Here is a 273128-nt window from a genome sequence, read left to right as displayed (position 1 = left end):
AAAAAGCAGCACACATTTGGCAAAGATTAATAGACAATGCTCTTTCGAAATTTTCCTTCTGCTACTCTTATTTGGATGATATTTTAGCGTTCCTGCTTCCCAAAAGGAACACAACAAACATCTCAAACTAGTTTTCGATGGTTTATGCAATCTTGGCATCGTCATCAACGATGATAAGTGTCAGCTGAGACAGTCTCAGGTTACCTGCCATGACAGTTTGGTTTGCTGTGATGGCACGCAACCGACACTACATCGTGCAGAACTCATTCGTCATCTATTGTGGGCACAGATCTTTCATAGAATTACGCCGAGTTCCACATTCGCAACCAAGCATATCTCAGACGAAAAGAATATTAAATGGATCCCCTAGATCCAACAAGCATTTGAAAAAATTAAAGATTGCTTTTCTCAAGCTATAATTCTGGCGCACCAATTAGCCACTGCCCATCTGACGATCAGCTGAATGGAGTGTGCGGCTGGTCCCGGCGGAGGTTCGAGTCCTCCCTCGGGCATGGGTATGTGTGTGTTTGTCCTTAGGATAATTTAGGTTAAGTAGTGTGTAAGCTTAGGTACTGATGACCTTAGCAGTTAAGTCCCATAAGATTTCACACACATTTGAAAATTTTTTTCGATCAGCTGTGTTGCGAGCGATATTGTGATTGGTGTTGCTCTCCAACAGTCACCAGCAGCCATGCAACAATCATTGCGGATTGACGGATTCCCAGCATAAGTGATCGCTCTATGACAGGGAACTGTTGGCAGTGTACGAAGCAATATGGTGCTTTAAAGATGACATTGAGGGCAGACCTTTCACAGTCCATATGTATCGTCGCATACTAGCGGATTCTATTCGCAGCCCAGCAAAAGATTGTAGTCCATAATATTTCTTGCCATTTAGACTGCAACTTACAATATAAGCCTGACATCTTCACGTCGTGGGCAATGTCGTGGATGATATACTTTCATTGATCAATGCTCACCCAACACTCGCTTACGTAAACTCCTACATGCCAACATAGCAGGATTTCACATCAAACACATCAAAATGTACTTGACTCTTCAACACTAGTACTATCTGATGTCTCACAAATATGTCTTCATTCACTAGTTTGTGCGCCATAAAACACTAATAATAATCATCATCATCATCATTCACTAGTACTGCTCACCATGAGGCGGACAATTTTTGATAAATTACACTGATCATAACACGCTTGGATCCAACATACAACAAAGCATGTCACAGACTGCTTCGTATAGGCAAATGTCAAGAAAGACTGTAAATTTTGGACGCAAGAATGTACTGCCTGCCAACGCTCTAAGACAGAACAGCATGCACACTCACAACACAGCCATTATTTCATCTCTAAGGACTGCTTTCAGTACGCCCATTTAGACCTCGTTGGTCCCCTTTCCATATTCAAATGGTTATCGATAGAGTAACACGCTGGCTTGAAGCTATATCAATTCCAGACCACTGCAAAAAGCATTTGCCAGTGTATGGATTTTCCGTTTTGGCTGCCCCGTAACAGTAACAGCAGACAATTGAATCAAAACTTTTTACTGAACTCTGCCACTTATGTTGTGTTCAGCGCTCCTGAACAACAGCTTACCATCCATAAAGTGCTGCCACACACACTTAAAACAACTCTCATGTGTCATGGAGAGGAATAGACAGACGCCCTGCCATGGGTTCTTTTAGGTGTACATTCGGCTTATGAAGAAGATCACTGAGCGTCTCTGGCAGAACTCCTTTACAGAGAACCATTCACTCTTATGGCTTCACAGAGCAGTCCCAACTGCCTACAGAAAAATAACTGCTGCAGCTCGTCCACAAAGTCAAGCAACACTTTGCACACCTTCTCATACTACTCCCACAGGGGTAAAGCTCTTAGAAAATCTTCATCAATAAAGTTCTGCAGGACTGTGACTACGTCATGCAGCCAGTTGATACTGTCTGACCGACATTACTCCCACCCTACTCAGGCCCACACAAGGTAATTAGATGGGGCAACAACACCTTTGACAGTTTACTGCATGGCAAACTGACTACTGTTAGGATTAACAGATTTGAACTGACATGGACCCAGTTTGAATGCCACTGACATGCCTGGAAATAGCATTAGCCATGTAGATGACATTCAGCCCATTTACCTGGATGACAAACAAATTATAGTGAGAGTAAACGTGCACCAGTTCCAAACTGAGGAGATCTCAGTCAAACTAATTGAATCGAAGATCTTCTTATTGTGGGAGGACAAGATGAGCAACAAGTCAGTGACAGCACACTCCTAGGCACATTCACAACAATACAGACTCTCATCTTTGCAGTGTGGGGGAGGGGGGGAAGGGAGTGCTGTCATGTATGTGAAAAATGGTATTCCATGTGAGTCCATTGATGTCTCAGGTCACTACACGGAAGAGGTATTTGAATGTTCTGCAGGTGTGGTTTAATTTAGTGGAACTATACTTCTAATTGTTGTTATTTATAAGATGCCTGACCCTGATTTTATAACATTTCTGCTGAAGCTAGAGAGTGTTCTTGGTTCAGTATATAGGAAATATAAAAAAATAGTTGCATGTGGTGACTTAAGTATTAATTGTGTAAGTGAATGTGCAAGAAAGATGATGTTGATAGATCTCCATAACTCTTATCATCTAATGCAGACTGTGTTCTTTCCAGTGAGAGTGCAGGGGAATAGTAGCGCAATCACAGACAACAGTTTTGCTCATTCTTCATTACTTTCATTCTGTGAGCAAAAAGGTGAATGGCCTTTCAGACTATGATACACAAATTTTAATGCTAAAAGATTTTTGAGCTCAATCACATGGTAAATATGATTATAAACTATGTAGTAGAGCTAATTTGGTTGCAATAGAGATGTTTTTCAACCTCATTAAGTAACAAGACTGACAGATTGATTGCAATGCTAATAAACTAGACAATTAATATGAAGCTTTCCTCAACAATTTCTTATGCTCTTTAAAAGTTGCTTTCCAATGGAACATTCAAAACAGGGTATTGGCACTAACATGCAGCCTGGGTGACTGACAAGGGAGGATAAGAATATCTTGTAGTCACAATTGAGTTGCAATAGCCCATTACAAACAGTATTGTAAGGTGCTTAAAATGTTATTAGGAAGGTAAAAAGTATGTGGTACGCAAATAAAATAGCTAATTTTCAGGATAAAATTAAAACCATATGGTCAGTTATGAAGGAAGTTTCTGGCCAGCAGCACCAGACTGATGATATGAAGACAGTGCATAGTAGGAATGTTTAAGTTACTGATAAGTGAAATATATGTACAGTATTTAATAATAACTTTCTGAACATAGCGAGTGAACTAAATAGAAGCTTAGTTCCTACAGGGAATCGTATAACACTCTTAGAAAACTGCTTTCTGAGGCTGTCATCTGAAATACTCCTTCATGACACTGATAAGGGTGGAACTGAGAGATATGATGGGGTATCTAGCGGAGTATTAAGGCACTGTTCTGCTTATGTTACCCCGGTAATAAGCGATATCTGTAACTTTTCCTGGCTGATTACAGCACTCAGTAATGAAGCTGGTTTATAAAAAAGGAGAAAGGGATAATATAAACAATTTTAGACATATTTCTATTCCATCAGTATTTGCTAAAGTTATTTGAAAGGCTGTATGTAGGGAAGGGTAATTGATGTTTTCACTTCACATGATTTTCTATCAAATGTAGAGCTTGGTTTCAGAAGCAGTTTAACAACTGAAAATGCTATATTCTATTTTCTCTGTGAGGCTCTGAATGGATTAAATTACAGGTTGTGAAAGCTAGGCGCCTCCTTTGATTTAACTAAGATGTTTGATAGTGCTGATCACAAAATATTTCTGCAGTGGTTGGACCATTGTGGAATAAGGTGAGTAGCTCGCAATTGGTTCACCTCTTACTTTAAGAACAGACAGCAGAATGTCATTCTCTGCAGTACTGAGAATGGCTATGATGTGCAGTCCGAATGGGACACAGTGCCCTGGGTGTAGGTGCCAGGACTGCTACTGTTCCTTGTTTATATAAATGATATGCCTCCTAGTATTACATGTGATCTAAAATATTTCCGTTTGCTGATGACACCAGCTTGGTAGTGAAGGATGTGGGGTGCAGTATGGACACAGTATCAAAAAACACAGTTCAAAACATAAGTTCATTGGTTGTAGAAAATAAACTGATGCTAAATCACAACGGTTCAGCAGAAACTGACATTCTGATTACACAGATGAGCATATGATTAGTGAGACTGACAATTCAAATTCCTAGGCTGTCTGATAGATAGTAATCTGTTATGAAAAACCCATGTTCAAGATATTTCCCAAAAACTAAATACTGCCTTAATTACCAGTAGAACAGCATCTGAAATAAGTAATACTTCAGCACTAAAAGTAGCCTCCTTTGCTTCTTTTCATTCGTTTATAACATATGGTATTATTTTTTGGGATAGTTCTTCTGATTCAAAAAGGGTATTCTTGGCTCAGAAATGGGCAGTTCAAGCAATATGTGGTGTATGTAAGTTCGCATACCTCATGTCGACCCCTGTTCAGTAGTCTGAGAAATCTGACATTGGCCTCCCAATACATATATTTTTTATGTTGTCTGTTGTTAACAATATCAACTTATTAACAAGGTTTTCATTCAGATAATACTAGGCAGAAATCCAGTCTCCATTTGAAACACACCTCCTTGACTCTTGTGCAGAATGGTGTGCAGTATTCTGCTGCATCGATTTTCAATAAGCTGACACAATAACTCAATAATCTTAACAATAATCCACGCACTTTCAAGTCCAAATTGAAGAATTTCCTCATAGCTCACTCCTTTTATTCTTTGTTATGTTGATGATTGTGTTTATTTAAACTCATAGCTTTTCATCTGCATAGGATTATTATACATTTCATTTGATCTAATACCATTTTTCTGTTACAATTTCATGTACTGACTTGTTCGATGACCACAGAGACTTGCTCCTCAATTTGGTAATAAGGAACATGATATATAAAATAAACAATAAAATAAAGAAATCAATCCGGCTTAAATTGCTTCCAGTTCTCTACAGATGGCGTATCATGGTCACAGCTGCTAAAAAACACACTCAGCTCCAGCGTTTGCCACCTGAGCAAGACACATGCACTGCTACAGCACTGAAGCCTCCCTTACGTCAGTTTACACCACTTGTCTACCCCAGATTGAACTCCAAGTTTGGACAACCTCACTGGTTGCCACCTCATCTTGCACAAAACCATCCTTTCTGGACCGCTACTGATTGCGCATGCTCCACTTAAAGAATGCAGCAAGAAATGGTCCAGGCTGCCACGGCATGGGTGATCATGCAAGCCTGTGCAAAGATGTGCAGCAACATTGTTGACCCTCTCATCATCCTACAGTGCTCAGCACTCTCGGGGGGTGGGGAGTGAGCTCTGTGGCGATCTAGCAGACATTACGTGATGCAACATAAGGAAACTAACAATGGAAATTCCAAGATGGAATGTAGCAATATTATGAGAAGGAAAGTTGCCACTCACCATATAGCAGAGATGCTGAGTCACAGATAGGCACAACAATAAGACTCTCACAATTAAAGCTTTCAGTCATTGGCCTTCGTCAACAATAGACACACACACACACACACTCATGCAAACGCAATTCACACACACAACTGCAGTATCAGGCAACTGAAACCACACTGCAAGCAGTAGCACCAGTGCATGATGGGAGTGGCGACTGGTTGGGGGTAAGCAAGAGGCTGGGGCAGGGAGGGGGAGGGATAGTATGGTGGGGGTGGCGGATAGTCAAGTGCTGCAGGTTAGACAGAGCGCAGGGGAGAGATGGGGAAGGGGGGGGGGGGGAGTAGCGGAAAAGGAGAGAAATAAAAAGACTGGGTGTGGTGGTGGAATGACGGCTGTGTAGTGCTGAAATGGGAACAGGGAAGGGGCTGGATGGGTGAGGACAGTGACTAACGAAGGTTGAGGTCAGGAGGGTTATGGGAACATAGGATGTATTGCAAGGTAAGTTCCCACCTGCACAATCCAGGTGGGAAGGATCCATATGTCTCAGGCTGTGAAGCAGTGTGTGTGAGTTGTGTTTGCACACATGCTTGTGTGTGTGTGTGTGTGTGTGTGTGTGTGTGTCTATTGTTGACGAAGGCCAATGGCCAAAAGCTTTAATTGTGAGAGTCTTTTTGTTGTGCATATCTGCGACTCAACATCTCTGCTATACGGTGAGCGGCAACATATGGAAACTCTTCAGCCAGCACTTTGCTTATGGTACAAAAGAATTTTTGAACTGGTCTTGTGCTGTACACATCTTTTCTGATGTATCTCCAGCGAGTAATAAAGTGTAGAATCATGGTATTCGTGATCTCCATTATTTAACCTGGTGCATCCTCCCTTACATCTATTCTGCAAGGTATACTGCAGTACTCATAGGCAGGTAATGGCGCTTGATCATGTACATCCAAACCAACTTCCTGTTAATATATGTAAATCGTGCAACTGAATAGTACAACAGCTCGTACTATATTGGTTAGCAAAATTTTAGTACGAAAGTAACTTTTGCATTACAACTATGTGTCATTTCCAAGTAATATAGCTTGATGAATATTGGAACATACATAAAAGACTGTTTCGGCGTATACATTGGTTAATATGCCCTGATATGGTGAGATGGGGAACATGTAATACAACTAGAAACACTGTTGAACATGAATGTTCTGGTGGTCCAGTTGTTACAGTGCGGCGAGACATAATGTTGCATGGGTGTACTGCTCTCCAATTCTTTGAACACAGTCCCACACTGGTAAACATTACTTTTGATACTGTACTCTTTCCCTATGTGCATTTTTTCCAGTGGTGGATTCATCTCTGACTTCATTTTTATGAATGCCAATGTACAGCCACCTCAAATAGTGTAGGTGGAGGAGCTCTTGGAACTAAAGGATATTTTGCACACGGACCAGCCTGCCTTTTCCCCCAACTTAAATCCCATCATGCACATGTGGGATGTGCTGGGGAGACATATTGCAGCATATCCACATGCACCAAGGACAGTCCAGCAGTTGCCAACCACACAGGTGGAAGAATGAAACGCCCTACCACAAGAACTCCAGACAAACCTTGTGGTCAGCGTGACAGCACGTTGCAGAGCATGCGCTGCTGTCTGTGGTGATTGCAAATTATACTGAGAACCAGTTACCATCTTTTATAATGTCCAGGAGACCACACACATTGTGATGATTTCAGTGTAATTATTGTGCTTGAATGAAAGTGTCATTTCTGTTTGTCTGATTGTGTACCTTTTCCAGTTGCCTTCTGTATTATGCTGCAGTAGTTCTTTCTATTGCAATGGGGCAAAACTATAGGAGAACTTGAAGCAGAATATTAACGAGGTCACAGTCAGACAGCAAGTACTGGTCATTGAAAAGCGTGATCACCTCCTGTGTCATCAGTCAATGAGCGCCGAAATCAGGCCGCAGTCCACAGACATTAGCTGCAGCTGGCCATAGACCATGTTTGATCAGTATCCCTCCGGAGCAGCAAGACTTCTGTGACACTGTTCCAGGTGTCAATGCCCTGGGATCACCTTTTGAGAAGCCCCTCTGGCTTGACTAATTTCCACGTCACTGATGTGAACTGACAATTATGTGAGACCCCATCCATGGTTTGCAGTGCCCCACAAACACAGCCCTTCGCCGAATTCAGTGGCAAGAACCAACATTTAAATGTTGGCCCAGCTGAGTATGTCATGTTAAGCACAACAGGTGCACGCAAGGCAAGTGCTGTCTGTCAGCCAGTAGTCTTTGCCAAACTCTAACGCCACTGAGTCGTGAACGAGGAATCTCTCTGTCTGCTCAACCCATGCAGCCAACATCACATTAGCCAGCAGCCCCCACTATTCAGTGTTGGCCCAGATTTCGACTTCCTCCAACACCATCACCGTGCTACTGGTGTGATGCAACCTTCTTCAGTAGAGAAGATGTGGTAGCCACCCATGACTCAACATAGACAAATGTAATGTATTGCGAATACATAGAAAGAAGGATCCTTTATTGTATGATTATATTATAGCAGAACAAACACTGGTAGCAGTTACTTCTGAAAAATATCTGGGAGTATGCGTGCAGAACGATTTGAAGTGGAATGATCATATAAAATTAATTGTTGGTAAGGCGGGTGCCAGGTTGAGATTCATTGGAGAGTCCTTAGAAAATGTAGTCCATCAACAATGGTGGTGGCTTACAAAACACTCGTTCGACATATACTTGAGTATTGCTCATCAGTGTGGGATCCGTACCAGGTCGGGTTGACAGAGGAGACAGAGAAGATCCAAAGCAGAGCGGCGCGTTTCGTCACAGGGTTATTTGGTAAGCGTGATAGCATTACGGAGATGTTTAGCAAACTCAAGTGGCTGACTCTGCAAGAGAGGCGCTCTGCATCGCAGTGTAGCTTGCTGTCCAGGTTTCGAGAGGGTGCGTTTCTGGATGAGGTATCGAATATATTGCTTCCCCCTACTTATACCTCCCGAGGAGACCACGAATGTAAAATTAGAGAGATTCGAGCTCGCACGGAGGCTTTCCGGCAGTCGTTCTTCCCGTGCATACTGGAGATGCCAGCACAGTGCTCTGTCTCCTGGGTAGTGCACGCATGCAACTCGTCATACGTGATCGCCTGCAGCTCAGCGCAGAAGATTACTTCAAGAAGGAAATTCCCTTGATTGACTGTTCTAGTCAGAAGTAATAATTAAACACTCGTTGACTTTCATGAAGAATCAAGTTGAATGACTGAATAAAGGGCTGAGTATGTGTCCACCACTGCCCTGACTGTCACATCACTACACATTGCACCTGTCTTGTAAAACATCTGTGGAACACACCACATCCACAGGAAGATTCAAACCTATCCCAACGAGCAAGAACTGCTTGTCTCACTCTGATTTTCTCCGCAGCTACGCCAGCTCTGCTACATTTTGGCACCCATCGTGGGGCGATTCTGCACTCACCTGTTATATTAGGTGCCAGAACCAAGATAGTTTGGAGACCAGTGGATCAATGACAACCAAGAATATACGTGGAATGTTGATGGCAGAAGACTGCTAGCAGTTATTCAACAATGACAAGATATGTTAGTAGCAGCACATATCTTTTATATTTTCACTTCTGCAATTCCCTACACCCTTGGGTTTGAACGTTCCTTATTTTTTTCTGTTATTTCGAGGTTAAGTATAACTGTAGTGTTTGGTAAAGGACCAAGAGCTGGACCATTAAGTCCAGTAATATGCACCCAGTGAAGTTTACCCGGGCACTCTGCTCCATGCTCTGAGTCACATGCTGTAGTTGTTGGCTCTGCCATCGAAAAGGTCACTACACAAGCAAGCGCCAGGAGTGCACATGGCCTTGATGTGGGAAACCATGGATGCCAAGAGGTCTTAGAAATAGACCAAAATAACCGTAAGTTTTGCTTTTGTAAAGTAGAATGAGAACTGTAAATAATTAAAATTGAGAAGTTATTAGGTTAGGCTCAGACTGTGTTGAATATGTGTGTAGTTAAAATCTAACTTGCTTAATGATAAGGCAGAGGTAACTAGTGGTAGCTCAGCACTAACCAAGCATGGCGTGGCTTGAGAGTCGCAACAGACTTGAATGGTCCTGATTTTCTGTCTTTACATTATGTGTGACCAACCTAAACCAGCAATATTCTGAGGCACCAGACAGATACGACCTGAGTACTTGCCTTGACATTGTCAATAGAACTGCTCCAGGTTCACTGGGACACATTACGCATATTAGCAGCAAATATGCCAACAATATCTATTGAAATTCGTTATTCTGGGAGAGCATGACAGGGAAATTGTTTGAAGTTTTCCAAATGTAGCCTATATTGTGGGCAGGAAAGTAGTCCGGTGAGTAGTTTCTCAAAATGAAAGGTAAAATGTACTATGGGCAGGGGAGCGATTGTGACTCAGGAAGTACGTAAATGATATCACAGAGCTCAGTAAAGCAGGGTCACTGAACTACCTGTTTTCTTGTGGAGGGAGAGGTATATGTTTTGGAGAAATTGAGTTTTACTGTGAAATATTGAAGATCTACGGTATTTCTAAGGGAGAAGTTAGAATTGTGAATATAATGAGGTCTTGTGTATGTTTATTGAGGTTCTGTGAAGATGAAGCTTGAGAATTGTGTTCACTACAAAGTTTTGCATGGTTAATATGATTAAGAAGGCGACAATGGGGATGATACCACTGAATGCTTTATTGTCTAAAAAGTTTTCATTACTGATTTACATCATAATGATACAATAACAAAATTGTGAAGGTATCGATTAGATCATAATGATAGTTAAATATAAAGGATCTGGTTTCTTTTTTGTGTTAGTTCCAGAAAATGTGTAATATTGTTTTGTAAATGCAGGACGTATCTGAACGTGATAAACGACTATTTTTCCGGTTTGTTTCTTGTTAGTTACTAGCTGTATGCAATGTATTATAATAGGAGAGCATGGGAGATGAGAGCCGTAGCAAGTAAATACTCCAGTTTGCATGTTTGTTTGTACACACGAACCGACTTCCGAATTTTCCTTTCTGCTAGATCATCGCCTCGTTTACATGGGACCCACAAAACCGGATTTGGTAAAACGAATTCCCCAATACATGTAAACACTTCAAAATTGATTCTGGAAATCTGCTTCTATTTTCCGGTTTTCCAGTTCCGCAATCTATTTTCGCTCGCATATAAATGCAACAGGTTTTGAAACAAGCTTGTGTTTGTCAAGTTACGTCTTTGTTTCTCAATATTAGGTTATGTGGACTTGCTGTGCAGTAAAAAAGAATTAGACTAAGCATAAAGTTGTCTATCTGTAATATTTAAGTGAAGAGAAATAACGACTGTGTTGACCGAATCAGAAACTGGACCATCTGTTTTCCAGGCCCAGTATTTAAGTGGGCTAGCAAATCTGCTTCAAACCTTAACAGGTAAACAATACAGCCATAAACAGTTTCCGAAATTCGGTTTTCCTCTTTCGGACGATGTGTCGCATGTAAACGCAGTGCATGTGTGCCAGATAGGACCCAGTCGAAATCCTCGATAGTTGAGGATCCCTTCCGGTGTTGGCTCCAGACGCCCGTGTCACTTGGGCACAAAGACAGTCCACACTTTCGATTACATGTTCGACTGCTTGCGCCACCACAAGACGTCTTCCAGGTTATGGTCACAGTCTAACATAACATTATGTTAGACTGTGGTTATGGTCATTAACAAATCCGACAATAGCGTTAAATTACGATAAATGGCTTGCAAAATACACTCCCATTAAAAGAGAAAACTACTGTGACACGGTATGGTAGTTATTTACAGTAACTGTAAACCTCATGCGCCGACTTTCTGCAAAACAGATCATGTAAAATAGTCGCAAATTATGCATTTGTAAATTCTCAAAAATAGATTTTTTTCACGCAAATGTATCATGAAATTAGGAAGTGACTGATTTTGAACAAAGATACTATGACTATAACTTCGTAAGAAACACAATTTAAGTTAACAGTTGATGGTATATTTAAGTTATTCACAGCACTTGCAAATGCCAAAAATGAAGTTGTATCATGATACACAATCAATGAAATATTAGATGAAAACGGCACAAACAGTGCAATGTTAGAATCTAGTGGAAAGTCTAACACGTTTACACAGACAGGATACCTTTCTAGTTGTAAGCCAGCACGTAAAACCACAGTCTAACATAACAGTCGCGACACTCACTGCTGTGAAAGTTGTTGCCTTTTGACAGATTGAGCGACACTAGCGCTCAAGGCGGCGGGTAAGGTGAACGTCAGACGCGTCGTAAGCATAATGTTTGTTTACATCAATTTACTATGTAATTTCCGAATTATTCGAGTTAGTTTCTTGCCTCCAAGAGTTTGTGTAGTATCAGAAGGCATATATGTTTCTAAAAACGATTCTAAAATAAGCGCAAGTATGGACAAAAACCATGAATAGAGTGGCAAGCTACAACACATTCGTGAAGAAACACTTGTGATATTTGACAGAATTGCAGCTTACCACGTTGATATCAAAAGAATATAAACACACAGATTCACATGTAAGAAGCACAGACATGTACCTCTACATGCGAAAGCGATCGACAGCTCATTTATAGTTCTGTAGGCCTACTGTGTTTGTCATTGTCGCCTGTTGCCACAAGTACATCCTTCATCTCTGTATTATTCTAAGTGGGACATGCAACTGCCAAATAGTGGAAGAAATATGCTGAAAACATTATAATGAGCTGATTACATTACATTTCACGAAAAACCAAATATTTGAATAATTTTCAAACAATCTGTCTGTAGGCACTTGTCCCGTAATAGCTTCGCTCGATCTGCGCATTCTGGCACTTCACACGCTTTTGTAAGACACGAACAGCTGCACAATCTAACCACTTCATCGCCAAAGCAGGTCTGTGTTGATGTTCACACGAATCTGGCACTGATACATGGAGAGTTGAACTGGCTGCTTCTGTGTCATAGGACTGTTTTACAGCTTTAGGTTGACTGTCGAATCTTTGTGGCAGTTTCCTCTTCATCGTCAGTTGAGGTGGCTTATTTGGAATGTCAAACAGTGTGGGTACTGCATTCCACACGAGTTTGTTATTGTCTGCGTTCATGAACTGGTTTTGTTCGAAATGTAGCGGGCAAAACCTAATATTATTGTACAGGTAAACTGAGTCTTTCTTCATAAGGTCTTCTCGTCTGCTATTAACTAGCCATTTTCTGCTCCTAAAACGAAACATTCATCATTTATACACATATAGTTTGCAAGTGAATCCTGACGATACAGTTTAGTATCATGATGGTATATACCCCTCAGGATCCTTAGGAAACCTAAAAAAAGATAGCTGTTGTGTCTTCTTCCTGTTGTTGCTGCAATTTGTTGCGCTACAAACGCTCCCGATGGTAAAAACCATTGTATAAATCAAAATAAACAATCACTATTTGCTTTCACGATCGCGCTGAAGTCACAGTTCAACCTACCGGCCGCTTGGGGCGCTGCTGGCGCTGTAGGCAACAAAATCGAGGCGAAGTGTCGCGACTGTTATGTTAGACTGTGGTAAAACTGTCTTCAGACAGTTAGGGTGCAAATGCACACTGCCATGCAGTTACTCCAGTGGGGATAGCGGTCTATTGTACCAATGAAGTGCATAAAACTTAAACCGCGTTTATTCAGTTGTAGGTCATAGTACCCAATCTCTGTAAGAAACAGTAAACTTTGTACCGAGATTTTCTGTTGTCGTAATACACTCCTGGAAATTGAAATAAGAACACCGTGAATTCATTGTCGCAGGAAGGGGAAACTTTATTGACACATTCCTGGGGTCAGATACATCACATGATCACACTGACAGAACCACAGGCACATAGACACAGGCAACACAGCATGCACAATGTCGGCACTAGTACAGTGTATATCCACCTTTCGCAGCAATGCAGGCTTCTATTCTCCCATGGAGACGATCGTAGAGATGCTGGATGTAGTCCTGTGGAACGGCTTGCCATGCCATTTCCACCTGGCGCCTCAGTTTGACCAGCGTTCGTGCTGGACGTGCAGACCGCGTGAGACGACGCTTCATCCAGTCCCAAACATGCTCAATGGGGGACAGATCCGGAGATCTTGCTGGCCAGGGTAGTTGACTTACACCTTCTAGAGCACGTTGGGTGGCACGGGATACATGCGGACGTGCATTGTCTTGTTGGAACAGCAAGTTCCCTTGCCGGTCTAGGAATGGTAGAACGATGGGTTCGATGACGGTTTGGATGTACCGTGCACTATTCAGTGTCCCCTCGACGATCACCAGTGGTGTACGGCCAGTGTAGGAGATCGCTCCCCACACCATGATGCCGGGTGTTGGCCCTGTGTGCCTCGGTCGTATGCAGTCCTGATTGTGGCGCTCACCTGCACGGCGCCAAACACGCATACGACCATCATTGGCACCAAGGCAGAAGCGACTCTCATCGCTGAAGACGACACGTCTCCATTCGTCCCTCCATTCACGCCTGTCGCGACACCACTGGAGGCGGGCTGCACGATGTTGGGGCGTGAGCGGAAGACGGCCTAACGGTGTGCGGGACCGTAGCCCAGCTTCATGGAGACGGTTGCGAATGGTCCTTGCCGATACCCCAGGAGCAACAGTGTCCCTAATTTGCTGGGAAGTGGCGGTGCGGTCCCCTACGGCACTGCGTAGGATCCTACGGTCTTGGCGTGCATCCGTGCGTCGCTGCGGTCCGGTCCCAGGTCGACGGGCACGTGCACCTTCCGCCGACCACTGGCGACAACATCGATGTACTGTGGAGACCTCACGCCCCACGTGTTGAGCAATTCGGCGGTACGTCCACCCGGCCTCCCGCATGCCCACTATACGCCCTCGCTCAAAGTCCGTCAACTGCACATACGGTTCACGTCCACGCTGTCGCGGCATGCTAGCAGTGTTAAAGACTGCGATGGAGCTCCGTATGCCACGGCAAACTGGCTGACACTGACGGCGGCGGTGCACAAATGCTGCGCAGCTAGCGCCATTCGACGGCCAACACCGCGGTTCCTGGTGTGTCCGCTGTGCCGTGCGTGTGATCATTGCTTGTACAGCCCTCTCGCAGTGTCCGGAGCAAGTATGGTGGGTCTGACACACAGGTGTCAATGTGTTCTTTTTTCCATTTCCAGGAGTGTAGTTACCACGCGTCATTATGGCTGTTAATCCCTTCAGTTCAAAATGTCTATCGGTAATATCTGTAGCTGATCACATCCATAAATTAAAAGGGAATCAGTCAACATACTTTCATGTTATTTGTTTACTGTTCTGTAAAGTGTTACTCCAGCTGCATATGCTGTTCTTGGGCACAGCACGAGTTAGCTGCTGTTCATAAGCAGCAGGAAATCGTCCTTACTGCTGTCAAGTGATTGAAAGCTGTTGCGAACGGGTGTTTTGGGAGGGCGCCCAAGATTCACGTCCCAGAGATAGTATAATTCCTCTTTCTGTTTAATTTAATATTAAAGGTTAATTGTATTTGATTACTAGCAAGACGAGAAAGCGGAATTATCTTAAAGACAGGAGTTGAGGCAGAAATCGGCGTAATCAGTGATCGTTGACTCATTGCTAACAGACTGATGCATGATCACGAGAGTAAATGACAGTAATTCAATACTAGATTTGCTTTGCATTCGAATATTCCTTTAAAAGGTAGGCCTATCAGATTTCTTTACGGGAATTTAGAGTAAATGCAGCTTCTTTTATTAACCATATGAAATGCATTCAAGGCTGCAGCCATGGTGGCCAATCAAAAGCATAACCATGTTTATAACGTCCAACTGCGCTCGATGTTCATCGTTAAAAGAAGTTGTAAGAATGTTTAAACGTCGGGATTAGAACAAGGACCAACGATAATATTAAATAAATACATTATGAGTTTCACAGAGTTATTTTAGTGCAAGTAATATAATGGCAAAAAAAGACATAACAAAACGATTATCTGGGGTTAGAAATTTTACAGGTATTTATAACATTATCTTACACTTTCTTAGGCTGTATAGGTTTTTTATACACTGCCAGAAAAAAATTAGTATGGCCTTTTAGAAGCTTTCAATTCACTCAACTTTTGTTATTGCAACAGTGCGTATGGATTACATGAAACAATTGCATTTACAGATCAGCAGCACAAGCCAACTGGAGGTACCAGGTATCGACTCATGATGGGACACTCACTTTAGTATGTGGGGCAACCTCCACAAGCGGCAGTGCAGGCGCTGACTCTGGCATCCAGTTGATCGTACGGATGGGATATGTTATGCCACGCCTGCTCGACCTGTTCACGAATTTCTGAAAGAGTTGTTGTTGTTTGACAGGTCGCACGAGTCACTTCTTGCTCTGTCGTTTCTCACACGTGCAAAATTGGAGACAAGTCCAGGAATTGTACTGATGAGGGAAGTTGCTGCACATCTTGCAGAGAACTTCGACTTTCACTGGCAGCGTATGGACGAGCATTATCGTGTTAGAACAAACATCAGCAACCTGTTGCAAGAATGGAAAAAGACTGGATCTAACAGCATTCTACATGTACTGAGTGCTGGTTAGTGTTCCTTCCAGAATCACCAAAGGTGGACGAGAGTTGTAGTTTACAGCACCCTGAAGACAGCACCCAACCACTCCATATTCCAAGTGACCCTCTCATGGCATCAGTTGAGCCATGCATTTCAATGATGTCATGTGAACGGAAGACGAGCTAGAGGTATGAGCTGTGCATGTCAATGCTGCGGCATGAGTGGAAGGTGGGCTTGGGGTTTGCATATTCATAGTCTCACTGCTAATAACTGGTTTGCAACAGTTCTTGTTGACACAGCTAGGCTCATAAGACCTTAAATCTGTGCTGTGGTAATTGTCTAATCTGCCACTGGTGTCCTTACAATATGACGATCCTGGCAGGTGTCTGCACTGTGTGGATGCCCAGGGCCTCATCTATGCATGTAAGAATGTCCACGTGATAAGAATAGTGCAACAACACCTCCTAATTTATTAGGAATTGATCGTAGAATTGCATAGGCAAATCTGATACCATCATTGCTGCACAGCTGATGCAGCATGTCCAATGTGTGTGGTAATTCTCCAAAAGAACAGTTTCGCCACTTGGAAGGCCACAGTTTGATCCATTTCAAACTAGACATAGTCTTTTGAGGTGTACTTTTTTTCAGCAGTGTATTATACCAAAGGTACCTCAATTACTATCCTCTGCTGTGGATATTGTCTCTTCTACAGGAAATACTGTCACTACTCGTCAGCCGGCCGGAGTGGCCGTGCGGTTCTAGGCGCTACAGTTTGGAGCAGAGCGACCGCTATGGTCGCAGGTTCGAATCCTGCCTCGGGCATAGATGTGTGTGATGTCTTTAGGTTAGTTAGGTTTAATTAGTTCTAAGTTCTAGGCGACTGATGACCTCAGAAGTTAAGTCACATAGTGCTCAGAGCCATTTGAACCAATACTCGTCAGCTTGACCGCGAGTGGTGAGTTAGTTTGAGGGCTAGTCACTTTGTACAGGGGAGACAGATCCAAGGAGAACTCACGGTGTTACACCTATGCATCTAATGAACTAGCTTGACATGCTGTCTTCCACTGAAACTAAAAGTGAAACTCACTTCACCTGATGGGAAACATACCGAATCCTATAGCAAAGGTAGACAAACAAAAAGAGGTAGGGGTCTATTAACTGCTGGCAGTTCAAATGTATGGCGAATAATGGTACTCCTTAGCAAAATGACAAGTAATGGGAGCATTCAACATGCATTCCCATTGGCCTCATTCAACATGCAGAAGAAGCTATTCCAGTAGCCACTGAGGAAACAGTGCATCACCAACTGAGGGTTGTGGACATTTTGGGCTGAACGATGCATGTTGTCTGGACAACTCGAGGGACTGATAGAGAAGGTTGAGAGTACCCATGTTGTTCCCCAGCTTTGCTGATATCCGTGCAACGGTACAGATGGGGCAGCGGGCTGGAGTGGGACACGATGGGAGAGACAAGCGGGTGGGGAGGATCAAGCTTGGGGAGGTTTAAAGGATCCGTATCTGTTCGAGGAAAAGGAGAAGGTGGGGGAAGGGAATCAAGTCATATAGGATCCGCATGGGGGATGGGAGTCAGATGTGATAGGCGAGGTGGAGCACATGGCGTTCCAGGATTTGGAGGGACTTGTCGTAGGTGGGAGGGGCAGAAACCCAGGCGGGGTGGGCATAGCAAAGGATGGGGTGGATGAGGGATTTACACTACTGGCCATTAAAATTGCTACACCAAGAAGAAATGCAGATGATAAACGGGTATTCATTGGACAAATATATTATACTAGAACTGACATGTGATTACATTTTCATGAAATTTGGACGCATAGATCCTGAGAAATCAGTACCCAGAACAACCACCTCTGGCAGTAATAATGGCCTTGATACGCCTGGGCATTGAGCCAAACAGAGCTTGGATGGCATGTACAGGTACAGCTGCCCATGCAGCTACAACATGATACCACAGTTCATCAAGAGTAGTGACTGGCATATTGTGACGAGCCAGTTGCTCAGCCACCATTGACCAGACATTTTCAGTTGGTGAGAGATCTGGAGAATGTGCTGGCCAGGGCAGCAATCGAACATTTTCTGCATCCAGAAAGGCCCGTACAGGACGTGCAACATGTGGTCCTGCATTATGCTGCTGAAATGTAGGGTTTCGCAGGGATCGAATGAAGGGTAGAGCCACAGGTTGTAACACATCTGAAATGTAACGTCCACTGTTCAAAGTGACGTCAATGCAAACAAGAGGTGACCGAGACGTGTAACCAATGGCACCCCATACCATCACGCCGGGTGATATGTCAGTATGGCAACGATGAATACGTGCTTCCAATGTGCGTTCACCGTGATGTTATCAAACATGAATGCGACCACCATGATGCTGTAAACAGAACCTGGATTCATCCGAAAATATGACGTTTTGCCATTCGTGCACCCAGGTTCGTCATTGAGTACACCATCACAGGTGCTCCTGTCTGTGATGCAGCGTCAAGGGTAACTGCAGCCATGGTCTCCAAGCTGATAGTCCATGCTGCTGCAAACGTCGTTGAACTGTTCATGCAGATGGTTGTTGTCTTGCAGACATCCCCATCTGTTGACTCAGGGATCGAGACGTGGCTGCACGATACGTTACAGCCATGCGGATAAGATGCCAGTCGTCTCGACTGCTAGTGATACGAGGCCATTGGGATCCAGCACGGTGTTCCATATTACCCTCCTGAACCCACCGATTCCATATTCTGCTAACAGTTATTGGCTCTCGACCAACGCGAGCAGCAATGTCACGATACGATAAACTGCAATCGCGATAGGCTACAATCCGACTTTTACCAAAGTCAGAAACGTGATGGTACGCATTTCTCCTCCTAACACGAGGCATCACAACAACGTTTCACCAGGCAACGCCGGTCAACTGCTGTTTGTGTATGAGAAATCGGTTGGAAACTTTCCTCATGTCAGCATGTTGTAGGTGTCGCCACCTGCGCCAACCTTGTGTGAATGCTCTGAAAAGCTAATCATTTGCATATCACAGCATCTTCTTCCTGTCGGTTAAATTTTGCGTCTTTAGCACGTCATCTTCATGGTGTAGCAATTTTAATGGCCAGTAGTGTATAAATAAGGAGGATGGTGGAGGGGTCCAGACTCAATGTACGGCCAGACAGGAGTTTAAGGAGGCGGAGTCGGGGGATTGGAGAAGGTGTTGGGAGGGTTTGATGCCGGGGGCGAGGGCAAGGAAGGCGGTGTCATAGGCATATTGAAGGAGGTGGATGGGGGTCGGGGTGACGACATGTCCACCATACAGAGGAGGTAGAGAAGAGGGGAGATGATGGAACCTTGGGGCACGCCGGTGGACAGGGAAAATGTATAGGAGTCTGCATCATGGAGGGTAACACAGGAAGGACGATGGGAGAGGAAGGAGGCAATCAGGCGGACGTAATTAATGGGAAGGGCGAACGTTTGGAGCATGAATAAGAGACCAGAATGCCAGACACGGTCGTAGGCACGTTCTAGGTCAAGGGAGACGAAGATGGTGGATCGGCGGGAATTTAGTTGGTCGGAGAGGAGGTGGGTGAGATGCAGAAGAAGGTCACCAGCAGAGAAGGAGGGCCGGAAGCCACATTGGGTAAGGGGTAGGAGGTGGTGCAGGTGAAGGTGTTGGTGTATGCGTCGGATGAGACCTTGCTGAAAACCAAGGTGAGGCTGATAGGATGGTAGGAAGAAACATCAGAAGGCAGTTTGTCGGGCTTGGGGAACATCAAGATCCAGGAGGTTTTCCACAGGTCGGAGTAGAAACCAGTAGAGAGGACCACATTATAAAATCTGGCCTGGATGGAAAGGAAAGAAATGGGATCCTCATGGAGATGACTGTAGTTGACATGGTCATGACCGGGAGTGGTGTTGCGTTTAGTGTGAAGTGTGGCTATGATGTCTTGAGTGGTGATGAGATCTGTGTGTGGGATGTTGTCCAAATACTGGAAGCTAGGAGCGAGTGGAGGGGCAGAGGTGACGGTCCGATCGCGGACATCGGGGAAGAGGGAGTAATCAAACAGGGGATCATCAGGGATAGTAAGGATATCGGAGAGGCAGGAAGCGAAATGGTTGGCCTTACTGAGGGTGCCAGGAAAATGTTGGTCATCATGGAGGAGAGGATACTGTGGGGAAGGTTTAGAGCCAGTAAGGCAGTGGAAGGCTGACCAGTACTTAGACGAGTTTATAGGGAGGGTAGCATTTAGGCGGGTGCAGGTCTGGCACCAGTTCCAGCGTTTTTTGGCCGAATGTGTCTCTGGAGTCGCTGGTGGCGTTGGAGTGTGTCGCAGTCTCGTGTGTGGAGGAAAGCACGGTAGAGACGATGGGATTCTCGCAGGAGGAGGATGGCCTGTGGGGTTAAGGTGGGACAGTGCGGATAAATGGCGGTAGTGGGAACATGTGCCTCAACGGCCTCAGACAAGATTTGCTGGAGAAAGGAGGTGGCACAGGTGATGTCATCATGGTGGTGGTAGGTGACAGGGTGGCTTTCGACCTGGGTATTGAGGGTGTCCCGATAGGCATTCCAGTCAGCATGGGAGTAGTTATGGACATATTTCGGGGGAGGGTCATTGCGGTGAGTGAGACGAGGGTTACATCCATCTGACATGGTAAGGAGGACAGGGAGATGGTCACTACCGATGGGGTATAGGACGGTCACCATAATGCATTCAAGGAGGTTGGCGGGGGCTAGGACTACATCAGGAGTGGACTGGATTCAGGGCAGGTGTGTTGTGGGAGGAGGTTGGTTGGTTGGTTGTTTTGGGGAAGGAGACCAGACAGCGAGGTCATCGGTCTCATTGGATTAGGGAAGGACGGGGAAGGAAGTCGGCCGTGCCCTTTGAAAGGAACCATCCCGGCATTTGCCTGGGGCGATTTAGGGAAATCACGGAAAACCTAAATCAGGATGGCCGGACGCGGGATTGAACCGTCGTCCTCCCGAATGCGAGTCCAGTGTCGAACCACTGCGCCACCTCGATCACCTTGTAGTGAGGTAAGGAACTGATGCCAATGCCGTAGCTGGGCAGCGGTACAACTATGGGTGTTAAGGTCGGTGGCAATCACGTAGGAGCAGAAAGTGTGGGAAAGAAAGTCAAACGGAATGGGGGTATTGGCACAGACATAGATAGTGGCACACGTAATGGTAAGGCTGGGGAAGAAGAGGCTGAGGATTAAGTGTTCAGTGGGGTCAGGAAGGAGGGGTGGAACCGAACAGGGATCTCGCGAGTGTGGCCAATGGCTACCCAGACACACGTTATCAGGTGGGGATTGTCGGAATGGTGGACTAGGTAGGGAGGTGAGCTGATGATACATATGGGTTGGACAAAGGTTTCATTAAGGAGGAAGTCATCCATGCGGTGGGTTGTGAGGGTGTACATGAGGAGTTTCTTGTTGGTAGGAAGGGAGCGAATGTTGTTAAACAAGATATGGCGCTGTTGAACCACGGTGGGGTTTAAACTAGGGTATTGAAATGGGAGAAGGTGAAGTGGGCCAGGTTATGGGAGTAGGGGGCGAAGGTATTGAGGTGGAAGACGGAATGGGCAGCTAGGGAGATCTGCTGGAGGGTATGGGGGTGTTGAAGGGGGTGGGTGTTCTGAAGGACAATGACTACAAACCTGATGACATCCTCAGCCGTGGGGAGGGGCGAAGGCTGTTTCTGGGAGGGATGGGATAATCTATTGGACAGATAGGGACTGTGAAGTAGGTAGGGTGGGGAAGGCTACAGGTGTTGCAGGATGGGAGGGATTCCGAGTTAGGACACTGCTGGAGGAAGTGCATCTGTTTGCAATGTGGGCAAATGGGAGCCTCACGACACTCAGAAGTGTGGTGCACGTTGTATTGCAGGCACCTCTGGCAGGAAACGGACTGGGAAGGGGAATGGGAAGGATCGACTTTGTATCTCTTGTTGAAAGTAGGGCGCCCTCTTTGAGGAGAGGGTCTGCGGAGAGGGTGTGCTTGGAAAACACCCACATGAGGCGAGTGGGACCGGCGGGGTTGTGGATGTGGCGGCGGCATGGATCTTGAGGTAAGGTTGCACTTGGAGCTCCGCCAACATTTTCTCCTCCATAATCATTGGGCTACGCTGAGTGATCACAGCGTTGAGGGTCGGCGGGCGGTGCGGGGGTTGAGATTGGCAGGAGGAAGAAGGAGAAGGAGCAGGGGTGAGGGAGGCGCGAGGTCCAAAGTGTATAATTGGGATCTTGGAGAGGATGTGTGTGTGGAGGGTGGGGCTAGGAGAAGAAATGAGGACAGAGCCCTAATGGGGGTTGAGGAGGGAGATAGGGGCGCTGGGGTAGTATTTGCAGAGAAGCAGGGTAAGATTCCGGGCTTCCAGTAGGGATGGGTCAGGATTTGTAAGGATGTATATGTAGGTGGTGGCACAGGCAGAGGGGGAGGTTGTGGGAAGGGCAGGGGCCGAGGTAGCAGGAGGTGAAACATCCATGGCGTCAAGGAGTGGGAGAGGAGGAGGGGGAGGCAGATGTTTTTTGGGAGTGAAGGAGGCATGGGAGGTGCTGGGGTGTTTTATTGCTATGGAGGAGGATTGAGGTACGGGAGTGACTCGGTGATGGCGGAGGGTGGCAGGTCTCGGTAACGGCGTCGGTGCTGAAGCAGGGTTGGTGTGGACCATGGCGCTCCGGGTGATCACCCGAGCGGCAGTCGCTGGAGCTGAAGTTGAAGGGGGGAGGGGAGAGAAGAGATCAGGAGTGGGCATGGAGGGTTGCTGAGGTGTGGTAGTAGTGGGGGCACTGATGGTCACAGCTGTTGCTATGGTAAGGAGAGGGGGGATAGACTGGGGAGGGGGCGACTGGGCGCACCATGTAATGGTGTTGGCGGCAGCAGAGGGGAATGTGGTGGTTGTGGTGGTGGTGGGGGTTGTCATGGCGCAAAAAGAGAGAGAACAAATCAGGAGTAAGGAAAAAACTGAGGACGGTGGACAATGAAGACATAGATGAAGACAATACTGAAGAAATCCAGGAAGGCGGCTACTGCTGCTGCAGTGACGACGGTGGTGGCGGTGAGTGGGGGCCGGGCCCCGCCCTGCTGGTGGTGGTGGTGGGGTCTCATAGGTGACCGGCGGTGGAAGCTGGTGAGCGGTGAAGAATTCGTCACCTGGGCTGCCGATGGTGACTGTAGGCCCAAGGAAGCGATCGAGGCAGGGAAGGCGGTGACTCTGGGGAGGCTACGATTCCAGGGAGGTTGAGACTCCGGGAAGGCTGCGACTCTGGGAAGGCTGTGACTCCGGGAAGGTTACGGCTGACCCTGCTGCTACCTGTGACGACTGCTGGCTGCAATGACTGCTGCTGACACTGCGATGCTGCTGCGACTGCGACTCATGCTGTCCCTAGCACCTCAACAATTGCCAGTTGACAATTCTAGAAGTGGCAACCTCATACGAGTGCCACCGAAAATGATGCATGACGTAGCAGATATGAAGCTGATAAGGAATCTAAGTTTTGCATGAGAAATTTGAAGTGTATTGACTAAACAACACCTGTGATTCTTCAATTTCTCCAGGCGTATTTTATGATGAAATAAATCTCGGGTGAACGGCCTGGTATGAGTGTGCATAGGACACAATATTTCGACAATTGACCACGTGGCCATCACCTGATGATGGCCATCACCTGATGATGGCAATGTGGTCGATTGCCGAAATATTGTGTCCTATGCACACTCATACCAGGCTTTTTACCCGAGATTTATTTAGTCAAAACAACAACTCATTTTGTGTTTTTTGAACTGAGGTGTCTACATCAGGACTGGAACTGCAGTCGGTCCAAGTTGTGCCGCATTGTGCCATGGTCAGTGACAGGAGTGGTCATGAGGGGATCGGGCAACCAGAAGTCAAGGTTTAAGGTTATGATGGACCAAACTGGAGGTGGCTGATCAGTTTTTGTTTCATCTTGAGACACTGCTTTCATGTAATATACTGAGCACTACTTTCATAAAAAATATCGTACAGTATATTTCCCATGTTTTTGTTGGCTAGGATGCGACCTGTGACCCGTAAATAGGTGTGTATTTCTTTCCCAAATGATGTTGCTCCATGAATCCTGTATACGGGGGCAGGGAGTTACACATGTAGTGGGACAGTGAGTCACTGTTCTAATATTATTATTACCAATGCTTCTATTCCCCCCAGCAGCTACTCACTTGTAGATAGGGAGGAGGCTACTCCACTGTAATTCAGTGGTAGCTTGGTGCCCTATCATTATTACCCTTCCTTCCCATATAGGGCAATACTAATAGTGAAAATATCCTCTTCACATCCAGCAGTTATTCACTTGTACATCAGCAGGAGGCTACTCCCCTGTGTTTCAGTGATCACTTGCTGTCCTATTATTATTACCCATCCTTTCGATATAGGGCTGTTGGCTAGACTGGCTGGAGCAACTGTCTAGTGCTAGATTAATAGCGAAAATATCTTCTCCATATCCACTCCACATTCACGAAACTGGATACCCCAGTCCAACTCTTTTTTTTTTTTTTTTTTTTAATAAACAATATTCTGCAATGCATACAAAATAAAAACTTACATCCATCCTATCCGACAGCTCAGCACGGGCTGAAGCTCCCTCACAAGTGGAGGGGGATAGGTGAGGATGAATACTTATTTGATGACATCACAGTGAAACATCAGGATGAAATTCAGAAATATCTCTCCTTTGGCTGCCACATGCAAGTCAATACATTTTATTTGAGCCAGACATATGTAAGGATCCCAACACAGTTCGTGTGGGATAATGCAAACATTATTATAGCTTTCAAACAGGACAATCTGAATTTAAAGCATATTTACGAAGAACATGTAGGAACCATTCAGAGCCCTGGATCTATGCTATTTCTGAAATGGCGCAAAACTGCCAAACAGGTGCGCTTAACATTTCTTAAACTGCATAAATAAAATGCTGTCGATGTTCCTGGCTGATAAGTATAAATGTTAACCAGCATACAGTCTTGGAGGCTGAGCAGAAAAAGGCCAGGTTTAGCAAGGACGAAAACGTGATAGTTCTTTAAGCATTAGAGAGAGGATGTTAAAAATTTTTTAAAAATTGATTTTTCAAAAATATTCAGTGTGATGTGTAGCGCACATCTTTCTCAAGAGTTTGATGTCATGTTATTTGGTTTTAAGTGTGCCAAAGTGCAGTGCCACAGCTCTTCACACAGCATTCTTCTATTGCACATCACTGTATTTCGCTCTGTGGAATTTGAACATGTACATTTTGTAATGGAAGCCATCAAGCCTATATTCAGAAGAGTGGAAATTAAAATGTCGTGCCATGCTTCCTCTGCTCATAGTCGGTCAGTTGGGCAACCAACCACCCCCCCCCCCCCCTTAAAAATATAAAAATAAATAAAAAATAAAAAAACCTCACACTTAATACTGGGTGGGATTATTTGTGACTGGGAGAATAAGAACTCTGCAGAAAATTTGCATTCTTTATTGCCTATTAGCTAATAGCTTTCTCTTTTGTGTGACATAAAATATATGAAACGCAATACCAGTAAAGACAAGAGAACCAAGACACATTTCTTCAGTCCTTACGTCCCAGCAATTATTTCTCTCTAATCTTGTTACAGCTTTACACAGCATGCTTTCCTTTCTTCAAGATTAACAGAATTGGATAGCAGTGTCAAGATTGTAAAAGGTTTATCTCAGTTGAGTGACAAAATCCAGTTAAGTGAGCAAGCAATGAACATAAGGTTAACAGAATTAAATATCATTATCAAGGCAGCAGTTATGAAAGGTGAATCTCAGCTGAATAACAGAATCCAGCCAAGTGAGAAAGCAATCAACAGAAGTGGATAGCTTTATTGAAGCGTCAGTTATGAAAGCTGAAGGGTTGAATGACAGAATCCCGTGACATGAGACATATGTAGATGGAAAAATTGAAACAGTCAACTGAGAGTGTCAATGCACAATTAACAGAACTGGATGTGTTTATCTAGGGAATAGTTATGAAAATGGAGTTGTACAAATCCCTCATGGGGAGATGAATGAATGAGACCATTGACACGAATCTGAGGTAGAAGAGTTAAGAAGGCGAACAAGTCACCATCACAACTACTCCCCCCGAATATATAAGGTGTGTACTCTCTCAAATTGTGGCAGATATGCAGCAGAATGTTGACAAAATGCAAAGTTGTTGAGGTTTGGAAAGCCATTTGTCACAGACTGTGACTCTTAAAACTGGTATAGCTGGATCATGAACAGCGTCTCTCTGAAACATTTAGACTCTTAACTGGGTAGTATTAAATGGCTCTCACGCATGGTGATGGTGTCAGGTGGTGGTAGAAGAAGGGGAGCAGGAGCAGGAGGAGGAGGCGGAGGAGCAGCAGCAGAAGAAGAAGAAGATGAAGAAAAAGGAGAAGAAAGTGAGGAAGGGTATCCTATCACAATCACTGATTTCATCAACTATCACAATGCTAGCCAATTACATATAGCATATGGGATTGGTTGAGATCAGCTGTATATGCTTTGAGCAGATACCTGGTTTAGTTGAGCTAATATTCCTAAAAATATAGAACCCTCAAAAGTGTTTGCCAAAAGAGAAGAGGCCATATGCTAAAATATTACAATATGACTAAAACACATAGGTGAGATGTATCAAAAGGAAGACTGAAAAGGATAAGCAGTAGGAAATACAGTAACATTATTAGATTGGTGTTAAGCGGTGAACACAGTGAAGGCAAAGTTGATGACATTCAGAATAAAAAGCTCTGGAGTATATTATGATGATTCTAACAAAATCACAGACTGACTACGGCTATTGACAGCATCAGCTGCCGCAGGGAATATACCTCACACAAACAAAATAGTATCAACCACCTCGGCTCTTCAAGAAAGATGTATTATTGAATAAAGGAGATAGTGTTCCAAGTCCACAGGGCTGCTCACAGAACATTCCAGTGCAGATGAGCATAATATGAGGGTGGTTTTAGAAGTTCTCGGAATCACCATGAGAGGTCAGCGCTAATGCAATGAGTTATTCACGTGGTATTCATTGGACTGTTGCCTGTAAACACGAGCTATGTCAGTGCTCTTGGAAGAGACCTGTGGCAGTGACGTGGCTCTGTTGTTCCTGCGTAGTGATTTGCGAAGGTGGAAAAAATCGAGATTCGAGCAGTGATTAAGTACTTCAAAAAGAAAGGTATGAAAGCAAAGTACATTCATGCCGATTTCCAGAAAACACTGGGGGACTCTGCTCCTTCATATTCAACTGTTTCCAAGTGGACAAATGAATTTAAATTTGGTCGGGAGAGCTTAGGTGTTGATTCACACAGTGGGCGGCCAAGATGTGTCACTACTCCAGAAATCATTGCAAAAGTGCAAAAAATGGTCATGGAGGATCGCCGATTGAAAGTGTGTGAAATTACTCGCGCTTACCGGATGTCAAAGGGAATATCACATTTTAATTGAAGAATGAGAAATGAAAAAATTTATGTGCAAGATGGGTGCCACGCCTCTGGATGCTGGATCAAAAACACAAGAGAATGGACATATCGGAACAATGTTTGGCTGTTTTAGGAGAAACAAACAAGTTTTCTTGCACTGGTTTGTGGCAAAAGATGAAACTTGGGTGCACTACTATACCTCAGAGACAAAACAACAGTCAAAGCAGTGGGAACATGCTGATTCTCTGCCACCAAAGAAAGCAAAGACAATTCCTTCGGCGGGAAAGGTCACAGCATCAGTATTCTGGGATGCGAAGGGTATTCTGTTTGTAGATTATGTCCCCACTGGGCAAAAAACTACTGGAGAATACTATGCTAACCTCCTGGATAAATTGCAACAAAAGATATGTGAAAAAAGGCCAGGTTTAGCAAGGAAGAAAGTCATCTTCCATCAAGACAATGCGCACCTGCACACATGTGCCGTCGCCATGGCAAAATTACACGAACTAAGGTATGAATTGTTGCCACACCTGCCTTATTCACCTGATATGGATCCATCAGACTTCCACCTCTTTCCAAAACCGAAAATTTTTCTTGGTGGACGAAGATTCACTTCAAATGAAGGATTGATAGCTGGAATTGACAACTATTTTGCGGGCCTGGAGGAAACTCATTATTAAGATGGGTGTCACTGGAACAACGCTTTAGTGAAATGGTTTGGCTTTCTTTTGTTGCAGTTTGTCCAGGAGGTTAGCATAGTATTCTCCAGTAATTGTTTGCCCAGTGGGGAGATAATCTACAAACAAAATCCCCTTCGCATCCCAGAACAGTTGGGTGAAAGCCCGCATTTTGCTATACAACAAGGTGTGCAAACCTCAGACAGTGCAGTAACATACCATTATTACTAACAAGTACATCAGAATAGGTGGTCGTGATGTCCTTGATAAACTGCCAGTTGAACTTAAAATTCCTGGATACAATTTCTGTCGATCTGGAGCGAAACAAAAAGTGTCTAGCTCATGGTGATTAATCTATATGATGAGGCCTGCAAGGAGCACGATTTAGTGTATGCTGCAGATCAAGGTTTGGAAGAATGTAACACTCCAGATCGAATTGTAGCCGTCAAAGCCAAGAAAATATATTGAAGAAAGGACATAGGCACATGACAACGTATTGCAGCATTCACAGTTGGGGGGGGGGGGGGGGGGGGGGGAAATTGCTTACCAAATTTAAAATTAGTACTGGATTAAATTTCAAGCAAATTATAAACAAGGCTCATTGTACACTAAAGAAGAAGAAACCAACAGTTGGTGAGTGAACCATCAAAGGAAGTTCGTGCCCTCTCTGCTTTCTAGTCTGCTTTTATTGTTGTTGACATGAGTTGCATAAACAATGGAGTGGGCTGAACAGAATGTAATGTTGCTGATAGAAGAATACAGATATCATATGTGCTCCTGTGAGTTAAGAGATACTCAGTGCAAATGCTGATAAAAAAAATGATTGTTACAAAACCGTTGAAGCATTTAAAAGACCTACAGCGGAGATGAGAAAGACAATAAGTAAATTATTGAATGAGTGTAAGCTTCATAATTGTTTTTATTAAAAAGGAAAAGCACAATAAATTTCTGTGAAAGTAAATAAATGTGCATGTGTATTTATTATGCTGACTAAAATTAAAAACATACATAAAACGCTTATCATTCTCCTGCTTATGTTCATGCTATCTGTGATTACATGGCTGACGTATCATTGATAGTGATTTTTGATGGTAAATAAAAATGGTTTACCTGATATCATGCTATCTGTCCTCTAACAAACTATATACCAGATTTTAATTTAATCGGGATCACAATCTCTGCCCTCTACCAGATTTTATCAAGTAACCTGAGGGGCAGTCAAATGAAAACTGAACACCCGTCACAACAGGACCATGGAATGATTCCATACAAAAGTAAGCACAACAAGTGGAGACAAGACAATCAATTCCTGTTTCATAGAATGCAGTCATCCACTGATGGATCCACAATCACACCCCCTCTAGCACTTCTTCATCCAACTGCAACTGACGTCCAAGTATGTCTTTCTTCAGGTCATCAAAGCTATGAAAACTACACAGTGAAAGATCTTGCCTGTGTAGAGAATGTTGCAGTGTTTCCCAACCACACTTCTGAAGCATAGCCTTCATCCAATTAGCAATATGGGGCTGAGGTTATGATGAACATCTTCTTCTACTGGAGGTGCCCTGAGGTCCACTGAGTTCCTTGAGCATGGAACCACAATCAATGCACAGCGCTATTAAGACACATTGCAGAAACGGTAGCGCACTATAATGTCAAAACACCCAGGGATGCCTTGGATGGAATCATCCTGTTCTACAATAATCCCCACGCGCACACTGCCAATCGAATGAAGGCTGACTGATGACCTCAGAAGTTAAGTCCCATAGTGCTCAGAGCCATTTGAACCATTTGAATGAAGGCTACACTTCAGTGATTTTGTTGGGAAAGACAGCTACATCCTCTGTGCTGCCTGTATGTTTAACCAGGTGATTTTCACACGTTTGGCACTCTGTATAAAGACATGCACGGACATCAAACAAAGAAGTGTAAGAGTGGGTGCAGTTGTGGGTCCGCCTGCAGCCGACCACAGTCCACAAAACAGGAATTGATTGTCTCATCTCCCAGTGGGATAAATGTATTAATCCTTGTGGTGATGACTTTTAAATGGAACCATTCCATGGTCCCATGTGATGGGTGTTTACATTTGACTGCCACTTGTATGTGACACGTCATATGTATATTTCACATTTCATTAATCATATTCCATTTACATTATCTTCCTTGTATGTACTGTAATAAAATCCTTTAAGCACTTCATACATGTCACTGCAGACATCAACGACTATCAGATATAAAGCACCTACTGAAATATGAAACAGTCCATAAAATAAATGTCTCCAGTTGCTGTAATAAGAATCAGGTTTCGTTAGTGTTCTGCTTACAAATTTCATCCTCAGTCGTAATGAGAAGCCAGCAAAAAGCATCAAACTACATATGTAGTGCGAAGGAAAGCTGGATCTGCAATTCAGTGTTAAGTACACTACCTCCATGGATTTCACATTTACTACACTTCCCGATACTGCACCAGAACAAACCACATTAAAAATGATGCATCTCAGAGAGATCTTTCATGCAGTGTATCACTAAAACTGTGCATTTTCGTAAAACACGAGTACAAATACTTTAACCACCAAATATGGCATATTAGCTTTGCAAACACTGTAATGAACATGTTGGTTGATCAGTTACCCAGTGTTCTCTTCTGTCCACTCCATTGTGAATGCCTGTTCACAGGTAGAAGTATGGAAAGCTCTTACTAGCGATCATTGTGCAATATTTGTGGGAATGCACATTTGCTTGTTTCACTTGTGATCACTTTAGTGTAAAATGGGTTTTATGATACAGAAGTAGAGATTGACAGCAGGGCTCCTTGTAGTCTGGCAGTGAACTTTGAATACATGAAAATATGGTGCAAAAATCTGCATTTCTAATTCTTTCATTTAAACTTTATGGTTAGCCTAGTAATCTAGTAGTGAGGCGCATGCCAGAAAACGTTGAGGTTTTTGTTACCTTGCATACAATAGCAAATCTGAGAAATCTCAATCAAAAACCAGGATCAAGTTCTTGAAGCTGAGATTCACAGTCCTGTAAACTTTCATACATAACAGCATCATTACCTTTTGGCTGTAAAGTTGTTTATTTGTAAAATTCAGAATTGCAATTTCAACTGTGCGCCCATTATCAAGTGGAAATAATTACATCTTCACCGATGTCAAAACCTGAAAGTCATCGGATATCACATGACAGAGAATGATTATGACTTCTTGTGTATATGCTCTATTTGAATAGTGTTTTGAATGTTGCTCATACTCTGCTTTATTTCTGCTCGCATCCTCTAATATTGGGTGAAATAATTGGTTCCACATTTCTTTTCAGTTCATACAAAACAGAAGCTGGTTTTGTCATATAGTGTTCTGTGAACTCATGTACATTTGTTATTGCTTATGAATCAATATGTGAACTGTTCGATTTAAATGAGTTGAAGTATACTGTTCATATACTAATTGTTTATTTTTTTCCATATCTGTTTTCCGTACTTTCTTGCATTTAATGGAGAACTGCATGTTAAAAGCTTTTGAGATAATTGGTATCTTGCCACGGAATGACTACATATTTATACTTTGTATTGTGTTGCTTCTTGCCACTAGGTGTTAAGACAAAGGCATTTTCCATTGCAAGTGCTAGAAAAGCAACAGTAGTTACACAAATGTGTTCACATGATACTAACAGGTGCTACAAAAGTACATCAGCAGATGTCAGTTTAAAAGCAAATAATACACACTGTCATGCTTTCATTGTAGGATAATTGGAGTTTAATAAATATAGTAGCATTTACAGTGGTGGTAGTACATTGAAAGGAAGAAAACTGCAACTACTCCATCTTTCATGTTGTGATTTATTTGACCTAGACACCACTGGGTCAGTAAGTGAGAGACGAGTACTGCAGCCACTCACCAATTCTGAATTAATGTAGTTGCTTGTAAAGTGCGTGTCAAGTCTTGCTGAAGGCCAGATTTTTAGCTGTTCTGCTACACAGCAAGAAGCAGCCACATCAAAAATCAGTACGGAAATCTTGAGAAAACTTCTCCATCAAAGTCATCTTGCTCGAACAGTCCACGGGTGTACTGCCAGTCCATAGTGTCCAACGGGCACAATATTTCGGCGATCAGACATGTTGCCATCATCAGGTGCGCTGAGGAACTCAGCTCCTGAGGGCGGGTGGCCGTCTTAAATCCCCTCCCCTCGCGAGGCGTTCTCTCCATGGTCCTTGCGTCAGCAGTCGGTGAGACACTGGAGTCGGCATCCTTGGTGGTGTCGGCATCTGTGGTGGCGTCGGTGTAATTGCCTTGTCCGCCCTAGTCTTTTGCCCACAAAATAAAACACGAGCATTATTGGGAAGTGTCAAAGATGATCTCGGTTTGCAGAAGGAGAGCATATACCAGATTCCGTGTCAATGTGGGAAGACTTATATTCGACAGACAGTGCGCACCACCAAAGATCGTTGCTGAGAACATCCAGAGGCACACTCGACTTTGGTACCCCAACAAGTCGGCAGTCTGAGAGTACTGTCTGTACGAAAATCACAAAATGGACTACCAACATACCAGGGTCTTAGCACAGACATCTAAATACTGGGACAGCATCGTTAGAGATGCTATCGATATTTGTACCAGGGACGGACTCATCAACTGAGATTGCGGCTACAACCTCAGCAGGGCATGGGAACCAGCATTGATTCTAATTAAAAAGATGCTCAGCAAAGGAAACGAACAGACGACTAGGGCAGACGAGGCAATTACACTGACGCCACCACAGACACCGATGCCAGCATCTCACCAACCACTGACGCAAGTGCGCGGAAGCAGAGAGAATGCCTCGCGAAGGGAGGAGATTTAAGACGGCCGCCCACCCTCAGGAGCTCAGTTCGTCAGCGCACCTGACGATGGTGACATGTCTGATCGCCAAAATATTGGCCCGTTGGACACTATGGACTGGCAGTACACCCCTGGACTGTTTGAGTAAGAAATATACCAAGAGAATCTGAAGAACCACAAAAGTCATCTTGCTGCTTACAGTACCTCATAGTGTAAGAGCAACAAACTTACGATATTATACAACTGATGACGCCTCTTTCTGTTTCTAAATGGCTTTAAAGCACTATGGGACTTAACATCTGAGGTCATCAGTCCCCTAGACTTAGAACTACTTAAACCTAACTAACCTAAGGACATCACACACCATGCCCGAGGCAGGATTCGAACCTGCGACTTTAGCAGCAGTGTCGTTCCGGACTGAGGTCCCTGGAACTGTTCGGCTAATGCATACATAATGAATACATAATCTTATTTATGAAATGCCACATTTCCAACCTACTTGAGTATGATACAGGATAGCAACTAAACACAGATCATTTTGAAGCACCAAGTGAGTAACATCTTACTAATTCATGCCAATATAGGCACACTTGTGTTTCAGATATGTCGTAATTACTTTGTATTAGTACGGAGTATATTGCAAAGGTGTTTCCACTAGTTTATAGGCCAAAACAGTAACCATCAGAGAGAAATTAATCATCAACAATGTATTCTCTCACATTACCTAAAACAGTCTGAAAAAGCTCAGATAGTTTACCGATTCCATACATGTAGAAACCTCCTGGTTCTAAGTTAAAGATGTTGTCAAACCAGGTTTGGAGTGCATTTTTGTCTGGCAATGAATTTTCTTGTCGGTTGTTTGATGTTGTTGTTGTTGTTGTGGTGGTCTTCAGTCCTGAGACTGGTTTGATGCAGCTCTCCATGCTACTCGATCCTGTGCAAGCTTCTTCATCTCCCAGTACCTATTGCAACCTACATCCTTATGAATCTGTTTAGTGTATTCATCTCTTGGTCTCCCTCTGATTTTTACCCTCCACGCTGCCCTCCAATACTAAATTGGTGATCCCTTGATGCCTCAGAATATGCTCTACCAATCGATCCCTTCTTCTAGTCAAGTTGTACCACAAATTTCTCTTCTCTCCAATTCTTTTCAACACATCCTCATTAGTTATGTGATCTACCCATCTAATCTTCAGCATTCTTCTGTAGCACCACATTTCGAAAGCTTCTATTCTCTTCTTTTCTAAACTATTTATCGCCCATGTTTCACTTCCATACATGGCTACACTCCATACAAATACTTTCAGAAACAACTTCCTGACACTTAAATCTATACTCGATCTTAACAAATTTCTCTTCTTCAGAAATGCTTTCCTTGCCATTGCCAGTCTACATTTCATATCCTCTCTACTTCAACCATAATCAGTTATTTTGCTCCCCAAATAGCAATACTCATATACTACTTTAAGCGTCTCATTTCCTAATCTAATTCCCTCAGCATCACCCGATTTAATTCAACTACATTCCATTGTCCTCATTTTGCTTCTGTTGATGTTCATCTTATATCCTCCTTTCAAGACACTGTCCATTGCGTTCAGCTGCTCTTCCAGGTCCTTTGCTGTCTCTGACAGAATTACAATGTCATCGGCGAACCTCAAAGTGTGTTTTTCTTCTCCATGGATTTTAAATCCTACTCCGAATTTTTCTGTTGTTTCCTTTACTTCTTGCTCAACATACAGACTGAATAACATAGGGGATAGGCTACAACAATGTCTCACTCCCTTCCCAACCACTGCTTCCCTTTCATGCCCCTCGATTCTTATAACTTGCTCACCAAATAACATCGGGGATAGGCTACAACAATGTCTCACTCCCTTCCCAACCACTGCTTCCCTTTCATGCCCCTCGATTCTTATAACTGCCATCTGCTTTCTGTACAAATTGTAAATAGCCTTTCGCTCCCTGTATTTTACCCCTGCCACCTTCAGAATTTGAAAGAAAGTATTCCAGTCAACATTGTCAAAAGCTTTCTCTAAGTCTACAAATACCAGAAACTTAGGTTTGCCTTTCCTTAATCTATTTTCTAAGATAAGTCGTAGGGTCAGTATTGCCTCACGTGTTCCAACATTTCTACGGAATCCAAACTGATCTTCCCCGAGGTCGGCTTCTACCACTTTTTCCATTCGTCTGTAAAGAATTAATGTTAGTATTTTGCAGCAGTGGCTTATTAAACTGATAGTTCGGTAATTTTCACATCTGCCAACACCTGCTTTCTTTGAGATTGGAATTATTATATTCTTCTTGAAGTCTAAGGGTATTTCACCTGTCTCATACATCTTGCTCACCAAATGGTAGAGTTTTGTCAGGACTGGCTCTTCCAAGGCTGTCAGTAGTCCTAATGGGATGTTGTCTACTCCCTGGGCCTTGTTTCGACTTAGGTCTTTCAGTGCTCTGTCAAACAAGTGTGTGAGGGATGACTTGTTTGTGCAACCAACAGAGTGTATTAAAGTGTAGCAGCAATGTGTAATGATGGTTATTTTTCTTACACTACGAGCCAAGGTGTATTAGTAGTTGGTGACTTTTGCTCCAGTAAATGTTTTTGTTAGGGCACATATGTTAACTACTTCTTAAGAAATTAACATAACTCATCACAAGTAACTACTTTGCACAGGAATGATCAGTGAACTGATGACTTTCAAGCAAAAATGTAGTAATAGTTTCCTCTTTGCTTGTTGTTGCTTTGAAACTGAGTATGCAACCCAACTTCTAAATCTTGTCTATTGAATGCAAATGTCACATGATGGTTAAATGACTGCAGGTCATTATGTTTTATCAAAGACTTCTTGAATGTGAAAAATCATTCATTCCAGAACGATCTTTCTTCAAACAAGAAAATCCTTTTGTGATGTGTTTTGTGCAAAATTATTCACTTTACACAATACAACAGTTTTGAGCTGCCTTCACCCTTCTATTAAATCCAAAGTGAACATGTCACGTATGTTAGACCTTTTTCCACTTGTGATTCTATTTTACATGGTTTAGACAATGTTCATAAGTTTCAAGTAACTCCAACGTGTAACTGCAAGATAAATATTACAATTTCAAGGAAGAAAATTACAGTTGATACATATACCCAAGGGCACCATAGTCAACTGGATGGACAGTGCCTGACAGGTGGCATACGGCTGAAGGTCACTGTAGGGCGAGCAAAATCTCTAGGGTGAACTGTTCTAATCTAGATGCAGCCGCAAGCTGCTTTGTGAAATTATTTCTTGAAGTTTCTGCTGCTACTATTGTGTTAGAATATGAAGCGAATTATCTTTGGCATTCCATCAGATTGATAACTTAAGCAGACAGCTGGCATGTTGTTTAAGAAATAGAGGAAGGAGTGGACTCGAACTCATGCCTTGCATCTACATTGAGCGACTCTCACCACTGGACTACGAGCTGATACAGCAGACAATTCCTCATCCAACAATGTTGCCAGACTGTGTATGTGGCCAGAATTAGAATTCCGAGGGGCAGCTGGTTTTAATGGACCTCTTAAGTGAACTTAGTTCCTGCGGCAGCTGGCCGAAGGACGGATTTTGTCTAAGACTGTGGACATCTTGGTGGCTGGACACTTTTATAAGTATGAGGTCCTGATGGCAGACATAACTTCATCTGCCACTCTCTTTAAATCTAATGGACTTCTTATCGAAGTTTTTACATACATGCCACTGAATCCTCCAATAACTACAGTGAAGCTTTTTTTATCATTTGTTGACACACAATGCTTGATTAACACAGAAATTATGATAATGATGTTGAAACATCCGTGCTATGGTGGAAGTCTCACAATCCCGTGACTATTCTTTAACCACATCAACATATTATGGAAACTACATCTTGCTTTGTTTCACAAGTTATCCAAGTTCTCTGCCTTCCCCATATCATCCTGAACATGCACATGATGATATATAAACCAGTTAAAAATGCAGCCTCTTTTCATTGGCATCATCAGACTTCCCTCATTAATAACTGTATAATATGGGTCAATATCCATAACAATTACAGACGGCCTATATAACTTTTATAGTAATTGCCCTTTAAACAAATTACGAAGTTCTCACGATTGCTTTCTTTGTGATGGTCTTTGTTTTACTTGATTTTTATATGAATCTGGAAGAACTTCCAGCATGCAAGATACCTCTCTTCACGGAACAGCAGAACATCTGCATATACTGCCATTTGTCCAATCTTTTCTAACAGAATGACTGGCATTAATTCAGACTTAATCCAACCACACAATGTCCCCAAAAACTACCATCAAAATTTCTCTTTAAATATGGGCAGTACCAGACAATGATGTCACTTCATTCCATAATGATCCTGTGACCATTAATTTTCTTCAATCTGCAGACTTCACAATTAAGAAATAATTCTTGTTGCCACTGAATAATTCAGCCTCGTACACAGTACCACTCAGATTATCTGAGTCTGAAGTTTCTTTTTTTGATACAACATACATGACCTCCCACTGTGTGTTGCTGAAATGAGTCCTACTTCTTCTGCCTACCTCTTTTTAGTTGGTGTCTTAGCTTAGATGATCCAGCCTCTTCCTGTTCCACAAAGTATTTTGCTTTTCACTACACAGGCCGAAAGAGCAGCAGGTCAGGTCCATATGTAGGAGGATAAGAGTGGAGAAACTTCAGGATAAGGAAATCAGGCACAAGTACATAACAGTGATCTCAGAAAGGTACCAGTTAGTTGAATGTAGGCAATTACAGTCATTGGAAAAGGAATGGACAAAGTACAGGGACACAGTACTAGAAGTGGCTAAAGAATGTCTTGGAACAGTAGTGTGTAAAGGTAGGATGAAACAAACAGTTTGGTGGAATGACACAGTCAAGGCAGCCTGTAAAAGGAAAAAGATGGCGTATCAAAAATGGCTACATACTAGAAAGGTATGTTGAAGAAAGAAACAAATCCAAACAGATAATTGCAGCATCCAAGAAGAAATCTTGGGAAGACTTTGGAAACAGGTTGGAGACTTTGGGTCAAGCTGCTGGAAAACCATACTGGAGTGTAATTAGCAGTCTTCGAAAGGGAGGTAAGAAGGAAATGACAAGTATTATGGACAGGTCAGGAAAGCTGCTGGTGAATCCTGTTGATGCCTTGGGCAGATGGAGGGAATATTTTGAAGAGTTGCTCAATGTAGGTGAAAATACAATGAGTAATGTTTCAGATTTCGATGTACAATGGAATAGGAATGATGATGGAAATAGGATCACATTTGAGGAAGTGGAGAAAATGGTCAATATATTGCAGTGCAATAAAGCAGCTGGGGTGGATGAAATTAAGTCGGAACTCATCAAATACAGTGGAATGTCAGGTCTTAAATGGCTACACAGGATAATTGAAATGGCGTGGGAGTCGGGACAGTTTCCATCAGACTGGACGAAAGCAGTAATCACATCAATCTTTAAACATGGAAACAGAAAAGATTGTAACAACTACAGAGGTATCTCTTTAATCAGCGTTGTAGGTAAAATCTTCTCAGGTATTACTGAAAGGAAAGTGCGAGTATTAGTTGAGGACAAATTGGATGAAAATCAGTGTGGGTTTAGGCCTCTTAGAGGTTGTCAGGACCAGATCTTTAGCTTACGGCAAATAAAGGAGAAGTGTTACGAGTGGAACAGGGAATTGAATCTATGCTTTATAGATCTAGAAAAGACATGTGACCGGGTTCCTAGAAGGAAGTTAGTGTCTGTTCTACGAGATTATGGAATAGGAGGCAAACTTTTGCAAGCAATTAAAGGTCTTTACATAGATAGTCAGGCAGCAGTTAGAGTTCACGGTAAATTGCGTTCATGGTTCAGACTAGTTTCAGGCATAAGACAAGGCTGCAACCTGTCTCCACTGTTGTTAATATTATTTATGGATCATATGTTGAAAACAATAAACTGGCTGGGTGAGATTAAGATATGAGAACACAAAATAAGCAGTCTCGCATACGCAGATGACTTAGTTGTGATGGCAGATTCGATTGAAAGTTTGCAAAGTAATATTTCAGAGCTAGATCAGAAAAGTAAGGACTATGGTATGAAGATTAACATCTCCAAAACGAAAGTAATGGCAGTGGGAAAGAGATATAAATGGATTGAGTGCCAAATAGGAGGAACAAAGTTAGAACAGGTGGATGGTTTCAAGTACTTAGGATGCATATTCTCACAGGATGGCAACATAGTGAAAGAACTGGAAGTGAGGTGTAGCAAAGCTAATGCAGTGAGCGCTCAGCTACGATCTACTCTCTTCTGCAAGAAGGAAGTCAGTACCAAGACTAAGTTATCTGTGCACCGTTTAATCTTTCGACCAACTTTGTTGTATGGGAGCGAAAGCTGGGTGGATTCAGGTTACCTTATCAATAAGGTTGAGGTTACGGATATGAAAGTAGCTAGGATGATTGCAGGTACTAGTAGATGGGAACAACGGCAGGAGGGCGTCCACAATGAGGAAATCAAAGAAAAACTGGGAATGAACTCTATAGATGTAGCAGTCAGGGTGAACAGGCTTAGATGGTGGGGTCATGTTACACGCATGGGAGAAGCAAGGTTACCCAAGAGACTCATGGGTTCAGCAATAGAGGGTAGGAGGAGTCGGGGTAGACCAAGCAGAAGATACCTGGATTCGGTTAAGAATGATTTTGAAGTAATAGGCTTAACATCAGAAGAGGCATCAATGTTAACACTGAATAGCGGATCATGGAGGAATTTTATAAGGGGGACTATGCTCCAGACTGAACGCTGAAAGGCATAATCAGTCTTAAATGATGATGATGACTACAGTGTATTGGTGCATCTTCAAAGGTGCTGCAGTTCTTATCACTAATCTTGTCAGATGCAGCAGAGGTGTTATATGGTATTCTCTCTCTTTTTGTTTTTAAACATTCTCAGACTGAGCACACTAACTCACATTCATGAACAAACAAAACATGAGCACATCACTGAAATTTTTATTTAGCAACTATGTTTTTATGTCATTGTTAATTTCACATACTGTACAATTAATCCACTGGCAAAATAAACAAAGCAAATAATGACAACAATTCATAACAGTTATACTTCGAGCTGCAAGTGCCATCCAAAAGTGTCTTAATGGGGATCTGGAGGGGCACAGCCACTTGATGACAGGGAATAGAAGAAGGATCAACTGTACTCTCCGAATAGTTTTTGCTACAATAGCTGCCCTGTAACCCACTTACCATCAGTCACTTAGTAACTTTGATCAAAGTATAGTTAATCAATCTTTCATGTAGCAGACATGACGTGTATCTAGTTAAAAAAAGAGGATTAGAGTTTAATGTCCCGCAGATGGTGGGGTCATCAGATATGAAGCACAAGCTCAGACAGGGAATGGAACTGCCTATGTATGGTTAAGAAGAATCTCTCCAGCATTCATTTTAATCAATTTCAGGAAACAATTAAGGAAACCACAGAAAATTAAAACCTGTATGGGGAAGTGACCCCCTCTCCTCCAAATACGAGTCCAGTGCTTAACCACAGCACCATCTCTCTCAGCATTTCATCTCTGAATGTGGTTTCCGTATGAAACTCTTTTCTACCTGCTGCACTTTACATGACCTTGCTGTCTGTAACAGGAATTCATAATCATCAGGTATAAGACAAAATAAAATACTGCAGGCTCAGAAAAAGTGAGAATGGGTACAGGCCAAATAATGATGAAGGCTGATTGAATTGGATAATTAACTTTTCAAAAAGAAGTATAAAACAAGTAAGACTAGAAAGTAAAGCTCTAATAAACAAACTACAATGCAGTATGAGGCTTTTTAGCTGTTGGCAAAACAGGTGTAATAGGAAAACCAACTTTAGAAAAACATTTATTTTATTTGTGGTATGAAAGTACACTAAAATGACATCTTTGGATTATGACTACAATTCAACATTAATATTTTCTTTACAAAAGTAACTATGTAGTCTTACTGGCAAAAACTTCTTGTAAAAATATAAAATTAAATATCAATCAGCAGTGAACTTGTACACACACATTTCAAGTCCCATAAAAAGGCTAATTCTTAATAATTTAACAATTGTTCAACCTAGTATTTATTTCCATGTTTATCAGCTGTGGACACATTTTTGTGTGTAGACCAAAAACAAGAACAGAACCAAAAATTATATAAATATGAACACTGATTATTAATATTCACTTGGTTTAGCACATCTGTTTTACAAATTGGATGCATAAGTCACGATTTTGTACAAAAAAAACTGACACTTCATTCGAGAACTCTCAGACTGGTGATAAGTATGTACCAACTTCTATCAACTGCATTCTGCAGGAATTTTTATACTGTATGATAACACTCCATATCCTTTTTTATTTTGTTATCTCATACAGACTTTGTACTCTATGGCACAGTAACTAACCAAATGTGCACATACCAGAGAGCATTGCTGTTTCTATACCTGCAACAGTAGCACTTCTGATTCACTACTACAAATGCTACCTTCAGAAGCCTAGTCCTAAATAATCCAAAGAAATAAAAGCAACATCATAGTAAATAAATCCAGTAAAAAAATTGCTCTGATGGTTTCCCAGAAGCTTCACACAAATTGCTATAACATTTAACAACACACAGTTTGAAAGGAACTCCCAGACATACATTTTGACAATATATAACAAACACAGGTTACAACTTGGTATGACAACAATAAAAATTTTCTGTTATGGCTTATGCAGATACTGCCAACAATGTAATCATTATTTACATTCAATTTGTTCATTAATTCAATGCCTACATATAAGGTGTCCACTTCTCAAAAGGTCACAACAATAAATATGAATACATAGCAATTCAAATTCAACTGCAAAACTAAATGCAGCTGTCAAAAAAGATCAATATTTTATAAGAATTCCATCTCTCGCTCAATTCCCACAAACTTCAACTGTTCAGTTGGTCCATACCTGCAAAAATGGTAAAGAAGAAATGTCATAAGTTGTCTTTAAACTCAGAAAACAGAAATTTCAACAAAATATTGCAGGTGAAATTTAAAATACTACTACGAGTGCCCCTGTCAAGACAAATCACATTACATTTGATACTGTAATGGTTTAAAACTGGAGGACATTCATTCTATGATTAATGTCTAATTTACATCTACATCTACATTTATACTCCGCAAGTCACCCAACGGTGTGTGGCGGAGGGCACTTTACATGCCACTGTCATTACCTCCCTTTCCTGTTCCAGTCGCGTATGATTTGCGGGAAGAACGACTGCCGGAAAGCCTCCGTGCGCGCTCGAATCTCTCTAATTTTACATTCATGATCTCCTCAGGAGGTATAAGTAGGGGGAAGCAATATAGTCGATACCTCATCCAGAAACGCACCCTCTCAAAACCTGGACAGCAAGCTACACTGCGATGCAGAGCACCTCTCTTGCAGAGTCTGCCACTTGAGTTTGCTAAACATCTCCATAACACTATCACACTTACCAAATAACGCTGTGACGAAACGCGCCGCTCTTCTTTGGATCTCCTCTATCTCCTCCGTCAACCTGAGCTGGTACGGATCCCACACTGATGAGCAATACTCAAGTATAGGTCGAACGAGTGTTTTTTAAGCCACCTCCTTTGTTGATGGACTACATTTTCTAAGGACTCTCCCAATAAATCTCAACCTGGTACCCGCCTTACCAACAATTAATTTTATATGATCATTCCACTTCAAATCGTTCCTCACGCACACTCCCAGATATTTTATAGAAGTAACTGCTACCAGTGTTTGTTCCGCTATCATATCATCATCAGTGTTCTGCCTAAATGCAGGTCTTCACATGGTAGTTCTCCAGGCTGTCCGGTCTTCTGCCATCCTCTTCAGGTCTGCATACTTTCCTCTTCCCTTTATGTCGTCTATCACCTTGTATCTCCTTCTTCCTCTCAGTCTTCTCCCACAAACCAATCCTTCCAAAGCATCTACTAGCAAGCACTCCCTTCTCAATGAATGTCCCAACCAGTTCTTTTCCTTTCTCTTACAACCTTCAGCACACATCTTCTCTCACCAACCCTTTCCAGTACTCTTTCATTACTCACTCTTTCCATCCAGCTTATTCTCTCCATTCTCCTCCACATCCACATCTCAAATGCTTCTAACCTTTTTTCATCCTCTCATCTCAGTGTCCATGTTTCTGCCCCATATAGTGCCACACTCCAGACAAAACATTTGCCAAGCCTTTCCCTTAGTCCTTTATCTAATTTACCACATAATCTAATTTGCCATATAATCATACAATAAAGGATCCTTCTTTCTATGTATATGCGATACATTACATTTGTCTATGTTAAGGGTCAGTTGCCACTCCCTGCACCAAGTGCCTATCCACTGCACATCTTCCTGCATTTCGCTGCAATTTTCTAATGCTGCAACTTCTATGTATACTACAGCATCATCCGCGAAAAGCCGCATGGAACTTCTGACACTATCTACTAGGTCATTTATATATATTGTGAAAAGCAATGGTCCCATAACACTCCCCTGTGGCATGCCAGAGGTTACTTTAACGTCTGTAGACGTCTCTCCATTGATAACAACATGCTGTGTTCTGTTTGCTAAAAGCTCTTCAATCCAGCCACACAGCTGGTCTGATATTCCGTAGGCTCTTACTTAGTTTATCAGGCGACAGTGCGGAACTGTATCGAACGCCTTCCGGAAGTCAAGAAAAATAGCATCTACCTGGGAGCCTGTATCTAGTATTTTCTGTGTCTTATGAACAAATAAAGCCTCACACAATCGCAGTTTCCGGAATCCATGTTGATTCTGGGTTTCCAGAAACGACACGATACGCGAGCAAAAAACATGTTCTAAAATTCTACAATAGATCGACGTCAGAGATATAGGTCTATAGTTTTGTGCATCTGCCCGACAACCCTTCTTGAAAATTGGGACTACCTGTGCTCTTTTCCAATCATTTGGAACATTCCGTTCCTCTAGAGACTTGTGGTACATGGCTATTAGAAAGGGGCAAGTTCTTTCACGTACTCTGTGTAGAATCGAATTTGTATCCTGTCAGGTCCGGTGGACTTTCCTCTGTTGAGTGATTTCACTTGCTTTTCTATTCCTTGGACACTTATTTCGATGTCAGCCATTTTTTCGTTTGTGCGAGGATTTAGAGAAGGAACTGCAGTGCGGTCTTCTTCTGGGAAACAGCTTTGGAAAAAGGTATTTAGTATTTCAGCTTTACGCGTGTCATCCTCTGTTTCAATGCCATCATCATCCTGGAGTGTCTGGATATGCTGTTTCGAGCCACTTACTGATTTAACGTTAAGACTTCCTTGGATTTTCTGTCAAGTCGGTACATAGAATTTTACTTTCAAATTCCCTGAACGCTTCACGCATAGCCCTCCTTATGCTAACTTTGACATTGTTTAGCTTCTGTTTGTCTGAGAGGTTTTGGCTGCGTTTAAACTTGCAGTGAAGCTCTCTCTGCTTTCACAGTAGTTTCCTAACTTTGTTGTTGAACCACGGTGGGTTTTTCCTGTCCCTCTCAGTTTTACTCGGCACGTAACTGTCTAAAACGCATTTTACGATTGCCTTGAACTTTTTCCATAAACACTCAACATTGTCAGTGTTGGAACAGAAATTTTCGTTTTGATCTGTTAGGTAATCTGAAATCTGCCTTCGATTACTCTTGCTAAACAGATAAACCTTCCTCCCTTTTTTTATATTCCTATTTACTTCCATATTCAGGGATGCTGCAGTGGCCTTATGATCACTGATTCCCTGTTCTGCGCTTACAGAGTCGAAAAGTTGGGGTCTGTTTGTTATCAGTAGGTCCAAGATGTTACCTCCACGAGTCGGTTCTCTGTTTAATTGCTCAAGGTAATTTTCGGATAGTGCACTCAGTATAATGTCACTCGATGTTCTGTCCCTACCACCCGTCCTAAACATCTGAGTGTCCCAGTCTATATCTGGTAAATTGAAATCTCCACCTAAGACTGTAACATGCTGAGGAAATTTATGTGAAATGTATTCCAGATTTTCTCTCAGTTGTTCTGCCACTAATGCTGCTGAGTCGGGAGGTTAGTAAAAGGGGCCAATTGTTAACCTAGCTCGGTTGTTAAATGTAACCTCCACCCATAATAATTCACAGGAACTATCCACTTCTACTCCACTACAGGATAAACTACTACTAACAGCGACAAACACGCCACCACCGGTCGCATGCAATCTATCCTTCCTAAACACCGTCTGTGCGTTTGTAAAAATTTCGACAGAATTTATCTCTGGCTTCAGCCAGCTTTCCGCACCTATAACGATTTCAGCTTCGGTGCTTTCTATCAGCGCTTGAAGTTCTGCTACTTTACCAATGCAGCTTCAACAGTTTAAAATTATAATACCGACTGCTGCTTGGTCCCCGCATGTCCTGACTTTTCCCCGCACCCTTTGAGGCTGTTGCCCTTTCTGTACTTGCCCGAGGCCATCTAACCTAAAAAACCGCCCAGTCCACGCCACACAACCCCTGCTACCCGTGTAGCCGCCTTCTGTGTGTAGTGGACTCCTGACCTATCCAGCGGAACCTGAAACCCCACCACCCTATGGCACAAGTCGAGGAATCTGCAGCCCACACGGTCGCAGAACCGTCTCATCCTCTGATTCAGACCCTCCACTTGGCTCTGTACCAAAGGTCCACAGTCAGTCCTGTCGACAATGCTGCAGATGGTGAGCTCTGCTTTCATCCCGCTAGCGAGACTGGCAGTCTTCACCAAATCAGATAGCCGCCGGAAGCCAGAGAGGATTTCCTCCGATCCATAGCGACACACATCATTGGTGCCGACATGAGCGACCACCTGCAGATGGGTGCACCCTGTACCCTTCATGGCATCCGGAAGGGCCCTTTCCACATCTGGAATGACTCCCCCCAGTATGCACACGGAGTGCATATTGGTTTTCTTCCCCTCTATTGCTGCCTGTAACCTCTGTTCCAATTCTGTTCTTGTTTCCTTTTTTTCTTAATGTATGTTCTGTTATATTATGCAATTATTTTCAAGTAGGTTATTAACAGCAATTATTTTGGATAGAATTCTAAGTCAATGGCCAAATCCGAATCTCTTTATTTATTACTATTATTTGTGACTTACCAAACGAAAGCGCTGGCACGTCGATAGACACACAAACAAACACAAACATACACACAAAATACAAGCTTTCGCAACAAACTGTTGCCTCATCAGGAAAGAGGGAAGGAGAGGGAAAGACGAAAGGATGTGGGTTTTAAGGAAGAGGGTAAGGAGTCATTCCAATCCCGGGAGCGGAAAGACTTACCTTAGGGGGAAAAAAGGACAGGTATACACTCGCACACACACACATATCCATCCACACATTACAGACACAAGCAGACATATTTAAAGTGGAATGTTTCCCTCTATTAATTTACTATTATTTGTGAAATATTTACTATTTTGTGAAAAAATGCAATGTGGACATGCAAGAATTACTTAGCTCTCGGAATTATTAAATTAATAGTGCCCCTAAAAGCCTTTTATGCACATCGTGTTTTGCTCAAAAACAGTGCATCATGCTCACCTTTAAGTATGGCATAAAATGATGAATAAATAAATAAAAGGATGAGTGCTCAAAACAGTTAATAACTTTGAACAATTCATTTTCCTAACCTGTAATCAAAGAACAGTTCTTCTCCAGGCTGTATGGCACGTTTAGCAAAAATACCAATTCTGTGGTCCCCATTCACCATCATAACTTTTGCATAACAATTAGGGTTTATAGAATGATTAGCAAAGCGTATTTTATTTCCTTTGCGAGTTGCATCAACCACAAAATCTGAAACAAAATTAGTGTACATATATTACTCTTAAGGAATGTGAAATCAATAAACTAGCATATTAGGTTTACGCTAAAATGAATTAAAATAAACACTGACAGGAAATACAATGAACATCATATTCACAATCTAGTCTTACTTATAACTGTAACTTTCATTCTCTTCATTTAAATTTGCTATTCATTATGCACTATGATTCCTGGAGAAGCCAAAATGTCTTTCCATACCCTTGTTCTGTCCTGATCAAGAAGAAAGTTACTTTCTGTAAATGACATGCAGAAACCATGACAGAGTAATTACACACAAATGGCAAAAACCCCTTGTCAGCATATCCTTCAGTGATCAACAAATGTAGAAGCAGGTGATGTCAAAAGACACATACTTATTTGCACAACAGAGCTGTTTATTTTACTACTCAAAACATCTCTTACAATTTCTTAAAAAATCTGCTTATTCATGAGGATAAAAAATTAGTTTCATGAAATATTTATGATTTATACTCAACTAACTAGTCAATATCACAGTTAAGATATTTAAAAAGTATATAAAGCAGTAATCAATTCAAGGTTTGTATGACTTACTAATGTAGAAGACTACTACCTTCACAACTGTAGCTGATCACAATTCAACCCCTGCCCCCCTCCCCAAAAAAGCAATTCACATCTCACATCACTGCCACACATATGATAGAAAACATATCTGAAATACAAATTTCTCCCTAGTATGATGACCTGCTTTGCAGTTATGTTGTGGTACCTGAGAAGATTGTACAGGTGTACTAATTATAACAACTGAAAAATGGAAACAAAAATCAGGCAAATTACTTCAAGCTAATGAAATTGAGAAAATGACATCAACACAACCAAGTTCAGTGACTAAAAAAATATGAGGGGCTGCAAGGGGCACTTTTATCAATACTCAGTCTACCCTTTACAAATCGCAGGTTCTCTGCAACATTTGAAGCTAAGAATGCGTTTTCCAGCAGGAGGCACTGTCTTCTTGTTTTGTTCAACAATGCACAAGCCCTACTATTCATGCCTTTTACATGATGTGAAGTTAGTTGACACAGGTTTTGTGTTGAACAATCGCATGCAGTCAAGTTGCATAAAAAAATATGAACAGTTTGCAGAAGTTGACAGGATACAAGTCTGGAAATTTTCTGAGAAATGGTGGCACAACAGTGAATGATAATTGGTTAATTCACAAAGCGTGTGTGTTATTACACATGAACAAAGTGGAAGAGTCAGTATGTCATTCTTTGCCAGTAGCATTTGTTGGTGGGTTATATTATTACTTGACCAATTACTGGGACAGCTGTAAATTTTTATAGTGTGATAATTTAATTTGGAAAATCAATACAATAATGGCAAACTCCAGTGTGACTAAATTTAACTACTAATATGAGAATGGTGGGGTCTAACCACTGTTAGGAACTGTGTTACTTACAATCTCAATAAACTAAGTAAATGATATGAACTGTTGTCCTTATATATAGCACTGTTTCTCATTTACAGGCACCAATACAGCATCATAAAGATGAGAACATTTCATTTTTCTAACCACCCACGAACACTTGTCCACTTGGCATTCTTTGCTATTTCTGAGTGTTTCTGTGGCTGTTTCGTATGTAGTGGTGCAGCCAACAAGAGAAAATCATCAGCCAGACCTAGCAATACACTTCACTAATCCTCAGTTGCTACCATGTATGACATTCTTTTTCTACATATTTGTAGAAATGCCATTAGAAATTTCTGAGTTATCAACTACTTTGAGCACCAAGCTCTTTGAACCTGAACTTCAAATGTATTCCAATATTTTAAAAATATTATTCATGTGGCACAAATATAAGGCTCAGTATGTTGTAGAGGTGCTACAGTGAACTCTGGTTTCTGAAGGGATCCAATAAATTTACATCTACAGAAGCAACTGGTACGAATACCTGTGAGGAGTGATGCTGGAAAACAATCCTTCTTACTCTCACTCCCTCTGCCCTGCAGTTACCCATGATCTTTGCTATATTACCTTACCAGCACACCACCTCATTGTCAGCCCTGTTGTGTTTCAATGTGTGCTGTTTGTGGTTTACCATTTTCTTTTTTACTTTTTTTTTATGCGCAGCATGACTGACAAAGAGAAAAATCCTAGTGAAAAGTGCATGATGCTTACATCCCATTGTAAGCCAGAAACAAATGGGTTTTAACTGAATAAAATGGAATATATTATCAGGATGAAAAATCACATTTCCATTGTTGTATATGAAGTGCAAATATTAATGAAACTATTTCTACAGCAACTGCTGAAATCCTGTAAACAAAAATGGAGAATTTGACTAATATTATTGTGGAAGTATCAGTGCACTATGAGGTGAGACCATCTGAGATATTTGTCACTTGAACCTTATCTACTGAATCACATATACAATTTTAATGGGGTGAAATTTATGTATTTTTTTAACAGTGCAAATTATTCTACTCTAGAGTACATCACAATGAACCCCTACTCATTGCTGCATGCATTCTTCTCAGCAGTGGACAGTACGCACATCTTGAAGCAAGACATGACAAAACCAGTAAAACTATGACATTTAATGAAGTTGTTATAAGTTACACATTTTCCACTAGATTATCTATGGACAAAACAGAGGATTAAACAATATGTTATATGATACAAAAAATACATCATTTGTGAACAGCAACGCGAGCAGCAAAATTTTAGATGTGCATCTAATACAAAACTAGTTATCTCTGTAATTTCATGAACTGCAGATCTGAGTCACCTTTTGTGTGAGACTTTGATAATTACTCAAAATATTTCTCAAGCCATACCATACAAAGTAATCTTGCAGAAGCACTTTCTTCATATCTTAGAGCTGCCATTTCTTGTCACACTAAGACAAAGGCACTAAAAGAAAAATAACATTTAAAAAATGTCACTGTCCATAAGAGGTGAAACCTTCCGTTGGCAAGGGAGAACTACAAATTAGTCACAGAATTATGAAAATAAATACAGGGCAAAGGAGAGAAAGTGAGACACAATAAGAGAGAATCCTAGTTTTTAATTACTTCCCATTTGTGACTGAATCCCTTCCAACTTAGTATATTAGAAATTTCCTCTACTTATTTTCAACTGTACTTGTATGTTACTGATGATTTATTTCTTACATAAAAAGTACTAGTAATGAAAAATTATCAAAAACTGGAACCAAAGATTATATATAAAATTATAATGAAGATACAATATGAGTGATGAGTATTATATGCTAAATGGTCTGCAAAGAGAAACTCACCATTATTCAAATTAAAGAGGAAGCTACACATATACTTGTCATAAACTTTTCCTCTCCGGTCTGCTTCATCCTGTGATATGATTTCGCCACAATATTCTGAAATAAATTCATTTTTCTGTGCACTGTCTTTAAGAAATATCCCCCATCCAGCAACATCAGATGGTGCCATAAGCAGGTGTTTATCTGAAAATATATCAGATATTTTGACAATCAAAATGATAGCATGTTAATAAAAATGTAAGGTAAATCTCAGGTACTGAAACTTTAACTTTCTCCAATTATATTTGTTTTAACACAGCTCCCTTCAAACTGTTTCAATCAATCTGCATAGGTTTTATTATTGTTGCTTTACATGCACAATATATCACTATATAGTAACTGTGGTCATTATAATGCACTCATTGCTACTTGATTTCAATGATGTAGTAGTTAACCAGACAAATTTCACCATCTTTGTGCACAAGGGTATATGCAAGGTACGATTTGTCATCGTAGATTCTAAAAAATGGTTTCTGATAACATGATCATAGAATTACACATCAACAACAGAGGGTTGGTAGCCCAATCTTATCTGATCACTGAGCAGATGAAATCAAGATAACATTACAAGAAAACACAAAATACTATGCTTCAGGCAGCTGTGGAAATACTTCTATACCTGGCACAAAATCCTGGCAGATAAATTTGTCTTGTGGAAAATTTGAACTTTTGGAGCCTCCAGTTTTTCAGGAAGCAGTTGACCTACAGAAGCTTCTTTGAACTAATGTTATCTCTGTATTGAAACAAAAACCACACTGTTGAATAGCTTCTCTGCAATCTAGTCCGACAGATAAAGCAGTACATCACAATTCATTTTTATCAGTTAACACTTTCACGCATCATCCATGTAATCCCCAAAAATGAAAGTCCCAAAATCAGCTATTTCTTCACTTCACGGTGTACACTTGTAGCCCGTTCACTTTTTCACTGAAGCCATCTGTTCATCAGTCATCCAATATCTCTCATTCCTACTTGTTTATCTCATCTCAGTTTCACCAATAAAATCAACCGTGCAAAGGCACTCACCACATGCAATTAAAACAATCACTAACAGCTCGAAAATAACTGATCAACCATACATGCATAGCAACTTCTTTTATCCTGAGTTATGAACAGAACACTCATATTCGCTATCTCAAGTCTAGTCAGTAGCCATCATGTAAGTAAACTTTCCAAGACATCAGGCCAATTGGTCTGCACAAGATTCACATGTCTGATTCATAAAGTATACTACTGGTTCTCACTATCACAACAACACAGAGAGCCAACAATATTCATCTTATGACTGTATGGTAGATGATGGTTGAGCTACAAGTGGTGAAATTTCTCTGGATACCAGCACAACAAATGAGCATGTAGACTCCCTAATGAGGACGTGACATACAATGAGCAATGCAGTCCATCTGGCAACATCTCTGAACTTAAACGGATGACATGTAATGCATGGAAGTAAAATTGAGAAGAAATAGCATTGCAGAGACGCTGGCAGTACAACAATCTGACCGTGTTTCTTTCCACAAATGGTGCTTTATATATTCAATATGCAGTAGATGACTTCTAATGGCAACAATGAAATATATGCTTCAGTTACATAAACTCCCTTCATGACTTCCATACGACAGGCATCAGAGACTCCCCAACTAATTAGTGGGACACAACATTGTAAGGCACTTCTATTATTCTATATCTTTCTACCCCTTCCCGCAATCAGCTAAAATTGTTTTTGTTGCCATTACTGCAATATTTTATCAACTATTATGATCTCTGTATGTGTTGACAGAACATTTTTAAATAGATGTAGCAAATATGTAATAAGCTGGTGACTGCATGTTATACACGACAAACACTAATACAAAATAATCAAAATAAAACAAATATGGATTAAAATCATGCATTATTAAAATCAAAGTTTCCTGACAAGCCTATAAAGCTGCCAGTTAAGCACAAGAGACTAACTTACCAGTTCAGTCCTCCTGAAGGTATATGGAAGACCAAAGTTTGAATCATCACAAGCAGGACAATTTTATGTTAAAATCAAAATTCCACTTCTATAAAAAATGGTTCAAATGGCTCTGAGCACTATGGGACTCAACTGCTGAGGTCATTAGTCCCCTAGAACTTAGAACTAGTTAAACCTAACTAACCTAAGGACATCACAAACATCCATGCCCGAGGCAGGATTCAAACCTGTGACCGTAGCGGTCTTGCGGTTCCAGACTGCAGCGCCTTTAACCGCATGGCCACTTCGGCCGGCTCCACTTCTATACCAACATTTAATATAACAGAAGGGACTGAGAAAGCCTAACAACTTCATTCTATCTCGTAAACATAAATTTAATAAGTTCTTCAGTTATCTGCAGAAATATTATTTACAAGAGGAGAATATAGTGAAGAACAGTGATTAATCAAGTTCAAAAAAACTTACGTAATCCACGCTGAACACTGACATTTTTACAAGAAATTTTGGAAATATCAAATTGCTCAGCTCCACATGTAACACACAAATCTGGATCACATTCACGAACAGCTAAGTAACATGGGCATTGTTTTGTGTTACACTGTGCCTTACAACGGCAACCGGGGAAGCGGTTCTGGCCTAGAAACATAAACAAGTACAAAATTAGAGAGTACCCTGACAGGAATACGTATATTCTTAATGACAATACTGTAGTGACAATATTATGAGACATGAAATAGTTCAAACCATACAACAACAACACGATTTTCCAGCTGACTTAACCCTACAAAATAGAGATGGCATTATCAGATGTGAAAAAAGTTAAATGTGTCACCAATGAACAAAAAGAAAAAAAAAAATAACAGACAAATGTTGTTTGTATGTTAACTAAGAATAAAAGGGACAGTGGGCGAACGGATACAAGATACAATAAACTAAATATGTGCATTTAATACCCAAACACATTAGTTTAACTTCACGGGAATTATCTCGTCTGTTTGGCCAGAAGGTAATATAAATGTATGCGGATTTCATAGGGGCAGAAAACATGACGTAAGTATTTTATGTGACGTAGTGAATTGGATATCAGTCAAAAATTGACTCAAATATCATGAATACTTCAATAATATAATATGAGTAATTATGAATCTCAATTAATGTAATTAATTATTAATATATCTAAAAACAAAGATGGTTATAATAGAGGGAAACATTCCACTTAGGAAAAATATATCTAAAAACAAAGATGATGTGACTTACCAAATGAAAGTGCTGGCAGGTCGACAGACACACAAACAAACAAAAACATACACACAGAATTCAAGCTTTCGCAACAAACTGTTGCCTCATCAGGAAAGAGGGAAGGAGAGGGAAAGACGAAAGGATGTGGGTTTTAAGGGAGAGGGTAAGGAGTCATTCCAATCCCGGGAGCGGAAAGACTTACCTTAGGGGGAAAAAAGGACGGGTATACACTCGCACACACACACATATCCATCCACACATATACAGACACAAGCAGACATATTTAAAGACTGCTTGTATCTGTATATGTGTGTGTGTGTGTGTGTGTGTGTGTGTGTGTGTGTGTGTGTGTGTGTGTGTGTGTGCGCGCGCGGGTGTATACCCGTCCTTTTTTTCCCCCCTAAGGTAAGTCTTTCCGCTCCCAGGATTGGAATGACTCCTTACCCTCTCCCTTAAAACCCACATCCTTTCGTCTTTCCCTCTCCTTCCCTCTTTCCTGATGAGGCAACAGTTTGTTGCGAAAGCTTGAATTTTGTGTGTATGTTTGTGTTTGTTTGTGTGTCTGTCGACCTGCCAGCACTTTCATTTGGTAAGTCACATCATCTTTGTTTTTAGATATATTTTTCCTACGTGGAATGTTTCCCTCTATTACAATTAATTATTAATATATACAATCTCCAGCTAGTCTTATAAGAAATTTTGTTTTGGTGGTTAAAATTAACTTCACAAATGGAAATTCATCAGATTTGTTAAAAATTCTGATGTTACAGAGTCTGCTTGTAAATGAAATACTTCGTACATTGTCAGAATAAGTCTTTAACTGCACTTTAAGTAATAAAAAACATCATCATCATCAGTTATCCGCTATATTAGCAGGTCCTTTGCCTCTCCATTTTCTGCGATCCATTGCTTCCTTCTTAAGGCTGCTGTATGTTGTACCGTCCATCATGTCATCCAGTATCTGGTATCTCTTCCTTCCTCGCTTCCTTTTCCCTTCTACATAACCTTCTAAAACTGTTTTTATCAGTCCGTCATTCTTTCTTAATATATGCCCAATCCAATTTCTTTTTCTTCTCTTTATTACATCTAGTAACTGTCTTTTCTCTCCCACTCTTCTCAGTACCTCTTCATTTCTTACTCTGTCCATCCAACTTATTCTTTCCATCTTCCGCCATGTCCAGATCTCAAAAGCCTCCAGCCTTTCTCTGTCTTTTTTCCTCATAGTCCATGTTTCAGCGCCATATAGAAGAACACTCCATACAAGACATTTTATGAGTCTCTTTCTGAGTTCTCTGTCCAGACCGCTGCAGAAGAGTCTCCTTTTCTTATAAAACGCCAATTTTGCCATTGCTATCGTTGTTTTAATTTCTGTGGTTCACTTCCAGTCGGTGTCTATCCTGCTTCCAAGATACTTAAAATTTTGCACCTGTTCTAGTGTTTCTCCATTCAGCACAATTTTTATTTCCTTATTTCCTCCTATTGCCAATACAATATAACACTAAATGTGGAAGAGAAGTCAGTGGAAACAAAAAGATACATATAGCGTGAACCAATCTTTGATAACTTAAATATTTAACAACAATGGAAATTCCACGGCCACAGCAAGTGCATTTGGCAGTGTGTGTGGTTGTGTACATGAATGTACTTCTACTAGAGAAAGAGCAAGAGCAAGAGCTCAAAAGCTACTATTTAACAGTTTTCTGTTACCTGTTTCTATGCATCGCACTTAAATCAGTTATATGTGAGTGGTTGTTTTAATGTATGACTATTTAATGAATCATTCAAGCTAGTGAAGCAGTGTTTCCAGCAAATGATATGTAAAAGACCAAATAATTTGCTGTAAATGGAAGGGAAAGAGGGTGGGTCAAAACTCAGGGGCTCTATTTCGGCAGGTGTAGGCGTGAGCCTGACCAGGACTCGAGGCTGCGGGCAAAGGGAGAGGCACGGCAATGTTAGGCATGCTGCTTCACGTGAGAGCCCACTCCTGGAACAGCATCGAGACCAACCTGCTTCTCAGTTGATCATGGCTGCAATGCCCCAACAGGGCGTGGATGAATGATTTGCATGATGGATACACTGGTGCCTAATGAGATCCATAACAAACAACTGCTGACATTTCTGGCTCATGAAGACACCTGGCAGCCACCCCTGCCATCAGCTGAAGGACCGGGCATGAACAACAACATCTCCAGGAGAAAAACGTGTTGGGCCAAGGTGGTTTGCGGCATGTGACTTAGGGTGCAACAAATCTAGGAGACCCCGTGGCTGGTGCTCGTGCAAATGTTCTGCTGGACTGCACCCCCTGACTGGCATTGCCCAGTACGTAGCCAGAAAACTCGACACTGCATAGTCACGGGGAAAGGCAGACAAAGACTTCTTGATTTGGTTCTTGAATGTCTGCATGAAGTGCCCCATCTCCGATTTAGAAGCTGAGTGAAACAGGGCAGTAGCCAGATGCTGGATAGCACTGCGAATACAAAATTCTTCAAATTACCTCGACACACACTGCCTACCGCTATCAGACATGAGAGTCCTAAAGGATTCCTCAACGGCAAAAATAGCCGACAATGTGTGAATAGCGGCAGTCTACGATGTGGATGACAGCTTGGCTATCTACAGGAAACTGGACAATGCCTGCCCACCACCAACAACAACAAGCTGGACAAAACTGGAGCAGTAAAACAAACATGTACCCTTCCCAAAGGATGCTCCAGGATCGGTCAAGAGAACTGGAACAGTAGTGTATCAGGTTTTGTCCATGGGCCCCACAAGCTCACACTGGATGTTTGATGCCGCAACTGATTGTCGGCCAGTAGACGTGATGTAGAAGCAATGCCTCCATAGTAGTCATACCCAGTGTGACAACGCACATTGCAACTGAAGTATGTGAAGATGCAATTTTGAAGGGACAATCACTTGACAGCAATGCTCCTCCACGGCAAGCATGAGGATCTTATGGAAAATATTGAGTCAAGCATATCAACCCAACTGGACAGCTGAAATAAATTTCTGGAAACGTGGGTCTTGTGTTGTAACAGAAAACCTGACAGGGTTTGCAGCAAGGTATAATCAACAAAAAGCCTCCTGCCGATCGAACTCTGGATTGGACCTCACCGGTAGCCACAACAGTGCATCAGCAGTGGGCAGTGGAATTGTAAAAAATCCTTGGGTAGTCCTGTCCAGCAGCTTGAAATGAGGGGCAGATAAGGAAATGAGCGGCTGACCCCCATATGGGAAAATGTGAAACTTTTTAACTCTGAAAATAATAGCTAGAGCCTTTTCCACTTGTGAATAATTACACTGTACAATGGAAAGTATCTCCAATGCGCAAGCGATGGGTTGTTCACTGCCATCCAGGTTCCGATGGAACTGGATGACACCAATGCCAGTTATGAAGCTGCCAGATGTGCGTGGACTGGGGAATGAAATGAGCATTACACAAAATCTTGCCCAAAAAGACTGGAGCTCCTTCAGGTTCTTGGGTGCTAGTAAGCTGACAATGGTTTTGATGTGGCTGTCATCGGAGACAAGACCATTTTTACTAAGCACATAACCCAAAAAACTGCACTTTTCCAGCTTGCTAGGTCATTCTCCAGGAGGCATTGGAAAACTGACTGAAGGTTTTGTAAATGCTCCTCTCGAGTAGACTCCATTACCCAGATGTCGTCAAGCCAAGTTCCACAACAGGGAATGTCCTGAATCAACTGCTCCAAATACCATGGATAAATTCGGGCACAAACGAGTTTCCAAAAAGCAAGCGATTAAACTGATAAAGCCCAAAAGTGGCGTTGAGGACCAAGGAAGTCCAAGAAACTGTGTCCAAGAGCAACTGTAGGCAAGCATCATGCAAGTTGATGCGTGGAAAATCTGGCCCTACGACAACTTCACAAACCAATCCACACGGCACGGAATTGGATATGAATCTCAGCCACACTGCATGTTACGTGTTAGTTTAAAATCTCTGCAAAGGTACATGATGGTGTCGGGCTTCTGAATTACCATCAAAGGGGTGGCCAAGTGGCTCAACAAAGTAGGAGGACCGATACCCTGATCCTGCAAATGATGCAACTCGGCCTGTACCTTGTTGTGAGCGGCGGAGGAAATGGGGAGTGCATGACAAAATTTAGGTACTGCAATGGCTTAATTGCCTCAGAATTTTCTTCCTGGTCCAAGGTATTCTCAAGCAGCAGGCTGTATGACCACAGTAAGCGAGTACAGTTCATGACAAGGAACAGATTGAGGCACTAAATGTACTTTGTTAGTGATCTGGAAGGCAAACACAAAAAAAAGGGTCTAGACAAAAAATATTTTGCACTTACAGTGAAATCATTACCGACAATGTAAGTGCTTTTCCAGATTATTATATTATAACATGCGAGGATGGAGTATTGCCCCTTGTCAGCAATTCAGAAATGCCGTGTCTGTGGTGCCCAAAATTAAGACTAGGCAAAGAGAAACAAAAAATCAGGAGTGTCACATGTATGACAATATCCTTTGATGCCACTTTACTATCTGCACAGGTGTGACAATCCTGCTACACTACACTGTCAGCACGGGTGCTTCATGGGCTGATGGTGGTTCGATAATAACCAAGGAAGAGAACCCCATGACAGGAAACAAAACTCGCTTTGCTGGTCGACCTAGAGGAAGCAGAGAGCCTGAAAACACATACAAAAGTAAATCAGATTAAACTTGGCACATGGCTGGCACAACCAGCCAACAGCTCAGCACTCGGAAACAACACTGGCATGAAGTGCAATGTGAGGTCTGCAGTGGTTCAACTCAGGGTAGGCACTGGTCCACTTGGCTTACAGTCACCCACAGGTTAACACTTCTGTCAGCAGGTCTGCCTTTACTACACATTGCATATGCTCTCCATGTACAGTTATCATATTATTCGGCTGCCCTTCCCATGCCAGTTCAGCTGCCTCGATCGTGATGTCCGCTGGTGAGGATATTAAACTCTCATACACTGAACCATGGACCTTGCCGTTGGTGGGGAGGCTTGCGTGCCTCAGCAATACAGATAGCCGTACCGTAGGTACAACCACAACGGAGGGGTATCTGTTGAGAGGCCAGACAAACGTGTGGTTCCGGAAGAGGGGCAGCAGCATTTTCAGTAGTTGCAAGGGCAACAGTCTGGATGACTGACTGATCTGGCCTTGTAACAATAACCAAAACGGCCTTGCTGTGCTGGTACTGCGAACGGCTGAAAGAAAGGGGAAACTACGGCCGTAATTTTTCCCGAGGGCATGCAGCTTTACTGTATGATTAAATGATGATGGTGTCCTCTTGGGTAAAATATTCCGGATCTCCAGGCGGGGACTACTTAAGAGGATGTCGTTATCAGGAGAAAGAAAACTGGCGTTCTACCGATCGGAGCGTGGAATGTCAGATCCCTTAATCGGGCAGGTAGGTTAGAAAATTTGAAAAGGGAAATGGATAGGTTAAAGTTAGATATAGTGGGAATTAGTGAAGTTCGGTGGCAGGAGGAACAAGACTTTTGGTCAGGTGATTACAGGGTTATAAATACAAAATCAAATAGGGGTAATGCAGGAGTAGGTTTAATAATGAATAGGAAAATAGGAATGTGGGTAAGCTACTACAAACAGCATAGTGAACGCATTGTGGCCAAGATAGATACGAAGCCCACACCTACTACAGTAGTACAAGTTTATATGCCAACTAGCTCTGCAGATGACGAAGAAATTGAAGAAATGTATGATGAAATAAAAGAAATTATTCAGATAGTGAAGGGAGACGAAAATTTAATAGTCATGGGTGACTGGAATTAGAGTGTAGGAAAAGGGAGAGAAGGAAACGTAGTAGGTGAATATGGATTGGGGCTAAGAAATGAAAGAGGAAGCCGCCTGGTAGAATTTTGCACAGAGCATAACTTAATCATAGCTAACACTTGGTTTAAGAATCATGATAGAAGGTTGTATACATGGAAGAACCCTGGAGATACTAAAAGGTATCAGATAGATTATATAATGGTAAGACATAGATTTAGGAACCAGGTTTTAAATTGTAAGACATTTCCAGGGACAGATGTGGACTCTGACCACAATCTATTGGTTATGAACTGTAGATTAAAACTGAAGAAACTGCAAAAAGGTGGGAATTTAAGGAGATGGGACCTGGATAAACTGAAAGAACCAGAGGTTGTACAGAGTTTCAGGGAGAGCATAAGGGAACAATTGACAGGAATGGGGGAAAGAAATACAGTAGAAGAAGAATGGGTAGCTTTGAGGGATGAAGTAGTGAAGGCGGCAGAGGATCAAGTAGGTAAAAAGATGAGGGCTAGTAGAAATCCTTGGGTACAGAAGAGATATTGAATTTAATTGATGAAAGGAGAAAATATAAAAATGCAGTAAATGAAGCAGGCAAAAAGGAATACAAACGTCTCAAAAATGAGATCGACAGGAAGTGCAAAATGGCTAAGCAGGGATGGCTCGAGGACAAATGTAAGGATGTAGAGGCTTATCTCACTAGGGGTAACATAGATACTGCCTACAGGAAAATTAAAGAGACCTTTGGAGATAAGAGAACCACTTGTACGAACATCAAGAGCTCAGATGGAAACCCAGTTCTAAGCAAAGAAGGGAAAGCAGAAAGGTGGAAGGAGTATATAGAGGGTCTATACAAGGGCGATGTACTTGAGGACAATATTATGGAAATGGAAGAGGATGTAGATGAAGATGAAATGGGAGATACGATACTGCGTGAAGAGTTTGACAGAGCACTGAAAGACCTGAGTCGAAACAAGGCCCCCGGAGTAGACAACATTCCATCGGAACTACTGACGGCCTTGGGAGAGTCAGTCTTGACAAAACTCTACCATCTGGTGAGCAAGATGTATGAAACAGGCGAAATACCCTCAAACTTCAAGAAGAAAATAATAATTCCAATACCAAAGAAAGCAGGTGTTGACAGATGTGAAAATTACCGAACTATCAGTTTAATAAGCCACAGCTGCAAATACTAACATGAATTCTTTACAGACGAATGGAAGAACTAGTAGAAGCCGACCTCGGGGAAGATCAGTTTGGATTCCGTAGAAATACTGGAACACGTGAGGCAATACTGACCTTACGACTTATCTTAGAAGAAAGATTAAGGAAAGGCAAACCTACGTTTCTAGCATTTGTAGACTTAGAGAAAGCTTTTGACAATGTTGACCGGAATACTCTCTTTCAAATTCTTAAGGTGGCAGGGGTAAAATACAGGGAGCGAAAGGCTATTTACAATTTGTACACAAACCAGATGGCAGTTATAAGAGTCGGGGGACATGAGAGGGAAGCAGTGGTTGGGAAGGGAGTAAGACAGGGTTGTAGCCTCTACCCGATGTTATTCAATCTGTATATTGAGCAAGCAGTAAAGGAAACAAAAGAAAAATTCGGAGTAGGTATTAAAATCCATGGAGAAGAAATAAAAACTTTGAGGTTCGCCGATGACATTGTAATTCTGTCAGAGACAGCAAAGGACTTGGAAGAGCAGTTGAACGGAATGGATGGTGTCTTGACAGGAGGATATAAGATGAACATCAACAAAAGCAAAACGAGGATAATGGAATGTGGTCGAATTAAGTCGAGTGATGTTGAGGGTATTAGATTTGGAAATGAGACACTTAAAGTAGTAAAGGAGTTTTGCTATTTGGGGAGCAAAATAACTGATGATGGTCGAAGTAGAGAGGATATAAAATGTAGACTGGCAATGGCAAGGAAAGCGTTTCTGAAGAAGAGAAATTTGTTAACATCGAGTATAGAATTAAGTGTCAGGAAGTCATTTCTGAAAGTATTTGTATGGAGTGTAGCCATGTATGGAAGTGAAACATGGACGGTAAATAGTTTGGACAAGAAGAGAATAGAAGCTTTCAAAATGTGGTGCTACAGAAGAATGCTGAAGATCAGATGGGTAGATCACATAACTAATGAGGAGGTACTGAATAGGATTGGGGAGAAGAGGAGTTTGTGGCACAACTTGACCAGAAGAAGGGATCGGTTGGTAGGACATGTTCTGAGGCATCACGGGATCACCAATTTAGTATTGGAGGGCAGCGTGGAGGGTAAAAATCGTAGGGGGAGGCCAAGAGATGAATACACTAAGCAGATTCAGAAGGATGTGGGTTGCAGTAGGTACTGGGAGATGAAGAAGCTTGCACAGGATAGAGTAGCATGGAGAGCTGCATCAAACCAGTCTCAGGACTGAAGACCACAACAACAACAACAACACTGCTAAACAACAAAACATAAGCTATCAGAGGCAACAGGCATTTTTTCTAAAAGATTGTTCATTAGTATTCCTGTGAATCAATTCGAGCAGCTTCTTTCTGTAACTCATGGATGACAATCTCAGTTCACCAAGGATGGTATAAAGTATAAACTAGAATCTTACTGTAAGTCTTGGTTCTAACTTTGTTAACAAGACTGGGCTAAAATTCTATTCTCTGTGTGTTTTGGTGACATGGTAGTTCACTGAATGATATTTTTCATTTCAATAAAAAGTGAGGTTCTTGCCAAGGCATGAAGGCCCAAGGGATGTCTACCAGCTGCCGTGACATCCTCTGCCTTGCAGCATCATGCAGGTGCAGTATGGGTATGCATGAGATCAGCACGCTTCTCTCACAGCCATGTTTCAGACTATCCAGACTGCAGAGCTGCTACTATTCAGTCAAGTAGTTCCTCAATTGGCATCATGAGGCTGAGTGCAACCTGTACAATTCTCCCACCCTTTTCAGTAAAAGCCAAACTCAAAATAACAACTCTTACACCTGTGCCAAACACTTTGAACAGATACTGTGCTTGCTAGTTTGGAAACAAAAAAATGTGCCTTTCACAAATGCCAGTATACTGAAATGGATAAATTAGAACAGATTAAGGATTTGGGGAAATGGGTAAATACCTCAGTGGCACCTTGTCATTGTTTCCAGTTTGAATTCAAATTACTCTCAATTGACAAATACAGAACAAATTAATATAAACAAAGTAAACTTACAGTCAGAGCTACATTGGCAAAACTTTTCACAGAAGTTCTGGGCACCAATACAGGGACACAACTGGTCACACGGTTGATTGGGATGATCACAGGGTGTAAAGTTATAAACATGGTTTGAGCTGGAATCTTTCTTCAGCTGAATCTTCCGGCAATGCATTGACCACAATCTATGCTTCTTCTTCTTCTTGCGTGGTGGCGTGAAATCTTTAAGCGATTCTTCTGTAATTATATCAGCTGATTCCTTCTGAGCAAATTCATATACCTACAACAAGACAAGTCAACACCACAACACACAAATTTCTGTTTTAGTAAAATTCTGCCCATAATTTTTCTCAAAGTAAAGCTTTCACAAAGAATTATATTAATAAAGAGAGAGAAGCAAGGTTGAGTAAGAGCAATGCTATGAAGTTACTGAAGCTGATAGAAGACAATGGATACTTTATAATTTCCCACAGAGGCAACTGCCACTGCATATTTCTTCACAGCCACAAATATGCTTGAAATCAGTTTCAAATTTACAAGAAACCTTCTCCTCTTTGCCAGTAAACACTATTTCTCTAACAATATTATTATATTCTTATCTTTCCAATTAACATTAACTTCATGAACACTGGTGAGTATTTTTTTGCACTCTGTTAAAAAATATTTTAACAAAATAAACTCCATACTGAGAGGATGCATAAAATGACTTAAATTACCACAGAGCAATGTGCCAGCAGAACAAGTTAATATCATACTGTACATGGTTTCTGGCTTTGTATTATCCACCAAACTCAAAACAGGTAGTCTTAAAATTACATAAAGTACCACCTCTTAGTCCTGGATTATAGTGGAGCGGCACAACAGAGCAGTAAGTTTCCTTTAATTTACGTCTATGGTCACAAACTTTTTGTAACAGATTACCGGTTTCGGTCTTTAATGACCATCATCAGATCTGCAGCAAAAATGGGAAAAACATAAATACACTCGCAAACTGTCTACAGCTTAAGAACAATACACAGACCATAATGAAAAGTAGTACTGACAAAATTTACATTTGTGCGCTTTAAATATGAAGAGGCATCCTGTTTCATAAAAACAAAGTCCTAATGTACTGGTGGCATTGTCAATTGTTAAATGCGGAATCAGCACCAGCATCGTAAATACATATAAATAATATCACATGCACGAGTCATGTTGTCAGTAGTACTACTGTTTAAAACAAGCTGCCGTACAGTAGCCACAAGATGTTGGTGTTGTAAGTTCATCAGATGTTGCTAATGTCAGCATATACTAGTTTTCAATAATTAATAGAAACAGCGATAATAAGGGCGGATACAATAGCTGAAGTCTGTAATAAGCTTATAACGTATAAAAGGCATTACAGTAATAAAAAGCAATAAAAAGAAGAACACGACAAAAGAAAGATTGTTAAAAAGAGGAATAGTTAAGAAACAGTGGTTGACATGTGCTCTAGTGCCAATATTCTAGTTAATGATATGAATATTAAACACCGTTGATAGTGCACCGGGTAATATTAAACAACCATAAAACAAATCGCTAAAGGAGCCAAAAATGAAAGAAAACTTAGTGCTGCACATAATCAGCGCCCTCTGTTAGCGCTAACGTGAGAATTCCACATAGGCGGAAAGTGGTTGGAGGAACGTGACCGGCAGAGGGCCCCTCGTACCCTGCGGCACTCCATTGGAAGAAAAGAATGATAAAATTCCATAACAGTGGATGATCCACATTACCTGATTAATGCAGTCTATGAAATGAATTGAGAAGGAACAAGAACATACTAGAGTCAGGCGTAAAATGTATGAAAATGAAGTAAATATGTGAGGCACTCAATACTTGGTGAAATTATCAACACACTATATATAACAGAGGCGTGCAGTGATTAGAGTAAAACATTGTCAAATAAAGCAAAGTAGGCATTGGGCACAAAGTCATTTTGCCAGTTAAGTAGTTTAGTTGGTTCTTTATTTTTTGCTTTATAAATTTAAAGCTCCTCTAACAAATTAAGAGCACGGCCTTTTTCCACTCTGTGAAGAATAAGCGTACAATTCTCAATGCTCCCTATGGAATGACCAGTATCAGATAAATTCTGTCCCAAAGCCGTTTTGTTTCATGGCTGTGAGTGTTCTTTAAACCTTAATTTAAAAGAGCAGCCTGTTTGACCGATATAATATTTGTCACAGCTAATGCAGTCAATCTTGTATACTCCAGAGCTATCAAATTTATCATAGTTCCCTTTCAGTTTATATTTTATTCGCAGTTTTAGGGTGTTATTAACCTGAAAGCCACATCTGACATCAGACTCTTTAAAATATTTTTCTATTTGCAGGGACATTTTGCTGTTAAATTTCATAGTAATGGTTTTCATTCTATCTTTTTGTCAGTACTACTTTTCATTATGGTCTATCTATTGTTCTTAAGCTGTAGACAGTTTGCGAGTGTATTTATGTTTTTCCCATTTTTGCTGCAGATCTGATGATGGTCATTAAAGACCGAAACCGGTAATCTGTTAACAAAAAGTTTGTGACATAGACGTAAATTAAAGGAAACTTATTACATATACGGGCCACTGTTTTTTCACGACAATGTCGCAGCTTGTGAAACAACAGAGCAGGTTGGAGCTGCACGTCAGGCAATTACCGCAGCACAGCTTTGAGCCCAGGTATAGTGGGGCCAGGCAGTGGTGCGGCAGCAGGCAGGCCTGTGATGAACTGCTTATCATTTCCTGAATCATCACAGTTATCGTGATATTTCAAAATTAAGCAAGCTACTGCAAGAAACTCAAATAGTTTGGAATGAAAAACAGACGTTGCTATACATTTGTGTTTGGTGCGTGTCTGGTGCAAGTTAAGTCATCTGTTGCCACATACCAAATATAGTTAATATATTGCACTATTTTTAAACTTGGGATGGACTGTATAGCTCACTCTATTCTCAATATTGATAACATACTTGTGTCTCGTAAACAGTCTAAGGTATCATAATGAGATTTTGGCAAATGATAGCATGCAAAGAGGAGAGTAGATTGCCATTCATAACACCCTAGTATCTCATAAACAGTCTGAGATATCGAAACAAGATTTTGGTACGCAATAACCTGCAAAGAGGAGCGTAGGTTGCATATTGTTACTATGCGTAACTTCCTTATCTAGTGTGACATAAAAGCAACTATAGATTTTTTTTTTTTTTTTTTTTTGCAATGGAATAATGTAATTTTTTAAGGGTCATCAACAACTCATGAAACAAGAATTGTTACAGGTTTGTAGAAACCAGACGGAGTTTTCGAGACATGGCTCTGACATTCACAACAGGATTCATAACCACTGTAGTAAGACTTGTGCACTCACCTACCAATGTGTGCATGGCTGCCTCCAGCCATGAGACATGAGTGCCTTCTGAAGATGATTTTCTAAATACTGTAAATGATTTATACATCACAACTTCCCAAATACAGTCAGTAATCTTGACAGAAATCATATTCATCTAAAATACTCAGAAAATTCTGGTAAAATGTTTATAACTCTAAAACATTTTCTTTCAATAATTCTACAAGTAGTTGCAGATCCTCACATGAAATTCATTATAACCCATGTTGGGTGACACGGGATGGAAAGAGAAGATGGCAATTTCATTCTTCTAGTGTATTTCGCTTAATGAAAGAAGGGGAGGTTAATATACTGTCAGACTCTCCACTATTAAAGACGTCAGGTGTGTTGCCTTTTGCGTTCTTTGGAGATGAGGCATATTCACTGTTGAGGCATTTTAGCGGCTCTTACAGTCAATGAGTTGTAAAACCAGGGAAAGAATATTTGGACAAATGCTTTTCCAGACCACGACAAATAACTGAATGTGCTTTAGGAATAATGAGAGCAAAGTGAAGCACATTTTGGATGCCAAGAGAAACTTCAGCAGACTTTGCTGAAGTTATTGTGAAATGTACATGTTCTCCACAACATTGTCGCTGACCTAGGATACCTAAGTTTCAACGAGCAACATGTAGTAGATATTGAGCGTTCTATACAACGGACATACCAGGCAGGATGAAACTTAAACAGAGCTTCAAATAAGACTGTTTCAAAAACTGTTTTAATTTTTTGTATAATAAAACATGATTTTCACACATTTGTTTGCTGTGCTATTTCAACTTTATTATAGCCTATCATTTTAAGGCAAGGAAAGAAATAAAAGATTATAGAAATGTATTCTGTACCTGAAGTTTGTAATTCTGCTGCCACCTACTCAGATAACTTGTCCAAAATGAATAAGTTGTGATGATGCTTGTTTCAGTGGTTCCATAACGGACACAGTGTGAAAACAACTGCTATCAAGGCTTATGCTGATGCTATTTTCTCAACAGGACAAGAAAGTAAACACAAGTGCCAAAACAGTACTGACTCTGCTACCCACAGCAACATCCAAATGCTGCTGGCATGGCCCGAATGCAGCTGGAAACACTCGTACGCTCTGGTCACCGCACTCAGAAGCAAACATGTTTGACTCACTCAGTGCAGTTCTGTGCTGCTCTGCTTTGCACTGCCCTGCACGCGGCGTCACTATAAACATGCGCACTCAGCAGCACTGGTTTGTTTTGTCGGCACTGTTCTGCTCACCACGCACTGCTCTGACTGTGCCACTCCACTGTAACCGCAGCCTTAGAATGACATAACATGGTCTACGACATTTGCTACAAGAATCTTGGCGTTCTTTTTTGAAATTACCATAAATTAGATATTTCTCATTTACTTTCAGCTTAACACAGCAAGCACAACATGTATCTCAGCACCTACTGGCAGATAGTATCTCCAGTAGCACTGATCTACAACATACAAAACACATTTGTAAATATCCATCACCCCATTGGAAAAGCATAACTTAAGTTCAAAATGTTAAGCAAAAAATAGGGGAAAAAATTAAACTTTGTACGTCAAAATAAAAACCTTCCTATTGTATCATATAAAGATTCAAGCAGTTTGTGTCACTGTCAATAGCCACACACTATGTCAGGGAACAATATTAATCACCATCTCATATCTTGGGGCTATTCCACAGGAGTAAAAACTAACCTCAAGTTTTGAGTCATACAGATAATACACTATAACCCATTTTTATATTCCCACAATTAAAGTTTTCCTGTCATTTATAACATTTTCATTTATCGCTCACAACCGTAATTTGCACTCATTTTGTGTGGGCATATTTAAAATTTTCCCATGATTTATGCTTAATGAAACAATGTTTGTGGTGAGAAAACGACATAATGTTGTTGGCCTCCAAGTATTATTTACAAGCATTACACACAAGGTTAAGCAGTTAAGTTTCTTGACACCAGGGTGCCCTACTTAGCAGGTCTGAAACAGTAAAAGACAGAGCAATTCACGCTTTGTCTCCTGTTGCTGCCAAGCTCTACTCAGCATGGTTGCTGATAGGAGTAATTAGGTTCATTTGAATAAGTTATCATGGCTGATTACAACCGATTTCAAACTGTCACTACTGTGAATTTGAAATTTCAAAATGGTCATGACCTTTGTGTTACCTGAACGCATATTTCGCTGTTTGGCTACTTGTAGCACTAGTTGATACCTTAGCTCCCTTGACATTGCTCAAATGTTTCTTGCTTGGATAATAATGCAATATTACACCTGTTACAAATTTTTCACGCTTAGCATGGCATATCTAGAGAATTTTTTCTCACTGCAAAGGGCCAATATTTACGTAAGTAGTTTTTGGGATATTTCAAAAACATAGTGAGTAATGATAAAAATATCCACGGGTGTACTGCCGGTCTACAGTGTCCAATGGGCACAATATTTCGGCGATCATACATGTCGCCATCATCAGGTGAACTGACGATGGCGACATGTATGATCACCGAAATATTGTGCCCGTTGGACACTGTAGACCGGCAGTACACCCGTGGATATTTTGATTATCAAATATGCCGGGAGAAACTCAAGAATCACATAGTGAGTAATCGTTTGCAATTGTGTGGTTTTCTGCGTAATGGAGGAGGCACAGTATAGTTTATAATCTTACAAAAGATGACTATGGTGCAAGAGGGGCAGAACACCACACAAAATAACTATGTAAATATTTGCACTTGAAAGTGAGAATAAATTCTCGACACGTGTCATGCTAAGCACGGAAAAATATGAAACTGGTGCAATGTTTCATTCTTTAAAATGCAAGGATGCTATACATAACTTTTACTGCTTAAAAAGTTATTTCCCACACTTTACAACACTTTTTTGAAGTCCCTTGAAAAGTGTAAATGTGGAGTTCCACTGTAAGTATTGAGTGTACAGTTCAATATCGTTATCTGGAAGTATGTTGCTTAGGTATATCAGAGTCAATTAAATGCTTGTCATTGCATAATATATGATCTCATCTGATCCCCTAGTTATCCGTATGAGTAAATACAAAAGTTAATTGAATTAAACTCACTGAAATTACATGTATGAAAAGACTAGGATGAAATCAAAGAATATGTTGTAGGTACTGAAAATTTGTGCCAGACCAGGACTCTAATCCTTTTTTTAACTAATTTACGTGGGACACTGGAGTATCTGACCACACATCAAAATTCTTATTGTTGGTGATATTTCCAAACTCTACAGAGATGGGTTCAGGGCATGTGGTAACAGGAAGACTGAGTGAATGGTTTTGGTGCAGGACTGTGGCTTACCCTGTCAATGGACAGGAAATCAGTAAAGAACTTAATTAAGTTGGTATATATAAAAGGTGCGGTAGTGAAACAGGCGATTTGGCAACCATGGAAATAGTATGTTACATTAGGAATCAGAAAATGGGAGTGGTGCCATCTGGACAACTTTAACCTTTGCCACTGATCACAATAACGATATTCAGCTGTGAAGGCATTTCACAAAAACAACAGTCACATGGCTGCACTGTATTTGGGCCATTCCGTGCCAAGTCAAGTGGTCTAATATCGAGAAATGTTCCCACATGACCATCATGGATTTCGATGAAATTTTGTATGAACATTCACACATGTTCTCAATGAACACTGGTAAAGCTTCAGTTTCAGAAATTCAATACTTGCAGAGATATAGTCACTTGTTTGAAACCATAGCACAGCTTCCAATAGTGCATCCTTGAATTTTCAGCAACTTTGAGATGAGATATCTCTGTAAGTATTTGCATGAAAGAAACAAAACTTGGCCACCTTATACAACTTTTAGAACTCTTTAAAGTAAAATATTAAGAAAAGGATTTCTGAGCAATTTTCATATAGATAATTTGAAGCAAAGTTGGGCGAAAAAATAGCTGTTTAAAAAAAAATGTGAACTTTAGTTTTTTATATCTCCAAAAGTAATTGTGGGATGTACATGAAACTTTGCACACCATAACTCACCAACACAAGGTCTTAGAATATAAAATTCCATTCTCCTATTGCTTTCCATTATTTCACAAATCTAGGATGAAGTTGACGATTCTTCAAAAAGTGCTAAAAATGGGTATTTTTAGTCAAATTTTTCAAAAAAGTGTTTTCTCCAAACTCTTCTAAACTATGGTCATTAGAAAGAGCATATTCTAAACTATCTAGAAAAGTGGATTTGGTTTTGCAATGCAAGCATATAAGGCCCTAAAAAGTAGCATCATCAAAGAGGCGCACTGGAAGTTTGAACACATTTTTCTGGCACTCAAAATTATACCTGAAACCTTTTATTATGCCTAATAAATGTTTATTAGTGCCTTGAATAATTGAAAAATAAAAGATCTAGTAAATAGGCAATGAGACTGTCAGAAAAACTTGAAAACTATGAGAAGTAGCCCTTCTGCTTTTATCGTAAGTGTTCATCTGCATAAAACTCTTCTCATTTGTAAAGAGAGAGAGAGAGAGAGAGAGAGAGAGAGAGAGAGAGAGGGGGGGGGGGATCATACAGAATTCAATGAATAATAGCTTCATATTTTTTGTACTTCTCAAAATTTTAAATATTTACAAGTGGAAAATGAAGACCTAATTTTTGGATTCAATTGTACAAAACATTTTTCCAAAAAAGAATCAGTTTGCTTGAATCATGCATCAAGTGATGTAAATTTTCCAATCAATATTGCAGAGATTTTAATACCTAGGTGTTGTAACCTGTGAATTTTTGTCTTAAAGTTATTAGGGAAACGTGTGAAATTGGTTGGTTAAACATCTAAGAGTTTTAATTTTGTATTTAATCACACTTAAATGTAGCCTACTACCTTGGTAAATACGTAACCACTAGTTTCACAGAGAAAATTCACAAGATTCACTGTTTATAGAAAATATAATGACAACGATTACTTTAACAATCAGATTGTTTCATTATTGTGAGCCTTGTTTGAACAATCAGTATTTCAGTGGTGTGTTTGCAGCACAGTGAGTGGGTTCTCTTGACTGAGTGTGGATTGTTAAGTGATTCGTAAGACCATTAAAGTTTGTAATGTAACTAACAAAAAATTGTTTTGATTGTGTCTTTTATAGCATTATCTCTTATTAGATTTTTTCATTGGTATTATACATTGCGTATAATTTCATTCAGTAGCAATTTGTCTGAAATTTAAGCAGATTATAATTTGCACTTAAGAGGCCAAATACATTATTTAGTTCCTGATTAAAGATGGATGCAGAAGGGAACAGCATACCTTCCTGCTCAATTGGGCAAGAAGATAGTGGAACAAAGTGTCATCTCACTTTCTTTGCCAAAAAAACTGCTTTAAATGGTTTGCGGATTTTAGTGATGAGGAAAAAGAGTTGTTGGTCCGACGTTCTGAAGCAAAGCTGAACAATACCTCTCAAGTTTGCCTACACCATGAAGCCCTGTTATTGACACAATATGAGAGGTTACACACACACACACACACACACACACACACACACACACACACACACACACACACACAAAAAAAAAAAAAAAATGCTCCAATCCCTTTGGGAAGGTGAATCATAATGGTAAGGCAGGAATTCGCACTGTTGATACTGAAACAGCTAATAAGGCTTCTGATATGTTGAAGAAGCAGCTTGTTAATAACATAAAGCCAAGTCAGAAAATTTGTCCGGCTTGCAGGACTACCTTAAATAAACACTTGGACGAAGCTTTATCAGCTTCATCATCACATTCTGATGAGGACTTTACTCCAAAAGAAGAATTAAATAGTAGCTTATTGTCTATCACATCAAAAATTGAAATAGGTTTGAGGAAACAATCTAAGGAACCCAAGAGTGCCTTCTAATTTTACACAGAGCACTTAAATAATTTTATTATCAGGCTTGGGAACCTGTGTAAAGAAACCCTTATCAGGCTTGGGATCCTGTGGTAAAGAAACCCACCTGTGGCTGTTGTTGCTAAGCTATTGGGCGTGGCCCCTACGGCAATGGGAATGCTAGTTTTCTCAGGTGAAATGAAACTAGCAGTGGTTAAGCCACCATGGACCACAGCAACTCATTTATACACTTCTTTTCCATCAGTAAGATGGTGTTGTTCATTAAACAGGCAACTAATAATTAGATGATTATGCAAATAAATTTTACATTCATTCTTAATAATAATAGTGTGTGTGTGTGTGTGTGTGTGTGTGTGTGTGTGTGTGTGTGTGTGTGTGTGTGTGTGTGTGATAAGAGAGAGATAGAGAGAGAGAGAGAGAGAGAGAGAGAGAGGGGGGGGAGGTGGGAAGGTGGCAATTAAGAAATAACATTGTTTCTATTTTCATTCTTTTGCTATTCGAACTTAAGCTGGGTCCTATTCATCACGACTTCTTATTTCACTTATCCCAGACATTAATAAACATGTATAAGGCAAAATAAAATATTTCAGGTATAATTTGAGTGCCAGAAAAAATGTGTTCGAACTTATAGTGCGCCTCTTTGATGATGCTACTTTTTAGGGCCTTATATGCTTCCATTGCAAAACCAAATCCACTTTTCTAGATAGTTTAGAATATGCTCTTTCTAATTACCATAGTTTAGAAGAGTTTGGAGAAAAACACTTTTTTGAAAAATTTGACTAAAAATACCCATTTTAGCACTTTTTGAAAAATTGTCAAATTTACCCTAGATCTGTGAAATAATGGAAAGCAATAGGAGAATGAAATTTTATATTCTAAGACCTTGTGTTGGTGAGTTATGATGTGCAAAGTTTCATATACATCCCGCAATTACTTTTGGAGATATAAAAAACTAAAGTTCACATTTTTTTTTAAACAGCTATTTTTTCGCCCAACTTTGCTTCAAATTATCTATATGAAAATTGCTCAGAAATCCTTTTCTTAATATTTTACTTTAAAGAGCTTTAGAAGTTGTATAAGATGGCCAAGTTTTGTTTCTTTCATGCAAATACTTACAGAGATATCTCATCTCAAAGTTGCTGAAAATTCAAGGACGCACTATAGAAAGCAGTGCTACGGTCTTAAACAAGTGATTGTATCTCCGAAAGTATTGAATTTCTGTAACTGAAACTTTACCAGTGTTCATTGAGAACATGTGTGAATGTTCATACAAAATTTCATCAAAATCCATGAGGGTCATGTGGGAGCCTCTAGACCACTTGGCATAGAATGACCCATTTTACTTATTGCTCATTACTGTCTCGCACACTGTGGCCCAGTCCCATCGGCACATGCTATCAAAGTGTGGTAAAGAACTTTGAGGAAATGGGTGATACAGTGAGAAAGAGGGGTGGAAAAAGCCTGCACTGAAATCTGACAATTCGAATCGCAGTGTACAGCAAATATCGCACAAGGAACTGCTATACCACCCTTACAAAATTAAGATAGGGTGAAGTGGGGTAAGTGTAACCATGGGGTTAGTGTAACCACGGCTTATGGTGCCTTAAAGAAGCTGTATTTTTACCTCTGACCTATCACACATGTTAATTTACTCCTTTCTTTGTTATATTTAACCATAAGTTGTCAAATCTGACATAAATTGGTAATTAATTTTTGGACTTGAATTGACGTCTACATTTTCACTCTGCGAGAGAGTGACTAGCTCAGAATTTGGTGGTCTGTCATTTTCGCAGTTTTAAAGACAACTGCACAATTTTTTGGTTACAAACTAACTTTTGCATGAAAACTTCAAATATGAGATTCGTTTTACTCTACTGATAAAGCTCTTGATATGCCAGGCATGGTTACACTTACCCCAACTTTTTCCCATGTGGGGCAAGTGTAACCAATCGGCTGGGGCAAGTGTAACCAGGGGGGGTTACACTTGCCCCAAACAAACTTACCAGAACATATTTATTTATTTAAGCCATAACCCTGTTTTTGTCATCACACTAGATCAACTAAACTGACCTTCCTGTGTGTGAAATCTACTTGGGACCAAAAGTTAACTCATCACCAGAGACATCATCAAGGGGTAAAAATGAGCAAACATGACTGTTCCAATCTACTCACTGCTGTATGGAATGAAACACCACCTGAATTTGTGAAAAGTGGTTTTCAAAAAGCAGGAATATTCCCTTACAGTAGAGAAGTAATTGATAAAACTAAATATGATCCCGAGGCATATAAAAGATATGTAGCTCATACCAAATCTTTGGCAGAAACAAATCCATTGCCAGCTCACGATAATGCAGCCATAGACTGTGTGGAATGCGTCTCTAACAGAAAGTAGCCCTACTCAGATTTTTGGGAAGCTTCCAGCTGAACAACCTCCAGAATTTTATTGGCCTACATCTACTGAGCCCTGTAGTTCTCTCAGTATCAGAGTTCTTTCTCAACCGTTCCCAAGCTAACCAATGTTTCATTATGTTCTGGAACTTCTGATTTGTCATTTGAAACGTTATTATTGGAAACAGTCCAACAGTGTAGCCCCACTGGTAAAACAAAGAAGAAAAGGATTGCACCAGGAGCTGAAGTTATCACTTCAAGATGCCATCTATAAAGAAAAAGATTTTAAAGGAAACAAGAATAATAAGGAGAAAGCAAAACAAAAAAGCATTATTGGCATAAAAAAGGGCTTCGTAATGAAAAGTAAATCTTCCAAACAAAGTGCTGTTACTTTATCCGAAATGGCATCTCAGAATGTTGTGGAAAAAATCCCCGATTGCTCACGTGGGTAACAAGAAAAAAGACTTGAAGTTGAATAAACAAGTGAAGAAAGTGAAACTGAAGGAGACCTATCTTTAATAAGCAGTGATGAAGATGATAACACTGGATGATCTCAGGAAAGAAATGATAAGCTGTGAAGAAGAAGAAAAAGAGGCAAACTTTTTTGAAGCCAAAGATAAAATTAGTTGGAAAAGTATGTTCTGGTAGCTTTTGCAACAAAATGTAAGAAAGTTCAGTTTATTGGCCAAGTAACCAAAATTATCGATTTAGGAGATCCAGAAGTGATTTTCCTTGACAAAGCATGGTACCACATTCTATCAGCCTGATAGAGATGAGATGCAAGTTCCCTCCTCTGATGTCATTTCAGTGCTGCCTGAGCCTACTTTGGGTCACAAGGGAGACCTGACATTTGGTGTTACATTTGATTCATACAGCATTCAGTGACTAAATAATAGTTAGGGCCTAAGTGTGAATATAATAAGTTGAATTAGGGCAGTTTAGCATTAAACACAAATTGTCAACAACTTTACTTCAATTACCATGAAAAATAATAGAAAGTGAACTTATAAAGTAATTTTTTTCTTTTCTCTTGAGACTAGATATTTTATCATTTTTGTCAAACTGCCTACTAAAGAAAAAATATTACTTTTGTAGAATTTAAACTAATAAATTACTGGCCTAAAACAAAAATAAATCATCTATGATGCATTCTGTTTCAGTGCTTTATGGTTTAGGCTAACACTTATTTTTTTAGTTTAGCTAACAGTTTCTGTGTATTTCATAATATACAAAGAGGCGAGTGCAAAAAAGTTCATATCTTGAGTAAAATTTAAGGTATTTAAGTAATTTAAAAATCCTCAAATTCAGTAAAAATTGGGTAATCAGGTCACTTACCCCAAGTCTCTTTTACAATGCTCTGTGTGGGTACAAGAATGTGGGGTTACACTTGCCCCAAACCATGGGGCAAGTGTAACCACGCAACACAAAATTTTGAAAACAATTATTTGACCATATATTTTTTTTCTTTCAGAAACAAAATGTATATTGTTTAAAAGTCAATAAGTCAAGCTTTAAGCATGAGAAATTTCAAAATCATATCTTCAATAACAAGTTGGCAATTTGGTGTCAAACTTGAACTATGCCAAAACGTGGTTACACTTACCCCACTTCACCCTAGTGCAAACTAAATGCAGATGACCTTCCAGAGAGACTAAGCTTTTGTGGGAGCTATTGGAATTCATGAACAACAACCCAGGCCTCTGCACCAATCTGATTGTGAGCCAAGAGGCCAATTTTTGTGTGTCAGGCTTTGTTAGCAAGAAAAACTTTAGATACTGGTCACATGAAAATCCTGAAATGCTACATGGAACAACACTCAATGAGGGAGTGGTGGTGTGGTGCAGTATATCATAAGGTCTTTTCTTAAGACGATCATGGCAATGTTGTTGCTCTGAATACAGAATATTATGTTCACATGTTGTGTGACAGCCTGCTAATCTTTCTATAACTGCAAATACGTTCTTCCAACATGCAATCATTTTCCAACAACATGCGACCACACATTCCATCAGCGTGCAACAGAACATCTTTCCTGGTCATCTCACCTCTAAGAACGATGACATTTCCTGGCCTCCAAGATCCCCTAAATATTTCAGTGTGTGACTGCTTCCTTTGGGGTCATTTGAAATCTCAGATCTTCCGGTGTGACTCACCATACATACACCATGCAGAAACTGAAGGATCAAATCTAGGAGAAGTCAAACGTATTTCACTGCCAGTCTTGTAAGATCGGACGTCTAACTTCAGTAAAAGACCTGAAATGTGTGCGAAGAACAACGGCGGCCACCTACGAGATGTCTTTTTCAAGTGTGGGCATTTTAAATTGAAAGCATTGTAAATTCATGTTGTACTTCTTTTATATCACTCTGAATAATTTTTTATCGCTAGTGGAGGTTTCAAAATCACCTGTCTCACTGCAGCACCTGTTATCAACGGCAGGGCAAGGCACAGTCCTCCAATTTCACTTGCTCATGTGCTATTCTCAACATATCTTGGTGGAGAACTTCTGGTAGCAGTGTTTCAAATAACTATAGGCCATATCAATGGCAATGAGAGTTTGATTCGCACCTGGAAGGAGTACAGATGTTCTAATGGCTAATGCAACTTCTTGTGAAAATCAGGAAATCCTAATCAGAAGCTTTGTCTGGCATAAATTATCATTATTTACATTGCAAAAGTATTGCTTCAGGTGATTACAATACAAATAGTTGTCAGGAAACAACCAAAAAAGTAGAAAATAAAAGGCTTACTTAATACAAAGTGATTCTGCAGACGTGAGTGGTTTACAGTTGTTGGTTATATGCTTTTACATGTTTAATAAGGAGAATATATAGGGTGATATTAGGTTGAAGAGCGTAACATTTAACAATGGCTTTTCGCAATGTTACAGAAAAATATCTTCCAAGAAACTGTACTAGTTACAAAATAGAAACATCACCTGTTGACATGTTTTTGTGAGCATGATCTGTGCAATAGCACAATAGTTATTTAGGAAAACTTTGTGCAAAGCACGGAACAGAGACTGGTCTGCGCCTGTCCACTCTGCTGTCTCCTCAGGACCCATGAGACCCAAAAGTGAGAATGAGGTCCTTGTAGAGGTGGGCTGGCTGACTGTGTCAGCTGGAGGTGGCTTCCCATCCTTCGACCCACGTTTAAATTCTGAAACACATGAAAGTGAAATTAAAACAACAGAATCACTAGAAAATGTGGCAAAGTTAAGAATCAAATTCAGTACTTCCCTCATGGCTAAATGTCCTGACTAGCAGTAAGGAACATAATGTAACAAGGAGCTCACTTAATACAGTCTAGATTATGGAAAAATACAACATTGACAAAATTAATGAAGTGTATCAGATCTGAAAATATAAGTCACATAATCATAATAATTTTATAAAAAAATAATTTTATAAAAATCAACAACTGAGGCAACTGTGAGATTCTAGCAAAATAAGCTCACTGGACAAAATATTAGTTATTCTCTTAAATGAGCACAATGGCCAGTTTTGAGTACTGCAGATGGCACAGAAATGGTACCAGTTGGTGCTCTGACATACCACCAGTGACAGAAGCCAGGCAGTAGGGGTGTGTGTGTGTGTGTGTGTGTACAAACAGTGGTCATAAACAGGTTCTAACAGGGACTGGAGACAAGTGTCACACCTTGTGTATGATGACTGGTTTCAAATCCGGCAGGTACACCTCAATCAGTTTCCAAGCAGGCACTGCAAAGGGATCTCCATGCAATGAACATGTGGAATCCTGCATTTTGCATAAGACCAAGCTGTAGCTGACTGGAGGCTCGTAGCACGTTCAGATGAGCCCTGGTTTCAGTTATTTTCAAGTGACGCGAAGTGTTGAGTGCACTATTAACTCAAAGAGCTGTTTAATCCACAATGTGTGTAGAGGGTTGTAGTCCACAGCTGGTGTGGTTCTAAGATTTTTTGTGGGTGCTTTTCTTATCATGACTTGGGCCCTTTTATCCAGCTTGCCATGAAGTTTATTTTAACATTCTCAGTGCACAGGCACTGTCCCTTACTTCTACATCTCCATGGTGAGTATGTTGTGGACACATCAATTTTCTGCATGCATACAATCTTGGTTTGACCACAATGAAGCATACTACCACACCTCTGCTTGCCTGCTAAATCATCTGCTCTCAATCCCGTACAAAACATATAAGAATATTTGTAACAGTGGGTGAAGCACAATAATCAACATCCATGTAACTCGGTAGCACTAATGGATCTACTCACCAAAGAGTGGCTTCTGCTCGATATGGCATACCTGAAGCAACTTGTGGACTCCCTTCCTTGCCAAATTGAGGCTATTATTAGGGCAAGAAGCAGTGTTACACAACATTCTCATGATTTACTTTGCGGGTGGTTTTTGTCCAGTGTGCTTATTTTAACGGGTTTCAATTACGAGAAATGTATTACACACACACACACACACACACACACACACACACACACACACACACACACACAAACACATACATTTCTATGTTAATGATCTGCAGCTTCACACGAGTTCCACACATGCAAGAGGTATCAATACTATCATTATTCAGATAAATGATGATCTGTCTCTCATGGTTAGATGAGCATAAAACCTAGCACTTAAAGAAAATGTGAAGAAATCCCAAAAAATTTTATAATCGCATCATAAATTAATTAGTTCTGAACTCCACAAACAAACAACTGCCCCCTACTCTTCTTAAGGCTGTCCAAACACTGTGTATTTAAAAAAAATCAAGATATTGTTGATGCACTTGTTGACTATTTTTCTACATAATCACCATCCCATTCAATGCATCTGGTGAACCGTGCTGCTAGTTTCTTATGCTCTCCTTGAAGAACTCTGCCGCTTGACCCTTCTCCCACTTCAGAAGCTCTTTGTGCAACTGCTCATCAACTGAAAATTTAATTCCACTCACATGTGCCTTCAGAGGGGTGAAAAGATGACAGTCTGAAGGCGCCAAGTCAGAGGAATACAGTGGAGGGGGGAGATGGAGTTGAAAACATCCCAATCAAATGAGTCCAAGAGCACAAAGTATCCACAAACCAGAGAAGAGAACGGAAATGCAGTCAGACTGGGCAGAAAAGTAGCACCAATACACACTAACAAGGAATGTAAACAGCTTGGCAAAAAGCAACAGTTCAGCAAGTATGATGGTTTTTAACGTAGAGAGTGGAAATTGGCGCAGGAATGGTAGTGCCAGCATAGTTAAAGGAGGAAGTACTACGTGAAATGCACAGTCCAGTGTTGTTTGGCCATGGAGGTTGAAGAGGGATGATTTGGAGAGTGACGGAAAAATACTGTTGGTGAGAAGCAAAAATGATGTCCATCAATACTTGAGGAATTGTATTAAGTGTGCTCAACATGCGGGTTTTGATCGAAAACAGGTGCTGCAACAAAGATTGCCAGAGGCAAAAGAACTGTTTAAGTTTGAATGGGATACGCATGTTAGGACTTTTCAATCATAAACCAACAGGTAATTGGTATGTACTAATCATAATAGATCATTTTTTTACTTTACATCGAGATGGTGCCGATACCTGATCAGTATGCAACTACAGTTGCACAAGAATTGGTTAGTAGGTGGATGTTGATATTTGGACCAGTGGAGACAATAATTACAGACCAAGGGAAAAGCTTCATGTCAGACATAAAGAGGATTGTGTTGATTACCGAGAATGAGAAAGTTAAGAATGAGTCCAGTTCATCCTCAAACTAATGGAAGAACGGAGCTAGTTCACTGCATGATTGATGGTATGCTTAGCTATTATGTGAGCACAGATACCAGGTGTATAAGTATCAAACCAGAATTTCCCTACAGATGGTGCTAGCCATCAGTGTAAGGCTCATGAGACTGCATTGGCAGCGCCATCTGCTTCCTGTAACAGCCGACGACAAATTTCAACAATGTTTCAAAAACCTGTAAACATGTAAAGTTTTGTGCTTACGAACTATGATTTGTGGTTTTCTGTTAGCATTTGAAGAAAATGGCTACAGAATCGCATTGAATGCTTGTCGAAGCTTTTGGCAAACTTGTTCTTGGGAAAAGTGTTTCAAGTGGTTAAAAAAATTCAAAAATGGTGATTTTGACATGAGAAACGACAGGCGCGTGAAACCAACGAGACAGTTCAAAGACAACGAATAGCAGACTTTATTGGATGAAGTTGATACTCAAACTTAGCAAGAACTCACGGAACAACTAAATGTGACACAGAAAGCTGTTTCTCTCTGGTTGAAAGCTATGGGAAAGGTGCATGAAGTGGGAAAATGAGTTCCGCATGAACTGATGAAAGACAGCAAGCAAATCAAAAGACCACTTATGAAACGCTGCTCGCCAGATACAAAAGAAAGTAGTTTCTGCATCGAATAGTGACACATGATGAAAGATGGATATATTTTGAAAATTCTAAGCATTGTAAATCATGGGTGAATCCAAGCAAAGTGTCGACATCCACTGCAAGATCAAATCGCTTTGAGAAGAAGACAATGCTCTGTGTTTGGTGGAATCAGAAGGGTGTCCTCTATTATGAGCTGATAATACCTGGGGAAACTGTGGACACTGATCGCTACCAACATCAGACGATTGATTTAAATCGAGAATTATGTGAAAAACAATCTTACTATGGAAAAAGACATATTGTTCCATGATAACGCCCCATCAAAAACAGCAAAACAGGTCAGGTAAACGATACAGAAATTTAATTGGGAAATACTAGTGCATGTGGCTTATTCTCCAGACTTGGCTACGTTCGGTTATGATCTATTTGCATCACTGGGACATGCTCTGTATGAAAATGGCTCGCTGACTAGTTCGTTCGAAAGAAGAACTGTTTTCTTGGCGTGCCATTCACAGACTGCCGGAGAGGTGGGAGAAATGTATAAATAGCAATTGAGATTATTTTGAATAAAATATTGTTTATCAGTTTCAAACAAAAACGTGTAATTATTGCAACCAAATCCTGGTTTCATACTTCTACACCTGGCAATTCAGACTGATGCACACATTTATCCTCTTTAGTGAATGCATGCCACTTGTAAGTACACACTAGTATAGAACTGCCATCGTTCCAGGTTGTGTATGGGAAGAAAATGCCACTGCCATTGCCATTCCAAATGATTAGGTAGAAGGGTAGAAGTGGAAAGTATGTCCAAGGATTTGCTAGAAAACTGAAGGAAATGTGGAACAAGGTACAACCAGAAAATACCAAAGTGCTTCCATAACAGGAACAAACAGTGAAGCGCACATCCATACCTGCTGAAGGGAAAAACAGAATGGCCAATTTGCTGATTGTGAGTAGCTGACGTGGACCAAAGGGTGATGTCATCAGACACAAGATCTGAGGTGGCAGAAACGAAGGGAGGAACAACACTAACAACACAGTTCAGTCGATGGGAAAGGAAAATGGCCAAACAAAGAGGCAGAAGGAAAGTCGGGATGGCAGGAAGAGTAAAGACCAGGAGAGGGGCTAGCAGAGAGAGGGAAGAGGGCAGGAAATGCTCCAGAGAAGCTATGTGCGATGGGGTGCCGGCACCACTGCCCATGTAGAGGCAAGGTCGAAGGCCTCCCAAATGTACGCCAATGGCAATACTAACTGATGGACTTTAATTTCAGAAGGAAATTAGGTACTTAGATTTGAGAGGACAAACCACTTTCGCGAAGAAACTTGAGGACCATGTGAGGGTTGTCTGCTAACACTCACAACAAGGAAAGTGGGAGGCCATATTTAATGTGAAGAGCCACAAGGTAGGGGCAGTCCAGTAAAATATGGATCACAACAACTACAAAAGGGGGGAGGGGGTCATTATGGAGTAAAAAATCACAGGTCAAACTACGGTCAACCTGATATGAAGACAGCAGAGGTGGGTAGATTCCTGCAGGGAAAGGCAGAGGTAAGAACGTCATGTGGCGGGAGTGCCCCAACAAGTAGGCCCCCAACTGAATAAAAGGAACTTGATGTGATGTCGCAAATATGCCCCCAGAGCAGTCATGGAGAATGGTGTCAGATGGCTGCCTCCCTAGCCAGACAATCAGCAGGCTTGTTACCTGGAGGATACCCACGTGGCTGGGAAATCAATTGAACAAGCAGCAGGTCAAGATTGGTGAGAAGGCCATGGATGGCAGAGACCAAGTGGTGGTGGGTAAAACACCAGGTGACAGGCCACTCACTGAATCGGTGAGAGAGGACCGTTTAATAAAGCAGAATGCCCGGCAAATGGCAGTTAGTTCTGCGGTAACACCCCATGTGTGGCATGGAAGAGATGGTGTCTTCAGCCAACAGATGATGTCAAGTCATATCCCACATGATCAGTGGATTTAGAGCCACTGGTGTCAAAAATAACAGCATCCCAAAACTCTTGTAACACCGGCTGGAACAAACAACAAAACACTATCGGAGCAACGGAGGCTTTAAGATCCCAGAAGAGATCCATCCGAATCTGAGGAACTAAATGAGTTGGGGGAGTGTTTGGGAGAGAAAGCTGGGAACAGGACAACGAGGGAAGGTGGAAATCGCAGCTGAGAAACACCCACGGGTAGGCAGCAGGCAGGCGACATCTCAAAGCTGCAAAAAGAACAGAATTGAGGGGTGAATAGGAAAAAACAGATAATGATGGCACAGGAAACCAAGAGCTGGAACTGCCAAACTGAAAGATCGTGTGATTCCAGGTCAACCAGAAGACCATTGACAGGGTCAGTATGAAAGGCACAAGGGACCACATGGATACTACGATGGTGAACTAGGTTCGAGAGGAACAGTGTGGAAGGGGCAGCTGAGCCATAAACTTGACAGCCAGAGTCCATACGGAACAGAACTATGGATAGATAAGGGCGGAGAAGAGTCGAATGGTCCGCACCCCAAGATGTGTGGACAAGAAAGCAAAGGACATTGGGTTGACAGAAACAGCCAGTCTTGTGAAGGTGGATGGGGCAACCAAGTAAGCTTATTGTCAAAAATCTGAGAAATGGAACTGGGGGACCACACAGTCAGGCACTGGGTGCCAAGGTAATGCTGCGAATCATGCCAAGGTAATGCTACGGATCAGGGATCTGAGAAACGGAACTGGGGGAGCACAGTCAGGCACTGGGTGCCAAGGTAATGCTGCGAATCATGCCAAGGTAATGCTGTGGATCAGTATGGACCATAGTACAGAAACAGAATTGCATCAACCATGATTTAAGGGGCAAGAATTGAAAAAAGTGTGAGAGAGTCCATGCTGAAATGCGCTGGATGGCTCCCTGGAGCTGTCGCTCTGTAGAGGCCACTGAGTGGGAAATAGCCCAGATATGGAAAACATCCACATACAGATCAGGGGGTACCAATGGTCTGACACAGGCCACGAGTCCATTAATAGCGATGAAGAAAAGGAGGACATTCAATACGGAACCCTGTATCCTGGGTCTTCAAATGAGAACGGTGCCAGTGCAAACTCGAAACACCAGTTGGACAGGAACTAGCAAATAAAAATCGGTAGAGGGCCCCAAAGATCCCACTCATGGAGTATAACTAATATGTGATGGTGCCAAGCCATGTCATACGCCTTACGAACATCGAAGAAAACTTATGGCGGTGCTGAGAAAAGGACTGCCAAACAGCGGCCTGTAACAAAAGTAGATGATTGATTGGAGACTGTCCTTCACTGAAAGCTGCACTGGAGAGGAGACAAAAGTTCCTGGTATTCGAGGATCCAAAAGAGCCGACGAGCCACCATCTGTTCAAACAACTTTCAGGGGATGACGGACAGAGATGGACGGTAACTATTGAGTGATGACAGATCCTTACTGGGCTTAAGCACAGGAACCATAATACTGTCCCTCCACTAAGAGGTGAAACACCTGGGAGCCTGACAGTTACACACCCAGAAGACGCAGTCTTGTTGTGGGGGACTGACATTTTGAAGCAATTGGTTATGGATGAAATCAGGGCCAGGGGCTGAATTGTGGGAAGAGGAGAGGGCCAGATGTAGTTTCCATTCAGTAGAAGGTGAACAGTAAGATTCTGTCTGACAACAGATAGACTGAATTGCCAAAAACACTGGTACAGGCATGCATCTTCAAATGCAGAGATATGTATACCGGCAGAATACGGCACTGTGGTTGGCAACGTCTATATAAGACAACTAGAGTCTGGGACAGTTGTTACAATGGTTACTGCTGCTACAATGACAGGTTATCAAGATTTAAGTGAATTTGAAAGTGGTGTTATAGTCAGCACATAAGTGATGGGGCACAGCATCTCCGAGGTAGTGACAAAGTGAGGATTTTTCTGTACGACCACTTCACAAGTGCACAGTGAATATCAGGAATCTAGTAAAACTTCAAATCTCAAACATCGCTGCAGCTGGAAAAAGATCCTGCAAGAACAGGATCAACAATGGCTGAAGAGAACCGTTCAACATGACAGAAGTGCAACCCTTCAGCAAATTGATGCAGATTTCAATGCTGGGCCATTAACAACTGTCAGCATGCAAACCATTCAACGAAACATCATCGATATTAGCTTTCAGAGCCGAAGGCACATCCTTGATGACTGCATGACACAAAGCTTTATGCCTCACCTGGGCTCATTAACACCAACATTGGATTGTTGATGACTGGAAACATGTTGCCTCGTCGGACAAGTCTCATTTCAAATTGTATCGAGCAGATGGAAGTGTACGGGTATGGAGACAGCCTCGTGAATCCGTGGACCCTGCATGTCAGCAGGGGACTGTTTAAGCTGGTGGAGGCTCTGTAATGATGTGGGGCGTGTTCAGTTGGAGTGATATGGGACCCCTGATGGATGTACATACGACTGACAGATGACATGTACAGAAGTAACCTGTCTAATCACCTGCATCCATTCATGCCCATTGTGCATTTCGACAGACTTGGTCAATTCCAGCAGGACAATGCAACACCCAACTAGTCCAGAATTGCTACAGAGCTATTCCAGGAACACTCTTCTGAGTTTAAACACTTCCGCTGGCAACCAAATTCCCACACACGAACATTATGGAGCATATCTGGAATGCTTTGCAACGTGCTGTTCAGAAGAGATCTCCACCACCTCGTACTCTTACAGATTTATGGACAGCACTGCAAGATTCATGGTGTTGATTCCTGCCAGTACTACTTCAGACATTAGTCAAGTCCATGACACGTCATGCTGCAGCACTACTGTGTGCTCGTGGGGACCCTACACGGTATTAGGCAGGTGTACCAGTTTCTTTGGCTCTTCAGTGTAAAACATAAGTGAGAATCTTCAATCTGCTGTTTCTGGATGAGGGAGGCAGCCAGATAGGAGGCTACCAGTTGTATATCCTCACCGCCAGTTTTGTATAGACCTTGTTGCTACTGCCTTGGAGGCCGATTTCGTGAAACGGCTTCTGGTGCAGTACACAACTAAGACAATCTCACCCTGTCACTATTACACAGCTAAGCCCCAGGGTCAGATAACAGGATAGGAGAATGAAGGTTCTACAACACTTGTAACAAATTAGTATCAAAGTCACACAAAAAGGGTTTACTTCTCTTTGTGTCTTGTTAAATGACTAAGTCTGCAACACTGCAAAAATTTACAACTACTATCTGTTCACTTCCACGAATTCACTAAACGACATTCCCTGTCTAAGGCAGCCCTGGATGATGATCTATAACTACGTGGGTGAGAGCTGCTCTTCTATCTTCCAAGTAGGCTTTTGTCCGATGTCCGGTCATTGGCAGATTGTACTCGGCTGGCAACTGGCTGAGGTGAAGTTGATATCTTCATCCTCAGCACTGCATGTGGCACTAGTGGAACCCGTGCGGGTGGCGAGTCTCTATGGCACTGGCACCAGCTCACTTCTTTGCACCTATGGTACTTTTGCCCTGGCTGTGTCTTGTTCAGATGACACGGCACTGACATTGATGCCATCACAAAATGTGTTGCAAGGTGTTCCGCAAGAATCAATGGATCCATACAAAGACAATGCGGGAGGGCAAGGTCCAGGATGGAAGACAGCTGTTGGCAACCTTGAAGGGTGCCACTTGTACACGACACCTGTGAAGAAGGGACAGAAGAATTTAGGGAGGAGACAAAGTATTCCCAACACACCCACTTGCTCTGTTTGATTAAGTAACAGGTTTTGGCATGAAGGCGTGTAAAGGTAATAAGATCGGTGCAGGATGGGTGCCGCATAATGCATCGCAAGGCTTGACGGTGATCACAGATGGTGATGGTGATGGCAATGACTGTGCTCCACCAAGGGACCAGCCAGCAGCAAAAGGGGCTTGTGGAGTGGGAGATGTCAGTCGCTGCAGCACAAATAACTGTAGCAGAAATGTCATGGACGATTCCATCACCACAGCCTGATAAAGAGAGGGTAAACACGACCTGAGAGGAGCATAAGGCCAATTAGCATGGCAGAAAGACCAGTGGGGCAATCTGGTCTTTATGAGAAAGTACTCCCCCCCCCCCCCCAAGGACTGATGATCATTAAAATCCCTAAGGAGGAGGAAAGGAGGGGGGAGTTGCTAAAGGAGGGCAGTTAGGGCAGTGGGCGCAGGCGGCCTGTTAGGAGGGGGATTGCAAACTGTGACCACAGAGACCAGGTGGAACCAGACAGCAACTGTTTCCAATGTGGTATGAAGAGGGATCCAAGTGCTAACAACATCCACACGGAACAGTGGGCAAATGCCACCAGAAGCCCTCAAAGGGCAAAGTGCAGAACCCAAGAAGGGTCAGTGAGTGAGAATCAGTTAAATTAGGTTCCTGGAGAATGATACAATCTGGGGAGTAAAAGAAAATAAGGGATTGCAACACAGAAAGCAATGGTACTATCCATTACAACTCCACTGAATAAGCGCAGAACTGGAATCCAAATAGGAGGCAAACAGGCATAAGGGGGCATGAACTGGTCCTTCACCAGGTCACCATTTGTAACCAACAAGGACAGGGTGACCTTAATAAAAAAAAGAGGTCAGACTCAGGTTGTGAGGAGCAGTCGGCACTTCTTGAGGCACCAGAGGGGTCTTGTACCAAGGCTTCTTCTTCTTCTTCTTCTTCAAGGAGGGCAGGGCTTGGAGAGTCAGCAAGCTTCAGTAAGATCTGACCTTGGGGGGCGCACGGGCTGTGCGTCATGTGGTCGACTTGTGGCAGGAGGCTTCCAGTCGACACATCGCTGAACTGTCATTAGTGTGTGTGTACTGCAGAATGACATGTGCAGTAGCCATGGTTATGATGTCAAAACTGCATTGCGAGGTAAGGATGGTGTTATGTTCCCCTGTTGAACTCATATGATTCGATATGGACACTGGTGGGGACAAGGAACATTTCCATTTCAGACATATTTGGATTGGATACTACTACCAATGCCTCAGACATGGAATGTGCACCTGGCCGATTCAGCCAGCCTGCAAGTGGTACAGTGGACGAGTCACGTGTCATGTTAGCACAGCCCAATCTACCCGGTACATCGAAGGATACCACACCCACTACATCAACCGTGGATGTATCGGAGGGGGATTGTAATTGCACTGCATGAACATTTGAAAGGAAAACCAATCAACAGGGGAAGAATACATTAGCGTGAAGGGAAATGTAGTGTCATAGAAATGTCCCACCCTTGGAGCAAGCGTGTGTCAGAAGGAATGTGGTTGACATCTTTCACCTGAATACCAGCAACAATATTTGACTCGTTCTATGCATTAGGTAGTTTCGACTTGCAGTTGGCGTATATTTTTGCTATGGTGAAGGTAGTCCCTATGGCATGTGCATATTCCTCTGACACTACAGAGTCGTGACGAGGAACAAGATTCCTATAACATTTCCAGAATGAAGTGGGAGTGGACATGAAGGTGTGTCAAAGGTTCTTTAAGAACATTTTGCAGATATCAGACAGTAGGATTACAAGGGTTCTTTCACACAAAGTGCAGCACCTGACCCTAAGCAAGGTGCATGCCCCGCTAAAAACAAAACACAAATAGCAAAGGCGGTTGGGGTAGAGAACTTCATGAAACGGTTTCCAGCATATTGTAGCCATTATGCACAGATGACAAACAGCGGATCAGAAGTATTAGTCACCAGACCTGATCATGGGGAAGTTATACCATTTATATAAAGCCGAGCATGGTGATCTAATCTCATACTACATGTTTGGTCAGATATTTAATACACGATTTAATCTGTTCTATCATCCCCCTGTAAGTGATTCCTGCCGTAAATGTGAGCTCTATAACATCAAACATGTCAAACATGCTGTAGCTGACACTACGGAAGAGAAGGGCAAATGGGAATGTGAAAGAGATTTACATCAACGAATGGCCGAGAGCGTGCAGATGAGAATGCATCGCGATGAAGCAGAAGGGAGGCATCAGGACAACGATATGACTGTGATTGTCTTTGATTTGATGAGGGCTTTACTGACACTGGTACTTACGACAGGTATCTGTTACTACAAGTGGCAACTGTGAACATATTGCCTTGGAATGCACGACCTATGTGCCATGAAATCTACTGTGTATGTATGGAGTGAGGGCAAAGCATCCCGAGGACCACAAGAAATTGGATCATGTCTCCTGCATTACACTGAACATAACATCCAAACAAAGCGACTGATTATGTAGTCGGATCAATGTGGCAGGCAAAATAGGAATATAAAAATGGCCTTACTGTGTCAATTAATGGTTTTGCATGAAGACTTCCATCAAAAGTAATCCATCATAAATTCCTAATCAGTGGACATTCATACCTACCACATGATCAGGACTTCGGTATCATCGTGAAGAACAGGAAATTTCACCCGAATATATACACACCCTCTGACTGGATGAATGTCATAATCACTGCATGAAAACAACAACCCTTCACCGCTATACTGATGACAAGAAATGATTTCATGTCCATAGTACGTTTAGAAAGAAACATATGTAATCATAAAGTGTAGACACAAAATACCAGGATGAAATGGATCCATATTTAGTGGCTTCAGTATAAAGCATCCTCTTCCCATATCATGTTTTATAAGTACTCCAATGAGCCAGATGTCCCATTTGCTGACGTCAGTTTTGCTAAGTGAGGGTCAAAAGTAATTGAGACTCTGGACGTATTATATCCCAATGGACACACTATTATCGTATTTACTCGAATCTAAGCCGCACCTGAAAAATGAGACGGCCTGCCGCCGCTCGCGGCATGGCTTTCTTTTGTGCGTGCTACCACCGCTTACAAAAAAAAAAGGGCGAGAGGAATCGTCTCATTAGCGAAACAATGGCAAGAGACTGCTATTTGTTGTTACTTACACAGCTGCTTTCTTTGATAATGATCAACAAGAACCAAATAATAGACTGCGTATGATGAACATGTTCTGAATGAGAGTTAGGCGAACATTTTTCTCCGTTTGAAAATCTTTGTGGCCGCTTCTTTAGTACATCAAATTCTGCACAGAAATCAGAGTCATCTTAGATTTAAAAATCTAGTCAGTTGCCGTGCTTCATTTCTGACTGTATCACTATTAGGCATAAGAATAATACGAATATAAACATGACACGATACGTATATTCTTCCGCGTTTGCTGTTGTCTCACTCTAGTTTCGTAGTTTATTAGGCAGACAGGATTTAAACGAGATAGCAGCAAACACGAAGGAATACATGGCAAAATGTTTATATTCGTATTATTCTTATGGTGAAGAGAATAATGCATGTGATTCACATTTCATCAGGTTCCTATTAGCAACCATCTCTTCTCACAGGTAGGAAAAAATTCAGAACGTAGAGTTGAAATATTGACAAACATCCCAAACAGTCTTGCCAGTCGGATTTTCATAGTACATTGAAATTCTGCTACATTCATAGATGAGCAATACGGAATTTGTATTTACTTCATTGGATAATGTATGAAAATGCAGTGGTCGAAACTCGGGGCGGAGAAAAAAAGCTCGCCTTCCACCTTTTTTTTTTAAATTTATTTACTATCGCTATCGGGTGGAGAAATGTAGGGTCCCCCTGAATAGGTCAGGTGTGCACTACACGCCGGAAGCGGCTACAAGGGTAGCGGAGTACGTGTGGAGTGCACATGGGGGTTTTTTAGGTTAGAGAATTTCCTCCGTAGGCCCGACAAGACGCCTCCTGAGACGCAGCAAGGTAGGAGTAGGCCAAATGCAACAGGGAATAACAATATTAATGTGCCAATAGTAAACTGCAGGAGCGTCTATAGAAAGGTCCCAGAACTGCTCTCATTAATAAACGGTCACAACGCCCATATAGTACTAGGGACAGAAAGTTGGCTGAAACCAGACGTAAACAGTAATGAAATCCTAAACTCAGATTGGAATGTGTACCGCAGAGACAGGCTGGACAGTGAAGGGGGAGGCGTGTTTATAGCGATAAGAAGTGCAATAGTATCGAAGGAAATTGACGGAGATCCGAAATGTGAAGTGACTTGGGTGAAGGTCATGGTTAAAGCAGGCTCAGACATGGTAATTGGATGTCTTTATAGGCCCCCTGGCTCAGCAGCTGTTGTGGCTGAGCACCTGAAGGATAATTTGGAAAATATTTCGAGTAGATTTCCCCACCATGTTATAGTTCTGGGTGGAGATTTTAATTTGCCGGATATAGACTGGGAGACTCAAACGTTCATAACGGGTGGCAGGGACAAAGAATCCAGTGAAATTTTTTTAAGTGCTTTATCTGAAAACTACCTTGAGCAGTTAAACAGAGAACCGACTCGTGGTGATAACATACTAGACCTTCTGGTGACAAACAGACCCGAACTATTTGAAACAGTTAATGCAGAACAGGGAATCAGCGATCATAAAGCGGTTACTGCATCGATGATTTCAGCCGTAAATAGAAATATTAAAAGAGGTAGGATGATTTTTCTGTTTAGCAAAAGTGACAAAAGGCAGATTTCAGAGTACCTGACGGCTCAAAACAAAAGTTTTGTCTCAAGTACAGATAGTGTTGAGGATCAGTGGACAAAGTTCAAAACCATCGTACATTATGCGTTAGATGAGTATGTGCCAAGCAAGATCGTAAGAGATGGAAAAGAGCCACCGTGGTACAACAACCGAGTTAGGAAACTGCTGCGGAAGCAAAGGGAACTTCACAGCAAACATAAACATAGCCAAAGCCTTGCAGACAAACAAAAATTACGCGAAGCGAAATGTAGTGTGAGGAGGGCTATGCGAGAGGCGTTCAATGAATTCGAAAGTAAAGTTCTATGTATTGACTTGGCAGAAAATCCTAAGAAATTTTGGTCTTATGTCAAAGCGGTAGGTGGCTCAAAACAAAATGTCCAGACACTCTGTGAACAAAATGGTACTGATACAGAGGATGACAGACTAAAGGCCGAAATACTAAATGTCTTTTTCCAAAGCTGTTTCACAGAGGAAGACTGCACTGTAGTTCCTTCTCTAGATTGTCGCACAGATGACAAAATGGTAGATATCGAAAATAGACGACAGAGGGATAGAGAAACAATTAAAATCTATCAAAAGAGGAAAGGCCGCTGGAGCTGATGGGATACCAGTTCGATTTTACACAGAGTACGCGAAGGAACTTGCCCCTCTTCTTGCAGCGGTGTACCGTAGGTCTCTAGAAGAGCGTAGCATTCCAAAGGATTGGAAAAGGGCACAGGTCATCCCCGTTTTCAAGAAGGGACGTCGAACAGATGTGCAGAACTATCGACCTATATCTCTAACGTCTATCAGTTGTAGAGTTTTGGAACACGTATTATGTTCGAGTATAATGACTTTTATGGAGACTAGAAATCTACTCTGTATGAATCAGCATGGGTTTCGAAAAAGACGGTCGTGTGAAACCCAGCTCGCGCTATTCGTCCACGAGACTCAGAGAGCCATAGACACGGGTTCACAGGTAGATGCCGTGTTTCTTGACTTCCGCAAGGCGTTCGATACAGTTCCCCACAGTCGTTTAATAAACAAAGTAAGAGCATATGGACTATCAGACCAATTGTGTGATTGGATTGAAGAGTTCCTAGATCACAGAACACAGCATGTCATTCTCAATGGAGAGAAGTCTTCCGAAGTAAGAGTGATTTCAGGTGTGCCGCAGGGGAGTGTCATAGGACCGTTGCTATTCACAATATACATAAATGACCTTGTGGATGACATCGGAAGTTCACTGAGGCTTTTTGCAGATGATGCTGTGGTGTATCGAGAGGTTGTAACAATGGAAAATTGTACTGAAATGCAGGAGGATCTGCAGCGAATAGACGCATGGTGCAGGGAATGGCAATTGAATCTCAATGTAGACAAGTGTAATGTGCTGCGAATACATAGAAAAAAAGATACCTTTTCATTTAGCTACAATATAGCAGGTCAGCAACTGGAAGCAGTTAATTCCATAAATTATCTGGGAGTACGCATTAGGAGTGATTTAAAATGGAATGATCATATAAAGTTGATCGTTGGTAAAGCAGATGCCAGACTGAGATTCATTGGAAGAATCCTAAGGAAATGCAATCCGAAAACAAAGGAAGTAGGTTACAGTACGCTTGTTCGCCCACTGCTTGAATACTGCTCAACAGTGTGGGATCCGTACCAGATAGGATTGATAGAAGAGATAGAGAAGATCTAACGGAGAGCAGCGCGCTTCATTACAGGATCATTTAATAATCGCGAAAGCGTTACGGAGATGATAGATAAACTCCAGTGGAAGACTCTGCAGGAGAGACGCTCAGTAGCTCGGTACGGGCTTTTGTTGAAGTTTCGAGAACATACCTTCACCGAGGAGTCAAGCAATATATTGCTCCCTCCTACGTATATCTCGCGAAGAGACCATGAGGACAAAATCAGAGATATTAGAGCCCACACAGAGGCATACTGACAATCCTTCTTTCCACGAACAATACGAGACTGGAATAGAAGGGAGAACCAATAGAGGTACTCAGGGTATCCTCCGCCACACACCGTCAGGTGGCTTGCGGAGTATGGATGTGGATGTAGATGTAGAGGTTTTGGCACCAGTATTTATCTTTGTGCCTACAAAGCATGCCTGTGTAGCGCTACATGTATTCAATGGCAGAAGTTAGTTGTGGCGGCACCTATAGACATTTTTCAGAACTTCCGCTTGCTTTGCACTTGATTCTAAGCCGCAGGCGGTTTTTGGATTACAAAAACCGGAAAAAAATGTGCGGCTTAGATTCGAGTAAATACGGTAACAAGTTGAAAAAGACCGATTTAATGACCTCGCTGCAATTCGTACCCCCGGTGTACCACGGTTATTACCGTAACTTGAAGACATCTGCACAGCCGTGTGGAGACACCATCCCTGTAAATGACGACATGGATGATGAACATTAATGCCTCATGTGTATCTTGTCCAATGTTTGACTACAGTGTGTAAAGCAGTAACGGCCTATCCCACATGGTTCATGTATTACGGCCAAGTGCACCGAAACAATAGTGGCCTAACCCACACAAAAACTGTCTAAAAACACTATTACGATTAACTCCACGTATAGCCAATTACCGGACACCATACCACGTTATGTATACCACACTCACTGCTATATGCCGCAATCACTACCTTACACATCAATTCTACAAATGTCAATATCTTCGAGTGGCCATTCCTACACACCAGTGTGCTGTGGGTTAGGCCACAATAGTGCTGATAGCCCCATATATCACATGCAATGAAAATTTTACCTCAATATAAATGTGTGAAATTTTCATTAAAATTCCTTGTTGCCATCTAACAATGAGTCCAGGCCCAAAACAACTTAATAAGAAATAAATTGTTCATTCAAAAGTAGTGTGGCTGGTTGTAGTTTACTTCGTTATTGACATTTCAAAAACAACAAGTGTTCTGAATTCATCATGGATAAATTATGTCTATATGAGGCCTTTACTCAGCAGTGAAATATGAATGGCTGTTCATACCTTTATCATATTTGTTACTGTCATTGCTGTCTTCAGAGCTTGCTTCATTTCCAGAATCAACAGACGCCTGTTTGCGTACTTTACGAGGACGCTGACTAGGATTTTGTGCATCAGCAGCAACGTCACTCTCTTCCTTGCTCCGTTCTGCTATAGCTGCCAATTTCTCTCGCATGCCCTCCTGAATTACAGAGAGAGAGATTAAATAGAAATTCAATCCCAAATTATAAAATATGTGTAACTACACTCATGCTCATAAATTAAGGATAACTGCAGAATCTGCTGCCACACAACATGGCACTACACAAAACTGGCACTAATAGCATAGGCACATAGGGAACACACACGACACAGATCTGTAAGTACACGCTATTGGTAATAAGTTGAGAAAACCATCCCGAAAGACACGATACAAAACACCACTGTTTCCTGCACATGTACTCTAACATCAATATGGGATATGATCACCATGCACACGTACACAGGCCGCACAACGGGTTGGCATACTCTGGATCAGGTGGTCAAGCAGCTGCTGGAGTATAGCCTGCCTTTCTTGCACCAGTGCCTGTCGGAGCTCCTGAGGTGTCGTAGGGGTTTGAAGATGTGCAGCGATATATCGACCGGGAGCATCCCAGACATGCTTGATGGGGTTTAGGTCTGGAGAACAGGCAGGCCACTCCATTCGCCTGATATCTTCTGTTTCAAGATACTCCTCCATGATGGCAGCTTGGTGGGGCCGTGCATTATCATCCATCAGGAGGAAGGTAAGACCCAATGCACCCCTGAAAAGGCGAACATACTGGTGCAAAACGATGTCTCGATACACCTAACCTGTTACAGTTTCTCTGTCAAAGACAAGCACAAGTGTATGTGCACCCAACATAATCCCACCCCACACAATCAAACCACAACCTCCATATAGGTCCCTTTCAAGGACATTAAGGGGTTGGTATCTGGTTCCTGGTTCACACCAGATGAAAACCTGGCAAGAATCACTGTTCAGGCTATACCTGGACTCGTCCATGAACTTAACCTGGGACCACTGTTCCAATGACAATGTACTGTGTTCTTGACACCATGCTTTACAGGATCTCCTGTGATCAGGGGTCAGTGGACTGTACCTTGCAAGTCTCTGGGCGAATAAACCATGTCTGTTCAGTCGTCTGTAGACTGTGTGCCTGGAGACAACTGTAAGGTCCTGCAGTACTCCATGGCAGTCTGCAGGCACTGACGGTGAGATATCGGTTTCTTGTGGTGTTGTACACTGTGGACGTCCCATACTGTAGCGCCTGGACACGTTTCCAGTCTGCTGGAATCATTGCCATAATCTTGAGCTCACACTTTGTAGCACAAGGAGGGCCCGTGCTATGACCTGCTGGTGTTTGACCAGCCTCCAGTCGCCCTAGTATTCTACCCCTCATAATGTCATCCATATGTGTTCTTTGAGCCATTTTCAACACACAGTCACCATTATTAGCATGTCTGAAAACATCTGCACACTTACTCGCTGCACCATACTCTGACATGCATCAACACACCTCAACGTATGTGGACTGCTGCCAGCACCACTGTGAGACGACTGCAGGTCAAATGCACTGCATGGTCATACCCGAGGTGATTTAAGCCAGCAAACCGCCCACCAGAGTGATGTTTCAACATGTATCAGCATTATCCTTATTTTATGAGCATGAGTGTAGATATGACCATTTCAGCCACCCATATGCACACGTACAAAACAATGTAATTCTTATTTTGTAATGTGCACTTGCAACTGGTACTCCCTTATCAACTGCCAGACAAAGACAACCATGAGAATTTGCCTGGCAATACATTACCCTGCAAAATATCCTCTCTCCAACATCATAAACTTTAAAATTTAATTATGAAAATCCTATAAGAACCACTGGCAAATTATAAAAGTTAACACATATTTACAACATTGGTGCACCCTGAATGGAATACAAGCAATGAATGGATGCACACGTTAACAAGAAACTCAACATTCAAGATTAGGATATGGCCTTATATCATTCTCCAGAGTGCACAGACAGATAGGTATACTGTTCTGGCACTGTGACCCAAATGGGAACAACAACACAGCAATAATCAAACAGATGTGAGACTGAAGTCTTTCTTGGCTGTATCTTGAAGGGAGCCTTCTCAGATAACATACGAGTGTTTAAGTGGCACAATATTTTGATGTCAAACTTAGATGCCATAGTCAGGTCATTTGATGTGCACTGTCTCCACTCCAGTTGGCCTCTCTGTTAGCATGTGTCTTCAGACGCCCCAACTAATCTCCTTGCTCAGCAGTCACTAGTGTGCTGATATGAAATACATAACAGTTTCAATGCTAGGTCCCATACTTTACTGATGAAGTTCACAATGTCCTTGCCCATGAGGTTGTGAGAAAGGCAGATTTTTCACTATCTCCTCAATAACAAAGTCCCAATAGGAGGCAGTCATATTTGTGTCCAGGGTCACTTTGTTTTGTATGGGGCAGGGGGAGGAGGGTAGAGCTGAATACACATTTAATATTCTTTTTCTTTCGAATGTAACTGATTCTTCTTGATGTATGAGGAATGTGCAATAGGAAGGCTGTGGTGCAAGATTTGTTTGCCTTCACAGTCTGGGTCAGAAAGCATAACTTTCTGATGATAATATATCTGTTTCTCTTTAACAAAGTTTTCATACATTACAACTCATGCTCGGGACTTTCCTGGTCAAAAAGAACGAGTGTTCTGTGAACAAGTATACATAGTACATCATTTTTCCGCACCCAATATTGACGAATGGGCACATGTAGATACAAGACATCAAAGGTGGACTTTTTATTGATACTGTGGCCATAGCAAGTAGAAGAGAAAGTGTGCTGACTCGCTGTGTATTAAGACAGGTAGCATAGTACAGTCGACATGCCCACGAACTACAACCAGCACTACCGCTTGCGACTCAAGTTGATGCGATTTTGCCATATCGGAAAGTGTGCGTTGATACTGTAGTGTCTGTGCTTATTTACTGAGTTCGTTGAGGGTTGTGAGTGAATGTTGGAGAGTTGTAGGCTACTGTGATAAAGCGGTGTTAAGAGTTATGGTTACCTGTATTAAAAAAAGAAGAAGAACAAAAAACGTCTGCATGTTTTGTTTCAGTGTGTGGATCTAGCTACAGAGAAAATAAAAGTAAACATTTTTTTACACCTCCAAAAAATGAAGTATAGTTTTCCAAATGGATGAGAGCAATACCTCAGAAAGACAAGAGCGCTGACTCACAGTTGTTTTATGTGTGATTCACATTTCTGTGAAGAACTTATCACAAAAGCAGACTTGTTTGTCATCAATGGTAAACAAGTTAAAATTCCAAGACAAAGGTGGTCTCTAAAACCAGGAGTGGTTTCTCATTTATTTCCCAGTTTACCAAAATATGCATCAAAAGTATCACACAACAGAAAATTGACAGTAAAACACTCGCAAGAGAGAAGTCATGGCAAAGAAAATATTGAGCAAGAAGTTACAATCTATCTCAGTGCTTCATCTGTCAAGGAAAATTTGTGGAATGAAACGGTACCATACGCAGCAGTAATTTCATTAAGAAGAACAGTAAAAGTGTAAGAAACTGGAAGCTGTGTGATTACGTAATAAATTAAGAACAGCGAGTGCCAAAATAAACTTCTGCAAAAGTTGCTCTCAGACAGAAAGAGTATGAGGGCTCAGTCAAATCTCCTAGATCATTTCTAAACTCAGTAAGAAACTGAAAAATATAGTAGACACTATAATAAGGAATGGAAATTGAGAAACAATAAGGAAATGTGATATGATAAAGAGTTTCTTCTCGACAGTGTGCTTTTAAAAATTACATCATCCAAAGGATACAGATATTGTTTGAAGCATGGACTGTTGCCACTTCCTTCCAAAACACATCTACGAAATTTAGTAAAGGGTCTCAGATGCTCATACGGAATCAATATGCATGCTGTGGAAGCAATTAAGAATTATTTTTGAGAAGAATGGTGTTAAAACAAACACTTAGATGTGTTCGAGTTTTGATGAAGTTAAGCTCCAAAAAGAACTGCATTTCAATAGCACTTCGTTCAATGTTGATGGTTTTATCAATTTATGGGGAATACACTCCAGAAAACCGTAAGAATAAACTTGCAAATTATGCTCTGGTGTTTATGTTTGTTCCTCTACTGTGTAACTGGATCCAACGTGTTATTTTGTATGCTAGTCGCAATGTAACTCCCGGTGACATCATCTCACACATATTGATTCAAGTAATTATCCAGCAAGAGCAAACCGGAACAAAAATTACTGCATTCACTTCCAATGGCAGACAACCGAATAAAAAGGTCTGGCAGTGTCTAGGAACTAGTGGCAGAGAAAATAAAGTTACTTGCTCTGTATCAAATCCAGTTAATGAAACCAGAAGAATTTTTGTATTTTCAGACACTATTCATGTAACAAAATGCATAAGGTACAATATTTGTGATAAATTGGAGGTACTTTCCAACAATGGGATCACTAACTACAATTTTTATTGAAGAGTTTATGAACAAGATAATTCCCCAGATTAAAAGTTTGCCACAAGTTAACTTCCACCCACTTGGATCTGTCGTCATTTCAAATGATGAATGTAACATTAGCTCTGCAGTTATTCAGTAACTCAGTAGCCAATGGAATAAAATTCTTCAGGGAGACTGAAATGGCAGGATATGAAGGCAGTGAATCAACGAAATCATTCACTAGAGGTATCAACAACTTAGTGGATGCTCTTAACTCTTCATTTCCGAAGGAATACAAAAACTTGGAGATTCACAAAAATTTAATGATTTGAAAAGCATTCTTGTCGACAGAAGTAACAGCTTTGCTTCCAAAAGAACTCTTCAGTCTCCAAGAGTAACAACTGAAAGTACATTAGGAATATCTGTTTACTTGTGGAAAAGAGGTTTCAGCTACATCCTCCAAGATTAACAATTGAAAGTACATTAGGAATATCTGTTTACTTGTGGAAAAGAGGTTTCAGCTACGTCCTGACAGCAAAATTTAATCATGATCATTTTGAACGTCATTTCAGTATCATAAGTTCTCCGAGTTGCAATGATTATCCATCAGTAATAGACTTCCTGACTTTGCACATGTTTTCAGTGTGTTTACATCATTCCTGTTAAACTTTCATTATCGTCCGGTGGAAACTGTGAAAGTAAATGTGAATTTTCTTTGATATCAGCAGTAATGCAGATGCATGTGTTATCTAGAGATTGGAAATAAAAATTGAGAGAGTGAGTGAGAGAGAGAGAGAGAGAGAGAGAGAGAGAGAGAGAGAGAGAGAGGGAGAGAGAGAGAGAGAGAAGAAGAAGAAGAGAGAGAGAGTTGTGGTGGTGGTGGTGGTGGTGGTAAATGTTGTGTCTAGCATAACTTCACAGAGGCTCAACCCAATCCACAACATATGCTGGAAACCCTTGAAAGCTCCTCAGCAGAAGAATGTTTAGTTTATTATCTGGCACGTTACGTGGTGCATCAAGCAAGAAGATTCACAAAATGCCTCAAGTGTTTATGCCTTCTAAATGGGAATTTGTATGACATGCCATTCTCTTTACTGACGTCTATTAGAGATTATGGCTCTTCTACAAGAAAGACATTTCTCATGCACCCATTGAAAGGCATCTCCAATATTCTTATCCAGGTGGACAATATCATTACGGTGAAACTTCTTGAGGCCAGTTTACGGAGCGATTTTTTTTTACGAATGTTTAAATAGTATGTATCACATTAATGTTGAAAAATCAAATGTTGGATGCTGCGAAGATCATGTGATGGACATCGTTCGTATGCTGTTTCCTCTTTATACGATATGCCAGTTTTACATGGGCACTAAACAAATTTGGAAGGAGCTGAAGTCTTCAAAAACTTCAAAGATTGTCCAGAAACTGTCTAAACTAGCAGGCAACTGATGTCTACTGAAGTAAGTTAATTATATCCACATACTTTTCAATTAGTGGCATAAATTTCTTGAAATTATGAGCTCATGTGTTGTCACTGCCATAGTAAAATGTACTTACATGGGTCACAAGTGGAGCAGTTGATATCTTGTGGCAGAAATGGTCAACTAGGAGAGTCAGCACATTTTATCTTCTACTTGCTATGCTATTGCCGAGTTGATATCAGCAGTAACGCAGATGCATGTGTTATCTAGATATTGGAAATAAAAATTGAGAGAGTGAGTGAGTGAGTGAGAGAGAGAGAGAGAGAGAGAGAGAGAGAGAGAGAGAGAGAAGAAGAAGAAGAAGAAGAAGAGAGAGAGAGAGTTGTGGTAGTGGTGGTGGTAAATGTTGTGTCTAGCATAACTTCACAGAGGCTCAACCCAATCCACAACATATGCTGGAAACCCTTGAAAGATGTGTTCGATTCATCAGGAAGTCCATAAAAGATAAATGTCATCTTTTCACAGCACTGGAGGCTGGGTAGAGCACCTGTGAGCATAGTGGAGGTGCAACTGTTGCTCCATGAAGCTTTCCTGGAGTGTGGGAAAATGGTAGCGGAATTGATATCATTGATTGATGGATGACTCAGTTTATTTCTCTGTTGCCTTTCGACACCAAGCAACGATTTTCATTAACTACTGAGGGTATAGCTGCTGTCCTCGTTACAGTTGCTGTTACACACGCTGATTCCAATGGGTTCTTTGATCACAGAATCCCACTAGGTAGATGCACTGGGATAGTATTTCCAAAGTCATCAAATATAATTGTATTTTATTAATGACACTGTGTTCAGCAATAGGAAATTTGTCGAAAATGCAATTTTCAATATGGCACTCTAAGCAACATTCTAAAATTGTTCATACTGACTGACCAATGTGACTGCTACCATATTCACAAGGAATTTTATAAATTCAAAGACCACCAAGCTGACTGTTTTTCTTTACTGGGTGCTGCTCAAGAATGCCTATTTTATCTGGCAGGGGTGCTACAGGCTAATCATCTTCTGACGCCTGAGTATGTGTGTTTTTGTTTCTTAGAGATGGCCAATGTACTATCTCGTTCAATATAGCCATTCTTTTGGTATATGTTTGTCAGATATCTGGGAACAAGATATTAAATGTAGCATTCTCTATGAAACAAAAACACAGATGCTCATACTATCAGAAGATGATACGCTTATAGCACTCCATCCTTTCTCCAGAGCTACAAGAAATAAAATAGGGAGTCTTGGATAGATATGGTATTAAATACTTTCCAACCATCCAAGAAAATTAGAGAGATGCTGTGTCCACTAAAAGACAGCCCTGATCTGACTGTACCTGGAATTTATAAAATTCCTTATGAGTGTAGCAGCAGTTACATTAGTCAGTCAATGCGAATGATTTCAGAACAATGCATAGAGCACCATATTGACAAATCTGCTATTGCTGAATGCATTTTCATAAATAAACATACAATTATATTTGATGGATATGGAAATACTATCCCAATGGATGTACCTAGTGGGATTTTGCTATCAAAGAAAGCATTGGAATCAGAATGTATAACAACAACTTTAACCAGGACAGTGGCTATACCCTCAGCAGTCCATGGAAATGGGTACTCAATGCTGAAAGGCAACAGAAAAATAAATTGAGTCATCCATCCTCCAATGATATCAATATCGTTAACAATGATCTTTCATCAAAAGATATCAACATCATCTCTGGTAACATATGGAAGTTCCATGGCCTTGTGATACCTCCATGGCATAATTTGGCCAACTAAATCATGTAGTAATGGCTTAACAGAAATCTCCTGGTGTAAATGATGGAGAAAGTCGAAAGCTTGAGGCTGTACAAATTTGATGCAGCGAGAGCATATTACCTTAACAGTTCAACAGATATCTTTTCAGATACATATCAATGAGATGAAGTGCACAACTGTAAAGCCATAATGAGAATGCCAAACAAAAACACATATTACTACCTGGAAAATCACTGAAATAAGAGTTAACCTCCACATACAATAAACTAAATTCCTTCTTCTAATTACTTACTAGGAGCATGTAACAATCTGGTCCACATGGCTCTGAGAATGGTTTGAGATCAGGACCTTTCCTTTTCTGCAAATTGGGCCCCGGATGGTATGCTTGAAGTCCTAAAACAACAATTAGTATCAGATTACTGTTTCTAAATTCCTGATTTTTCACCTGTCAATTTAATCACATCTAAATTGAGATCATAATATTAAATATAAGATTACCTATCTACAAAAGGGGCCCCAAAAGCAGAAAAAATGCCTACTAACAAGGTGGCAGCAGATGCAGCCTCAGGAAATAAAAGATTCATTAATCTGGCAAAAGACAAGAAGGATTGGAGGTAATGAGCCTAATCAATTACTTTCCCTTGACCAGCAGACCCTCATAACTTGCCTTTTTAATTACCACTTAAAATCATTTACTGGAACATGTTCTACCCTTCTGACTATTTTTTTGCTCGAGTTGTACATTTCTCTTACTGTTATCTAGCAATTACAATTTTTTTCTGCGCCTATCTGATATCAAGTTAAGAGGAGAGTGAGAAACTGTTGGGGAGGGAAGAGTTCAGAACCAACAAATCTTTAGGCCTGCAGGAATATTTCTCAAAGGCAATGTGACTTTCAGAGGACTAAATCACATCCAAAGACTAACAGGTATTCTAATGAAAAATAACACTAAATGCAACCTCTCTCCCTCTCCCCCTCCCATCTCCCTCAATATTCTTTTTGTTCATTTGTGTATGTATTATCAGCAAAGTGAACTGAAGACCATCATGTTTATACCTAAGAAATAGGGAGAATGGGTAGTAATAGCATACACTTCAATATGCTTAAAATGGGAGTGCTGACAATTGCTACAAGTGTATCACTGTTTACCTGTGAAAAAACTTGCAGAAGACAAAAATCTGATTTCAAAATCCTAATATGATGTTCACTGTCTTGTTTACATGCTAAGCCTGAATCAATTTTGCTAACCCAATTAAATATCAGTTTCCCAAGTGTCACGTGTCTGCTACAAATGGTGTATATAAATCAGCTGCTCCAATTCAGTCAACATAGTGAAGTTAGTTCATCAGTGTCTTCATAATTTTTAATAAAATCTCAGGTTGACAGCCGATTCAACGTGTCGTTCACCAGGAATGCTATCTTCAGGCAAACTGTTGGATTCATGTCTCGTCCGGGTCTTTATAGCTGCTGAACCATGGGTTTCTCTGCATCCTTGGTGCTGGTGGGAACAATCAGGCGCAAATGGAATTGGTGCAACAGCACATGGTGTAGGGGGGTGGGGAGGGCGAGGCAGAGGCAGCGCTGCAGGTCCTGGCGTCTCGTGTTCAGAGAGGCACTTTGTGATGCAAAGCTGTGTGTGTCCAATATATTGTTTTCCACATTCACAGAAAATGCTGTAGAACCCCGGTGTTCTTAAACCCAAGTTGTTATTCTTTGATCCCAGCATATTCCTGATTTTTTCTGGAAGACAGAAGATGGTTTTGATCTTGTTCATCTCCAGTATCCTGGCAATCTTTTCCATGGGCGGCCCTGTGTATGGGAGGAATGCTGAGCCCTTGTTGTCCACTTCTTCCTGAAGGTGGTGGTGGTGGCCACCATCGTCATCCTCCTCTCCCTGCTGCTCCTTCTTTCTCATCCTGAGAGCACATCTAATCTGTGTTTCAGTCTAGCCATTCTTCTGGAAGGTTTTCTTCAGGTGCTGCATCTCAGTAGGTGGACTGTCCTTTTCCCATATGTTGGGTGCTCTGTGGACAAGGGTATTGAGTGCGGAATTCCATTGTGCTAAGTGATGGCAGCGGTTGGAGTTGAGCTACAGATCCGTATGTGTTTTCTTTCGGTAGACCGAGTGTTCCTGTGTGACATCCATTTTCTTCTTTATTAGGATATCGAGGAAGGGTAGGCACCCATTTTCTTCTGATTCCATTGTGAACTTTATGTTCTTGTGTATGCTGTTCAGATGGTTGAGAAATTCTTTAGGGGGTCCTCGCCATGCGGCAAGACCACGAAAGTATCATCCACGTAACGATAAAAGACATTGGGATTAAGGAGGGCTGTTTCTGATGTTATGCCCTCAAAGTATTCCATGTGCAAGGTTAACAATACACGGTGCAAGTAGGGATCCCATAGTGGCTCCATCCACCCATTGGTAAAACTTGCACCCCCACACTGGAAATACGTGGTTGTGAGTGAATGGCGGAATAATTCCACTGTGTCTTCATTGAAATGGTTCTCAAGTAGTTTCAAGGAGTCCTCTAGCAGTAAGTAACCTTGTGAAGAGGGATGTGACATCAAAGCTGACCATAACATAATTTTTGTCCAGACGCAACTCCTTGAGTGTCTTAACAAGCTCTGTGGAATTCTTGATGTATGGGGACATTTGCCCATGAGAGGCTTCAGTAGTTGTGCCAGGTGTTTGGCTATACCATAGGTGGGAGAATTTATCGTGTCTACTAATGGACGTAGTGGTGCCTCCCTCTTGTTTATCTTGGGGAGCCTGTATAACCACGGTGGAACCAGAGCTCTGGGGTAAAGCCTTTTTACCAGATCCTGGCCCAGACCCGAGTTGTTGAGAAGAGCGATGGTCTCTCTAGTCACACCTATTGTGCTGTCCTTCTCCACTTGTTTGTAGGCCTTGTCCTGCAGCAGTGAACTGACCAGGTAAAAAGGCTTTACCCCAGAGCTCCAGTTCCACCACAGTTATACGGACTCCCAAGACTCTCAAGAGGGAGGCACCACTATGTCTGGTAGTAGACACAATAAAGTGTCCTACCTATGGTATATTCAAACACCTGGCACGACTACTCAAGCCTCTTATGGATAAATTTCCCCACCACATCAAGAATTCCACGGAGTTTGTTAAGACACTCATGGAATGGCATCTTGACAAAAATGATATTATGGTCAGCTTTGACTTCACATTCCTATTTATGAGGTTACTGATAGAGGACTACTTGAAACTACTTGAGGATCATTTCAGCAAAGACACAGTCACAGTGGAATTATTCCGCCATGCACTCACAACCACGTATTTCCAGCAGTGTGGGGGCATATCCTCACTGACAACACGTATCGCCAGCCTGCAAATGGAATACTTTGAGGATATCACATTAGAAACAGACCGCCTAAAACCCAAGGTCTTTTATCATTATGTGGACGATACTTTTGTGGTCTGACCACACGGCGACAACACCCTAAAAGAATTTCTCTACCATCTGAACAACATACATGTGGACATCAAGTTCACAATGGAATTAGAAAAAAATGTGTGCCTACCCTTCCATGATATCCTAATAAAGAAGAAAATGGGCTGCACACTGGGTCACTTGGTCTACTGAAAGAAGACACATACAGATCTGCGCCTCAACTCCAACAGCTGCTATGACCCAGCAGAACGGAACTCAGTGCTCACTACCTTTGTCCGCAGAGCGCAAGACATGCGACAAGGACAGTCTACCTACTGAGATGCAGTACCTGAAGAAAATCTTCCAGAAGAATGGCTACACTGAAACGTAGATTAGATACGCTCTCAAGACAAGCAAGAAGAAGGACCTTCAGGAAGAAGAGGACAACAAGGGCATGGAATTCCTCCTGTAAGATGGTCACCCCCAGCATAGATCACCAGTATACTGGAGAAGAACAAAATCAAAACCATCTTCTGTCTAGCAAAAATCAGGAATATTCTGGGATCAATGAAGGACAACTTGGGTTTAAGAACACCGCGTGTCTACAGCATTTCCTGTGAATGTGGAAAATAATATATCGGACAGACACACTGTTGCATTACACAACGTCTCTCTCAACACATGAGAAGTGGTTCACCTTGGACAAACGGAAAAATCCTTGATAGGAGCGCACAGCCTCAGAGAGCACACGGTTCAATTTGAACCGGGCCTTTTTATTATTAAAGATGCAGTGGAGATATGAGTCAATGATAACCTGGTCAACCGGGATAGCCGCTTCCAACTTTGCACCACATGGGACACAACATTAGCAATAATATAAGGAGAGCGCACCAATGGAAGCACGATGGTGTCGCGGCTTATGGAATAAACAGGTCGACTGAGATGAGACACTGGGACCTGCCGCATGCCCCCCCTCCCCCCCCCCCCTCACCCCACCATGTGCCGTCGCACCAATTCCACTCGCATCTGTCTGGTCTAACTGGTGCCGAGGATGCAGAGAAGCCCATGGTCCAGTGGCTATAAAGACCCAGACGAGATGTGAACCCAATACTTCGCCCGAAGATGGCAAGTAAGAAACTTGCTAAAACGTTGCCGCAGATTGGCAACTGAATCTCACAGACAGACCAATTTTCCTGAATGTATTTTTGCTGATTTGTTTCTTCACAAAAGGTGTGTGATATTTTTAAAGATGGTACTTCTTTATACTATCCATAATACTGCAGAATCTCCTGCCTAAGATCTGGTAATTTTTGTAATAATAAAGAACCAAGATTATTTATGGATGTCAGTGAACTCTAAAGCAGGAGGAGGATGAGGAGAAGGTTGTTTGAAAATAGGTGTTTATAACTCTTAGCCACAAGACACTTACATTACACCTGCCAAGATTATGAACTTTATACAAAGAATTGCAAAGTGGTCATGGCTGGAAATTTATTGTAATCCAATTGCTTGCAAAATTCCAAATCTGTTAAGACTCATTCAAACTACTATGCACAGTTAGCAAATGTTTTATCACCAACAAATGATTGTGGATAACGGTGTGTGGGTGTAGTAGTTTACAAATTAGTCAGGTGTAGGACAATACAATTGTTACCCATCAGCTTTATTTCACTAATTAAGAAAATATATCGGCACTTATGTACGTCATTTTTTCACGGAAAGATAAAATTTTACTCTCTTCAAATGAATAAAGGAAAAGAATAGCTTTGTGGTCACTAGAATACTTTTTTTTCCTTCACTCAACACAAAATGGCAACATCTAAATAATCTACAGTTTAGAGACCAAGTAGCATCCCAATGAGCCAAACATGCCTTAAATGGTGGTGGGCCTTTCAAGAACTGATATTTGAGCATTTAGATGACCAGCTAGAAACATTAGTGGGAAATCGGTTCACAGAAAACCAAATTCAGAAGCCTACATAATCATAATGTGTATGCCAATGCTCTGTACAATGTGGATGTGGTTGTTGCCAGAGGTACAGAAATCATCTATTACTTCTCTGCAGTGACTGATAGGTACGCCTTATAGCTACTGTGTAATATCCATCTTGCTAGACACCTGCAAAGAAAACCTGAGTCAATATGGCAAAAAAGGTAAGTTCCTAAGAATATAGAGATACTCAACCAGTCGTCTGGCATCTTTGTGAATTTCTGTCCTTAAGAGGTGACACTGTTCACTTTGCAGATTGCCAGGTTGACCCCCCCCCCCCTCCCCACCAACACACACACACACACACATGCACGCATGATTCAATGATGGCTCTTCCCTCGATCCATGCCAACTCATACAATTATACAAGTCAGCTGACTTGTTCATCAAAGCATCTCTTCTGTCGTCGTGGCGAAAGACTTTTTTTTATGAGATTTAATCCTTTTCTCATCTTCTAATGTCACAGCAGCAAAAGCATCAACTGACCCCCCACGCACACACACACTCCACTCCCAAGGGCAAGGAGCTTGACATATTATAGAACTTCCAAATCTTTTTACGGGGTTTATGTCTGGATAATATTATAGCAATTAGACGACAACAAATCCATTTTCTTGCAGAAGCTTGTTTATACAATAAACAGGAGAAGGTTGGTGCTTCTTAACTAACGGCAGACAAAATTTCACTTGATCTGGCTTATAGTGTAAGTTATTACTGGCCATCAAGGACTGTATTTCACTTTTTAGCCAACTAGAGTTTTTTGGGATATGATGCCATCATCAAATGAAAACACTTTTTGGATGTATTCCTGTAATAATTGGGACTCCACATATTTTTTAAAATTTTTGCTGCCAATTTTTGAATAACAGTATAAGGTTTTGCATTTTGAGTAACATATGAGATGCTGACCCTAAACAAAATCCATGTCACCCCATGCATGCACAACAATTTAACACTCACTTTTGTTCCGACAATACTCATCATGCAGTCACTATGCCAACATTTATTTATGTTTCATGTAAATAAGCCACTGGCTACTTTAATTTCAATGTTTAATTCTTTTATAAAAACCCATGACCTTTTTGAAATTATGTTCTTTCATTCGCATGTGCTGATCAGTTTATTCTGATCTCCCCCCCCCCCCCCCCCCTTTTAACTGAATCTCACAGACAGACCAATTTCCCTGAATGTATTTTTGCTGATTTGTTTCTTCACAAAAGGTGTGTGATATTTTTAAAGATGGTACTTCTTTATACTATCCATAATATTGCAGAATCTCCTGCCTAAGAACACATTTAAACATATTGGCAAAGGAATATTTATTGTGTGGATCTTCTTTCTTCTCCTTTGGCCAAAGTACATGAATTCCACTTCCTCCTGTAATTTGCAAATGACTGCTGTGCTCAACTAACATTTTGCTAGCACATTCCATAACTTTTTCTGTTTGTGTATTTATCAGTTTCTATGGGACAATGTGAGGCAAAGCTACTTGGTCATGGAATAAGTTAGTACCAAGTTAATAGAATGCTGATCAGAAAATTTATAAGCAAATAATCAGTCAATTAATTAAACATGAAAAAAGAAAGTATAGGAATAAATAACACATTACAGAGAGAAGTTCTCAACTACTGTGAGGAACTCCTGTTCTGAACAGGAGTGTGCATTAAGTAAATCTTTCAACTTGATTAGAACACTTGGGGTTTATCACTTAATTCTTTCAGTTCTGCTGGAAGCCTATTGAGAATGAAATCTGCTGAACAGTGCACACTTTTTTGTACAGTGCTTAAGGAAGTACTATCCAAGTTTCTATCATTTTTCCATCTTGTGTTCACTGAATGAATGTTGAAGTTTCTTCTGAAAGAGTCAATATTGTCAACATATCCCATGATATAACATATGTACAGCGACACTGAGTTAGAATTCAGAGACACTTGAACAATCGCTGTTTGAATTCTGCAAATTACTCCAACTGCCATCTAGTAGCAGCTTCCAAAATGGGCAGGTCAGACTGTCCAGTATAGTCTGCTCCCTGTCAGGAGACCTTGCAACCTACACATGGAAGTGGATCTCCCAGGTCTTTTGTGCATGCAGGTAAGATTAGCCATGAGACCCTGTAGTGAACGGGCGTGTATGTCTCCCAGCTAAGTTAGGAGCCACAGTTGGCGCGCTGCCTGTACACATTGTAAGCTTTATTCTAATAAACACTTATATCATATAATTTGTTCCATCCAATTATTGTGAGTGGAAATAAGGGGAGGACAGTGGGTCCTCTCACACTATACACTCACATTCCAATGTACCACCACTGGAGGAAGAGCCTGTGCATACATTCTATGGTCCTCTGGGCCGGATACAGTGACCATGCGGAATTTATGTTCATGTGGATTTATTTTTTGGTATTTGTGAACTCTAAAAAACTACGTGTGAGCTGGGCACGTTATCGGTTTCGTTGTTGACCGCTTTCGAGTGTCCCAAGGCCTGTTTGGGACTTCGACAATAACAGCCTTAACAACGGTGATCAGGGGCATATTTGTGAACGTTTAATGTGTCTCAAACTCAAACGCGAGAAGCACAGAAACATGTCGGCACCAGGTGACGTCACCTCCTGCTCCCGCCGAAACTTTGTGCCGACAGACTGCGATGCCTGCCACGCCAGCTGTCAGTGCCCGTGACGCAGCGGGGTGACGTCATCTCCTGCTCCCTCCGAAACTTTGCGCCGACAGAGACTGTGATGCCTGCCACGCCAGCTACCAGTGCCCATGATGCAGTTGCTGTTCCAGTTCGTACTGCCTCATATTGCTGCTGCTGCAACCTGGCAAGTGCAACTGTTGGCTTCCTGCTATCATTTTCCTGGTCCTAAAATGGAGCCCTCAGAGAAAACAAAATTAGTCAAGCAGAGAGGTGTAACAAAGCTGCCTTCGTGCGCTTAGCGAGCTTTGTGCAGTCTGCGGACAGTGCCAGCATCGAAATGCTGGAATCAAAATTAAGTCGATTGACTCGGATTCAGTCTGATTTTGAGTCATCTCAAACATGGAAGGAAACTGAAGACGAATCAGCAGATCATAGTAAGGACAGGGCAGAATTTGAGGATTCATGGCACTTCGCTGAATCCGCTATCAAGGGTTCAATGAAGAGGTACACCCAGCTTTTGCAGCAGCCTTTGGGCTCGAATCCGTCAGGCAGTGTTAGTTCTTTGAAACTACCCGCTATTAACCTGATAAATTTTGAAGGTGACTACCTTACATGGTCATCATATAGGGATACATTTGAGTCTCATTATGAATAACATTTCAATTGATGATGTTCAAAAACTTCATTACCTTAATTTGTCTTTATGAGGTGAAGCTAGAGACCTATTGAAACATATACTTGCCACAGCAGGAACCCATCGACAGCCTGGGGACTTATTACACAAAGGTATAATAACACAAAAATAATTGCTGCCAGACATGCTAAGGCTTCGTTGGCCTTACCTACAGTCAGCCATAGGGCAGCGAGCGATTAGAGGCAACTAATTAATCACGTATGTAGCCATTTCGAGGCCTTAGAAGCTCTCAAATCTGGTGTTCCACTTCATGAAGTTATTCTCTCAGAAGACATTCTGTCTAGTATGTGACCCATGAATCATCAAGAGTGGGAGGTAAAGATGCCTGGGTTGACATTCACCACATTAAATCAACTGATAGATTTTCTGGAAACAAAATGTCAGGCCCACGAGTTGATCAGGTTCTGGGATAACACCTCAAGGGACCCACAAGGACATGCCAATAATTCAAATGTAACGAGACCTGAAGAGTGCTCATCTGGCTAATTCTGAAATTGAGGAGTCATGTAATTTTTGTAGTGAACCTCATACTATCACTAAATGCAAGGGGTTTCAATCACTAAATGTTGATGAGCGGAGGGCATACGTGTCAAAAAATAAGCTTTGTTTTTTGTGCACCCATTCTGGTCATTTCTCGACTAAATGCAAGATTTCTCCTTGTAAGACCTGTAAAGCAAGCCAGAACATACTGCTCCACAAGCCTGCTGAACCAAGGAATGGACAGAACAGTGAATCAGGAGGCCATTCCTTGGCCTATCAAGCTACGAACAGGAAAGCAAACATCCATTGTAATGTTTTGTTGGCAACAGCTGTTGTCAACATTAAGGACAGCAGGTTTGCAGAGTTCTGCTAGATGATGCGAGTCAGCTATCCTTTATATCTAAGGGCATGGCAGAGAAATTAAAACTGAAATGAAGTAAACATTCGTTTCCTGTGAAAGGCACAAACAATGCCTTTGCAGCCTCAGTGTCTTACACCGGTAATGTTGAACTGTCGTCTAGACTCAACGACTTTCATGTTAGAACCACTTGTGCTATTGGAGACAATGTCACCAGTGACCTACCAGTGAGCATGACAGACACAAGGTCCTGGAGTGTCCCATGTAATCTTCTGCTCGCTGATCCAGAATTCAACAAGCCTGCCACAGTAGATTTAATTCTTGGTGCTGAGGTTTTCTTTGATGTTGTTTGTAAGGAAAGGCTGGTGAAACCAAGTCATCCTTCACTTGTCGAAACAAAATTTGGTTGGATTTTGTCTGGTAGGGTGCCTTCAACTGCATGCAAAATGCCTCGTTCCACAGTGACCTTGTGCTTTGTTAGAGGTGACAGTTTAGATACCAAACTGCAAAGGTTTTGGGAGTTAGAGGAGCTGTCTACGAAAACGATGAGTAAGCAGGATAAAATATGTGATGCTCACTTTCAGTGCCACACGACACGAGATGAAGAAGGGAGATTTGTGGTTTGACTACCAGTGAAACCTGACTGTTAACCCTTAGGTGAATCACAACAACAAGCCTCTCCGAGACTGGTGCATCTTGAGAGGAGATTTAAAAGGCAACCGAATCTGCAGAAGGAATATTCTGCATTCATGCATGAATATGTCAAACTGGGACACATTGAGATCTCTAATTCTCAAGGTATTATTGGTCCAAGGTGTTTCCTTCCACATCATGCTGTCTTCAAAGAATGCAACTCCACTACTAAGTTGAGGGTAGTATTTGATGGGTTGCCATTTCTAATGGAGTATCTCTCAATGATATCTTGATGGTTGGTCCCATGATCCAGCCAGATTTATTTTCCATTATTATAAAATTTCGCTCCTTTAATGTGGCTCTGTCAGCTGACATAGCAAAAATGTATCACCAAGTCTCTCTCCATCTTGATGATAGGAACTTCTGGAGAATTCTGTGGTGGGAATCACCATCTGAACAGATGCAAGAGTATAGGCTGTGTACACTCACTTATGGAACTGCTCCTGCTGCCTTTCTTGCTACCAGATATATTTAACAGTTGGCTTTGGAAAATCAAACAGGTTTCCAATGGCGTCACAAATGTTGATGTCTAGCTTTTATGTGTACGTCTTCTTAGGTGGATCAGCTACGGAATCTGAAGCTCAGGAACTTCAAATCCAGCTGACTCAACTACTTGTTTCTGGGGGGGTTTCTACTGAGGAAATGGTGTTCCAATAGTCACAAGGTCATGGAAAAAATTCCTGTGCAGGACAGAGAAACGTCTTCGTCTTGTCATCTTACTGGTGAACAAGCCATAAAAACATTAGGGATATTATGGCACGCAGACTCTGACACATTCCACTGCCATGAGCAGCTGAAGAGTCATCGGCTCTCAAAGGTTACCAAGTGCAATGTCTTGTCTACAATAACATCAATCTATGACCCACTGGGGCTTCTAGGTCCAGCAGTCATAAGATGTGATTTGTTCTTGCAGCACTTGTGACAACTAAGCCATGATTGGAATGAAATTCTTCCATCCAACCTCACTGACGAATGGAATGCTGTTTGTGTGCAACTGCCTTCCCTAAATGGTATTTTGATTAACAGGAAGCTCATTTCTTGCCCCCAGTATGTTAAATTACAAATTCATGGTTTTTGTGATGGTTCACAGTCGGCATATGGTGCGTGTGTATATGTCAGATGTGTTCTTCCCCATAACAGTGTGTTGGTCTCATTGGCTGCAGCCAAATTTCGGGTTGCCTCTGTAAAACAACAGTCTCTTCCACGACTGGAATTATGTGGTGCTCTGCTTCTTGCTCAACTCATTCACAAGGGGGCCAATGCCTTAGACATCATAGATAGTGGCGACAATCATATGTGGACGGACTCCACAATAGTTCTTTGCTGGCTGCAGCATAGTCCTGGTCATTGGAAATTTTTGTTGCCAACAGAGTCTCTCAAATCCAGGAACTGAGTTCAGCTGCCAACTGGAGACATGTCAAATCAGAGGATAATCCTCCTGACCACCTATCATGTGGTATTAATCCAGCTGCTTTGAGTTCACTTGTTCAGTGGTGGTCTGGCCCATCATGGCCTAGATTCTCCTGCTGCTGTCCTAATTGGACAGCCCCTTTGTGCTTATCATGAACCCTCTGTCCTTGAGATCCCCGCCAACATACTGCATAGACAACAACTTGTACAGCAGTTGCATCAGTCGTTTTGGAAGAGGTGGTACACAGAATATATACACGATCTGCAACAACGCAGAAAATGGACATTGGAAGCAGCATGGCAACCCCGGATCGGTGATCATGTGTTGGTCAACGAAGATAATTTTCCTCCCTTGGTGTGGAGGGTAGGTGTCACTGACCAGCTGTTTCCCGGTCCTGGTGTGTGTGTGTGTGTGTGTGTGTGTGTGTGTGTGGGGTGATGGTAAAAACTGCTAATGGGCCCATAGTAAAATTGTGTCCCCTGCCTAAGCAGTGGATCATTAAGTGTTTCCTCAGATCTGTGTAGTGGTATATGATACACGGCCACTGCCAAACTGCCATTTACTGGAACAACCTCTTAATTCATAAGATAAGCTTGGCAGGCTGTGGATGTTTCTTGAGGACTAATTGCTGTTACTACTGATTTTCATGTTTTATGTATTATGATATAAATACTTTATTGTTTTGTGTCCTAAATTTTAGTACCCATCGTGTTTCACATGCAGTGTGACAGTAGTGTTGGCATCTCAAATGTTAGTGTATTTTTGTTTTATGTGAATTGATATTGAGTCTAGTTACATTTTTGTTGTTTTCCTTGTTTTGATTTTGTTATTTGTTAAAATTTTGGTTATTTGTAAAATGAGAAAACTCATTTTAGAGTGGGAGTATGTTTGGACTCTAACTTATTCCCAGTGCCATCTAGTGGCAGCTTCCAAGATGGGCAGGTCAGACTGTCCAGTATAGTCTGCTCCCTGTCGGGAACCTTGCAACCTTCATGCGGAAGTGATCTCCCAGGTTCTTTGTGCGTGCACACAGGATTAGCCGCGAGACCCCGTAGCCTGTAGCAGACGGGCGTGTACGTCTCCCAGCTAAGCCAGGAGCCACAGTTTGCGCGCTGCCTGTGCACGTTGTAAGCTTTATTCTAATAAACACTTATATCATATAATTTGTTCTGTCCAATTATTGTGAGTGAAAATAAGGAGAGGACAGTGAGTCCTCTTGCACTATATACTCACACTCTAATGTACCACCATGGGAGGAAGATCCCGTGTGTACAGTGGCCTACATAAATTTTGTAAACTGACAGCGCAGATCAGTTTGACTGCTCATTTCTGGGCTAAAAATATTATTGGTGAGCACACAGAGTTACCCCAAAATAAAGGAGAGTGAAAGTAAGCAAAGTAGATAAACCTTTATGTTTTGGTGTCAGATACAGTGGGGATTAGACTTAATGAACAACGAGCATTCACTTTTTGGAACATGATACTTCCAAGAAAGCCTTCTGTCTGCCCTTAGTCCTAAGAATTTAAAAAGGATGACTTCACTGACTGACTGAACAGATTAGGACAATAAAAATTTCACTTCTACAAGAGCTTTGTGTCAGAAACTGTATACATTGTGTTTTGATACAGTTAAGCATTAATCTGTTCTCTGAAAGTGAGGCGCTGATATTACCGACTATCCTTTTACTATAGCGTTTATATTACGTTCCACATCTTTCGCAATAATACTTTGGTTATCTGCAAGAGAACAATGTTTTGTCATCTGTCATGTTTAGTGACGGATCATTGAAATACACCAAAAAAGGGAATAGTCTCAAGATAAAACCCTGTGATATCCCCCACTTTGCTTGACCCCAATTTGATTCAAACCTCTCCCCTCTCTGTTGACACCAAAGGAAAACATGCTGCTTCCTACTTTCCAGATATGAAGTGAACCCCTGATGATGTTTTCCCTAATCCCTTAATGTTCCAACTTATTATGTCATACAAAAATAAGTGCTTTTACTAAATCTATCTACAGTCTAGCCCTGCTAGTGCCTTACACATGACAGAATTAATAGCATTTTCTGTGGATACTCCCTTCCTAAAGCCAAACTGAGAGTCTGATAGCATACTATGTGTACTGGGATGTGCCACCATTCTCCTATACATTGCTGTCTCCACTTCTGAAAACACTGACAGCGAAGAAACTGGTCAGCAACTGTCTACATTATCTCGTTCATTCTTTTTATAAAGTGGTTTCAGTAACGAGTATTTCAATCTGTCAAGAAATTGACCATACCTGATGACTGTACATTTGAAACAGAACTGGAGACATCAGAAAGTTTCAGATATGTTACATAACGGTATGAGAGATTCCAAAACCAGATTTTCAAGTACAAAACATGCAGATTCTGAGAATAATTTATTGGTTATTAACTGCAGATTAAACTGAAGAAATTGCAGAAAGGCAGGACATTAAGATGGAGTTTGGATAAACTGAAAGAACCAGAGGTTGTTGAGAGTTTCAATAGAAGAATTAGCCAATAATTGACTGACACAGGGGGAAAGGAATACAACAGAAAACAGATAGGTAACTTAGAGATATGGAGTAGTGTAGGCAGCAAAAGATCAGAGATAAAAAGACTACATCCAACACTTATCCTTGGATGACACATGAGAGAAATGATGATATGAGTAAATATAAAAATGTAGCAAATGAAGCAGGTGAAAAGGAATGCCGATTTCTAAAGAATGAAGGGGACAGGATGTGCAAACTGGCAGAGCAGGAATGGCTAGACGAGGAATGCAAGGCTGTGGAAGCATGAATGACTGTGGGAAACATAGATGTAGCATGTAGGAAACATAATGTGGCGTTTGGAGGAAAGAGAAGCAAGTCTCTGCTGCTGCCTGTGTAACTGAAAACTTGTCACTTGAATCTGTTGTTGGATAGAAGTGGACTGTGCTAGCATAGACAGGAGAGCAAGTACACAAGGTTGCAGGTATAACTGAGGACTCATGGCATTGCTGCTACTTGGGCATGATGATTGTTATAGACAAATACAATGACTTATAAGTTAGCTTTTAATTACACATACATTTACAAGAAGAGATGTGTGTGTGTGTGTGTGTGTGCGCGCGCGTGCGCGCGCACGCGCGGATGGGTACCTATATGAATGCATGTACATACATGTGTGTGTATATGTTTGTATGTATGTAGATACAAAAAAAACTTTTTCAGATACTGCTGCAAATTTATTTTAATATGTATTCTCGATTCAGACAATATATAACAATTATGTTGACATACACACACTTTTTGACAGGTCACAGAGGCTACGGTGACGATACAATGAAACAGGGCACAAGGATGAAGTGTATTCTCTACACGGCAATTAATTATTAGCAGTCTTCAAAAAGGTTGTAGAAATAAAGGATAACCTACACAAATCACTATCAGCCCATAAACCCAAGTTGCCATTACCAAAAGAATAAGTAAATAGCATGCTCTTTGCTTGCAGGAACATAACAGTGCATTGCTCTGTACCCAGTTTCCGTTTGATGGAGCACATTATGTTTCCTCATACTGGAGATGGAACAGACAAGAAAAAAATCATTTTGATTGCACTGGATGAACTTTGTGTCCCCCCCCCCCCCAATACATCTGTAATTGTATACACTGTAGCACTTAATTTTCATCTCACACACTTCACAGTCTCACAAAACACAGCTTTATTAGAGGCCACCTGATACCAACAATTGATCATTTCACCCTGTCAGTGCTACTTTACAACAGGATAAGTGTGCACTCAGTTCCCTTATTCCCAACAGCCCACTCCAGCATGCTTTTGTAAGAGAGAACAAGTTGATGTGTAGGAAGCGACTGCAGCACCACTGTTCTCAAATTAATCATACTTGTGGAACTACAATGGGAAGAAAAGAAGCCAACATAGCACTGACATAACAGTGGTGCCTTGATTTCTAGTGTATCCAACCCATGACATTACATTTGCAATTGCTCCATTTCTGATCTCTCGTGGAATGGATACATAAAGGGTCTCTAAAGGAAAGCAACCTTGTGGACAGTATTACAGAAGGAGACGAGGAAGCAAATGAAGAAGAGATAGAAAATACAATACTGAGATTGATAGAGCACTGAAAGAGTTAATTCCAAACAAGGCTCCTCGAGTAAACGACATTCCCTCAAAATCACTGAAATCCTTGGTAGTCAGCCACAACAAAGCCATTCAACTTGGTGAGTAAGATACATGAGATAACATGCATAAGAGAGAGAGAGAGAGAGAGAGAGAGAGAGAGACCTGTGTTTATAGTATTTGTACATCTTGTGAAGACTTTTAACAATGCTGACTGGAAAACATTCTTTTAAATTCTGGAGGTAGCATGGTTAAAATACAGGAAGCAAAAGATTATTCACAACTTGCACAGAAATCAGACTGCATTTATAAGAGTCTGAGAATATGAAAGAAAGACAATGACTGCAAATGGAGGGACACAAGGTTATATAGCCCACTCCCCTTTTTATTGAACCTATAAATTGAACAAGCAGTAAATGAAACTAAGGAAAAATTTGGGAGGGAAATTAATGATCAGGGGAAGAAGTAAAAACCTTGAGGTTTGCTAATGACACTGTAATTGTGTCAGAGATAGCAAAGGACTTGGAAGAGAAGCTGAATGGAATGGACAGTTGAAAAGAGTTTATCAAGAAGAACATCAACAAAATTAAACTTGTGTAATGGAATGTTGGTGAATTAAATCAGGTGATGCAGAGGAAATTGGATTAGGAAGTGAGACACTAGAAGCAGTGGATGGGTTTTGCTATTTGAGTAGGAAAATAACCAGTTATGGCTTAAGTATAAGATATAAAAACTTTCTAAAGCCAAGACTGCATAAATTTTCTTTATTTACTCTATTTACGAACAACCAGTTTCGACAGACTTTACTCTCATCTTCAGGTCTTCAAGAATTTATGTTATAAAATGTGTTCATTTTGAGCTGACCTCATGCCAACCCAAAATGAACATGTTTTATAACACAAATTTTTGAAGACACGAAGATGGCAGCAAAAACTGTCAAAAGCGGTTGTTTGTAAATAAAGAAATATTTGTGTGATCTTGGCTTTAGAAAGTTTTTACCAGGTAAAACAGATCACTCCTTCCAATTTCTCAGTATGAGAAAATTCAACTAAAAGACATAACACACATGTGAGCAATAGCACGAAAAGCAGTTCTGAAGAAGATAAAAAAGTTACCATCAAATGTAAATTTAAGTGTCAAGAAATCTTTTCTGAAGGCTTTTGTGGGGGAATGTAGCCTCGCACAGAAGTGAAATGTTGGCAATAATCATTACAGACAATAAGAGACTAGAAGCTTTGAAACATGGTATTAAAGAATAATGCTGAAGAATAAATGAGCAGATTCAAAATTAATAAGACACTGAATTAAATTTGTGAAAAAAGAAATTTATGGTACAACCTGCCTAAAAGAGGGAATCAATTGATGGGACACACCCTGAGATGTTACAGAATTGTGGGGAGTAAAAATTGTAGTGGGAGATCAAGGCCAAGGCCGAACTACAGTAACTACGTTCAAATTGATGTAGGTTGCAGCAGTTATAGAGAGATGAACAGACTTGCACAGGATAGTTTATTAAAAAGAAGAAACCACAGAAAAAAGTTAGCTACCGATCATACACAAGCATGTTAAATTTCTACATTTTACTGCAACCTGCATAAGACGCTATATTCTTTGAACTATGTAAAATCTTACAGTGACACAATCTTTTTAAAAAATATATGTAATCTCTGTTCAAAAGCCTGAGATCGTCTGTTTCTAACAGCAATTTCAAGGCAAGTATTTTAGCTCTTCTTGCCAGAAAGGTTAATAAACACATGCATATAAATATTATCTGTTGAACTTGGGCAACAAGTCATACTCAATAACTTGATTGGAAACAGTAAAATATGTGTTCAAAGTACAACTGGACAAGGAAGGAGACGGAAAGGTTCCTTCCATCATCGTGAGACAGTCATCAGATGTAAGAGAGTACAGATAGGTACTTTAAACACATTTTCCTATTTGTTCCTCAAAGGTCTACTCAAAAATGTCACTAAAAGTCATTTTGGAAGTTTATGCAGTGAAACGTTGGTTTCATCGTCACAAGAAACCAGTTATATTTAATTATCTCACTTACAGATAAACAAAAGAGAAAACAACAACAACAACGAATAAACTTCATCACATTAAAATAATTAATTTTAATAAAACAACACATTATAAAGTTAACAACAAATCACAGAACAGGGTCCTTTTCTTATACGAACAGCTTTTCTTTCAAAATGAAGTTTTTTTCTTCCTTCAAATTAGGAACAAAAAATTAGAAGTTCATACATTAAATGGTACAACACATTTTGCTTTAACTAATGTGGTGTTACAACAAATCATGACTGCAGTGTAAGCAAATTATGCTAGATTACACTGAGTAAATTTCCAAAATTCTAAATGTATCATACGATAAAACTAAGCCAAGTGTTGGAGTACCATTCCAGTTTCAGAGAGGGAATAAAATTAAAGTAATACAAAGTTATTTAGAAATGTGTTGTAAGTCAACATGTGCACTGATAGTATTTCAACTCCACGATTGTCCTAATTTCTTCAAACACTAGAAACAACTTTCTTCTATAGCTGTCATATTATTGATTATAACTTTTGATACGACTACTTCTTGTATGAGGCAGCTTTTCAAAAATGGAATAACTTCACCTCCAAAAAATAAGATCATGACAATAATTGCAACCAGTTTTTTCACTTCTAAAACTATGTCTTTAAAAAAGGATCTAAGAAAACTAATGCGCACTGCTTACTGTTAATAATAAATTTCTGAGAAATTTCTACCTGTATTCCCTGCATATGAACAGTGAAAGACAAGTATACACCTAAAAAGAAGGCACCTTTCAGAGCCAGTCAGAAAAATCTGTAAACCTTACTTCAAGTGCAGAAATTCTGCTTTATAGTTAGACTGATTCTTCTCACATGCAGTGTGCATTTCAGTAAATAATACACTACTTTATGTAGGAATAATAATGAGCACAGACAATGATGAAATCTTCTCGAATAATCTATTAACAGTGAGGTAAGAGGATAAAAGAGTCTTACCTCGACTTGTGGCTGGACTTCCTGCCACTTTGCATGCTGCATACAAACAAAATACTCTCAATCAACAAAGTAAGTCTGAATTCAGTCTCACCCTGCCTAAAGTAGGCAATTTTTCCACCACCAAGTTCTCAGTTTCCACCAGGAACTACGCATGCTAGAAGTGTGTGTGGAAAAAAACCCATTGGAAGAGCTGCAAATTCAGCTCTTCTGATAAAATATGTAAACCGGTACAAAATATATCTAGCCTGTGATCACTGCTCCTCCCATCTCACTCTTTACATGTAGGATTAAAATTTCAAACCACCTGAGATTTTACTTTGTTAGCAATTGTTTTCTAAACTAATATTTAAAACTTTATCGGAGATCACATTAATCATGTTATCAATTGTCATGTTATGGAACTAGAAAGGCTTAACACCGTACAAACTATACAATAATTTAATAACGAGAACCAAACTCGAACACAAACATCTCTATGTTCCCAAACTATATTAGAAACCAGAAAGAAATTTTTTGGTGTACTAACAAGCTAGCACGAATTCTCTCCAAGATCAACAGCATGATGCCATTTAACATTCTCTATACATTTAAACTGGAAAAACAGACAAGGAAGTTTTATTTGAAGTGTGCACTGTGTTATGTCATCAGCTGGTGAAGGATTCAAAACTATCACATCTGTGATGAGTTTCCATTTCCAAACAGTTCGAACAATTTCAATTTTGAACAGTTTGAGAACGCTGAACTCATCAGATGTTCAGTTCAAGTTGATTCGTGAAAGAAAGTTTGCAGTTCCAGCATGGGGCAGTAGCTTCCACACACGCTCATACGCAATCCCGCGGAAACCGAGTCATCACACAGAATTTTGTACTCACGATGGAGGAAACAATCATATTTGAAGCAGCGACGGCAAAACAGCGTGTGAAATGAGTGCATTGTCTGTTCGCGTGGTACAGACTCTGCATTTGGTCCATCAATATTTGGAGTGCACTCTGGAGGAAGGGCATTTGGATCGAGTCGTTCCGTGAGTTCAATGTACCTGGAAGCATCAAATAACCACAGTTAACTACAAAACACTGCATAATAACCAATATCAAGCCCAGAAACTAATAAAAAACTACATACTGAAATTTGTTGTTAATAATGTAGGAAAAGATAGATCACTACTTATTGTAAGGAAGAAATGTTAAGTTGCAGACAGGCACAATTAGAAGACACTTCTACAAAGATTTTGCTAGAGTCTTCATCAGCAAAAGAGAAACACAGACCATTCTGGCCTGATCTGCTGGAGTTGGCTGTCACGTGTGTGAGGTGTGCCTGCTTGTGTGCATGAACGGCGTGTTTCTGTTTCTCTTTCGCTGATGAAGGCTGTGGCTAAAACTTTTTTGTAAGTGCCTTTCAATTGGGCCTATCTGTAACTTAATGTGTCTTCTTTAAGGTAAGTCACAATCTATCTTCCCCTACATTGTTGATATTCCGATGTGGATTTTCCATTGTTTGAAAATTATTATCAGGCAGAGAAACAAGGTGTGATCAAAGAGTAATGGGAATTTTTATTGTTTTTCAAGAATTTTTATTTATTCAACATCAACTTTGTTCCCTTCAAAGTAACCACCCCCAACCTCCAGCCTCCAGATAGCATACACTTGTGCCAGCACCCCTCTCATCTTGGAAGCATTTCTGGAACTCACTTTTTGTTATGGTGCTCAGCTCCTTCAGCGATTCTGTTTTTATGGTGATACAGCAGTTTTCTAGAAACATTTTCTGTCTTCTTCCACATTATCGTCAGTAACTGATGTGCTAGGGCATCCAAGGTGGTTGTCATTTTCAATGTCTTCTCGACCCTCTCTGAAATGTTTATACCTCTTGTAAACTCTTGTCTTGCTCACAGTAGATTTGCCTAGAGCCACAATCAACATTTTGAATGCAGTGCTGCACTTCATTTCATTTTCCAAGCAAAATTTAATACAAAATTTTGACCCATCTTTTGTGAAAGTAAAACTTTGCCAAGCACTCAAAAACATGTTTAACCTTATTGACTGTCAACAATAAATTAAACATTCAAAACAGCTGACAATGCATACGTAACACCAGGAACACATGAACCAACATTTTTCTTTTCTTTTCTTTTTTTAAACTGGCAGTATACTGCCAGCGAAATTAAAAAAAATTCCCATTACTTTTTGATTACACCTTGTATCTGCCAAAGATTACCACATTTGGCAATTTAAGTAAATATGCAAACAATATGTATAATGTGCAAATGATGTTTTTATACCCTACTGGCCATTAAATACCACGAAGATGACGTGCTACAGATGCAAAATTTAACCGATAGGTAGAAGATGCTGTGATATGCAAATGATTAGCTTTTCAGAGTATTCACACAAGGTTAGCACCGGTGGTGACACCTACAATGTTCTGACATGAGGAAAGTTCCCAACCGATTTCATACACAAACAGCAGTTGACCAGCAGCGTTGCCTGGTGAAACATTGTTGTGATGCGTTGTGTAAGGACGAGAAATGCGTGCCATCACGTTTCCGACTTAGATAAAGGTCGGATTGTAGCCTATCACGATTGCAGTTTATCGTATCACGACATTGCTGCTCGCTTTGGTCGAGATCCAATGACTGTTAGCAGCATATGGAATCGGTGGGTTCAGGAGGGCAATACGGAACGCCGCGTTGGATCCCAACGGCCTCGTATCACTAGCAGTCGAGATGACAGGCATCTTATCCGTATGGCTGTAATGGATCGTGCAGCCACGTTTTGATCCCCGAGTCAACAGATGGGGACGTTTGCAAGACAACAACCATCTGCAAGAACAGTTCGACAATGTTTGCAGCAGCATGGACTATCAGCTCTGAGACCATTGCTGCAGTTACCCTTGACGCTGCATCACAGACAGGAGCGCCTGCAATGGTGTACTCAACGATGAACCTGGCTGCATGAATGACAAAACGTCATTTTTTCGGATGAATCCAGGTTCTGTTTACAGCATCATGATAGTCGCATCTGTGTTTGGTGACATCGCGGTGAACGCACATTGGAAGTGCGTATTTGTCATCGCCATACTGGCGTATCACCTGGTGTAATGGTACAGGGTGCCATTGGTTACACGTCTCGGTCACCTCTTGTTCGCATTGATGGCACTTTGAACAGTGGACGTTACATTTCAGATGTGTTACGACCCGTGGCTCTACCCTGAATTCGATCCCTGCGAAACCATACGTTTCAGCAGGATAATGCACGACCGCATGTTGCAGGTCCTGTACGGGCCTTTCTGGATACAGAAAATTTCGACTGCTGCCCTGGCCAGCACATTCTCCAGATCTCTCACCAATTGAAAACATCTGGTCAATGGTGGCCGAGCAACTGGCTAGTCACAATACACCAGTCACTACTCTTGATGGACTGGGGTATCGTGTTTAAGCTGCATGGGCAGCTGTACCTGTACACGCCATCCAAGCTCTGTTTGACTCAATGCCCAGGTGTATCAAGGCCATTATTACAGCCACAGGTGGTTGTTCAGAGTACTGATTTCTCAGGATCTATGCACCCAAATTGCGTGAAGATGTAATCACATGTCAGTTCTAGTATAATATATTTGTCCAATGAATACCCGTTTATAATCTGCATTTCTTCTTGGTGTAGCAATTTTAATGGCCAGTAGTGTATAAGAATTTTTTCTACTGGTGGATTTTTTTTCTTTGCATCAGTTACCTTTAAGCACATAGCAGACTGCTGAAGCAAGCCTATCAAACAAAGAAATGGAGTGAGTGATGTGTAAGAGATTGAATATCAGCAAAAAAAGTGAAAATTCTGTTTCGAAAATATGTTAAAAGTCACAAGCAGAAATATGAACTGGCCAGTGCTAACCTTCTAGAGGTACCTCTCAGTACTGTTGACGACAATAACATTAAAACAGTTAACAGCACTTCTATCTTTTGATACCTTCAAACTCTTTCTTTAATGAGGGGCTGGTTGGAAGAGGATGGTCAGATGTGGGAAGGAAGGGTGGAAAAAGAGGGAGAGATAAGGAGGCCACCCAGAACCTACATCAAGGAAATACATTATGGAACATGAATAGAAGCCTCAATATCACGCATGATGTTCGTAGACACATGTACGATGTGAGAGTATGCATTGAAAGATGGTACTAGGTCTGGTGAGAGATGATAGATTGTGCAATCGTCACACGTAAAGGCCCAATTTGACAAGCTGACCACACAAAGGCCCACAATTATGCGTCTTTCAAGCTCTATCTGGTGTTGGTAACATTGTGTCAACTGAGTGTGTGGCACTGTTCATGGTGTTACCTAGTGCTCACTGTCTGATGCATTGCACATCCATTATCTACCATTCAGATATGATATGATAACATGGTGACAGCACTAACATACTGTTGTGACCTATGCTTCAATTAAAATCACTTTGTGATTAATGTTTTAGAGTGTCAAGTGATAGGGGCCAACAGCCTGCCAACTGTCATTCTTCCCTGAGTATACATGTTCACTGTGTTACAGGTTTTTCTCACTGATGCTTCACTGAAATTTTGCTGTTTTCTTTCTTAAAAAGTAAGTCATTCTTACTTAAATTTGGTCCAATGTCACTCACTTTTCCCTGAGTTCATCCGGCTGCCCTTTATCAGGAAACATGGCAGAAATAGCCTGGAAGATAACCATTGCTGGGAATGCCTTTGGTTGCTTATCTGCAGAACGTCGCTCTGGACCTGTGCCATTGCTATTTGATGAGTTGAAACCACTACTATGACGGTTGTTGTTCCCACTGCTATTATTGTGAGCACTTCCGCCATTTACCGAAGCACGGCTGCCTTTGTCCTTTGTTTCTTTCTCTGCGTGTTTATCACCAGCAGCTTCATCCTGGAAAATGGGGACAATGCTAACAATCAAACTAGATATATTAAGAAAACACAAACAAATAATTCTAAAAAAGACTAATCATACATTCCTCTCCATTTTTTCCCCTAATTTCTGTTTGCTTTATTTTTCTGTTTAACGTGGCATGTGGTCAAAAGACTCAGACATCCCATTTACACAGCTTTCAAAATAATTTTTTTCTGGAGCTAGTACATAGTTTGCAGGTGGACGGGCGTGGCTAGGAATGTGGGAGGGAGGTGTGGCAGTTGCATGGGCTATGCATGTGAGGTGCAGGTGTGAGAGCCATGGAGAGAGGTGCATGATGAATTGAGATTGAAATGTGAATCGGGAGGGGGTGATAGGATGGAGGGAAGAGAAATTGTCAGGTGGAGTGCGTGGGGACAGTGGGTTAACAGAAACTGAGGCCAGGAGGGTTACGGGAACAAAGGATGTGTTGCAAGGATAACTCCGACCTGTATAGTTCGGGAAAACCACCCACCGTTCCTCACACATAGCTTCCGTCAGAATTTTATGTCTTTACTTTTTCTTTCCCATTTGTAACAAAAACTTATGCATGATCAGATATCCTAATACCCTCAGTACAATTTCTTTAGTCCTTTTCATTCGCCAAATTGTCCTCCAGTTCCATTTACAACCACCCAAAGCTTTAATTCGTGCATTTCTCATTTTTCCTATCGCCATGTCAATCCAAAAGGGCCCATGCTCCATCTATCTATGTCAGTTCAGAAAAGTATCTCTTTCTCTAACTAAATCCAAGTACCACATCCTGTTTCCCTAATGCTGCCTGGCCATGGAGTCCCTCTGAATGACCTAGCCATAAATATTCCATTTTCTGGATCCCACGACTTCTTTCACAATGGTCTTCACCTTCTGAAATTCCACCAACCCCTATATCTCACAAACCTGTCACTGCAGAAACACATCTCCACGGCACAGGCACCTAGCACCACCTCCGTTTCCTCTGCAAAATAATGCTTCTGTGTAATCCTACTATACAGCTCATCTCCTAAATTTAAAATCCTGCCCACCAACACTTGGAAGAGCATTCCAGACAGTACCTCCATGCACTCCTGCCTTGGAGCACCACTATTCATCAACATCTATCCTAACCACAGTGGACTCTCTTGGTAACACTTCACAGAGAACAGACCCTGTATAAGTGATCTATTCAATTTAAACATCTTCCGAAGCTCCCTCCCAACATTCCGCACAATCCAGAAACCAAAACTCTGTTGTTAACCTTTTCAACAAAAACTTCAATCCCGTAGAAGTTTGAAACCTATCCAAAGGTCTCACGTTCAGCTCCAGACTCGAGATTAACTATTCTGGACTTGTCAAAGGCCTACTCTCCTTTTCCTGACCCCAAAGTGGAATCACTTTTTTGCCGCCAGTCCCTCCAACCAAGGCCAACTCAACCCCACTTTATACCACCATCCAACCATGACCAAACCCCATTCCCATCTAACCATCCCCTAGTCACCTTTTAAAAATTCCTTACCTCCAACTTGGCCTCGCCATCCTTCCGTAGGTCCCTTTCTATGACCACTAAGCTTTCAGCCACATACAACCTTAAAACAGACCCTGACCTTATCATCCTCCCTGCGGACAAAGGCTCCACAATCCTGCTGTGATGAATCACAGAGACTACCTGATGGAAAGCATCTGCCAACTGTCTGGCTATCTACAAGCTCTACCACAGAGATCCCATCCCAGAAGTCCAACATAACCTCTAATCCCTACTGAAATCAATAGGCCTATTCCAGAACTTCTCACTCGAGTCCATGTCCGTCCTCACCTTGATGACACCCCACAACCCTCCTACATGCTTCCAAAAATCAACAAACCCAACAATCCCAGATGCCCCATTGCAGCTGGTTATTGTGCTCCTATTTAAAGAATTTCAGCTCTTGTTGAGCAACATCTCCAACCAATTGCCTGAGACCTAGCCTCTCACATCAAAGATACTAACCAGTTCCTTCTGCAACTCTCTGCCATACCTATCACTTTACCTACCAAATCCCTGTTGATGCCACCGCCCCATACACAATCTTCTGTCATGCACACGGCCTTGTCGCTGTCAAATACTACCTCTCCCAACTTACCAATTATATCCTCACATGCAACAACTTCTCCTTTGAGAGAAAATTACATAACCAAATTCACCACACAGCCATGAGCATCCACATGGTGCCGCTGTTTGCCAAGCTTTTTATGGGCTACCTAGAGGATACCATTCTAGCCACCCCAACCTCTGTCTGGTTCTGGTTCACAGATGATACCTTCATGATAAGAATCAGGGCCAAGAAACATTATCTTCATTCCCCCACAACCTCAACACCTCCTCTCCGATCCAATTCACCTAGTCCTCTTCAACTCAATATGCCAAACTGACTAACCACTAACCGTATCTGCATTTCGACAGCTGTCTTCCATCCCACATAGCCTCCCAGCCATGGATGGTATATCTGCATATCTGCAGTGATGATAAGTCCCTTAACCAGTATGCTGAAGGTCTCAAAAGGGCTCTCTCGCTCTCTCTCTCTCTCTCTCTCTCTCTCTCTCTCTCTCTCTCTCTCTCACACACACACACACACACACACACACACGCACGCACGCACACACACACACACACACAAAGAGTGCTTTAAACCAAAAACTAAAAAGAATTCTTTCCAAGATGAAAGGTCAAAACAAAATTGAGAATCACTCCCTACTCAGCCAAAGAGTGTACAAGGTATCACTAATGAGATGCCATAATATCTCATGGTGACAAACAAAAAGCAATTGGAAACTCATCCTATGCAATATTCCCACTGCCCACGGTCATCAGTTTTAGTTTATGTGAGGAGTAATAGTCTATTGCTTGCCAGTCAGAAGTGCCTTAATACCAAAAAGGCTAAACTATTCTCTTCTACAATCCTCTTATGTCTTGCAGAGTTTAAAAGGATCCAGCTATTACATGGTACAAGTGACTAATATTCAGTAAAAGGAATTTATTCACATCTTAAAAAAATGCTCCCTTTTTACAATATACTCCCTTCACTATCATGACCAATTACATAATGTGATTTTGTTTCCACTTCTATGGCAAAAACTCAGTGCTGTGATAGTTCTATGGTGTTACAGTTTTCAGGCAGTACTGATGGCAGTACAGGAACTAGATTTAAATTACAAGAGTCGATGGACACGAAGGGAGGCAGTAGTTGACAAACGAGAGTAAAAGGTTTGAAGCCTATCCCCTAAGGTATTCAGTCACTATACCGAGCAAGCAGTAAAGGTCACCAAAGAGAATTTTGGAAAGGGAATTGAAGTTCAGAGAGAAGAAATATAAGGGGTGATCAAAGTTTCCATTCGAAGGCCGTACAGTCCTGAGCCAGTATGTCAATCAGGAAGAATCGCTGTGAGCAATGCGGCAATCATCCCACAAATGCATCAGGTTGAAGATATCCGTTTGGTAAAACAATGTGTCTCGCTGCATGAAGAAGTCCATAACTGTCTGCAGCACATCCTTGTCCAACAAGAATTGTCATCCCTTAAAAGCCTTATTTCAAGGGAATGAAGATGTGATAATTGCATGGTTAGAGATTTGGACTACAAAATGAGTGCTTGAGTGTCTCCCACTTGAGTTTGCATAACTTTTTTGTTACAATATTTGCAATATGGGGACATGCGTTACAATGAAGCAGCTGCAGCATCCCCTGTCTTAATTTTCCTGGACATCTCTCCCTAATTTTAGACTTGCTGCCCCATATACTTTCCTCACTCTCCAATGGATGTCTACCAGTGTTTGTCCTTCGGCAGCCAAGAAAAGAATAATAGTATCTTGTTCCTGTTCGGGTGTATTTTGTAATACTGTCACCATAGTTCACGTTTCCACATTTACTGCACACATCAGAAAGACATGAATACCACACTAATCCCTTGACTACACATTGGTGTTTATATACCTTTACCGGTGTTGAATTATGTTGCATATACACAGCACCAAGGCCCTTAAATGGAAACTTTCTGATCACCTAAAAACTATGTTCTACCAACGACATTGTAATTCTGCCAGAGACTGCACTGGACTTGTAAGAACAGTTCAACTGAATGGATAGTCTTGAAAGGACGTTATAAGGTTAAAAAAAGGTGTGTGTGAGTGGAGGTGGAGGTGGTGGGGGTGGGGGTGGGGGGAGTTGGGTTGTTTGGGGGAAGAGACCAAACAGCGAGGTCATCAGTCTCATCGGATTTGGGAAGGAAGTCGGCCGTGCCCTTTCAGAGGAACCATCCCAGCATTTGCCTGGACTGATTTAGGGAAATCACGGAAAACCTAAATCAAGATGTCCGGACGCGGGATTGAACCGTCGTCCTCCCGAATGCGAGTCCAGTGTGCTACCACTGCGCAAACTCGCTCGGTAGAGGGGGGGAGGGGGGTAATGGAGTGTAGTCTAATTACATCAGGTGATGCTGTGGAAATTAGATAGAAAAATGATGCACAAGAAGTAGTTTTGCTGTTTGGGCAACATAAATGGTAATGAGAAGAAGAGAAAACAATCTTTTAAAATTTGGTGTTACAGGAGAATGTTGAAGATTGGATTGGTGGGGAGGAATACCTAATGAAGAGGTACTGAATTAAGTTATGGAAAACATAAATGTATGGCACAACTTGACTAGAAGAAAGGGATGGGTGACAAAACACACACGTTGTCAATTTGGTAATGGAAGGAAGTGTGGAAGGCCAAAATTATAAAGAGTGACCACGTCTAGACTACAGTAAGCAGGATCAAAGAAATGGAGATTGCAGTAGTTATGTTGAGATGAAGAGGCTTGCAAAGGATTAACTAGCATGAAAAGAAGCAACAAACCAGTCTTCGGACTGAAGATGATGATACCACCACCACCACCACCACCACCACCACCAACAACAACAACAACAACAACAAAACATATAGCAGCCTTTTGCATTTTGTGGTTGAAAGAGCTACCATCTGTCACAGATCTCCTCTTATCATGTTGAGTACAAGGGGACAGATGAAGTATGTACACTTTTGGTCTGTTCACTCATCATCAGACACCAAAGGCAACACCTTGTTAATGCAGCCATACTTCTATGTCCCTCACCATCTGTATCATTTGATGGTAATTGCTACAACTCATTCCACTGACAACACTTTATAAAATGGGTGTTTTGAGTCTGCCTCTTGATATGTTCCCCAGGATTTTTTTCCTTGCAATATGGTTTCATAAAGCTGTTATGTGATCAGGTATCCAATTAAGATTTTTTTCTCTGTATCACATTAAACAATGTCCTCATCTCTTTAATTGCTTTTAGTATTTGTCCATTAGATTTTGTTTCAGTCCGGGATGTTCTTGCAGCTCTTCTTCATATTCAAATCTCTATTGGTTCTAATGTTTTAGCATTTTATCGCTTGTCTCAATGTCTGTTCTTACTTGTCTGTTTGATTCATGTACAACAATTATTTTAGTCTTGTATGTATATATTTTCAGTTTGCGGTTACCTAAAGTGCCAGAAATTTTTTAACACATAGCTCATATCCTTGTCAGAACACATTAACATTACTATATCATCAGTAAATTGAATAACCATTAACTATGATCCCTTTGGTGCTGGTTTTTGTTATCTGTATTGCACTTTTAATAAATAAATTAATAAAGAGAGAGAGAGAGAGAGAGAGAGAGAGAGAGAGAGCAGCAGCCTTGTCAGACAACTCTTCTTATTCTTGCCTCTGTCTTAGTGCTATTGATATCTAATTCTGTACTCATTTAATGTAATGGATTATTATATTATAATGTAATAGACTATTTTTGTTGTTATAATTCTGTACTCAAATTTTCGTGTACTTTGAGACTCAATCTTTTATCACTCCAGTGTAGTCCAGTTTCATTTAGTTTCCCAAATAGTATCTCCTAGCTACTCTATTTATCAGTGGATGTGGCACACATTTTCCCATTCATCTTGAGTCTAGTTTCAGTTGCCAGAGACTGTAGTCATGTGTATGAATTGCATTTGCATGCATGCATGCATGCGTGTGTAGATTCTTTTCCCTTCCCTAAATTCAAATTGTTGTTCATCTAAATGTTGGATAACTTTAGCTTTTAGTAGTTCCTTAACAATGCTGAGATGAATTTTGGAAGCTTGGCTTAGTAATGCCAAAGTTCTATAACTTTAACAATTATAGGTACTTCCTTTATTAGTTACGGTGATTGTTTGACTGTTCAGTAATTCCATTAGTACAGCTCCATTCTCATGGGAGACATGCATAAATTTGTAAAAATTAACACTGCCCTCTCACAAAAGTTGCACAGAAGTCTGGCAATTAATAAAGAATGTCTTATCACTAATTCAGCTATGAAAAAATTCAGTCATATTTTTTGTGAAATGTCAGGTATGTGACATGAAGATGAATCACAAACCCCTTGAATTTCCAGCCAGTTCAGAAAGATATATGTGCATATTTTACAGATATTTACTTGGCTTCATCTAATACTGGGAAGCACTCACCAAATTAAAAAGTTATTTCCTGCTTGGAATTCTGATCTCGCAAGGAATGCTTCGATGTGCTTCTGCATTTAGCACAATAAGTAGGTGACTTAAGTTATTGCCAACCAAATTAATTCCTACCGAAACAATACTTAAGGATGTCCGCAACCTCAAGATTATTTGCATTACTGTTATCCATTTCATAATGATTGACCCTGACTTTGAACTCATATCCTGGCTACACCTGATGATGAACATCAATGTTTGTACCTTGCTGGATGCACAGAAATATCTACTTTTATTTGGTGTATGAATATTACATTTTAGTTGAAAATGGGATGAGGTACACATTAATATTTAATAGAAAGTGTGCTTTTTCGAGCATTTTTTGGTGGGTGTCAACCGTGAGGAGCCATAGAACTTGGGACTGCAATAAGGAGAAAAATTTTCTTTTTGCAATTTAATAATACAATCTTTTCTAACTGCAAGCACATTTTTCATATTTTCTGATCAGTCATTTCACCACTATAATGTCAATTGCAAGATAATGTGAATGAGTTCATCACTGTAGCTACTGCGGTGGAGAAAGCAAGGGTGCAAAGATTGAGCTTTCATTGGTAACACTGTATGTCACTACTAATGAATACACCCCATGTTTGTCAGTTAACCCTCTTGCGGGCACATTTTTTGTAGCATATCAGTGAAGACAATTTTTTTGCTATTCTATTAGAGCTGTGATCAATGGACTATATTTTTTGAATATTTAATTTTTGTGATTTAGTACCAAAAGCTATGATGGTCCATATACCACCATGGCACCGCTGTGAGATATTAAAACTATGGTTCTAAATGACTTTCTCACTTTCCTTTTGTGAGCGGCTGTGTGTTGCCACTGCACACAAAAAAGTAATGAACAGTATTTTCTGTTTTTATTTTATGTTTTCTTTTACTTTATTTTTTAAAAAATGTTTGTTACCAATACTAAAGTTTACTTACCACAATGTGAAAACAATCCTCGAAACTTCTTCACACAATAACGGTATCAGCTGACACAGGTCACAATAACATATATTGATGAAGCAAAGCAATGTGTTCCGACAACAGCAGTGATCCCATGATAAACAAACTGATTCTTGTAGCAGTTTTCATACGCCTGCTGCAGTGTACTATCACATGTCAGGCATAAAAAGAGGTGGTAAGATGTATCCCCAAAAGCTTTGGAAGACCCCTAAGTTGGTGGTAGGTATCCTTCCCAAGGACCACAAATGAAAGATTAATTTTGGGTACGCATGCTTCCCACGCTCCTTCCAGCAACTACTTTGGTGGTAACCATATTTCCCAAAAACCATTAAAACACTGTTGTTTGGTGGGATACATACTTCCCACAGTCCTGAAGGCTATATTTCACAACAAACAAACTACAGCTGGAGCAGCGGACTGCCACTAAATGCCAGGAGTGTACAGAAGTGGTAACACACATTCCCTTAAATGCTGTAAAGAAATGTGTGCATTAGGAAGTATATCCCTCACAGACAGGGTTAAGAGATTGTAAAGCAACTGCATTTGTAGCAGGAATGTTATGCAAGGCTGTGGTGGGTCCATGCTGCCATTGTTGTAATGCGCGATAAGCACCTATTTGCCAACAAAGAATGGCAACTTGGTAATAGCATTCCAATACAGCATTTCCAAGTTTAGATGCTGTTGTGAGTAAAGGATAACAACATGGGAGTTTGGAAATGAACTCTAAATGAAAAATGAACTCTTAATAAATGAACAATGACATGCACATCTTCACAGTAAAACAAAAGTCAATTAACGTGAATAAATTTTGCTGGAAAGAACGATGAACTCGCCTTCGCTGCTGGCCAAGTTCTCACTGCTGCTATTGCAGTAATCTATGTGGATCAGCAACTGTTCTATCATTGTGTCAAGACTGTGGGCTGTTTGTGCATACCTATTTTCAAGTTTGTGCACATGGCTCACTGAATTCCTCCAGATACTTTCACGAACACTTTCCAGAACAGAGTGACACAACTGTAAAGTATCATTTATCTTAACGTTGTCATTCTCTTTTCTAACTTGTTCTTGACAAAAGCCAAAATAACTTTAATAGCGTTGAATTTGCAGTGTGATAAAAGAAATATCTGAAGGTTAAATACACTTTCAAAAAGGTATTCGTGTGACCTGAAATGCAGTCAAGTGTGTTCCGGCAAGCCTACTTCAGTAAATTCCCCATATATAACAACAACTGCAGATCTGTTATGTAATTTTGTGAGAACACACCCAAACTACTCTTTGAAGTGCCTGGAATTCATCTCAGAACGATAATTTACACTTACCTTTCGCCCAATAAAAAATAAGCCAGCATTTCACATTAGCCCATCTTCGCTCCCAATGTGGCACATTAAAATATCTTTTCCAGAACGGACTGGTGCGTGAATGCTTCCTTTCCAGGCATTCCAGTCTCGAACGCTGCCTCTGTGGTAATGTGATGCATAAGGTATTTTTTGTTCCTGCTCTCAAAACTTTCTGAAATGATGTGCAGCATACCAACTTCCACCAGAGTAATAAGTATTCCATCCAGTTTGTAGCAAGTGTCTTATTTCCCACAAGAACTGCTCTTTTTTTCCCCGCTTTCAATGTTTTCCACCAGAACAGGCGGGATGAAAGGGGATGGTGGTCAACTGTTTGAAACCGTTACAGTGACAGAACGCCTGGAACTGCAATGACATAAATTTAGAGCCCTTTATTTGACACCAGGATGCACGGCACTCTCTCGCTGGTAAATATCAAGAGGGCTCAGTTGGTAGCAGGGCTGGTAGTGGATGGCATCCCTGCCACATAAAAGAAATTAGAGAGGGCATCCACTACCAGCAAACACTTAGTTCCCTCAAAAGGCCTACCAAAATCAATGTTAGCCCTTCCTCGAGGGCCGTCAGGGCATGGCCATGGCGAGAAACATTACACAGGAACCGTGCGATTGATGGAGCAGGCACAACATACAACAGGAGCGGAACACATGTTCAATGTCAGTATCAGTGCCATACCAATATCAATGCTGCAGGACCAATGCCTTCATGTGTCACATGCCAATGTGAAGCACGAAGGAGCTTGAGGATGCACAGAAAAAGTGAGGGCAGAATGACAATCTGGCATTCAAGTCCTTTGTGGTCAACATTAAGAGGCCCTTCGTGGCACTGAGGTGGTACGGCAACACAAAATAAATTGGAAAGGTCAGGTCGGCCTAGCTGGAAAGATAGTCTGGCCATTCATTCTGCACCACAGATAAAATTTGGGCAAAACAGACAGCTTCCTGGTGACTCAATTATGTTGGGGTGAAGGGGAGGCCCTGGTGACTGAATTCTGTTGGGGTGAAGGGGAGGCAGGAGAGGGCCTCTGCATTGGTGTGTTGGGCATCTTTTCAGGAGCATCGAACATGCCCAAATAACAAACTGAAGGGTTGGTGGTCTGTCAATAGGTGAAATTTTTGCCATACAAATACAATATGAAATTTCTTGACCCCACAAATGATTGCTAAAGCCTCCTCCTCAGTTTATGGCTAGTTGAGCAGCACTGCAATCAACATTTTGGAGGAGAAGGCATTTGGCTGTTCAGAACCAACCAAAATTGACAGGACAAAACCATAGTAATACCATACTGGGATGCGTCCACTGTGAGCACTGGAAGTGTCAACGGTAGACCTGGTTTCACCTTGACACTGTCCTTAAGGTAACCAACCACGAAAATTTGATGTCCTTGTGCAGATGATTCAAGAAGTATACAATTTGCACCACTAGGAGAATAAAACTTGGCATAGTATGTGATTTTACCCAGGAATGATTGCAACTGTTTAAGGTTAGTAGGGATCGCCATATCAGTGATCATGTTGACACTGTTGCACCTACGCATGTGATACTCTATGACAAAGAATGTGCCCCAGGTATTTGACATTAGGGGTGAAGAAACTGCACTTTTTCACCTGGCAGTGGAAGCCATTTTCATGAAGCAGTTTGAAAAGGGATTCAAGGTTCCTGTCCAGCAGCCATTCTGCGTAATAGTGTCCATGTTGTTTATGACACTAACTACACTGCAGCCTAACAACAAGGTACCTCTGATGGTCATAGTACCCATTTAACAGGACACAGGGATAATGAAAGATAAAGCACTAGGGTCCAAGAGTGATTGCAACTTCTGTACCACTTTGTACAACTAGAAGATAAGAGGGAAGCACTTTGCTGCCTACCAAAAATGCTATAAGCAAAACAGGGCTGTTCAAAATAACCACAGTAAACTTCCTGCTCTCTATAGACTCGTCAAAAGTAGAGAATGGCAGCGGGGGTGCAGGAGTGACTACCAACTGCGCCAACAACCAAGACAGGCCCGAAAGCAACATGGAGTTCTCGCTGTTGCTGCCATTGCCCCTGGCAGTGGTGCTGTTCCAGTAACAGCTGTTGTTGATCTTTTCCTCTTGAGCTGCAAACAGTTGCTGTTATTGTTGGAAATGTTGGAGTCAAAGTTCCAAATACTCAGGAAACATAACACCGGCACTAGATGCAAACGTGTCCCCGAAAGTACAATAGGGTAAGACCTCATGCCACTATTTTGTCGACTCCCATTATGAATGCATAATATGTAACAAAGACAAGTCCTCAGAAGTAGAGTGCTGAATGAAAGCCAATAATGGAAACAAGAAAATCCCAGTACAAAGCAGGATTTAATACAGTAAGTAGAGCAGTTAACTGGTAGTAGGTTATGCAACGGACTAAAAGACTTAACCACACTAGCTGTTCCGCCCCATTACTGCGAGCTGCTTGGCCCACATTACATTACATTGTTTGATTGTTCCTCGCAAGCCCCTGGTGGTGATCATCCACCACAATGTGTAGCACCTCTGAACTGTGATCAATATCAGCCACTGGTGAGGATATTCACTGATGAGTCAGTAGTTGGTCGACAATCATCTGATGGTAGAGAAAGGGTATGGATAAGGCCTGCAGATGGTATTCTCCTCACGCATTATAATGCAGGACATCTTCTCATGATGGTTCTATGATGGTGTGGGCAGGAATCAGCATGACTGCGTGGACAGATTTGTTCATTGTGTAGCATGGGAGCCTTACAGCACATCGATATTTGGATACATTTTGGAGCATGTTGTGCCTTCCAGTCCATTTACTGAAGTTGGGTTTACAAAACTGCACAACAATGCTTGCCTACATGTAGCAGAATTTTGCATGGATTCTTGGATGAAGTGGAGATTCACGCTACAGCTTGGCCAGCTCAAAGCCTTGATTTAAACCCACTGAACATGTAAGGGAGCAGATGCGAAAAGGCCTGTCGGGGGCCTTCCTTAAAGGATGGAAGATGATTCCTCATGACACATTGCAGTATTAATCACGAGCATGCCTGAAAGATTGGATGCTGTGATTGATATGAGAGGAGGTAATATTTTGTGAAGTGTGAAATACAGAAAATCAAAACAAAGGTGTGTTACTTTCATGTGCTTCCTCAAAATTTGCTTGAAATGTGAATTTATTCATGTTACTTTTGCAACTCTGACTTAATTTGTTTATAATCGTCTTTCTTCATTGTTGGACATCTAGATAGGACCATACCACAATATTTTATTGCAAAATACTAAATTAGTATCATAAAATGACTGAAATTTAAATTAAAAAACATAAAATAAATTTTTCGTGCCAGTCAGTGCAGACAACTTTCCAACAAATGTTGAAAACTAACATCATAATTTTAAAAAAACCTCAAAATGAAATAATTTAAATTAGAACTAAATGAAGAAAGAGCTACTTAACAAAGTAGTATTATATCAGTGTCAGTACTAGGAGCCACAGCCACTCTAAAGAGCATAAACCATAGCCAGACAAAATGCTTCCTGAAAAGTTACCCCTCATAAATATGATAACACCATGAATACAAAATATGTAATTATTGCACGAAAGGAACATTGGGATTTGCCTTAGTAGAAGAAAAAAATCTTACCTCTTTGGTCTGATACTGCACTAAAGCATTAACAAGCTCCACAAAAATTGTGTCGTCAATGAATCCTGATTCTCGGTCGCCATGAACTTTGCCATCATAGTTTTTTATCAGCTCTTCAATAAATGTCCCATCTTGATCCAAAATCTCATCTCCCATGTAAGGAATGTTATGCAAGACAGTTTCATCTTCCACCTGCAAAAGATTGAAATTGGCAATTTAACGTAAGATGTGAGAATTCAATATGTGAATATTATATACATTTAAAATACTGATACAACCCAATAAAAATTAAAAGGTATAATGGAAAAGGATATATAAATAAATATACTTCATTACAACGAACAAAACTATCAGAAAATGACCTTCCGATTTCTGTATTGTGAAGGTTTTTCCCATACTGAAATTAACATTTGAAAATGATTACCAATTTTAGTAACAATCAAGTTCTGTTTTTTCCTCAATCAAATTCTGAACACTCAATACTGGTACTGTTCAGACCGACTGAATTAATGGATTGTCTCCTTATGCATTTTATTTGTGCATTCATTGCTTCAGGAGTATTTTTGTGATGTTTAATTATGTTTTCACATTTGCACCCCATATGTAGGTAACCTACAACTGGCTGGGTAACCTGGATCTCAAGCTGGAAGATGCCTTGAAGAAACAACCTATAATTACAACCAGGCCAATGAAGCACTGCAGTGAAGCCATTCTCTGTCATCCTCTCTCTCTTAAGAGGTACCAATCAGCTGAAGTAGTGGAAAAATAATTCAGATGGCAAGAACATTTCCTGTGAAAGGTAGGCTAAAGGTCATGTTCCAAACTATGGTTTGTATTAAGGGGAGTTTACAGGCAAAAATTCGAAAATTTTCACATTTTACAAAACATGCCCTATAATATGATGTACTCTTTCCTGCACAAAATAGTGCATAAATTATCTGTGTGAGACATTTAGAAGTATTTTATTTTTAATTTTGAAGTCTTACATGCATATCTGAGAGACCACCAAATTTCGGACATACATCTGTTTATATATGAATATCCCGGAAACTACATTTTATAGAAGGTTGTGATTTTCATTTCTGACAGAAAACATGTGGTGCTCGTGTTAGTCACACTGCTATTTTGCAGTCGCTTGGCAATTGCTTGTTTGTTTTGATTGAAACAGTGACTTTCAACGTAATCTGGTGCAGTTTGACGTAATATAAACATACCTTGAAGTGCTAGCCTACTCAAGAAACTTAAGTTTGGTGGAAACCAACACACTAGATGTGTAAAACTGTGTGTTGTTCAAGAGTTGGAACCCACAAACAGTGTAAAATCAAATAACCTTTATGTGCCACCAGAGAACAAGGGAGATGCGACCTCACCCAATGCAAGTAAAACTAAATTACATAAACAATTTGAGGAACTAGGATTAATGTACGATAATTTAGAAAATAGTACTTCTGGTCTGGGCTATGTTTTGTGTGATATGAACATTTTTAATTCAGATGTTGTGAGACACATTGTGCTGTAATATTTGTGGCGGAAAAGTAATTATTGAAGAAGATTTTTCTGCAAGAATAAGACTATGACAATAGTAATTATTTGCACTGGCTGTGACAGCAAAAAGTCATTTGTAACATCAAATGAATGCAAGAATAATCTTTATGAGGTATTTGTTAGACTTTTCTATGCCATGAGAGCTATCGGAAAAGGTCTTAGTGCAGCTCAGTGTTTCTGTTCGGTTATGAATCTACCACCATCACCTACAAAAATTCAGAGGTATACTGAAGTTATAGGAGAAGCTGTTGAATATGTCCATTCCCTGTCAATGAAGGCTGCAGCAAATGAAGCTGTTGAAGTGAACAAAGGTAAGATTGATATACCAGCTGCGTTTGATGGGACATGGCAAAAGCTTGGTCACACGCTGAAAAACTCAGTTGTCACAATCACAAGTGTAGACACAGGCAAAGTAATTGATTTTGAGGCACTTACAAAACATTGCTATAGCTCCTGTGACAAAAATGGAAAAAATGAACATGAAAACTTCCAGAAAAATTATGAAGGAACTAGCGGAGGAACAGAAGCTGATGCCGCAATGAAAATGTTTAGCAGATCACTGCAGGAAAGGGGTGTATGCTACACCCAGTTCCTTGGGGATGGAGATTCTAAGGTGTATAAGTGTGTTGTTGAAGCAAATCCATATGAAAATATTGTGACAAAGAAATTTGAATGTGATGGGCATGTGCAAAAGAGGATGGGCACACGTCTCAGAAAATCTCTTCGCACCACCATACTGTCTGATGGCAAGCCACTTAGAGGTCAGCTGACTGATAAAACAATAGATCAGCTCCATAAGTATCATGGAATGGCCATCAGAAATAACAGAAATGATTTAGAAAGTATGAGAAAAGCCGTCTGGGCCACATACTTCCACAAACTTTCAAATGACAGAAAACAGACACATGCACTCTGCTCACCTGGACCTGAATCGTGGTGTAAATTCCGGCCGGAAGGCTGAAGTTTCAGGAGTGTCTTTTGAACACAAGAACTCTATTCCTGAAGCTGTTATGGAAGCAATAAAATCAATTTATAGGGACCTAGCTCACCCAGACCTCCTCCGAAAGCGCCTACATGGGCGAACACAGAATCCTAATGTATCATTCAATGACAATAGCTGGACACGAGTGCCCAAAAATGTTTTTGTAGGCCTCAATACACAAAATGGGGAATTAGTGATGCTGTATTAACATTTAATGATGGAAATATGGAAAGAAAAAGAGTTCTAAAACATCTTAACATCACTCCAGGCTACCATACTTTACAGGGCTTGAAGTTATTAGAGAAGATAAGACTCGCCAGGGCACAGCGTGCAACTCAGTTCACCTTGGTGGTGAAGATCAATCAGATAAAGGAGCTTTTGGAGAAGGAAGCTGGCAAAGATGGTGCTGCTGACTATGCTGTTGGCTGTTTTTGAGACTTAATTTAAAATTACAAGTCAATTTTTATCGTTTATACTTTAAATGTGATTTTCTCAAAATAACATTTTTTATGCTTTATGTTCCTTTATATCAAAACCTACTTGTGATAGCTACATGAAACTTTGGCACCTATTTCATTATAATATATTGTACCTACTGAAGCACAACCATAGCAATAACTTGAATAGATGGCCATCTAGGGCATTATGTGTACAATTATTTCTAAAACAATTGCATAACTGAAAATACAGGTATGTCTAACCTTTTGTACCTCATCTCTTAATTCTGGTTCAGTAGACATAAATAAAACGGATAAGACAACTGTAAAAATTTTACAGTGTTATCTTTATCGGTTCCAGAGATAAAGGTACATGAAGTAGGCTAATTTAACATTGCCCGCATAGGCCCAGCAAACTCCCCTTAATTCAAGAGGGGTACATAAAGCACAGTAAAATTCTTAAGTTTCGAATTAATGCAATGACAACTGTAAGTGATCCACATGCAAAAGCAGCAATATTACTTTTCCAGAAATCCGATCACGTAATACAAATATTCCAGCTTTGTGAGATACATGTTGTGTCAATAACTTGAAAGTCTTCACATGGTACACTAATGAGCATTTATGTGCAATACTCACACAGCACTGAACTATACATCAATAGGCTGAGATATACGGCTCCTTATGCTCATGATTCACGACATATAATAGTGGTAGACAATAATATAAATTCTGTACTGTGGCACCGTAGTGTGAGGCACTGTTGTGTGACAGATGAGCATGGCATACAAATAGAGGAAGCAATTGATGCATTAAACCTCCATGTACTGAATGGGGTAGATGTCTAGGCATATTTAAAAACAGTGCTGGTACCACAGCCAACATTGACAGAACTCCCAACAAATCAGTACACAGCTACAAAAATCAACTTTTGGAGAATCTTTCAGCATGACACTGGAAAAGGAGGAGATTAGTGTTAAATGTCCCATTGATAACACGGTCATTAGAGACGGAGCACAAGCTCAGATTAGGGAAGGAGGGGGAAGGAAATCAAGCATGCCCTTTCATAGATCCTGGCATTTGCCTGAAGCGATTTAAGAACATCGCAGAAAATGTAAGTCAGGATAGCTGGACGCAGATTTGGACTGTTGTTCTCCTGAATGCGAATCCAGTGTGCTAATCACTGTGCCACCTTGCTCGGTAGCTACTGGAAGAGACCACAATGTGATGACACATTTGTTAGATCCTGGTTTACAATGGAGGAATATGGGACAGGAACACAAAGACTTACTGAGAAAAATGAAGTGCAGAAATTGACCTTCAAATACTAGATGCTAACCAGAGCACAGACTACATGGCATAGACACTTACAATGATCTTGCAAAATGCACAAAATGTGGCCTTTCCAGTACAGAAAATTACTAGACATTATGGCTTGCCTTGAAGTGCAGAGCTTACAAATCTGAAAAAAATGGTGTACAACTATGCAAATTTTATGAAAGAGCTTTACAACATGAGAAGAGAAAAGCTAGATTATTGTTATACAGATCAGTCAAAATCAAATACACAGCTATCATAGATACCACAAAGAAAAGGCATTGAGAACAATATGTTCCGAAGCAACTACAGCCTGATTAAAATTATTTGACAGCTGACATCTGTCGCTTACCAGTACAGTGTTGCCACATCGGCTGCCGCTTGGGTAAAGGTGACAAGTACTGAAGTGCTGTTCATGTTACGTGAAGCAGTGTTGGAAGCAACTGCCATCAGGTATGGTAGAAACATCAGTTTGTTTTAAGAGACAAATGACTGAACTGTGGCAGGAGACACTTCTGTAGTCCTGAACTTACTGTCATTTCCTAACCTAACCGCAACCTCATGATAAACAATGTAGCTGAGAAAATGGTGGTCAGCAACCTGCAGCAGACAAGTTAATCATGCTCACTTTGAATCTTCCTTGCAGGTTAAAACTGTGTGCTAGACCGAGACTCGAACTCGGGACCTCTGCGGGCAAGTGCTCTACCAACTGAGCTACCAAATCACGACTCATGCCCCATCCTCACAGCCTTAATTCCGCCAGTATCTTCATCTCCTACCTTCGAAACTTCACAGGAATTAAGGCTGTGAGGATGGGGCGTGAGTCATGCTTTGGTAACTCAGTTGGTAGAGCACTTGCCCGCGAAAGGCAAAAGGTCCCGAGTTCGAGTCTCGGTCCGCCACACAGTTTCAATCTGTCAGGAAGTTTCATATCAGCGCACACTCCACTGCAGAGTGAAAATCTCATTCTGCATGCTCACTTTGTTCACGGTGATTAAAGTTGACTTCTATGAAATAAGTACAGACAGAAAAATTACAGTTTCAGCACTAAAAGCAAAATGTAATTTCTTGTTTTCATTAGTTATCTGAAACTACCCCCACACTGGCTACATGTGCTGACACGATACCAACCAACGAGCAGTTCTAGTTGGCACTTGGTTGTAGGTCATATATGACACAATGTGATCCCAAATGAAAACAGAACAATGGGAAAAAAATAAGAGCTAGTAAAAAAGTCAATACGATGATGAAAATGATGCAACAAAACATTAAAAACAAAAATCTACATTTCAGCCAATCATTTGAAAACAATGATAAACAGTCCACTTGATAAAGATTTAAAAAACATATGGTACATGACTAGAGTCACATCGACAACCTTCTGCACATCAGTATTGCATGTTAACTACTGCACTACGGGACCACTTTGGACCATACCCTGAATATTTATACAGGTTAAAGAAAAGTCCAACAAATAGGTGTGCATGTGGCGACTGGTACACCAGACCATACTGCATAAAAGTGTCCAGACTACGAAGATTTGTGGATGCAAATAACTGACATGGGTACAATAAGTAAAAAATTGATGGACAAGGACAACTGGCATCTGGTGAATGAGGTAGCAAACAATATACCTGGCAGAGAACTTAGAAACTATTTACAGTCTAAGAAAAACCCAACTGTAAATCATAATGCTGAAGTGAAGACTGTGAGTGAGTGAAGGAACATCACCATGGATTCACTGACCCAGGAATTAATTTTTACATAGAGGGCAAACAGAAGCAGTGGCTATGTAACCAACAATGTAGGAACTACGGTGGAATGAACAGGAACATGCAAGTGACCAATATGGGTCTTACAGAAAGAGTAGGCTGTGGGAGGGTGGTGCAATTGATCCATTAGGTTCCACTAGGAACAAGACTTTTGGTCAGGTGAATACAGGGTTATAAACACAAAATCAAATAGGGGTAATGCAGGAGTAGGTTTAATAATGAATAAAAAAAAATAGGAGTGCAGGTAAACTACTACAAACAGCATAGTGAACGCATTACTGTGGCCAAGATAGACACGAAGCCCATGCCTACTACAGTAGTACAAGTTTATATGCCAACTGGCTCTGCAGATGATGAAGAAATTGAAGAAATGTATGATGAGATAAAAGAAATTATTCAGATAGTGAAGGGACATGAAAACTTAATAGTCAAGGGTGACTGGAATTCGAGAGTAGGAAAAGGGAGAGAAGGAAACATAGTGGGTGAATATGGATTGGGGAAGAGAAATGAAAGAGGAAGCCGTCTGGTAGAATTTTGCACAGAGCATAACTTAATCATAGCTAACACTTGGTTCAAGAATCATAAAAGAAGGTTGTATGCATGGAAGAATCCTGGAGATACTAGAAGGTATCAGATAGATTACATAATGGTAAGACAGAGATTTAGGAACCAGGTTTAAAATTGTAAGACATTTCCAGGGGCAGATGTGGACTCTGACCACAATCTATTGGTTATGACCTGTAGATTACAACTGAAGAAACGGCAAAAAGGTGGGAATTTAAGGAGATGGGACCTGGATAAACTGAAAGAACCAGAGATTGTACAGAGTTTCAGGGAGAGCATAAGGGAACAATTGACAGGAATGGGGGAAAGAAATACAGTAGAAGAAGAATGGGTAGCTCTGAGGGATGAAGTAGTGAAGGCAGCAGAGGATCAAGTAGGTAAAAAGACAAGTGCTAGTAGAAATCCTGGGGTAAAAGAAGAAATATTGAATTTAATTGATGAAAGGAGAAAATATAAAAACGCAGTGAATGAACCACGCAAAAAGGAATACAAACGTCTCAAAAATGAGATCGACAGGAAGTGCAAAATGGCTAAGCAGGGATGGCTAGAGGACAAATGTAAGGATGTAGAGGCTTATCTCACTCGGGGTAAGATAGATACTGCCTACAGGAAAATTAAAGAGACCTTTGGAGAAAAGAGAGCCACTTGTATGAATATCAAGAGCTCAGATGGCAACCCAGTTCTAATCAAAGAAGGGAAAGCAGAAAGGTGGAAGGAGTATATAGAGGGTCTATACAAGGGCGATGTACTTGAGGACAATATTATGGAAATTGAAGAGGATGTAGATGAAGATGAAATGGGAGACACAATACTGCGTGAAGAGTTTGACAGAGCACTGAAAGACCTTAAGTTGAAACAAGGCCATCTGGTGAGCAAGATGTATGAGACAGGTGAAATACCCTCAGACTTCAAGAAGAATATAATAATTCCAATCCCAAAGAAAGCAAGTGTTGACAGATATGAAAATTACCGAATTATCAGTTTAATAAGTCACTGCTGCAAAATATTAACGTGAATTCTTTACAGACGAATGGAAAAACTGGTAGAAGCCGACCTTGGGGAAGATCAGTTTGGATTCTGCAGAAATGTTGGAACACGTGAGGCAATACTGACCCTACGACTTATCTTAGAAAATAGATTAAGGAAAGGCAAACCTACGTTTCTAGCATTTGTAGACTTACCGAAAGCTTTCGACAATGTTGACTGGAATACTCTCTTTCAAATTCTTAAGATGACAGGGGTAAAATACAGGGAGCGAAACGCTATTTACAATTTGTACAGAAACCAGATGGCAGTTATAAGAGTCGAGGGGCATGAAAGGGAAGCAGTGGTTGGGAAAGGAGTGAGACAGGGTTGTAGCCTCTCCCTGATGTTATTCAATCTGTATATTGGGCAAGCAGTAAAGGAAACAAAAAAAAAAAAAAACAAAAAAAAAAATTGGTGTAGGTATTAAAATCCATGGAGAAGAAATAAAAATGTTGAGGTTTGCCGATGACATTGTAATTCTGTCAGAGACAGCAAAGGACTTGGAAGAGCAGTTGAACGGAATTGACAGTGTCTTGATAGGAGGGTATAAGATGAACATCAACAAAAGCAAAACAAAGATCATGGACTCATTCGCATACAAGTAAGTACTGGTAGCATGGGTCAAGAATGTATGGGTGCTGATAATCTCAATGTTGAGCATCCCTAAACTACACAGATACAGAATTCCAGAAAAGGTGATTCCTGAACAAAATATCTTCTGCAACCCTGATGTTTCCCATGTGGTTAAGATTATGAAATGCCACTAGGCCATCTGTTGTGGTGGTAGATGATTAACAAGTGTAGTATCCCAGGTTAGGGGTTTTGGTGTTTTTACTTTTCATTTAACATTTTATACATTTTCTATTTCCTTTATAAATAATTTTACTAGCTACTGAAAATGTTTAAATCATAAATCTTGAAGTGAATGTTAATAAAAGTTAAACACAACTTTCTGTTAGCTACGTAAAATACAACTCGCATTAGATTCCAGGAGGTTGGTGTCAAAATTGTACGCAATAACAAATAAATAAATCCAGATTCGTGCTAGGAAGTTTCACTTCAAGATACTCTTGCTGGACAGGGAAAAGAGTTTGGGAACATAAAACATTTAAACGATGGCATAAAATCAAGCATATTTTTCATACTCTGCCCTACACTACATTATTTTCATGAAAGTGGCATGGTAAAAAATTTGAAGGGGTGAAGAATCATTGGTTTATCTCTTATTCAACTAAGAATAAGTCTAGAGCTAAGGGGCGAAGAATCATTGGTTTACCTCATATTCAACTAAGAATATGTCTAGAGTTAACTCTGAGAGTTACGTGTGTGTGTGTGTGTGTGTGACCATTATATTTTTATGTACATGTTTTAACATAACATCACCCTATCTTAATTAAAACAGCTAATAGCATTTTGAGGGAGGTACCAACATAAGCCGCAATTGGGCACTGAAATAATTCAGAGGCAAAAAAGTTGAAAATTTGTACTGGACTGGAGCCTGGACTGTGATTTACAACTTATGCAAGCAGTCGCCTCAACCACTTCAGTCACCCAAACCTGTTCTCTGTATGACTCAAATGCTCACCTTACTGCACATTATAAAGAAGCAGACCTGTCCACTTACCTCATTTGCTCGCAGCAATACCCAAAAGAACAGACACAACACATATATAGTACATCTGTAAGCTTCACTGCTATTATACCCTCAGTGCAACTGTGCGAAAGGATCTGAACCTCTTGCGAGAATATAGGAAAAATTTAGTAAATGAGGTAAGTAGATAGGAAAGCCACTTTATAGCGCATGATAAGTTAAGAATTTGGGTTGGATGGAGAGCATGCTCAGATAGCCAAAGGGGTTAACGTGACCACTTGCTTAAAGCAGGAAATCCAGGTTCGAGTCCTGGTGCAGCATGAATTTTCAACCTTTGCCACCACATTATTTCAATGTCTAATTGCGGCTGATGTCAGTACCTCCCTTGAAATATTGGTGTTTACAGCCACTGTTTTTATCAAAAACAATGGTGTCTGTTCTGTCGAACACGTCCAACAACACAGACACTGCACATATATAGTAAAACAGTTACATCTACTTAAAAATAATGAGAAGTGAAACATAAAAAGTAACAGCCACTAATGCATATACAGTTTTAGACCATTACGTTTATGATGTGACTTACCATGAAATTCTGCTGTATGGGAGCCCATGTGTACATAGTTGGAATAGGTGTAACAGCATTTATAATCTTGACAGGACTATTTTGTACTTCTCCATCACAGCAAACTACTTCTGCTTTTTTCATACAGTTTGCATGAGGTGGTGCTTCAGCCAAAACAACCCATATGGCTTTGCTTTCTTGCCAGCGCTTCTGTTCAGCGATAAGTATATCTAAATAGTAAAGAACTTTAATTTGGTCATTATTGTACACAATCACATAACATATAGAAACAGAGTACAAATTTTCCCTACAGATTCCCAGTTTTACAAATTATTTGATAGCAGATCAGTATGTTATCAAATACTGGACACTTTCTGTAATCCCTTTGTAGTTATATTTGTATTTAACACCCATATAGTCATGATACCGACACCAGTTGTCAAGATCATTTCAAAACATACAAGATTTACACAGTCATTACGATAAACATCGTACATAGAAACCTGAATACAAAATATGAATGAAATTAAGAATAACAATGGGTGTTTTTTAAACCTCAAACATATGAAATAAAATCTCAAGATATTATGCTGGTTCAAGACTCAGCAACTTCAGCCAGTTCCATTACTTCACCACACTGCAAGCAACACTTCACCCGTGCCACCATGAGGCCATATAACTGAAGAAATTTAATTGTAGAGGCCATATCTTTGCCCATAACAGCAACATAATATCACTCATCAATTTCACTGTGTGATCCGTAACTATAACAAACAAACCAAATTTGCAGTACCACCTGTAGAATTTGACTCTTAACTTAGTTATGTTGTGTTACATGATGTCATGTTTGCGAAGCGTATTTGGAATGCATCATGTTTGATGGAATTTTGTCACCTATGATGGTGCTTTCTAGGTCAGAATGTTTATGTTTGTGAATTGTATGTAAGTGATGTTAGTAAGGCATTGGACTTACTTTTACTATGTGCTCTGGAAGTTCGTTTTTGTTGGCTTGTCAAGTGAGTTTCTGGTTAATAATTTGTTTTCAGTTTTGAAACTGTTAGTTCACCATGTTGTTAATTGTTGGAAATTTAATTTTTTATTTAGGACTACTAAACGTTGCAATTCCGCCTGTCTGCTTTGACCCATAACTTCCTCAAGATGGCAATGGTGCACTACATGGTGACCAAGATACCCCTCATTAGACTCACATGAAATAATTAACACCAGCAATAAAATGAAGCTAATAGGTCAACTGTGTGAAGTAGAAGGTTCTGGATGGGAAGAAACTAAACAAACGACAACAAGAATATCGACACCATTCAAAAGCTCTTAACATTCAACACAACCAAAAAATGAAAACCATTGGTCTTCCATAGTCAGCTAAAAACAAAGTCCTCAACATCAGAAAAAAACCCATTTTCACAAATTCCACTTTACCTATATAGCTCAAAACTAAGCTCTCAATACTAGGACCCAAATATAGTTAAAAACCTGACACTGTACATTTCAGTTGACCTGCTAACTCGAAGCCTGCGGTATCAAAAGCGAACACACATCCAAATTGTTATCAAATCCATTATACGGACCTTTACTTACAATATCTATCCACAGTAAAACAAACTAAAACTCTCATATCTAATATTTGAAATGTAACAAAATCATCCACAACCAGTCTAAATAACTGTTAGGGGTCGACAGAAGCGTCCGATCCCACGCGTCGGCTTTGACCCGTGACGTACGGGTGTTGTCATGTGTGACGTCATGACGGTGCGGAGTTTGGCTTGTGAGTGTGGCGTGTTTGTAGATGTCGTCGTGTTGTGGTTTGTTGTGCTCTCTGGTGGTATGTTCAGGGTTTTTGTTTGTGTGGTGTAATGGGCTCAGTTTGCTTTTGCTCATTATCCAGAATTGCTCGAGTGTTGGCTGTGTTTGTAGTGGAATTCGTTTCAGTGAGTTAACGATTTTGTGTGAAGGTTAATTTAGTGTTGTTCGCTGTAGATCGTGTGGTAATTTTAGTAAAATTAATTGGTTGTTTTTTTTGTTCAGGAATGGATATGACGGATAAAATTAACAGTGTGCAGGTCAAGGGAAGTGTTCTATCCCAATGTGTGGCTGTGTATGTTGATATTGGAATCGGGAGATGTTTTTGTGCCATATAGCCCAAGGGAAGTGTTTGATCTTAATTTATGGGATGGGGAGCAGCTGTTGAGCTATATAGGCCAAGAGAAGTGACCGATTCCAGATGATATTGGGGAGTTTTATGATGTCGGTTTTTTTCGTCGTTTTGTGTGGTTTTGTATGGGGGTGGGTGTCTAAATATGTTTATTTTTAGTTTGCCCCCACCCAAAAACACCTAATTTCCCATGCTTGTCCCATTAGTGTCATTAGGCTTTTTGTGGAAAGTGTGTGTGTTTGTTTTTCGATGTATTTTCGTCCTCATAATGTGTACGTATAGACTTTTTATGCGCCATATTGGAATCGTGGTTTATGGTCATTTCCGCCATATTTGTGACGTCATGGGTCAAAGCAGATGGGCGGGATCGGACGCTTCCGTAATTCCACTGTTAGAACTTGCACAGGTACAACATGGTCAGAGCATGGTGCTACTACTTTTTGATGACCTGAAAATTATCAGCAGGCTTATAAAACAGAACAAAATGGATAGCAAACGAGAGAGAGAGAGAGAGAGAGAGAGAGAGAGAGAGAGAGAGAGAGAGAGAGAGACATGTAGAACTGTTGTTTTTAAGGAGGGAAACAGCAGAATTCGAAAATAACCTCACTGAAAGGACAACTGTACTATCATAGTCTAGAAAAATTGCAAATAAATTCACACACGTAGCTGAAAATCTTGTACAGCGAAATTCACAGCCCTATAGTGAATTAGTCCACATACAGGCAAAATCCTAAAAAGCTCCCTACATCCTGCTAATGAGAAGTAAATGCTACACATGATCACTGACAGTATTACATCACATTAAAGGATGGTTCCTTGGTATCTAGTACATTATTACCATCGGCTGCAGCAGCTGTCGCTTATACGTGCGCCCACTGGCTTACACATTTTTCTACTAGTCACTAAGTGCACCTATTGACAACCCATTGCAGTGTTTGACCAACTGTTTCACAAACCAGTTTATGATATGACTTCAGATTAGTGGACCCCCCATGTGATCACCAGCATCATTGTTCAATGGTCATTTATCAATAACCAAGTCTATAATTTAACTGCTCCACAGTTTTAAATGCTCTGATTTATCTACAAGTTTCTGTTACTTTCAATGAATTTTGCAATGGCATTTCAATGTATTATGAGTTACAGCCTTTACAATCCTATGTTGAATATACTACCAAATTACTCTGAAGTTGGAAAGGTCGCTTATTTTCATTTATCTGTTCTTCCTCTGCTCCTCCTTCTTCTTCTTGATGGCTTTTTGTGGTATCATTAGCTATTTTACAGTCTTCTTAAAGTACCTTATTTTCACTTAACATAAGATGTGGTTGGCTGTCCATTCTTTTCTCTTCTGATATGTTTGAAAAACTAGGTGGTCTAATACTTTGGCTATGAGTGTCTCCTGAAGCTGTATTCAAAGTTACAGTGGCACTGGGAATATGTTGTTTTATACCCGCAATCCTATCACCGGGTGTGACAAAGTACTTCAAAAGGATGAAAATCCACTTAAATGAATACAACACAACGTAAATTAATCAGAATTGTTCTATGGAAATTACTTTAACCTAAACGTCGAACAAAAAATTTTAAATAGCATTTACACACACACAAACCCTCTCACTCTATACCACATACACCAGTGTCCTAACTGTGAACAAAACAGTTGGTGCTTAGCAGTCTCCTGTTTACTGTGCATGTACACTGCAGAGCTCAGTTAAATATAGCTGCTATTTCTCTTGTGCACCTACAAATTTTTGTCTTCTGCCAATGAAGACACATCAATTTCTAGTTAACCACAACACATAGTATTCCTCTGTTTACATACCGTTCATCTGTTTTCGGTTCTGATTCCAAGCAACTTTAACTTCATCTGCACGTTTGAAACGTTTCATCTGACGCAATCTCATGTACTCCGATTTCACACGTTTCTTCCATTCTGCTGAAATCTTCACTTTGGACATGGCCTGTAGAAGAAAAAGTACCATTACAACATTGTCAACATAAACAAATTGCCATATTTACAGACACAACTTTTTTGTCCCTATGGTTAACAACATTCAGCAACCCTGTCTTGTCAATATGACACCTGAGTTACCTTCCAACATAAGGATTTTGAAAAACAGAAAATAAAACGACTAAATCAAAACAGTGGCTATTTCTGCCGTACCATTCAAGTAAAGGCATATTATGAAAGACATTTACTAATTTACAATTTTCAACGAGTTGCTCGATAACACCACATATGCTATGGAAAACTTATTCTACGTTTTCTCCATCTGCGAACGTTGGTACTGTAACAAAATGACAATTTGCCACAGCATTCACAATTTCTGTGCTAAAATTGGATTGGGCGAGCTTTACAAAAGAGACTGAAGCAAATCTTTACTGTAACACAAACAAAACTACTGAACGATAGTGTCAGTCTTCAAATAACTATAAGGCTTCGTATGCATCACTGTCTTAACCTGAAGACGGGCGGCACCAAATCGTCGAGTTTGGGGCACTTTTCGAAGCTTGAGCTACTGACCATTACCTTACTTGTCTTCATATGTGAAATGCTATTCTTTTATTTAGTGCGACTGGAAACGATGAGGAAGAAAGATATGTTCCAAATTCAAACTGTTGACTTACTTTCTTTGGCTATTAACACGGCAACATAAAATTTAAACAAATAACTGTCACTGGATATTGATAAACATTTAAACCTAAGTCACAAACATCCGAACACCGCTCACACAAGCACAACACTCCATTGGCGGGTTTCTCAGACGTTGCAAATCGTTGGTATCGAATCGTTCCGTTTTTGGCAGTAATCTCTACTTGCTATAAATGTTATCTATGATAGATCTGAATGAGAATTCACGTACATCTTCAGGTGAACGGAAACTAGACAAACGAAAAACAAAGTACGAAGTTTGTTTAAAGCGTATTTTGTGACTCTTACATGCCTTCAGGAATATATTCGCGAAAAAGTAAAGGCGCTGAAGTTGATACCGCTGTTCAAGAATGGAGATAAGACAGACGTTAAGACTTATACACTAATCTCTTTGTTACCAGGTTTCTCTAAAATTTTAGAAAAAGTTATACAAAAGTCTGACATTTTAAAGAAAAATGATATTTTCTACGTCACAATATGCTTTTCAGAAATGTCAGTATACACGAAGTGCAGTAAACTGTGCATTAACTTTTTTGCCATTTCTGTACGGTTAGTACATCATGAGTTTGCACATATCAAGTTTTAATGAAATGCTGTACATATTCTATAACAATCAAAAGTAATAATAACGATAATAATAATAATAATATTTATTTATTTAGTTTTGGTCCTGTGACATCTTATAAAGATATAGGACAGGTCAATAAATGACACAGAAAGTTAAAAATTACATATAGACACACACACACACACACACACATATATATATATATATATATATATATATATATATATATATATATATAATGCTGTGGACTACAAATATCTAAATTAATTCAACATTACATGTACAACTAGTACACTTTAATAAATAAATAATTGCCATAAATTGTTTATTAATTTAAAGCACTCCGTCTTCAGGCCACGGTGGGACCATCCGACCGCCGTGTCATCTTCACTGACACGTTGTAAAATGTCGATAGCAGAGTTTCGCCGCTGGTAAGGGAACTTACTGAAATGTATGTATCAAAGCGCAGAAAACCTGGCAGGGGAAGGTGTTCTGATGATAATCCTCTAAGGTTTGGGGAAAGGCGTTTTCCAAACATTATAACAAGTGAGCATTCCAAGAAAAGAACGCTAAAATGCAGATGCATTGTCCACTGCAAACGGAAAGTGCTTCGAGAAAGCACGTACGCATGTAAAACTTGCAAGGTACCATTGTGTGTCGTACCCTGTTCTGAAAATCACCATACAAAAACGAATTACTAATCGCAGAATGGGGAAAAATACAACAATGATAAAAGAACTTCGAAAACGAAAAAAATCAATACAAAGCAAAAAAATTAAAAAATATATATATTTAGCTTCGCCAGTGTCAATCCAAACCCAGATCAAAAAGAAGGGTGGAAAATATGTTCACAAAGTGTAAAAGGAACTCCTAAATTTACAGTTCTAGACTTTGAATTTCTCTATAAGTGAATTTAGTGTGCTAACAACTAGGCAGAGACTTCACAGTTTCCAAATATTAGAAAATCTGTTCAGTACTTATGTGCAACTATTAAAAGTATAGCATGAGAAAAAATAACTGTGGCAGACAATGATTCATTTCTGGCGATTACAAATTATAACAGCATAGGTTACCATCTGCAAAGGATGGCTGCATCTTTGCCTGGATGGGTCACTTTACACAGTGTACCTACAACAGGTAAAGAATCTGACTGCGAATGACTAAGGACTCAGTTTGTTATATTCTCAGAAACAAACAGTAGACCATGTGAAATCTCAAAATATGTCACAAAACGAATTTAACAAAGTGAAGTAAAATTGTTCTTATCATTGCTCATAGAACATTCCGATGTTGTAGTGTGACATGAAAGATGATCTGTGTGTCGCTTTCTCCTATAAAGGACCTAATACGGCGTTTTGAAAAACAAAAACAATGTACAGTAATCTATGGCTTTGAGTTAGTACCATGAGAAACCCATAGAGAAACACAGATGTTATAAACAGGTTGTTGTTGTTGTGGTCTTCAGTCTTGAGACTGGTTTGATGCAGCTCTCCATGCTACTCTATCCTGTGCAAGCTTCTTCATCTCCCAGTACCTACTGCAGCCTACATCCTTCTGAATCTGCTTAGTGTATTTATCTCTTCGTCTCCCTCTACGATTTTTACCCTCCACGCTGCCCTCCAGTACTACATTGGTGATCCCTTGATGCCTCAGAACATGTCCTACCAACCGATCCCTTCTTCTGGTCAAGTTGTGCCACAAACTCCTCTTCTTCCCAATTCTATTCAATACCTCTTCATTAGTTATGTGATCGACCCATCTAATCTTCAGCATTCTTCTATAGCACCACATTTCGAAAGCTTCTATTCTCTTCTTGTCTAAACTATATATCGTCCATGTTTCACTTCCATACATGGCTACACTCCACACAAATACTTTCAGAAACGACTTCCTGACACTTAAATCTATACTCGATGTTAACAAATTTCTCTTCTTCAGAAACGCTTTTCTTGCCATTGCCAGCCTACATTTGATATCCTCTCCACTTCGACCATCATCAGTAATTTTGCTCCCCAAATAGCAAAACACTTTTACCACTTTACGTGTCTCATTTCCTAATCTAATTCCCCCAACATCACCCGACTTAATTCGACTACATTCCATTATCCTTGTTTTGTTTTTGTTTATGTTCATCTTATACCCTTCTTTCAAGACACTGTCCATTCCGTTCAACTGCTCTTCCAAGTCCTTTGCTGTCTCTGACACAATTACAATGTCATCGTCGAACCTCATAGTTTTTATTTCTTCTTCATGGATTTTAATTCCTGTGCCGAATTTTTCTTTTGTTTCCTTTACTGCTTGCTCAATATACAGATTGAATAACACCGGGGATAGGCTACAACAATGTCTCACTCCCTTCCCAAGCACTGCTTCCCTTTCATGCCCCTCGACTCTTATAACTGCCATCTGGTTTCTGTCCAAATTGTAAATAGCCTTACGCTCCCTGTATTTTACCCCTACCACCTTTAGAATTTGAAAGAGAGTATTCCAGTCAACATTGACAAAAGCTTTCTCTAAGTCTACAAATGCTAGAAACGTAGGTTTGCCTTTCCTTAATATTTCTTCTAAGATAAGTCGTAGGGTCAGTATTGCCTCACGTGTTCCAACATTTCTATGGAATCCAAACTGATCTTCCCCCAGGTCAACTTCTACCAGTTTTTCCATTCATCTGTAAAGAATTCGTGTTAGTATTTTGCAGCTGTGACTTACTAAACTGGTAGTTCGGTAATTTTCACATCTGTCAACACCTGCTTTCTTTGGGCTTGAAATTAATATATTCTTCTTGAAGCCTGAGGGAATTTCGCCTGTCTCATACATCTTGCTCACCAGATGGTAGAGTTTTGTCAGGACTGGCTCTCCCAAGGCTGTCAGTAGTTCTAATGGAATACTGTCTACTCCCGGGGCCTTGTTTTGACTTAGGTCTTTCAGTGCTCTGTCAAACTCTTCACGTAGTATCATGTCTCCCATTTCATCTTCATCTACATCCTCTTCCATTTCCATAATATTGTCCTCAACAACATCGCCCCTGTATAGAACCTCTATATACTCCTTCCACCTTTCTGCTTTCCCTTCTTTGCTTAGAACTGGGTTTCCATCTGAGCTCTTGATATTCATGCAAGTGGTTCTCTTCTCTCCAAAGGTCTCTTTAATTTTCCTGTAGGCAGTATCTATCTTACCTCTCGTGAGATAAGCCTCTATGTCATTACATTTGTCCTCTAGCCATCCCTGCTTAGCCATTTTGCACTTCCTGTCGACCTCATTTTTGAGACGTTTGTATTCCTTTTTGCCTGCTTCACTTACTGCATTTTTTATTTTCTTCTTTCATCAATTAAATTCAGTATCTCCTCTGTTACCCAAGGATTTCTACTAGCACTTGTCTTTTTACCTACTTGATCCTCTGCTGCCTTCACCACTTCATCCCTCAGAGCTACCCATTCTTCTTCTACTGTATTTCTTTCCCCGATTCTTGTCAATTGTTCCCTTATGCTCTCCCTGAAACTCTGTACAACCTCTGGTTCTTTCAGTTTATCCAGGTCCCATCTCCATAAATCCCCACCTTTTTACAGTTTCTTCAGTTTTAATCTACAGTTCACAACCAATAGATTGTGGTCAGAGTCCACATCTGCCCCTGGAAATGTCTTACAATTTAAAATCTGGTTCCTAAATCCCTGTCTTACCATTATATAAACTGGCTGAAACCTTCTAGTATCTCCAGGATTCTTCCATGTATACAACCTTCTTTCATGATTCATGAACCAAGTGTTAGCTATGATTAAGTTATGCTCTGTGCAAAATTCTACCAGGCGGCTTCCTCTTGCATTTCTTAGCCCCAATCCATATTCACCTATTATATTTCCTTCTCTTCCTTTTCCTACTGTCGAATTCCAGTCACCCATGACTATTAAATTTTCGTCTCCCTTCACTACCTGAATAATTTCTTTTATCTCATCATACATTTCATCAATTTCTTCATCATCTGCAGAGCCAGTTGTCATATAAACTTGTACTACTGTTGTAGGCGTTGGCTTCGTGTCTATCTTGGCAACAATAATGCATTCACTATGCTGTTTGTAGCAGCTTACCAGCACTCCTATTTTTTTATTCATTATTAAACCTACTCCTGCATTACCCCTATTTGATTTTGTATTTATAGCCCTGTATTCACCTGACCAAAAGTCTTGTTCCTCCTGCCACCGAACTTCACTAATTCCCACTATATCTAACTTTAACCTATCCATTTCCCTTTTTAAATTTTCTAACCTACCTGCCCGATTAAGGGATCTGACATTCCACGCTCCGATCTGTAGAACGCCAGTTTTCTTTCTCCTGATAATGACGTCCTCTTGAGTAGTCCCCGCCAGGAGATCCGAATGGGGAACTATTTTACCTCTGGAATATTTTACCCAAGAGGACGCCATCATCATTTAATCAGTTTTCCTCGGGAAAAATTATGGCTGTAGTTTCACCTTGTTTTCAGCTGTTCGCAGTACCAGCACAGCAGGGCCATTTTGGTTAGTGTTACAAGGCCAGGTCAGTCAATCATCCAGACTGTTGCCCCTGCAACTACTGAAGAGGCTGCTGCCCCTCTTCAGAAACCACCCGTTTGTCTGGCCTCTCAACAGATACCCCTCTGTTGTGGTTGCACCTAAGGTACAGCTATCTGTATCATTGAGGCATGCAAGCCTCCCCACCAATGGCAAGGTCCATGGTTCATGGGGGGGAGGTATAAACGGGTATGAAGGAAGAAATAGTAAACTATTAAGGTAAATCTAACAAATCACGTCGCTTTCAGGCGAAATAAATCTTAAAGATGGAAAATAGTTTTGATGATTCAGTTTGATTCTGCAGTAGTTCATCTCAGAGAAACTATGTAGTGAGAGCATTTATTCTATATCAGGTATGAGAGGCCACAGTGCTTCACCTAGAGCAGGGCCGGCCAGAAATTCTGCATGGGTGCGGTGCTCCTGCACGTGTGCAACTTCCGGGTCACAGCGTGCACGCCGCACCCGTCAGCGTTCATGTAGTGCATGTTTCTACACACAGATGTCGCTTTATCCACTTGCTGGGATACTCTGTACCGGCGCATTATAGTGCTCTTTCCACAGCTTGCAAGCCAACCACGGGAAGGTATTTCGCGTATTAAACATTTAAAATACTGTCACAGTCTACTCATTGAGACATTTACTTTTATGTTAACAGTTTAACCCAGTAAGACATGTAATACAGTTAACAACCGTGGGTTTTTATTAATGCAGCTTGACTGACGGCACGTAAATACGCGTAATGTTTTTGAGCTAGTTTTTAAGAAAGAGAGCACTTAGCGACTTCTAACGAACCTTATTCACGATTTCAAATAACATTAAACTAATGCAAGGTTTTCTATAACTAATTCTCGGTGCTCTCAGTTACACCCACACAATTTCTGTCTCACTGACCTCTGAACAGAATGATAACTGCAGACCTCTCAATGATCACCTTTTATTTCAATACCATTATTGCTATATCTTTCGTCAGTTCCGTCTGAAATCTGCATAATAACCGACAGTTAGATGAATGTTATGTTTTATCGACTTCAGCTGAGCGTAGCCCTTCACACATTAAAAAAACAACCCTAAATGTAATTTCTGCAGCGATGTACCAATTTCTTATTACTTATGAGGAAAAGAAAACATTCACATTGTGAGAAAAAATGGAAAGGTAATACACAGCTATAATTCCAAAACCATGGTATGTGTGTTAACATGCAATTCAGCCTGTTGATATTATCATTATACACAATTCTTTCGTTTACACATAGTTCCTTTTTAGTGACAAACAGCATCTCATTTATCTCTAACTGAATCTATGGATAGTTGTAGAACAGATTCACTGTAGGAAAGACTGGTTACGTTTGTTATCATGTTATCTGGACACGTTTTGGTGTTACAAATTTCTCTAGATGGCTCATGGATAAGTGGGTCAGATTGAATTCATAAAACAGGCGCACCTCTCTGGAGTTGGCATTATTGTTTAATAAGTCCATAGTTATATATGCTGTTATTATAATAATGTAACCCCAAAAACGTATTATATATATATATATATATATATATATATATATATATATCAGGAAGTCAGATAATTTTTGAAGAAGATATCCATACACCCATATATATTTAAACATTACAGTCATTACCTAACAAGTAAATTTCTTACACACACACACAATTTTCATTGTAGCATTACAATAGCGGTCATGCAGCTGTTCTACCTGCACTATTTACCCAGGATGTAACAAATGAAAATATTTGACACTTAACAAAATCTGTGCATATTTTCTACTATAATTATTTTTTACAATAATAATATACACAATTAGATTTTTAGCCTACTAGATACTCAAAAAAATCTATAGTAACACTTCTGAAGGAGCTAGGGAAAAACTGGTTTTAAATGCTGATATATCTGTTGTCATTTTATGTCACTATGTATTTTTTGTACCATTTGTTTCCTCCTTAGAGTGATCCTTTTTGTTTAGTGTTGAATTTGAATATGGATGCATATATATTGGCTCATGTTGTCACTATATAGTTTACTGTACCGTTTGTTTCCTCTTTAGAGTGGTTCTTTTTGTTTCAGTGTTGTGTTTGAATATTGGATGCATATATCTTGGCTCATGTTAAGTGGATGAATACCCTGATTTTTAACTACAAATATAGACTGGTTAATATTTTTCTAGTGAGAATATTTGCTTGCAAAACAAGGCAAAGGAAGGCATGAAGTACATATTTTTTGTTTATGCTTTGGTATATGGCTATATAAAACTTTTATACAATAATAGAAGAAAGTCAGTTTACTGTTTACACAATTTGTATATTTGATCCATCTCAGATACTGCTGGATCCATACCCCAGGAATCTTTGCAATGCTTCAATTTTCCTGGAATAACTTTATAGATAGAATGCTTATTGTCTTCAGATTCGTAATAACTGTATTTGTCTAGTAGTTCTTAGTTTGCATCCAAAAAACCAAGTTTAATGTTGATGTGTATATTTTAATGTCATTCCATAAGTCTCGCTCACTCATCACTTTTATCAGCATATTTGTATCATCCGCAAATTTAATGTACTTATGATGTGTGCTCATTCACAAAGAGCAAAAATAAAATGGTTCCAGAATGAAGCCTTGTGGCACACCATATTTAATACATTGTTTAATGAGTAACATGGTATTTATCTTATTCCCAGCTTGGTATGTGAGTTCAAATATTTGCTCTTTATTATGTAGGTTTGAATTTAGTCACTTATGGTCTGGATGCCTAACACCTAAACTAAACTAAAGTAAAGCTACACATTCCAGTTTCATTAGGAAGATTTTGTGGCTTATGACACCGCAAGATAGCTATCAACTGGTGACCCCACAAACAAAAAAATAACATGAGCGGAAGAAACTATATGAAGTAATACATTGTTGTCATATAAGATGAAAACCAAAGTCAAATGGAAATGCAGCTGCATGAGATGCAAGAAGAATTACAGAAGCAAACAGAAGAACTACAAGGGGAATTATATAGGCAGGATAATGGAGTCGGCTACGCTATTAATGGGAGAAAACAGAAATTTGATGAATGAAGGGCCCGAGGAACACGCAGCAATGGTCATGCCATAAAAATGGTTCAAATGGCTCTGAGCACTATGGGACTTAACATCTATGGTCATCAGTCCCCTAGAACTTAGAACTACTTAAACCTAACTAACCTAAGGACATCACACAACACCCAGTCATCACGAGGCAGAGATAATCCCTGACCCCACCGGGAATCAAACCCGTGAACCCGGATGTGGGAAGCGAGAACGCTACCGCACGACCACGAGATGCGGACAGGTCTTGCCATAGATGAAGGTGCAAGACCCACACTTCTTACCAGGTAAACCAGAAATATGCTTTGCCACACTAGATCAGCATGACCAGTGAGAACACGAAATTCTTGGTGTTGGTCCACAGTCTAGACACTAGGCGAAAACTACAGCAGGTGGAACAATGGCTGCAGCAAGTGCTACGTAGTAAGCAGATGGGGGACAAAGACCTACAGAATTCTGGCGCCACTTACGGGGAATTGTAAGTGAAGAGTAGTTGTCAGACACACTGTTGTGGCAGGTGTGCGGAGCACAACTCCCAGTAATGGTCGAAGTGGCTGTGGTCATATAATAAGGAACCGGCATCACCTCCTTGATTGCAGTAGCAGTCTATATGTATGCAAACTGGGCCCAGCGACCATGTCAGGTGTGATGAAAACGATCTTAGAAGGCGACACCCAAGAGACTGCATCAGTCCAGAAAGAACAACAAACAAATATCGTTAAGTAATCAACCAGTCTTAAAAAGCAGCTAGATGCATTGCAGAAAGAGATAAAGATGTTGGTGCAGGATAAGAAGACTATGCCCAAGCAGGACACTAAGAACAGTGACAAGATGTTACAAAAGAAGCAAAAAGAATCAATTAGTTGGTACCACCGTGGTTTTGAAAAATGGGCCACAAGATGTACGTCCCTGTGTACCTACCCAGCCAGAAATAGGCGTGACAGGTCGCAGGAGCCAGCAGAAGTGTCACTACCAGAGAGTCAAGGATACCTCGGACACCAGGCATGTGAGTAGTCAATCCAAATTGCTAACGATCAGAGGTTATACATCAGAGTATATAGGACAGGTCGTTGTTTTCTGGTTGACACCGGTTCAGACATTAGCACATTGCCAGCTACTCATGAAAAGAGTGGAACACCATCCAGCCTCGTCCACCTCACAGCAACCAACAGTTGCTTTATAGCAACTTATGTAGAGTGCGAAATAGAAGTGGATCTCGGTTAGTAGAAAGTGCCAATGGAAGTTTGTGCTAGTGGATATGGCAAAACCCACATTAGGCATGGATTTGATCAGTCCCTGGTGGCTTGAGATGGACGTCAGTGCAGGGCAGATTAAGATGAATATAGGTCATGACAGGTTTGTAAGCACAGAGTGCTCTGAGCACTACGAAACCAAGGTGCAGATTGATAAACAAATAGGGGACCACAATACTGGAAGATGAAGTAAGAGTGTGGTGCATAACACAGTCCACCACATTCAGACTTTATCTGGTCAACTGGTATAGCAGTGGCCACGAAGGTTAACACCCAATCACTTTACCATGGTGAAGGTGGAATTCGAGAATATTGTGCAAGCAGGGGTTGTGCACAGGTCAGGAAAATGAATGGTACCTGGAGGCCCTGCAGGGAATACTGCAAGTGAAACCCAAGCACAATTCCAGATTGGTATCCAGTGCCCAATATTAAAGAGTTCATCAGCATACTAGTGGGAGCCATGATCTTCAGCATCATGGATTGCAAGAAGGCTTACAATCAAATACCAGTGGCAGAAGAAGATGTACCAAAGACTGCTGTAATGACTCCTTTCGGATTATTCGAATATTTAAGAATGCCATTCAGGCTGAAAAATGGCACACATAGCAGCGTTTCATAGATGACGTCCTCCGAGGGCTAGATTTCTGCATTGCGTACTTCGATGATTTATTGGTATTATCAACTAATCTGATGGTATATGAGGAACATCTAAAGGCAGTATTTGACCAGATTAGCAAGTATGGCATAGTGATCAACAAAGCAAAATGTAATCTGTGGTAGGAACAAGTAATGTTTTCAGCCCACTCAGTGCCATTTGCCCTCTAAACGACAGGATCAGTGCTATAAAAGAAATACCATGACTGATGGATTATCTTCAATTAAGAAGATTCCTAGAGGTCATCAGCTTCTATTGTCAACACCTACTGGGAGCAGCCAAAGTGCAAGCACCACTGACAGCAGTGCTGGCACATAGAGATTCCATCCGACGATGACCACTGCCATGGACGTTGGATTCAGCAGCCAGATACAGTAGTCTAGCGTGTGTGAGATGTGCTTGTGTGAATGTGTGTGTTTTCTGCTTCAGGAGAAGGCCTTTCGGCCAAAAACTCCAATGTAATGCAGTCTTTTTGTTGTGCCTGTGTGCGACTCAACATCTCCTCTCGTGGTGAGCAGCACTCTATTCTTTTCCTAATATAGTTGTTATTCCATTATAGACTTTCCATTGTTAGAATTGTAGAACTTTTAGATTTGGTTGTGAATCAGTTTTCACATTTTAGGTAAATATCAGATAATAGACCAGAAATCAAAAGAGGCCTTTAAAGAAATTCTCACCAATCATATCATAAAGTAAAAATGCTTCTTAATATGGGAGACATGCACTCTGGATTCTGAATTCTGAATAGGAAGCTGTAAATGAGATTATACAAATAAGCAATGGGTGTGAATAATTACTTAATCAGTTATATATTTAACTTGTAAACTTCTGTCAATATTCTGACAAAATAGGTACTTTCATCATTAGAGTAACAATATGAAGGCTTCAGCTCCAGTTACATGAAGAGACTCGAAAAAATCAAAATTACACAATTAACTTGGCGTAATGACTCACTTTCAACGAAAGTTTTCTCTGTTATCATGTGAAAGATTTTAAATCACTGACTGGAAAAGGAGAAGAGCTATATATCAGTAAATCATATCTGCAGTACCTTGTATTAGTGAATTACATTGTTCTGCTTGCTTCATATAAAGGAGAACTTGAACAAAAAATGATTCAAATGGCTCTGAGCACTATGGGACTTAACATTATAGGTCATCAGTCCCCTAGAACTTAGAACTACTTAAACCTAACTAACCTAAGGACATCACACTCATCCATGCCCGAGGCAGGATTCGAACCTGCGACTGTAGCAGTCGCGCGGTTCCAGACTGAAGCGCCTAGAACCACACAGCCACCACGGCCAGCCGAACTTGAACAATTTTCTGATGAATTCACAAGAGAAAATGTGGAAATTCACAAAAATATGACCCAAATTGAGTACTGCTACAATTTTTTATTTATAAAATGTCAGACATGTTACCCAAGATACCCATGATAATAAAACAAAACTATTAATTCTCATTTACAATTTGAAACAGTCTAGAACTGATATGCTTATATGGCTTAATGCACAGTTTGGTATCTTACATGAGAGGTGAAGTAAGTCAGAAGTGTGTGGAAACATGCACTGGATTAACAAGGATGGTCTGCTATGACACCCATACTTGGTGTGGGTTATAGCCATATTTAGATACTTATCTAGGAATATGCTTGAGTGCTTCCCCCTCTAGACTTCATAAAAATTAAAATATGAGTACACATATGGAAAACAAAGTGTACAGAACTCATAGGCTGGTGGTGCCCATGATTAACCTGCTTTATACAGACAAGTGTAGTGACAGGAAGAGCAACTGGCCACCAAAAAATCTAACTGCCATATCATAGAATCCATCATTAGTGAATACTGCCGCTGAAATAACTAACACCACAATAAAATAATGAGAAGAAATAATTTTACATGTACTTACAAAAAACATCCAATTTCAGGGAGTGCAGTGTTTTCTACAATCAGAATTTACTTTTTAACTATGTTTCTAAAGCACCCAGTCATGTATGCATAATCAATAACCTGAAAGTACACCCCAAAAAGTTAACAATGATGTAATGAACAAGTCAATTGATTTAATGACAAACATAATGAGAAAATACAATCGAGATTAAGAATGACATGAGGATCATTGGAAAAATCGACTGCTTGTAGAGGTCATGTACCTTCATACATAATATTTCTATGTAATATTATTTATTTTTATGTTTTATTCTTTCAAATATTAGTAACAAGGAGATCTAACATGTTACCTCAAGAGCCAGGTATTTCTTCCACCTGACCATATTCAAGCCTTCACCAGATGATTACAACTGCATTTCAACTATCAGCAATGAATTGTAGTGGTACCACAGTTTAAGATAGGAGAGTTAGATTCGGTGCAACATTTCTGAGCACACAAGTTACAGCCTGGTGCAGGCCAGTTACACATACCAACGGTTGCAAAGTAGAATGGAGGCCACAGGGCCATCGAACCACTGAAAAGCGTAAACGCAGCGGTTTGCATGGCGCAAGTTACAGGAAGGGGCCCGCTGGTGCAACCTAGGTGAGGTGAGTACGTGACTCGGAGTGGCACATTAACAAAACAGGGGCGCACAGCCGAGTAAAAAATAGCTGCTGTTTTCTAACAAGAGTCATTCAAGTGTGGCAGCTCTCCTGGACGGCGGAGCGTGTCACACCACCAGCTACACACAGCAGCAGATGGGACACCAGCGTTCCAGTCCACAGCGTGTCACTGGTTCGACCCTCTGAGGCCAACGCAGGGTCCGTAACCAACCAGCCAGTGGCGGGCCACTCCACAGCTCACTACCGCGGGCAGTTGTCTTGGCTCCCCACATGCACCCAAGACATCCAGGGTGAGGGCTGCAGATTCGGATGCCGGATCGCGGGCACTCATTGTCACCACATTCTTAGCTACGCCGGCAAGAAGGACGCAGCTGGGCGCCAGCGGCTCACACCGAGCGGCGCTGAGTCAGCAGGGATGCAGACCGCCGAGTCAACAGCTGGCATCCTGATGGTGCCGCACTCCGCTGGCATACAAGGCTCAACACAGCATTGCATTGCATGGGCCACTGGGTTGCTTCCTCACCATTGCGGGGCCTGTGACACAGATGAGGTGTATGAAGGCACTGTTGTTGGAAACAATAAATCACTTGGAAAGCTCGGACGAGTCTTAATACGTTGCTTTCTACCTCTTCCCACTACATCTGGCCATCCTGATACATTCGGTGGCAAGACGTCACCACTACAGAATGTAGCTGTGGCGTTTGTGGATAACTTACTGCTGTCGAATAGAGCAACAACAGACAAGTATTACTTTGACTGAGCATTTCAAATAAACGAAGGTCCAGACGACTTGTACACTAATACCCTTAACACAATGACATGAGACATCATAGAGATTGTTTACATTTTTTCAAATATCACAACTACTAAAAGTTGTTAATATTATAAATAATTTTGGCATCTATTTGTCCATTAGATGCTAATTTATAAGGCAAAGTTATAACCTATATATAGTGATATAATTTAATATCTTTGAAATCATATAATTAAATATCTGGTTAAGTAACTAAAAGTATCAACACATTTTGGAATAATGTAATAACTATGGTATGAATGGTCAAACAGGGTACTAGTTACAACTGCCATTGTTAAAACACAGTTGGTGTATAACAAAGACAACAGCATCCTCTGGGAGAAATTGCCATGAAGATATTGTCAAAAAGTGAGAATGGTCGACCTAATTTTAATAGTAGCAAAGTAGGTCGCCTACCCAGTTGGTGACATGAGCTCGTTTTGTTCGATAAGTTACTATTTGAATATGTCAGTCAAAACTGATGAAATATCCGGAATAATATAGTAACGAAAATAAATTAATGTACTGTCCAACTCTTACAGTTGCCCCATATTCTTACTTAATCAGCCACAACAGTTAGTCACCCAAGGAAGCATAGAACAAAAAATTACGAAATTGTTATTGTATGGGATTAAATTTACTTAACTACAGACACATAATGTTTGCACTAATCGATAATATGTTTTCATTTGCGCACAACGCCATTAGATTACAAGGAAACACAAATAATGTATACCTAATCAACTCATGTAAAAATTTAAGAAAACAGCAAACCACTTTGTCCACCAGCTGTCATGTTGAAATACAGTACTGCACTTGCTTTGGCTCTCAGTCAATGAGAACACACCATTTAATTATAGAGTAGAAATATCTACAGAGTGAGCATAGTGTGCTGTTATGTTGCAAACATCAAAAGGTAACTGGACGTTTGGTATAATGTTGTTAGTTTACATTTTGTGCTAAGAAAGAATATTTAATATTAGATGTATTTGAACTGTTTTTATGCACTTGTTTATTGTTAACACCAAGGATGAGTAACTCTACCTGCTACAGGAACAAATCAAACTAAGTATGGCACTAAAATAATTATTGGGAACCTCAATGCACAGATGGGTAAAGAAGAACAATACCTCCCAGCAATAGGAAAGGACAGCCTCCTTGAATACACAAATGACAATGGCCACAGAGTCATTCAGTTTGCACTGTCACATAACATGGCTGTAGGTAGCACTATGTTCCCACACAAAAGGGTTCATAAAGCAACATGGTATAGCCCTGATCAGAGTACATTCAACCGAATTCATCGTGTAATTATTTATGGCACACATTCCTCAAACTTACTAGATGTACGAACTTACAGAGGACTTAATGTAGATATAGACCACTACCTTGTAATTGTGAAACTAAGAGCTCAAATATGCAATGCAAGAAAGGTCAAAGGAACACCTCAAAGTAAGTATATGGTATCGAAGTTTAAAAATGAAGACATTTCTAAACCGTACTCTGAGAAGATTGCTGAGAATCTTGCATTATACACCCCTAGTGTAAGTGATAACCTGGATCAGGAATGGAACGCTTGCAGGAATGCAGTCATTAAAGCAGTAGAATAATTACTAGGGAAAGAAGGAAACAACCAAGGAATTCCTGGTTTGATGAAGAATGTAAGAGAATAAGTCAGGAGAAAAATCTGGAATACAGGAAAATGCTTGAGAAATCATATACTCGTTTAGTGGTAAGAAATTATCAAGACAAAAGGAAATAAGAGAAGAAACTGCATTGGAGAAAGAAAAGGGAGTGGGGAAGAAAGCAGATTGAAGAACTGGAGACAATTGGAAAAACAAATGATGTTAGAAAATTTTATCAGAAAATTAATAGTGAAAGAAGAGCATTTAAGCTGCGCATCAACCTGTGTAAAAGTAAAAATGGGACACTACTAACAGATGACCAAGAGGTATTGGACCGTTGGGTAGAGTATTTCAGTGAACTGTTGGATGCTTCAGAGTCCCCTATTTAAGATATCCCAGTCGCTCCAGAAGATGATGCCATAGTACCTCCCCCTTCCCAAGGAGAAGTGAACAAAGCAATTGTCCAACTGGAGAACAATAAAGCACCAGGTACTGGCAAAATAACTTCTGAACTATTGAAAGCTGGAGGAGCTGAGCTAAATCGTAGGATCTATAAGATTGTGTGCCTCATCTGAGAAAAGGAAGAGTTACCAGAATGAAATGTAGGGATAGTGTGTCTGGTGCATGAGAAAGGAGATCTATTTGTATGCAGCAACTACAGAGGCACAACACTTTTAAATATTATATATAAAGTACTATCAAATATCCTGTTTAGTAGACTTTCACTTACAGCGTAAGATATTATTGGAAGTTATCAATGCGGGTTCAGACCAGGAAAGGCAACTGTAAACCAGGTATTTACTCTCCGACAAATAGTAGAAAACACCAATGAATTCAATGTTGGTGTGAACCATCTTTTCATTGACTTTAAATCTGCGTATAACACAATAAACCGGGCCAAACTTTATGAGGCAATGCGGGAATTTCGAGTGCCTGAAAAACCGGTGCGTTTAATAGAGGTCACCCTTAAGAATCCCCAGTGTACCGCGCAAATGCAGTCAAGGCTATCACCTCAGTTTCCGACTCGAATTGGGCTACGACAAGGAGATAGGATTTCCTGCCTACTTTTCAACCTGGCCCTTGAAAAAGTGGTATGTGAATCAGGTATCCAGACAAGAGGAACTATCTATTACAAGTCTGTACAATTGCTGGGATATGCAGATGTCTTGGATTTAATGAGCAGAACACTTAGAGATCTAAAAAGTGCATTTTCAGCTCTAAAACTGAGTGCAGAGAAGATGGGCCTGAGAATTAATGAAGGAAAGACAAAGTATACATATGTCACTAACCAACCCTTACAGCCCACAATAACCCTTGATGGAATGACATTTGAGCGAGTGGAATGTTTCACCTATCTGGGCTCAAAGGCAGAAGCATATGGCACCACCTTTACTGAAATTATGGCTCCCATACGTGCTTCTGACCGATGCTACTTTGGAATGTTGCGACATTTTAAATACAAGCTTATATCACGAGGGACTAAGTGCCGACTTTACGAAATGATGATACGCCCAGTACTTAGTATGGCTCAGAAACATGGACAATTACGAAGCAGGGTGAAAACGAACTGAGATCACGTGAAAGAAGTATATTGAGGATGATTTTTGGACCTGTATATGAAAATGGGATCTGGAAAAGGCGAAGAAATGATGAACTTTATGACTGCTACAAGGAGGATGATGTGGTAAAGTTCATAAAGCTGTGTAGACTGAGATGGGCTGGACATGTAATGTGACTCGATGAGACGGATCCCACAAGGAAAATCTGCTGCAGTGAACCTGGAGGAACAAGAGCAAGAGGACGACCTAAGTTGAGATGGAGCGACAAGGTTCGAGAGGACGCTGTCAGAGTCGGCTGCCATAACGGGAGGTCCACGGCGAAGTCCAGAGAGGAATGGCAGAAAATTATTGAGGAGGCCAAGTCCGATCCTGGGATGAAGTGCCAATTGAAGAAGAAGTTTACATTTTGTGCTAAGAAAGATTATTTAATATTACATGTATTCAAACTGTTTTTATGCACTTGTTTATTGTTAAAACCAAGGATGAGTAACTCTACCTGCTACAGGAACAAATCAAACTATCTAAAAGGAGGAACTATTATTTTTCAGAGGGAGATCACATGGCTTTTGGTGGCAATGTACATTGATGACAAATTTGTTCTATGTATCTGAATCACCACACCATAGATATTCGTTCTCTATGCAGATAATGACAGACAGAAAGGTTCATGTCTTCGAACTGAGACATATTTACTACACACAAAGTTGTATCATTGCGTTTTTATAATCTGCATTAAACGATTTTTAGTCTGTGTACTAAAATAAAAATTAAAAGCAAATTCGCAAGAACACGACAAGAGAAAATAATAATTTCGTGGTAAGCTTTGTTAGTCACTGTAATAATAGTAACATTAATGACAGTGGCTGCAATTTATCAGTAGCTGTTTTCCAGCTGTTTGCAAAAAAAATCAGTTTTAAATACTGTTCAGTTGAAATCTGATACTACTTGGCAGCATTTAGTGATATACACTACTAGTGGAAATAATTTATACAATTGTAAAACTAATGTCAGAGAATTTCAGAACACAAAAATAAAATAATTTTACTAACTGATATCATTGTTCTACTTGACCCAGTGATGAATTAGATAAGTTTCAGTAGCCACTGTTGATTAATGAAGATAAAAGGGTTTTGTTAGTTACAATGTCAAGAACGTTTTTATACATTAGTTTGATTTATTTAAGAAGAAACATTTTGAAATAAAGAGCAGTTAATAGACAAATCACACATGTGAGAGCATATTTCCCATAACAATCCGTCACAAAGCTCTCTGTACTGGGTGCATTTTTACCTCATGGCTTGATTTTGGCATTCCATGATGACAATGCCCAGAGAGGTTGGCACTCAGAAGTCTTGGATTTGGAGACGGTGAGTCGAGATTATTTACTGATCAGTTTTAGGTAATGTTCCTCCTATCACTCCCTTGATTTCATTGTTGAAACCTTAACGTTATAACATGTTCCACGGAGTTATTTATGGAGTGAAATTGCAAGTTCACAGTACCATATAATCACGAAACTCATCTTGGGTATTAATAACCGCTTCTGCTGTATTTAGTGCTCTCTTGCGTAACCACAGCCGGTTTCATGGCATTAAAAGCCACATCTTCAGGTGAACATATGATTAAAACATTAGAGCGGAAAAGCTCGGAATCTTTTTTCCCAACATTCGTCGTCCGCCAAAACAAAACACCACTATAAGACGGTGTAAATTAGATTAAAAATTTCCGGATTCCAATATACTGGGAATTTTAAGTTAAAAAATGCAGCATTATAGTTTCCAATAAATCAAATCAGTGACACAAGTTGCATGTTAGAAACGCGCAATTAAGCGGCTGCTCACAATATGGATCACGCGAATGCAGACTGGGCAGCCATGTTTTCTCAAGAGCGGCAAAGTGTGCTGAACAGCACCAGATGACCATTAACACGCGATCCATCAAAATTGCCTCTCCAGACGTAGTCTGCCGCCGATTCCCTACTAACTTCCTTGCGCCTTTCCAACTCCCCGTTTCAAAAAACTTACTTGGTGTGGACGGGCCTGTGTTGTTGCCAGTGTGATAGGTGAGAATTGTTGCTAAATTAATGAAAAAGCAGGGGAAATCGCACTAAGTTTCCTCATTTTGCGTACAAGATCCACTTTTTTAAACACGAAGTTGATACAGAGCCGAAGCAGCGTCATCACGGTTGGTCAGCCTTATCAGCAATGAAGACCGTCTATAGTGATACAACTATATTGGCTAAATCAAATTTTTTGAGCGAATGCAACTGACTCTCCCGTGCCGGTCAGATAGTGCCTTGATGTCTTACTCTTTGATGTTCGTGCAAAAAGGCAAAAATCTCATGCCCAGTTATTCTCAGAGGACTCTACGGCGGTAGCTGTGTTCACTAACCACAGGTAGTGCATGTGCCAATCCGACTTTTGAAAGCTGCAGGGCGAGTCACTACCAGATGAACGCGAAAACTGCCCGCATCCCAAAGCAGGGCCTCTTCACCTAACGAGAAGGGCAGACTGCCTTCTGCTGATACCCTAGTGTGGAGAGTGCAAAGCGACCCTTCCGAGCACACTGCTCCATTATTAATACTAAAATAACCACGAAATAGCAGCAGAAAAAGAAATAATATTGTACAGTAGTATCTGACAGTAACAGCACATCACCCCTTCATCCCTATACAAAAAATGAATAAGAAAAGCACTCACTTGACTGTAAAATTCGTTCGTCACATGGTCTGGGTGTGTTCAAAATCAACTAACTCCAATGATGATCGAAACCAGAAAATGAATTCTAACAGTCTTCCATTAGAACAAGGAAAAAAGGTGAGGCAAAAAATTTCCTACTTGATTCATACTTAAAAACAACATTAGGATCAATATGTCAATTCAGATTCATACACTAATTATTTGTGTTAGGAAATAAAGTGAAACTACAGTAAAAGTCTTTATTCCTTATAGATGTTCACAAAATTAACTCTTGGTGTGGGACACAGCGCATACTTCCTACAGTGAACATCATCTTGACAGACATAAAATTAAACACAATTTTTTATCTTGTACAAAACAAAATTTGAATGTGCAATACGAAAACCATTCGAAAGAATTCAATTTAACATCTACTTTTCTTAATGTTTTCCCGCATCGGAATAATTTGACTACATTGATAAAAATTATTTCTTAAGTTAGCAAAAGTTTGGCTTATTAATTTGACTGAAAAAAGACATAACTAAATGAATTACTCTAAATGGCTCTAGAGACTTTGAATTAGCGAGCGGTAGATTACGCTATCAAATGGTGGCGTCTCCCACGTTTTATGTGGAAAAATGTGTGTGAAATATCACTTACATTCCATGTGGTTACCCAAACCAAAATAAAATTAAGTACATTTGTGTGCCCCCATTTACTGAAATGAACTGTCTTTGCGTGCACTCATTGTGTGCAATTACACTGAAAACGTTTTAAATTGTCATGCATAGTGACTCTTCCAGCGAAAGGACTGCCCCTCCAGTGGTTACAGGTTTACTGAGCGTAGTGCCAGACGACACCTGGGATTTACCAGGCTGTACACCAAGCAGACTGATGTGTGGCACCCTCTGGTTTAGACAGGCACCTTACTACCACGTGATCCTCCTCACGCATCTTCTCGCAACTTGCCTGCTTCTAGAACAGTCATCAACTTCAGTGAGCAAAATTGGCCACTTCGTACAACCTCACCACAGCACATGATAAACCTTGTATTGCGTTTTGCGAGAATGAGGACGTGCAGCCGTGGAGAACTTAATAAAAGACTTTAGCTCTGGTTAATGCAACAAGTTTTAATGCGCTTTAATTCAAATATTGTGCCGAGAGGCTGATTCGGTATCGAAGTTCCTGACGGGCACAATTGTAATGTGCTCAACAAAGGTGCGAGGTTTTGGCGGATTACGGGTCTTAGAAGGGCACTTTTCCGTTTTATTCAAGCATATACTAATGCTGCATCCCCCCGCCCATTTACTCCTGTGAATTCGTCATAGGAGGAATCGAAACAGGAACTGAAAAAGCATAAACAACCCTTTGCTTCTTCGGATCACGTTCAAATTTCTTCGTATGGTTTTGGACGGTCTCTAGTGGTTCCACCCTATATAGTGTAAGGTGGGGTAAATCCGACCTAGTAATTTCTTGTGGCTATAAAACGCTTCTCCGAAGTCGAGTCTTAACGTTATATAGGTTGAATGATAGGTAATGTGATGGAGCAACTGTTTGCAAAATATTTTTGTCATGCCATCAATAGTTTTTGAGATATCTGTATGTTAAGAAACGTCCATTTTTTCCATTTGCAAAAATGGTGGGGTAAATCCTACCCCTTATTTGTTTGGCTTATTTTGCACAGAAATAGTTCTAAATCAACGGGTTTTTTGGGAAATAATTATAAGCAATTATGTTTTTTACATAAATGAACAAAATGTATTCAAAAAATAACAATGTTTAGAGTACTAAATGTACTGAAAGTTAAAAAGAATGTAAATTTCAATTGAAAAAAGATGATTTCATTGCACGGCGGTGTAACAGAAATGTCGATCTCGGAATGTTAAAATCACGAACGACAGCTCGTAAAGACATTCCCATTTGCACTGCAGCAACTGTTCGGCGAATATAGTTCTCATTGCATTTTGTAGTTTTTCGTTTGTAATTTCGTACCATTTTCCTAAAAATAAAGAAAAACTCACTTTATTTCCATAAATAAAAAATTCCATACACACAAACGATAAAAAACATGCGATCGAATATACCCTAGCATTTAGCGGTCGGATTTACCCCACCATGCCATTTTTCATTTAACACACGTAGAAACAATTTAGACGAAATTTCCAACAAAAACGATACATACACTAAATAGGTCACTAAATGCACTACAAGATCACCAACCGTTTGTTTTGCGATCGTTTCATTTAATAAGGTAAATCTAGTGATGCAATGTGCACAAAAAATTAATTGAAACAATCGAAAACACACTTGTTGTCTTTTGAGTGTCTAAATCTCAAATACGGCAAATCTGTTAGGTGACATTTTAGTCATTTCGAATGCTCTATATGGTAACATTAATGCGAAATCGTGACGCTTTGCCGTTTCTCACAAATATAGGGCGGCGGGTTTACCCACCCGGTCGGATTTACCCCACCTTACCCTATAAATTACGGACTCACTACACTCCAAAGATACCAGATCACTTTCAATGGGGTTGTAGTCCCACAATTTCCTTAGAGTAGAACTGAAACGCCCAAAGGATGACAACAGATAAACGTAGTCTTGTAACTCATAGCATTGCGAACTGTCGTTTTAGACCGCGAATTGTATGGGAATCAACACCCCAAGGGAACAGGTGGTTTCATTGACGCCGTTTATGCCACCATCTGACAATATTTTTTCTTGTTGATTCTGAGAGGCGGTGTGTTTGAAATGCTTTCCCGTCCAACCGTGAGAAAACCGCGTGATTTCAACCCTGGGTGTTGCCATTCTGAACTTCGTCGCAGAGGCTTCAAAAGAAAGTATTAGATGTGAGGAAGACGTGCGACGTTGGGCAGAACTGTGGTGAAATTTGATGCCAATGGCACATAATTAACCCACGTCACAGCTCACAGGAACTTCTGAGCTGTGGCCTTTTTTCGCTTGTGTCGACACCTTGCTGTTTTAAGTGTTGCCGAGCCCGAATGGTGACGTCGCAGGGCGCCACAGGTTTGTACGAATACACAGGAAAGTTGTAGGCTATTTTGAGACAAATTTCTAACTAATGCGTCTCAATTCTAGACAGTTACGGAGTTTCGAAAAAGTGATCCTGTAATTGTGCTGCGCAGTGTAAATCTTCTTCATACTTCTGAAACAAAATTCTAACAATGTTATCAGCACCCGCTGATAATTCTAGCTGATGGTGACTGCACTTTAATCGACAACATTTGCAAAACAGGCATTATGCTTGTGCAATAAGAAAATCTTGTGCGATCCGATTTTGTGACCAGCAGAAATGGGTCTATAAACAAATATTAAAATAAAAATAATGTTGCTAGGTGCGTCTAACATTGACTCCAACTGCATCTGTTTACTCTTTACATGTCTCTAAAGACCACATGCAGATGTACAAAATATAATAACCACAAGTCAAATCACAACGCAAATGACAAAGAAAACGTTTCTGTTAAACAGTAACAAGAACGTGTGAGTAAGGAGCATCTCTATAACTTATATAACATACCCAAATTACATGATTTTAGCCCTAAACTTATATGTAAAAGTCTTTAATGTATCCATCTTAATGCTAAACGTTTCTGCATTCTATATTAATATTTTTCTGAACTCCTCACGGCCCTCGTTCAGGATGCTGCATTTTCAGAAAAACAGTGTACTTGTTATTCAACCTTAAATATTCTGGAAACTTTGTGTTCAGTGACACAGAAACTTCCTCAAGCTTTGTCAGATCTACTTTGCGATTTCCTACATACTCACGGGGGAGAACCCTTGCAGCTTGGCATGCCATCCTTTGATACAACTTCGGTGATTGTTAAGCAATGTTTACGAATATCACTGCGTGGTGTCGTCCATTTATGGTAGAGCATGGGTTTTCCTTGTCTTATGGCGAGGGAAATCTCTCCTATGCCTATATGAGTAACTGTAGTATACTGTCACATAAACTCCGCCTCTAAAATTTATTCTGTCGTCCACCATTTGATGATCATCGCATTTTCGAGAAACGACAAACCCTGACACAGAGGGAAACCTCACCTGCTTCTTCACTTCAACAAACTTGCTCTCTATTGGTCACCTCACCCGTGTTTTTTGCAAAGGGAAAGCCAACCAATTTTTTGTTCGCTCACATGGCAAGAATGTGGTTTCTGAAATCCCAATTACGAAGCAACCCTTGTTGAGCGTATTGAAAAAGTATCCAGCATCCGAAACAATGAAGGGACATGTCACCTCCTCAGTAGTTAGCCAAACTTGCAGATTACGTTCTGGAGCTGGGTTTCTTTCATCAGTTATTAGCAGGCCTATGTGTTCCTGTTCCCTTGGTGGTTCTTGTATGACGCCTGTCAGATGTGATCTCCTAATGCCTGAGTCTTTTATTGTGCCAGTTGTTCCTCTAATTTTGAAGTCAGTTGCTGTTACTATTTTCCCCAACATTTACCATTCGTCCACTCGTTGCCCTGTGAGCCGTGCACGCTCGCGTTTATCCCATGTATTGCTTGTCAGCTTCTATTACGTTACTGCCACCTCGTTTTCTTATTCAATTTACTGACGTCGCTAACTTCCTGCCTTGCTTGCCCCTGAGCGGCAGCAGCAGCGTGTATCGATAGGTGCGCTGTCGTACCATATCTGGAGCGACCGATAGTATTTCCAGGTCGTTGTGTGTCTGGCAGTCAGTTGGAGGCACCAGCAGTGCAGTCGGGACGCAGCAGCAGCAGTGAAGTCGGGGACGGAGCGCCGGTGAGGCGCCGACAGCCAGTGCTCGCTGACCGCTGGCGACACACATGAACTGTCCGACGAAGGGAGATTGGAGCGGGACGACCGTTGGTTGGTCGTCTCATCGGCCGCTGTATATTTGGTCCTTTCACCATTTCCGGGCCTGAGTCGGTCGGTTGGCGTGGAGCAGCGAGGAAATCTCCGCGGCGCGTAGTTTGGCCGAGGCCGCTGGAGGCGTCCACACGCAGTCGGAGTGTGTAGTGCTGCTCCCATTGCTACGAGGTCTGTGGCTCACCGATCCTGGACACGAAAGTTGAGTTTGACTTAATCTACCAGCAAGCCACAACTGTTCACATTGTGTCGTTTGGATTTCGTTGTCGGCTGTTGGGACATTCCCGCGAGCAACAACGTGTGTTTTCAAGTTGGCAAATTTTTTAACTGTGCTTGGTTATTTTGAAGTGCATCAGCGGAATCTTCCGCCCTGTGGCCGTTAACGTTCCGGTTACCTGCCCTAGCCGTTGACGCAAATTCAGGCAGTGTATTTTCCTCATCGTGCTGTCGCTGTCCAGCACGGTGTGTAGTTTGACAGCTCAATGTCTAATTGGTTGTGGGCGCCAATACCTTCTACGTTGTTCCATTGAACTCCCTGTTGTGTGCTGGTCGGGTGGAGCGGAAGTTATCTTGTCGGTGGGTCCGTTGACTGTCTGGCGGTTGGGTTGTCGTCGGATCGAGAATGGTTGGGCCGAGTGTTAGTTACCTAAGCGAGTGTTAGTGTTTGAATTCCAGGCCGACCCTCGGAAACGTCTGAGCGCCGTTGGGTGTACTGCCTTTTTCTTATTTGTTCTTGTTGCTTGTATTTGTATGGCTTCTAGCCGATTTTTAAATTAGGGTTGTTTTGTTCTTAAGGTGTGAGATTGTTTGGGCCTTCAGCCAAATTAAAGAACTGTTTTAAGATAAGGCCTTTTGCCTTTGAAAATTTAATTTTCGTTTGAGTCTTAAGAGATGGGCATTCAGCCGATTTTTTAAAACTAAAGTTATTTTGCTCTTAAGGTATGAGATTGTTTGGGTCTTCAGCCTAACTAAAAGAACTGATTTAAGATGAGGCCTTCTGCTTTTTAAATTTCTGGTTTGGTTTGAGTTTTAAGTTATTGGCTTTCAGCCCATTTTAAATTAAAGTGGTCTTGCCCTTAAGGCATGAGATTGTGCGGGGCATTCAGCAGGTAAATTAATGCTGTGTTTTTTTAATATTTTGGTTCTTGTAATGTTTGGTGAAATAAATAAAGTTGTATGTTCGAGTGTAACCGACAGCCGCTTATTTTGGCCCCTTTCCACGATTTAAACTACCTGCCCTGTCCTGCGGGTTTAGCAGGGCGTCTCACCCTGTGAGTTTCCGTACTGATTTAGCTCTGATGCAGAACTCAGTTTCCTGTCTTCTCGTACGTACTCATTGAGATCTGTTAAAACTAGCGTAAATGCCTCCAGGTCTTTCTTCTCAACACAGAGGAGGGGACTTTTTGTGTTCATTTGGCATTGCATTAATGAGGAGCTGAATCATCTCGCTATTACTATAGGGATGATCGAGATTTTGATTCCGTTTTAAAATCTCCTCGAGATGATGTAGATTGAAAGCGTGTTGCTGCCAGAGGAGGGACTTTTGTGATACTCTTACCCTATTTTGTTCTGCAGTCGACCAGTGCAACTTCATACCGGATTCGAATTATGCAAAGATTGTACAGTGTCTTGTGACCGACAATACTTTCGCAATATCCTCTTCGCTGACTTGATTATACAGAAATTGTAAATTTGTTTGGATTGGCCAGTAGTTTTGCCCTATTGTAGTCTTAATATGTAGGTCTCTGCCAGTGGTATTGGTGAGAAATTTTCTTAGTGAAAAGAAGTATTTATTATCAAACTGATGCTGATGAACATAGACCTCAATGGTTGATATGTTTCCCTCACAATGATCCTATCTTGCGTGGCTGGCGGTGCGCTACTATACATAAAATTATCAAAAAGATGCAGGTTGTCAAGACCTCATTTCAGTTCCTTAATTTCCGAGAATCGCATGAGTTGTGTTGTTTCACATTCCGTACGCTCCTCCAGAGGCTGCAAGTTGTTCGCTTCCTCAATTTTTTTCAGATTTGTCTCAGCTTGGACCAGCCTGGTCCTGTTACTTTCGACTGTCTTATAAAACCTCAACAACTTTTTCGTCTACCGAATTAATACGCTCATCGGATTCCCCTCGCAAAACTGCCATCTCTTCCCTAAATTGTTTTTTCTGCTTCCGCTTTTTCTCTGTCTGTCTCTGCTGATTTCTTGTCTTTGTCAGCTGTTCTGCCTCTTTCGTCTGCATGTTTCCTATCTGCTTTGGGTTTTGTTTCTTTGCTCTGCCTTTTTTTCTGTCTACTTCTACTTTTTCTGGTTCTTCTTGCCGGCCGCGGTGGTCTCGCGGTTCTAGGCGCGCAGTCCGGAACCGCGCGACTGCTACGGTCGCAGGTTCGAATTCTGCCTCGGGCATGGATGTGTGTGATGTCCTTAGGTTAGTTAGGTTTAAGTAGTTCTAAGTTCTAGGGGACTGATGACCACAGCTGTTAAGTCAGAGCCATTTGAACCATTTGAACCTGGTTCTTCTTCTGTTTTCTCTAGCATCTGCTTTATTTAGAATGCAATATCCCCCATGTTTCCAGAGTCTACTACTCTGTCAGTTTCGTTTAGCGAATCTCACTAATTTCGCTGTGTTCGCTAGGCACTGCTGTTTACTTCGTTTCAGCAACACAACCACTGCTGACGCCTCTCCCACAGAAATTTACTGTACAGCTTGCTCCAATTCCACTGAATCCTCCTGACTAAAAACTTTACTTGCTTCTCTACATTACTGCTGACCAGGCCTTTCCATGTAAGGACGAGTTGAAACTAAAAATTATCTCACAAAATCTGAGATGAACAAATAAACCTACAAACAAGAATACCTTCACATGAAAATACAAACTCTTCACATGCAATACAAAAATCTCAGTAAAATCCCCCATAATATAAGTACATACAAAGCACCAACATTCAACAAGAACTTTGCATGTGGCATGCAGTCATATGCTGCAGGTGCTGGTTCAGGTTGACATGAACGTAAAATGGGACGAAGTGGTCGCTATAACTATTTGTGCCCCAAGAAATATTTCATTGTGTCATCCTAACTTCAGGAAACTCGAAAGAAACAAGTAAGATCGTGGATCAGGTTTGGTGGCTATATTGTGATTTAATGCCAGCCCGCGGCCAACTTATACTTCTAGGGGAAGTAGACTCAGCTCTTCATAGTTAACAAAACCAAATCGTTCTTATACAAGATGAGTGAGTGCAGTTCTCGTTCCTTTCTCAAAATAATAAGTAAATTATCCTTTTGTCGTTGTTGGGGTGGCTTGCGTGCCTCAGCGCTACAAATATCTGTACTGTAGGTGCAGCGACAATGGAGGGGTATTTGTTAAGCGGCCAAGCAAATTTGTGTGTTTTACTGAAGAGGGGACGAAGCCTTTTCAGTAGTTGCAGGAGCAACAGCCCCAATGACTGACTGATCCGGCTTTGTAACATCAAGCGAAACGGCCTTGCTGTGCTGGTACTGCGAACGGTTGAAGGCAAGGGGAAACTGCAGCTGTTATATTTACGCAAAAATTTTTGTCTGCATTAAGTTGTATATGGTTGCAGATGACAAACTGTAAAGGAAAACAGATACTGTAAAAACGTAATACAGCAGGAAAACCACACCATGTAGTAAGAAGGCATACATAACTTTATGTGCACTTCAAAAATCTGTAATTACTATTTCAAAACAAATATTTACATGTATATAAACAGTAATGAACGTTCCTTATGTTTAACAGCCATAAAATGAAAAACCCACTGATGATGCTGCACCTGCAGCGAAACATGTTTGGGACAAAAAAGAAAATTGTGTTTTGCTGAAGGCGGACCCCATCCAAGAACATACGATAAATACAATGTTGTCCTCAATACATTTCTCATGCTCTTTGATAGTTGCTTTCTGTTGGAACATTGAAAACAGGGTTCTGGCACTAACAAGTTGCCTGGGTAGGAAACTAGGCGGAAGAGAATATCATGTAGAACAAATTGGGAATTATACCGAAATGTTAGAAGCAGTCACAAACGAGCTGCAGCAGCCAATTACAAACAGTGTTGTAAAGTGGTTAAAAATTTTATTAGGAAGGCAAAAAGTATGCGCTACGCAACTAGAATAGCTAATTATTGGGATAAAATTGAAACCATATGGTCAGCCGTGAAGGAGCTTCCTGGTCGGGAGTACAAATTTGAGGATATAAAATCAGTGTATAGCATAAATGTTTCAGTTACTGATAAGTCGGATATATGTGCAGTATTTAATAATCACTTTCTGAATATGACAAGTGAATTAAATAGAAGCTTAGTTCCTACAGGGAATCATATAACTCTCTTTGAAAATAGGTCTCTGAGACTGTTTTCTGAAATTCTCCTCCATCGTACTGAGAAAAGGGAGATTGAGTCAATAATTAAATCACTAAAGAATAAGGACTTTCATGGATATGACGGGATATCTAGCAGAATACTTATGGACATTCTGCTCAAGTTAGCCCAGTAATCAGTTGTATCTGTAACTTTTCCTCTCGATGGTCAGTTTCCTGGCTGTTTTAAGTACTCAGTAGTGAAGCCTCTTTATAACAAAGTGGAAAAGGATAATGTATACAATTTTAGACCTATTTCTACGCCATCGGTTTTTGCTAAAGTTACTGGAAACGCTATATGTACAAGAGTAACTAATCATTTCAATTCACTTAATTTGCTGTCAAATGTACAGTTTGGTTTTAGAAGTAGTTTCGCAACTGAAATTACTATACTTTCTTTTCTCTGTGAGGCTCTGGACGGATTAAATAAAAGGTTGTGAACGCTAGACGTCTTCTTTGATTTAACTACGGGATTTGATTGTGTTGATCACAAGTATTACTGCAGAAGTTGGACTATTATGGAATAAGGGGTGTAGCTCGCAAATGATTCACCTCTTACTTCAAGAACAGGCAGCAGAAGGTCATACTCTGGCGTATTGAGAATGGCTACGACATGCACTCCCAGTGGAGCGTAGTTATGTGGGGATGCCCCAGGGATCGGTCCTGGGGCCACTACTGTCTCCTATTTTGTATAAGATTTCTGTTTGCTGATGACACCAGCTTGGTAGTGAAGGATGTTGTGTGCAATATTGACACAGTACCAAATAATGCAGTTCAAGGCATAAGTTGATGGCTTGTAGAAAACAAACTAATGCTAAATCACAGTAAGACACAGTTTTTACAGTTTCTAACATATAATTCAACAAAAATTGTCATTTTGATTACACAGAATGGACATATGATTAGTAAGACTGAACAATTCATACCCTGTGCGCTTGGACAGATAGCTGTTGTGCAAAACCCATGTTCTGAATATTGTTCAATAACTAAATGCTCCTTTATTTACCATTAGAACAGTATCTGAAATAAGTGATAGTTCAACACGAAATCTAGTCTACTTTGCTTATTTTCATTCGCTTTTGACGTTTAGTGTTATTTCTTTGGGTAGCTCTTCTGGTTCAAAAAGGATATTTTTGGCCCAGAAATGGGCAATATGTGGTGCAAGTGCACGAACCTCTTGTCGGCCCCTGTTCATTAGCCTGAGAATTCTGACATTCGCCTCTCAGTACATATTTTCTTTAATGTCGTTTGTTATTGACAGTATCATCTTATTCCCAAGTGTTAGTAGCTTTCACTCAGTTAATACTAGGCAGAAATCTAATCTACATTTATAACACATCTCCTTGAACCTTTTGCAGTAAAGTGTGCACTATTCTGCTGCATCCATTTTCAGTAAGCTGCCACAAGAATTCAAAAATCTTGGTAGTAATCCTTGCACTTTCATGGATCACTCCTTATATTCTGCCGAGGATTGCTGGGAAAAGTTGTAAAGTAATTCCTGTGTTATGTTGATGATTTGTTTATTTAAACTTATGGTTTATCGTCTGTGTAGGATTCATATACGCTTAATTTTATCTATTATTGTTCTTTTGTTAAAATTTCATGTACTAACCATGGAGACTTGCTCCTCAGTTTGGTCCTACCGAACATGACACGTTAAATAAAATAAATGAAAAAACATACAAACAACTGTCGTCTGCCAAGTCACCACGACAAAGGCCCACACAAGTACTATTGCCAAAAAATGTCCCTGCTGCTGGAAATGCTGCTTTTATGCTAATGATTATTGACGTCATTCTGATGGTGTCAGTCAAGTCCTACATCAGAAGTACGGTTTGTCTTATGACTCAAATGTCATGTAAATTTAAGTTACTTTGTTGGCTAGTAATACGCATAGCACAATGCCGTCAAACGACACTGGGAGTCCCTCACAAATCGTCGGTTCTGGTCGCACGTAGGTTACGTTTATAACAAACTGACAGAACGGGGTTGAAAGGAGTTGGAATGGCTAAAAACTTACAGAAACAACAAAAAAATCACCAAATCACTAGAAAAATACGGAAATAAAAATCGGACAAAATGTTACTGGTTAATATTCTTTTATGAGTCTTGATGTCAGTAAAAATTAATATAACGATTTATTGATTACTGGTTTTGGTTGATTAACAATCGTTTCGAGATCATGCTTGCAGTGTTGGCCATAACATCATCTTTGCATGTATAAACAGAAGTTGCTCTTTCGCATTATTTTGTATGTGCAGGCTGATCTCAGGAACTACTGAAGGGATTGTGATTTGGTTTTCACTAACAGATACACCGATTTAAGAGGAAGGCTTTTGTATATGAATCATAAATATTTCGCAGAAATTTTTTGAATTGAGGTGAACTAAAATTGTGTAAACGATTCCACTGCCACCTAGCGGCCAGCCGCCATAACCCGAGAGAGCAGCAGTGACCCGACCCGAGAGTGCAGCGAGCATGAGTGAATTCAAGTCTGCTTTGGCGGTTTAGCGGTAGAGCGTGTGGATGGAAAACGAGACACTGTGGGACTGAAGCCAGCCAGCACGGTAGCTCAGCGCGTTCGGTCAGAGGGTTAGCCGCCGTCTGTACTAAAAGAACTGAGTTAAGGGAACGACGATGAACTTTAGAACAGACGGTTACATCTACATCTACGTGATTACTCTGCTATTCACAATAAAGTGCCTGGCAGGGGGTTCAATGAACCACCTTCATGCTGCCTCTCTACCGTTCCACTCTCGGACAGCACGTGGGGAAAACGAGCACTTAAATTTTTCTGTGCGAGCCCTGATTTCTCTTCTTCTATCGTGATGATCATTTCTCTCTATGTAGGTGGGTGCCAATACAATGTTTTCGCAATCGGAGGAGAAAACTGGTGATTGACATTTCATGAGAATATCCCGTCGCAGCGAAAAACGCCTTTGTTTTAATGATTGCCACTCCAATTCACGTATCATGTCTGTGACACTATCTCCCCTATTTCGCGATAATACAAAACGAGCTGCCTTCTTTGTACTTTTTCGATGTCATCCGTCAGTCCCACCTGATGCGGATCCCACACCACACAGCAATACTCCACAATAGGGCGGACAAGCATGGTGTAAGCAGTCTCTCTAGTAGACCTGTTGAAGCTTCTAAGTGTTCTGCCAATGAATCGCAGTCTTTGGTTTGCTCTACCCACAATATTATCTATATGATTGTTCCAATTTAACTTATGTGTAATTGTAATCCCTAAGTATTTAGTTGAAGTTACAGCCTTCAGATTTGTGTGACTTATCGCGTAATCGGAATTTAGCTGATTTCTTTTAGTACTCGTGTGAATAACTTCACACATTTCTTTATTCAGGTTCAATTGCCACTTTTCGCACCATACAGATATCTTATCTAAATCATTTTGCAAGTCGTTTTGATCATCTGATGACTTTACAAGACGGTAAATGACAGCATCATCTGCAAACAATCTGACGGCTACTCAGATTGTCTCCTGTATCGTTAATATAGATCAGGAACAATAGAGGGCCTATAACACTTCCTTGGGGAGCCGCCGGAGTGGCCGAGCGGTTCTAGGCGCTAGTCTGGAACCGCGCGACCGTTACGGTCGCAGGTTCGAATCCTGCCTCGGGCATGGGTGCGTGTGATGTCCTTAGGTTAGTTAGGTTTAAGTAGTTCTAAATTCTAGGGGACTGATGACCTCAGAAGTTAAGTCCCATAATATGCAGAGCCATTTGAACCATTTGAACTTCCTTGGGGAACGCCGGATATTACTTCTGTTTTACTCGATGACTTTTCGCCTATTACTACGAACTGTGACCTTTCTGACAGGAAATTACGAATCCAGTCGCACAACTGAGGCGACACTGCATAGGCACGCAGTTTGATTAGAAGACGCTTGTGAGGAACGGTGTCGAAAGCCTTCTGGAAATCTAAAAATATAGAATCAATTTGACATCCCCTGTCGATAGCACTTATTACTTCATGAGTATAAAGTGCTAGTTGTGTTTCAGAAGAACGATATTTTCTGAAACCGTGCTGGCTATGTGTCAATAAATCGTTTCCTTCGAGGTACTTCATAATGTTTGAATACAGTATATGTTCCAAAACCCTACTGCTAATCGACGTTAGTGATATAGGCCTGTAATTCAGCGTATTACTGCTACTTCCCTTTTTGGGTATTGGTGTGACTTGAGCAATTTTCCAGTTTTTTGGTACGGATCTTTCAGTGAGCCAGTGGTTGTAAATAATTGCTAAATATGGAGCTATTTTATCAGCATACTCTGAGAGGAACCTGGCTGGTATACAATCTGGACCGGAGGCCTTGCCTTTGTAAAGTGATTTAAGCTGCTTCGTTACTCCGAGGATATCTACGTCATGGGAAGTCCGCCCCGAACGAATAGATCGAACAATTACGAACAAAATGAGAACCAAGAACAATCCAAGCTGGCAAATATTTTTATTAGTCTGCCTTTTAACACAGCGTTTACCTTTCAATCATGCAGTCATTTTATGCAAATTGAAGACTGAGAGGGGGGAGGGGGGGGGGGGGAAGGAAAGGAAAGGATTACTGATGTCAGCTACATCGGAACATTACGCGGAATCAGCGGCGAAAATTTGCTCGGTACCCCGATTCGAACCCATGACCTGCTTACTAAGCAGGTGCGTTAACCAATGCGTCATCCGGGACACAGTGCTATCGGAACTGCGCGGACTGCCTGAGGGCCCCTCTCGGCCGCCCCACTAAGGCGCAAATTGAGACGCGTATAGCACGTGTGGCGCGACGCAGCGCAGCGCGCTATTTTGTAACATCACAGGTTCAAATGGGACCGCGCAAATTGCGACGCGACTGGGACGCGTCACTCGCCTGCGCCAGGTCGCGCGGCGTTGTGGTTGAGGCACAGTTTCTCGCGCCGCGCGTCGCGCTTGCCTCGCTAGCACCGTGGGAAATTTGAGGTGGGGAGCGCAAAAGTAGCCCGGCCATATGCTCACATCGGAACGGCGCATATCAGCATTGGTAGTATTGCCAATACGATAAATTTTACCTTACTGTGTACTGAATTTTATTGCCTTTGGGTAGTGTTTCGTGTTTCGCCATTTAAACGCTCGAGCTTTCTTCGTTAGCACGATATACTTTTCTATTATTTATATCTGCATAGTTTTGTTTTGTTTTTCTTCTGTCAAGAAAAATGTATACTTCAGTAACTGATGAGCCATTGGCCGCTGGAATTGCACAATATGCCTCCGCGATGTTTTCAGATCGCAAGAAGGGACAGAGGGTAGTGAATAAGGAAGCAAGGAATATTATAAATTCATGTGATTAAGAATCAAGGCAGGAAAGTAAAGCAAGGTTATATTCTCGCTGCCTAGTAAGCTAGCGTATCTGTACGGTCTGTTACAAAAATTTAGAAAGGGATAATCTCTACAGGTGTGATCCCTTTGTGCTTGTGGTAAAAAGCGTCCAAGATCTGAAGTATAGAAGTTTCACTGTGATTACTCTGATATGGATGTAATAATGTAATACGACACACTGTACTACATTCATGTGAACAACATATTTCCACTGCAAGCTAGACACAGTCGAAAAGCAGTCACAAATAACAATGTTTTAATTGGTTCGCCGTGATGAGAAAAAGCATTTCAATTGTTGCATGGACATTATCAGCATTAATAAACTAATTATACAACAACAGGCTACACAAATGAAGAAAATGGTCGGTATTATTACGAAAGTAGGAATACACTAAAAAAATGTTATGATTAGATATATTTAATTTGTTGAAATGTGCTGCTGACAAAGGCAGATCTACTTTCATGACAATGTTTTTCGAACTCCATCTCACAAGGCACACATGGCTAGCTTGTGCATTCCTGCCGCGCGCATTATCCTTCGCTGCTGACGATACACTGACCATAGTGTTGTGCGACAGATCAATTGTTTACTTTTCTCAATAACAACTATTTTATTCGCGATCACGCATTGTCAGTTTGGCAAGCCCTAGGTGAGTAAACAGTATCTGGCATGTGCCTATCATTCCGCCTGAAGGAACGCTCGTCATTATTTTAATACTGCTCAGGTCAAGAGAAGGAATCAGATCCTTTGGTAAGTTTCCATTCCAGTCGCTCAGTGTTAAAAATACGATGGGTTACGGGGATTCCGCCAAAATTCCAACAGAATTGTCAATCTGTTTTTGTGTGAGTTGTTAACCTTTTCTCATTCGAAGAAGCACCACCATTTATGAGTAAAGGCCACATTTCTCTTGGTGACTGGTTTAATTATACTTCCTTTGTCACAATTTAATTTGCCAAACTCTTCTCACAGCAGCTATTGAGACAGAATTCCGAAACGGAGGGCCTCATTAAACAAGTAATTGGCAATCACAGAGCTCAATAGCTTACGAAAAACCTCGTAGTATCGGTTTGCAGTAACATAAAAGAAGAAATTTCATGTTTATTTTCATACTAGGAAGCTCTTGTTTCGCTAGCTGTCGATAACTTAAAAAATAGTCACTGGAGTGAAATAAATAAAAAAAGAAGTATAAGTAGTGATATATCGCCATAGATAAGAAAGTTCCGTGTGTTTAATAATTGGCAAAACACTCTCCTCCTTGTGTGCTATCATTCGCCAAACTTTCGTTTCGATGTCTCGAGCGGTTTAGGAGATACGAGAGATTTTGCGAGTATTTCATTCTCGCGGGCGTTAGATCGGAAGTGAGCGTGCTACATGGGATCCATATTCTCGAGATCGGAGGCAGATAGAGATCTCCTCCCAAGTCTAAACAAAAATTCAGCAAGTTAGCTAAATTTCATACGCAGCAACATATGGTGTAATACGCACCAAACGCAAAATCATAGCGACCCCTAATTTTCGTTGCTAACTTTTTGAGTTTTGCGTAGTGTCTTACTAAAATGTGTACATCACAATAAGAATGGTCTTTAGCGAGGTGATGGGCACTTCGTCACGAAGCTGACATATAACGCTACAAGTAAGGCAAAAATCATATATTTTCAGAGAATAGTTTCTGTAAAATCGTTTGAGCAAGATAATAGGTTGCGCGCGCTTCGGTTCAGTCAGCGCAGAGCTTCGCCAGTCGGCGCGTACGAAGTTGGTGTACGCGTCGCAATATGCGCTGGACCCGCGTGACCCGTGCGGCACGTGCGTGTCGCGCTGTAGTCTAGTGTCACGTCACACGTGCTATACGCTTCTCAATTTGCGCCTGGCCTAAATAGAGAGCCTGTATACAGAGAGAGTGGCCATTGGTTGATTAGCTTTGGCAGGAAAATGGCGCCAAACGTCTCTCGCGCTTCCTATGTTCGCCGTGCTTATGAGTTGAATTGAAGTTCAGAGGACTTTTGGAAACGATTAAAAGGTATTTGAATCATTGAGAGACTTGTTATGCGTTGTGCATGCATGTTCGATTTAGTTGTATATCGTTTTTAGTACGTAATTAGCGTTTGCGATCTTAAATACGAGTTGAAATAATGAAGCGTTTTGTGATGAAGTCGGTCGGCCTACATGTTTGAAGTAAACACGTTAGTAATTGTACAGTATTGTTTTTGACATCTGTAATTCGTTCTGCAGACGTTCGTAAACGATGCCAGGTTGTGCTGCATTTGGTTGTTCCAATAGAGGCGAAGGTGGATTTCGCATGTTAGCGTTTCCACGCAATGAAGAAAGACGAAAGCAGTGGGCAGTCGCAGTCAACAGGGCTGACATAAATCATGCAGGAGCCTTGCGGAAACCAACCAAGTACTCTTATCTATGCGAAGTAAGTCGTTTTTGCTTTTTACTACATATAAAACAACTTGCAACATACATAGTTGCCGGCCGCGGTGGTCTCGCGGTTCTAGGCGCGCAGTCCGGAACCGTGCGACTGCTACGGTCGCAGGTTCGAATCCTGCCTCGGGCATGGATGTGTGTGATGTCCATAGGTTAGTTAGGTTTAAGTAGTTCTAAGTTCTAGGGGACTAATGACCACAGCAGTTGAGTCCCATAGTGCTCAGAGCCATACATAGTTAAATTTGAAAACAGTCCTGTAAATTAGCTGTGTGAAAATTATTATAACACATTATTCTTATAAACAAAGGCATTTAACGAATGATTTCGCCATATCGTCCTGTGCTTTTGATTCGGTGAGTGTGTACTCCACTACTTAAACTGGCCATTCAAAAGTTCCGCCCGCAGTTTGGCAGAAAAATGGCCGCCGTATCGTCCGGTTAGTCACTCTCCCCCTATACAGGCCCTCTACCCCACATTACCACCGAGAGCCACCTGTCCGCGGTCCCTGCCCATTTCCTCCATGCTCCATAGTCTGAGATTCCCACAGGAGACGGACGTACTTGTGTATCCGCAATGAGCAAGGTGGATCCATTGCCCATCTAGGACGTGCCTAGAAGAACAGACATCACGCATTCATATAGATGTGGGCACTTGCCAGAAACAAAATGTGCCCTGCATTCCTTGTTACACTGTAGCTTCCCTATCCCTTGTTGGGGTAACTGATAACGGATATAAATGTCGCCTCGTGACATCCAGCTGATTGCAATCGTTTCAGAACATCCGCATAGCAAAGAAAAAAGCGAATCCAAACCCTGTTGTTTTAATTCCACACTCATGCTCATAAATTAAGGATAATGCTAATACATGGTGAAACAACGCTCCGATGGGTGGTTTGCGGGTTTAAATCACCTCGGGGTATGACCATGCGGTGCATTTGACCTGCGATCGTCGCACGGTGGCGCTGACAGCAGTTCACATACGCAGAGGTGTGTTGGTACATGTCAGAGTACGGTGCAGTGAGTAAATGTGCAGACGTTTCCAGACGTGCTAATGGTGACTGTGTGTTGAAAATGGCTCAGAGAACACATATTGATGACGTTATGAGGAGTAGAATGCTAGGGCGACTGGAGGCTGGTCAAACACAGCAGGTCGTAGCACGGGCCCTCCGTGTTCCACAAAGTGTGATCTCAAGATTATGGCAACGATTCCAGCAGACAGGAAACGTGTCCACTCGCCACAGTACGGGACGTCCACAGTGTACAACACCAGAAGAAGACCGATATCTCACCATCAGTGCCCGTGGACGGCCACTGAGTACTGCAGGTAGCCTTGCACGGGACCTTACCGCAGCCACTGCTACAGTTGTCTCCAGACACTCAGTCTATAGACGACTGAACAAACATGGTTTATTCGCCCGGACACCTGCAAGGTGCATTCCACTGACCCCTGGGCACAGGAGAGCCCATAAAGCCTGGTGTCAAGAACACAGTACATGGTCATTGGAACAGTGATCCCAGGTTATGTTCACAGACGAGTCCAGGTATAGTCTGAACAGTGATTCTCGCCGGGTTTTCATCCTGCGTGAACCTGTAACCAGATACCAGCCCCTTAATGTCCTTGAAAGGGACCTGTATGGAGGTCGTGGTTCGATGGTGTGGGGTGGGATTATGGCTAATGGTTCAAATGGCTCTGAGCACTATGGGACTCAACTGCTGTGGTCATCAGTCCCCTAGAACTTAGAACTACTTAAACCTAACTAACATAAGGACATCACACACATCCATGCCCGAGGCAGGATTCGAACCTGCGACCGTAGCAGTCGCACGGTGGGATTATGATTGGTGCCTGTACACCCCTGCATGTCTTTGACAGAGGAACTGTAACACGTCAGGTGTATCGGGACGTCATTTTGCACCAGTATGTCTGCCTTTTCAGGGGTGTAGTGGATCCCACCTCCCTCCTGATGGATGATAACGCACGGCCCCACCGAGCTGCCATCGTGGAGGAGTATCTTGAAACAGAAGTTATCAGGCGAATGTAGTGGCCTGCCTGTTCTCCAGACCTAAAGCCCATCGAGCACGTCTGGGATGCTCTCGGTCGACGTATCGCTGCACGTCTTCAAACCCCTACGACACTTCAGGAGCTCCGACAGGCACTGGTGCAAGAATGGGAGGCTATACCCCAGCAGCTGCTCGACCACCTGATCCAGAGTATGCCAATCCGTTGTGCGGCCTGTGTACGGGTGCATGGTGATCATATCCCATACTGATGTTGGGGTACATGCGCAGGAAACGGTGGCGTTTTGTAGCACATGTGTTTCGGGACGGTTTTCTCAACTTATCACCAATACCGTGGACTTACAGATCTGTGTCGTGTGTGTTCCCTATGTGCCTATGTTATTAGCGTCAGTTTTGTGAAGTGCCGCGTTGTGTGGCACCACATTCTGCAATTATCCTTAATTTATGAGCATGAGTGTATATGCATATATAAAGATAGTTTTCCAACAACGTAGCAGAGGATTCAACTTTCAGTTTTCTACTTTCCTTGATGCGAACACGATTCTTTGTGAGGTTGGCGAAGGATATAATTTTTTTGCACACTTCCAAGTTACGCACAAGGCTAGTAAACGAACCTCCAATAGGGAAAAAGAGATTTAGGCCTTTTAAAAATCATAGGGACATGGGCTCGATCTTCTTGAAAGGGATCTGGAAATTTCTTGAGGATGAATTCACAAGATTTTGAAATACTTCTACAGATGGTTGAAGAACGCATTTCGAAATATGACAACAATTCGAGACTGCCATTTCCTGCTTCCTCAGATTAGCAGTCTCAATTTGCAGTCTTAATTCACAGCAAATTCTTCGAACAATGGGCAGTGAGATGCTCAGCTTAGAAGTATCGTTATAAATATGACCTACAACGGAAAGGTAACCACTTTATCACCATGCTTTTACTTGAGACTTACAATTTGAAATAATCAAACTCTTTAACCAAAGCTTCCCTTCAGTCGTTTCAGAACAATTGCAGACCTAAAAAAACTTGCGGATCCAAAATATTTGGTGTCTTATTTTTTATGCTACAAGCAAATCGTTTTCCGAAAACTACTTCCTCAACTTTGTTTTGTTTATATACAGTACGTGTTTTCAGCACCGCAGCAGATGACTCAACTTCACCTTTGTGCTTTTCTTGAATCAAACCTGGATATGGGTGTGATTCTGTCACGGGGAGTTTACGGCAAGAATTGCGACAGTGAGTCTCAACACTGCATGACAGAGCGTGCTAAACTTCACAAGAGAAGTGCTGTAACACGAGCTAAGCATGTACATTATGAAAGTTTTTTCTTCTTTTTCCTTTTATTTGCGCCACCTCAGCCAGCCTCTGATACATATTGAATCACTCACACACATATACATCCGTGATTCGCATACAGTATTTACGTTAGTTGCAAAGGTATTACTTGCATGACGATGTGCGCTCATCATTAGCATGAGATGCCACTCCAAACGCCTATTCAATACGGAACATGTAACGTTCGTATCTCCAGACGACGTTCCTGCCGTGCGCTTCTTACATCGCAAAAGTTATACGAAAGTTATTATATTCATTTACTTAACGTTGTTCTGTGAATTTTATTCACAGTTCTACGCAGTGAGCCGTAAACGAGTTGCCTGGCCGTAGGTAGTTAATGCAAAGTCGTGCCGGGCAGCTAGTCGTTACTAAGAGTAACTCGGAATCATGCTTACTAAGGAATCTGCACCTGTTTTTAAAGTTAGACAGCCTTGCTTTGACCAACATTTTAGTAATCACGCGTTCCAATTAGTAACGATGACGTGGCCAACAACGTACTTAGATCAGCAGAAAACATAAAACAAAAACAGTTTCAATAGTTGCAACAAAAAACAGTAACTTACGGAACGTATCGATAGCATGGCAGACTACGTTGTATTAAAATGTTGGCATGGTCGGCCTCTATGTTTGCAGTCAATGGAATGTAAATTACGAGGTCTGAATTCAACACACGAAAACTCAAATCAGTGGCAAACCTTCCTTCAGATCTCCAGCATATTTGATTCGCATTAATCCTTTCAATATATTAATGCTACTCACAAACTTTTAATATCTGTGAGTGCGGTTAAAAGACTTGTGGATACGGATAAGGCACTTTGCGGGTGCGGTGCGGGCAGCATTTCTCTTCTATGCGAATACAGATTATTATAAGTTTTTAGTTAAATATCTTACGATCCATCGACATCTAAATCCAAACAGAGACACGGGGTGGTTACAGGGCACGCGGTGACAGCGCAGAACTTCCTGTGTTTAGCTGTATGTGAGATCTAACCACACAGTACTTAAATTCTGGTTAGTTTTATTTAAATTTAAGACCGATAATGTCACTGAAACACTGGCCGAGAGGGACGGGCTGAAACACTTAGAACGCCGTTACCTAGCAGCCTTTATAGATGATATTCCACCTAAGCAAAAGGAAACTGCCGTGGAGGTACAGACAGCTGCATCACGTCACCGGGTAAACATGAGACTCTGACGAGTGTGAGGTGGATGTTCATTGGCAGAGCAGTCGTACGACTAGGCAGCCAGTTTGGCACAGCCTCAAATGAAGGAGACACAACCACTCCTTCCAACAAAGCAAGCTGTGCGAGTGATATTCACTTACAAGTGACCAACTTCAGAAACGCAGTCAGTTTTAAATGACTGTGTTTCCGCAATCTATAAACGTTGGACAACAAACGTATCAACCTCCTGGCATATTTTGCATATTTCCACTCAGTAAGGTCGTACGAAATAATTTTCTGGGATAATTCAACACTCAAAAAGAAAGTATTGATTGCACAAAAGCGATCAGTGAGAATAATATGTGGTGCTCATCCACGAACGTCATGGAGGTTCCTCTTCAAGGAGCTATCCCTTTTAACTGTGCGGTCGCAATACATACATTCGCTAATGGAATTCGCCATAAATAATCCAGCAGAATTTGAGAAGAACAGTGATGTATATACCTACAACACTAGAAGAAAACTTGCCTTTATTACCCATTGTTAACGCTGGCTGTGGCTCAGAAAGGAGGTCAATAAGCAGCAAGAAAAATGTTTGATCATTTGCCCAATAACATAAAATGTCTGGCAAGTAGCAAAGCAAGTTTTAAATCTAATTTAAAATAATTTCTCCTGGACAACTCCTTCTATTTCGTCGGTGAATTTTTATTTAAAAACAGCTAGCCAGTTTAAAAAACTGTGTTTAAGTGTATGTGCATGAGCAGTACTAAAAACAATAATGTGCTCTTTTTCGTTTCCGGCAGATGACTGTTACTTGTTCATTTATTTTACACAGTCATGGTTTCGGCTTTATAGCCTTTCTTAAGTGCATGTAGGAATGTAAAAATATATCTGACCTGTCTGTGACATGTCATTGTCGAATAAACAAATTTCTGTTCTTATAGACCAGTTGTCATATTACAGTATACAAGTAAATGTCGAAGATACATAACATGGCTGCACAGTGAAAAACCATTAAATACACAGTATGGCGTATTTAACAGCCAATAAATTCATGTGACCAGGGCTGTTGCTACGTGTCTTTCCACCCTAGGCAAGAATTGAAAAACGACGCTCCCACTTTTTTAAAACAATCGGCCTCTCCGATACCCCCACCCCTCCGTCCCCAACAATATCGAAAGCCACAATTACGAAAATCTCCTATTACATCTATAATTATTAAACTGAGGTGACGGGACATCCTCATTTTCTGGGGACAGTCCTCGGTTTTGTGCTTCGTCCTCAGTTTAATGAAAACGTATTGAGGACAACAAATGCCCTCAATTTCTTATTTTTTGTCCTCAGTTTTTGCGATTTCCCAAAGGAACTGAAATGTGAAGAATACGCTGAACGTTTTAAACTAGTAAGCAGAAAGGCACCAACTCATTTTTTATGTATGGGTACGATGAACCGCACTTATCTTTTACTCCTTTTAGACATGTTGAAGGAGAAGTACAAAAGCTACACTATGTGATCAAAAGTATCCGGACACCCGCAAAAACATACGTTTTTCATATTAGGTGCATTGTGCTGCCACCTACTGCCTGGTACCCCACATCTGCGACCTCAGTAGTCATTAGGCGTCGTGAGAGACCGAATGGGGCACTCCGCAGAACTCACGGACTTTGAACCTGGACAGGTGCTTGGGTGTCACTTGAGTCATACGTCTGTACGCGAGATTTCCACACTCCTAAACATCCCTAGGTCCACCGTTCCCGATGTGATAGTGAAGTGGAAACGTGAAGGGACACGTACTTCACAAAAGTGTAGAGGGCAACCTCGTCTGTTGACCGACAGAGACCGCCGACAGTTGAAAAGCGTCGTAATGTGTAATAGGCACACATCTATTCAGACCATCAAACCTGAATCCTATAGAACACCTTTGGGATGTTTTGGAACGCCGACTTCGTGCCAGGCCTCACCGACCGACATCGATACCTCTCCTCAGTGCAGCACTCCGTGAAGAATGGGCTGACATTCCCCAAGAAACCTTCCAGCACCCGGTTGAACGTATGCCTGCGACAGTGGAAGCTGTCATCAAGGCTAAGGGTGGGCCAACACCATATTGAATTCCATCATTACCGATGGAGGGCGCCACGAACTTGTAAGTCATTTCAGCCAGGTGTCCGGATATTTTTGATCACATAGTGTAGCTTGTGAATATATGATTAATTATCGACAGGCAATAATAGAACTAAAAACTAACAGAACCACTCAGTACGACTGAGGCTTGAAAAATGATCTGCAGAGACAAAAACAAAGGAGGGACTGAGGGAAGTATGGTATCCAGTCGTAACATCATCGCAAGCCAGCGCACGTGCCTCGCTCTACCGCTCAACGGCGATGAATCATGTTTGTTTCCGTTTCGCACTCACTAGTGGCAGGTGGTAGAGGCAATATGTTTACCTCTATCTAAGTAAGTAAAGACTTGAAACTTCCTGGCAGATTAAAACTGTGTGCTGGACCGAGACTCGAAGTCGTGACCTTTGCATTTCGCAGGCAAGTGCTCTACCAACTTTTTTTTTTTTTTAATCTCATTTTGTTCGTTATATTTCGTTGCAGTTGTTCGCGGCGGACGTCCCCTAACGCCCATTGAAGTTTATTATTGATCCATTTACTCAGTTTTTTTTTTTTTTTTTTTTTTTTTTTTATTTATTACAGAGGGCAGTTAACCCTCTGACCGAACACGCTGAGCTACTGTGGCGGCAACTGAGCTACCCAAGCACGACGCACGACCCCTCCTCACAATTTTACTTCCGCCAGTACCTCGTCTCCTACCTTCCAAATTTTGCAGAAGTTCTCCTGCGAAACTTGCAGGACTAGCACTACTGGAAGAAAGGATATTGCGGAGACATGGCTTAGCCACAGCCCGGGGGATGTTTCCATTCATTAAGTAAATACTTATTAAGTAACTGTTTTGTTTGCTTTTGTAAACAGTTGTGTGTTTCAATTTTTCCTCTTTTTCATTTTTTCTCCTCAACTGCTCAGTTGTTTCACTGCCTGATTTGACATTAATTTTTTTCGCCCTCTGCCGCCCTTAAAATGTTGTCGCTCTCGGCGGCCGCCTAGTCTTGCCTAATGGTAGAAACGGTCCTACCTGTTACTTGCATTCGTCGCTTCTGTTCATCAGCTGATAATGTGTTCACTGTTAACACTAATCGTGTGCACATATCCTGTAAACTGATCCTTTCTACATCATTTCGATAATAGAATTGTTGAAATGATCTATGGAACACACAACTAACTGTTTGCATCATGCTATTCCCCCGTCTCTCTCTTTAGTGTGGTCCCTACTGTGGCCTCTTGACGACGGTCCGTTGCCTCCTGGATCACCCAGTAATAATAAAAAGAACTGTTTGAAGACTAATCGGTAAAACCCGAAGTTCCACGTGCAGCAACAAGGAAAAGCACCAATGCAGAGAGAGAGACAGAGAGAAAGAGGCGCCTAAGTGAGCGTGCCGCCGTGATCAGGTGGCGGCGCTGGCGTCCCACGTGGTGGGGGGGTTTTAATGGGCAAACGCCGGCGCTGGGCGGGAGCGAGGGGAAAGGGGCGGGGGCTTCCATTAGCGGGCGTGCTAGTGGGTGGGGTTGCGGAGGGGAGAGGCGGGGAGAGGGTGGGGAGTGCGCGTGGAGAGATCGATGCGGCGGGGTGGCGTCTCCATGGTGATGGGAGACAGCGCGCCGCCACCGACGCTGCGGCTGCGAGCATACGTGGTACAGGCTGGTGAGGCACGGAGAGAGATGCGTAAGACGCTGTGGGACCGAAAGCCTCCTCACCCCTTTTGTAGTTCGTTACGAAGGCCACATCAAGTAAAGACAGCTTTACAGCAGGGCGAACACGTGCGATCGAGCATTCTCATGGATGTAAAACGGTAGGCAGACGCGAGCGAACAGTATCCGTAGTAGAAATTTTGGAAATTTGTGGTAAGGACTATGGGACCAAACTGCCGAGGTCATCGGTACCTTGGCTTACACACTACTTAATCAAACCTAAACTAACTTACGCTAAGGACAACACACACCCATGCCAGAGGGAGGACGAGAACCTCTTCCGACGGGGAGAGCAGCGTGAACCGTGACAAGGCACCTTAGACCGCACGGCTACCCCACGCGGCATCCGTAGTGTTGAGCGTCGTTACACTAGAGCGTAAGGCAGCGAACACAAGTAAACGAACGTTGCAGAACAGCTCTCCAGAGTTCACTACAATTCGCTTGTTCCTGTGATAAGCGCTTACACTGTTTACATTTGATGGAACATGGGAGAAGTCCAAACAACGAGCATCAAAGCTTGCAAAAACTACGAACGCTGCATTGTTGTTTGGTTGGATTAATTTTGATTAATTTCGGGTAAAAAATTTCAGCCCATAGAACGCTAGTTATAGTCGCGATGCAAAACTGTAATACTCAGCAAGGATTATTTTGCAAGCCGAGGGCCCCGTTGTTGATGAAGCAAGCGTAGCAGTACGGCTAAGAAAAGAAAAGGGGAAACAAAACAGCGCGTTCCTGAATTTTCACAAAAGCGTGAACTGTATGTTGGAATTGTTCTTACCGGACGGTGTGATGCATTGGTTAGCACACTCGACTCGCATTCGGGAGGACGACGGTTGAAACCCGTGTCCGGCCATCCTGAGTTAGGTTTTCCGTGATTTCCCTAAATCGCTTCAGTCAAATACCGGGATGGTTTCTTCGAAAGGGCACGGCCGATCTCTCCCCGTCCTTCCCTAATCCGAGCTTGTGGTCCGTCTCTAATGACCTCGTTGTCATCGGAACGTTAAAAATTAATCTCCTCCTTCTTTTCCTCCTCCTCCGGTATAGTTCTCATCACCGAATTACAGCACCAGCCTTTTTTTAGCCTTTTCCCAAGACTACACTTTGTCGGTAGAATATTTTCGTTGGTTGTGCACTGCAATTGAGGGACTAACTGAAAGTCAAGAAACTAACTACCCATGAGCAATGTCAGGCAAATGCCCTGCTTCTTTGTAATTGAAGACAGTCACTCTAGTCTCAAGCACTTGCTTCGTGTTTCACCCATTCCAGAACATGTAGCCTTACTCTTCTGAAAAAGGAAGGAAGCAAAATTCACTCTTCCTTGCACCGATGGATGTAAGCCCACTGTCCACTAACAGAAGACACTTAAATCCATCTATCTGAAGGTTATTTGTCTTCGCGTACGTTAACTTCAAATATAAAGAAAACTCTCTGGTTAAAGGATTGAAAATGCTTACACCCTTTTTCTCAAATAAAGTTGTGACTACCTGTGAAACAAAGTACCATTTTTTCCCATTTCTGAACTTATAGCCCTTTGTCCGGAGAAGAGCGAATGTAAGGGAAGTCGGCTGGGCCGTTTTCAAAGGAACCAGCCCAGCATTTGACTTAATCAATTTAGAGAAACAAAAGTATGGAAGCCCACGGGGGAATTTCAAGCCTTGTTCTCCGCCGGCCGGAGTGGACGAGCGGTTCTAGGCGCTACAATCTGGAACCGCGAGACCGCTACGGTCGCAGGTTCGAATCTTGCCTCGGGTATGGATGTGTGTGATGTCCTTAGGTTAGTTAGGTTTAAGTAGTTCTGAGTTCTAGGGGACTAATGACCTCAGAAGTTAAGTCCCATAGTGCTCAGAGCCATTTGAACCTTGTTCTCCCGAATACGAGTCCAGTGGAGCAGCTTGTCACTACTCGCTCGTTCGGTTTCCCACCTCAGATAGGCAGTTCAAAACTTAACAGAAACCTATCAACATTAAATGAAATTAACACGTCAGGCATTTGAAACTCCCGAGAAGTGAGGATGCACGCCTTGAGAAAGTTCCGGCATACGCTGACAGATGGTACGATAAGCTGTTTAGGAAAGGTAGTTGAAACAAAGAGGCCGCGACACTAGCTGTGTGAACTGCAGAAGAACAGCGAGCAATAATACGATTTTTCTGGTCAGAGGGCGTAAAACCTCGACAAATCTATAGAAGGATGTTGGAAAGGTATGTAGATAACTGCAGTAGTGTACAAATGGGTAGGTACCTTTAATAGTGGGCGTACGTCAGTCAGGAGCAACGCTCTGGTCCTCCCACCTCGGTCGTTACTGAGGAGCATGTGGGACGCGCTGACGCCATGATTCGTGAAAACCGGCGTATTTCGGTACAATCTTTAGCCAGGGAACTGAGTATCTGTCGGATCCGCTGATACCATTACCAGTGAGGTTCTCAGCTACTGTTTTTTGTGTGCACGATTGGTGCCTAGGAAGCTCACTGGCGAACACAAGACGATGCGTGTTCAGGCAGCCACATCATTTCTGGCGCAAGATAATGCGGAAGGACACGACTTTCTGACACGTATCTTCATAGGAGGCGAAACCTGGGTGAACCACTAGATACCACAAAGCAAAAAAACGTCTTCAGAATGGCGACACACATCTTCTCCAGCCAAAATGAAATTCACGTCTCAGCCCTCCGCAGGAAAGGTCCTTTTCCTTCTCTTCTGGGATACGAATGGGACGGTTTTGGAACACTAGCAGCAAAGGAGCGAAACAATGAACAGTGCCCGGTACAGTGCCATGTTGGAGAATGAGCTAAAGCCAGCAATACAGAGGCATCGCGCAGGGTTGCTGCCTAGAGGCGTTCTTCTCATTCACCCCACACCGCCGCTGCAACTCTTGCCTTTATTCGGAAACTGAGATTGCAGATCGTAATGCATCCCCCATACAGCCATATTCTCGCTCCTTCGGATTACCACGTGTTTGTACCACTGAAGGACGCTCTCAGAGAACGACTATTTGAAATCGATGATGAGGTTACAGAAGTGGTGCAGTCTTGGTTGCGGACACAACCGAAAACCTTTTATTCGAATGGAATAGAAAAGTCGGTACAACGGTAAGCACGGCTTCCTGAATCTACCTACAGTTTACGTCATCCGCGAACAGCTTCACGGAGTCTCCGCCGTTCTCCATCAGATCATTTACATGTTCTGATCTGCTGAACCAAGATAACTGATACTGCCTAGAGAATTGTGGGCAAGGGAAGTATATAAGCGGAGGAGAGACGAAAGAGGAATCATTCTGCCAACGATGCGCCGTATATGGGGAAACCCACTGACACAAGCGACTTTGGCAAAGTGCAGTTTCTTGTGGTCCAGCACCTGGGAACGAACATCTCGGAAACAGCGTAGCCGGTAGGCAGTTCGCGTGCTACTCTCATGAGTATATGTGGAAAGTTTTTGATGGATGGTGAAACCGTGGTGTTGGATGTCCACGCTCTGTCACAGAACGCAGAAGTTGGAGGCTTTCCCGCTCTGTAAGGCAGTATAGACGGGGATCTGGCAGATCTGAAGACAGAGTGCAGTGCTAGAGCAGGATGAAGTATTTCAGAGGACACTATTCAGCACATACTGTTGAACGTGGGACTAGGCAGCAGGCAACACTTACATGCTCTCATGTTCACTCGACGTCGTCATTAATTGCAATTATTGGGCACGGGAAATTCGAAATTGTACCTTGGATCAATGGAAACATGTCATCTCGTCAGATGAATCACGTTTCTTGTTACTCCAAGTCGATGGTCATGTAGGGATACGTCATCATCCAGTTGGACGGCTTCTCGAAACATCTTTTGCTCCATGGGCGCATGCTGGTTGGGGCAGTATTATACTACGGGAGTCATTCACCTCGGTTTCCATGGGTCCTCTGGTAGTAACCGAAAGCTCCGTGACAGCTGTGGACTGCACGAATGTAGTGACCTCTCAGGTTTGCTCGACGTGATTCGTTAATGGTGTCCTTCTGGGTATTCTGTTGGATTATTGCTTCCATTTTATGCTCAATATTTCGACGACTGATCCAGCCATCTGCTTCAGGTGCTGCGAAGTAACATTACCAGATGCCAAGTTCGTTTTGTTTGCCGATGATACAAACACTGCAATAAATAGCAAATCAAGTTTTGTCGTAGAAAGATCAGCTAATAAAATATTTCCGGACATTAATTACTGGTTCAAATTAAAGAGATCTTTGGAGAGAAGAGAACCACTTGTATGAATATCAAGGACTCAGATGGCAACCCAGTTCTAAGCAAAGACGGGAAGGCAGAAAGGTGGAAGGAGTATATAGAGGGTTTATACAAGGGCGATGTACTTGAGGACAATATTATGGAAATGGAAGAGGATGTAGATGAAGACGAAATGGGAGATATTATACTGCGTGAAGAGTTTGACAGAGCACTGAAAGACCTGAGTCGAAACAAGGCCCCGGGAGTAGACAACATTCCATTAGAACTACTGATGGCCTTGGGAGAGCCAGTCACGACAAAACTCTACCATCTGGTGAGCAAGATGCATGAGACAGGCGAAATACCCTCAGACTTCAAGAAGAATATAATAACTCCAATCCCAAAGAAAGCAGGTGTTGACAGATGTGAAAATTACCGAACTATCAGTTTAATAAGTCACAGCTCCAAAATACTAACGCGAATTCTTTACAGACGAATGGAAAAACTGGTAGAAGCGGACCTCGGGGAAGATCAGTTTGGATTCCGTAGAAATGTTGGAACACGTGAGGCAATACTAACCTTACGACTTATCTTAGAAGAAAGATTAAGAAAAGGCAAACCTACGTTTCTAGCATTTGTAGACTTAGAGAAAGCTTTTGATAATGTTAACTGGAATACTCTCTTTCAAATTCTGAAGGTGGCAGGGGTAAAATACAGGGAGCGAAAGGCTATTTACAATTTGTACAGAAACCAGATGGCAGTTATAAGAGTCGAGGGGCATGAAAGGGAAGCAGTGGTTGGGAAGGGAGTAAGACAGGGTAGTAGCCTCTCCCCGATGTTATTCAATCTGTATATTGAGCAAGCAGTGAAGGAAACAAAAGAAAAATTCGGAGCAGGTATTAAAATTCATGGAGAAGAAGTAAAAACTTTGAGGTTCGCCGATGACATTGTAGTTCTATCAGAGACAGCAAAGGACTTGGAAGAGCAGTTGAACGGAATGGACAGTGTCTTGAAAGGAGGATATAAGATGAACATCAACAAAAGCAAAACGAGGATAATGGAATGTAGTCAAATTAAGTCGGGTGATGCTGAGGGAATTAGATTAGGAAATGAGACACTTAAAGTAGTAAAGGAGTTTTGCTATTTAGGGAGTAAAATAACTGATGATGGTCGAAGTAGAGAGGATATAAAATGTAGACTGGCAATGGCAAGGAAAGCGTTTCCGAAAAAGAGAAATTTGTTAACATCGAGTATAGACTTAAGTGTCAGGAAGTCATTTCTGAAAGTATTTGTATGGAGTGTAGCCATGTATGGAAGTGAAACATGGACGATAACTAGTTTGGACAAGAAGAGAATAGAAGCTTTCGAAATGTGGTGCTACAGAAGAATGCTGAAGATAAGGTGGGTAGATCACGTAACTAATGAGGAGGTATTGAATAGGATTGGGGAGAAGAGAAGTTTGTGGCACAACTTGACTAGAAGAAGGGATCGGTTGGTAGGACATGTTTTGAGGCATCAAGGGATCACAAATTTAGCATTGGAGGGCAGCGTGGAGGGTAAAAATCGTAGAGGGAGACCAAGAGATGAATACACTAAGCAGATTCAGGAGGATGTAGGTTGCAGTAGGTACTGGGGGATGAAGCTTGCACAGGATAGAGTAGCATGGAGAGCTGCATCAAACCAGTCTCAGGACTGAAGACCACAACAACAGCCAATTCTTTGTCACTAAACTTTGAAAAAAAAAAAAAAAAGAAAAGAAAAGAAAACACTACATGCAGTTCAGAACTTGTAAGGGGTGTCCCACGAGTATATTCCTAACATACGATGACAAGCAGTTAGAAGAAGTGGACAGAGTTAAATTCTTGGGGTTACAGCTTGATAATAAATTCAACTGGGAGGAGCACACCACAGAACTGCTGAAGCGTCTTAACAAATCTCTATTTGCAATGCGAATTGTGTCAGACATAGGGGGATATAAAAATGAAAAATCTGGCATTCTATGCTTACTTTCATTCCATAATGTCATATGGGATTATTTTTTGAGGTAATTCATCAAGCCAAGCTAAAGTTTTCCGGGCACAAAAACGTGCAGTAAGAGTTATATGTGGTGTGAACTCACGAACATCCTGCAGAAGTCTGTTTAGGGAAGTAGGGATACTAACTACTGCTTCCCAATATATTTATTCCTTAATCAAATTTGTCATTAAAAATATATCACTTTTTCAAACCAACAGCTCAATTCATGGAATCAATACTAGAAATAAGAATAATCTTCACAAGGATTTAAAGTCACTTAGTCTTGTACAAAAAGGTGTGCATCATTCAGGAACACACATTTTCAGTAACTTGCCAGTAGCCATAAAAAGCTTAACAAACAATGAAATTCATTTTAAGAGAAGCCTAAAGGATTTATTGGTGGCGAACTCCTTCTACTCCATTGACGAATTTCTCAGTAAAACCAACTGATTTGTATATGTACAATTTCAGTGCAGCAATGTGTTCATTGTAAATGTGTGTGTGTGTGTGTGTGTGTGTGTGTGTGTGTGTGTGTGTGTGTGTGTGTGTGTGTAAGTACAATAAAACTTCTGCACCATTTCAGTGCAGTAATGTGTTCCTTGTAAATAAGTATTCTAGTAGTTGTAGTACACGTTTATTACCTTATAAATAAATAAAAAACCTTTTTATTTTTAATTCAGGACATTAGTGTTAGTAAAATGACTCTTTCATATAGTGTTCATGAAAAAATGACGATCATTCCACTTGGGACCTGTGGAATGGTACATTAGCTTATTTGTTTTAGTTGTAAATATTTGTCATGTATTGTTGTTTTTCTGACATGTTCTACATCCTGGAGGACCTCCTCACTACGGATCAATTGGAATGAAAGTAAATCTAATCTAATCTAATCTAATCTATACTCGCTGCCTGGCTGAAGTCCAGCAAAACTTCCAGCCACTGAAGCAGATCACTGGGTCGGTAGTCGAAATAGTGTGTGTTGAGTTGTAACTGGGAGGAGATCCTGAATCCAGTTACAAAGCTGGCCCGATACTCTGTAAGCTCGTATTTAGTTCACGAAAACGACGTGTGAAACTATACAGAATGGTTAAAAAGAGCAAAGAAAAACACATCAGTCCTGATGCCATTGTATAGGGAGTTCTGAGTCACATGTGCGGACGAAGCGAGCTGAGTTCTGCGAGACCTCTTTTTACGCAATTCATTTTGATTTCTACGGAGGATATTTGTTTTTTTCCAAAAACGTCATACTATAAGAGCACAAAACGGGTTGTATAATTCTACTACGAACTGAGGTATGCAGTATCGGTCTCCAGTTATATGCATCCTTCCGACCTATTCTTGCACGTTGTCTTCATAGAACCGCAGAGATGTATCACCAAGTCCAATTGTCTTTCCTCTGTTGAGCAGTCTTAGTTTATTTTCTATTCTCCGATCATTATTTGTCATTTCGACGTATTGTTTTAGACAGCAATTCCAGTACCTCGTACAGTTCCACGTAGCTGTAAGCTAGTGCCTGAATCGTACATAGAAACGATGACAGAGGCGTCGGATGTCATCTTGGGAGACAATTTTCCACACAACTTCCTAGTGCTATCACATTCATTGCGCTACGCTGCCGCTATTCAAGATCGGACCAGTCACAGTTAATGTTCCGTCCAACGTCGACTGGCAGTGAGGAAAGGGGGGAAGGGCGGAAGGGGATGAGAAGGGCAGGTTTTTTAATGTGTTGGCAAGATGAGTTTGATGAATACCACATAGCGCGTGAGAGAGCAGGCGAAATTCAACTCGCCATGTAATTACAGATCCGAGGGCTGTTCGGAAAGTAAGCGCCTATCGATCGCGAAATGAAAACCACAGCGAAAATCAAAATTTTTTTTTATTCGCAACACTTAGCCACGCCTTCCAGTTACTTCTCTAAACAGTCGCCGCTCCGACTTAGACAATTGTCGTGGCGTTGTACAGACTGTCCAATACCCTCGTCACAGAAAGCAACCACCTGTGCTTTTCGCTAGATCTCTAAGCTGCTCTGCCTTTCTTTGTCTGTGTTAAAATGCTGTCTTCGTAACTGGCGGTTCATGTGAACAGAGATGAACAACGGAGGGAGCCAATTAATGGGAGTATTGTGGGTGATCAAACACTTCCCATCGAAAACGCTGCATGAGCGTCTTCATTGTCGCTGCAGAGTGCGGATGAAAATTGTCTTGAAAAAGAAACGCATGACATTTATGTTATATGGGCTCCATAGCTTCAGGCGATATCTCTCATCACATCCATGTATTTGGCGAGAGACACTGTTGTTTTAGGCATTTCTACGTGATCGCTTTGCGCTCTGGACTAAAATGAGCTAAGGCCGGTATTACACTATCAAATTTCTTTGACCAATATCTTTGTCCAATATCTTTGTCAATGATATTTGATGGTGTAATAGGGACTTTCTCAAATGTCGTCCAATATTTGATCAAATCTAGGGCCTCCCTGTAGATTTGATCAAAGAAATCGCTTGTCTTCTGTTCACTGCAATGTGACATGTTACCACATGGAGCGCTAGCATCGCTGCAGCGTTCTGTCGTCTGTAGTGTTTTTATAAACATTGCGGGTAAATACAATTGGTGTGTGACGACAACTACAAAATTAATAGAAATGTATGAAGCTGATGAGGCGCTTTACAACGTGAGGCACCCTGAATACAAAAATAGATTAAGAAGATTTGAGACCTGACCTAACCTAACCTAACCTAACCTAACCCTCTCCTGTAGCAAGGAATCGGAGTGTTACAGTGAGCCTGTCTTCTGAAGATGTAGCAGTTCTTAAGTGAATATTGTGCTTTGTGATATGAGGATACACTTCACTGGGCGCATACAGAAATGTATTCTCATCCATTCTTATGTAATTGATGTACGACTTGACGTCTTCCACTGTAAGCTCACGTAACAAGTTTTGTTGAATGCTTTTATCGTGTCGTCGTAAAACCCACGGCTTCACCCAGATTAGATTAGTTTTTCGTTCCATAGATCCGTGCTGAGGAGATCCTCTTGGATGTGGAACATGTCAATTTTTTTTAAGCTGAAATAACAACACTAGTAGTATGAATAAATACATCATTTGTTTCTATTAAATATTTCGTCAATGGAGTAGAAGGAGGTGGCCACTAGTAAGTCTTTCAGGCTCCTTTTAAACTGATCTTTATTTGTAACTAAATTTTTTATGTTTGCTGGCAAATTATTGAAGATGAGTGTTCCTGAGTAGTTGACCCCTTTTTGAACTAAAGTAAGTGCTTTTAAGTCCTTGTGCAGATCATTTTTGTTCCTGGTATTGTATGTATGAACTGAGTTGTTTGTTGGAAAAAGAGACATATTATTTAGGACAAATTTCATTAAGGAGTAAATATACTGAGAGGCAGTAGATAGTATACCCAGTTCTTTGAAGAGGTTTCTGCAGGACGTCCGTAAATTTACTCCACGAATAATACGTATTACACGCTTTTGGACTCTGAAAACTTTTGTTTGACTTTACGATTTACCCCAAAATATTATACCATATGACATTATGGAATGAAAGTAGGCAAAGTATGCAAGCTTTTTCATTTTTATGTTGCCTATGTCTGCTAACACTCGAATTGCAAACACAGATTTGTTAAGGCGTTTCTGCAGTTCTGTGGTGTGCTCCTCCCAACTGAATTTATTATCAAGTTGTAATGCCAGGAATTAAAGACTGACAACCTTGTATGTATGGTTCCATTTTTTCCCTCACTTCTTTTCCGCATGTACACACAATGCAATTGCGGTACGTGCAACTGCTGCGGTTAGTAAGTTGTTGTCAGCCATCTTGAACTTTGACGAAAAATTTGATGACAGTGTAATACCCCTTCTAGCGCTACGTCAAAGATCTTTGTCAAATGTATTTGAGGGAATATTTGATCACATCTTTGATCAAATCTTTGACAAAGAAATTTGATAGTGTAATACCGGCCTAAGTTAAGCGATCGACAGGCACAATAAAGCCACTGCCGAACACGTCTGTGCAAAGTTTCATCGAATTTTCACAGTGGTACCCATTTCGCGTCTAATAGGACCTTACTTTCCGAATACGCCTCGTACAATAACGCTTGGGTATAACGCGGTTATCATCACACCGAACAGAATTTGCCGGCCGAAGTGGCCGTGCGGTTAAAGGCGCTGCAGTCTGGAACCGCAAGACCGCTACGGTCGCAGGTTCGAATCCTGCCTCGGGCATGGATGTTTGTGATGTCCTTAGGTTAGTTAGGTTTAACTAGTTCTAAGTTCTAGGGGACTAATGACCTCGGCAGTTGAGTCCCATAGTGCTCAGAGCCATTTGAACAGAATTTGTTTGCTTTGTGTAATTCAGAGGCGAAAGCTGAAGTTTTAGAACTACTTTTTTTAAATATAAAGTATATGATGTGTGGAGAGGAATCGAAGTACTAAGAAACGCTATACCCTAAACGACAAGATCGTTGAGTTTCCGCCGGCGGCCGCCCTCCTTCAACTGGCGCGGCTCTGCTACGTCCTGAGCACAACGGAGCGGCGGGTTGCCTGCCTTCCAGGCGTTGCCCAATCCACAGCCCCGCTGCCTCGTACAGACAGCTCTTGGACACACTGCGGGAAAAAGAGACCGTAACATTTAAAGTAGGATTGGGACACGCAAATAATCACCTACCTCGATTTTGTTCACATTTCTATGTCAGTTTTTCTGTGTTTCAGTCGCTGTAAAGGATTATGACATTCAGGCAGAATGAAAGCACTGTTAGGAATCTTGCGTCCCCGTGCAGCGTACGAGGGCTATTTGGAAAGTAAGGCATGATCGATCGCGAAATGGAAACCACCGTGAAAATCAAAACTGTTTTATTTGCAACAGTTAGCTACACATTCCAGCTACTTCTCTACACAGTCACCGCTCCGTCTATAAAAATTTGTCGTAGCGTCGTACCAACTTTCCAATACCCTCGACATAGAAGGCAGCCGCCTGTTCTTTCCGCCAATTCTCTATATTGGTCTACAGCTCGTCGTCTGGGCCAGAATATTGTCTTCATAGTCAGCGGCTCTGAACAGGGAAAAAACATAGGTGGTGCCAATTACGGGCTGTATTGGGGGGTGATCAAACACTTCCCATCGAAAACGCTGCAGGAGCATCTTCATTGCCACTGCTGAGTGCGGCCGAGAATTTTCATGATGAAGCAAATGTATGAGAGTTACATTTGTGGACTTCATGACATCAGGTGAAATCTCTCACCAGGACCTCATACACGGCGAGAGACACTACTTTCTAGGCATTTTTAGGTGCTCACCGTGTTCTCAGAACTGAAAAGAGAGATGTGACGCGATCGGCAGGCGTACTAAGAACACTGCTCTACACATCCACGCAAAGCTTCGTAGGATTTTCACCGTGGTTGCCCGATCGGGCCTTACTTTTCGAATAGCCCTCTTAGATAGCGGATATAGGAAGCACTGGCATTAAAGAAGAAAAAGTAGGTGCCGTTGCAGTAGCCAGTATTAACACTCGATTCTCTATGGCAGTAAGAGAAACAATTCGACGTTAGGAAGTCAAATCACGTCTCTTCCAAATATCGCTAGCCGTCATAATTGAGAGAAAAACATAGAATGAGATTTTAACTCTGCAGCGGAGTGTGCGCTGATATGAAACTTCCTGGCAGATTAAAACTGTTTGCAGCAGGTAGGAGATAAGGTACTGGCAGAAATAAAGCTGTGAGGACGGGGCTTGAGTCGTGCCTGGGAAGCTCAGTTGGTAGAGCACTTGCCCGCGAAAGCAAAGGTCCCGAGTTCGAGTCTCGGTCCGGCACACGGTTTTAAACTGCCAGGAAGTTTCAACATAAATCAAAATCTTCTGTATAGAACCTGATGAATTTAGCGAAAAACATATGATAAAACATGACAACACAATAGCAAACAAGTTTTGTCTTTAAATTCCGACTGAGTTTCAAACATTATAAATATCTGGGCGCGAACACGGAATGGGGACATCTCCAGTATGTACACTGCTGAAGATGATGTGTGGAGCGTTTATGGTAAAAACTTATGAGCTTCACAGGAAAAAAAACTCTGTTTCCAAGGCAGTTGTTAGGGCAGCAAGAGTCAGAAGAGACAAACGGTAATCAGGAGGTTAGGATTTCGCGTCCCGTCGATAACAAGCTAGAGTTGGCCGCGTCATTTCTAAGGGAACCATCTAAAATTCGGCGTTAATGATTTAGGAAAACAGGGAAAGGAGTAAATCTTAATTACTAACTTGAGAATTTATTTAGATATTTGCCCATGACAAAGAATATTAACCATATGGTGTCGTTGATGAAAACTGTGTAATTAATGACACAGTTTACATCGGCGTTTTAAAATAATTTAGAAATCAACTCTTCATACATTTTCAAGCAGGACGTGAAGGTATAGTCAAACTACAGTTATTTAACGTATAAGTGTCAGTTTTTGTCGATACTTCAAAGAATTCAGGAGGTTCATCCGTCTATGGTCTTCTTACACTTCATTCTCTCGTTTAGGGCTGACGTGGTCCAAGTGGTGTAGCTGTGGGAATATTGATATAATGGTAGTATACACGGATCAGACTAACAAAGTGACTGACTAATTTTTCTCTCAAAAATACAGTGTTGATCACACCGCATATGCTTCAAGAACATAGGTGACTGGTTTCAGTCATATCACATGACCATCATCAGACCTGTAATTTAATTTAGAAAGTAATAGAAACCTTACTAGATTTACAATAAAATATGACAAAATGCTTATAAGAATAAAATACAATAAGACCTGTTATAGCCATGGCAACCTTCGAAGATGGTAGGAGGAGCCCTCTCCTCAGCTGCTGTGGTGTCAACTGGTGCCAGCAAGTGACGGGCATTCGCTTAAATATGAAGATGCTCCGCCTACCTCTTCTCCCTCTACCTCACGTCAACGAATCAGTGTAAAACGGGTTTACATAATCGTCAAAACATAAAAAAAACAAAGTACAATAATAACATAAAAATAGTTATGTATAAAATATCTCTATACAGTCCTGGAACTATTTAAATATTGTACAAAATATCAATTAAAAACTGATTCCTACAGCATGCGTTTCGAAAAACACGATCGTGTGGAATCGAGCTCGCGCCATTCGTCCACGAGACCCAGAGGGCCATGGACACGGGTTCTCAGGTGGATGCCGTGTTTCTTGACTTCCGCAAGGCGTCTGATACAGTTCCCCACAGTCGTTACCGTTGGAAAGGACGCTAGAATTATTGTCCTGCACGCTGGAACTGCATCTGGTTTCGTACCTTGTAAGTAGGCTGTTCAGATTTTTATGTTGGTAACGCCACGTAGCGCTCTGTTTGAAAATCACTGACTGCGCTGTGTGCAGTCTGTGGCTGGTTGGCATTGTTGGATTATTCGCTATTGTAGTGTTGGACAGTTGGATGCGAACAGCGCGTAGCGTTGCGCAGTTGGGGGTGAGCCGCCAGCAGTGGTGGATGTGGGGAGAGAGAAATCACTGACTGCGCTGTGTGCAGTCTGTGGCTGGTTGGCATTGTTGGATTATTCGCTATTGTAGTGTTGGACAGTTGGATGTGAACAGCGCGTAGCGTTGCGCAGTTGGAGGTGAGCCGCCAGCAGTGGTGGATGTGGGGAGAGAGAAATCACTGACTGCGCTGTGTGCAGTCTGTGGCTCGTAGGCATTGTTGGATTATTCGCTATTGTAGTGTTGGACAGTTGGATGTGAACAGCGCGTAGCGTTGCGCAGTTGGAGGTGAGCCGCCAGCAGTGGTGGATGTGGGGAGAGAGAAATCACTGACTGCGCTGTGTGCAGTCTGTGGCTGGTTGGCATTGTTGGATTATTCGCTATTGTAGTGTTGGACGTGAACAGCGCGTAGCGTTGCGCAGTTGGAGGTGAGCCGCCAGCAGTGGTGGATGTGGGGAGAGAGATGCCAGAGTTTTGAGCGGACGATCCGGACGTGTGTCCGTCAGAAAAAGGAAATTTGTATCCTGGATGTCATGAACTGATATATATATTATGACTTTTGAACACTATTAAGGTAAATACATTGTTTGTTCTCTATCAAAATCTTTCTTTTGCTAACTGTGCCTGTCAGTAGTTAGTGCCTTCAGTAGTTAGAATCTTTTATTTAGCTGGCAGTATTGGCGCTCGCTGTATTGCAGTAGTTCGAGTAACGAAGATTTTTGTGAGGTAAGTGATTCATGAAAGTTATAGGTTATTGTTAGTCAGGGCCATTCTTTTGTAGGGATTATTGAAAGTCAGATTGCGTTGCGCTAAAAATATTGTCAGTTTAGTGATGATCAGAATAAGTAAAGAGAGAAATGTCTGAGTACGTTCAGTTTTGCTCAGTTGTTTGAAAATCAAATAACGTAAGGTGTTTATCAGCACAATCATTCATAAATTTTTCTAAGGGGGTGTTTCAACCTAACTGCATCGTCGTTCACAAACCGCGGGAAATAAGTGACTAACATGAGGAGATGAACCACCGATAGTTTTCTGTAGCGACTCAAGGGGCAACTACTGGAAAATTTAAATCAGCCACCTCAAGGGGCAACTACTGGAAAATTTTAATCAGCCACCTGGTATTGTAATGGATAATACCTCATACCATTCAGTTATGAAAGATAAAGCTCCAACGATGGCAATGAAAAAAGCCGATGTCGTTGAATGGTTGAAACGCCACAACGTGAAAATTCAGGTCGATTTATGTAAAGCGGAGCTCATGGAATTAGTGAAGAAAAAAAAGCCACAGTTTCAACAGTACTTGTATGTTATGGAGGATGCACCTAAAGAACATGGCTCTTAGTCTTCCAACACACCACTGCCACTTAAACACCATCGACATCATTTGGGCACTGATTAAAACTTACGTGGCAACAAATAACAAAAGTTTCACTGTGGCAGAAGTTCAAAGACTGTTAGTGGCACTAATAAAGCCAGAGAAGTGGAGTAATGTTGTACGTCGCACAGAAACGAATGTTAAAGAAGCGTCTGGAAATATTTCCACAATCTCTTCGTACATCCTACCTTTCATATTCTTCTTAGTCTAATATTCCTGGGTCTTTTCCACAAACAGGGTCTTTTGCGATACAATTTTATAAGTTTTTCGATATGGTCAGTGGTCTACCCGTTCAACATACTGGAAGTAACAAGAACTTGCTGTCACGTGAAAGCCGAAGGAAAACTCATGGGCTCCCTGAATGTGATCCGGCTCTTTGCTACAGAAATACGCACGTGTGCGCCCATCTGATGAGGATGGATCTGTTGTTCCGAGAATTGCAGATTCAGATAGTTAAGGGAAAGGAAATTTTAATTGTGATGGGCGGCAGGAATTCGAAAGTAGAAAAAGGAAGAGAAGGAAAGATAGTAGGAGGATATGAACTGCGGAAAAGGAATGAAAGAGAAAGTCGCTTGGTAGAATTTTGCACAGAGTTTTAATTTAATCATTGTTAACACTTGGTTTAAGAATCATGTAAAAACTCCGTATACGTGGAAGACATCGAGAAACATTATATAATGGTAAGACAGAGGTTTTAAAGCCTGATTTTAAACTGGAAGACTTTTTTCCAGAGGCAGATATGGACTCTGACCATAATTTATTGTTCGTGAATTGTAAGCTAAAACTTTAGAAATTAAAAAAAAAGGTAGGAAATTAAGGAGGTGGGACTTGGATAAGTTGAAACAACCAGAGATTATTGAGAATATCGGGGGCATCATTTGGCAAAGTTTGACTTAAACAGGGCTAGGGAATACAGCAGAAGACGAATGGGTAGATTTCAGAGACGAAATAGAGTAGATAGTAGTGGATCAAATACGTAAAAAGACAAGGCCTTGATAATACAGAAGATACTGAATTTAACTGACCAAAGGGGAAAATATAAATATGCAGCAAATGAAGCAGGCAAAAGGGAATGCATACGTCTAAAAAAGAGATTGGCAGAAGATGCAAAATAGCTAAGTAGGAATGGCTACAGGACAAATGCAAGGCTGTAGAACCATGTGTAACTAGGGGAGGAAAATTGGAAAAATTAAAGATATCTTTGGAGAAAAGGGACGTAACTGCACGAATATCAATAGGGGAGGAAAATTGGGAAAATTAAAGAGATCTTTGGAGAAAAGGAAAGTAACTGTACGAATATCAATAACTTGGACGACAAGCCAATACTACGCAAAGAAGGTATGAGTGGAAGACACTGCGAGACGAATTTGACAGAGCAATGAAATCTCTGGCAGGTGTGAATATTACCGAACTGTCAGTTTAATAAGTCATGGTTGCAAACTACTGACACGAATTACTTACAGAAGAATGGAAAACTGGTAGAAACCGACCTTGGGGAAGATCGCTTCGGACTCTGAAGAAATGCAAGAACATTTGAGCAATACTGACCTTACGAATTATCTTAGAATATAGAGTGAAGGAAGCCAACCCTACGTTTATGGCTTTTTCAGATTTAAAGAAAGCTTTTGGCAGTGTTGACTGGAATACGCTATTTGAAACTCTGAAGGTAGCGGAATTAAAATCCAGGGAGCGAAATGTTATATGCAACTTATGCAGAAACCAGACTGCAGTCATAAGGACATGATAGGAGAGCAGTAGTTGAGAAAAGACTGAGACAGGTTTGTAGACTAAGCCCGATGTTATTCAATCTATATACTGAGAAAACAGTAAAGGAAACAAAAGAAAAATTTGAAGGCATGGCATGGAAGTCGAGAAGAAGAAATAAAACCTTTGAAGAATGAGATTTTCACTCTGCAGTGGAGTGTGCGCTGATATGAAACCTCCTGGCACAGTCCAGAGTTCAAGTCTCGGTCCGGCACACAGTCTTAATCTGCCAGGAAGTTTCAAAAACTGTGAAGTTTTCCGACGACATTTTAATTCTGTCAGAGACAGAAAAGGGTTTGGAACAGCAGCTGAACGGAATGGAGAGTGTCTTGAAAAGAGGTTGTAAATAGAGCGTTAACAAAAGCAAAACAAGAGTAATTGAATGTAGTCGAATTAAATCAGGCAGATCTGCGGGAATTAGACTGGAACATGAGGTCTTAAAAGTAGTAGTCGAGTTTTGTTACTTGGGCAGGAAATAACTGATAATTGCCGAAGCAGAGTGGATATGAAATGCAAACTGGCTATAGAAAGGAAAGCATTTCTGAAAAAGAGGAGTTTGTTAACATAGAATATAAATTTAAGTCTCTTCTGAAAGTACTTGTCTGGTCTGTAGCCTTGTATGGAAGTGAACCATGAACGATGAGCAGTTCAGACAAGAAGATAACAGAAACTTTAAAATAATTTTGAAGATTAGATGGGTAACTAATCAGGAGGCACTGAATTGAATTGGGAAGAAAAGAAATTTATGGCATACCTGAACTAAAAGGAGTCGGTTAGTAGAAAATATATTCTGAGGCATCAAGGAACTGCCGGTATGGTATTGGAAGGATGTGAAGGGAATAAAACTGTAGAGGGAGGCCAAGGGATAAATTCAACACGCGGGTTCAAATAGATGTAGATTGCAACAGGTATTCTGAGATGAAGAGGTTGCAGAGATTAGACTAGCGTGAAGAAATGCATCGGACCAGTCTTCGGACTGAAGACTCAACGGCAACATGATTAATTTTAGGAGTTATGTCTCTACATACCCCATCTTGTTTAGATACACGATCCGAACTACTTCCATGTTCGGAAATATAACTGCCCTAGCACGCTACCCATAGATCTCACGGACGCTACAGTAAAATGGCATTGGCATATACGTGCACAGGGAGCTGCTGTTTCAATAAAGTAAATGGTATCCATAAATATTCTTTACAGTTTTAGACTGTAATGACTTTAAAACTACAATCATGCTCCTAAATTAACACAACGTGGCACTACACGAAACTGGCGCTAATAGCATAAGCACACAGACACAGATCTGTAAGTCCACGGTACTGGTGATAAGTTGAGAAAACCGTCCCGAAACACATGTGCTGCACAACGCCACCGTTTCCTGCGCATGTACCCCGACACGATATGGGATATGATCACCATGCACGCGTACACAGGCCGCACAACGGGTTGGCATACTCTGGATCAGGTGGTCGAGCAGCTGCTGGGGTATAGCCTCCCATTCTTGCACCAGTGCCTGGCGGAGCTCCTGAAGTGTCGTAGGGGTTTGAAGACGTGCAGCAATACGTCAACCGAGAGCGTCCCAGACGTGATCGATGGGGTTTAGGTCTAGAGAACAGGCAGGCCACTCCATTCGCCTGATATCTTCTGTTTCAAGGTACTCATCCACGATGGCAGCTCGGTGGGGCCGTGCGTTATCATCCATCAGGAGGAAGTTGGGACCCACTGCACCCCTGAAAAGGCGGACATACTGGTGCAAAATGAAGTCCCGATACACCTGACCTGTTACAGTTCCTCTGTCAAAGACATGCAGGGGTGTACATGCACCCATCATAATGCCACCCCACACCATCAAACCACGACCTCCATACAGGTCTCTTTCAAGGACATTAAGGTGTTTGGTATTGGTTCCTGGTTCATACCAGATGATAACCCGGCGAGAATCACTGTTCAGACTATACCTGGACTCGTCCGTGAACACACCTGGGACCACTGTTCCAATGACCATGTACTGTGTTCTTAACATCAGGCTTTACGGGCTCTCCTGTGCCCAGGGGTCAGTGGAATGCACCTTGCAGGTCTCCGGGCGAATAAACCACGTCTGTTCAGTCGTCTGTAGACTGCGTGTCTGGAGACAGCTGTCCCAGTGGCTGCGGTAAGGTCCCGAGCAAGGCTACCTGCAGTTCTCCGTGGCCGTCTGCGGGCGCTGATGGTGAGATACCTGTCGTCTTGTGGTGTTGTACACTGTGGACGTCCCGTACTGGGCGCCTGGACGCGTTTCCTGTCTGCTGGAATCATTGCCATAATCTTGTGGCACTTGGAGGGCCCGTGCTATGACCTGCTGTGTTTGACCAGCCTCCAGTTGCCCTAGTATTCTACCCCTCACAACGTCATCAATATGTGTTCTTTGAGCCATTTTCAACACATAGTCACCATTAGCACATATAAAAACGTCTGCAAACTTACTCGCTGCACCGTACTCTGACGTGCACCAACACACTTCTGCGTATGTGGACTGCTGCCAGCACCACTGTGCGATGACCGCAGGTCAAATGCATCGCGTGGTCATACCCCGCAAACCGCCCACCAGAGCGTTGTTTCACCAAGTATCACCATTACCCTTAGAGCATGAGTGTATATTAGACAATAACGGTTCGTTTTCAAATTGTATAATTCATAAGGCCTCTTTTTTACTTCACAGATAATGCACACCTGAAGAAAAATCTGGACGGCATAGGAGAAAGCTCAGTGTGCAAACTGTTCATGAAGGCGAAGTCTGATACCAAAGCGGAACGAAACCTCCAGACACAGTATGGAAGGAAACCACCATCCCTAGCAAACTGTTCAGGCTTGGCATACGACATGGCACAGTCAACAGTGCACAGACTCTTGCGTAAGAGGTGCAGATGCTTCAGAGGCTAAAGCCAGCAGATAAACCTCAGCGAGAACACTCTGCAGAGGACATGATAGTCAAGAATTATGTAAACAATGCCTTTTGGAAAAGATCTGTTTCTTCGATGAGACAACATTTCATGTATCCAGCAAAGTGAACCGTCATAACGTTCTTAGATGGGATTAGAGTATTTTCGTACGGCACGTGATGAAAGCCTTAGGGTCAATGTACACTACTGCATCATTGGTCCCTCACATTTCAGCGAATCTGCCGTCAACAGTCATGTTTACTTGGCTATGTTGCAAGAGTTTGCTGAGCCACAAATGGAGCACCTGCAACGTGACGTCATATTGCAGCAGAATGGGGCCTCATCTCACTGGTCCTTAAATGCCCGGCCATTTCTGGATTAAAAGTTTCCGGACAGGAGATGAGCCGTTTCGGTGGCTGCCAAGATCATTTGATCTCACACCACTTAACTTCCTGCTATTGGGTTTTGTAAAGGATAGGGCCTAACGAAACAAGGTTACAGACATGAAAGACATGAAGACACGCATGAGTAATGCATCTGAATACGTCGCGGTCGAGTTCCTGGACCGTAGATGCAGAGAAATTCAGTGTGACTGGATGTGTAATGTCTCCTACACCAAACCCGAGCCGAGATTGATTTCCTATCACTGTAATTTACTATCAAAAACAGTCTTGATCAGAATTATTCATTACGGTGACCAGTTTCTCCAGACCAATGAATAAGGACCTCCTCCTGCTGGAGAATCAGTGATTCTCGAGCAGGAGGTCCTTACTCATTGGTCTGAAGATGACCACAGAAGTGGTCGAAACCGGCCACCATAATAAATAAATTGTGATCAAGACTGTTTTTGATAGTAAATATTTGTAACACTTCGATCACTGTTCACTCCCACAATGTATTCAAAAGTAATTAAGCTATCACTGTAAATTTCAGTACGGAACTTTGACAATCTTTGTGCCACCTTTCGCTATTTTCGACTCGACAACATGGTGCCAATAGCTTTATAAAACTTTTACTTTCCAGTTAATTAAAAACAGAATCAAAAGAATGAAAGAGGTGTATCATTTGGTCCGCATCTGAGGCCGTTGCCTATTTAAGTTACTATACGTTATTGAAATATTCCATTCTACCATCATACAGATAGGATATTTTGCCGTCTCGTTACTATCTTCTACAAATCTTCCTCCACTACACTACGCTCAACTGCTGCAGTATAATGACGCCTGTGCATGACTACCTCCATTTGCTGCTCGCGTCCAGTACCCCTTGACTTTATATGTCCAAATCTCACATTGTTTGTAGTAAAATGACGATCATATACTAAAAGTCCGTCACAATGTGACAAACACACTCAGCAACGTCGATCATGAACTTCAGTACTGTCATATACTGACGCTGTATTGATTTACACTGTTAAGCTAAAGGCTGTTGAAAACCAGCTAGGGCAATCCAAGATAGGAAAGAGACACAATGCAGAGAGCAGGTAAATGTGTTAGCGTTTAGTTTACTGAAGGTAAACAGTAACGCTTGAGACCTGCGAATTGCAGATGCTCCGGGCAGTTGTCCCAGTGGAAAAGTTCACTTCAGTGAACTATGTTGTTGTATGATAACCGGGGACCTAGAAAGGACGGAGAGGCTCCTTCCCCGCCGCAGCCGCAGTGGTCCGCAACCCCACGACGACTACCGCAGTCCACTTCAACCCTCTGCCGCCCCACACCGAACCCAGGGTTATTGTGCGGTTCGGCCCCCGGTGGACCTCCCAGGGAGTTTGCGCCGACATAGTGTAGCTGAGGCGGAATAAGGGGAACCAGCCGGCATTCGCCGAGGCAGGTGGGAAACGACCTAAAAACCACCCACAGGCTGGCCGGCCCACCGGACCTCGACACAAGTCCGCAGGGCGAATTCGTGCCGGGGATCAAACCGGAAAGCCGTACGTTAGACCGCCCGGCTAACCGGGCAGGCTCAGAGAATTAGCTTGCAACTCCATCCACCGCCTAGATGCTGTTGTAAGACATCAGAGTAGAAGATGGCCAAAAAACGTACGTCTTAGCAGGCGCAGAAAGTTTGATACTTGCCCCTGAGAAGCACAACGTCAGTGAGTTTTCAGCGGCCCTCCTCACGAGAGGACTCTACCGGGGCCAAGCAACATAACACACTGTTGTTGCCAGCTTTAACAGGAAGGGCAGTGACGTTTGGCTTTCAGGTGAACGCTGTTGCTTCCAAATTTGGAGTTTGTTAATGTAAAGGCCAGAAGCATCACTACCTACCGAGTAGGAGAAGGGGAGGAATTTGAATGTGGTTTGCCAGATGCGGCCTGGAGGTGCATTCGTCAGAGTGGCCGAAGCCTTTAAAGTGCCGGTGCATTTGTCGGCCGACTACAGGAAGGGAGAAATAGTGCGCCGCCACAGTTCTTTAAAAACCCATGTTTTTGTATTCAGGTAGAGTTCTCAGTCAGATCGTTGGGGCGCCAACTCCGTGTCATTCAGCACCAGCCCCGCGTAAGCTCCGACATGTCTGCTTTCCTCACTTGGAGTGCGCTCTCAAAGTTCATACTTTACATTCCTGCTGCTGATTGCTATTTCTGTTAGCTCTCACCCTACAGACTCAGGCAGTGGCTCTCGTTGTGTAACCAGTTGCAGACTTTGCATTTTCTAATGTTTATAATTAGCCGTCAGTGTAGTAGTTTGTCTGTTTGCAAATAAATACTGTATCCTCGAGTCTCCTGCTGCGAGCATCCTGTCGTGTCTGCTTGGCGTTGCTGCAAGCAATCAACCTGCTATCACTGGAAGCTTGTCATTCTGCAATTACTCCTAACCGGTCGGGAACTGTGGACTGATCTGTAACCCCCTGTCTTCCCTCAGTCCTGTGTTAGAACACGACAGTACTTCAGAAAGTAGCGATTCCATTACAGGTATACGGACAAATACACATAAACACAAATTAAGAAACGCGTTCTAATACGTAAAAGTGTCCCAGTGGTTTCTTTTTAATGAATCTATCATGACAGGGTTATTCCAAAACTATACAGCGACAATTTACTGCAAAAGTTAAGCTGACACAAAATGAATAAAGGAGTTTAACTGATAGTGTCTCATACAGAAGTTTGTAGATAGTCTTTCTTCCCACGCACTATACTCGAACGGAAAGAGAAGGGGGCAAATGATTGGAGTACCAGACATACCCTCCGCCACACGCCTTAAAGTGATTTGCGCAGCAGAGATGTACTATCAGGTGTCTTACTTTCTCTCAGGTCATTGATATTCAGACTGTTATTTGAGAGGAGTAGAAGGTTATGTGAACCAGGCTTCACCTTGCTTCTTCCATCTATCCAGAAAAACTCAACACAAACACAACACTACACTGCACACGCACACGCACTCATCACAGTCAAGTACAAGTAACAGACGCACAGATAGGAGGAAAGCAGATGCCAGTTACTTCAGCCAGGACATTGCCCACACACAACAACGAAATATCAGAAGGCCCATATTGCGACACGGAGACAGAGATCGACAGCAGGGCTCTGAGTGGCCTGGAGGAGAACTTGGAATTCGGAAAAGTATGGCATGATAATCTGTATTCTCGTTTTGTGAAATATGAGCACTAGGTGACAACATTTTCCATTTATACATTATGGGTGGATCTGGTGGTAAAGTGGATTTCTATGTAAAACCCAATATTGCAATTTCGACAGCGTGGTTGTTATCAGGTGGAAATTATGTTCCTAACTACGACCTTCTTGTGTGTATTGCGCTCTTTGAATTTCATTGCAAATATGTTGCTCGTATTCTGCTTAATTTTTCCTGTCGTCCATAATATTGAGTGGGATAAGAGATTCCACATTTGTTTTTGTTTCATATGAAACAGGCACTGTTTTTGTCGCATGGTTTTCTGTGGACTCATATCTATTTGTTACTGCTCATGAATCCATGTGTGACTCGTTCAATCTAAATTCATTGTAAGTATATTGCTCGTACCCTACGTTTATCGTACTCTCGCATTTAATGGAGGCCGCCGAAAATTTCATTGGCTTCTGATAAAATGTACTGTTTGTAGTTCGTGTTACTTGCACGTGCAAACATTTTCATAACTACTGTTGCTTTCTAGCATTTGCAAGAAAGAATGCTGTAATCACCAAGACTCCAAACCATATTCATCTACGTATATATTCATACTTTGCAAACCACTGTGAAATGCATAGCACTCAATGATAAGAACAACTGTAATGTGTCAGGCAAATCCAACACCTTCCATGAAAACCCTGACATGATAAGCAAATCCAGTAGTATGTCACATAGCTCCGAATAAATCGTGACATTAAATTAACCAAAGTAATACGAGTAGCGAGTGAGCAAATGGAATTCCACAGACTAACACAAGAATGCCTAAATGCATGTCATACCTTCCCACCGTGAAACAGACGCAGTTCCGAGGGGAGAAACGAGAACAGAAGCCGAGAGCAGAACCGTGTTAAGCTGGAAGGCCCGACGATAAGGGACGGACACCCACGTCGCCAGCTAACCGTTAGGACCACCCCACAGCCCATTTTAAAAGCTAGAGCCTTAGCGTGAGACTTTTTCGCGTCTCTGTTACGTCAGGACCACCCCCCAGCCCATGTTAAAAGCTAGAGCCCTCCAGAAGAACAATATAGATCTTATGATAACACAAAAAGGGCCACCCCCAGCTGCAGGTTTTAGCGTGAGACTTTTTCGCGTCTCTGTTACGTCAGGACACCCCCCAGCCCATGTTAAAAGATAGAGCCCTCCAGAAGAACAGTAGAAATCTTACGATAACACTAAAAGGGCCACCCCAGCTGCAAGTTTTAGCGTGAGACCTTTTCGCGTCTCTGTTACGTTGCAAACTTTAAAAACATTGCCCCACCACGAAACGTATAACGTTTCTCATTGGATAGACAGAATTTTTGTAGGCGGAGCTTAACGTTAACATTGAGACCCTGATTGGTCAGATGAAAACACAGCCAGATAGTTTTTTTAAACCAACTTCGGTAAATTGTAGTAAGGAGAAGTTAGGGGAGAGTTGCTTCCGAGACGGCGAGGTGAGCGGAGCTGTGCTGCCCGCCACCCCCTGACGAACACCGACAAGGTAATGATCGCACGCGATGCCGCATACGGGCGCATAAAGCTTCACTCAGAACTGCAGAAGTCTCATCTGTTACACTCCCTTTTTGCGTATTACTAGTGTCGATCGTCAATTAAAGCTCATGGTGTTCACATTTGCCACTTGAAGTAAAAATCTGAAACGCAATGATTTTTCTGTTATATAGTTATTGAGAAGCCACATCAGCCACTGTAATTTACGACAAGTTAGATAAGTAATTAAAGATAATTGAGGGTCACTGTAGACCATTTTGATAGTTTTCCCTTTTGTGAAACTTTATTTAAACCTAGATTATAGATGTGATATGACATAGGTCATCCTTCGATCCATTGTAGAACTTGGAAACCCATTCAGGGAATATTCGTTCACATTTTTGTTGAACGCAGTTGGTTTTTACCATCCTGTATTAAAACATTTCCTTTTATCAATAGTGCAATTTATAAACAATGTTTTGTGAGTAGAATAAAATTTCCAATGGTAAACTTAACTGCTTTTTCGACGTTATTTTACCCACTAACTAAAAATAGGAAAGCCTTGAACCCCTTCCACTAAATTTAGTTAGTGTTAAGATTGTTTTACAGGGAGTGCAGTGGAGCTGACGCTGAAATCATTAAGTATTCGGTTATATCATCGCTAGTCTCACTGAACTCTTCTGAATTCTACATGTCATGTGTGGTCTGGCGTCTCCTTACCAGCAACAGGTCCCAGGTTCAAACTAGTTGATTCCCTAAAAACGCGCTCAGAGCGTCGTTGCGCGAAAGTGGTAGGGAGACACGATATAGAACAAACAGACACCACGCAGAATGTTAGAAAATGGCGACCCTGCCAGGATGGTAAAATACCATGATTGAAGGTCGACTACATGCCTAACTAGGCCCGAAAAATATCCTGTTGAAAAATTTTCGTAATAAAAAAAAATTCTTTGAACGTTATAAATAGTCGAAAACAGTAGCTGCAGCGATAGATAGTAAGAAAGTATTCACTAAAAGTGAGACACTCTAGCAGAGACAATAGCATAATTAAGTTATGAATTTTAAAAATTGTTAGAATTAAGTTTTCTCCTCAATGCAAGCGCACAGATGGCGGATACATCGTTGACAAGTTGGTACTGACCCAACAAGTAAGTGAATTGATCGTCAAGTCGTGTGTGCAAAAAGTTTATGAAACGCGTGAGATCGTATGAGCGCATGTTGATTCAAAGTAGGGCGCGTGAATTGCTTTTAAAACAGAAAATAAGGGATTCGGAAATATTATCAATGGCAGATCGAGACCTTGACCGAATTGAGCCAGAGACCCAGCATGAAGGACAGAGAATAGAGGACAGTACAACAGACGATGCAGTATCGCGAGAAATAGGACATATAACGCACCATAACGAGGATAATGTACGCCAAGGCCTAGAAAACGTAAGTCAGCATACAACAGAGGAGCAGGAAAGTAGAGAGACAGTCGATGAGGATTCTAACTTGCGTCTTGAATACGTAGAACCCATAGTACAAGTAATCAGAGCCCCCTCACCACAGAGTACAAGGAATGCGATCAGAAACGTGTCACAGCACAGTTCAATGCAATCGGTTGCGAACCAACACTTTGGTGAAAACAGAGAGCGTAGGACGTCGGAAGAAAACGCAATAGGACCCACCAATCTGGCAGAATTATTACAACAAATTACGGAAACCATGACAAGGCAAAATAAAGACTTAGCGAACCAAATTCAAATTCAGAATGCAGAAACCACGAGACAACTGCGTGAGATTAAAGAACAAAACAAAAAATTCAGTTACACCTACGTCGTATTGAAGACGAGGCAAAAGAATCTCGAGAAGTGATAGGAAACTTAATAACAGGACACAATCAATTGAGAGCAGGCATTGACAAGGTACAAGCGGACGTACAAACATTGCGTAATGACACTCAGGACGAGATCAAAACATTACGTAACAGCACCCAGGGAGAAGTCAAGAAACTAGAGAAACAAATAAACGTAATTACTAGACAAGCAGCAGGTACAGCGCGTGAAATTGTTGAAAACAGTGTGTTACGCAAACGTATCACAAAAGCAGCACTGAAAAGACATGATAACCGCATAGTCAAAATAGAAGCGAAAACGAAGCGACAATTTCGGAAATTGCGAACAGAGTTGTTGCAAACCATTGAAGAGCGTAGTGAACAAGATCGAACAAGCACTGAGTCTGCAACCACATCCGTATCTTGTAATGACACATTCCTATGCAGAGACATACAATATCTTAAAAGCTGCGCCAAAGATAAATTGAGAGGCATGTATATTATAATCTTTGTAAAGTTCAGATTGGATTCTCTTTTGTTTGATACTCCAAGGAGCTAAGGGACACTTTCGATTGTTGCCTTGTGGAGGATGGACGTGATTTTTGGACTGTGCGGAAAGGTAGCCATATAGTTAGTAATTATGGTTTGTGCGACGAGCACAGCAAGTCTTATTGTGTTGTGAATAAAAAATAGTGGAAAGTATCGAAGTGTTACGAAAATTATTTATAGCGACGTAGCATTGTATTCCTTGGTTTCCACCGTCTTCGTGAAGTGAACCGATGCCGACTCATGATGGTACACACGGTCAACAAAGAGAAGAACATCGATGGCGACTAATGAATTAATATTGTGGCAGAAGGACTAATTCTACGTCTAAGGTGAGAACTCTGATTAAATCAACAATGACGTGGAATTTAAAAAGTAAAATGTTTTTTATTTATTTCGCCACACTGGCGACCGTGACAGGACAGTGCTGGTGGAACAAAGAGTAAGTACTTCATTGTTGTAATACAAATGTAGTTGTACTAATTACTGTTTCTCTGTTACATGACGCACATGGAAAATGACGAATAAGGTGAAACAATATTAACTGTATAAACGGATGGCACAATAACCAGAAGGAACAAGGACAAGGATTTACAAACCTAACGTAATCGTGAGTGACGCAGCTCAGCCGTAATTAAGGTAGGACAGCGCAAACGCATGCAGTGGCTGCACCTGGCTTAGCTCCACTTAAAGTAGAACCTTTTCCTTTCCATATTAAAATTCTGGTAGTGTTTGTGGCAACACACAATTACACTTTGATAATTACTTTTTTATGTTCAACAATCGCAGAATTAGAAGACGTAGTGCGCCATCTTGTAAATTTCCGACGCGCTACAGATAACAATCGCGAGATAATTTTATTAATTCAACTGCGAGAGAGTTTAAAGATTTAGATTCAGTAAAGTACAGATAAAAATAATATCTCCACAATGGAATCGGAGAACTTTAATTTGACAAATGTTCATGGACGCGTCACCGATTCCGATAATAGTGACGTAAATGATGACGCAATTAGTTTTTCAGCACAACATAATGTAGAAGTAAATACAGTTCAATTGCACTCGACAGGGATTAACAATAACGAACCACTTGCAAATGAAACCTTGTACACAGTCGATGAAGCATCGATTACCAGATCAGATGAAAATATTTCGCGTGAAATCAGTGAACCTAGCCCGGTTTCGATTCAATCAGATCGTGGTAGAGAAACAATGGCTACAAATAATGGCATAAATACAAACACACAAGCTCTGTCAGTTACGCTCGAGGCATTATATAGTCTGATGTCAAACGTGTGCGAGCAATTATCTGATTTAAAGATCAGTCACAACACAACGAACACAAAACTGGCGAATCTAGAGATCAGTCACAGCACAACAAACACAAACATGGAAATTGGGTTCCAACAGCAGTTTTCAAGTGTAAACACGCAATTTGAAAATATGCACAAACATTTTGATCAACGCTTAAATAAACTCACCAATGAAATCGATCAAAAGATCGAAGACAAAGTCATCAAAACAGTCAATAGTGTATACAATGTATTGGCAAATGATTTAGAAAAGAAATTCTCAGATCTTACAAACAAACAGGAACAGGAACTGTCAGAAATAGTAGAAACACACAATCAAACACAAACCGTACAAAAAGAAATACATGAAAACGTACAGGCTATTCAATTAAATTTAACAAGAGTACAGTCCGCATGTGAAGAAATACCTGACCAGGTTAATAAAGTTAACGAAGAAGTCAGTTTTCTGAAACAGGAGACTCGACGTATCAAGGCGGACATTATCAAAATAAATGAAACTTTAGAAACCGTTAATGTAAATGAATCAATAACTGACCGGGAAACAAAACTTTTTGAAAAATTAGGTAATGAAATCAAAGTAGCCGAGGACAGAATACGCAAGGAAATTACTGGTAGACTGAATGTTTCAAATGACTTGCCTACGTCAAGCAGCAGGCAGCGCGACACTTATTCGCCCGTGCCAGATTACGATGTCAATAACGCAAAACATAACGCGCCCAGTCCGGCGTATGTGCACGCACCGGCAGAGGCAAACAATGGCTATTCGCCAAACGCGGTGCTGCAACAGGCAGTAGGCGTGTCGCCTTGCATCTCGACGATTCTAGTCGATGAGAGCCTGTTGAAACATAGACAGTTTCCAGTTTTCTCCACAGAATCCAGAAAAACTCATCCAGTCGTATTTGTAAGAGCATTTAAAAATGTCTTACCAAGAAACTGGACTGAGGCACAGAAGATTAGATATGTAGTAGGCTTCACACAAGGCGACGCACTTTTGTGGGCCACAGACATGGCTGAACAGTGCGTCACCTACGAACAATTTGAACGAGCTTTCTTGGAGAAATATTGGTCTGCTGGGGTCCAAGAAAGACTGCGACGTGAGGTATTCAACCCACAACCGTTCAACCTCAAAAACGGCGGGTTGAGAAAGTATTTCGAAAAGTACTTGAATAAGACGCGCTATTGGAACAATCCAATACCGCACGTAGATGTTCTCAAAATTCTGAAAAACAGACTACCCGCGAACTTACGCGAAAAATTGGTAACCATACCGGAGAACGACCTTGAATACTTTCTTTCCGTGCTTGACTCAATTGATCTAATATACGAAGAAGAGCCGAGCACAAGTAATCGGAATGAACATTCCGGAACCAATCAAAACAACGGTAACGGATATCATTTTAATGGCAGTGGACAAAACCCACACAGTTGGCATCCGTATGCGACAAGGCCAAATAATGGAACCTGGAATTACGGAAATCGGAGGAATTCGGCGCCACAGAGACGTGAAGACCGAAGATATAGTACAGATTACGGTCCACGCCGGTATGGAAATGGTAGAAATCACGTGAATGATTGGTCAGGCCCGCGTGATGAAAGGCGGCACACAAATGAAAATTACAATAGTTACGGTAATAGAAATGACAGACCAAGGAGGAATAGCGACGACCGGTCGCAAGAAAATGTTGCACGCAGCGGTCCGGAAACTAATTGGCGACAGAATAACCACTAAGTACACTTCGTAGAGGAAACGGACAGTAATGAAGCAACGCCGTTGTCTCCCCCGGTAAACAACAATCGGTCGCAATGAGCCCCCACCGGCCGACCGATTTCACAACAGGGGGCACAAACAAGCACACATTACATCTTGAACAATTATTTTAAGATATGAACAGGATGCTACCGTAGAAGATGATCTATGTGAAGAAGAGATGAAAGCACCGGACAAGGTAAGTGACCTCGTGCAGGCTGTAATAACAACAAAAAGATAGGAAACGTTACAGTATTTAACATTGGACAGGAAGTACTATTACGTACCCACCCAAAATCCTCTAAAATTAAGGCATTAAACAAAAAGTGGCAGTTGTTGTATGATGGCCCTTTCATTATAATAGACAAACCTCACCCAGGATGTTATCTGTTACGTAACACACGAACGGGCAAGGTGAAAGGGTTATACCCACACAAGGACATCAAGGAATTTTTTCATTAAGGGTTATATGTTATTTTAGCAAAATTGAAATTGTACAACCTTGGATCACATAGTAAAATTGCTGTCATTAACCTAAGAAACTTGCGAACAACTGGGGGCATATGCCAGCTTAAAAACGCATATTTAACCAAACCTAATGAAACATGTGTTACTGTGAGTCTTAACACTATAAAATAAACCATACGGTACTTTTGTAGTCTAACTCAGTTATTTAAGAGAGGGGAACAAAGACAAATTAGCGCGAAGGTCAGAGTTTGTTCGCTTGAGACGAGCAACAAACCACACGTCGAAGTTGCAATCCAACGCTCCGCTAATGAGCACGTGATAGCTGCATGTCAAGACGAGGTCATTGGCCGCGCTGTAGGCAGCGAGCCGGGGAGAAATCTTCCCCCCTTCCCTGTCCGATCAGCTGAGCGTATACAAAGCGCGAAGGCGCATGCGCGGTAGAGTCGAGTCCAGGTGTCACGTGACTATTACACGATGGTGGCTATCACGAATAATGTTCACCAACAATGCAGAGTTTTCCCCGCGCCTACAGTCCAGTCGTGGTACGTAAGCGCGCATGCGCGGAACGTTTAAAAGTTTTGAGACCACTCTTACTATGAGACACAGAGACGAAATCCATTCAAAAACAAGAAAGAAAACGGTACACAAGTCTTGTAAATAGTAACTTAGAAAATTTAATTATAAGCTGGTATTACGTAATAAAAGTGAACATACAAGTACATACTGGTCATGGACGGTATTGTAATATTATATTATACTGAGTAAAAATCTTAGCTTGTACGGAAGGAGAAAGAAAATAGAAAAAATAAATAAATAAATAAATAATGCAGATATATAACCGGAAGAAAGGCTATGTACACGAGAACAACACACAATTACATATAAGGAAAAAGCAGCAAAGAGGAAATCAAAGAGATAACGCATACATTTACATTACACAGTAGCTAGCGATTTTCAGAATGAACAACAAGGTAAACGCGGGAATTTTTGTGACTAAGGAAAAGAGTGACACAAGCTTTAAAATAGGATAGTAATAAACAGATCTATGCAGCGTGAGTAATGAACTGAATCGCTCTCAAAACAAATACCTAGGATTTATAGAGAGGGAGAAACACATTAACGTTAGGAAACACCTAAAGCACTCAGCAAACAACTTTGTAGAATATATAAGCTATACACGAGGTTACATGTACGAAAGCTAAAGTGTAAAGGAGGAAAATATGGAATGATTGCGCATTAATGGACCGTAAGGCAGTTATGTATGTAAGAAGAAATATTTAGTTGTAAGTATTATTAGTATGAGGGGACGATGCTCAGCACACCCTGAATTATTTTGGAATATTGAAGGAATGGTGCAGGGTACCGAAAAAGGGCCCCACCAGCAATGTGTATATTATAGTGGTAGATATTTTTTTGTGTGTAAACGTATGTATGAATGTGTGAAAGGCGAAAGAAGCTCTGTACATGTACGGAACTTAAACAACATAGAAGTTTTTAAGGAACATTAAACTCTAAGACAACCTCGTATAAACATGCATACCTAACGTCAAGAAATAACTTAATTAAAACCGTAAGACTCTACGAGTTTACGAGAAAATACGAAAAACCTGATACCCAGTGCAACATTAGCGATTCTTCACTCATATATGCAGAAGGAAGGTATGAATTACTTTACACACTTGAAATATGAAATGATAAATCATGTCAAAATTATATCTTTCATACAAATAACTATTTACAGTCACAAAGAATGAAAATGATATCGCCGCTATACGAGAAACAGGTAAGTAGCGTGATCGACGACCTGTAAGCAAAGGAATCGTCTATAAAATGAATTATGAACAGAAAACGTCATACAGAATATCATGCCGCACTGAAGCTATGGAAGTCTGATTATTCGTGTACATAGATTTTCATGACAACCGATGCATTAAAATGTCTGTATTTTTTCTCCCATGATAACACAAGACGCCTATAAGCGCACTTTAATTGAAGATGATACACGCAAACAAGGGCGTGGCGCTATTATGAAACACTGTACATAGTAATAGTAGTTACACCCTAAACGTCATAATTTTATGTTTATATGTCTATGTTAATGTAGGAAATTTTATTAGAGGTAATGATTTACAAGCACACCAGAACGTGCTTAAGCACAAAACACTGTACATATTAGGTTATGCTGCATATAAATGATTATTTCGTGCATTTTCAGATTTTATAGGTAAAAACCGTAGTATACACGTAGTCGTTGCCATTACCCTAAGTAGAAGGTAGAAAATTCCCTTCCCGAGCTGTAGTGGGGCGGCTACAGGTGTATTCTCTGCATGCTGATGCATGTCGTTGCGTATGAAGAATACGTAACGAAGGTAAACCTTAACATATACTAGAGTTCAAGAAGGAAAACAAAGGACTTGTTCCTTCTAACTGATTAATGGAAAAATGTGTCTGTGTCAGTAAAATCCAAGACGAAGAAGCCACTTCGAGTGGTCAAAAATTTTTTCAATTTTAGTCGATAGTTTTTTCCTGTAGTTAATGTAAACAATGTATTGTATGTGTTATTTGTTATTCAATTGTATGTGATGTATTTTGTATTTCATGCCAAGTCCCGTGACTTACAAATTATGTACATTAACCAGAAGTATTGAGGGGAATGAATCTCAGTACATTAGGTAAAAGGGGTTAATGCGAAGAAAAAAAAGTGTAGTGAAAAGGAAGTTTCGATCGCAATACTCGCGGTTAAAGTGGTGTGTGTAGAAATTAAAATTGTGCAAAGTAGTGCTACATTGCAAGTGTCAGCGAGCCTAAGCAAGTGACATCGAAAATTGAAGTTGGTATCGTCAAACGACCCATGGCGTCACAATAAGAAAAGACAATGCCAAACAAGTTTGACATGGTACGCTTCTTACCAGGAGCTGCATCGACGGGATCGTCCTCCGCCTCGCACATAGTGTGGTGTGTTCTTCGGGGCACATATTCCAATGTACCTCGTCGTATCCAGTCTAAGTACTGGAAGGAACTACAAAAAGCACACGCATACTGGGGTTCGGACGTCTCGACGGTACCCGCACGTCGGTGTATATTCAGTGCACTGGCGCGCGCATTCAACCAACGTCGCCTGCTAACGGACGACCAAACAATCAGGCGCGCGTATCACACGCCCATATTCAACACGGGCTAGCGAACAAAGCTCGTCGCCCCAGAATAAATACAGAAAGCAATACAAGGACTTAATTTTCACCTCTGATGAGGAAGGAAACATTTGTATGTAACGTTGTATTCATTGTATATTTTATTGTACAAACTTTACTATATGATGTCATTTTCTCAGTATTGACCAAAACTTTGTATATTAGGATTAAGGTTTGTAAATATTAGCATAAGTATACCAAAAAACTGACACACACTCAGTAATACCAAAGAATTCAAAGTGCCATGAAAATGAGACAATAAAAATGAAGTTTGTAAATAAAAGACCCCAAACCTATCAATTGCAAGGTCGACTACTGTATCCTGTCAATCAAATAAAATTTTCTAGTGACAGTATACAGTAGGGGGGCAGTTGTAATGACACATTCCTATGCAGAGACATACAATATCTTAAAAGCTGCGCCAAAGATAAATTGAGAGGCATGTATATTATAATCTTTGTAAAGTTCAGATTGGATTCTCTTTTGTTTGATACTCCAAGGAGCTAAGGGACACTTTCGATTGTTGCCTTGTGGAGGATGGACGTGATTTTTGGACTGTGCAGAAAGGTAGCCATATAGTTAGTAATTATGGTTTGTGCGACGAGCACAGCAAGTCTTATTGTGTTGTGAATAAAAAATAGTGGAAAGTATCGAAGTGTTACGAAAATTATTTATAGCGACGTAGCATTGTATTCCTTGGTTTCCACCGTCTTCGTGAAGTGAACCGATGCCGACTCATGATGGTACACACGGTCAACAAAGAGAAGAACATCGATGGCGACTAATGAATTAATATTGTGGCAGAAGGACTAATTCTACGTCTAAGGTGAGAACTCTGATTAAATCAACAATGACGTGGAATTTAAAAAGTAAAATGTTTTTTATTTATTTCGCCACAATCTGTAACAGCACCGGGAAAACAAGCAATTAACGAAGATATCATGCATTTGCGATTCCAATCACAGGCGGAAAGTAACATACGTGACAATGGAAAGCCAGATCGCGAAGAGTACAGTGGAATGCGTTCAGCTACACGTTCACAACCGATGGAAGAAAATTATTGCGTACCACTCCAACGATACTACGCAAGGGTACGCGAAAGTTACAGTGGACAATATCCAATGGATCTATCACAACCAGAAAGAACGACGGGAGAAATGATCAGAAACAAAAGTGGCGAAGAATCGCGAATTTCATACGGAACTATGACGAAGTACGACAACGATCATTTCCTCACAGTCAGAAAATTTCAACACTTTCGAGAAGGAAACTCATTACATCCACGAACTTTTATCGATCAATTTCGAGTAGGATTACCAGAACACTGGACGCTAGCACACAAATTAGGCTTTATATGTGCACACATGTCAGGAACAGTCGCAGAAACCATGCAAAATGTTGCAGCGACATGCCGATCGTACGAAGATTCCAGAGAGAAGTTTCTCTCACGATATTGGTCCAGCGAAGCACAGACCAGAGTGAAGTACGAATTATTACAGAACCCATATTTTGAAAATTCAGGAGAGAAGAGTCCCGTGAAATTTTTCGAATTAATGGCAAAGAAAAATCAATGCCTAGATGTACCATACAGTGACGGAGAGTTGATTAAATTATGCGCGATGAAGCTACCATTGAAATACCAGCAATCATTAGTAGGTCGCGGAGGCAATGACGTCGAAGCATTTAAAGGTATTCTAAGGGAACTAGAGTTCATATTTTCGGAAGATGACGCAAGAAAAAGACGAAGCGCACGTGAAAACGAAAGCAAAAAGCAGTGGAATCCACAAGACACAGTACGAAGAAACAATAATTACGAACCATGTGATAACTTCGCACCAAGAAACGACAATAGATTTCAACAAAGAACCGGTTATGGATTTAGAAGAGAATATGGGAATAACTATAATTCACCCAGGAACGGCAACAACTATTACAGAGGGAATAACGACAACCGGAACGGGTACTGGAGAACCAATAGACCGACATATTATCAACAAAGAAACCACTATCAACAAGCTGAACAAGAAAAGAGAATACAGATAGAAGAGGTGGAGGTAAGACCCCAAACCCCGATAAACGTTCGAATTGACAGCTAAGCGCCCATGCCAAAGAGAATGACGCACCGACCCAGGACAATTGCAGCACCTTGAACAGAGAAGTAAATATCTTATCACGAGAAGAGAAGAAGGAAGAAACAAATCCGCAGGGACCAGATGAAAACGAAGACAGGAAAATAACAATATCGTGTTGGGACGAAATTAATTGGGAGAATACTGACGAGGAAGATGAATTACCAGAGGCATGCACAACGAATGTAGGAGGAAAGGACGAAGTAATGAGTATTGCAGAGCTATTTGAGATGGAAACCAGGGAAAGCGAATTCAATGAGGATAATTAATGCACACTCAACAGAAGTGTAAATAAGTTACGAGTGAACACACAACCCAAAGTATATAATGAAGGAAGTTATGAAGCGATAATTAGAGCATTTAGATGCGATTATGTGGAAGTAGCGACGAAGAAGAAGAAGATAGACGAGGATGAGGAAAAAGTAGAGGATGTTGAAGAAAGCGTAAATGAAGGAATAAATAGAGAAGAGGAAATAAAAGAGAGAGAAGTAGCAGTCGAAGCTTATCCTACAGAAAGTTCGAATTCACAAGGGAAATTCCTAAAAAGACTCATGTATGATTCTGTGGAGGATTCGTTGATGCAAGAAGAAGAAGAACAGAACCAACCCTTTCAAATTCAACCAATTGTGAAGGCCATGGTAAAGCATATCCCAGTCAATATTGTAATTGATAGCGGAAATGAACTGACTGCGATCTCAGAAAATTTATTTATGCAGTGTAATGCCAATGAGGAATTGCCAGTTCTGAAAACACGTAAGATTAAAGTAAGAGGTCCTATTAGAAAAAATGCTGCGGAAGTTACGAAACAAACAAGGTTAACTCTATCGTGTCAAGGTCAAAAGATCGAAGCCAACTTCGTGATTATACCTAAACTAACTGTAGATTTGATTATAGGTGCAGATTTTTTAAATGAGAGACGAGCGATAATAGATATGGGGAAAGGTAGCGTAACATTCGGGAATGTCACACTTCTCTTTGAGCAAAAGCTAAAATTAGAAGAAATACCAGTTATAAACAAACAATTAAGAATGATGCGAGATAAAGAGGATGAAGAATTAGAATGGTATGCACAAAAGGGGGAATCGCCTCAACTCTTGTTAGAAGTCCATAAAGAAATCGACGAAAAATTGCAAGAAGTTCAAGGTATTTCGGAACACAGTAAAAGGGAATTAGAGGGTCTTTTATGAGATAAAGCAGAGGTATTTTTACCTAAGACTGGCAGTAGTAAACAGTTTCAGTACAAGTTTTAAGATTAATTTTATTACTGGTAAATAATCAGCACAATATTTCAAGATTATGTTGCAGATAAGATCGTCAGGAGAAAGAAGAATGAAGAGAGAGGAAGGTGGGAAAAAGAAAGTAGTTTCAATAAAAACAAAAACAAAAATAACACCAATAGTACCATAGATTAAGGTGAAGGGATAAAGCGTAGATAGTCTAACAGCATGAAATACTTAAATGCTATACACCACAACATTACACAAAAATAAAACACGAATTTGAGGATTCTTGAAGTTAAGACTCAAAATATCTTAGAAGTTTAACATGGAAAGGACGCTGAAATTTGTAAAGCTTTTTAAAAAGGCATAAAACAATGTGGGTACTAGACATATGTTAGATGATTATAAGTAAAACTTTTTGTAAGAACCATTGTAAAAACTCCAGCAAGGACAAGATGCAATGAGAGATGTATCAAGAAAGAAAATGACATAATTAGCAAGACACGATTCCTACAAGGCAGAAGCATCGAGAGAAGGGAAAGGACAGCGAGACCAACAGAAGGCCCTTGTAACTGACGTGGGCAGTAAATAAATCTGCTGCCAAGCTGAACCACAGGGTGGCAGAACCCTGCTGGGACAGAACACGGAACCACCCCCGACTTAGCGGAGCGAGCAAAAAACGGCCCAACGAGAAGATGGCTTGGGCAAGCTACCACTGGCAAAAAAATATGTGTAAAAGTCACACTACTGCTATTAAACAGCACACTGATGCACGAAACTGAAGAAAACTTCCACAAAGTAAAAATTACATGCCCAAACAATTTATCAAACTGTTACTAAGAGGAGAACTTCAAAGCGACTAGTTATCAATAAATATTTCCATATCCTGCCCAGAGAAGAACCAAGAAGCAAGTAAGAAGCAGGGAAAAAGCAGGAAGAACAGAAGTTGAAGATTCGCAAGATAGAGACCAAGAAAGAAGATGGGTGAAGAATAGACGACATACCTTCACAAATCCCTATCCTATTGTAAACTAGTCGTCTGCGAAGTATTACAACGAAAAACGACCGCTTTCAGCGACAAATAACGGTGACTCTCACGCATACAAAGCCAGTAAACCACGAGATTCTGCACTCACAGCTCCATTCAATGATGGGACCTCCACAACAGCAACACACACTTGCAAAGCAAACAAGGAACGACGAACGAAGCTGTACATCAAATACTTGCCCACATCCATCTCGCTCAAGTCCATCACCTTCATGCAAAAAACATTCGCCAACCTCATGCTTAAACATTCATAGGATTGTGTGAAATCAAATTATGTGGTGTAGGAATTGTGCAAAAGAAACGTGTGAAAAACTAAATAAGTTAAGCACACCAGACAATACAGCAGTCATTGACTATGGACTTAAGTAAAAAATAGACTATCGATAAAAATAAGTCATTAGTTCTGAAATGGACAGTATATAAAGAACAAAAGTAAGGCATAATAAACACTAAATCTATATGCCACTTACTTTCTCCTCATAAAAATAAAAGAATAACTGTATTTTACTTATTTTCTCCTTATAAAAACAAAGAATAAAAATTATCTTATTGGATGTTTTCCCTTTTTTTAACATTTGTACCATTTCTTAGGATAATATCTCAATACTTGTGTATGTATATTTCTTTGTCAAAGCAATTCTTGGAAATAATTCTTATTTGTTAGTGTAACAATGTTGAAATGGGTGTCTAGAAACAAAAACATTTTACTTGTACATGATATTTAGAAAATGTGTTAGGAATAGATTTTACTTAATTACTACATTTATAAAAAAATATATATATTTGTAAGAAAATCGATGTGAAAGACTCCTCACTTTCGATAACAAACTTCTTAAAAAACAAAAGAAAATAATTAAAAATTAATAATAGCATAAAAATATTCTTCTCTTGTCATTTTTGAGAATAATATGGAAGAATATAAAAATATAAATTAGTAATACAAACTAGCATAGAACCAGAATAACGTGGCTGAACAGTAGGTAACAAAATTTAGATAAAGGAATAATTTTTGACTGACTTAGACAACGATTCAATCATTGCCTAAATTCAGTGCAAAAATTAAGTTCGAAGGGCGGTGATATGTAAGGTGTCAGGCAAATCCAACACCTTCCATGAAAACCCTGACATGATAAGCAAATCCAGTAGTATGTCACATAGCTCCGAATGAATCGTGACATCAAATTAACCAAAGTAATACGAGTAACGAGTGAGCAAATGGAATACCACAGACAAACACAAGAATGCCTAAATGCATGTCATACCTTCCCACCGTGAAACAGACGCAGTTCCGAGGGGAGAAACGAGGACAGAAGCCAAGAGCAGAACCGTGTTAAGTTAGAAGGCCCTACGATAAAGGACGGACACCCACGTCGCCAGCTAACCGTTAGGACCACCCCCGAGCCCATGTTAAAAGCTAGAGCCTTAGCGTGAGACTTTTTCGCGCCTCTGTTACGTCAGGACCACCCCCCAGCCCATGTTAAAAGATAGAGCCCTCCAGAAGAACAATATAGATCTTACAATAACACAAAAAGGGCCACCCCAGCTGCATGTTTTAGCGTGAGACCTTTTCGCGTCTCTGTTACATTGCAAACTTTAAAAACATTGCCCCACCACGAAAACTATAACGTTTCTCATTGGATTGACAGAATTTTTGTAGGCGGAGCTTAACGTTAACATTGAGACCCTGATTGGTCAGATGAAAACACAGCCAGATAGTTTTTTTAAACCAACTTCGATAAATTGTAGTAAGGAGAAGTTAGGGGGGAGTTGCTTCCGAGACGGCGAGGTGAGCGGAGCTGTGCTGCCCGCCACCCCCTGACGAACACCGACAAGGTAACGAACGCACGCGATGCCACATAACAGCGCATAAAGCTTCACTCAGAACTGCAGAAGTCTCATCTGTTACACTCCCTTTTTGCGTAATAATAGTGTCGATCGTCAATTAAAGCTCATGGTGTTCACATTTGCCACTTGAAGTAAAAATCTGAAACGCAATGATTTTTCTGTTATATAGTTATTGAGAAGCCACATCAGCCACTGTAATTTACGACAAGTTAGATAAGTAATTAAAGACAATTGAGGGTCACTGTAGACCATTTTGATAGTTTTCCCTTTTGTGAAACTTTATTTAAACCTAGATTATAGATGTGATATGGCATAGGTCATCCTTCGATCCATTGTAGAACTTGGAAACCCATTCTGGGAATATTCGTTCACATTTTTGTTGAACGCAGTTGGTTTTTACCATCCTGTATTAAAACATTTCCTTTTATCAATAGTGCAATTTATAAACAATGTTTTGTGAGTAGAATAAAATTTCCAATGGTAAACTTAACTGCTTTTTCGACGTTACTTTACCCACTAATTAAAAATTGGAAAGCCTTGATCCCCTTCCACTAAATTTAGTTAGTATTAAGATTCTTTTACAGGGAGTGCAGTGGAGCTGACGCTGAAATCATTATTTGGTTATATCATCGCTAGTCTCGCTGAACTCTTCTGAATTCTACATGTCATGTGTGGTCTGGCGTCTCCTTACCAGCAACAGGTCCCAGGTTCAAACTAGTCGATTCCCTAAAAAACGCGCTCAGAGCGTCGTTGCACGAAAGTGGTAGGGAGACACGATATAGAACAAACAGACACCACGCAGAATGTTAGACAACACTATTAAAAAACAGAATTACATATTCGTGCCGTGACAAAATGTTATACAGATCAATACCAACAGTTTCAAAACCTGCTAAACAGTAGGTCTCCATTAAATGATAAGAAGTAAGGAAAAGGGATGCAAACAAAATAAAGCAGAAACAAAGCAATAAACATACAACGTATTATCGAGCAGTTCGCAGATTGATAAGCAATCACAAATACATGTGAGTCCCCAGAACACTGTGCAACGAAATCGCTTTTGTTTTATATGAAACAAAAACAAATATGAAATCATTAATCCTACCCAATATTACGGATGCGAACAGAACGCAGTCAGAATACGAGCAACATGTTTACAATGCTGTTCAAAGAGTGCGGTGCACAGCAGAAGCCGCAGTTATAAGCGCAATGTGGTGAAACCAACGTCGGTTAACTATGAAACGAAACCAAACATGGAACACTGAAAATCAGCCAGTAAGAAAGTGAGACGATGGACTGACAAATTTGCAGCGCTTCGAGGGGCCTGGGAGCAAACCAGTCATGTTACCAGAAGTCCATGTATGAGTTTCACCCAAGGGATAGCCCACGACGGAAATGTGAGATTTTCGCGTCTGCCCCAAACGCTAATTTCCTGTTATTTGACCGCCTTATTTGATGTCCCTAATCTCTGGTGTAAAATCGATACCAATCACACCGAGCGAGGTGGCGCAGTGGCTAGCACACTGGACTCGCATTCGGGAGGACGACGGTTCAGTCCCGTCTCCGGCCATCCTGATTTAGGTTTTCCGTGATTTCCCTAAATCGTTTCAGGCAAATGCCGGGATGGTTCCTTTGCAAGGGCACGGCCGATTTCCTTCCCAATCCTTTCCTAACCCGAGCTTGCGCTCCGTCTCTAATGACCTCGTTGTCGACGGGACGTTAAACACTAACCACCACCACCACCACCACGATACCAATCACGTCTATCCTTCTTGGCGCTTCTATTTTCAGCTTCATGCTTTTGTTGTCTGCGACGAGTGCAACGTTGGGTGTTCCCCTGCGGGGCGTCGGTCTGGGACAGCAGCACCTACTGCTACGCCGGAGTCTGTGTAACGACCGCGAGCGAGTAATTGGGTTCGTCAGCGACCTGGCGTGGCGTGGCGTGGCGCCATTATACTGAGCAGCGGCGGCGGCTCAAAAGGCCGTCGCGCTACGCCGCACTTGTTATACTGGCGCCAGCGGCAGCGGCAGTGGCAGATGCCACATGCATATGCAGCGGCCAGCCGTGGAGTGCCTCCCGATGCTCAAGGCCTCGTCGCCTGACACCACAACATACGCACACAGACACCTCCACTGTCGCAGAGAGTTCGTGCTTCTGGTGCACTCTCTTGACAGGGATAGGGGTCTGAGCGGATAAGAGAAATGCTATCCGTGTCCGCATCTCATCCACCAGTCCCTTGTCAGTCATCTTTTACAGTCAGGTATTAAAATTTTGCAAACAACTTTAACCCGTTTGTTACGCTAGAGCTCTGACCCTTGCTCCCGGGTTAACCTTAAATTTGTAATAACAAATGGAAATTTCGCGCCGTTATCCTGTAAGTTGGTAAGCGTGCTACAAACAGCGTGCAGAATTACCTGTAGGTGGCAGCATAGTGCAGATGCACACGTACCGTCGCAGTATCAGTATAAATCTGGCCGCCCCACTTGCGACTTGCAGCAGGGAGAAACAGCATTTTGTTATTCGGTTTTTGCGTAATGAAGGTGTGAAACCTACTGAAATTCATCGACGAATGGAGTTTCAGTACGGTGATGCATGATTGTCAGAGCAGCAAGTCTACGAATGGAGTAAGAAGTTCGCAAATGGTGTGACTTCAGTGGAAGATGCTCCTCGTCCAGGTCAGGCACAACGAGTTGTGACTGCACAAAACACTGCAACAGTTGAAGCCATAGTGAAGGAAAACCGCCGACTGACACTGAATGTCGTTGAAGCATGTTTACAGATTAGTCATTGGTCAGCACACCACATTGTGCTTGATGTGCTCCAATTTCACAAAGTGTCTTCAAGATGGGTGACACGGCAGCTGACTCCTGAAATGAGAGAACGACGTGTTGATGCTTGTGAAGAACTTCTTCGGCGCTTTGAACGAGAAGGTGATGGTTTCCTTGCCAGAATAGTTACTGGGGACGAAACCCGGGTTCACTTCCACCAACCGGAAACGAAGAGAGCGAGCAAGGAATGGCGTCATTCCTCATCACCAAAACCAAAGAAGTTTCGAACAGAACCATCATCACGAAAGGTTATGCTGACTCTCTTTTGGGACGAAAAAGGCGACATTTTGGAGCATTACATGCCTAGAGGGACCACTGTCACCAATGCATCATACACAGATTTCCTAAAAATCATCTGCGGCCTGTAATCAAATCAAAGCGACGTGGAATGCTGTCAGCAGGTGTCGTTTTGCAACATGACAATGCAAGGCACCACACTGCCCGTACAATAGTTGCAACAATCACACACCTGCATTTTGAGTGTCTTCCTCATCCACCATACTCACCAGACCTTGCCCCAAGTGATTTCCATGTTTGGACCACTCAAAGACGCAATGGGAGGTAAGAAGTTCTGTTATGATGACGAGATACACCACGCAGTGCATGAGTGATAGCGCGGACTACCAAAAGAATTTTTTTCTAAAGGAATTTATGCACTTTGTAAGCGCTTGCATTGAGCATGAGGGAGATTATGGTGAAAAGTGATACAGCTTTGTACCACTTCTGCACAATAAATAATATTTTAAAAAATATTTAAGGTATTCATTTGACTGACCCTCGTACTATTAATGGAGAGAATATTCATAACAATATGTTAATACAACACAGTAAGTCATATTCATAAAAATGGTTCAAATGGCTCTGAGCACTATGGGACTCAACTGCTGAGGTCATAAGTCCCCTAGAACTTAGAACTACTTAAACCTAACTAACCTAAGGACAACACACACATCCATGCCCGAGGCAGGATTCGAACCTGCGACCGTAGCGGTCGCGCGGTTCCAAACTGTAGCGCCAGAACCGCTCGGCCACCAGCGGCCGGCAAGTCATATTCATATTGCGTTCTTAAACTTAACAGTGTTCTGTTGCAGTTGTTGAAACATATTTTGTGCAGTTTTCTGTAGAATACTTCCTCAGCATTGTGAAGTCCAAACAGGTCGTATTAAACGCTGTTGTAACTGTTAACTATGGGTCACACAGCTCGTTTACCAAATGTACGTTAATTCATTGTAACGTTAAGTTGTGTCAATGTGCTGCACTTCTCAATGTAACAAGTGATGCCTTGGGAACTTCTATATATACCCCTACACACACTCTCTGATCGAAAGTATCCGGACACCTCTATGTACTGCGGAACTGGCGACTAAGTGTCACGAGAGGCCTAGCCCGCCAGTATAAATGGAAGCGGAGAGTGTTGTGTCGTCTGTAGGGAAGCTGGAACAGGAGAATGGGTCGGTCAGGAGGGCTCAGCGACTTGGAACGTGTACTTCTCATTGGATGTCACTCGAGTAGCAAATCCATCAGCGACGTTTCATCCTTTCTAAGCTGCCCAACACCAGGCATACAGGCCGGCCGGTGTGGCTGAGCAGTCCTAGGCGCTTCAGTCTGGATACCGCGCGACTGCTACGGTCGCAGGTTCGAATCCTGCCTCAGGCATGGATGTGTGTGTGATGTTCTTAGGTTAGTTTAGTTTAAGTAGTTCTAAGTTCTAGGGGACTGATGACATCAGATGTTAAGTCCCATAGTGCTCAGAGCCATTTGAACCAGGCATACCTTACGTACTGACGGACAGTGATCGTCGAGCACCGCAGAGTGTGTTTGTAAACATCACATTGTGAGGTAACGGGCGAGTTGTGGCGCCCCGAAAATATTCTGAGTTGGCGTGGCCGATTTTGGGGCCTCTCGGCGGGTCACGTCACAGCAGCCACCAAAGTGGCGCCGAACGTTAGCTTAGCATCCGCGTGATGCCGCACAACGGCCGGTCCAGCCGCGTGGCTGGGAATTCAACGGTGACGCTGTGTTGATGGAGACACGCCGGGAGTGCCAAAGATGGCGGACTTTGTGAAACCTTAATGGCAGACATTTCACAGTTCGTATAGGAACTAATAGTAGCCAGATGAATTATGATACCTCAAAAAGGAACATGTACATTACTATTATTTGCACGATGATTCTGATGGTGTGATCACATTTTAAATATCTTTATTAGTTTAAAGTTTAGTGTGTGACTGTAAATTATACAAGTAACACCCAGCAACGAATTTCCAAAATCTAAACGGTTCATCCGATTTCGTCGATCTACATGTCTTTAGACAGCTAGTAGTGTAAACCTAAATTGGTATAAATTACAGGCATGTAGCTTGAATAGTACATGAGTTATTGGAGGTCAAAGTGGCCAATTGCTATCGATCGCGTCAGGCCATAAGTACTCCACAGTTACACGAAAAAACGGTAGCAGCATGCTTATAAATATATTTATTCAGCTGTGTCTTTGTTTATATCCGATATATACTATTCGTGAAGAAATTGGTTAAATACTGTGTTTTAGAAAGCACAAGATATTAGGCTACTGGCCGACATTTTGTTCTATTTCTTTGATATATGTTCACTTAATTTTTTTATGTATCTAACAATGTATGTTAGAGGGTGTTTATGGTCCAGCCGTAGGAATATTTATTTAATTTCAAGTTATTTAAATGTAACACCAGTATTTCGTATGTGTTTAAATATGTTTGTGAGTGTACGTTGGACTGAAGACATGGCGCGAACGCTCTAGCCAATCACAGCGCTCGTGAATGGGGAGACTGTATGGAAGGAGTTCGGGAGAGAAGGACTCGCGTAGTTTTGGGAGTGCGGTAGTTCTGGACAGGGGAGTGATTGCTGGATGCGGAGAAGCGATGGGGACGCACAGTCTGCGGAAAGACTTGGAGTGGAGCAGTTAGCGCGTGGTCGCGGAGGATAGAAATATTTCGGAGTGCCGACCTGTGCTCTTGTGTGATTTCCATGGCTTCTGCAGTGAAGACGTAGTGCGCGTTTAGAAGTGAATACCTCACGAGCTGTGGTGTTGTTCATAACTAATTACGTTCTGTAGGAATCGTGCGTTTAGAAGTGAATACCTCACGAGCTGTGGTGTTGTTCATAACTAATTACGTTCTGTAGGAATCTATTGTTTCCCTGTTATTCAACTTATATTTTAATTAACTGCTGGACCATCGACACAAATAAGTGTTTTGCAGAAATATACCGCATTCTCAAAAGTACTTCTACTATCGTACTCATCATTTAAAGTCGTTAAGATAGTACCCCTACACCCATGAACCATGGACCTTGCCGTTGGTGGGGAGGCTTGTGTGCCTCAGCGATACAGATGGCCGTACCGTAGGTGCAACCACAACGGAGGGATATCTGTTGAGAGGCCAGACAAATGTGTGGTTCCTGAAGAGGGGCAGCAGCCTTTTCAGTAGTTGCAGGGGCAACAGTCTGAATGATTTACTGATCTGGCCTTGTAACACTAAGCAAAACGGCCTTGCTGTGCTGGTACTGCGAACGGCTGAAAGTAAGGGCAAGTTACGCCCGTAATTTTTCCCGAGGGCATGCAGCTTTACTGTATGGTTAAATGATAATGGCGTCCTCTTGGGTAAAATATTCCGCAGGTAAAATAGTCCCCCATTCGGATCTCCGGGCGGGGACTACTCAAGAGGATGTCGTTACCAGGAGAAAGAAAACTGGCGTTCTACGGATCGGAGCGTGGAATGTCAGATCCCTCAATCGGGCAGGTAGGTTAGAAAATTTAAAAAGGGAAATGGATAGGTTAAAGTTAGATATAGTGGGAATTAGTGAAGTTCGGTGGCAGGAGGAAAAAGACTTTTGGTCAGGTGATTACAGGGTTATAAATACAAAATCAAATAGGGGTAATGCAGGAGTAGGTTTAATAATGAACAAAAAAATAGGAGTGCCGGTAAACTACTACCAACAGTATAGTGAACGCATTATTGTGGCCAAGATAGACACGAAGCCCATGCCTACTACAGTAGTACAAGTTTATATGCCAACTATCTCTGCAGATGATGAAGAAATTAATGAAATGTATGATGAGATAAAAGAAATTATTGAGGTAGTGAAGGGAGACGAAAATTTAATAGTCAAGGGTGACTGGAATTCGAGAGTAGGAAAAGGGAGAGAAGGAAACATAGTGGGTGAATATCGATTGGGTGAGAGAAATGAAAGAGGAAGCTGTCTGGTAGAATTTTACACAGAGCATAACTTAATCAAAGCTAACACTTGGTTCAAGAATCATGAAAGAAGGTTGTATACATGGAAAAATCCTGGAGATACTAGAAGGTATCAGATAGATTATATAATGGTAAGACAGAGATTTAGGAACCAGGTTTAAAATTGTTAGACATTTCCAGGGGCAGATGTGGACTCTGACCACAATCTATTGGTTATGACCTGTAGATTAAAACTGAAGAAACTGAAAAAAAGGTGCGAATTTGAGGAGATGCGACCTGGATAAAATGAAAGAACCAGAGGTTGTAGAGAGCTTCAAAGAGAGCATTAGGGAACGATTGACAAGAATGAGGGAAAGAAAAACAGTAGAAGAAGAATGGGTAGCTTTGAGAGATGAAATAGTGAAGGTAGCAGAGGATCAAGTAGGTAAAAAGACGAGGTCTAGTAGAAATCCTTGGGCAACAGAAGAGATAAGGAATTTAACTGATGAAAGGAGATAATACAAAAATGCAGTAAATGAAGCAGGCAAAAAGGAATACAAACGTCTCAAAAATGAGATCGACAGGAAGTGCAAAATGGCTAAGCAGTGATGGCTAGAGGACAAATGTAAGGATGTAGAGGCTTATCTCACTCGGGGTAAGATAGATACTGCCTACAGGAAAATTAAAGAGACCTTTGGAGAAAAGAGAACCACTTGTATGAATATTAAGAGCTCAGATGGAAACCCAGTTATAAGCAAAGAAGGGAAAGCAGAAAGGTGGAAAAAGTATATAGAGGGTCTATACAAGGGCGATGTACTTGAGGACAATATTATGGAAATGGAAGAGGATGTAGATGAAGATGAAATGGGAGATACGATACTGCGTGAAGAGTTTGACAGAGCACTGAAAGACCTGAGTCGAAACAAGGCTCCGGGAGTAGACAACATTCCATTAGAACTACTGACGGCCTTGGGAGAGCCAGTCCTGACAAAACTCTACTATCTGGTGAGCAAGATGTTGAGACAGTCGAAATTCCCTCAGACTTCAAGAAGAATATAATAATTCCAATCCCAAAGAAAGCAGGTGTTTACAGATGTGAAAATTACCGAACTATCAGTTTAATAAGTCACAGCTGCAAAAACTAACGCGAATTCTTTACAGACGAATGGAAAAACTGGTGGAAGCCGACCTCGGCGAAGATCAGTTTGGATTCCGCAGAAATGTCGGAACAAATGAGGCAATACTGACCCTACGACTTATCTTAGAAAATAGATTAAGGAAAGGCAAACCTACATTTCTATCATTTGTAGACTTAGAGAAAGCTTTTCACAATGTTGACTGGAATACTCTCTTTCAAATTCTAAAGGTGGCAGGGGTAAAATGCAGGGAGCGAAAGGCTATTTACAATTTGCACATAAACCAGATGGCAGTTATAAGAGTCGAAGGACATGAAAGGGAAGCATTGGTTGGGAAGGGAGTGAGACAGGGTTGTAGCCTGTCCCCGATGTTATTCAATCTGTATATTGAGGAAGCAGTGAAGGAAACAAATGAAAAATTCGGAGTAGGTATTAAAGTCCATGGAGAAGAAATAAAAACTTTGAGGTTCGCCGATGACATTGTAATTCTGTCAGAGACTGCAAAGGACTTGGAAGAGCAGTTGAACGGATTGGACAGTGCCTTGAAAGGAGGATATAAGATGAACATCAACAAAAGCAAAAGTCGGGTGATGCTGCGGGAATTAGATTAGGAAATGAGACACTTAAAGGAGTTTTGCTATTTGGGGAGCAAAATAACTGATGATTGTCGAAGAAGAGAGGATATAAAATGTAGACTAGAAATGGCAAGGAAAGCGTTTCTGAAGAAGAGAAATTTGTTAACAGCGAGTATAGATTTAAGTGTCAGGAAGTCGTTTCTGAAAGTATTTGTATGGAGTGTAGCCATGTATGGAAGTGAAACATGGACGATAAATAGTTTGGACAAGAAGAGAATAGAAGCTTTCGAAATGTGGTGCTACAGAAGAATGCTGAAGATTAGATGGGTAGATCACATAACTAATGAGGAGGTATTGAACAGAATTGGGGAGAAGAGGAGTTTGTGGCACAACTTGACAAGAAGAAGGGTCCGGTTGGTAGGACATGTTCTGAGACATCGAGGGATCACAAATTTAGCATTGGAGGGCAGCGTGGAGGGTGAAAATCGTAGATGGGGACCAAGAGATGGATACACTAAGCAGATTCAGAAGGATGTAGGCTGCAGTAAGTACTGGGAGATGAAGAAGCTTGCACAGGATAGAGTAGCATGGAGAGCTGCATCAAACCAGTCTCAGGACTGAAGACAACAACAAGATAGTACCTGCAGATTTTATTTTATTGCAACCTTTCATTTATAAATTTATATGATACTTTCATAATTCGCAATTGCCGAGTGATGGAAACCTTCGACCATTCCATTCATGTGTGTATTCTTATCGTATACTGTAGACTCAGCATTATTTGGTCTCTAATGCGGCAATTACGTATCCAAGCCCCTAGACAATGAAACCAGCCAAACCTTTTAATATTGCAACTCTGAGTTGGAGGGTACGTAGTTGAGGGCTACCTCATTTCACACCGTCACATCTTTCATTTTTATTGTTTGAAAGCCTGCAGCATGAAATCAGAGGAAGTAATCTCTAGCGAGCAGGTAGCACAACGATTGTGCGTGGGGAGCAAAAAGAATGTGGCACTATGTTCGAACAGCTCCTCATAACCCAGACATTTTTGTAGTCAGTGCTAAGTAAAACTTGTGAAGTGTAAAGAGTGGCGGGGCCACTGGACACTGGATGAACAGAAGTGAGTGATTAGGAGTGACGAATCAACCTATACTCTGTGGCAGTCCTATGGGAGGGTTTGAGTTTGGCGAATATATGGAGAACGTTACCTGCGATCGTAAATGGTGTCAACGATGACCTACAAGGGAGATGGTGTTACGGTATGTGGTATTTTTCGTTATTAGGGTCAGTCCCCCCACGGCGCTTAAGAAAACGCCAGATGTGGAAGGATATGAACACATTAAACAGCACTGTGTACTGTGAACAGGAGAGGCTCAGTTCTGAGACGGTTGTATCAGCAAAACAATGTACTCTACCACAAGGCAGCATTTGTGATGCAATGGTTTGTGGACAATAAAATTCGTGAAATGAATTGGCCTGCCCAGTGGAGCACCTTCGGGACACGTTAGAATGCCGACATCGCTCCAGATCCTAGTGTCCATCAGTACTTCTCTGGTTTCAGCTCTTGACGAAGAATGGGCTGTCATTCCTCGACAGACATTCAGACACGTCACTGGCAGTGCCACAGCAGAGTTCAAACCGTCACAAATGCCAACGGTATTTTCGGATACTTGTGATCAGATGTATACTTAAGAGAAAAGTTGATAGCTTCACCATTTTTTTTCCAAGCACTCGTCGTATACGCCTCGCAAACAAGAGTCAGACCTTGAAGCGAGTATTCGAATGGATGAAGTGAACCGCCGGAGGCAGGCTATAAGTGCAATTTGTAAGGGGTCTGTAGGCCCTTACTATAAATTTGCACTCGGCACAGGTCGATAGGGCGAACAATCGATTGTGTCGTGTTGCGAGAGCGAGTGTGGAGTAGAGCGAGTGTGGAGTTGAGCGAGTGCCATGTTGCAGGTAGAGGTGTGTGGAGGTCAGTTGTTGTAATGCAAGGCTTTAACGGAGAAGAGAGTCGCCATCGCCGTGGTTAGACCCCTTGGTACTAGAAATAATACCGGAAAAGTGAAGAAGTATAATTACGGAAGTGGTCAGTGACATTTTCAGTGCCAATATTTTGGTTTCGCGTCTACCGTGCCGGCATCACCTTGGATTGCAGTGTTGGATTGCAGTGTTGGATGCAGTGATGGATTAGCGTGTGATGATAATGTAAAATGAAGAAGCCTGTGCTGAAATTAGCCGTAATTAGATATGTATGACGAAGGCAGTGGCTGTCTCCTCCTTTTTGTGTTTTTTTTAGACGAATATAGGTTCGTAATTAGTGAAACTGTGTTGGTGTTTTTCTTGTTACCAGACATTTCATTATTACAGTATTGAGAAGGACGAACTGGAAAGTAACAACTTCCGTATCAGTCAATTCCGATTGCCAGCCCCGTTAGGTTCAAGGTCACATTAATAATAATTATTGGGCTGCTATTTGATCAGATCAGGTCGGGGTAAATAAACGGAGGTGTTACACCTTGGCTTACCGTGAAAGGACAAGTGCAATATTCGGACGAATAGTAAGAACAATAGGTAATTTTATCTTGCTTAACGCGAGAAAATATTTTCCAATTTCGGATGAAGACAGAGTATAAACTCTGAAATCGTGGCAAGAAACAGTGCATTTTGAACAATACGAAGTAATAGCATCTTATGATTGTGAATAAACTGTTTTTTCGCCATATTAGATGAGAGTAGTAGTGTCGATAAACTGTGTTATAATGTGCAAACGCGTAAATCCGCGCGAAAAACTGTGAAAAGTGAACACTAAAGAAAGACACGTGTGAACATTGCCACAACAAAACGAGCTAAGAATTCGTCACGGAAGCTATTAAAGAAGTGTTTAGTAGTAATGTTATGACTGAAATTGCTTTTTGAATAATGAAAATCGAGCAACTTCATGCGGACCCATAAACTGTTATGCAGGCGACAATTTATGTGGCGACGCAATTGTTGAATGACGTCACGCAGACCCGTGCAGCAGCTGCGCCAAAGAGCTTCAATCCGCGAGATGATTTCACACGTCATCCCAACTACCTGTGCAAGGAGTAGGTCAGGTGCAGACGCACTACACTGACAGCGATCAGCGCGACTTTGAGACACCGAGCGCCAACCCGGCATCTAGCGGCCGAATTACAAACTACGCCCGCCTGCAGCGCCACGGAGCGGCCGACTGAGAACTACGACGACTCGCCACAGATCTTCAGCGCGACTTCACGTGGCTCTGGCGGCAGTACAGCGCCACGCCCACTTCAAACGTCAAAACATCGCGACTCGTGGTGACGTCAGTTGGTGAGTGAAGACGACTGGTTAGCATAACATTAAATTGCAGTATACTGTCTTCACGATAAATAAACAGTTTTAAACTGTGTTTCACCTTAGGAGAAGTGCCCAATTACAGTAATTTCCGAAAAGTTTGTGAAACATACTCTGAAATATAGCATACTTATTTATGCATACTGCGCTGTCTAAATGGTGATTATACAGATATGCTCATTGTTTTTGGGGATTTTACATTTATAGATTTAATGAATGGTGTGATTTGTCTTATTTAAAACATTTTACATAAGCTGTGTATGTGAAAATTGATATTTGAATTTATTAGGGTTTGAGAGTCGTTGTGTTCAGTACTCATACGTATTGTATCAATTTTGGGATTAACTGAATATACTGCAGTTTGATTAGTTTAGCGGTAATTAGGAGTGTTTTGGGTTACAAGAGGTTATTTTATATTACTTGCCTGTGCATTAAAAATAAACCAAACATGTCTACCAAAGATAAGCAGGTTTGTGAGGCAGTAGTTGAAAGGAAAGAGATAGGACAGGAAGACAGAGATGATTCAGGAATCAGTGATTATGGATTGTCATTAGAAAGCCCATTAGCACATTCAACTAGTTACCCCGAGACACCGGGACAAACGACGAGAGATAAGCCAGTTTCAGAGGGTGCAGATATACGGTCGATGTTAGCAGACTTGCTAAAGGAAACCAAGGCAACAAAAGAGAAATTAGAAGAAACCAAAGAAAGCTTAGAAAAATCATTTAAGGAAACTCTAGCACAAGAGATCAAAACATCGCAAATGAAGATAGAATATAATCTGAAGAAGGAAATACAGGACTTACAAGAACGACTGAAGATGGACATCAACAAGAGAGAGAGTAAGCTACAGAAGAGCATAGACCAAGTCCAGGGAGACGTGGAGAAGATGGAAGGAAAGCTGACAAAAAAGATAGAAGACGATATTGAAGAAACTAAAGCCGAATTGGGAGAAAGGATCACCGAAGTGGAAACAAATTGCAATCATTGAATCGCCGAGGTGACGCAGATGCAGAAACAATGCAATGATGCGGTTAAGGGGATAGGAGATAGGCAAAACCAACTGGCTGTCAATCTGAGAAAGGCTATAGCCATGCAACGAGAAGAGGATAAAAAGAGGGTTACAATGGAGGTCAGGCAATTACAACAGGGAGTGCAACAATTGGAGAGCAAGACAGAAGAAATTGATAAACGAATTAGTAATGCCACTTTAACCGTTGGGGAAGGTAGAGTCGTTACCTTGATGAGCAGTGATAATCGGTACGTCCAAAATAATACAGGGCAGAAATTTAAACCGAAAGGAGGGTTGCACCCAATGATATTTATGAAATGGTTAAAAGGAGTTTTCCCAGCACATTTTAAAGACGCAGACAACATTCAATTTGCAATAGATAGGATGGAAGGTGAGGCCTTCACTTGGGGAGTCAGGAAGAAGGAAGGGACTACTAGTTATGATCAGTTTGAAGGGGAATTCTTGAAGAAATACTGGTCCAAAAGTCATCAGTGTGCAGCACTTGAGGACCTACTACACCGCAAGTCACTTAATACATGGAGAGGAACGTTGAGAGAGTTTGCCGAACAGTTGTGGGAATTGAACGAGACCTTGGAACAACCCCTGAGTGATGACATAATGATATCAGCGATAAAAAGAAGATTGAGCCGGAGAATGCAAGAAACTGTATCCGGAAGCCTAATTAAAGATAGGGAGGCCTTGATGGAGATACTGGAACAGTTGGAATCTGTTCGATCACAGGAACACAATCAAGCTAATGATCAAAACCGAGAGGGAAGTAGTGACCAAAGGAATGATTTTAATAATTCGTCTGATTATAGAGGAAGAGGTGGTGGCCATAGGTATAGGAACCATGGTGGTGAACGGCAATGGAGAAATGATTGGAGAAGGAATGAAGGACCAAGAGATCATGAGAGAGGAAGGGATAGGCGAATGAATGACACAGTACATATAGAAGAGGCGGAGAGACCGGAAAACTGAATGACACTCCAGATGAGGTCCGGTCAGGAGTGAGAGCGACAAGGACCAGAATAAACCTACTAAGACATGTTTAGAACATTTAGTTGTTAAACGGACATTTGAAAAAGGGGAATGTTTATTTGCATTGTATTTTCTGATGTATTATAACTAGAACTTCATATTTCATATCGACGATTACCTGAGAATGGGTGTAAAACCTGTAACAACTAATTTGTAATATAATAACTCATATGTCATGTGTTGAAGTAATAATTTTTGATTGTATGTTGTGTGTGACATTCAATATGGACTATAGAGGATTATTGCTGCTTGATAAAAAATTGTGATTTGGGCAATGCCATGTTTGTGAGATGTAATAACCTTTTGTAGAAAATTATAGTGGAGGCAGCCCACTACCGGAGTCGAGGGATTATTTGGTGAATTGTAATTTCATTAATTATTTACACTGTGTGTTTTGTTCAGATGTAATGATATCTAATTTCTTTGCCGATTCTTTTACGCCAGAGACTCCAAAGAAGTTTTCGAGGGCGGGGATGTAAGGGGTTTGTAGGCCCTTACTATAAATTTGCACTCGGCACAGGTCGATAGGGCGAACAATCGATTGTGTCGTGTTGCGAGAGCGAGTGTGGAGTTGAGCGAGTGCCATGTTGCGGGTAGAGGTGTGTGGAGGTCAGTTGTTGTAATGCAAGGCTTTAACGGAGAAGGGAGTCGCCATCGCCGTGGTTAGACCCCTTGGTACTAGAAATAATACCGGGAAAGTGAAGAAGTATAATTACGGATGTGGTCAGTGACATTTTTAGTGCCTATATTTTGGTTTCGCGTCTACCGCGCCGGCATCACCTTGGATTGCAGTGTTGGATTGCAGTGTTGGATGCAGTGATGGATTAGCGTGTGATGATAATGTAAAATGAAGAAGCCTGTGCTGAAATTAGCCATAATTAGATATGTATGACGAAGGCAGTGGCTGTCTCCTCCTTTTTGTGTTTTTTTTGAGACGAATATAGGTTTGTAATTAGTGAAACTGTGTTGATGTTTTTCTTGTTACCAGACATTTCATTATTACAGTATTGAGAAGGACGAACTGGAAAGTAACAACTTCCGTAGCAGTCAATTCCGATTGCCAGCCCCATTAGGTACACGGTCACATTAATAATAATTATTGGGCTGCTATTTGATCAGATCAGGTCGGGATAAATAAACGGAGGTGTTACAAATTCTGCGGAAAACAAGGAAAATGGACATATCAACGTGTAACCTCCCAACAGAAAAAGTATTTATAACATTCACATTCAGTGTAACCTCCCAACAGAAAAAATAATTATAACATTCATATACAGTGTTACCTCACAACAATTTACTTCCTTAACCTCGGAATAATAAAATGTGACTAACCTTTCAATAAAATTGTGGCTCACATGTAACCTTTCAATAATTAACTGACTGTGAACCTAAACTCGTAAATCTGGACATCAGCAATGCTGCGTCATGACCCTGAAAAGTCATTCTGAATAAACTGAAAAATCTTACCTCAATGAAGTCGCCGGATAACGCGTATATATGTGCTCCTATAAGAATTTTTTTCTGGCACAGACCAGTGCAATGCTGGCCACTAGATTTGTTATGTATAAAAAGAAACAACTGATTCTTTCTTTACGATAACAGGGATGACCATGGATAGGAGAAATTAGTAAAATCTTTAAATTCAGATGCATAATTGTCAAAAGTTATCTTTATAAGAAAGATTATTATTAAAAGATTTTTAAAAACATTTACATGGGACTTGATATAACAATAGTACAAAATCAGTCGTTACAAATTACATATGTGCGCGGCTGCTTTTACCTTTTACCACTGCTGCTGCCGCCACAGCTCTCTGGTTTGCGATTCTTTTATAGCTTACATATCGCAGGCAGCGCGTGAGCAATCCATCGAAATTACATCTGCTCGAGTGCGCTAGCTTAGTCATGGACATCTTATAACCGTCTTTACCCTGCCGTCTTCAGTACAGCGCACATTGAAACTAAAATAATTCCACTCCGTCCAGAATGGGTAATAATAATGACTTAATAATAATAATAATTATTATTATTATTATTGATCATTTGTAATTGAAATAGACAAAAATCTGAATGTTGACGATGTCCCTAATCTTTTAAATAGAAAATAATTTTTATTGGAAATATCCACAGATATCCGCATCGACGCAGGCTTTTATTCGGAAAGTAATTATTACTGCTGGCATCCACATTCGAGCAGACCTCTAGCAATGACATAATTTGCGCAGTCTGAATATTGTGGGAACTGTGTAAGACACAAAATTATTCTACAGAAATTACAGCATGCTGGTGTCAGAAGCTATGCTGCGAAACGGTTCGAGTCACACCTCAAGCAAACAAAGGATGTCAATATGACTGAGAAGTTATTGCATGTGATCGCCTTCTAGACTTCGTTGCCTTTTTTGAGTACGTTAATGACATTTCATCAGTTACACTACCAGAGGTTAATTTTTTTTGTTATTAATGTTACACATATAGTGATAAATACTAAGTCAAGTCTAATGTTAGAAATGGCTGCTAATGAAATTATCATGGACATTACTAAATCGTTTGTTGACAATTAGATCTCAATAAAAATTTTAAAAGACTCCCTATATTCAGTTCAGAACTAACTAGAGGTATCCACCTAACATTTGTATAAAATATAAGAACAGATTGAAAGTACTGGAGTCATGGGAGCTTCTCCCAGTTCCTTGTTAAGTATACTTTACTAACTGTAAGTTATTGAAAATGCAGTATTCCTGGACAACGGATACCATTACGGCAAAAAGTGTTTTCAATTATTTTTGTACAGTGTTCTCATTCTCAGTACTGGTTTTGTGAACTGATTACGTGAAACGAATATTTACACTCTGTGACAAAAAAGAAAGGAATAGATGCACCGCGAAGGAATTATCCAAATGGAACGGAAGTCGGTAGATGTTATAATACCACAACCCTATGGGTTCCTATGTCCTTTTTGCAGTCTCATCCCCACTCCCCCAAAGAGGACATATGTGTAATATCAGTATGCTACTTTGATTTTGTCTTTTCTGGTTATCTGGGTTCGAATACACTGAAGATTTTCTTTCGCAGCAAATTAATAATTTGCATTAATTTAAGCTATTATTTTGACATTGTTTACGTCGAGCCTCACCAATGTGCAGAATGAAGGAAACATGTTGGATTAAAAATTGATGTACCATCACAATTTGTTCATTATACAAACTTCAGGCACATGGTAGGAATAAAATCGCTATTGTAATCATGGAGTAATTAACGATTAAGGTTCCGTATTTCTAATCTTCGAAAGGCAGCTATTTTTATTTTTTCAGACTCTATAACAGAAATATGACAAAATAATTTTTCAGTCATAATTTAGCATAGTCACGTTTTAATTGGTGCTAGTTAATGGAATTGTAATTACGACTATATAGAAATGTAAAGTTTTACTCGTACAAAATTTAATTAATTGAATCTAGGCATTGCATTCAATGTAACTAATCCCTCTGACCATCTGAAAATGATAGGATGATTATCCTTTAAGTAAGTAAAATAATATAGCAAATTAATGGAATATATTGTTGTAATGATAAAACATGTAACACATAGCCTTAATAGAAACAGATTCTTTCCTGTCTTTGTATGAAATTATTCACTTTTATATCGTGTAAATTTGGGAGGTTGTATGTAAAAGTTTTTATTGTTAAACGTAAATTTTTAATATGTGACAATTGTGTTGTAATAATAAAAAATAATTATATATATAGGATGAAAAAATTTAAGAAGGATAATACAATTGCATTATTAGAAATGTTCTGTGCTTGTACGAATTTTTAGGCTATCGGACTTCTTCTCTTACATTTCAATTGTAGATGCAGGCAGCAGACTCCAAGTTTCCTCGGTGCGTGTCATAATTAAGAAAAATAAAAAATAAAAAATACTATTGGTATCAAATTTTTTCTTATTTCGAAATATGTGTGATACAAAACGCTCATAGCCCGTCAACCTCCGAACGGCACTTCTTAACAGAACTTCTACAAACGAGAGAGTGAGAAAAAAAATCATGTACAAAAAAAATAAATGAATGTTTGTCCATTTGTCTGCGCCTTACCGCACATTTATAATTAACGTCTTTGCCAACGCTTATGGTCGATCGATGTTTCATTTTTTTTAATAAATTTTAACTTTACGATATTCTGGGGGTCTTTCATCATGTACCTACACACAATGTCAATAAATGTTTAAAATCAGATAGATAGAGCCCATTTGTACGCGACTATATCTCAGATGGAGTTCAGTTTGACGTCAGTCATGAGACAGTGTTAAGTCAATTTTAAGCATGTAGTTCGCCGCCGAACATTTAGCGTGCGAAGTAAAACTATTTGTGAACACGAATTCCTGGAGCTTAATTTTTTAAACCATTGAGTGATTCCCGAGTGGCGATGCAGTACCATCAGGATGAACCTACGGCAGCACTAAGAAGCAGCACCCCGGATTACACAAGGTACGTATTATTTATTTGGTGGAGAATGTCCGTAATATGACGTCGTATTCTGTTTTCTTCTGTTAAGCAACGATACACATCCCAGACTTCACCACATAAAAGCATTTTTCGCCATGTTATATTACAATGTGATGTACTTGTACAGACAACAAATGATAACAATTTCAGGAGAATGGTATGATTTATTCTAGAAAAAAAGGCTTCATAAATTGAGCAAGTGAATTACTCGTTGGTCCACCTCTGGCCCTCGTGCAAACAGTTATTCGGCTAAGCGTTGATTGACAGAGTTGTTGGATGCCCACCGTGAAGGATATCGTTCCAAGTTCTGTCCTACTAGCGCCTTAGATTTTCAAAGTCCCGAGATGGTTGGAAAGCCCCGCCCACAATACTCCAAACGTCTTCAGTTAGGGAGAGATCACGCGACCTTGCTGGCCAAAGTAGGGTTTGGCAAGTATGAAGACAAGAGCAGTAGAAATTTTCTCCGAGTGCGGACGGGCTGAAATGTATTCCCAGGATCGCTAGCTATGAAGAACAACAAAATGTGGCGTAAAATATTTTCGACGCTGATGACAACCAGAGGGGTCGTACTATGAAAAGAAATGGCACCCAGACCATAACTTCTGGTTGTCGGCGGACGATTGACAGGTTGGTATCCCATCGCTCTCAAGGGCGTCTCCAGACACTTCTCCGTCATGAAATTTCATTCACTGGAGTAAAATTGTCTTCAGTGATGAGTTCCGCTTCGAACTGAGCCCTGATGATCGGCGAAGACGCATCTGGAGAAACCCCAGACAGTAATGGGATACCAACCAGATTGTCGCCGCCATACGGCCAGACATCCACGATTGACGGTATGGGGCGCCACTTCATTCCATAGCAGGACCCCTTTGGTTGTCATTCGCGGCACCCTTGCAGCAGAACCGTACGTCGACGATATTCTACGCCCCGTTTTGATGCTCTTCAAGTCAAGCCATCCTGGGCTTGCATTTCAGGAAGATAATGCCTGCCGACACACAGTGACGGTTTCTACTGCTTCCTTTGCCAGTTAGGTGGCCGTATCTCTCCCCAGTTGAGAAGGTCCGGATCATTATGGCTGGTCCCTCCGACCATTTCGGGATTTTGACACATAATGCACCAACTGGAGAGAATTTGGCACGATATCACTCGGGAGGACATGCGACAACGCAATCCATGTCAAGCCGAATAAGCTTTCATAAGCGCCAGAGATGGACCAACACTTTATTGACTAGTTATACTGTGAAGCTCTTTCTCTTGAATAAGTCATCCAGTTTTTCATAAATAGTAATCACTTTTTTGTCGGTGCGTGTACATCATATCTAATGATTTCCGTCTAATTCGGATAATTCCATCATGATGCATAGTGTTTTTTGTCTTGGAATGTATTATTTATGTAAAGATTCCTTAAGGAATAAATGCTTTTTGAAAGATTATGCTAAAGAACTACTCAGACGTGGAAACAAATCTTTGTTTGCTTTGCTAACGTTGTCAGATACAAGCTATGTAAAAAGAAAAAGCTGGCATTGTTAACTTACTTTCATACAGTAATAACATACTTTATCACATTTTGGGTAACTTCTCAAGTGGAACTAAGGTTTTCCAAGTTCTATCCTGAATTATTTGAGGTGTAAGTTCAAAAGAGTCATGTAGAAGCCTGTTCATAGCACTGACTACATTAACTAATGATTGCTCTTGTATTTAATCCTTACTGAAATTTGTTACAATTAATGGGCCGTATGAATAAAACTGAAGCACAAGCTTCGAATGCAAAGATATAAGTTAGAGCATTTGCTTGCAAGCGAAAGGAAGAAGCGAACTTTTGTTTGGGATTGTACGAACAACCCTTACCTTTTCCTCCGACCTTTTACTTGTAACACAAAATCAGAGGCTTCTATCGATCTGCTTCATCCTCATTTTCAGCAACCTTTGTCGGGTAAGCGCGGGCATCTGAATTCGCTGTTTTGTTGGGCTGAGACTTCCTTTCGCGGTATTTCTTCTAAGTGAGCGAATGTGACTTTTGAATTAAAGGTCTTCTCGTCCGATCCGTATGAAAGCTCGATATGTGCAGAAAGTACATTAGTGCTCTTAAGCACGGCTTTAGAGATCTATTCTGAATTATTAGAGAAATCAAAATTTCCGGAATCAAAAGAAAGACACAAGAAGCAACTCCTCTGCATGGAGTTCATGTGACAGGACACTGTCCTTGAAGGAAGCAAAATGTTTGCCAAAAACAGGTGAACGAAGATGGTCAATACCACGGAATTACACAGGCTGGTACTACTGGAGCAATTGAAATTGACGAGGATGCAAATGGAAAAAGAAGTTATGGTAATGAACATCCATAGTGCAAAAATGAACTATGAAAACTATGCTCAAGAGGAGGAAAGTGAAAGTAGTTGTAATATATGTACTGTTCATCAGACGACATACGTTACAAATGGCTTATTATAGACGATAAGCAGTTTCGTCTGTTTTCAGAAATAAATAAAATAATTCAAAATCCTGTATTTTGTATTAGAGCTGCAATTTGCTACCTTTCTTCGTATCCTTTTCTAAGTGTTTCCTCTCAGTTACAGGCTCCACTTCATTATCGCCATCGTCATGGAAATCCTGTGCAGTATCTTCAAAATCTTAATCCCATGGATGCTTCGTAACACTATGCAGTACAAAGCAGCAAGATATAATTATTGAAACATTTGATAAGGAAACTTCACATAAAAAGTGCAAAATAGGAAACCGCCTCGGTAGATTACCAAAACTATGCTGTATCACAATCCTCTTTTTTTGTAAAAGCCTGTTGAATGATTTGTACTCTCCTCTCTTGGATTGTGATAGGAGGGTCATCAACCAGGGCACTAGCCCATAGTCTTCATCACCCAAAAGAATAGTGTTGTTCAATTCAATTAACTCTTCCTCGACACTTGAATTTATCCATATTCGATTGTCGTGCATTGACCCAGGTTAACTAGCCGCAACGTTAGTGAGCTGTTCCTTTCCATTACACGTAGCCTGCACGTTTGTACTAACGTAACTCTTTCCATTCATATATTCGTTTCCATACTGCACAGGTTTCGGCATTCGCACGTACGTACGGTCAGTTACACCTATAGCACTAGGAAATTTTTATTTCTAACCACTCTCTTTTGCCATGGTCATATCATATGGAGGCGACGGAAATTAGATCCGGACAACAGATTTTTCCATTATTTAGTGTTTTCCATTATTTAGTGTTTTATTCACTGCATTTCATGAATACCTTTTTTCTCTGCTATGCCGGACTGGAATCCCATATCAGCTGCATACTGAAGGAAAATCTTCATCCTCTGTTCTAACGAAAGCAGCCCATCTCTTCTTCCCCCTCCTCCCCCCCCCCCCCCCCCCGTCTGGCAGAAAATGATTCGTAATCAGTTTAACATTTTCTTCGTTGAAACGATAGAGAGTTTCATAATGCTCTCCATGTCGACATCGACGTGGTCTGTAAAATTTTTCACTGTGTACACATGCTGCTGGTTGAGTCGTATCTGTACTCTGAAAACGTGAGTCTACTGCTGACCAGCCTTCACATTTTTGGAGCTATTGCTTCCAGAATGAAATAAGAGCTTCTCTCTGTTCGCACATTTTACCTAATGCAAAAGCCAGATCACAAGGAGAAGGAAAAGCTTTTCCTCGCCATTCTGTCCCTATAAGCTACAGCTCTTGCTTCACATTTTACCCATAAATTCGGAAGCCTGAGCTTCAAAATTCGAAGAAAAAGCGTTCACTTCACGTCACTCATAAGGAGCAATATAATAGTTTCTCGAGCCATTACTCAGGAACACGTACAGCCAATAACTTGACAGCATCCTTATACAGCTTAGCCAGGCACCGATACTAATAGAGTGAAGTTCAAGAGGACCCTGAAGGACCTATAAATGGCTAACTCCTCCCACTCCATCGATGAATTTCTTAGAATGACCAGTTGTTGGAATATTATTAAAAAAAAAGCTCTATATGAATATTACGTAATATTTCCATGTTAAGAGCAGCAGTGTGAGTAGTGAATGTGAACATTGTAAAATATTTTCATTTGACAGTGATTGTCTGCAATATTTTAGGTATTATTTTGTTGACTGAAATGTTTGTATGCGTCAATGAAATTACTATATTACTCTGTAAACGAAAATGAATTGCAGTGTTTAACTTCTTGCACATCTTTCAGGACCAACTTCACTAAAGTTCTGTGAAACGGACAGTAAATTTAAGCACATTAACTTTATCGTAAAAAAGGTATTGTATATTTTGAGTCTCTGATTGTTTACACATTCTCAAGGTCCCCGTCACTTTGGGTCTAAGGAACGATCAAGTCTCTAATGCAGGAAGGGCTCGCAGATAAATGCTCTCATCGGAAGCCAACGTGAATGACATATTAAAATATATTTCCTACAGAATTTAAGTTATCGGGAAGGATTTCGAATATTCCCCACACAGATTTAAAAAATGACTGTCAACTTTTTTAGAGATTTTGATGTCGAATGCTGCTTTTCAAACAGGTAGTAACTAGTCTTAAGGCTGCACGTTGAAATTCGACGCAACTCCATATAACAGAAGTGTGGGGACGTGGCTTCATCGGAATACAGTCCTTATGGGCTTCTAGAAGGCTAAATGAGCTGAACCTAAGGGAGTCATGGCAACGTCCACGCGATTTTCACATTGCGAAACTGACAACGAAGGAGAAATACAAATAGCTGAACCTTAACTCTCGAATCATAGTCTCTATCTCTCTCTACTATGCTTTAATGCGTCATTGATCCACATGTAATATTAATGTTCTGACAGTTGGTAAAGATACTTTCTTATTTCTGGCACTGTAAATTATATTCACTGTAGCAATGGAATACTGAGTTTTTAAATGTGTCGTTAGAGTGCACGAGAATATGGTAACGTAAGTGTCAATATATAGCAGGAGTTCCACGAACTATTAGACGTAATAAGGGCGCGAAACATATGACGTTGCATTCAGTTTCGGGCAAGTTCCTTGCTCACCAACAAGTTACTATTACTTCATGTGCATTTTGATAACTGTCAAAAACCGATAAACTGAGACACAACGAAGGATCAAGAAATCGACAGGACTCCCTGGCACTCAAGAATTTGACCTCGTTGGTAACAGGTTTGTAGCCTTCCCAATTATTGAAACCACGAGCTACCTCCACTCTAATCTAAGCGCGGCTACGTTAGGTAGAGGTTACGTGATGCGGTACGAAAACGCCAGAACATCCGATGTTGTTTTAACTGCACCATCGCCGTTCAGTCACTGGAATTAGTTACAGCTGCCGATCTTCTGGTAGTGTGAAGCTGTGAGCATACTGTAGTGTTTTATTGCAGACGTCCCGACCTACAGGTTGCTTTGATAGAGTCTTAAAAAAAATGGTATACGTACGGAAATCTACTGGTCGGTCTCACGGAGCTGATTGTGGTGTCATTCTGTGCCAAACACGTGTTTGGTAAATCCTCACAAATACATACCGAGGTGTTTCAGGTCAGGTGAACGAGTCAGCCAGCTAGAGGTCCGCTTTAAAATTACCCTGGTCTAGAAATCAGTCACTGAAGAAACACTGCTTTCTTAAGGGAATGTAGCGGTGAACTATAATGTTGGAAGTTGTAACACGCCCGGAAGTACAAATGAGTGGGGTACCTTAAACTGACTTCTCGTTTCGTGACCGTTGCTTTTCTTGACCGTGCGCCCTGTCCACACCACGTACCTGATAATCCCGCGGCTGTCGTGCTGTTCTGCTCCATACTGCTGCTGGCTTGCCTGAAATTATCTATCGAAATATGCAAGCGGGTTTCGGGTAAAGTGACCAAACGTCCCGGAAAACCGGGATTGTCCCGATTTTCATCCCTGTGTTCCGGTGTCCCGAAAATTTGTTTCGGGACGCTCAAAAGTCCCGGAATTCAGTTTTTAAATACACTCCTGGAAATTGAAATAAGAACACCGTGAATTCATTGTCCCAGGAAGGGGAAACTTTATTGACACATTCCTGGGGTCAGATACATCACATGATCACACTGACAGAACCACAGGCACATAGACACAGGCAACAGAGCATGCACAATGTCGGCACTAGTACAGTGTATATCCACCTTTCGCAGCAATGCAGGCTGCTATTCTCCCATGGAGACGATCGTAGAGATGCTGGATGTAGTCCTGTGGAACGGCTTGCCATGCCATTTCCACCTGGCGCCTCAGTTGGACCAGCGTTCGTGCTGGACGTGCAGACCGCGTGAGACGACGCTTCATCCAGTCCCAAACATGCTCAATGGGGGACAGATCCGGAGATCTTGCTGGCCAGGGTAGTTGACTTACACCTTCTAGAGCACGTTGGGTGGCACGGGATACATGCGGACGTGCATTGTCCTGTTGGAACAGCAAGTTCCCTTGCCGGTCTAGGAATGGTAGAACGATGGGTTCGATGACGGTTTGGATGTACCGTGCACTATTCAGTGTCCCCTCGACGATCACCAGTGGTGTACGGCCAGTGTAGGAGATCGCTCCCCACACCATGATGCCGGGTGTTGACCCTGTGTGCCTCGGTCGTATGCAGTCCTGATTGTGGCGCTCACCTGCACGGCGCCAAACACGCATACGACCATCATTGGCACCAAGGCAGAAGCGACTCTCATCGCTGAAGACGACACGTCTCCATTCGTCCCTCCATTCACGCCTGTCGCGACACCACTGGAGGCGGGCTGCACGATGTTGGGGCGTGAGCGGAAGACGGCCTAACGGTGTGCGGGACCGTAGCCCAGCTTCATGGAGACGGTTGCGAATGGTCCTCGCCGATACCCCAGGAGCAACAGTGTCCCTAATTTGCTGGGAAGTGGCGGTGCGGTCCCCTACGGCACTGCGTAGGATCCTACGGTCTTGGCGTGCATCCGAGCGTCGCTGCGGTCCGGTCCCAGGTCGACGGGCACGTGCACCTTCCGCCGACCACTGGCGACAACATCGATGTACTGTGGAGACCTCACGCCCCACGTGTTGAGCAATTCGGCGGTACGTCCACCCGGCCTCCCGCATGCCCACTATACGCCCTCGCTCAAAGTCCGTCAACTGCACATACGGTTCACGTCCACGCTGTCGCGGCATGCTACCAGTGTTAAAGACTGCGATGGAGCTCCGTATGCCACGGCAAACTGGCTGACACTGACGGCGGCGGTGCACAAATGCTGCGCAGCTAGCGCCATTCGACGGCCAACACCGCGGTTCCTGGTGTGTCCGCTGTGCCGTGCGTGTGATCATTGCTTGTACAGCCCTCTCGCAGTGTCCGGAGCAAGTATGGTGGGTCTGACACACCGGTGTCAATGTGTTCTTTTTTCCATTTCCAGGAGTGTACATTTCGTGGAACTTTCTCAAATTTTTGGGATTTCGCCATATTAAAGGAAATATAACACAAGAAATTAATATATTTTAACTTATTTTGTGAAACATCAGTCACGTGAAGAGACGAAAGTTCGAGCAGCCGAGCTTACACTAGCCTACCACACGGTAAAACATCACCAAACTTATAGATCTAGTGATTGTACTAATAAGCTTAACAACATTATGTTTGATGATTCTTCCGTTGTAAAAAAGTTTAGTTCGGCAAGAACTAAAGTGTCAGCCTTAGTGAAAGGAGTTATTGCCCCCCAGAGTGTAAAGGAAAACCTTGAATACATCAAAAAGTCTTCTTTCTACGGGATATCCACTGATGCCAGCAGTCATAAGGCCACTAAAATATTTCCGTTTCTTGTTCAGTTTTTCGAAATTAATCAGGGAATTCAGACCAAACTTTAGAAGGTGAGTTCCCTACCTAATGAAACATCTGACGAAATTTCAAGATTTTGTATGAATACTATCGAAATGTTTGATCTTGAGGAAAATAAATGTGTGGCATTTTGTGGAGACAACACCAACACAAACTTTGGTGGTTTAAAAAGACAAGGCAAATGCAACGTATTTACCAAATTAAAGGCAACATTGCATGAAAACATTGAAGGCATAGGGTGCCCTGCACATGTTTTACACAATAGCGTGCAGACATCTGCTGACAGTTTAAGCTGTGATGTTGAAACTATCGTCACGAAGGTATACTCACACTTTTACATATATACTGTTAGAACAGAGAGGCTTAAGGAGTTCTGTGATTATGTGGGAACTGAATATATGAATGTAATGTGTCACTCGAAAACTCGCTGGTTATCACTGTTTCCAGCAGTTGAAAGATTAATCCGCCTGTTTGGGTGAATGAGGTGTCCATTGGCACCCGGGTGAATGTGTCCCGGTTTTCACCGAAAATAATTTGGTCACCCTAGTTTAGGGGAGCCACTCAACGTTAAAACACAACACTGTCCTATGTCTGGTATGAACATCTATATTCTGAGACGATATGGAAACCACAGGTTGCACTGTTTACACTCTAAATCGTAAATGTTTATCCCAATTAACAATCATGATGATTAACAGTCCAAAAAGATCATTCGGACGAGCGTACGCGTAACCGACACGACGCGGGTGATTGTTGATGATGCGGAAGCCGAATGATCGAACGAAAGTTCTTACGATCGTCACACATACAGATATCTGGTAATAGTCCTCCTTGTCACTAGTAATGATATAACACTCTTCGTAAAGTTAATTTTTCAATTCTCAGTTCTCACTTGTACGAGCGTGCGCGTAACCGTCGCGGCGCAGGTGATTGTTGATAATGCGGAAACGCGATGATCGAACGCACGTCCTCACGCTCGCTACAAGACACTGGCACTTCACTGCACTCTTTTATGGTAACTAATTTTTACTGATTCACATCAGTTCATTCTGGGAGACCGAACACGGCGCGGATGATTGATGCTGTGCGACACGCAACGAGAGGATACACAAATACGTTATCGAAGGCACTGCTCATTTTTAATTACTTCTTGACGCACTTTCCTCTGAATTACTTCCATATTTCATCACTTTCCTGTAGTAGCACTTGTAGCAACACTTCAACCTGAATACTAACAATGCTTCTTGCATGCAGAGCTACACACTACACAACATAACAGTTTCGTGTCCCGTGCTCGACTCTCTACGGACGCGGCTGCCCGCAGAGATACTCCACAACTAAACCAGCGATATGACAATACGCTTACATTCCCGCACGAAAAAGTTTTAGAATTGTCGAAGAGAATATCGAAAATCTATATAATTCCCTCCTGAAGGGAGTTAGTGAGATGATGTGAGGGGAGGGGGGGGGGGGGTATACTGCCCCATCCAACGGGCATAGACCACTTGCCACATTGTGGACCAGACGTGAGTTATTCACAATCATGGAAATATAAAGAACAGTTGTCAAATACGCAAAAGGTTACATAATAAAATAACCCTAGCTACAGTGCAACCTGTATAGCAAAACACAGTTACAATACAGTGGATAAACAAAGAGTTCATACAATAAGACACAAGAGTACTAAGTCCCTGAAATAGAAAAGTTTACAAATACAAAAGGTTAGACATGATATACAGATGCCTGAAAGAAGGAGATAAAAAGAAGTAGGAAAACACACGCGTTCACTGCTACTGCAAGTAGACAATATCACTGGTGGCACTATTAGGCAAAAAACTAAAGAACCTCCATCAGCATTAGGCCGTCAGAATCCAGCAAAAAAAAATTTTTTTTTCACTACTTACAACACTGCGTCACAAGGGAGCCACCATCTGCAAAGGTTCCTAAGCATTCCGCTTAGTGAAAACAGGCGAAGGAGTTGTAAATAATAGACTTCAGCTATCAGTCGTCCTTTTGAAATTTTGTTGGTAGATCTAGATTTCAGCTAGAAAGTAGCCATTCTCAATGCTAAGAATACAACAGGTACATAGTTAGATGATGTCATAAAAAAGTTACAATTATGGGTTAACTCATATGGTTTGTATATTACATACAACTATCATTTTTTATCAATGCATATAATGCCTGTTGCTCGGGCTTCACCCACATTTCATTGAATACTACTGTTTGCGGAAGGCGGGCTGTGTGGAGAACACATCGGTTGCTTACATGGCGCCATCTGTGTGAACTACGTAGGGAAATAAACCACTTCAAATTTAATTACATAAAATGGAACATAAGTAAAATTCTTACATTGTCGTCCGATTTATTTCATATTTGTCATCAAGTAATAAGAATTTTACTTACTGTCTCTAAGCTGGTCAGCCGGCCGAAGTAGCCGTGCGGTTAAAGGCGCTGCAGTCTGGAACCGCAAGACCGCTACGGTCGCAGGTTCGAATCCTGCCTCGGGCATGGATGTTTGTGATGTCCTTAGGTTAGTTAGGTTTAACTAGTTCTAAGTTCTAGGGGACTAATGACCTCAGCAGTTGAGTCCCATAGTGCTCAGAGCCATTTGAACCATCTAAGCTGGTCATAGGTTGTGTTCCAAAAAGGAACAGCATAGAGACGGAAGTGATGACACTTTCTGCAGGACCTGACCTTCATTTTGCAGGACAGTGCTGAAGTACGTACAGTGCAAGCTGTTACTGATTTGTTTGACTGATGGGGCTGGTAAGTAGTATACCACCTACTGCACTCCCCTGACTTAAGTGCTCGTAAGTTCAACTCGATTTCTAAACTGAAGGATACTTCATGGCATTCGCTTCAGAACTGCTACAAATTCGTCGGACAATAGACCGCGCCGCTCGAACTGTCAACAAAACTGGTACTGCTAAGAGTATCCTACGACTTCCACATCGCTGGCAACGGGATATACACAATGCTGGAGACTGCTTTGAAGGTCAGTAAAACTTTGAAACACGTATCTGTTTTGTACGAGCTGTAAATAAGTAGTTGTCACTATTAAAGTTCCAACTCTCGTACTTTTTGTTATAGTCTTTTATTCTTTGGGTGCGAAGATGTCGTGGAAATTCTGGAAGAGAAAGTTCTGTGTCGTTTCAATTTGTACAATTTAAATCAAAGCTGTTGTCGTTGTGGTCTTCAGTCCTGAGACTGGTTTGATGCAGCTCTCCATGCTACTCTATCCTGTGCAAGCCTCTTCATCTCCCAGTACCTACTGCAGCCTACATCCTTCTGAATCTGCTTAGTGTATTCATCTCTTGGTCTCCCTCTACGATTTTTACCCTCCACACTGCCCTCCAATACTAAATTGGTGATCCCTCGATGTCTCAGAACATGTCCTACCAAGCGATCCCTTCTTCTAGTCAAATTGTGCCACAAGCTCCTCTTCTCCCCAATTCTATTCAATACCTCCTCATTAGTTATGTGATCTACCCATCTAATCTTCAGCATTCTTCTGTAGCACCACATTTCGAAAGCTTCTATTCTCTTCTTGTCTAACTATTTATCGTCCACGTTTCACTTCCATACATGGCTACACTCCATACAAATACTTTCAGAAACTACTTCCTGACACTTAAATCTATACTCGATGTTAACAAATTTCTCTTCTTCAGAAACGCTTTCCTTGCCATTGCTAGTCTACATTTTATATCCTCTCTACTTCGACAATCATCAGTTATATTCCTCCCCAAATAGCTAAACTCATTTACTACTTTAAGCGTCTCATTTGGCTGGTTCAAATGACTCTGAGCACTATGGGACTCAACTGCTGTGGTCATCAGTCCCCTAGAACTTAGAACTACTTAAACCTAACTAACCTAAGGACATCACACACATCCATGCCCGAGGCAGGATTCGAACCTGCGACCGTAGCAGTCGCACGGTTCCGGACTGCGCGCCTAGAACCGCGAGACCACCACGGTCGGCAAGCGTCTCATTTCCTAATCTAATTCCCGCAGCATCACCAGACTTAATTCGACTACATTCCATCATCCTCGTTTTGCTTTTGTTGACGTTCATCTTATATCCTCCTTTCAAGACACTGTCCATTCCGTTCAAATGCTCTTCCAAATCCTTTGCTGTCTCTGATAGAATTACAATGTCATCGTCGAACCTCAAAGTTTTTATTTCTTCTCCATGGATTTTAATACCTACTCCGAATTTTTCTTTTGTTTCCTTCACTGCCTGCTCAATATACAAATTGAATAACAATGGGGAGAGGCTACAACCCCGTCTCACTCCCTTCGCAACCACTGCTTCCCTTTCGTGCCCCTCGACTCTTAACTGCCATCTGGTTTCTGTACAAATTGTAAATAGCCTTTCGCTCCCTGTATTTTACCCCTGCCACCTTCAGAATTTGAAAGAGAGTATTCCAGTCAACATTGTCCAAACTTTCTCTAAGTCTACAAATGCTAGAAACGTAGGTTTGCCTTTCCTTAATCTTTCTTCTAAGATAAGTCGTATGGTCAGGATTGCCTCACGTGTTCCAACATTTCTACGGAATCCAAACTGATCTTCCCCGAGGTCGGCTTCTACCAGTTTTTCCATTCGTCTGTAAAGAATTCGTGTTAGTATTTTGCAGCTGTGACTTATTAAACTGATAGTTCGGTAATTTTCACATCTGTAAACACCTGCTTTCTTTGGGATTGGAATTATTATATTCTTCTTGAAGTCTGAGGGAATTTCACCTGTCTCATACATCTTGCTCACCAGATGGTAGAGTTTTGCCAGGACTGGCTCTCCCAAGGCTGTCAGTAGTTCTAATTGAATGTTGTCTACTCCGGGGTCCTTGTTTCGATTCAGGTCTTTCAGTGCTCTGTCAAACTCTTCACGCAGTATCATATCTCCCATTTCATCTACATCTACATCCTCTTCCATTTCCATAATATTGTCCTCAAGTACATCGCCCTTGTATAAACCTTCTATATACTCCTTCCACCTTTCTGCTTTCCCTTCTTTGCTTAGAACTGGGTTTACATCTGAGCTCTTGATATTCTTGTAAGTGGTTCTCTTCTCTCCAAAGGTCTCTTTAATTTTCCTGTAGGCAGTATCTATCTTACCCCTCGTGAGATAAGCCTCTACATCCTTACATTTGTCCTCTAGCCATCAGTGCTTAGCCATTTTGCACTTCCTGTCGATCTCAATTTTGAGACGTTTGTATTCCTTTTTGCCTGCTTCATTTACTGCATTTTTATATTTTCTCCTTTCATCAATTAAATTCAATATTTCTTCTGTTACCCAAGGATTTCTATTAGCCCTCGTCTTTTTACCTACTTGATCCTCTGCTGCCTTCACTACTTCATCCCTCAAAGTTACCCATTATTCTTCTACTGTATTTCTTTCCCCCATTCCTGTCAATTGTTCCCTAATCCTCTCCCTGAAACTCTGTACAACCTCTGGTTTAGTCAGTTTATCCAGGTCCCATCTCCGTAAATTGCCACCTTTTTGCAGTTTCTTCAGTTTTGGTTCAAATGGTTCAAATGGCTCTGAGCACTATGGGACTTAACAGCTATGGTCATCAGTCCCCTAGAACTTAGAACTACTTAAACCTAACTAACCTAAGGACAGCACACAACACCCAGCCATCACAAGGCAGAGAAAATCCCTGACTCCGCCAGGAATCGAACCCGGGAACCCGGGCGTGGGAAGCGAGAACGCTACCGCACGACCACGAGATGCTCTTCAGTTTTAATCTACAGTTCATAACCAATAGATTGTGGTCAGAGTCCACATCTGCTCCTGGAAATGTCTTACAATTTAAAACCTTGTTCCCAAGTCTCTGTCTTACCATTATATATAATCTATCTGATACCTTTTAGTATCTCCAGGGTTCTTCCATGTATACAACCTTTAAATTTTCGCCTCCCTTCACTACCTGAATAATTTCTTTTATCTCATCATACATTTCATCAATTTCTTCGTCATCTACAGAGCTAGTTGGCATATGAACTTGTACTACTGTAGTAGGCGTGGGCCACAATAATGCCACAATAATGCCACAATAATGCGTTCACTAAGATGTTTGTAGTAGCTTACCCGTACTCCTATTTTTTTTTATTCATTATCAAACCTACTCCTGCATTACCCCTATTTGATTTTGTGTTTATAACCCTGTATTCACCTGACCAAAAGTCTTGTTCCTCCTGCCACCGAACTTCAATAATTCCCACTATATCTAACTTTAACCTATCCATTTCCCTTTTTAAATTTTCTAACCTACCTGCCCGATTAAGGGATCTGACATTCCACGCTCCGATCCGTAGAACGCCAGTTTTCTTTCTCCTGATAACGACGTCCTCCTGAGTAGTCCCCGCCCGGAGATCCGAATGGGGGACTATTTTACCTGCGGAATATTTTACCCAAGAGGACGCCATCATCATTTAATCATACAGTAAAGCTGCATGCCCTCGGGAAAAATTACGGCTTTTGTTTCCCCTTGCTTTCAGCCGTTCGCAGTACCAGCACAGCAAGGCCGTTTTGGTTAGTGTTGCAAGGCCAGATCAGTCAATCATCCAGACTGTTGCCCCTGCAACTACTGAAAAGGCTGCTGCCCCTCTTCAGGAACCACACGTTTGTCTGGCCTCTCAGCAGATACCCCTCCATTGTGGTTGCACCTACGGTACGGCTATCTGTATCGTTGAGGCACGCAAGCCTCCCCACCAACGCCAAGGTCTGTGGTTCATGGGGGAGAGGAAATCAAAGCTACAGTTCATAATTCACGGATTTGGTGAATGGACTGAAGAGAATTATACAGAAAGCTGATAAATTTTGTGCATTTTGTTCAGTGGTATTTTCTGTAGTTTGTAAAATCGAATCCCCAGGTATTACATTCATGTTTACTTGAGAATGATCACGGCCACATAGTGTGAGAAGGAGACACCCATCCGCACCGACTTATTCTGGGCTTAAGAGCTTTCGTATTCAAGTGCTACGATTTATTTTGAGTCTCTGTAGGTGCTTCATGCCGCCTTTGCAAATGTTATGTTTTTGCTTGTTGGTGATTATTCTTTCAGATGTGGCTAGCACCTGCTTCTTTAAGATTCAGAATTTCTGCTTGTGTATTCGAATGTTCCTTTTCTCGATATTTTGTGACGCCAGGAGTCGCCGCGTGAACTTCATGTTCAGCTTGGAAACTTGAATCTGTATTACAAATTTATATGTTGGGTATCTCACTATCATATTAAAAAGGCAGCGCTTCAACTTGTCCACGTGGGTTAAGACAAGGGCAGCAAAGAAAAGCACAGACTTCAAGCCAGGAAGGCACGAAGACAGTTAATAGTGTCGCGTGAAATCCCTAAAATAATAGTTGATGTACGTGTACTACTTGCGTAGTTCTGAATACGAAAATCAAACATCTGGTGCCAATGTCACTCCCGCATCTGCACGCACAAGACCTTTCGAGAGGTTAAGTGCCAGACAAGGATGACGCAGTCGTTGAAGCGAACAAATGACGGCGCGAGGGGAATCCATCCTTACTCGACGTCGCATTTTGTGTTTCGAAATGGCGGTATTCTGTGAGCTCATTTCGCAGTGTTCCTTTTGGTTTCTGACTTCATATTCTGTAATGATTGTAATGGCTCACATGAACTGACACTCTGTAGAAACTGGGTTCGATTCGCAATCGAGTCGTCGTTATCTCAGCTTGGTGCTACTTTGTTTACCGTTCCCAATGAATGAACACTGTTTTAATGAGGGCCACGATCAAATGCTTCCGCACATACTTCCACTGCCCTGCAGAAAGGCTACACTCTAATGATACATCGTGTCGATGAGCATCAAATACGGAAACTGATTCACAAAAATGTGGGCGTATGTCTTTCACTGACACCGCTGAATAACTCCTTCGGCGCTTTCGAACTCTGCTTTTCTACTTTGCATCTGCTGCACTCTTGTAGAGCACGTGCGCGTATATAACAAAGTCGCTGTTGTCGTCAACAGCTCTTAGGAGGAGATATATTTCCAGGTGACTATCTTGCTTGACGATCTCGTGCTTACGATTTTTGGGTAACTGAGGTAGTTCTCTTCATCACCTGCTGCGAACTATAGCCATAGATGAGCTGCTGCACGGAGTCCAAGGTTTCGTTATGAGGTTCTCCTTTTATTTTGTGCGGGAGTTTCTTTCAATAGTTTAGATCCTCTTGAGTTACTGTGTAATTTATTTGCTTGCATTATCGCCCCCCCCCCCCCACCCCATGAACCAGGCCGTTGGTGGGGTGGCTTGCGTGACTCAACGATACAGATAGCCGTACCGTAGGAGCAACCACAACGGAGGGGTATCTGTTGAGACGCCAGACAAACGTGTAGTTCCTGAAGAGGGGCAGCAGCCTTTTCAGTAGTTACAGGGGCAACAGTCTGGATGATTGACTGATCTGGCCTTGTAACATTAACCAAAACGGCCTTGCTGTGCTGGTACTGCGAACGGCTGAAAGCAAGGGGAAACTACAGCCGTAATTTTTCCCGAGGACATGCAGCTTTACTGTATGATTAAATGATAATGGCGTCCTCTTGGGTAAAATATTCCGGAGGTAAAATAGTCCCTCATTCGCATCTCCGGGCGGGGACTACTCAAGAGGATGTCATTATCAGGAGAAAGAAAACTGACGTTCTACGGATCGGAGCGTGGAATGTCAGATCCCTTAATCATGCAGGTGGGTTAGAAAATTTAAAAAGGGAAATGGATAGGTTAAAGTTAGATATAGTGGTAATTAGTGAGGTTCGGTGGCAGGAGGAACAAGACTTTTGGTCAGGTGAATACAGGGTTATAAATACAAAATCAAATAGGGGTAATGCAGGAGTAGGTTTAATAATGAATAAACAAATAGGAGTGCGGGTTAGCTACTACAAACAGCATAGTTAACGCATTATTGTGGCCAAGATAGACACAAAGCCCATGCCTACTACAGTAGTAAAAGTTTATATGCCAACTAGCTCTGCAAATGATGAAGAAATTGATGAAATGTATGACGAGATAAAAGAAATTATTCAGATAGTGAAAGGAGACGAAAATTTAATAGTCATGGGTGACTGGAATTCGTCAGTAGAAAAAGGGAGAGAAGGGAACATAGTAGGTGAATATGGATTGGGGGGAAGAAATGAAAGAGGAAGCCGCCTTGTAGAATTTTGCAGAGCATAACTTAATCATAGCTAACACTTGGTTCAAGAATCATAAAAGAAGGTTGTATACCTGGAAGAATCCTGGAGATACTAAAAGGTCTCAGATAGATTATATAATGGTAAGACAGAGATTTAGGAACCAGGTTTTAAATTGTAAGACATTTCCAGGTGCAGATGTAGATTCTGACCACAATCTATTGGTTATGAACTGCAGATTAAAACTGAAGAAACTGCAAGAAGGTGGGAATTGAAGGAGATGGGACCTGGATAAACTGAAAGAACCAGAGGTTGTAGACAGTTTCAGGGAGAGCATAAGGGAAC

General features: G+C 41.2%; 1 protein-coding gene across 2 annotated transcripts; it reads right to left on the bottom strand.

Moving 5' to 3' along the window:
• Nucleotides 1-40916: 40916 nt before the first annotated feature.
• Nucleotides 40917-152522, bottom strand: LOC126253566 (histone-lysine N-methyltransferase E(z)). Of its 2 annotated transcripts, none has more exons than XM_049954985.1 (14): nt 152369-152522; nt 151563-151701; nt 147592-147800; nt 137772-137963; nt 125004-125269; nt 121260-121423; nt 101871-101971; nt 93859-94036; nt 76921-77141; nt 62382-62643; nt 52611-52781; nt 50147-50329; nt 46694-46859; nt 40917-41987 (listed from the first exon to the last, which is right to left on the bottom strand). In XM_049954985.1, exons 2-14 carry the CDS (start codon nt 151696-151698, stop codon nt 41927-41929), a joined length of 2310 nt encoding a protein of 769 aa, XP_049810942.1. In that variant the 5' UTR covers nt 151699-151701; nt 152369-152522; the 3' UTR covers nt 40917-41926. The 2 variants fall into 2 exon arrangements, with proteins under 2 accessions (XP_049810942.1, XP_049810943.1); XM_049954986.1 differs by lacking the exon at nt 152369-152522 and adding an exon at nt 152203-152327.
• Nucleotides 152523-273128: the final 120606 nt, after the last annotated feature.

Source organism: Schistocerca nitens, chromosome 4 (genome assembly GCF_023898315.1).
Source record: "Schistocerca nitens isolate TAMUIC-IGC-003100 chromosome 4, iqSchNite1.1, whole genome shotgun sequence".
Classification (NCBI taxonomy): Eukaryota; Metazoa; Arthropoda; class Insecta; order Orthoptera; family Acrididae; genus Schistocerca; species Schistocerca nitens.
Note: the sequence above shows the minus strand (reverse complement) of the source record. Positions and strands in the feature narration are given on the sequence as shown.

Coding starts and splice junctions, on each gene's coding strand:
- LOC126253566 (XM_049954985.1), bottom strand. CDS start 151,698: ATGTCCAAAGTGAAGATTTCAGCAGAATGGAAGAAACGTGTGAAATCG. Junction 121,424..125,003: donor CCGGATGAACTCAGGGAAAA/GTGAGTGACATT, acceptor TGATGCTTCCAG/GTACATTGAACTCACGGAAC. Junction 41,988..46,693: donor GAACTGTTCTTTGATTACAG/GTTAGGAAAATG, acceptor CCATTTTTGCAG/GTATGGACCAACTGAACAGT.